The 288,358-nt window shown below is 35.0% G+C and overlaps 3 protein-coding genes, 4 long non-coding RNA genes and 1 pseudogene across 26 annotated transcripts; 5 read left to right on the top strand and 3 right to left on the bottom strand.

The window, feature by feature from the left end:
- Positions 1–11,390: 11,390 nt before the first annotated feature.
- Positions 11,391–13,516, bottom strand: LOC141552695 (small ribosomal subunit protein uS13-like; annotated as a pseudogene).
- A 39,082-nt stretch (positions 13,517–52,598) lies between these two features.
- XKR5 (XK related 5) lies at positions 52,599–71,461 on the bottom strand. Its single transcript, XM_074287939.1, has 7 exons — positions 71,321–71,461; positions 68,038–68,221; positions 63,089–63,273; positions 61,480–61,689; positions 59,318–59,487; positions 58,069–58,180; positions 52,599–54,084 (listed from the first exon to the last, which is right to left on the bottom strand). Exons 1-7 carry the CDS (start codon positions 71,376–71,378, stop codon positions 52,847–52,849), a joined length of 2,157 nt encoding a protein of 718 aa, XP_074144040.1. The 5' UTR covers positions 71,379–71,461; the 3' UTR covers positions 52,599–52,846.
- Positions 70,853–142,396, top strand: LOC141555241 (uncharacterized). The gene is made up of 3 exons (XR_012486127.1): positions 70,853–71,293; positions 72,886–72,964; positions 140,682–142,396. It is a non-coding gene; the product is annotated as an uncharacterized LOC141555241 (long non-coding RNA).
- On the top strand, positions 85,815–88,845 carry LOC141553331 (uncharacterized). The gene is made up of 2 exons (XM_074285054.1): positions 85,815–86,005; positions 86,944–88,845. The coding sequence occupies exon 2, from the start codon at positions 87,498–87,500 to the stop codon at positions 88,671–88,673; it is 1,176 nt and encodes a 391-aa protein (XP_074141155.1). The 5' UTR covers positions 85,815–86,005; positions 86,944–87,497; the 3' UTR covers positions 88,674–88,845.
- Positions 104,963–116,555, bottom strand: LOC141555239 (uncharacterized). The gene is made up of 3 exons (XR_012486125.1): positions 116,514–116,555; positions 116,342–116,419; positions 104,963–106,379 (listed from the first exon to the last, which is right to left on the bottom strand). It is a non-coding gene; the product is annotated as an uncharacterized LOC141555239 (long non-coding RNA).
- Positions 142,397–143,084: 688 nt separating the features above from the next.
- Positions 143,085–194,266, top strand: LOC141555238 (uncharacterized). 20 transcript variants are annotated; one of them, XR_012486113.1, is made up of 8 exons: positions 143,085–143,892; positions 157,277–157,398; positions 164,941–165,018; positions 187,981–188,059; positions 188,727–188,758; positions 189,283–189,340; positions 190,636–190,715; positions 192,567–194,266. XR_012486113.1 is itself a non-coding variant. In XM_074287944.1 (7 exons), exons 2-7 carry the CDS (start codon positions 147,786–147,788, stop codon positions 192,734–192,736), a joined length of 516 nt encoding a protein of 171 aa, XP_074144045.1. In that variant the 5' UTR covers positions 143,356–143,892; positions 147,703–147,785; the 3' UTR covers positions 192,737–194,266. The 20 variants fall into 20 exon arrangements, 4 of the variants coding, with proteins under 4 accessions (XP_074144043.1, XP_074144042.1, XP_074144045.1 ...); XR_012486112.1 differs by having other exon boundaries at positions 189,283–189,440; XR_012486110.1 differs by having other exon boundaries at positions 143,088–143,892; positions 189,313–189,440.
- Positions 179,275–186,666, top strand: LOC141555240 (uncharacterized). The gene is made up of 2 exons (XR_012486126.1): positions 179,275–180,170; positions 183,368–186,666. It is a non-coding gene; the product is annotated as an uncharacterized LOC141555240 (long non-coding RNA).
- A 76,224-nt stretch (positions 194,267–270,490) lies between the features above and the next one.
- On the top strand, positions 270,491–272,715 carry LOC141555234 (uncharacterized). Its single transcript, XR_012486108.1, has 2 exons — positions 270,491–270,732; positions 272,383–272,715. It is a non-coding gene; the product is annotated as an uncharacterized LOC141555234 (long non-coding RNA).
- Positions 272,716–288,358: the final 15,643 nt, after the last annotated feature.

The following is a 288,358-nucleotide window of genomic DNA, read 5'->3' as shown; positions in this document are numbered from 1 at the left end:
ATCTAGAACTCTTGATAGGATATCTACATGTCTTTCAGAGGATTACAAACCACTGAAAGGCTTAAAATTTTGGAAAAATCATAACATTTGACCTACTTGTTACATCCAATTTTAAATATCTTATATTTTACATCATTAGAGCTTATTTTTTTTTTTAGGTTAAATATATGCAGTCATTAGAGATGCCAACTGGTCCAGTCAGTGGCCAAAGACTAAAACAGACACCTACATGAAGGCCTGCCAACACTCTCAACTATTACTATCCAATGGAAAACTGATACACCACTGTGGATAGAATAGTGGCCCTTAGGTAGTGATAAAATTCAGGCCTTACTAGATATAGTACAGGAACAACTTGATCAAGGACACTTACAACCTTCTCTAAGTCCTTGGAATTCCCCAGTATTTGTTGTAAAAAAGAAATCTGGAAAATGGAGGATGTTGACTGATTTAAGAAAGGTAAATGAACAGATGGAAACTATGGGAACTCTTCAACCTGGACTTCCATCTCCTACTCAGTTGCCTAGAGAATGGCCTCTGTGGGTTATAGACATTAAGGATTGTTTCTATTCTATCCCTCTAGATAAGGAGGAAAAGTAATATCAGATTTATTGATTCACACTCCTGGAGTACAATTCGGTATCAGAAACTCAAACTTTGATTTTTAGGCAAAAGAATTCAGGGATATAGCCAGAGTGTTCTAGTAAAGTCATTACTGCACAGACTATCCCCAAGATCTCTTCTAAACAAGAGAAGGGAATTTTGGGATATGTGATTGCTTACAATTTTGTGCAATAGAGAATTGTGATAAGCTAGAATTGTTCTAGAATTGTGAAAAGTGCAATAGAGAATTGTGATAAACTAGAATTGTTCTAGGATTGTGACAAGTGCAATTGAGAATTGTGATAAGCTAGAATTGTTCTAGGAGTGTGAAAAGTGCAACAGAAAATTGTAAGAAACTAGAATTGGTCTAGAACTGTGATAAATGTAACTAGAATTGTGACAACCTACCTACTGATATTTGTTAACTAGAATTGTGATGTTTTACCTTGTTGACTTCCCACCTCAGTGTTGACATCCTACCTCATTGGCATCCAATCTCTTTGGCCTATTATCTCGAGTATGACTTTGATGAATGGGTTGAACATTTGGGCCACTGTTGAGCCTGGTTCTCATTGTCATACTTCTGTTTACTGATTTGCTGCTTTGTACCTCCTTGGGCATAACACTGTCATCTCATGGATCAAGTGGACTATAGCTGGTGCTAAAAGTTTAGCTTGGTGAGATGTGCGGTTCCCGCAAAACAAGAGAAAGGGAATTGTAAGGGCCCTTTAAATGGGCGGACACAGTGCATCGGGAGATTGAGGCCCAGAAGTAATTTCTGTGGATATTAGGACTGCCCTTGGGCGGGATCCTGGCCATATTGAGATAGTTTTGTAATGAGTGACTCTCTTGCTGATTGGCTGTGTGTGTGACCTCACAGGCCCTATGTAAGCCCACTGCAGGCAGCAACCGCCCTCTTTAACCTCGTGCTGTTCACCCTGGCTCCTAGCCTGGGTGGCCAAGCCAAGATGGGTAGCCGAAAGAGGTAAGGATTTTGGTAGTGAACACATGGGTCTTCTGACCAGGTGTTCACTCGGGAACCAACAAGTCAGGGCATCAGTCAGGGCATTATGTGAGTAGGTATAATAAAGGCTTTTAAGATTACACGTGGTTGTTCTTGAGTGCGCTACCGGTTACTAAGCTATAGATTCAAGAGATTGTGGCCAGAGACCTTAGAAGGCCTCAGAGGAGGCGAGCCGGGTAGAGCTCACACTGCAAAGGACAGTGGTCAAAGGTACTCTGGTGGGTCTAGGACAGACTAGTAATTGTAACTGCCAGGAGAGCACGTTACAGTTAAATATATGCAATTCTTTAAACATTTCCATAAAGAAAAAAAAAAAAAAACAAAAAGTGAAAATACTGTTCTTTCATCCATATTCAGTTTCCATAGTTTTCTCTCTGAACGTAGATGGCATTTTCCATCCCAAGTCTATTGGAATTGCTTTGAATTCACCACATGGTTGAAAAAAGCCAAGTTGATCACAGTTGATCATTACATAATCTTGTGTACAGTATTCTCTTGGTTCTACTCACTTCACTCAGCATCAGTTCATGTAAATCTTTCTAGGCTTTTTCTGAAATTAGCCTGCTGATCATTTCTTATAGAATAATATTATTCTTGTAGAATAATATTCCGTTAAATTAAATCCTCCTTTCTCCATAGATCTGACATGTAGGCTATTTCCTAATTTGCTTATGTCATCCTTTATGTCTTAATCATGCACCCATTTTTTTTTTTTAACCTTATCTTGGTATAGGATATTAGATCAATGTCTAGTTTTTGCCATACTGTTTTTAATTTTTCCAACAATTTTTAAAAATAGTTCTTATCCCCAAAGCTAGATTCTTTGGGTTTATCAAATACTAGATTACTATGTATGAACCTAACCTATTCCACTGATCCACTACTCTATTTCTTAGTACCAAATGGTTTTTGATGAGTGCTATTTTATAATAAATTTTTAAAGTATGGTATGGCAAGGCCATCTTCTTGTGCATCTTTCCTCCCCCCCCCCCCCCTCCATTAATGCACTTGAAATTTGTGACCTTTTGTTCTTCCAGATGAATTTTGTTATTTATTTATTTTCTAGCTCTATAAAGTTAGGTTTTGGCAGTTTGCTTGGTATGGTACTGAATAAGTAGATTAAGTAAAACTGGTATCTTTTAATATATTAGCTTGGTCTAAGCACTTGATATTTTTCCAAAATTGTTTAGATCTAACTTTATTTATGTGAAAAGTGTTTTGTAATCATGTTCATATAGTACCTGACTTTGTTTTGGCAAGTAGACTCTCAAATATTTTATGCTGTCTAATTAATTTAAATGGGATTTCTCTTTTTAATCTTTTGCTTCTGGACTTTGTTGGCAACATTTGTGTGTTTATTTTATATCCTGAAATTTTGCTAAAGTTGTTAATTAATTCTAATAGTTTTTTAGTTCATTCTTTAGGATTCTTCAAATTACCATAATATCATCTGCAAAGAGGAATAGTTTTGTTACAAATTATTTCTATGCAGACTTACCAAGTAGGATTTATATCTGCCAGACAGAATACAAAACACTTTACAAATATTAACTTATTTCATCCTCACAACCCCTTATTATACTGTTGAGGGAACTGAGACAAATATAGGTTAGAAAGTGTATGAAGCAGGATTTAAACTTAGGTCCCCCTGACTTCAGATCCTATATTCTGTCCATTGCCCCAACTAGCTTCTTAATGACTTAAAACACACACACACACACACACACACACACACACACACACACACATACACACACACCCACTACTTCAATCAAGTTCTGTATTTAGATTTATTTTGTATTTTTACAGACCCAGTTTAAGTTGAAATGCAAATGAAGGAGTATAATAGAGACATGAATTTTGCAGTGAGGAAAATTATAGGACACAAAAACCAAAAAATGGTGGTGGGATTTTGTGTGTGTGTCTAAAAATTCTTGCTATGTATGAATTCAGAAAATTGAAAGAGCATGTCATATATGTCCATCCTGAAAATGCATCTAAAGATGCAGTTTCTCTTTTATGAAAAGAAAGATCAATTTGAAAAATCAAGGATCCTTTCAAAACTTGGATTTGCTAGTTTACACAAATACCAAGTCAAAAAACCTTCATACCAGTGGAGAGATTTTGAGTAAAGCCATGGGAATGTTCAAATTGGTTTGTCAGCTGGACCAGTGATACAAACTAAATGATTCTATATTGATGAATGATGTGAGATGCTCTAGAGTAATTAATATTTCTTTGAACTTTGTAAAGCAGCTCATCAGTGGATTAGCAACCTTACTGTTTTCTTTCAAGGTGTGACTGGCTAAAACTACAGATGTGTATTGAGTAATAACCTCCTTGTTTTTATTTAATGTATAAATACTGGTATCATCAAAAATGAATTATATTTTGTGAGGCCCTTTTAGAAATCACAAAACATCATCAACATTCTGGAAATGCAAAAGTTTTAAAATTTGTTTTGTTTTTGCCAAATCCAACTATTTATACAGATTGAGCTCCTGTATGCCTTGGGTAAGACATCTGATCTTGTTTTGCATTGTCAAAGATTATTGTTGTTTTTATTTATTCATTTATTTATGTATTTTTATAGTTATTATAGCTTTTTTATTTTCAAAACATATTCATAGATGATTTTCAACATTTATCCCTGCAAAATCTTTTTTCTCAAATTTTTTCTCTCTGTTCCCCCTATTTCCCTAGATGGCAAGTAATTCATTATTTGTTATACACATGCTAATTCTTCTATAATGTTTCCATAATTATCATGTTGCACAAGAAATTAGATCCAAGAAGGAAAAAAAATGAGAAAACAAAATGCAAGCAAACAACAACAAAAAGAGTGAAAATACTATATTGTGATCCACAGTCAGTTCCCACAGTCCTTCTCTGAGTGCAGTTGGCTCTCTTCATTACAAGACCATTGGAATTGGCCTGAATCATCTCATTGTTGAGAAGAGCCATATCCATCAGAATTGATCATTGTATAATCTTGCTCTTGTTGTGTACAGTGATCTCTTGATTCTGTTCACTTCACTTAGCATCTGTAATGTTCTCTAAAATGTAATTTCTCTGAGAGTAGGTTTCTTGGGGAGCTTCTGGGAGCAGCCTTAGTTTCAGTTCAGAATAATCACTTCAAATGCAGCCTGGGATTAAAGTCCAAATCTTTTATTTTCTCCTTCAAAGTCTTGTCTCTTTTCTTGGGCCCGGTTAGCTTTCTTAGAGGCCTATCTTATCTATCTCCTTGGTTCCGAGAGCTCTCTCCAAATGTCTCCATCCAGCACAAAGGTGTAAGTTGGTATAAATCTTGACAAAGTCAAATATTGACTTCAACTCAATAGCTAGAAAAGTAAAATAAAAGCTTCTAAAATATAATTGGAAACAATAGATTTCTAAGATTAGCCTTTTTTTTACATCTAGTAAATTTATTTTTAATACACATTATGAATCATGTTGGGAGAGAAAAATCAGAGCAAAAGAAAAGGACCATGGGAGAAAGAAAAAAACAAAACAAAAAGAAGTGATCATAGTATGTATTAATTTATATTGTCTCATTTCTTTTTCTGGATGCAGATGGCATTTTCTGTCTGAAGTCTATTGGGATTGCTTTGGATTACTGAACCTCTGAGAAGTACCAAATTTTTCATAATTAATCATAGCAAATTCTTTCTGTTATTCTGTATAGTGTATTCCTGATTCTGCTTGTTTCACTCAGCATCAGTTCATATAAATCTTTTCATGCCTTTCTAAAATCAGCTTCTTCATCATTTTTTATAGAATAATAATATTCCATTATCTTCATACATCACAACTTGTTCAACCACTTCTCAATTGATGAGCATCCACTCCTTTTCCAATTCTGCTACAAACATTTTTGTACATGTAAGTCTTTTTCCCTTTAAGATTTCCTTGGGATATTGAATGGCACTACTGGGTCAAAGGGCATGGATAATTTTATAGTCCAGTGGTCCTCAAACTTTTTAAATAGGGGGCCAGTTCACTGTCCCTCAGACTGTTGGAGGGCCGGACTATAGTAAAAACAAAAACTCACACACTGTCTCTGCCCTTCAGCCCATTTGCCATAACCGGCAGGCCACATAAACGTCCACAGCGGGCAGCATAAACATCCTCAGCAGGCTGCATCTGGCCCGCAGGCCATAGTTTGAGAACCCCTGTTATAGTCCTTTGGGCATAGTTACAAATTGCTGAGATTGTACTTTTGTGGTTTAAGTTATATGTGTGTAAACATACATATATACATACACTCCCACACCCATTCCCTATATGTATTTACATACACATGACACAGATTTAATGTGACAGTTCCAAACACTTAGCCTGCTTATGTGTTCCTTTCTGAACTCATTATCTTTCTCCCAAAGTCTTCTGCCTTCTTTCTTTCTGAATACTATGGAAAGTAATCTTCCTGACCATCCAGGCTTCCAAGTGAAGTGTCTAACTCAATTCCTGACTTTCTCTCCTTTTTCATTAACATATGGAATCACTTTCCAAATTCTGTAGTTTTTATCTTTGTAGGGTAGCTTTTCAACCCTTTCATCTACCCTCAAAACCTCCAACTCCCTTTTCCCTTGCTCACCTTAGAACTTTGACTTAAATTGATTGAAAAAAAAAATTAAGGTCGTTCACTAAGAGTTCCCTTTTTTCCTCTCCTCTTCTCATAGCATTCAAATATCTTCCATCCCAATCTCTTTCTTGACCTCTGTTTCACATGAAGGAGGGAGTGGCCTTTTTACTTATGATGTATCTTTTATCCTGTTCCATTCTGTTTTCTCCATCATATTTCCCTATTATCGCCTCTTTTTAAAATTATCATTGTAGTAGCAGAGAAAGTGGACTCCACATATGTAGAGAAAAAAGGGACACCATATGTGGCTAGGGCTATTCTTGTATGTCTTGAAGGGAGAAAGAATGGAAATCTCTACCTTCTTTCCCTCTCTTCCAATTTGAGATTTTCATTTCTGTCAGGACAGAAGTAGGTACATATCTTGTATATGCATTCTTCTCTCTCTTGACACTGGCATGACCTTGGTACAGGTCCTCACTCCTGAACAATTGAAATAGACTATTGGTTGATTGCTAAGCCTCAAGTCTCTCCTAAAGTGCAGGTCTCACCATATATCCTCTTTGCTAAATAAACTCAATGGCTCCATCTTTCTTCCAGGACCAGTATAAAATTTTCTGTTTGGCTTTTAAAGCTCTTTATATACTGGCTCTTTTCTATGTGTCCAGTCTTCTCATATTTTACTCCCTTTTGTATACTCTTTGATCTGTTGTTAACACTGTTTGCCTTGCTATTCTTTACATAGTATACTCCATCTCCCAACTCTGGGCATTTTTATTTGCTGGCCAGTGTTCCTTGAATACTTTGCCCTTCTAGCTCGCCTCAGGTTTCAGCTAACAACTCACATTCTGTAAGAACCCTTTCCTAATATCTTTGAAAGCTAGTATTTTCTCTTTGATCTTGTATATACCTCTGTTTGTACATAGTTGTTTATGTGTCATTTTCCCTGTTACACTGTGATGTCCTTATGTTCAAGGATTGTTTTATTGTCTTTTGTGTTTTTGGTGCTTTTCACAGTGTCTGGAATATAACAGCTATCTTCAAATCTTTGAAAGATACTGTGTCCCAATTCTTTTAGTTCCCTGGTATATAGATAGTGCAGGAGGTGCAGTAGATCTAGTGCCATTCCTGGAGTTAGGAAGTCTTTCTGGGTCCAAATCTTGTCTCTGATACTAGTTGTGTGGACCTGGGCAGATCAATTAATGATGTTTGCCTCAGTTAATTTATTTACAAAAGGACCTGGAGAAGGAAATGGCAAATCACTCCCAGTATATTTGCTAAGAAAACTAAAAATGAGGTCGTGAATAGTCAGGTGTGACTGGAAAATGACTGAACAATAATATAATTCATCTGGCCTGATAGAATTCAACAAAGACAGGTAGGTGTTTTCTCCCTCTCTTCCTAATAATCCTTTTTGTCCTGTCTCTTTCAGTCTAAATTAACTATTTTCCTTGGCAGAAGCATCTTCTGAAAATCAGAAGTAAGCAATTTTTCCCCTCTGTTATCTGCTATGAGCATGCTATTTGCTCCCAATAACAATTCTATTCCTTCTTTAATATTCTTTTCCCCTAATAATCTTAAAAACAAACAAAATCCTTAGCATACCTTTAGTTTTGTTAATTAGCCTCAGTTTATGTTGAAGTTAAAGCTTTTCTTTCATCAATTTAAATTTTATAGTTGAGAAAGTAAAATCCTGAAAATTCCTTCTGTCAAGGAATTAAAAAAAAAAACTAGAAACTTAAAGATCAAATATGATCTTAGTCTTTACATTTGCTACTTTCTGCTAAGCAGAAATGACTCCCAGCTGAAGCCTTCCATTGCTGAGCAGAATATTAGATGCAGCTTAAGATAGCTGGATAATTGAAGGAAGCAATTATAGAGCCTTAGGCAAGAATGTATGGTGATAGTGGTGAGGCAAGCAACTCTATAATATTAAATGGATAAATTGCCCCAATATGAGCCCACCATTCTATATAGGTATAGTGTTCACATGGGTTTCTTTTGCTTTATTACCCTACTTGTGATCTTCTTGTTTTCTTCTATACTAAGGATGTTACCTTGTGAGAGAATAAGTTTATAGTTATAATAGGTTTATAGTGCGTATGGCATTTTGAAATAAACTATTATGCATTTAATTAAATGCTTTTCTTTAAACTTTGTCCCTTCTGGATGACTAGCAAAAGAGAACACATTAGTTAAAACCTGTGAACTGTGGACTAGAGAATATTTTCATCTACAAAGTACCTAGAATCTAGGATAGTTTTCTGAGAACCCAACCTTAAGGTGGGAGGATGAGTACAACATGGGTGTTGATATTAGATACCATGGATGATATTGTTGTTGGTTCTTTTTTGACTTCAATGAATTTCTAGATGTCTCTAATGTTCTTCTATGGCTAGTATTTCCCTTGGAAGATATACTTATGAAATTTTGACATTTGGTATTTGAAAAAGATTTAATTTGATATGAAGGCAAATGAAGATGAGGCTTGATTAGAAAATATGTTCCAATGACTTTTGTCAATGTCCTTTGTGATCTCTGGTTTAGATTGCAGCATGATGAAGATGTCATTCTGGGTCAAATGACAATTGCCTGAGGAAAAAGAATCATTTTATACTCAAGAAAAGAAGAACCAGTCAGAAACACTTAAGGAGGTTTGTAGTTCTTTTTAGTTTGGGTGAATTTTTCATTTTCCTTCCTTCAAACCAGGATAATATTATAGATGACTGAGAAGATAGTGGTTCCTTCAATAGTAATTAGGAAGTTAGAAAAGAAATTGGGATTGAAAAAAAAAAGTATTGTTAACTGGTTTTTAATTCCTAGCAAGATTCTAGAAAATAAAGGGAAAGTTAATAAACATCTAGAAAATGAAGTGATTGCAAAGAACCAGCATGATTTCAGTAAAAATATATTATACCAAGATAGCCTCATGTCCTTTAATTTTTTGAAATTTGTTTCAAAACAAATAATATTTTCCCCAACCACATGTAAAAACAATTTTTAACATTCATTTTTTATAATAGCTTTTTATTTACAAAATATATGCACGGGTAATTTTTCAACATTGACCCTTGCAAAACTCTGTTACATAGATTTTCCCCGTATTCCTCCCACCCTCACCCCTAGATGGCAGGTAGTTCAATACATTTAATATTCATTTTAATTTCAAGGGAATTAATTTAAAAAAATCAAATGAAGGTGGCCTAGCTGTACCAGGTCTAAAATTATATTATAAAGCAGCAGTTACCCAAACCATTTGGTATTGGCTAAGAAATAGACTAGTTGATCAGTGGAATAGGTTAGGTTCAAAGGACAAAACAGTCAATAACTTTAATAATCTAGTGTTTGACAAGCCCAAAGACTCCAGTTTTTGGGATAAGAACTCAATGTTTGACAAAAATTGCAGGGAAAATTGGAAATGAGGGTGGCAGAAACTAGGCATTGACCCACACTTAATAGCGTACACCAAGATAAGGTCAAAATGGGTTCATGATCTAGGTATAAAGAATGATATTATAAATAAATTAGGGGAACATAGGTTAGTTTACCTCTCAGACCTGTGGAAGAGAAAGGAATTTATGACCAAAGAAGAACTAGAAATCATTATTGATCACAAACTAGAAAATTTTGATTATAACAAATTGAAAAGTTTTTGTACAAATAAAACTAAGGCAGATAAAATGATAAGGAAGCAATAAACTGGGAAAACATTTTTCATTCAAAGGTTCTCTGAAAGGCCTCATTTCCAAAGTATATAGAGAACTGACTCTTAATTTATAAGAAATCAAGCCATTCTCCAATTGATAAATGGTCAAAGGATATGAACAGACAATTCTCAGAAGAAGAAATTGAAACTATTTCTAGCCATATGAAAAGATACTCCAAGTCATTATTAATCAGAGAAATGCAAATTAAGACAACTCTGAGATACCACTATACACCTGTCAGATTGGCTAGAATGATAGGGAAAGATAATGCAGAATGTTGGAGGGGATGTGGGAAAAACAGGGACACTGATACACTTTTGGTGGAATCGTGAATACATCCAGCCATTCTGGAGAGCGATTTGGAACTATGCTCAAAAAGTTATCTCAACTGTGCATATATCCCAAAGAGATCTTAAAGAAGGGAAAGGGACCTGTATGTGCAAGAATGTTTATGACAGCCTTCTTTGTAGTGGCCAGAAACTGGAAATTGAGTGAATGCCCATCATTTGGAGAATGGCTGAATAAATTGTGGTATATGAATATTATGGAATATAATTGTTCTATAAGAAATGACCAACAGGATGATTTCAGAAAGGCCTGGAGAGACTTACATGAACTGATGCTGAATGAAATGAGCAGGACCAGGAGATCATTGTATACTTCAACAACAATACTATATGATGATCAATTTTGATGGACGTGGCCATCTTCAACAATGAGATGAACCAAATCAGTTCCAATAGAGCAGTAATGAACTGAACCAGTTACACCCAGCGAAAGAACTCTGGGAGATGACTATGAACACTACATGGAATTCCCAATCCCTCTATTTTTGTCTGTCTGCATTTTTGATTTCCCTCACAGGCTAATTGTACACTATTTCAAAGTCTGATTCTTTTTTGTACAGCAAAATAACTGTTCGGACATGTATACATATGTTGTATTTAATTTATACTTTAACATATGTAACATGTATTGGTCAACCTGCCATCTGGAGGAGGAGAGGTGGGGGGAAGGAGAGGAAAAATTGGAACAAAAGGCGTGGCAAAGGTCAATGCTGTAAAATTAACCATGCATATATTTTGTAAATAAAAAGCTATAGTAAAAAAAAGATTAAAAATAAAATTTAAAAAACATTCATTTTTAAGCCTTTTGAGTTCCAAATTGTCTTCCCTTCCTTCCTGAGAAGGTAAGCATATTGATAAGGGGTAAGTCATGCAAACATTTCCATATTAGTCATGTGAAAGAAAACATAGACAAAAAAAAAATGCTACAAAATTAAAGCAAAAAATAGGATGCTTTGATCTGTATTCACATTCCATTAATTCTTTCTTTGGAGATGATAAATTTTTTTATCATGAGACCTTTGGAATGCTCTTGGATCATTATATTGGGTGAGAATAGCTAAATCATTCATGGTTGATCATCATATAATATTGCTACTATTATATACATTATTCTCATTCTGCTTACTTCACTTTCCATCAGTTTTTGTAAGCTTTTTCAGGTTTCTATAAAAACATCACATTCAACATTTCTTATAGTGCAATAGTATTTCATCACAATCATATACCAAGTATAGCTATTCCATGATTGGTAAATATTCCCTCATTTTCTAGTTTTTTGCTACCAGAAAAAGAGCTACTATATTTTTGTACAAATTGGTCCATTCTCTTCTTACCCTCTTAAAAAAAACTTTGTGTTATAGAACAAATGTAATATTGCTAGGTCAAAGCATTTGCACAGTTTTATAGCCCTTTGGGTATAATTTCAAATTATTCTGCTGAATAGTTAGTTCAGTTCAGTACTTCACCAACAGTGCATTAGTATCCAAATATTCTGTTCCCTTCAACATTTATCATTATCCTTTTCTGTCACATTAGTCAATCTGATAGGTGTTAGGTGTAAGGTGGTACCTCAGAATAATTTTAATTTGCATTTCTTTAATTAATAATGATTTATAGTATTTTTATATGATTCTAGATAGCTTTAATTTCTTAATCTGAAAACTACTTGTTATCTTTTGAGAACTCAATTGGGAAATTACTTGTATTCTTATAAATTTGACTCAGTTTCTCTAAATATTTGAGAAATTATATATGTATAATATACATATATATAAAACACATATATTATATATATACATATATATATAATTTCTCATACATATATACATATATATATATATTTGCTGAGGCAATTGGAGTTAAGTTACTTGCCTAGGGTCACACAGCTAGGAAGTGTTAAGTGTAAGTATCTGAGATTAGATTTGAACTCAGGTCCTCCTGTCTTCAGGGCTGAAGAAATGATATCTTTATAAGAGATACTTGCTGTAATAAATTTCCCCAGATTTATGTTTTCCTTCTAATCTTTTAAACCACATTGGTTTTATTTGGGCAAAACCTTTTAAATTTAATATTAATAAAATCAAAATTATCCATTTTATTCCTCATAATGTTCACTCTTGTTTGGTCAGAAATTCTTTTCTTACCCATAATTTGCCTATGGTGTCATCCTTGGTTTAAATCATGTACCCATTTTGATTCAACTTAATATATTTGGTATGAGATGTTGGTCTTTGTTTCTGCCAAACTATTTTCCAGTTTTTCCAAAAGTTTTTGTCAAATAGTGAATTCTTGCCCCCAAAGCTTTAATCTTTGGCTTTATCAAACACTAGATTTTTATGGTCATTTATTACTATGGATTGCATACTTAATCTATTCCTTTGATCCACCATTGTATTTATTAACTTAATTGCTTTGATGGATTACCACTTTAAAATAGAGTTTGAGATAAGATAATGGTAGGCCAGCTTTCTTCACATTTTAAAAATTAATGATCTAGATATTCTTGACATTTTCTTTTTCTAGATGAATTTTGTTAATATTTATTAATAGATAAATATAAATATAAAACAATCTTTTGATAATTTAATTATGGTATTGAATAAGTAAGTTAATTTAGATGTAATTGTAATATTTATTACACTATTTTACATTACATTACATTACATTACATTACATTACATTATTATATTCGTTCAGCCTAAATATAATTTTTGTAATTGTTTGCTTCTGATTTTGTGTGAAAAGCATTCTTTTAAAAAATATAAACTTTAAATTAATAGACAAGGGCAATGAAGATGTTTGCTTCTTTTTGTACACACCCATATTATAACCCTTGGGAATTGGAGTCTTGGTGTGCTGGCTTCAGGTCAGAGACCCCAAAAGTTTTGAAGATCCTGATGTGCTAGAATCTTCTTCCGTTATTCCAGATCCTCATGCAGCTTAATATCCAGGCTACTGGACAAAACCTAAATTTTTCCATCTTTTACAACTTTCTGACTTTTAAGGAATCAATCTGAAATCTTATATTGCTGAAAATTCTGTGTGATTGTAATCACATGTTCCACCTCATCTTCAGTGGACTCAACAGCCCTCTTAATGAGGTCAATATCTACTTTCCTCAATACTACATGCGTATATCTTTGCCGCTATCTTTGAATGCTATGATGGCAAAAGCTATTTACTTCCATCCATCAGTTTTGATGTTAAGCACTCTCAAGATGTTCTGGAACTCCTTGGGGACTAAAAGAGACATGGCTGTAAAAGTCTGTGAAAGCCTTCTCTGGAAGTGGAAATGGTAGTTATTTGATCTTATGCAGGAAAAAAAGGGAAGAATTAGAGAAAAGAAGGCTTCCTGAATGCAAAAAGTATGAAAAGAGTTTTATTATTGTGTTCATGTAGCTCCTGAGTTTGTATTGGCGTAGACTCCCAATTATCTCATATGTCCATCATTATTTTAAATGGAATTTCTTTTTCTGTCTTTGTTGCTGTTTTATGTGGATTTATTTTAAATCCTGCATCTTTATTGACGTTCTTTCAGCTAGTTTTTCAGTTGATTCTCTAGTATCTTCCAAGAATACTATCATATTGTTTGCAAAGAATGATTGTAGATTATGGTACAGAAGAAAAAGTACAAAATTGAGGATTTGAATCTTGGGTCGTCATCTTTTTATTTGTATGCATTGGAATGTTCACACTAAGTTTTATTTCCTTGACTTTAACATGGGAGTAGGTTTTAGCTGATATTTCAAGTTCTTTCCAATTTGAATCTCTTCCTGCCCACTTCAGGAAGAAAAAGGAAACTTCCCTTCAATTATCTGCAAAAAACTTTTTTTCACAAGTATAATAAGAATAAGCTGCAGCAAAGCTAGGAATGTTGTTGTCCACTGAGACTGCCATCCTTTCCTGTTTGTCATGGGATGATCCGGTATTTGGCAGACAGTGACGGTAGAGGATGTTACAAGTCACAAGTTTGCTTTGGGTCAGAGCTTTGTAATCACATGGTATGTCCCTAATCAAAAGTCACAGGTAATGCAAGCAGAGTTTCCACTAGACATATGTGTTGACAACTGTTTTACCTACTAAATTGGCCTGTGGGTACCAAAAAATTTTTCCCCTTCCTTGTAAACATGGTGATCCAGAAGCCCAGATGTTCCAGCTTACAGGTCCACTGCCAACAAGCCCCTGTTGAAAGCTCACTAGTAGCATCTCTGGTTGGGAAGAGTCTCATGTCTATGTTATCAAAGCAGCAATAAACAGCAATGGACTTCCTGCCTGGAAAGAGGCTGTCTGAAAGTTCTGTTAGTAGCATACACACACACACACACACACACACACACACACACACACACACACACACACACACACACAAATACACTACTTCTGGTTTTATTGCAAGGGGCCTCTTCTTTGGGAAATGTCTATATAGATGAGATGATGATGGGAATGGTAGGCTTGGGGACTGGGCATTATTAGCCACCCAAATAGTATGAGGCTTATCACAAAAGATAAGTCAATATTGGGGCAAGTGCTGGACACTACTGATTTAGAGTTGAGAGACTTGAGTTCTGGAACTTAGTAGGTCCTTAATAAATGCTTGCTGACTTGTTGACTTATTAATCTTCTCTGCAGGAGAATTCAGACAACAAATGCAGCTATTTAGACTGTAGTTATACATCAGATTTTCTCACAGTGAGTATGGTATATTCTATGGTATTTCCCTGCTCTTACTCCTATCCCTGTCCTCAGTTTTGAGACTCCTTTTGGATTTGAGATCCTTTTACTTTAGCTCCAATTAAGTCAAACTTAGGACCTATTTTTTCATCAACTAAATGAACTTTGAGTTCTTGATTCAGCAGTTTAGGGCTAATGAGGGGAAAGTAGAAATAATTTAGATTCGATGAAGTCTCTTGACTATTCTATACTAAGTCCATATAAGAGAGAAAATGCTGCAGTGAATACAAACCAATCAAAGATTAATTTAAATATGAGACCAGAGTTCAAATATTCTTACTTGGCATCAATTTAACTCAACCTGGTGTTAACTATCAACATGACCATACATAATGGTTAAAAGATTCACCTTGACTATAAAAGATATACACTGAGGGTCTTCGGAGTGCCAGTTTTTACAAAGGAAAGAAGGAAGAAGGAGTACCATTTGGTTTGCTTTGGGAATTAGTTTGTGCTATTCCACAAAATTTAATTCATGAGGACAAGGAAAAGTAGTAACTGAATCTTGTAATTTCTTTATTATCCAACTCGGGGGTTCTATATGTGTTTGTTGAATAAATGAATGAATGAACAAGTATGTTATCTGCCAGTTATCTTTAGAGTACTGTGCTAGACATGGTTTCTTACTATGCTTGAGGGATAGCCTTGTGCATAGAGTCAACAACCATCATATTCATGGTATCATTTGAGGGAAAATCTTCCTGTGGCTAAAATACCTCCATCACCTCACCACTATTCCAGTTACTTTTTTTTTTTAAGCTTCAAGTTTTGAAGGCAATAAAATTCAAATCCTTTGAATGAAAATAAAGAGTTGTTATAATTCCAGTGATTATGTCTCTTAAGAAGAATGGAGGGAGGGAGAGCAGATGAGGGTACTAAATCAATGAAGTGAATTGGGAAGAAGACACAAGAATGAGGTGTGGGGAGAGACTATCAATGGGTTAGGAATAACGTTGAATCTGGGAACACTGGATCCATTGAAGGCAAGTTTTGACAACTTTACTAGTTTGGTCAGGACTGAACCATATCACTCCTTGGAATTCTAGAGGGATGGCTGAAGATCTCGTAGCTAGATAACCATAAACAAATAACATAGGGCTCATGACTAAAAATTTCTGGTCAAGACTTTCCAATGAGGATGTAACTCTACCATCTCCCATCCCTCCCTGTTTCCTTGACAAATGATCACTGTAAACTGTGAATATGCAATTCTTAGAGAAAGAAATCTAATTGATCAGTAAGCATATAACTCATAAACTTTAAAGTTTAAAAAAACACTGTCCTATGTCCAGGTCTCTGCTTGGTTTTGATTCCTAGTCATCATTGTACCTCTTCGCTCCCTTTCCTCTTAGATCATCAACTCCCCACCAGGAAAAGTCCTAATGGACATTGCTTCAATTTTGGTACTTACACCTTATTTTAGTACTCTCTATCCCTTTAGCCTCTATGTCTAGTGTCTTAAATCACTATTTTTTTAAACTTTTTTTTAAATTAATTTTTACAATTATAACATTTTCTTTGACAGTACATATGCATAGGTAATTTTTTTTTTTTAAACAACATTATCCCTTGTACTCCCTTCTGTTCCGAAATTTCCCCCTCTTTCCCTCCACGCCCTCCCCTAGATGGCAGGCATTCCCATACATATTAAATATCTTATAGTATATCCTAGGTACAATATATATGTGCAGAACCGAATTTTGTTGTTGTTGTTATTGCATAGGAAGGATGTATTCAGAAGGTAAAAATAATCTGGGAAGAAAAACAAAACAAAACAATGCTCATAGTTTACACTCATTTCCCAGTGTTCCTTTTCTGGATGTAGCTGATTCTGTCCATCATTGATCAATTGGAATTGGATTAGCTCTTCTTTATGTTGAAGATATCCACTTCCATCAGAATACATCCTCATACAGTATCATTGTTGAAGTGTATAATGATCCCCTAGTTCTGCTCGTTTCTCCAAGCCTCTCTGTATTCATCCTGCTGGTCATTTCTTACAGAACAATAATATTCCATAACATTCATATACTATAATTTACCCAACCATTCTCCAATTGATGGACATCCATTCATTTTCCAGTTTCTAGCCACTATGAAAAGGGCTGCCACAAACATTTTGGCACATACAGGTCCCTTTCCCTTCTTTAGTATTTCCTTGGGATATAAGCCCAGTAGTAGCACTGCTGGGTCAAAGGATATGCACAGTTTGATAACTTTTTGGGCATAATTCCAGATTACTCTCCAGAATGGTTGGATTCTTTCACAACTCCACCAACAATGCATCAGTGTCCCAGTTTAAATCACTATTAATTAGAAAAATGAAAATAAAAATAAATCATGTTCTACTTCACATCTATCAGATTAGCAATGTTGATGAAAAAGAAAAAAGATATGCTATAGATGTTGTGGAAAATATATATATATATTATATATGCATATAATATATATATATATTTATAAATAAAAATACCCTATTGATCGAGTAGTGAAGTAGTCTAGTCATTCTGAAAAGCAATTTGGAACTATGCTCCCAAAGCTATAAACAATGTATATCCTTTTACCCTGTTAACGGCACTCAAAAAAAGAGGAAAAGGATCCATATGTATAAAAATATTTATAGCAGCTCTTTTTAGTGATAAAAAAATTGGAAGTGGCTAAACAAGCAGTATATAAATGTGATGGAATACCACTATTTTGTGGGCAATGATAAAGAGAACAGTTTTAGAGAAACCTGGGAAGACTTATGTATGATATAAAATAGTGTGTAGAACTAGGATAATTTATGTAATAAAATATTGTAATAACACACAACTTTGGATGACTTATGATCAACATAATTACCAAAAATGAATCCAGAAGGTTCATGATAAAACATGCTAACCTCTTCCTGATAGGTGATGAACTCAAAATGCAGATAGAACTTTTTTTTTTTTTTTTTTCACATGGCCAAGATAGGAATTTGTTTTGCTTGATTATACATCGGGGGTTCTCATACTACGGCCCGCAGGCCAGATGTGGCCCGCTGAGGACATTTATGCGGCTGCTGGGTTATGGCAAATAGGCTAAGGGGCAGAGACAGTAAGTTTTTTTACTGTAATCTGGCCCTCCAACAGTCTGAGGGACAGTGAACTGGCCCCCTATTTAAAAACTTTGAGGACCACTGTTATACATGTTTGTAACAGGGGTTTTATTTTTCTTCAGCAATGGATTAGGGGTTGGACAGATGGATTTTTGTTGACTTAAAAAAATTAAAAATGGATGCCTAAAAATGGATGAGGACAGGAATGCCTTTCTTGGATGCCTAGTTGCTTCCACATCCTAAAATTCTTATGATGAAAATTCTCTCTGCAGAAGTTTACTAATAACAAGAAGGATGTTTCAACTCTGGACAAAGCATATGAAGGTAGCTATGTCTGTTTTCCTTTCAGGAGGCAAAAAGATAGAAATTCACTGTGTGACCCAAAACAAATAGAAAATGACAGGCCCGTTTCCGCATGCCTCAGAGAAGGGGAATAACAGAACACAAAAATATGCTTTTGTGTCCTAATAAGAAAAGGGGACTTTCAGAAGGCTCTGGACATGATGTATAGGAAATTTGAAGTGTCAGTTCCTCTTTTAATGTCATCTCTCTTTGGTTCCAGAGAAAGGACAAAGAAAAAGACTAACAATGCAAAGGATTACATCCCAGAATTTTCTAAAAGAGAGTTCATGAGATTTTGTTGAAAAAGAAATTTAATTTCTTTGCCTACTGAACATAATTTGTACCAAAAAAGATCTGGCCAAAGTTGATTTCATTGCCAAACTCACCTAAGTCATTTTGAAACTCAAAGAATAACTACTTGGAAATCAAAGGAAACCAAGTAAAGAACCTGCCATCTTAAATCTTAAATAAGTGGCTCCCATTTATATGACATTTTAAAGTTTAAAAAAACACTGTCCTATGTCCAGGTACTCTGCTTGGTTTTGATTCCTAGTCATCATCATACCTCTTCCTCTTTTTCCCCTTAGATCATCAGCTCCTCATCAGGAAATGTCCAAATGGCCATTGCTTCAGCTTTGGTACTTACACCTTATTAATACTCTCTATCCCTTTAGCCTCTATCCTTTTGATTGGAGTACGAGAAGGAAGAACAAAAAACTCCCACAATCTCCTTTATAGAAGACTCAAAATCCTACCCATCTCTTAATTTGTTGTCAGCTTCCCTGCTTAATTTTGATTCCAATATCATCACACTGTGGGATATCTTCTATTGTCACTCCTTCTTTTCACCTTCCTTTTGTCTTCTTCCATTATATTGAAGCTTCTTGAGGGCAGGGGATTGTCTTTTTCTTTTTTCATCCTTAGTACTTAGTATATACCTAATACACAATAAGAGTCTAAGGTTTGCTGTCTTATACTTTTGACCAATGTAGAAATTTGTTTTGCTTGCCTATACATATTTGTAACAAGGGTTTTTTTTTTTTTTTTCAATAAGGAACTGGGTTAGGAAGGCAAAAGGGAGAGGATAAATGTTGATAAGCTGAAGGAAATATAAAATTTTATATTAAACTTTAAAAATAAGGCTAGGGAGTCAGAAGAGAGAAGATGAATACTTACTATAAAATTTCTATCTTCACAGTAATGCTGTGATATAGATACTAGAGGTATTATTGTCTCTGTTATAGAAGTAGAAACAGAACCTCCCAGATCTTAAGTGACTTGCCTATGGTCATGTAATTAGTACTTTACATAGCCAAAATTTAGGATTTGATTCTCTTGATTCTAAATGCAGTGCTTTCCCCACTCTGCTAAGTTGTTACTCTTAAAAAAATAGATAAAATCCACTTTTTAAATTGATACCACTTCACTGTGATATAGTAAATGAGAGGAAGGAAATGTCCAGCTGTGAAAGTATATTGTACCTAATATCTCCGGAGACTGGATGGAAGGAAGCCCTACTGCTCTAGTCAGTGAAATCATTAGGGAAAAGCCCTGTCCTGTCAGGGATTAGATAGATTGACCTAGAAGGTATTTTCCATCTGTAATTCCTGTGATGTCATGAACATTATTTCTTTCTATCAACTAAGTAAAATAATGTTTGTTAAGACTTTCCATTTGGAAAATGACTCATGAGATAAATCATGGTGATATAGAATATCAGAATTAAAAGAGATCTTAAGAAGAGATATCTAGTTCAATCCTTCTTAAATGAATCCCTTTTGTAATATATCCCCAACAAATGGTTATACAGTTTCAGCATGAACACTTCAGCATGATGGGAAACCCATCACCTAAAAAAGGTCGCTTTAAGTTTGTCCATGTGGTCAGGAAGATTTCCCTTTTTATTGCAGAATATTATATTAAATGGTAGACCGATTCTGGATGAATTTCAAGTTAATAATGTACTTCCTATAACATTCTTCTCTCCTTTGTCTCTTCCACCTCAGCACCTCCATTCCCACCTCCAATGAAGAGCTGAACACAATTTTTCAAATGTATGCTGTCCATTCCAGAATAACAGGACTATCACCATTATTGTCTTAAAAATAGTATTTTTTAAAATCACAAAATAGTACATTAGCTTATTTGACTGTAGTGCCCTAACATCTCCAGATATTTTTTGAAGTAAAATGTTGTTTTTCATGTTTCCCATATCCTATTTTAGTTCATGTGATTCTTTTTTTTTTTTTTTTGGATACTGTTTGATTAGAAATTTCAGCCGACTTAGGGTTTTTTTTTTTTATGATTCCAAGGCTACTATATCTTTAGCTTTAAGCAATCTAAATTTTTGATAAATATACCTTCAAAAACGTCATTGACAAAAAATCTTAAGTGGAATTGGACTAAGAACAGAGAGAACCAATTAGAATTTAAGATCTTTGAGGGCAAGGACTAATTTTGTTTTTTCTTTGTATCTCCAGTACTTATAAAAATGCTTTGCATGTTGTTGTAAGCATTTAATAAATGCTTGTTGATTAAATGGCACTTCATTATTCTGCTACCAATTTGTCATTTTTATTTGTCACTTTTTTGTCAGACTATCACAAATGAAATTCTAAGAGACAGCTTTCTGGGCATGATAAATAATTTTATTAGTAAGGCTGGCAACTCACCAATAAATTGATATCAGTGGTCTCTCTCAATGACCAAAGATCTTAAATCCAGGTGTCTTCCTTTTGAGAGCACATAATTTTACATCCCCTAACAAATGAAAGGTAACCCTGAGTGATAAACATTTGATAAGGGAGGTAGGCTAAATATTTTCAGGTCATCCTCATGACTTCCTAGTGATGGGTTTATTGGGGCATCACCTGGAGAAAGTGACCTGGTCTTAAAACTCTGTTGCCTCTAGCAATCTGAACAAAGAACGTAACTTCGATCAGTATCTCCCTGACTTTGTTTCTCCTTTAGACTGGTCACACCCAATTTTGATTAGAGTACGGGACCGAGACTCACTTCTTGATAGCATGGATGAGCTCAGGTTGGCTTTTGTTTACAGGATAAAGAGAGAGGTAGAGATCAGGCCATAGGAGGAACTGGAAAGGGGTCACATTTCTGAGTTAACTTGGGAGTGGCTCTCTAAAAGCTAAACTGAAAGGTAGGGGTTCAAAAAAGGGGAATGTTACATTTTAATATTGATAATCAAATGATATCAGTAAAACAAATTTTCCTTTGGACCCAGTATACTTTCAATGAGATCTGTTTAACTGTATCCATCATCTTGCCTGCTGTGTCTTCATTTTGTTCAAAAGGATATTGTAAAGCTTTGGGATACTTTTCTGAAATCCAGATATATTGTGTCTGTAGCATTCCCTGATTTTACCTTGGGTAATATCAACAAAAAGAAAAAATGACTTGTTTTTAACTCAGCATGATCATAACTTTCCTTATGGATGAAGTGAAACTGTGAGAGACAGTTGTTAATATATGCTAATGCCAATAGTAATTGACAGTTGTATAGCACTTTCAAGGTGTAAAACATACATTATTTCATTTGAATATCACAACAACTCCATAAGGCAAGTATGATCTATATTTTCTAGAAGATATTATTCTCCTTTTACATGAGGATATTGAGACTAAGAAAAGTTTATTTGCCCAAGTTCACACAGCTATCTGGAGTCATAAAGTATCTGTCAAATATCCTTATCAGTGACTAATACTCAAAATACTGTCCCTTGGATGATGATATAATGAACTCACAAAGGGAAAATGACAGACCTCAAATAAGGGTGAATTCTAAATCAGTTAATCAACATTTATTAAATGTCTGTTGTGTGCTAGGCATGGACCTTATACATTAGTGAAAGGCAGAAATTAGCTGAGGTTAGATGAGGAATCAATCAAAAATCCTTGATAGAACTCAATCCAAATCCATCACTACTGACTCCCCCATTTGTTCCTTTTTTAAAGTTCCACACTGAAGTGAGCCAGGGACCATCTCTCTCAGGTTTTAATCACCACATCTGGATTATGATCACAGCCTCCTAAGTCGCTCTATTCTTTTCGCCAGCTCTTCTCTATATAACTGCCAAAATAATTTTCCCTGAACACATGGGCATAACTCATGAACATGTTATTTCCTGGCTCAAAAAACTTAATTCACCAACCAAATGTATTCTAAAGTCATTTGTCTAAAATCCAAGGTCTTTCTTAATTAGGCATGCCTCCTATCTTTATAGACTTAGCTAAAATTAGGCTGCTTCATATGTGCCACATTGCCTGAAAGCTTTGGCTCATGTTCTTCCATATTCAGCTGTTATTTTTTCTTGACCTCTGGAAATTGTACTCATCTCTTAAGGCCTAACTCAAATGCCATGTTTGCCATAAAGTCTTTATTAATCACTTTTCGGAATCAATTCTTCGCTCCTCCTGATATTGTAGCACTTTGCATTTTTCTTATGCTATTATTATGCTCTGTTTTACATTATAGCTATTTTGTATGTCATTAACTCTCCATTCCCACAAATATATAATCACTCAATATCAGGGACTAAGTTGTATTAAGGACACAAGAATTGGAGACCTTGAGATATTTTACATCTATCATATTGGCTCAAATGATTGAAAGGAAAAGTAACAAATGTTGGACAGGATGTGGAAAAATTGAGACACAATATGGAATTATGCCCAATGAGTTAGTAAACTGCCTATACCCTTTGACCCAGCAATAAATATCACCACTAGCTCCTGTAGCACTACTGGTTGTCAGAGATGACTAAAAAAAAAAGGAAAATAACTTGTATGTCCTAAAATATTTATAGTGTCTTTCTTTGTGGTGGCAAAGAACTAGAAATATGTATATATGTATAATATAGGTGTATATGTGTAAATATATATATATGTATATATATATATATATATATATATATTCATACATGAATTCATGTTTAGTGGTAGACATTTCTAGAGTGGGAGAGGGAGGGAAGGAAAAAAAATAGACCAATTTAAGTCTTTGGTCTTCTAATTACTGTTTTTGTGATTTTGGCCAGGTCACTTAACTTCTCTGGATGTCATGTAAAACAAGATAGCTTAGACTAGATGGGTCTCTTAAAATTTTTTCCAGTTCTAGATCCATGATCTTTTCCCCCTCAGCAATCAAGCTCACAATAGGCATTTGATATGTGGTTTTGAATGAATAGCTGGCTATTATTTCTCCTTCAGGTTCTCTGTGTGACCAACATTTTGAATATACTTGACATTTCACTTAGAAATTAAAAAAATTATATGGGAAATTATTTTAACTATCAAAATTGTTTCGTAGTTAAATGTACCTATATACTCCAATTGGGCACTTTTAATTGTTTCCTATTTTTAATAGCTTATTTCACAGTTACAAATTTCTCTTTTCTTGCTTGTCCTCTGCTACTTGTCCTCTAATCAACTGGAGCTGCCACTCACCCAGTTACACATTTATGACCATAAAATAAATGATCCTGATCAATGAACCCAGGGAAACAGAATAGTCTAATGGAAAAAGCTGGGGCTAAGAGTTGCAACACTTAGACTCTTGTTCAGACATTGGAATATTTTTGGCCTTTGCCACTTCTCTTGGGAGAAAACTTTATTTTTTCTTTTCTATAAAAGGAGGAGTTGGACTTGATTGTCTTTAGGTCCTTTTCCAGCTCTGATAGTCCATCCTAATCCATGAACTGACTTGTGTGGTTTACTTAGTGCTTGCAGTGAAGTCAAGAAATCATACCTTGGTGTCTTTTTAAATGATATTTTCTCAAACTGGTGTTTTTATACCAAAAAGAGAAAGAGCATTTCCATGTACACAGTAGAACTGTCCTACAGCCTTTTATTAGCCAAACTAAGAATATGACAAAAGTCCGCATAGCTTTTTCACTAATAGAAAGCATGACTTTGCCCCTTATATCCAGATCTGAGAATTATTTTTAAAAAATATTTTTAAAGCTTTTTATTTTCAAGACATAATGCATGGATAATTTTTCAACCTGACCCTTGCATTAAAGCCTTGTGTTTCAGATTTTCCCCTCCTACCCTCCCCCTCCTCCCCTAGATGGTAAGCAATCCAGTATGTTATACATGTTAAAATATGTGTGAAATTCAATATGTGTAAACATATTTATACAGTTCTCTTGCCACACAAGAAAAATCGGATCAAAAAGGAAAGTAAATGAGTAAAAAAAAAATGCAAGTGAATAACAGCAAGAATGAGAATGTTTTGCTGTGATCCACATTCAATTCCCATAGTCCTCTCTCTAGGTATAGATGGTTCTTTTTGTCACAATATCATTGGAACTGGCATCAGTCATCTCACTGTTGGAAAGAGCCACGGTCATCAGAATTGATAATCCTATAATATTGATGTTACTATGTACAAAAATCTCCTGTTTCTGCTCATTTCACTTAGCATCAGTTCATGTAAGTCTCTCCAGGCCCCTCTGAAATCATCCTCCTGATTGTTTCTTATAGAACAATAGTATTCTATAACATTCATATACCATAACCTATTCAGACACTCTCCAACTGATGGGCATCCATTCAGTTTCCATTTTCTTGCCACTACAAAAAGAGCTGCCACAAACATTTTTGCACAAGTGGGTCCCTTTCCCTCCTTAGATCTCTTTGGGATATAGGCCCAGTAGAAACACTGCTGGATCAACAGTTTGATAACTTTTTGAGCATAGTTCCAAATTGCTCTCCAAAATGGTTGTCTCCATTCACAGTTCAACCAACAATGTATCAGTGTCCTAGTTTTCCCACATCCCCTCCAACATTCAGCATTATCTTTTCCTGTCATCCTAGCCAATCTGACAGATGTGTAGTGGTATCTCAGAGTTGTCTTAATTTGCATTTTTCTGATCAATAGTGATTTAGAACACCTTTTCATATGATTAGAAATGGTTTTAATTTCTTTATCTGAAAATTATCTGTTCATATCCTTTGGCCATTTATCATTCGTAGAATGGCTTGAATTCTTATAAATTTGAGTCAGTTCTCTATATATTTTGGAAATGAGGCCTTTATCAGAACCTTAAATGTAAAAATGTTTTCCCAATTTATTGCTTCCCTTCTGATCTTGTCTGCATTAATTTTATTTGTACAGAAACTTTTTAACTTAATATAATCAAAACTATCTATTTGATGTTCAGTTATCAGTTCCAGTTCTTCTTTGGACACAGATTTATTTCTTCTCCACAGATCTAAGAGGTAAACTATTCTATGTTCTTCTAATTTGCTTATAATCAGATCTGAGAATGTTTAATACTGATTCTCATTAGACACATTTTCAGGGTAATGATAACTTATAATAATTCTTTAAAAAGGCACATGGCCAATGTAGCTATTTGGCCAAATTGCTTAGCAATCTTAACTTTTAATAACTTCTTCTCTTAGCTTTCAATTCTTTTTTAATCCTCCAGGGAATCCACAATGTTCCATAGGAACCATGAGAAAAACCTTTTTTTTTCTTCTGGCCCAAAGTAACTGCTCACTCATGTAGTACTCACAGCTCTAGTAAGAGATGTCAGATTTCCTTCAGTTGATAATAACTCCATCTTCTTTTGGCTCATCTAAGCCTTTAACATATATACAATAAAACCAGTATCAGTGTGTCCCTTGAGAAAACCCGCCTCACTAATACTGTCTCTAATCAGGACTACTGAAAACAGCAACACCCCATCATTAACACTGGGCATCCCTGCTCCAAGGTATAACTTGGTTGTGATTTGTGCAATAATTTTACATATTCATTGAAGTACTTCTCTGTATCCCTATAATTTGTAAAGGCCCAAATAACCCTTTTCTCCTATTGTTTCTTTTCAGTTGTTTGTAGAACTGTCATAGTCTCTTCCTCTTAATTGTCATGGAGTCAAGTTTGCTAGATTTTGTTTTTTAGTCTTTAATAGATTTAACAGATTATTCCATAATAACTATATTAAAGAAGTATTTAATAAATTATTAGTAGTCCATTAATCCTTTGGATTTGATTCAGAATATATGCAAGCATGCCCACCATCCCATACCTCTCTGAGATTCACTTTTGGCTCTTTAAATTTTCTTTTTCTATAGGGTGAGAAAGCTATAACAGCTTTTAAAACAAATGATATGTAACATATACTAAGTGCTATATAAATCTTTGTTACTATTATTTATTGACAGCAAGGCATAGTGGGATAAACACTGGACTGGATCAATAGGCCTTCTAATCCTGATTCTACCACTGTCTAGAGACATAGCTTAGAAGTAGAATTGTATAACCAGAAAATCTAAAGAGTTGGAAGGAAACTTTGAAGTGATCACACATCATCACTATCATTGTTGGATCACTCTCTGTCTCTTTCTGTTCATCTTCCACCACTTTACATTGTTTTATGTAGTCCAATGATTTCATGAGACAATAATCTACTCTGCAGCACTCTTAATAGTCTCCTAGCCTCTCCATGGAGATCCTTTAGTGAAAAGGATCACAGTGACCCTAGAGAGGCAGCCCATACCCTGTAAGACATTTCTAATTGTTAGAAAAATTTTTCATATGTTGTATATGTTATTGATATAGGATTAATCCATTCCTTTTTTTTTTTTTTTTTTGGTCATATGAATGATGATGCCTTTTATACCATTTCTTGAATGCAAATAACAACTGACATTCATGTGCTAGTTTCCTTAAACCTCCAATTTGTTATTGTTTCACTTTTGGTTACCTATAATTAGCCAGTGGACATGCATGGAGTCAGGAGAAGGAATGCTTGATTTAGCAAGGAGGGTGGCGTTTGAGTATGTAAGAAGGCATAATGTGTACAAAGGAGGGAAGGAGACAGGTTTAAAGGACTTTGAACACCAGTGATAGGGGAGAAGTTGAAGATGACATAGATTGTGTTTTTGGATGATTTAAAAGATGATAGTACCCTTGCTATTGGAAGAAGATTGAAGTGAAAGATGAGTTCAATTTTGGATATAGTTAAAGATGTCTATGGGACATTTAAGTTTGAGATGTTCAAAGGAAATTAGAATTGTAAAAGTAGAGGTCAGCAGGGAGGATAGGACTGAATAAGTAGATCTGAGAATATCATTACAGATATGATAATTGAATCAATGGGAATTCATATGACGATCAAATGGAACAGGAAAGAGGAGAAGAGAAACCCCAAGATAGAGTCCTGTGGACCGCCCATGATGAATGAGTAGGATATCAACAGTGTCAGAGGCTGCAGAGTGGTCAAGAAGAATGAGGATTGAGAAAAAGTCACTGGTTTCAGCAATTAAGAGATTGTTAGTAACTTTGGAAATTGTTGAGAGATGAGGTTGAAAACCAGATTGTAGAGAGTTAAGAGAGAGTAGGGTTTCATAAAGTGCCTAGTAAAAATGATTGTGACAAGTGTGTAATGTTTCTTTTTCTTTTAGGTATAGGGAATAGACCTATGGTTTTAGTGACATACAGAATGCCTAGATGAAGAAATTCTTTCTACCTAGACAGATGAGTACTTCTCTTCAGCACATAAATGGAGTTTCTAAAAACACAGAGATTAAGTGACTTGCTCAAAGTCACAAAGCCATCATGTGTTAGAAATGGGACTTGAACCAAATCTTCTTGCCTTTCAAAGCCAGCTCTCAATCATATATTGTGTGTGTGTGTGTGTGTGTGTGTGTGTGTGTGTGTGTGTGTGAAAAAGATACATAATGTATGATTGCTCAATGATTTCCTGAATCTACTCTAGCAACTTACCTCTTCCCAAATGAATTAACAAAGCAAACTATGTTATCTTGGCAACTGAATAAACTTGAAGCATTAATGAAAATATTTATTTAGGAAAAAAAATGACCTTGGACTGAATTTGTCCATCTTTCTGGAATTAATGGCCTTTCAATTTTGCCCAGGATTTAGACGCCAAGGAGGGGACTGGGACCAGGATGAGGGTCAATTGGTTTTGTAAAAGGTTAAATAGTGAGCCATTAGATTATAGCTTGGTCCAATACTGGCTGAAACTTCTTTCCCCTCCCATTAGCACCAGACAATTTAATGCAATATTGGCATCTACCCAAAAGGAGAAACTTGTTTAGAGTGCTTCCTCTTCTCTTCATTTCACCGGCACAAATATCTATTCTGGGGTTTTGGCCCTCTTCCAAATCCCCTTACACAATGATAAACAACAGGTTTTTCATGGGGTGAAATTTCAACTGGACTTATCACATAAGATAACTTTAAAAACATTTAGACATCTCAAGCAGGAATGTTGAAAATTAAAATTTTGATTAAAAGCAAATATACAATTGTCAAAATATACCAAGAACTCCAAATATCTTTAACAGATGATGCTTTATTTCATCTTCCTTTATTTTTTGACATTTGGAATGGCCTGGAATGAAATGCTTTCTTGACTGGCAACATTTGTTTTTCTTATAATTAAAAAAAATAGGCAGAGGGAAGATTATGATTCTTTTTTAAAAGGATTAAATAAATACCATTTATCTCCTTTCAAAGGTAAAATGCAAAGGGAAGAGTTTATGAAACTGAGAAGTTGTCTGGAATTTGTTGAGGGATCAGAGATAAGGACTGTTATTAAAGTTGTTCAGAATATAGGCCTTACTCAGTAACACAATGCAGAGACAGCTTCTTCCCAGGCAAGAGTGTTGGAAGGAAAGAAATGATGGTTCCCACGTAGGCTCATAAATTCCCTGTCCTGGTATATTGCAAGTCTTGGATTTCTAATAAAATTCTCATGAGAACACAATATTTCTCCATTAAAAACTCCTGAACTCCCCCTGGGAATTTACTGGTTTATAAAAACTCTTGGGTTCAAGTTTGTGGTTTATTTATTAAAATTTTCTCAGTAAATATATCATAGTCTACTAGCTAGCACCCTAGAATAATAAGGAAACTTCTCATTGCTGTGGCCCCAAAGAATGAAGATTTTTATGAACCAATAACCTTCTCTTCCCACCTCTCCCCACCAGAAAGATTCAAATGATCAGTTCCTTTGTTTTCTTTTATATAAGACAACCTTATGGGAACTTCAAGTGTGCTCTTTCTGAACTGAAAAATGCTCACTTCCCTCCATAAATTATTTGGCTAAAATAGTTGGAAGTCAGTCCTGGGAGAGGCAAGAAGAGAGTTGGTTTTTGTTCTGCTTTTGCTATGGAAACCGTGGGACAATCTAGGGTCAGTCACTTAATCAGTCTGTGTCCTGTATCCTTGAGACCCAGGACTGAGCTTAGGGATTCCTGCCCTGTTGTTTCCCATCCAAAAATATTCCTCCATCATTGGTAAGGTGGTCAGAATTTTTGGGCAGGAGGTTATAGAGGGCTATCCTCCCCTCTTTACCATCACTGAGACCCATATTTAGAACTTAAAGCAAGATAAAGTTCAGCACAATTTAGCTCATAGCTCAGAAATGTAAACCAGCTTATAGAATGGGACTAAACTGAGAGAAAATGAAGCAACTCCCCCAATAAACATGTTCCATGTAGAGTTTTTAAATAGACTGAAGGACTTTTAACTTAAAAGATCTGGGTAAATAAATAGTAAGGGTTTGGTGTATGTATCTTCACAAAAAGTGTATACTTTGACCTTGGATCCATTCAGAAAAGACTGGCACAATACATAGAACATTGATTAGGCAGTCAGGTTTGAATAATTGAATAATACTTCCTATGTTTACTAGCTGTGTGACACAATGAAACTCATCTAATCTTTCTGAGCCTAGATTTTCATCTTCATAAAATGAAGGTATAATAGCACCCACCACCACTTGTGGGAATCACATGAACTAATTATGTAAAGGGCTTTGAAAATTTGGACAATTTATGTAAAATGACAGCTATTATATTTTTCTTAAAATGAGCCTTTCTATAACATCTAGATGGAGGGAAATGCCTACTCCATTCAGGCAGAAGTTAAAGTATCACAACCTAAATTTTAATTTACTTGTTTTAGATTTCAAAATTAAACAAAGTATTGAATCTATATTGAAGGGGATATCATGGCACAGTGGAAAGAACACACTCTAGAATTACAAGACCTGGTAAAATCTGTGTATCTTTAGGCAACACTTAAACACCACCGGACCAGTTTCCTTATTCAAAAAATGGAGGTTAGACTGAATGGATTTTAAGATCCTTTCCACATCTCTAACCTTTGTGGTGAGAAGGAGGTGTGTTTGGGGAGGGGGTAAGGTGGATGCATTTAAACTCCTTCAGTACCCTATGTGGTCCAGCAAATCTTGGGAAAATAGACTACACAAGGGTATCTTAGCTCTTGTAGTAGTGATGCTTTGGAGCAAACTCCAGTACGTCTTAACACAACCACCAGTCAATAAAAACTGTTAGACGTGTCCAAGTTTAAGTAAAGCAAATTGATACAAGGCTGAATACAATTGGGGAGCATTTGAAGGTTCAATAAATGAAATGTAGTGGAGAAAATGCTGCTCTTTCCATCTTCAGGCTCCCAGGCTTGAAAAGCACGACCGACTAAGGGGAAAGAGTGCCACCTAGTGATACCATAGTTCTTGAGAACTTTTGCAGAGGTTTTTAGAGAAGACATTTGCAGCCTGAAATAATAAAGATATTTTGTTTTCTAAGAATATCTGCTTCAAATCACACTATATACAAGAGGAAAAGCATGGAAATTTCTAATACATTTGAGAAAAAAATTAAGTTTATGTTAAAATAGATACCAGCCAATTGTATTCATTATGACAATAAGATCAATATCTGCTAAATATATTTCAATATCAATAAAATTTCTTTATAAACAATTCTTTTTTTACAATCTACAATGACTACTACATAATATATCTATATGCATGGGCCTGGTCTATGATTTTATCAGTATAGGGAACATTCTCCACTTCTACAAATAACAACTCATGTGTAAATTGTACAAAATTGCCTGGAATCTAGAGAGATTAAGTGACTTTCCCAGAGACACATAACCAGTATGTATGGGAGCCAGGTTTTGAACCCAGGTTTCCTGACTCCAGATCCACTCTGTATCCTGAACTATATAGCATTTCTGTCTGGTTACAACATACAGCTGACCATTTATTTCGAATCCAATTCAAACCTAACCAGATTAAATATTGAATCAATTACCCAAATCTTGAGAAAAGTCTTTGTAAGCTTACCAAGTTCATCTTGGATCTTTTCCCCATTAACTTCATTTCTAAATTTAATCACCCTAAATTCCAATTGCCAGGGGAAAAATTAGTGGACCCTGATGCATTCACCAACTTTGAGAATGACATTTTGAATCTGAATACTTTTGTTAAATTCACTTTTGTCTGTATCATCATACAGAGAAACCCCATATAGACGCTGGGAATTTCCCCCCTTAATATTAGATTTGCTCCATGCCCTTTTATTATTAGAGTCCACAGTGTGATTAATTTTTTAATTATAGAAATTATCTACTAAGATGTAGAGAGAATGAAAATTGGTTCTCAAAATTTTAGAACTAGGCAAGATTATCTAGTCTAACTTTATCATTTTACAAATCACACTGCCTCATGATTGAGGGAGTACCCCTACTAATGAAATCAATGGTTCTTGAAATATGAGTACAATATTTTTAAAAATTGGACCTATGATTTTGAGAGTTTCTTACAAGGATCACAAGAGTTGGTTAAATATCAAAGGTCTTCCTTATACCTAGATTAGCTCCCTATCACTACTTCCCCTACTCACTATCTATAAGTATTATTAGGATTACATAATACTAGAGTTCTAAAGGAATTTACTAGTTATTTAGATCAACTTTGTGTCTGGAGGATGAATCTAGCTATGATATTCTCCCCAAATCCTCTGCTTGTGACAAAGATCATTAGGTCATTTTTCAGTCATGTCTGACTCTGACCTTATTTGGGGTTTTCTTGGTAGAGATACTGAAGTGCCATTTGAATTTGCCATTTCTTTCACCAGCTCCAACTTTCTTACTAATACCAGATTTGAATTCAGGAAAGGCCCAACACTCTATCCATTGCACCACCTAGCTTCCTGACCATCGCTAACATTTATACAGTGCTTTAAGTATTCTAGTCAACAAATATTAAACATTTTTATGTGCCATACACTCTGCTAAGTGATTGATAAGCTCATTTAGTTCTCGGAACATTATTAAGTAGGTGCTAAAGGTCGTCTTATTCCTTTTTGAGATTCAGATGTCAAATTATTTGTCTAGGAATAGATACCTAATATGTCTGAGTTGGGATTTTTAACCAAAGTTAACCAAGACTTCAGGCCTAATTCTTATTTTACCAAATAGCTTTTATCATCTAGTATTAAGAAACTTGTTAACCCCAAGAGGCACTTAATTCTTAAATATATCTAATTAGGAAATTCTTAATTTACATTGAATCAACATTGGTTTTTCTCTTTAACTCCACTTGTGTGGGACATAAAAAGACCCCTATCCAAAAATGACTACTCAGATCACTCAATGTAGAAAGCATTGTTTATTATAGCATCTCATGAGAGGTGGATCAGTACCACAGATACTCACAGCAGGAGGTCCATTCTCTTGAGAGTGTTCACATTTCGGACAAAGAACCCCCAAAATCCCACCCTCTACATGTTGTGATTGGTTACATAAGTCTTATTCCCCTATTTGGTCAGTGGAATGCAGTAGATAAGGTGATGCTATAGTTTCTCCAGCCACATACGCTTTTTAATCCCTTCTTTGGACAATGGAATGTAGTCCAGGCCTTATCTAAAATCTTTCCCTCCTTCCATCCCCTCCCCAGATGGCAGGCAGTCTAATACATGTTAAATATGTTATAGTATATCCTAGATACAGCATATGTGTATAGAACTGAATTTCATGTTGCAAAGGAAGAATTAGATTCAGAAAGTAAAAATAACCTGGGAAGAAAAACAAAAATGCAAACAGTTTACACTCATTTCCCAGTGTTCCTTCTCTGGGTGTAGCTGATTCTGTCCATCCAATTGATTAATTGGAACTGGATTAGATCTTCTCTTTGTCGAAGATAACCACTTCCACCAGAATACATCTTTATACAGTTTCGGTGTTGAAGTGTATAGTGATCTCCTGGTTCTGCTCATTTCACTCAGCATCAGTTCATGTAAGTCTCTCCAAGCCTCTCTGTATTTACCCAACCATTAATGCATTAATTTTCCAGTTTCTAGCCACTACGAAAATGGCTGCCACAAACATTTTGGCACATACAAGTCCCTTTCCCTTCTTTAGTATTTCCTTGGGATATAAGCCCAGTAGTAGCACTGCTGGATCAAAGGGTATGCACAGTTTGATAACATTTTGGGCATAATTCAAGATTGTTCTCCAGAATGGTTGGATCCATTCACAACTCCACCAACAATGTTATCGGTGTCCCAGTTTTCCTGCATCCTCTCCAACATTCATTATTTTTTCCTGCCATCTTAGCCAATCTGACAGGTGTGTAGTGGTATCTCAGAGTTGTCTTAATTTGCATTTCTCTGATCAGTAGTGATTTGGAACACTCATATGAGTGGAAATAGTTTCAATTAAATCATCTGAAAATTGTCTGTTCATATCATTTGACCATTTATCAATTGGAGAATGGTTTGATTTCTTGTAAATTAAAGTCAGTTCTCTATATATTTTGGAAATGAGGCCTTTATCAGAACCTTTAATTGTAAAAATGTTTTCCCAGTTTGTTACTTCCCTTCTAATCTTGTTTGCATTAGTTTTGTTTGTACAAAGGCTTTTTACTTTGATGCAATCAAAATTTTCTATTTTGTGATCAGTAATGATCTCTAGTTCTCCTTTGGTCACAAATTCCTCCCTCCTCCACAAGTCTGAGAGGTAAACTATCCTATGTTCCTCTAATTTGTTTATGACTTCGTTCTTTTTGCCTAAATCATGGACCCATTTTGATCTTATCTTGATATATGGTGTTTTGTTTAGTGTTTATGAATTTTGTTGTTATTTTTTCTAGGTCATTAAAATAGTTTCTTGGGAGTCTGATTGGTATAGCACTAAATAAATAGATTAGAGAGTATTGTCATCTTTATTATATTCACTGGGCCTTTCCAAGAACACTTAATATTTTTCCAATTATTTAAATCTGACTTTATTTGTGTGGAAAGTGTTTTGTAATTTTGCTCATATAATTCCAGACTTTCCTTTGGTAAATAGATTCCCAAATATTTTATACTATTGACAGTTATTTTGAATGAAATTTCTCTTTGTATCTCTTGCTCTTGGATTATGTTGGTAATGTATAAAAATGCTGATGGTTTATGTGGATTTATTTTATATCCTGCAACTTTGCTAAAGTTGTGAATTATTTCTAATAGCTTTTTAGTAGATTCTCTGTGGTTCTCTAATTATACCATCATATCATCTGCAAAGAGTGATAATTTGATTTCCTCATTACCTACTCTAATTCCTTTAATCTCTTTCTCAACTCTTATTGTGAGGCTAGAGTTTCTAGTACTATATTGAATAGTAATGGTGATAATGGGTAATCTTATTTCACTCCTGCTCTTACTAGGAAAGGTTTCAGTTTATCCCCATTACATATGATGCTTACTGATGGTTTTAAATATATGCTCCTAACTATTTTAAGGAAAAACCCATTTATTCCTATACACTCAAGTGCTTTTATTAGGAATGGATGCTGGATTTTGTCAAATGCTTTTTATGCATCTATTGAGATGATCATATGGTTTTTGTTAATTTGGTTATTGATCACATTGCTTGTTAATCTTTTCATCTGGATCACCTCCTGCTACTGTCTTCCAACCCTCTTTCTGTAAAATCCTTTTAATAACATCCTCTGTATGTAAGATCCTTGATAGTGATCTTTGAACTATTCTTGCAACCAAAGTAATTATACAGGGCAAACATAGTGATAACAGATTAATACCACTGATTGCAATGAGTCCATACCATAAGAGCTGTTTCCATTAGCCACCATCAAACCAAGACCATTAGCTATTTATGAAGGGAGATTTCCAAACTTGTACAGGCACATGAACTATCCTGCAAATGCCTTCAGTAATTTCTTTTACTACTTGTCTGTTGTCATCAATTTGCATACAACAGGTGGACAGGTTTTGACCTGTCCCACAGACCCCTCCTTCCGCTGCTAACAGATAATCTAAAACTAATTTATGTTATAAAACAGCTTCCCTTGTCTGGGTTTGATTGGCTAATAGATCAAGGGCCTGAGCAGTTTGGTTCGTTACCTCTAAGACTGCCTGCAGTCGAATTAATCTGTTTAATATATATATTGGTGTTCAATATCCCCAACTACCATCTTGGGCCCATGGCACTAGTCCATATTCCTTGATAATCAGTGCTGGGGGCCAGGCATCTCTCCACCCATTAGCATTACCAGTTTGAGTAGATTACGGGGTGTTTGACAAGTAGACTTCTTTCTAAATTCCTTCAAACATTCCTCATTACCCTCTAATGAATGCTCGTGGACACAAATACTGACCCATCATCACATACAATATTTGACTTGCTCCATCTGTTTCTATACTCACTACAGTCTATAATAATATCATTTCTGGTCGATGAGTAAAAGTCCATTCACACTTACTCTCTCCCATCCATGGCCTTGTACCTGTTTGATTTAGGAAATGATCCAATAAGATACCCCAGATCAATACCACTATCAAGATTTTACATGCACAGTTCATCAATTACTTTTCAATGTTTGTCTCAGCTCGTTCTCTGAATTCAGTTTGGAAGTCCACACCCTTGGAGTGTCACGTGTCCTTTAATTCTGGTGTGCTGAGTCCATCCTCTTTCCTGTGTAGCACCGCTGTATCTGATGTCAAGAGCACCTGGAATGGTCCTTTCCAGCTCAGGGTAAGCTTGTCCTCCTTCCACATCTGAATTAGGACTTGGTCTCCAAGCTTGAACTTATGCACCATGAATCCTGAGGGAGGAGTCTGAGCAATTAGCCCATTTAGTTGTAAGGTTTTCAGATGTTGCAGTAAAGACATGACATATTTCCTTAAAAACAAATCCTTGGTTTCAAATATTGGATCCAAGGAAGAATCTTGAATCCCTTTTGGATAAGGGTGACCATACAATAATTCATAAGGTGATAATCCCACATACCTTCAGGGTTTTGTTCTAATTCTTAATAAGGCAAGGGGAAGGCACTTGGTCTGGGGCAATTGTGTCTGTAACACCAATTTAGTCAGTTGCTGTTTAATTTCCTTATTCATCCTTTCCACTTTACCTGATGAGGGCGGATATACCATGGGGTATATAAGTCCCATGATATTTCTAGAGCTTGAGCCAAAGATAGGAGGAGGATCTTAGCTGTGAAATGGGTGCTTTGGTCTGAATCTTATCTGCTCCACCAACCCATACCCCGGAATGATATGCTCAAGCAGTACTTTTACGACTGCAGAGGCAATTGTCTGGGCAAGGGGGAAGGCCTCTACCCATAAGGTCAGATGGTCCACTATGACCAACCGGAATTTGACATGCCCCATTGATGACAGCTTGGTAAAGTCCACCGGAATACTTTGGAAAGGCCTGCTACCGGGAGGCCTTCCTCCTTTTTGGGCTTGTCATTGTGCCATCCTATTCATCCTTTGACAAACAGGACACCCGCTGACAAGTTGTTTGCTATTGTGTACAAGCCAGTGCCACAAACTTAGTCAGCACTATGTCACACAGGTCTCGGACAACCCAATGACTGCCCTGATGTAAATGTTGAAGCACATGTCTCATACCTGCTGTGGTCAGTACCTCTCTGCTGTCAGGGAGGAGCCAGTGCCCTCTTTATCTTCCTGAGTGCCAAGGCTTTGGATTTCCTGCTTCTCTTCTGGGGTAAGGGAAGGTAGAGACATTTGAGGTGGAAATGCCAGAATTGGCATCTCCTCCGTACTTACAGATTCCTCTTCTCCAGCCTACTTTGCCTCCCCAACAGCAAAGCAGTTTCCTCTTGCCTCAAATGAATCTCCTCTTTAGTGCCCCTGCACATGAATCACTGCAACGTTCTTAGGTAACATAAGATTAGTTAAAATTTCAGTGACCAATGTGCCCTGTGTGCCAATCCCTTACCTTTACTATTTCCATTCCTCAAGTAATTTACAGGATCTAATTTCTTTTCCCCTTCACTTATACAGTGACTTAAATATTTTAACTCATGTTCCACAAATTGCAATTTGTCTTGAGAAATTCTCAGTCTCTGTACTCCTAAATAATTTAACAAACTGATATTGATTTAGACAAGGTCACTCTTTTTCTGCTCTGCCACAAGATCATCATCTATATATTGTAAGACTTTTAACAGTAAGAAATTCATCCCAGAATGTTCACACAATTCTTACCCAAGTAGATATTCCATAAATTGAATATTATACCTATTATTTTGCTTTTAAAATACCCAGTGCATAGAAAAATCCCAAACTACATACTGTCTATAACAAAAACATTTTCAAAAGGATGAAGGCAAAAACTATTATTCTTGGAGTCCCTTTAAACAATTGGCATTCACACGAAAGAATCTGAAAAGCTCTTAAAAACCTCAATTAAACTTTTTGAAATAACCCTTTCAAACTGTAGATCGCATTTATGATCTTATTCCTTAAACAAGAAAAACATTATGTATCTAAAGAAACAAATATTCAGTCAAGTAACATCTTGTAAGAGCAGCCTGTCCCTTTAAATCACAGTTTGCTACACCAGCAGCAGCTTGATTTAAAAAAAAAAATGTAACACAGGAGTGGGTAGGTGGGGAGGATTCCACATGGCTGCCCTTCTCCCACTTCTTTTTTCTTATCCCAAATACCTTACTTTCTCTTTCTAAAATCCAAACCTTTAATTGCTCCTATAAATCAATCCTTCATAAATCTGCATTCTCTGCTTATCTGTCCAGCAGAGCTTTTATGGCCCAGCCCAGGCTAAGTTTGAATTTTATTACTTTTTTTCCTTCTCTAATAATTAGAGCAGGCTGCCCCCCTTTTTTTTCTTTACTTATAAATTAGTACATCAGATTAAAAAAGTTTAAAATCACAAGCAATTCCCAAATTTCTTAATTATTGTTCTTAAAACTTAACAGAGCTTTTAAATGAACAAAACAGACCAATCACACAGAACACAAATCACACAGACTGCACAGTTACAACTTTAAACAAAACATTTAACACCCAGACTAGGGACTTTTCCTTAGGAATAGTCCTGAGAGAAGTTTGTTTCAGCTTGAGATTCTTCCCTCCCAGAATCCAAATGAAGTTTCTCTAAACTTTCACGCCCATTTAATTCATTTCTCTACCTTCATAGAGAATGCCCAGATATTCCATTCAAACTTTTTTTCTTTAGTAAGCCAGGCAAGAGTTAAACACCGATTTTTTTTTTTTCTGGCAAAATTCCACAAGCCCAAGTTCCCTTTCAATCTATGTTTTTATTTTCTCCTTCGTCTTCCCCTTTCCCACAAAGCTGCTGCAGTCAGCCAGAGGTAGAGGGAGAGAAAGAGAAAAAGATTTTTTTTTTCTTGCACTATCCTAATCTTGAGAAGCCTAAACATTAATCCTCAAATTACCTTACCATGACTAAAGACCAATACATTCTGAGCCATTCTGAAAGAATTACTATGCTGAATAAATTCCAATTCCAACTCCAACAATTCAGCCTGATATTTTCCTAAGCCTGCAACACAGAAGCTGAATTCTTACCTCTTATGAGCTTGCTAACTTTTAACACAAAACAAAAAAATGCAAAGCAGACATACAACACAAAACTCTATTTTCATCTTTTACATACAGATTTGTACCCAAATAGTCCTGGGAACATCCTCCCAGTTTTCTTCCCTAGCTAATGTCCTGATACAAATTCTTGGACTGCTTCTATACCATTTTATAATCTCATCCCAAACCAGGTATTGGTGGGGGTCACCTTCACGCCTGTAGTCACCTGAGAATTTCCTCAGAAAGTCCTTTATCATTGGGGCCAAAAATAGTCCACACCAAAAACAAATGTAGGAGGGCTAATCCCTTGGGGTCTCCTTCAACCCAGCCAATAGACCACCAAATTCCCAAGAGCTTTACCGCAAGTTTACATGTGTAAGTCTTCCAGACTGCATTGCCGGTCATCAGGACTCTACTTCCTTCAGTCTTCAATTCTGCTTTCCACTGAGTACCTCTGCCTTGGGTCGTTGTCTAAGCAGGCAGGGAGGCTGCACACCCAGAGTCAGAGACCATGGAGAAAACTGCTCTGTGGGTGCCATCTCCCTCATAGATGCCATCCTGGACGAGCCCCCAACTGTGTGAGATGTAAAAAGACCTTTACCCAAAAATGACTACTCAGAGATCACTCAAAGTAGAAAGCATTTTTTATTATAGCATCTCATGAGACATGGGGCAATCCCACTGAGAGAGAGAGACTTACGTTAGGAGGCCCACTCCCTTGAGAGTGTTCACAGTTTTTATATATTTCAGACAAAGAATCCCAAAAATCCCACCTTCTATATGTTGTGATTGGTTACATAAGTCTCTATTCCCCTATTTGGTCAGTGGAATGTAGTAGATAAGGTGATGTTATAACTTCTTTGGCCACGTATACTTTTTTAATCCCTTTGAACAATGGAATGTAGTCCAGGCCTTATCTAAATCATATGACTCTGGAGAAGCTGAAACTGAAGCCTTAAGGCTTCAATTAATTTAGCTAATAGTCACTGATCAATATGTGCTTGAGCTATAAATTCTTCACCTTTTCCATACACACTTAACTTTTATTTTCTAGAGCTATGCAAAATGTCTATTTCCTCTTCAATGTAATTATCCTGAAAGTAGTTTAAAGATAGTAATTATATCTTTCCTAAGTCTTGTCTTTTCCAGGTTTAATATCCAGTTCTCAGGTTCATGTCCCTCAAACCCTTCACTATCCTGCTGAGACTCCTCTGGTCATTTTCCAACTTTTTTTTTTTTTTTTTTCTTTCCTAAAATGTGGTTTCTAGAAATGAACACAACCCAAGAAAGGTATATTAAATATTCTGAAGTAAATTTTTAAAATCTATTTTTCAATTGTGAAATGAATTTATTCATTTGTGAGGTTAATTTGTTACTGTTGTTTTCAATCATGCCTAACTATGATCTCTTTCTGGTAGAAAGATACTGGAATGGTATGCCATTTTCTTCTCCAGCTCATTTTACAGATGAGGAAACCAAGGCTAGCAAGGTTAAATGATTAGCCCAGAGTCATACTCGTGCCTAAAGCTATATTTGAATTAAAGTCTTCCTGATTCCTGTCTAGTGCTCTATCCATTGTGCCCACCCAGTTGTTAGATTTGGTTTTGAAAGTGCTTCTGCCTCCATTATCTTCTCTGTACCTCCCTTACTATGATTCATTTTTGAATTTGGGGCAGAGGTATAGAGAGGGTTCATTGTGCACCACAGAAGATAGTCACTAGAGGAAAAGATGGTAGAAAAAGAGAGTTACCTATGTTAAAGAAGAGAAAGAAAGAGACAGAAAGTAAGACAGATTATTTTAATGAATCTAGAGAAGGCATAAAAAGAAGAAAAGAATAAGGGAAGCAGACTTTTAATCATCAGATTAAAAGTCACAAAGCCAGTTGCACTTGATTTAAGTTGGCTTCTCAAGCCATAAAATGGGTTAAGGAACATAGCTAGAATAAAGACAAAGGAGAAAGGTAAATAATTTTGGAGGTAAATAATGTAGAAGCAACTCCCTTGTGAAGGAGCAAAGCTGAAACCACAATGACTTTTTCCTTTGCCATCAGATTGGTGAAGACTTGACTGAGGACCTGAAAACTTGAGGATCTGAGTCCTGAATAAATTCACATATAGCATTACCTAGGATGTGGGGCTTTTGTGTGCCTGGAAAAAGATGTAGTTTAATAGGGAAGTAGTTTACAACTATTGTTCTTATTCAGATATTTAAACAGAGACAATTGAACTGAGCCAATTTTTTATAATGATTACATTCTATTTTATGATCTACATATTAAATAATTATAAATTACTAGAAATGGAAGGAGTTGTAGAGAACATTTACTTTGCTTTATTTTACAGATGAGAAAACCCCTTGCCCATCAAGTACCAGCTTTACAATGAATGCACATATCAAAACAGAGATCAGAAAAGGTATACGCAAGAGAACACATACCAGACAAAATTCATGAAGGAGCTTTCCCATAGAAGTAAGATATATTAGCTAAATCAAAAGGAAAGAGAAAGTTCCTGGAAGTGACTGGTGTAGCAAATTGGGGATAGGAACATCCTGCTCTTCTCATATCTTCCTGGAGTCTTTTTTCTTTCAGCAAATGGAAATGAGTTTGGCCTTTTCCATTGCTCTCTTGAAGCAAGAAACTATAAGGGACTTAAAATGACTTAAAATCAGAAAGCTGGAAGAAAGCTTAAAAACTAAAGAGACTAAAAGTGTCTCCCATTCTCTCCAACACTACCCTGCCTCTCACATAGACATAAGGCATTCATTTCCACCAATGATGAGACAGTCTCATTACAGTGGGCCTTGGGACTGAAACTACTCATGTATCAAAAATACAAATATAGATACATAATATGTAAATACAAACTATATAGATCAACTAGATAGTGCAGTGGATAGAGTGACCTCAGACACTTATTAGATATATGACCCTAGGCAATTCACTTCACCCTGTTTGCTTCAGTTTCCTCATCTGTAAAGTGCAGAACTATAAAGCCACTCCAGTATCTCTACCATAAACCCTAATCTGGGTCATACAGACTTGAACGAGACTGAAAATGACTTACCAACTAACATATACAAATTGAGATATTTAAGTACATATTTGTATATTTTCTCCTTCATTAGATGTGATCTAATAAGAGCAGAGACTATTTTAAAAATTTTCTTTTCATTTTATCTTTGTATCTCTAGCAGTAAGCATAGTGTCTGGCACATAATAGTTGTTTAATCATTGTTTATTGAATTTGTTTTAACAATAGCTCACATTTCTCTAGAGCTTCACAATATATAAAGCACTTGGTTTCACTATTACCATGTGCAGTGGAAATATAGTGGGTATTATTTTTCATTTTTTTGCTGATGAAGAAATGGAGAACCAGAGAGGACGTGATTTGCCCAAGTTCATAGAGCTGTTGGATGGCCAAACCAGACCTGGACATCTGACTTCGAGGTTAGGACTCTTTCCAGCACACTACATTAATTTCTCCACTTTAGGGTTGACATTATGTTCTTAACCAACTTTCTTGGCTGGATATATATTATTATTTTGTGTGTGTGCTTCCAATTTAAAGAATTAGTTAAGTATAAAATTACATGTCTTTCATTCTGTTAATAACCCTTTTGCCCTACTTCTACCCTCAATTTTCAAAACAAATCATTAAAATCCCCATGGGGCAGAAAACCTATCAGTGGTATATTCCAGCTAGAAAGAATTGTATCCCCATTTATGATGGAAAACCTGAGGGGCAATACTGTAATTATGACTGCACTATAATGAATGTATCTGTGTGGTCAAAATTATGTGTTTTTTTTTCCCATGTTATTTTTCCATGCAATATGTCTTAAACACTCAATCTAGATTGTGAACTCAGATTTTATTTCACATTTCCCCATCACCCTGGCTATTTGGATAATCCAAAGCTAATGATTAATATTATATTGACTCTGGAAATCAAAATTCCAGAAAGTGTTGGTAATTGATCAGTTTTCAAATACTGGATTCATATAGGGCTATGCTAGTATAACCAGAAATATTAGGAAAATAGTGGATAAATCTGGATGATTTAAGAGCTACCTCTTAAATGTAGCATGGTAGATGCAGTGCTCAATTTGGGAGTTAGGAAGTCTTGTCTTTCATAGTGGCTTTTGATGTTGGCTAAGTAAGTCATTTAAACTCTTTCTGCATCAGTTTCCTGTAAAATGGGAATAATCTTTTCACTGCCCTTTCACAGGATAGTTATGAAGTCCAAATACGATATTGTATAACAAGTGTACTATCTAGAAATAAAGATTATCATTGATGTTACTATTGCAATCCTATGCCTTCACAGGATAGCTTAAACAAAAAACATAACTGGGTTGAGGTAATGAATAAAAAATAATAGGGAGGAAAAGTCACTTGGCCTTTGGATATTTTCATTTTTATTTAACCAGATAAATTGGCAAATAGTGTTGGTGAGGAAATTCCCTTTAGCAGTGCAGATTGAAATGAAAATCCATGGGATTGTTTGGCCTGATCACTGTAGATTGCTATTTGAGGATTTTTTTATTTTTTTGGTTTCATGGATTTTATGAGGTTTTTTTCCTCCTCTGCCTCTACTATTTAATGCCAGTATTTTTACATTCTTTTTATTGTTTTGTTTTGTTCCCTAATCTTTTTTGGTAAAATGAACACTGCCCTTATATATCTTCACAAAACTTGGGGGATAACCAGAGGGGGAGTCCACATTTTAGGAGGTCAAATTTGGAGGGAATTGGATGCAAGCATTTATTTAGTGATTACTATGTGCAGGGCACTGTACTTTACAGAGAAAGAATGGCAGAAAAAAGACAGGACTCATTTAAGCTCTTCTAAATTCCCCTCTAAGTTTTATTTTATTACTCTAGCTTTTTATTTACAAAACTTATGCATGGGTAATTGTTCAACCTTGACTCTTGCAAAACCTTCTGTTACAACTTTTCCCCTCCTTCTCCCCTCCCAGATGTCAGGTAGTCCAATATCTTGCTGCATAAGGAAAATCGGATCCAGAAAGAAAGAAAAAAACCTGAGAAAGAAAGCAAAATTGCAAGCAAACAACAACAGAAAGAGTCCCCATTACATATGATGCTTACTGATGGTTTTGAATAGATGCTACTGTCTATTTTAAGGAAAAATCTATTTATTCCTCTACTCTCTAGTGTTTTTAATAGGAATAGATGTTGGATTTTATCAAATGCTTTTTCTGCATCTATTGAGATGATCATATGGCTTTTGTTAATTTGGTTATTGATATAGTCAATTAGGCTAATAGTTTTCCTAATATTGAACCAGCCCTGCATTCCTGGTATGAATCCTACTTGGTCATGGTGTATTATCCGGGGGATGATTTTTTGTAATCTCTTTGCTAATATTTTATTTATTTTTCCAAATAATATGCGTAGTATTGGGGTTAATTGTATATTGAGACAATGGCTGCTTTCAGAGCTGTCAGCCCACGGATAGGAGATTGAACAGCTGATCATAGATTACAGGGGTTCTTTTACTGCCTCTGAGAGTAGGACTCTCTTGTATTGTTCATACTCAGTTCTGAGTTCAAGTTCTGGTTGGCAAGAAATACCAGGACATTAGGGATTGCGCCACAGGAAAGTGGGACACCCTGGTCACAATTCCAGGGCAGAAAAAGAGTACTTGTGGTCACTAACAAAGCACAACACAGGCCAGGAGAGTAGCAAACCCTCTTCTCATTACATCATAATAGTTTGGAAGGACTGAAAACTTGCAGCCTCCTATAACTAGCTCTGAAAAATAGACGATAAAAATTCTGAAGCTTGGGAAAGTGCACTATCTACCCAGATCCAGAGACCTATTTTATCACAGAGTTTAAAAAGTCAAGAAAAGACTGGAAAAATGAGGAAACAGAAAAAAAAATTTGTCTATAGAAAGTTACTCTGGTGACAAGGAAAATCAAAATACAGAAAACAAAAGTCCATACTATATCAAAAAAATCAAAGAAAAATATGAAATGGAATCAGGCCATAGAAGAGATCAAAAAGGATTTTGAAAATTGAGACAGGTGGGGGAAGAATGTGAGTGATGCAAGAAAATCATAAAGTATCAACAGTTTAGTAAAAGAGGCACAAAAAAAACAACCTGGCAAATCTTAAAAAACAGAATAGGCCAAATAATTTTTTTAAAAAGAGTACAAAAATCCAAGAGTAGAATGCTGTGAAAAGTAGAATTGGCTAAGTGGAAAAAGATATATGAAAATGCACTGAAAGAAAAGCTTAAAAAGCAGACCAAACTACTTAAAATGATTTCTTACAAAATAGCCAATAGAAAAGGAAGTACTTCAACTCCCTAAAGAAGAAAATTCCTTGAAAATTAGAACTGGGCAAATGGACTGTGAGACATCAAGAGACAAAAAATATTTAAAAAATTGAACTGACCTGTATGAGTTGAAAATTATTAGACTACCTGGAAGCAAAAAAATCTTGATATCTTTCAAGAAATTATCAAGAATAATTGGCCTGATATTCTAGAATCAGAGTGTAAAATAGAAATTGTCCATCAATCACCTACTGAAAGAGATCCTCAAAAACTTCCAGGAATATCATGGCCAAATTCCAGAGCACTCAGGTCAAGGAGAAAATATTGCAGGCAGCCAGAAAGAAATAATTATTGTGTAGCAGCCAGTCAGAATAATATAACCTTTAGTACCTTCTACATTAGAGTATCAGTGGGCCTGAAATATGATATTTCGAGGGAAAAGGAGATAGGATTAGAACTAAGAACCACATACCTGGCAAAAGTAAATATAATCTTTCAGAGGGAAAAATGAATATTCAGTGAAATAGAGGAGACTTTCAAGTATTCCTTATGAAAAGATGAGAGCTGAATAGAAAATTTAGACTTTCAAATATAAAAATCAAGAGAAACACAAAAAAAGATAATCAGAAAAGAGAAATCACTAGGGTTTCAATAAGGTTAAATTGTCTACATTCCTACTTAGGCAAATATACTTGTAACTCTTAAAAACTTTCTCATTATTAGGGCAGTTAGGAGAATACATAGAAGGCACAGGTATGAGCTGAGTATGATGGGATGGTTATCTAAAAAAATAAAGTTAAGGGATGAGAAAGGAATGCACTGGGAGAAAGGAACAACAGAATGGAGTAAATTATTTGACATAAATGAGATATGAAAGAGCTTTTATAGTGGAGGGGAACATGGGAAAAGTGGGTAGAAATGAGTGAACCTTATTTTCACCTCATTAGAATTAACTTGGAATTATACACACACGGGTAGAAAAATCTATCTTACAGAAAAGTAGGGGAAGGGCATTAGGAAAGGGATAATATGTGATAGAAGGGAAGATGAATTAGGGTAGATAAAAACCAGAAGCAAAACAGTTTGGGGCAGGGTGAAAGAGAAGAAAACAAAAAGGGGAGAATAGGATGGAGGGAAATAGATACTAATAACTGTGAAAAAATAGGAAGTTTCTCTAATAAAGACTTCATTTCTCAAATATATTGAGAATTGAGTCAAATTTATAAAAAAGCCATTCCTCAAGCAATAAGTGGTCAAAGGATGTGAACAGGCAGTTTGAAACAAAGTACTCAAAAGTTATCCATATTAAAAAATGCTCTAAATCACTATTGATTAAAGAAGTGCAATCAAAGTAACTCAGAGCTACTACCCCATGCCTATCAAACTGACTAACATGACAAAAAAGGAAAAAGACATTTTGGAAGGGATATGGAAAAATTGAGACACTAATATATTGTTGGCAAAGTAGAAGTATATTGATTCAACCATTCTCTATGAGAGCTATTTGGAGCCAAAGGGCTCTTATGGCTACTCGCATTACAACAACATCTCTCTATGACAGGACATTTTTATTTTTATTTTTTGACAAGACATTTTAAGCCCCAGATAGTGCACAATTGGGAGTAAAAGGCAGCAGGACAAAATTCAGTACCATGAAGTAACATGGATTTTTTTTTTTTTAAGATCCTTTTATATAATCCTCTAAAGCAAAGGTCTATTTATTTATTTATTTATTTTTGGTGGACATCTTTTGTTTTTAAATTACAAACATTTCTCCCAGAGTCTCTTTCCCTCCCTTCTCCTAGGGAGCCATCTCATAAAATAATTTCTTTTAAAGAAAAAGAGAAGAGGAAAAGCTCCCAGCAAAATTAATCAATATATTGACAATAACTAAGAAAATATTCAATGTTCCACACTTGTGGACCTCCCACCTCTGTAAAGGTGTGGGATGGGAATGTCTTATATCTCACACTTTGCTTGTTCTTTGTAATTTTGCAACATTCATTTTATTTTTTTACTAGTTCACATCACAGCCTGGTGAAAACTTGATTCCAAGTAACAAATGCCTGATCTAAGAGATTGTGCATTTAGGAGCTAAATGGAGAATTATAAGACACAAAGAGGACAATGAGAAAGGTTGATAGGGACGAATCAGGAGATTGCATGATTTCAGGGAATCTAAAATTTAAGGGAAAACAATGGTTAGGACAAGTGAGATGGTTTTGTAGCAGTATTCTGGATTGTCTTAGTTTTCATATGATGGGTAATGGTTCCTCATTTGTATATTTTATAGTACATTAACAATTTTCTTTCATTGCTTTTCACATTATAACTTGTTAAAGCAGGGAATATTATTATTATGTACTCTCTGCTTCTACCAATTAAGAAAATGAGACTCAGTGAAGAAATTTTCCCAGAATCAGGACTGTTATTGTTTAGTCATTTTAGTTGTGTCTGACCTTTTATGACCCCCAATTGGGATTTTCTTGGCAAAGATACTGGAATGGCTTTCTGTATCCTTCTTTAGTTCATTTTACAGATGAGGAAATTGAAACAGAATTAAACAACGTGCCTGTGGTAACACTAGTAAGTGTCTTGAGGCCAGATTTGAACTCAGAAAAATGTTTTCCTCATTTCAGACCTAGAGCTCTATCCACCAGGCCACCTAGCTGCCCCAGAATAAGAGTTATCATGGGGCAAACAGAACTTTGTTACAGGGCAAAATTTGACAGGAGAGGGTATAGGAGTTACTTTGAATGGATCTTAGATTTAGGACTGGAAGTTATCTTAAAACCATCATTGCCTTCATTTTTCTAAGTCCGTTGACCATCCTCTACCAGGGGTTCTCAAACTACAGCCTGCTGAGGACATTTATGCGGCCACCGGGTTATGGCAAATGGGCTGAGGGGCGGAGACAGAGTGTGAGATTTTATTTTTACTATAATCTAGCCTCCCACAGTCTGAGGGACAGTGAACTGGCCCCCTGTTTAAAAAGTTTGAGGACCACTGCCAGTCTATACCTTCCTTTCTTTCTCTAAAATCCCGAGTTTTGTCCTCTTAATCCTTTCTTCGTCCTCTGCCATCCATACTTTGCACCAACAAATCTTGTTAGAACATTAGCAGAACAAAATTCACATGGAAGAACAAAAGGTCGAGAATTTCAAGGGAATTAATGAAAAATTAATGAAATTAATGAAAAAAATCAAGCAGGATGAATACAGAGAGGCTTGGAGAGACTTGCATGAACTGATGCTGAGTGAAATTAGCAGAACCAGGAGATCATTATACACTTCAACAATGATACTGTATGAGGATGTATTCTGATGGAAGTGGATATCTTCAACATAGAGAAGAGCTAATCCAATTCCAATTGATCAATGATGGACAGAATCATCTACACCCAGAAAAGGCACACTGGGAAATGAGTGTAAACTGTTTGCATTTTTGTTTTTCTTCCCAATTCTTCCTGTGCAACAAGAAATTTGTTTCTGCACACATATATTGTATCTAGGATATACTATAACATATTTAACATGTATGGGACTGCCTGCCATCTAGGGGAAGGGGTGGAGGGAAGGAGGGGAAATTCAGAACAGAAGTGAGTGCAAGGGACAATGATGTAAAAAAATTACCTATGCATATATACTGTCAAAAAATAATTATAAAATTAATTAAAAAATTTTAAAAAAGAACATTAGCAGAGCTTAGGGCTGTACAACTTCTTTAGTGATCTACATAGGCAGTAGATATATGCCTAATTATGTCTTGCTCAAGTGTGCATAATTTATCTCATGCCCTCTTAATGCAGATTCACTTCTGAAGGTTCTGCTGGGATGTTCTTCTTGAACATGGATGTGACTGATCAATGGCACTCAAGATCCCTTTTATTATCAAATTCACGTCCTTATATACCACAATTACTCTAATTATGCCTACTAAAGCTTCTATCATATCATCTTTATCCCCTACATGTTATTCTTCTCTCCTTGAAGGACCATGTCACATTCCAGTACAAGTACAATATGGAAGCCATTCCCTTATCCTCCTCATCCTCCTCTTCCTCTTCCTCCTTCCAACATCAGGTTTCAACTATGACCCATAGGAATAAAGAAAAGAGGAAAAATTTTAAGGCATTCCACAAAAATTATGTAATAGGTCAGTCAAATTAAGCAGACAGGCAACAAACATCTCCTATGTTCCAGACACTGTGCTTTTTAAAAAACAAAGTAGCTTCAGTTTAGATAAATTACCACTGTGGTGTGACTTAAGAAGTCCAATGAGGCTTCATTCTAATTGTTTCTCAATCCTCATGCTTTGTCCATATAAATCATAGATGACAGGGAAAGACATTCATAGGATCTTAGTTTTAAAGAGGGAAGAAACTTCCAGAGGTCACCTATTCTAACCTGCTCATTTTACAGAGGAAGAAACTGATTGGTCATTCCTCTAAAAAGGATTATCTCACACACACATATACACATACATACACACACACTTATACACATATGTATGACATATTATTGACTGTGACTAGAACAAGTAACTTTGCTGTTATTCATCTGCTTCTTTTGTAAAATGGGGAGGTGGAAGTAAAATACTTTTAAAATAACTCTCTGGCTTTAGAGCTAGGACTCTCTCAGCAAATCAAAACAGAATCCCTTCATTTTGTGCTTTGGCTCCATCCTCATCTAACAGTGAATGGACTAAGATTCTTTAGTCATCCCCCTTTAATATTATCTTATATACTTTATATATGTAACATGGGCAAATTGGTGGCACAATGGAGAGTCTTCCTGAGTTCAAATCTGGCTTCAGATACTTCCTAGCTGTGTGACCTTAGGCAAGTCACTTAATCCTTATCTGCCCTAGTTTATTTATAAAATGAACTGGAGCAAGAAATGGCAAGTCAAACCACTCTAGTATTTTTGCCAAGAAACAACTTCCAGATGGGGTCAAAGAGAGTTGGTCATGACTGAATCAACTGAATAACAATTTGCATGTACCCAGATATTTACATATCTGGTATTGAGGCTCAAATGAGATAATAGATATAAAGCATTTTGCAAATATTAAAGAACTATGTAAATACTGGTCGTTATTAGCGTTATCATGAGTTTATTGTCAGCTAGGTGTTCTGTAGATGGAAGGTAGGCCTGAAGTCATGAAGATGAGTGTTCTTGAGTTCAAATCTGGCCTCAAGAGACTGACACACTGGGCAAGTTACTTAAAACTTATTTACCTTATTTCCTCACCTATAAAATGAGCTGGAGGAGGAAATGGCTAATAATTCAAATATTTTGCCAAGAAAATCCCAAAAGGGATTATAGAGATTAAAATTAGCCACCTGGTCTCCAGTTAGGTGATGGCAATATTCACTAAGCTTTCTACTCCATTCTTGCTGCCCTCAAACAAGGTTAATAGAGCAATATAGGGTTGGGTTGGAATGCTGGTAAATGTTTAATGGAGCTCCCAGAAAGAAAAATGTATTCCCACACACTTTTAAATTTAATATACACTGGTTTAAGTCCAGCTAGTCAACAAAATAAGTCAAACTCTGATTTGTAGTGATCTTGGCTCATCTAAGGCAGAGCTATTTTCTCTCCCTTGAATACACATTTTTGGGAAGCAGAGATTGGGTTTGTTTGCTTGTTTTGTTTTTTTCTTTTTATTCCCAGTGCTTAGCATCTAGTAAGCACTAATATGTTATTAATCACTTACCACTTGAAACTCTTGAGGGCCTTTTTAAAAAATATCCCTTGAGTATCCATTGAGCTTAATCCTTGATACATAGTGGGTGCTTAATAAATTATTGACAGATTTACGACTCCCCAAAAGCAGACGAAACCATGTCCGGGTAATTATTCAATAAGAGCTCAAATGTACTGCTATAAAAAGCTTTTCATTCTCAAGGACAAATTCCAAATTATGGTTATACAATATGGCCCAAACTACTTAAGCTATTTTCTACTTCTCATTGATCGGCTCTAATGATTGTAAATGGTGGGGAGTTTAAAAGGGTAGGTAGACAGACTTTAGGAGTACTTGAGGTTATGTGCAATGGATTAAGGCTCCTAAATCTAGAATTGGAAGAATCCTTTAATGGTCATCTGCTCTCCCATTACACAAATATGGAAATTAAGGCTGAGAGATTAAAAGATATAACCAGGGCCACCTACTTCAAGTTTGAATTTAGGTCCTCTGATTCTAAGTTCAGCTTTCCTTCCACTGCTCTACATAGACGGAATGTTTTGGCTTTTTCATCTGTAAAATGGGGATAACTAAAGCACCCACTTCACTGTCCTTGTGAGGATATGATGAAATAATACATGAGAATCACTTTATTTAAATTGCTATCTAAATGTTATTACAATTGCTTTGCCCTTTTCTCATAGTGAATAATGATGGAAAACTCAAGAAGTCCATGGGGGTAATAGTATTATGGGCGGGCAGCATCAAAGGCCCTATGAGACTGTCTTGCTTTCTGCTTAGATGTACTGTTAAACTTCCTCCTTTGAGCAATAAATATGTTCTTTTTTAAAAGAACTACTGGAATTCTCTAAAATGCAAAGCAAGTGATTCTGAAAAAAATAGTGTAAAAATGTCTTATCTTCTATGTTTCTTGTAAGTACTGCCATAAATGGCGCTACGAAGAGTTTTGTCTTGGTTAAAAAGAAAAATGTCACAGCCTTCAGGCCTCTTCCATGATTGTCCCTTACCAGTTCCATTAATTGCTTACAACACTAATGACAGTTATGTTATTTGATAATGCTTGTAATGGTATTTGTATATTTGTTTGCAATCCAGTAATTTGCATGTAAACAGCATACCTGAAATAAATGTAAGTACTAATTAAAAAAAAAAAGAGAGAGAACTAGTCACAAACAACAACCCAGTCAAGGGAACCTTATGCTTCTTAAAAGTTTAGTTTGATTATAGTATCTCAGGTTTAGGAAATATTCTTTTTAGGGAATGAGAAGGAGAGGGAAGTGTAGAAAAGTTGGTTAAAAAGAATCAGGATATGTCATGTGAACTGGTTATTAGTTTGTTCTTAATGGAGGGATGTCTAATACTTTAAGCAACAACAAAGAAGAAAGGGATAAATAAACAAAAACAATTTGCCAGAATATAGAAGCCAGAACAGGGGTTCTGTTGTTAAATGTTTTCAATTAAAAAGTCCAAAGATAAAAATACAATTTCTAATATTGTTACTGATACATGTGCTGTAAATTTATTATCAGTCTATAATTGCTTTTAATCATGATTATCACTTCAATATTTTGAAGTATCTGGAGTCTCACTGATGTGGATTCTTTTTCTGTTAGTATATATCACAACACCTTCTTGCTAAGGAGTTTTCTAGGAGACCCATACAAAATACTGGAAGTCTTTCCTTGTTTCTTTAACTGTTCCAGGAATATTCTGAAACAAGGATTTCCCGCCTTCAATCAGAAAAAAAGCTTGTTTCTTGCTTTAACCTTTCACTCAGTCTGTCAGCATCTTTTTTGGGATCTGATTTTGGGGTGGATGTGAAACAAGGCTCCTCTGAAGGTTTTAGTTTGCGCCTCATCATAGACACCCAAGTCCCAACAGACAAATAGCGGTTTTCTGGAACCCCCCAGAGCTCCTGAGGCCCCTCCCATCTTGAGCCTGCAGAAGATGCCCCTGGTAGACTACACTGACTCCTGTCATACAGCCTTGTGCCCAATATTGGGCTGATGTTTGCCACAGTGACTGGAAAAGGTTTTGATGCCAAAGGATTGGAGTTAGACTTGGATTGCTGTTCCTTTTCTATTTCCCCTTTCTCAAGGGAGACCTGTGGAGATGTCTTGGACGCCTTGTGATAGGGTGCAGGCCCTTCCATGGTAGCACTGAAGTAGAATGTAGAGTTCTCTTTTCCTCTCCCTGCTCCTCCTAGTTGTCCGGTGGGACTTTCTGCATCATTCTCCTGCCTCCAAGGTATTATGTTTTGATTTCTGAAACCATCTTCCTGGTCATCGCTTTTACTCCATGGAAGGTCACCTTGCAGAATGACAGGCCCTCTTTTCTTCAGAGAAAGAACAGATCTTTCTGGTGTAACAAGAGGCATAACCTTCTGGGAGCGCACATAGCTGTGCTGACTACTTGAGAGAGTGACATAACTTGAGGTTTCCAAAGGGTTCTCTTTTGTTTCTGGGAAATCTTTTTGCCAGGAACTTGGAAACGATGTCATCACATGCTGTTTATGAGGTAAAGGGGATTGTTTCTCTGAAAATGAAAGCTGCATTTGTGGGCCAAAGCACTTAGTTGTTCCATAGCTGGGTGGGCAAACACAGCCTAGGCCATCATTGCCAAAGGCTGCATTAATCTTGGACATGTTACCAGTTTTTAAGGCCAGCTTCACTAACAGCCAGTGGTGGTGCCATTTGGTAGTGACCTCTTCCCTTACAGTCTGACTCTCAACAGAAGCTCCCCAGTCTATGCTAAAGGAATTTCCTTGGTATGGTACTTTGGGGTCTTCCACTGGGTACAAGCCTAGGCTCTCTGATTTTTCCTCACCTGGGTTTGTACAGTGAAAGGAAGAAGGCTCTTTTTCGATTTTATCATTGTCTATAGTGCTGCAGGACTTCCTTATAAATGCCTGCCAGATTTCTGTGGATTTAGGGTGTAGCTGGCTATAATAAAGTATAAGTGAGACACAGCCTGAAAAAGACCAAGAGAACAGGAGGTTATTCACATTATTCTACATTATCCTAATGGAATGCATCTCACTGATAAAGTATTTTTATAGTTATTTTTTTTTAACATAACCACCAAAAGAAAATCTTGTGGAAGTCCTCAGACTGGCAGATGCTTCCAAGTATTAATGTTTGTGCCCTCTTCAACTGTTGTTGAATTGACTTATCTTTGTGTGGTGGATATCAGACTTAGAATAGAAAAGATCATCTTTTAAAGGTTACATAGTGCAGTAGAAAAAACAGAGGAACTGGAGTGTGAGCATTTGGGTTTGAATTCTGGCTCTGCCACCTATGTGACCTTTTACAAGTTATTTAATCTCTCTGGCCCTCAGTTTCTTCATTTGTAAAAACCAAGGGGGTTAGACTATACTTCCAGCTCTCAAACAATGATTTATGCTCTAATAAAAGTTCACTCAATTTTACAAATGAAGAAACTGAGATCTAGTTAGATTCTGAATTATCCAAGGTCATGTGAATAGGGAGAGGCAGATAGAGAATCTGATGTCAAATCTAGCACCCTTTCTGTGGACCATATTTTCTTCTCATGTTCTATTCCTTAAGTGGAATATAAACTTCTTGAAGACAGGGGCTACTTTATTTTTGTTTTTGTATCACCAGTGCCTAGATTAATATTTCTGTTAATCTAATGTTGACATACTTTACCTATATACTGTTTGTTACTTATAACAACTCAGGAGCTTTTTACCTCCATTTTACAGATGAGGGAATTGAGAATAGAAAGGTCAAAAGATCTTCTCTAGATCAGTTACATAGCTAGTGAGTACAAGAAGTATAATTTGAACTCATGTTTTTCAGAATCCAAGTCTAGTAGTGTATCTACTATGCTAGCCTTGCATGTGTTAGGTACCTACTAACATTTTGTTAAGCTGAAATGAATTATACCAAATTGGACTTCTAGTTGTCTAATCATCTCCTATTAAAGAAAAGCTTAGTATTAAATTAGAATAGTTTCTAATTTTTTTTTAAACAACAGTGTCTCAGGGATGTTGATTTTGGGATAAATTCTTTAGAGAGAGGGAAAGGGAGGGGAAGAGGGAGAGATAGGAGAAGAGGGAGAGGGAGGGAGAGAGAAAGGGAAAGGGAGGGAGGAGGAAAGGAGAGGGAGGAGGAGGGAGAGAGAGAGAGGGAAAGGGAGGGAGTAGGAGAGAAGGGGAGGGGAGGGGGAAAGAGAGAGAGAGAGGAAAAGGGGAGGAAGGGAGGGAGAGAGAGGGGAGAGGGAGAGAGAATATATGTGTATGTATTTTTATAAGGTTTATAATTTCATACACAGGGTGATGATTTAGAAGTTTAGAAGCCATTTGCAAATATACTGGTTGGTATATTCTAGGAACAATAGAATTCCTAAAATGTGAGTAGTCTAAAGCTGTTCAGGCAGCTCCTCAGGAGTTCTCCAGGGCATGGAATTTCCACAACCAAAATAATACTTCCCTTGAACAAAAACATCTTAATCACTTTTCATCAGCTCAATTTATTTTTGTTAGACGTGTTGACTTGGCAATAATTTCTTTAACAGAATATTTTCCAGTCACCCTCCCACACTGCTTCTTAAAGCTTCCTGTTGTACTGGTTGGAATCTCATTTTGAGTATCATCATATGAGATATGGGGAAAGAAAATGGGGGAGCTGTTGAATGTGAGTTTTAGATAATTCTGAAAGAGCCATTCTTTTCTTTTTACTTATGAAAAAGCTGAGACCCAGGAAAATCAATGAACTTCCATAGCTGTTGGAGCACAAAAAGGTCCCAGTGGACAATTTACTTAAGTTTCCTTATTTTTAAAATGGAAAGGAGGAACCAGATGAATTCTAAAATCTCTTCCAGCTCTATATGTGTATATTATGTATACATATTCATATATGTATATATATGTATATATAGTAATACATACATTTATACATATAGACTTATGGTGGTGCAGTGAATAAAATGTTGGCCCTGGAGAAAGGAAGACAGGTATCTGAAGCTGATCATGAACTTGCCTTCCTTTTGCCTAAATTTCCTCAACTATAAATGGGGATAAAAGAGCATTTAACTTTCAGAGTAAGAATCAAATAAAAGTTTTAAGTAAAACTGTGCAAACTTTAAAATGCTATGTAAAAGTTAGCTATTATGATTAATGTTCTGCAAATTTCCTCCAGAAATTAGATGGGTAATTAGTATCCAACTTAGTCTTTAAAAAATTGCCTAGGGTACTAAAAGATTGAGAAATTTCCCATAATCATCTATTTGTACACAAACATGTGTACTTTACATATATAAATCCATTTCTTTATTACATGAGACACATGCTTTTTAGAAAATGAGAAACTAAGAGAACTAGATATTCCCTCCCCTCCTCAATATCCCCTCCCTCCCCCCTCTCCACTTGGTAAGACAGCTTACCTCCCCATCACAGTAAAAGCCTTGAGATTATGTCATAGGAGAATTGGTCAAAGAAAATAGGTATGTTTAGTCTGAAGAAGAAAAGATTTAGGTGAAGGGAGAACATGAAAATTATTTTCAAGTATTTATATAAAAGAGGGTTTAGCTTTGTTTTGCATGGTCCCAAAAAGCGCGAAAGTTGCTAGGAGGAAGTTGCTGAGATGCAGATTTTGGTTTGATATAAGGGGGGAAAAAACACGTTACTAGAGTTCCTAAGATTTTACATACACACATGGAGAGAGAAAGAGAAGGAGGGGGAGAGAGAAAGAGACTTTGAAAGTTTCTGAGCTGACTTCTCATTAATATTCTAAAAGTCTATAAAAATCCTTAGAATATATAGTCTGGGGTAGTATATTTGAAAAGGAAAGGCAGAAAGAAAGTCAGATCTTACTCTCCTTCCCCATATCTCTCAGCTTTCTCTTTAATGGCCTGAGACCATTTTGGGACAGCCCCCCCCCCCCAAAAATCCCTCTATACTGCACCACCTCCCTCCCCCTTATCAGAGGTTGTCAGACAGGATAACCACTTGTTGGGTACAGTACAGATTGGGATTCTTATTTAGGCATACATTTACAGATTACAAAATAAATATTACATTATTTCAGAGTTGCAAGGAACTTCTCAAACTATCTAGTAAACTCCAGGTTAGAAAAAAGGCCATTTGCTCCTTGAGATGCCTTCTAACTCAGAACATCTGTAGTTGTAAAGGAAGGATTTTATAGATGAGCAATCCCAGTATAACTCTACCATATAGAATCAAGCAAATAAAGAAGCAATGGAACAAGCTCATTCCTTGGACATAAGTTCAAGGTTGCTTTGCTTTCCCATTGGTGTATCTCACCTGATCTAGGTATCAGGGAAGCATTCCTTCAGAGGAGTAGGAAGAGCAGGTCATAAGAGTCACTCTGAACTGCGAAACAATAACTATAGGAGGTGAAGTAGATGCCTGTCTCCATTGTTGATACCTGCCATGCCAAAGTTTAGCCTGCCTCTTACCCTGGCCCTTCTCTTGTTTTTAGGGCTAGTGAATTCTAGATCCCTCTGCTCCCTCCTTTTGGTTCCTCTTTCTGATTTCAGAAAAAAGGTTTAGTTCCCTAATCTAGAGGGATACCTACCAGGTTATTTTCTTGGGCAACCAAAACCTACCCCTTACCTACTAAGAAAAAAACAATATTGATAAAACATCTCTACACGAGTAACTAACCTTAAACATACCACAGTAGGCCCCCTTTCCCACAAAATATCTTTGCAACTACAGGACCATAAGATTGTACATTTAGAGCTGGGAGGAATTTAGAAGTCATCAAGTCTAATCCCCTCACAAAGACAAGAAAACTGACCTATCTTGTGGTGTCAGGAAACTGCTCACATCTCAAGCCTCTTTCAGGATAAAAATTGCTCTCTTCCTATATCCTACACTTATTAATTTCCTCATGATAATTCTTTCTCTTGAAGTTCATTGAAGGAAAACAGAAGCCAGCAGGTTGGGAAAGTGATTGGTGTTCTTACCAATAATAAATCCAGACATAATGCCTGCTGTCATCCACATGATACCCCACGATGCTCCCTGCAGAAAATCTGTGGCCAACAGTAAAAGGACTATATTCTCCATCAACATTATCTATAAGAACAAAAGGAGTTAGCATAATTCTTTTGATTCATGCCCTAGCAGTCATGTATCCTTTTCACCCAGTAAAGGATTCCAGAACTCAAAGCTAGATTGTCTTCTTAGACACAAATTGCATTATTTGGCAGTATAAAAACATTTGGAAGGGCTCACATGGTGATCACTCATTTCAGTTTCCCTCCTCTGGCCCCTTCTGCCTAAGATAGAGATAGGGGAAAATTAAGGTCTAAATTGATAAGGTGAATTGCCTAAGGTCATAGGGGGTAGGATGATAGACATAAACTGGGAGAAGGCCTTTAGAGAACAGCTGGTCCACTCCCCTCATTTTTCTTTTAAAAATTCTGAACATAAACACCAAATAAAATGAACATTTCTACATACACTGTAGAATGAAAGAGGATTTCCAGCGATAGAACAGATGGAGAAAGTGCCTGGCTCTTACAGTCTATTTTTCTTTTTAAGTATATAATAAATTCAACATGTAAATTTCACAAGTGTCTTGCTTGTATGTAATTTCTTCTAGCCTTCTTTCTGTTCTCTTCCTGAAGCCTTTTAGTCCTAGACCTAGTTTTTCTCTCCTACCTAGTTCTTCTCTCCCTTCTCAACTTCCCTCCTACTCTTTGCTGTCTCAATCACAGTTGAAAAGAAAAATCCAAAGAATATGCATAGTTAAGCAAAACGGATTGTCATATTGGTAATGTCCAAAAAAAGTGTGCTCATTCTGATTCCTGTCTCAGTGAAATGTTTGTTTTGCTCCATTATCTCCCTACCCACATCTACACCACCAAAAAAGAGGAGGTGAATAAGGCATATAGATCCAAGTAACTATCATTTGTCTTCCATCAGAAGTTTTTGTTTTTAAATTTTTTTTCCTTAAGCTTTCTCATCTTTTTTAAAAAAGGATAATTAACTTTGTTTTATGTTGTATGTGGTTTATATTGACTTATTTTAAATATTTTTCTTCTCCCTCTCACCCCCAACATAATTCAGTAGAATGTAAGCTTTTTGCAGGCAAGGACTGTTTATTGTCTTCATAGCCTCAATAGCTAACACATTAGCTGCTTAGCACATAGGAGGGACTAAATAAAAGCTTGCTGAAATAAGTTTATTTGAAGATAAAATATCACTTACTATATAAAATGTGGTCATTCTATTTCTGGAAGGGCTGTCCCAGAAATTGATGTAGCAGAAGACATACACAGCTCCTACAAGCAGATTGAACAATCTCCAACAAGAAGTACTGTCTATGATGTCACTCTGTTGAGCAACAAGCCAGAAGGTCATCACTAACCAATGAGCACCTGTAAAAAATTCCATAATAGAGAATTCAGCCCATGAGAGTGGAGGGAAGGAGACAGAACCAAGGAGAGAAAAGAGCAGAAGTCAGAGCTCTGGCAAACATAAAATATTATTGTATCAACTAAGCCAGAGAAGAGATGTGGTACCCAGAATAAATATGAAACATAGAAAACAAGTGAACCAAATACAATATTAAAAACAATAGCATTTATAGAATGCCTTAAGATTTACAAAATATTTTACAAATATTTTGTGATGCTCACAAAAACTTTGGAAGATATGGCATATTATTACCCACATTTTACATGAGAAAACTAGGAACACACAGAATAAGTGACTTGCCAAGGATTGTATAACCAGTAACTGTCTGGGGTATGAGCTTAATATATATATATTATGGTAAGTAGTCAGGGATTTGTTTCAAACCCAGTATCACCAGCAGTCTTGCTTCTACTGTCCTTCCCTATGTCAAGGACCCATAACTTTCTCAATCATTCCTCAGTATCATCAGTTTGGGAATTCCTTCTCTGATTGCACTGAATCAGAGGTTGTGTTTGAATTCAGTCATCTTGACAATAAACCAGCACTCCATTTGTCACAATATCAATGATGCTTCATAGATAGGAGAGTCAAATTTTTTAAAGAGTGCCAATGATAACTTGAATTCAGGGAGACTTCTAATGTGTTCAAAGTCAAGGGAATTTCTTTATCACTGGGGAAAATGTGATCATATAGACAGAGCTCAAGAAATATGCTTGGATTGAAAATCAGCCCCTAAATATCAGATCCAGATGAATTTTTCATATTTTAAACACATTTATAATGTATTTAATATATTAATTATATATATATAAAACATTATATATACATATATATATATAATAAAATATATAATAAACATTTAAATACAAAAACATTTTAAAAAGCAGCATATTTGTATAAGATAATGGCTCCAACCTTATTTTGAAAATCAGATTGGGAAGGGAAAAGTCACAGAATGGTCTTGAAGGATCCTTTGAAAAGGCTCAAAGAGAAAACTGAGCCTATTTCACCTGAGATATGTATCTCTAATTTTTTCCCCATAGAATATACTTGTAAGGTGACTGGGAACAAGACTCTGCTGCTATAGGATCTGTTGAAGGGCTGGGGATATAAACAAGAAGATATGACTTACAGAAGTGGAGCTGAATGGAGAGTTGGTGTGTGATACTTATCTCCAAGAACATGAAAAATTTTTATTTGGAAAAAGGATAAGACTTGAATTACTTGGCTCCAGTTAGCAAGTAGTAATAAGAGGCAAATTTTTGTTTGTTGTAAGGAAAAGCTTCTTAACAATCAGATGTATCTAAAAGTGTAATGGGCTGCTTTGGGAAGTAGTGAGTTCATTATAAGGGGTTTTTGGGTAAAGATTAGATGACTAAATGTTATAGACATTAAGGAGGTGATTTCTATACAAGTACAGATTAAATTAGGTGATTTTGAGTTCACGCCAACTCTGAAATTCTGTAAGAATGGCAAAAACTCTTGGAGCCTCCTCTTGACCCCAATAATTTCCTTCTTTCTATTATTCACTGATATATTTGTTTCTAGGAAATAGAATCAAAGTTTGATGAGGATTAGCTAAGTGTGAAATTGTCTGTGGTACTGTGGAACTACCTACAGAATGATAGTTTCAGTCATTGCCAATCTTTTCAAGTGATTGTGAGGAAATCAGTATTCACTTTTATAGTAAAATCTACTCTCAATACCTAGATAATGACCTGTTGCCCATACTTGGCTAGTCTTAAGAGTAGAGCATAAGGGTACACACAGTTTGGTTAGGGGCAGGATGAAACTTGCTTGAGTTATGTTTGCTAATTATAGAAAAAAATTTCCTCCATTAAGGAATACATCATTTTTCCATGAGTACTATATACAAATTCAATTAAGACTCTATAGTTGAATAAGCCATCATACATATTGAAAGCAGTTGTAGAAAAGAAATCTCAGCTCACCTCCAACAACAAAGACCCAGCAGGAATAGACTTGGGAAAACAGAACTAGTGTTATGATCCTAGTTCCCAACATAGCCAATCTCCAAAGGAACTGGCACAGGAGGGCAGCCCATGGCATAGACAGATGTCCTGGCTTTATCATGCTCATGATACGAGCATAGGAGACCAGAGACAAGGACAGAGATGACCAGGACAGGACTGCACTCACACCTACAAAGGAAATGTTAGAAAAAAAATGAAACAGAATCCTTTGGTATATTTTATATTATATTTCTAATTCATTTTATAAGTTTCTTCTATTTTATGGGAAATTTTAGCTCATTAGTATTCAAGAATATAATTAAATTTGCTTTTCCATCAAATTATATTAGTTCTTTTAAAAGAACAGTGCTAAATATCCATGGCTTATTTTGCTTAAAACAGTTTTTCCCTCTTTCCATAAACATACGAAATTAGTAATTTCCTATACTTGTTTGCTTGTATTAAGCTCTCTCTGTGTGCTTTGAAAGAAACAAGACCAAATAAACCAAAATGAAAATAGTTCTCAAAACCTCTTTTTATGTAGAAACAAAGGTTTCTTAAGTACTGTTCCCATCTTAAATTCTAATAACATGGATAACTCATATTGCACAAAATACTTCTTATCACTATTTTGCTATTTTGTACAGTACCTATGGAATATATTATTCTCATTTTAAAAATAAGCAACAGCGATTCAATTATGGAATCAAATTACAAACATTTATGAAGTTTGAGTCACTCTTGAGATGCAAGGCTCTAGGGATACAATGATGAAAATGAGACAATCCTCATTCTCATGAAACTTAAGTTCTATTGAGGGAAATAATCTGTCCACAGAAAAGTAATATATACAAAGTAAACAAGCTTCTCTGATAAAGTTTTTGTTTCCAAAATACATAAAGAACCAATCCCAAATTTATAAAACAAAGAGCCATTCCCCAGTAGATAAATGTTAAAGAATATGAACAAGAAATGTTTGAAGAAAGAAATTCAAGTTATCAACAATCATATAAAAATGCTATAAGCCATTAATAGAGAAATGAAAATTAAAGCAACTTTGAGGTTCTGCTTCATACCTATTGGACTGTTAAGATAACAAAAGAGGAAAATGAACAATGTTGGAGGAACTGTGGAAAAGTATGTACATTGGTTCACTATTGGCAGAACTGTGAATTAGTCCAGTCATTCTAAAAAGCAATCTGCAACTATGCAGAGAAAGTTACCAAACTCTGCACGTCATTACTAGGCCTATACCGAAAGAAATCAGAAAGTAAGGAAAAGTATCTATCTGGACAAAATAATTTATAGCAGTTCTTTCTACGGTGAGCCCAAACTGGAAACTAGGGGTGTTGTCCTATTAGGCTAAACAAATTATGATCTGTGAATGTAATAGAGTATTATTGTGCCATAAAAATGATGAAATGGATGATTTCAGAAGAAACTGGGAAGACTCCCATGAGTGCAGAATGCGGTGATTTAATTGATTTTGGGATAGTCACTAGCAACATCTGAAAAAAGCAAAAAGACAAATATGTTCTAGGTCTCCATGGATAAATGGTTTATTTTGTGGCTTACAATCTCTTCTTACCTGAGACAGGCTCTTTTAAATCATTTGCTACAAAAGCATATGTCTGCAGCAGGAGGTGGGGCCCCATCTGGATCAGGGCTTCGAGCAGCCGAAGCACAAAGAGATCCCCTTGTTGCAGCAGCACTTTTCCCAATCCAGGAGGTTCCTCTTTCTTTGCTATGACTGCCAAGAGGACATCCCAGTGCCTGAGTAGAACAAAACCATGATGTCATTCCTGAAGAAATTGAAAATACCAGGAGTTGCTGGTTGGTCCTAAGATTAATATGGGGAAACAATGTGACTAGCAGTTTCAAAAGCTAATAGTAGGCATATGCTGAGAGATACATAATATCTAGAATGTCAGAGTCTGATTCCAACTGGAATATTATTTCATTCAGAGCAGATTTTAGAAAGATACTGACAAACTGGAGGTACCTATATAGAGAAGGAGGATGACAAGAATGATGAGAAGACTGGGGAGACCTTAAGTTATCAAAGGAAGGAGCAAAGGAAGTTTAGCTTGGGAAAGAGAAGTTGGAAGAAATAAGAAAGCATCTTCAAATATCTGAAAGTCTATCATAAGAAAAAGGAAGAAGGCTTCTCCTACTTATCCATAGGAGATACAGCTAGATACAGCTAGTGGGTAAAAGTTACTTGATAAAAATTTCCTATCAACCAACTCTTCTCAGAAATTGTAATATAATTTATAAGTTGATAGAAGATTTAAATTTATATAATAAACATTATCATCTGTATATATTATAACCCTCTTACTATCACAGAATAGGACAGAGGTTCTTAATCTGGGATATATGGCTAAATTTTAGGGGACCCATGATCTTGTATGAAAAAAATTACATTCTTATTTTTTGTAATTTTAAAATGAAATCAAGCATTTCCATCAATTATTTAAAACATTATTCTGAGAAAGGTTCCTTAGGTACCAAAGGAGTTCATGACATTAAAAAAGCACTTCTGGGATGGCACAGATACTAGGTTGTAAGTTCTTTAAGCAGAAATACATTATTTTTTTCCATTTTTAACGCTATGTTCCCAGAAGAGCCACAGGCACATAAAATATGTTTTTAAAAAAATTTGTTGAATTAAACTGCAGTTCTCACTCCTAGAGTGACCAATATTATGGCCAATCCTAACTCCATATGGGAATTTTATAAGTTTCTGAGATCCATAGGATGATAATGAAGCTAAGTACATTGAAAAAATAGGCCTGCTTTAATGTGGATATGAATGTGCATATCTAAACCTCAGATATGCTCAGCAGGTGTATTTCTACCTGAGGCTATCTGAACTAGGGATGTGAAATCTTGGGGATATCTAGACCTACTTCACACAGGATCAAAAAATTGGTTTGAGTCTACATATAAGATGATTCCCCTAATGTTCCCTTGGGTTAAGGATGATGTGGGTTTAGGCCAAAGTTTCTTAGGACTAAAATGAATGTCATAAGTCTACATATCCTCAGAGGTAAGCTTCTTAGAATCTTTTCATCAGTTGGTGTCTACCTAGCACCTTGAATTTTTAAAATGGTTTTATAATGTATTATGTTTTTTACTATTACTCCTGCCTACATCTTATCTATCCTTTTCTATACTGAGGTCCATCTGGGAAGAAATTGTGTTTTATCTAAATTTTGTACTTTCCCAAGAACCAAGAAGAGAACTTTGCATACAGTGCTCAATATAGTTGCTGAATGAATGATTGATTGGCTGAATGAATGAACAAATGGGCCGAAGTCAAACTGGGTTTCATGAATAGAGACAGAACACAGGTAATAAAAGTTGCCTTCCCAAATCATTCCAACCCTCTAATCTTCAAGTCTCTCCTTATCTACTAGCTTCTTCCTTGCTCGCTACAAACATTCCCTGGTCTTTCCTATTCTTAAAAATACTGATGAGATCTAGATATGGGTAACTAAATGAAATAAGAGTTAATTTAGGTCTAGTGGCAGGTACGGGATACAGGGAGTCAAATAGAGCTCCCCTGCAATCCCTTTTGGATTTGGCGCAAGGATGCAGAGTTAAATGAGGTGTAGTGGTGCAAGAGTCCCCTGTAAAGAAATTTATAGACCTGAAAACCTAGATTGATAAAAGAGGATTATTTTGGGATTTGGAAGTAAAATTAAAGTCTAGTTAGTAAAAGGTGAAGGTAGAGATAAAAGGCACCGGAAATAGGATTCTAGTGGACATAGAGTCTGTGGTGCCAAGCATGGTACTGGCATGTTTCGACCCTCTGCAAAGAAAGAACTCCACTTTTATAATGAGAGATTTAGCTAAAGGGGCCTGTGGGTGGAGTCCCAACTTGGTTCCTCATTGGGTTTCATCAAGGGCTAGAATTTGCTTGGTGGGGGTTGGGAAACCTGAGTAGATCATTAGAATGGGGGCTGGGACAGCCCAAGTTGGCTCAGATCCGATGAGGGTTGTGAGAGCCCCGATATCTCCTATTGGAATTCAAAGGGGTGCTTTTGACCAGGACTTGTGAATCAAAAGTCCAAGCTTCTTCAGCTATGAGGGGTTGGGAATCAGAAAGGAATAAATCAATCTGAAAGGACTAGTCTTAAAAGGACCACAACAAGCATCAATACCTCCTATTTCCTTGAGCTATAACTTTTTCCTTTTATGAACAAACTTTTAGAAAAAAACCTTCTACTCTCATTGCTACAATTCCCTCACTTGTTAGTCCCTTGCCAAGTGGGAGTCTACCTTCACCACCTAAAAGAAACTGCTCTTTCCAATTCAAAAGAACTCTAGCTGGTAAGACCCGGGGTATCTACTCAATACTTCTTGACCTCTCTGAAGTAGCTGACGCTGCTGACAATTCTCTTTTCCTCTATGGGATTTCATTGCATTGAGGTCTTGGTTCTCCTAGAAGGCTTTCTAGACTCCTGTGCTGTATCATCACCAACATCACGTCCCCTAACTGTGGGAATATTCCAAGGATCTCTCCTAGGTTTTGTCTTTTTAACACACAAATATAGTATTTCATATATATCATATCTCTCTACATATAGATATAGATACCCATGTATACACACACACACACAAATGTATTTTTATCACAAACTCAGCAAAGCATACCAAACAGAAAATAATCTTAGAACTTCTTATTCTTAGACAACCTGTAGACATCAATCAGCCTTTAGCTAAAGGCAGTATGGCCTTCAGAAATCCAGATCATGAATTTCAAAGCTGGAGGGAATCTCTGAGATCTCAATCACTTTTATAAGGTTCTGAAAGATTAACGAGAATTGCTGATAAAGGAAATAAATGAGAGGGGGCAGGTTTCCAACTTGTCTTCAGTTTCCAAATCACTTCATCCTTCTAGCACAACACATGACTTTTTTAGACAGTTCACAGAATTCTTCTCTTGGAGCCCATTTACATGCATACGTGATCTTATGGGCTGCTTGCATATAGGAGTCCTTCCAACTTTGCCTTCAATTCCCAGCTCAAGTCCAACCTCCTCCTCAGAGTCTTGAGGAAATGGAAAACTAGTGAGCTTAAGTGATTTGCCTAAGGTCACCTACTACCTTTTAATAATAAGAGAGTAAAATATAGAGATATAATTTGAATTCAGATCATCTGCCTCCACAACTAGTGGTCTTTCTACTGGACACATTCCTCAGAAATTACCTTATTTGCTTTGTATACATTTTGTAGTGGGGCATAATGGATGGAGATCTAGCTTCAGAGTCAGGAAGACTGAATTTAAGCTCTCCCTCTAATATATAGAGACTGTATGATCCTGGACAGTCACTTAATCCTCTCTATGCTCCCATGTAATTCTCCATTGCTATAAGTTGCAGATGAGGGACTACAATGGAAGTTCCTTATCAAGAGCTCCCTAAACTGATGAAATCAAAGCTCTTTTTAAAAGAAAATGGAAGTATTTAACAGATGTTTAAAAACTGGCTCAAGGGGCAGCTAGGTGGGGAGTCAGGAGGACCTGAGTTCAAATCTGACCTCAGACACTTAACAGTTCCTAGCTGTGTGACCCTGGGTAAGTCACTTAACCCCAATTGCCTCGGCAAAGAAAAGAAAATGACTCGGAAGAACAAGTCTCCCTGACTCTGTTTTTCAGCTGGAAGACAGAATTGAGTTAGGTCTCCAAATTTTTAAATGGATCCACAATCTTTGAGAGACAGAGAAGAAGGAAGGGGAAGAGCAATAAGTACCATATTAGCACCATTTATGTGCAAGGCACTGTTGTGAAGCAGGCACTACAAAAATTATCTATCTCATTTAATGCTTACAAGAAACTTTTTGGGTAACTATACTTATAGCCTGAGGGACCATTATGTTGCTCACTGGCTAAAAAACTGGTTAATTGATATAATAGGGGTTTAGTTGATTAAATCTTCAGGGACAAAGAAAATATGAAGACAAGGATATCCTTACAACTATTTCCTTTACTGTAACACCCAGAACCATCAATGTTACAGATATAATAATAATAGCTACATTTATATAGCAATTTAGTTTTCAAAGAGCTTCACAAATAGCATCTCATTTTATGTTCATAAGAATTCTGGGAAATAAATGCTATATATATATATATATATATATATATATATATGTATATGTGTGTGTGTGTGTGTGTGTGTGTGTGTGTGTGTGTGTATGTGTGTGTATCAGTAAAAATCCTGGGAAGTGGGTATTATACATATTAATGAATATATATAATCCTTCCAATAGATTGTAAGTTCCTTGAGGATGGAAGCTATTTTCCTTTTATTCTTGTATTCCAAATATTTACTATAATGTCTAGTATATAGAGACATTTAATAAATGGTTATTGATTGGTTAATTAATTGAATGACTTTGTATGTCCAGTTCCTAGCATAAAGAGGTATTTAAGAGATGCCTGCTGAGTGAATGAATGGAGGAATGAATAATAGATGAATGAATGATTCATTTTGAATCCCGAGATATAGGAATTCTGCTTATTCTTACCGTTTCCATATGCCGAGATGCAAGAGATGTACAATCACCAAAGAACAGCTGACTGGATGACCATCTGCTAGGAACCATAGATAACTTAGGCCTTGAGTCAGGCATCCAGGAAGAAGAGCTGAGACAGTTAGCCATGCCCACAGATACTGCTCAGTATAAAAGTAATAAACCACTGTGCAGAGGCCTACAAGAAGAAGGGAGGAAAATAATGCCTTATGTAGTAAAGAGCCTTGAACTCCCTACTTCAGTGTTTCAAATATTACTTTACTCCAATGGGAATTAGATTACTCAATAAATTAAAAAGGAAAAAGCAAAAAGCAAAAAACAAAATTATGTCAACCAATCAGGTAATAAGTTCCTTTCTGTTCTACGTAAGGCCTGTTAGGGACTTTCATCCTAGCCTTTCAAAGATTTAAATATTTCAATGAATTATTCAATGAATTGCTACGTGAACTTTACCTCTCTGTGGAACTCAAAGTAACTCCCCTTTCCAAAATTAAGGTATTAGATATATACCATACATACCATATCTGAGATGTCCCAGACACAAATGTCTTAGAAGTGTTGAAAAAGATTAGGTGACATTGTTTCCCACCTCTCAAGGATAAAAAACCAAAAACTAAACCAACAGTTTTATCTTTAAACATCACAGAACAAACATTAACTTGCACTTTTGACTCAGTGTTCCTCTCCAAAGTGCTTCCTCTTTGACAAGAAAGGGGACAATGCTTCTTCATTATGTTGTGGGAAAATAGCCATAACATATAATATTATGATGTTATTTATGATAAAAATACTGCAGTTTTTAAAGTACTTCAGCTACAACAACCCTTTTTAGATTCTCATTGTAATCCTCATTTCCAATATAAGGAAGCTAAAGCTCAACACCATAAGATTTTTTTTCCAAAGCCACACAGCTAATAGATAGCACAACCAGGATTGGATTCCAAGTTTCTTGATTCCAAGTTCACTAAATCATAATGAAAAGTGGTTTAATAATGATAACAACAACAACAATAATGATAGCTAGATTATAGAGTGGAATTATGGAACAATGGAATTATATAATTATCATTTTACAAATATGATCTTGTTTGTGCTTCACAATCTAGGAGATAAGTACCATTATTATCTCCATTTTTTAGTTTTAGAAACTGAAGCAAATAGAGGTTGCAACTTGACCATGATTATACAGATAGTAAGCCTATGAAACAGAAATATACGGACAGGTCTCTATAATTTTGTTTGTGGAGGCCATCTCTGGCCCAAGTATTGTATGGTATTAGTCAAAAGTCTCATTTCTGGGCATTCTTGGTATGTGATTCTCTAAGAACAAGTTGCCATAGGAATCTAGAAGTAGGAGGGGTCCTATAACTCAAAGCTTCTTAAATTGTGGGTTGTAACCCCATTTAGGGTTGCATAAATGAATTATAGAAGTTGTAAAAAACTTGGCAACATTAAAAGGTTTCTGGACACAACCACCGAAAATTAATTCAAAATCAAACGTGTCATGAATCCAAGGAGTTTCTGGTGGGGTTTGCCAGATTAGTGACAGGGTTGCATAAAAATTTCTTTGGCAAAAAACTGGTCACAAATGGAAAAAGTTTAAGAAGTCCTACTATAAATAGCATCATGGGATCCTACAAGAGGTGCTATATACTATCATGTTCAAACCTAGTATACAATAAATATTTAATAAGTGCTCATCGATTTTTCTTGATTAACTGCCTATCACACTTTCATCAAGGACTGTTACTATGAAAGCTTTTCTCCTCAATTATGCCTCACTCTGGATTTCTGTAGGTGGTTAGACTTCCTGCTTCAGGAAGAAAATTAAATTTACTCATAGTGAGCTCCATCTCTCTTCCTACACATCTCAGATTCTCTCTTAATTCTAATCCATCCTTGTGGCCTCAGGCAGATAGACTCCTGATTAAAAGAAGGGGTTGGGCTTGAGGATTTCTGAGGTGATTTCCAGATCCAGAGCTGGTCTTCTGGAAAAGGATCCAGTCAAGTAAACTGTCTACCCAACCAGTGCAAAACGAAAAGTACATAGAAATTGCATCCTGCCTTTCAACTGTGTGTGTACTCCAATTGAGGCCTCATTGTGAAATCCTTGGGCAAATAATTTCACCCTCAATTTCCCTTTCTATAAAATAAGACTCTTTAGATCTATGATCTTATGGACTAAAAGTCCACATCTCATGGTTAGTTTTCTTCAGACCTGCCATCTTGAGCCCTCTCTACTTTTAGGTGTAAACCTCAGTTTCCTCTGGGAAGAGGCTTAATCTGGGATCTAGGAACTAGTTCTTAAGAATATTCTGAGAAGTACACTTCAATATAATTAGGTCTATTTTGGAATCCTGTGTATTTTATCAAATGTATTAAATATTTTTTTTCCCCTCTGAGAATAATGGTGTCCCTAGATTTCACTGGACTGTTAGTGGATTGCAAGTCACAACAAAGATTAAGAAGCCCTTTCTATATCTATCTTATTACAATTCCTGTTTCAAATTTATCTCCCCTCCCCTTCCCCCCTATAACAACCTCCCAACAGCACCTCGTCCACTTCCTCCTTCTTGCTAAGGAGTTTGAGAAGAACTGTGCATTCCAATCCGATTTGTCTCCAGGAGCTAACCTGGGACAGTTAATCCTGGCCTACCAATTCTGCATAAATATAGCGAAGGCAGAAGGGAAGATCGCACTCAAGCATGGAAAGAGTAGCCTGTAGCTTCATGAAGACAAAGAGCGGGAATTTACAAACGTACATTGCTAGAGGTTATACAGGGGGGAAGTTGCTTTGGGGGAAGGGGAGTTTGCCTCCAGGCTCAAGAAACTTGCTTGTTTCCAGAAACTGTGCACTGAGAGACTTCATCGAGAGAATGACGGGTTGAGGAAGGAACAGACTGGGTCCACTGTGGGAAGGGAGGAAGTAATGCCTGAGATTGCGTGGAAACGAGGATAATTAGTTCGTTCGAAAAGGCGGGTCGTGTGTGTATCTTGGAGAGACGGGGAAGGGAAGTCTGCGCTCACAGACACTTAAAAAAAAACCAGTCTGGGAGAGGGTTTGCAACAACAAAAAAGAAAAGGATGATGATTACGTGGGAAGGGGAGAAGGCATTATGCATGCGAAGGTTCATGCGTGGAGGGTGGAAGCTGCCTACAAGCAATGTTAGGCATTACTGGAACAGGAGGGAAGCGGTCGCCGCTGGGGAGGGGAGACAAAGAGCTGGATGCCGAGCCCTGCAGTCAGACAGTAAGTGTCCCTGCTCCCCCGACTCACGCGCGCCCTGCTCCGCCGCCAGCAGCAGAGCGCAGAGTACTAGGTATCCCGCGGGCATCCTCAGCGCCTTTCCTGAGCCGCAGCCATCCTGGGCAGGATCTCGACACAGAGCAGGCGGAATCCTAGCGTTCTAGGCGCGCGCCCCGCCCCACAACCTTAGAGCCCGCCCAGACCCTTACCCGCCTTTACTCAAATTTCCTTTGGCTTATCACCCTAGCGTAGGAGAAGGGGAGGAGAAGCGTGTGGAATCCTCAGCCTTGCTCCCTAGTGGGCAGAAGGACTCACACTCCAATCAGTCTCAGGACCCCTCCCATTTTTGAGCACCCCATTGGCTGCCTAGTAGTCCTTCGCTCCACGGAAAGTAAAAATGGGGGAGGGGAGGGCTCAGGGCTGGGACTTGCGGTTTTTGCTTATGAGACCATGTGCAGTAAGTAATACGCTGGCTATTTCTGAATTCAGTGCAGCTGATCATATTTACTAAGCTCTTGGTCTGTGCAAAGTGGAATTGTAGTCAGGAAGATGGATTCACATCCTATCACTGTAAAATACTATACGTATAAAGTTTTTTATAATCTGGCCCTTTCCCACTTTGCGAATCTAATACTTTACTAACCTTCCTGTAGTCTAGTTTTGTCACCAACTAGCCTAATTACAATTCCTCAAATATAACAATCTTTCCTCTCTGCTTGCCTTTGTACTGGTTAAACCCTACTCTCCTTTCTGTCCACGGTCTCAGTTTCCTTGAAGACAGTTAGATCCCACCAAATAAAAGAGGCTTAAAACCCCTTCCCTACCTAGATGACCTTTTAACTACTGTATACATTTTATATGCTATTTATTTCTTCTTCCACCATTAGATTTAAGTTTTTCTCAAAAGAAAAGGGACTGTCAGCCTTCTTTGTACTGTCAGTGCGTGTCAGCCTTCTTTGTACTGTCAGTGCGTAACAGCCTGAGATTTAGCAAATTTGTGTTATTTGAAAAAAAACAAACTCAATTCTATTTGTGATTCCAACTTTGAGGTGCAAGTGTAAAATTCCTTGTTTGTTTATTTCCAAATCATGACTTCCTTTTGCTACTCATATAGCCAAGGAGGCCATGAGGGCAATCTTCTTGCTCTAAGAAGAATGCTGTCCAAGAAATTTCCTTCTCTGGTTAGAAGTGTACTACCTAAAATACAGAAATCCTCACTCTCCTAATGTACATAGGAGTTGGGGCCCAACAACCTATGAGCCCCCATTAGTGTTGAGTTGTTAAGCTTTTGACATTTGCTCAGGTAAGGAATCTCAGAGGACCCTAGTTGTTGCTATTTGGTATGTCAACTCAAAGGCTATCTTCTCTCTGACTGTATAGGTAAGAAGTTGGACAGTTACTACTTGTTTTTGGCCTGAGGCATCACCAAAATTTCTGGGGAGGAGGAATAGTGTTCAGGCTTCTTTCACTCAGAAAACACCTCTGTTCAACTTCATTTGGGTCTGTGAAAGTTGAAAAAAGCAAAAGGGCTGAGAGGTAGTCTCTTTAATGGCACTAGTATAGAGGAATGTAAAATGAACTTTATCTCTCCTTAGTCCTTGCCACCCAATCATCTTGGAAGCCATCCCAGTTTCTGGAAACCAGTTTGGAGGGATCACTTGCCATCTTAACAAGGTAGTAGTGGACATGTTCATATTCTATAGGGGGAGAGGTATATTCTATTACAGATTAATCTATCTTGTCATGTTTTATTACTTTTTGCTAAAGGTCATTGTAAGAATTAAAGAACAAATATCAGTGATTTTAGGGTAAACCACAGCATTTAAGGTGAGTTTCTGATCATATAAATACAAGATGTTCCAAATTTCTGTTAAAAATTAAAACTACCCTAAGATTTTTTGGGATACACCCTTTGTAACATTTCAGAAGAATTACATAGAAGGTATCATCAGGCAAATAGAGAACCTCATGTCAGTTTTAATTACAATATTAAAATATTACTTGATGATATCTTAGAAAAGGTCATTTAACTTGGATTTCTAAAGGATTCAGTTTCTTTATCCCTAAAATAATGATGGACTATATGGGCTCTGAAACTCTTTTTAACATTAAATCCATTATCCTGTTTAATTTTTTATATATTTTTTGTCAGCCATTGTACATATGCCAAGAAGCCATTGGGGCTTGTCCTGTATTTTGATGAGATTAGTTTGGGTGATCCTGGTAGGGTTCAAGGCACTTTGGCTAACTTCAGAGTTCAAGAATGATACTTATGTAGTCTATATTTTTCATATAGATTTATGTCATTATTTGATTAAAGGTTAAATCCAGTTTTTTAAAATAGATTTTTATTAAATTATGTTTTTACATTTCCTTTATTATTTACTGTATCCATTCTCTTTCTACCCTCACAGAACAGCATTTGTGATCACTGTAAACTTTATATTGTTTGATATTATAGTTATAAAGACAGGACTGCAATATGGAGTTGTTTAATGCAAAGTGGTCTTAATGCCTATGAGACATTTTACTTTTTCACTGTTCTAATTTGTGGTAATCTTGTATCAGTAATTGGAGAAAACTCTTGACCAATAATTCCTGTTTGTGAATTGTTCTCCTTCTGTCTTTCAAAGTTAACTTAGATCCTCTCTTGGTTTCTGGTCCCCATTAAAAAACAAAGAAACAAACAAACAAATTCCCCCAATAGAGACTCAACTAAGTCTTTTAACACTAAATGACCTTGAGAACTTTACCACATCTGGGTCTGAGTAGAAATGTCCCCTCCCATATTTGACACTGATTACTTTTCCTCAACCAAACTGATGTGAAGAGTATGTAGTTTCATTGTATGAACCCCAACTTTGAGCATATTTCCTTTTGGACACATTTCCCTTCCCCTCCAACTGGGTGAATTCCTTGCATCTGTAGGGATGAACGTCAATTTATAGCATCATACAGTGTGTGTGTGTGTGTGTGTGCTTTTTAAATTTTTTGCTTGCTTGCTATGTAACTCTTATTTATATCAACTTCAGCAATTTCTTGTAGCTTCTTAAAACCAGGTAAGTGATGTGGCAAGGCCAAATAAAGTACCATCCCTCATAACAAAGAATTAAAAAAAAAAAGAAAAGGAAAAAAAAGATAGAGAAGACAAAATTCAGGAAAAATCAATCAATACATCATCCCTCCCCCCCAAAAAAAAATACTAACAAAGCAAAAACAAAAAAAATGTCAAAAATCCTTCTATGGAACCCAATATTCAATGAACCCTGGATCATTCTCTTTACCTCATATAGAAGAACAGAGTTAGGCAACTTATCATCTATTCTTTGGGATCAACTTTATTCTTTGTAATTTCAAAACATTGTTTCTTCTTTTTTATTCATTTTAAAAAAACATTGTCTGATTTTCAGTTCCAAATCATCTTTTTTCCACCTTTCCTTCTGCCATTGAAAGAAAAACAAAACTATAAATATGTATAGTCAAGCAAAACAAGTTCCCTCATGGGTTAGCATCCTTCCCCCAAATGCTTCTATCTTCACTATGAGACCATTACCTCTTTATATGAAAGTAAAAAGTATGTTTCATCATCAGTTTTTTGGAATTGTGATAACATTCAGTTTTTTGTAATTTTTTTTGAGGTCCTTGTTTTTTCTCTTCATGTTCTTATCATTATATATATTATTTTCCAGACTTTGCTTATTTCACCCAGCTTCAGTTCATAAAAAAATCTTTCCATATTGCTGTATATTTATTTAGTGAACTTTCTTACAGCAGAAAAATATTTCATCACAATTTAATGCAGTTTTCTAATCTACATCTATCTTGTTTCCATTTCTTTCTGTCACACATACAAAACAAAGTTGTCCTAAATATTTTATTTTACTTTTTGTCAGTTAGCTTGTTATAACTATAATGCCTGAGAAACTGAGTCAAGATAGAAATTAGAGTGTTTTTAATATTTCATTTGAAAGGGAGACTTTTACCAGGGCCAAATGAATCCATGGTTTGGTCCCAGGACTGAATGAGACTATCTTCTCTAAGAATCCAGCATCTAGCAGCCAATATGAGTTCTCAATGACATATTTATACACAGTAACCAAACAAAGGCAGGGGGTGGAGTCCAAACTCTGGTGAGCAGGAATCTCCAGACAGGAACCATCAATCCAGTTCTGACAGGTTGGGGGGTAGGACCATAAATTCTAACAAACTGGGAGGTAAGAAAGTGTCTAGCTAGAGATACAAAATCTAGACTCCCCCTTTTTGAGTTTACACATTGACAATTTATAGCTTCTGAGTTATACCAGTCTTAATGAACTGGAGCGGTGTGGTTTGCAACAAAGGGGATTGAGGCAGAACAATTAAGGAAAGTAAGACAGGACCAATTAGGGAAACTGACCAATTAGGGAAACAGGCAGGGCAATTTAGGGAAACTGATGCAGAACAATTAAAAGAACTGTGGCACAACATGACATAGCTAATAGTGTAATCTCTGGGTCAAAGAGTATACACATTTTAGTCATTTTATTTGCAAAATTTCAAATTTTTTCCCTTTATGGTTTAATTCACAATTCCACCATAATGTGGTATTATAAACATTGGAGGGGTTATATAAAAAAAGATAACCCCTCCAATGTTTACTATTCCAATATTTTATCTTCTTTATCAATTTTTGTTTTGCATTTATTGATAATAATAGTGTTTAAATGTTAGGATTTGCAAAGAATTTTACAAATATCTTATGCTTTTATTCTCCCAACACCTGGAGGTGAGTACTATTATTACCTTCATTTTACAAATGAAGAAATTAAGACAGACAGAGATGAAATGACTTGCCCAGGATTATATAGCCAGTGTCAGAAGTCAGATTTGAACCTGTGACTTTCTGATTCTAGATCTAATGTTCAGGTGAATGAATGAATCTGCTCCTGACTCTGGTTGAGTTTGTTACAATTTATATGCTCTACACTGGGTATAAACCAATCATTAAATCACTAGGACCATTATTTGTTGTAAGATTAAATCAATCATACTGAATTTAGAGAATTTAGATTAATAAATCACCATGCTAAACTAGACAACCATTGTCATAAGAATCCTTGTTTCAAGTACAAGAGTCCAGGCCCATAACAGGGATAATAATAGCAAGTACCCCACTGGGTTAATTGTAAAGATCAAATGGGATAATACACATAAAATACTTTGCAAGTCTTTAAAAAAAAAAAAAAAAGGAATTGTCTAGGGTCATATCTAGTAAGGGTTTGGAGATTGGTTTGGAAGTTTGTCAGGCTTTCCTGACAATAGAGCTAGTTGTCTAGCCACTTGATCTACTAGCTATTTACTCAGATTTTTTGACTATTTATTGGGAAATGGTTTTTGGTCTCACGTATTTCTGTTTTCATTTTATATATATCTGGAATGCAAACTTTTTTCAGAGATATCAGTACCAAGATTTTTTTCCCCTTTAGATCACTTCCTTTCCACTCAATGCTCTAATTTTATTTGTGTAGTCACTTTTCAATTTTATGGAATAAAAATTATTATCTTTTGTAATTGCCCACATCTCATACTTTGTTAAGAAGTCACCTACTTAAAGCTGTAAAAAGTGTATGATTCTGTTCATATTTTTTATAGCATAATGTTTAATTGTTCAGATAAAGTACCTATTTTGAATTTATTGTGAAATATGGTATAAGGTCTTAGTCTGACCCAAATTTCTAACAAACTGTTTTCTGGTTTTCCCAGCAGTTCTTAAATGGTCAATTTAGAAATACAACTAATTCTCTGTTTCGCTACTAAAATCTTCTCTGATTTTGTCTTACATAGAGTAGAATTTCAAATATAATGCTGGTGACATGAGCCTTACATCTGAGTACAGTTGGAACCAGATTAAAATATAATTGGAAAATATTGAACGAAATAAATAAATGCAATAAAACAGAGATAAAATTACATTTTAAAAGTAAGTCAATATATGTCTCTTAAGGATCCATTTCTATTTGAGTTTGATACCATTAGTATAGACTATAGAGGTAGCCCTGGGTTCTTGAAGGCTATTCCAGCAGAGCATAATTTCTTTCAAGTCCTACCAAGCTGGGAACGCTTTGGATCTAGGTCTGATCATCTCTCTCTCTCTCTCTCTCTCTCTCTCTCTCTCTCTCTCTCTTTCTCTCTCTCTCTCTCTCTCTCTCTCTCTGTGTTTGAGGATGTCTGTTAATTTATAAAAGCTCATTACTACATTAAATATAAATTGAATTTTTTTGGCCACAGAGGCCAAATACCATCTCCTAAGTCACTGAGAGATCTTGTGATTTATATATCTGAAATATAAAAATAATTCTCTTACAAAATAAAGTGGCCAGAAAAATCTAAGGATGGAAGTATGGTAAATTGGGAATAATGCTGAGTTTAACATCTGAGGACCCAAGTTTAAATCTTCCAAGATTGAATCCGTAACTGCTATATCAGTATCCAATACATCCTTTAATATAAAAGAAGAAGTAATCTCAAAGTTTCCTATTTGTAGCATATAGCAGGCCTTGACATTTTTCTTTTACTTTCCCTGTCTCTTTTTCCTAGGGGTTTTTCCTTGAAAGTTCCTTTCCATCACTCCCTCACTCAGTGATTGCTTATTGCTTCAAAAAACAAAACAAAACAAAACAAAACAAAACAAAAAAACAAACAGACAAACAAACAAACAAAAAACCCCCAACATCAACAATAACAAAAAAAAAAAACCCCAAAAAACCAAAACCAAAACCAAAACCAAAAAACTTTGCTTGGTATTCAAAGCCCTTTATAACACTCCCCCCACTTTATCATTTTAGTCTTATACTTTACTCCCTACTACACACTCTTTGATTCAGTGACATGAGTCTCCTAGCTGTTATAGGAATAGCACACTCCATTTTTTATCTCAGAGCATTTTCTCTGCCTGTCCCTCCTACATGCTTTCTCTTTTGATTTTCTTGGCTTCCTTTAAATCCCAACTAAAATCTTACTTTCTGAAGGAAGTCTTCTTCAGCTGCTCTTAATTCTAGTGCCTTTAACTTATTTTTTTTATCATGTACATGGCTTGTTTTACATTTCTTTGTTTACCTGTTATTTTCCCCATTTGATTGTACCAGTAATATAGAGTCAAAAATACTTAAAAATATGAGACAAATCAGCTTAGTCTGAAGCTAATCCTTTGCATCTTCCTTTGGTAGAAATTCCAGAAGTGTGGACCATCACAAACATATTAGAGATAAGAAAGACTAGCTGGAAGAGGAATACTTAGGAGTCTATTGCAAGCATGATGAGGACTTGCTGTTGTGAGGGGCTCTGTTGCTCTCAGGCCAAACCCCACAGAAATCGTTAATCACTAACAGATAGGGACAGATACAAGTCTACACAATCTATAATTCTATCATCTGTTAAGTCTAGATATACGATAAAAATCTGCCAATAAAGAAATAGCACCAAGAGGATGTAAGCCAGGACATTAAACCACAAATTTTAATTAATCTTTCCCCTAACATGGTGCCTTTGTATTATCCTTTTCTGTCCTTTGGGAGAATTTATGATGAAGTCAGGCAAATTATAATGTCATTAACATACCTTAATACCCTCCCTCCCTCTCTATAAAGAGATCTCTAAGAGATCTAAGAGATCCCTCTAAATAGATCTCAAGATCTATTTAATCCAACTGAGCATTTATTTATTTATTTATTTTATTTTTAAATTTTTTTCCCTGAGGCCAGAGTCACACAGCTAGGAAATGTTAAGTGTATGAGGTCAGATTTGAACTAAAGTATTCCTGACTTCAGGGCTAGTGCTCTACCCACTGTGCTCCCTAGTTGCTCTTTTAATAACATTCCTCATAAGTAGTCATCTAGGCTCCAAGCTTGAGGGAGTCACCAATTCCCAAGGCATCCCACTCCACTTCTGCATCACTCTAATTGCATTGAACCTAAAATCTGGCTCTCTAAAACTTCCACTCAACGCCCTAGTTATTCGCTCTGGGTCTAAAAAAGAGCAGGTTTGATTAATCTTCCATGAACAATGCTTCCAAGCATTTGAAGACAACTTTTCATCTTCCTGAAGTCTTGATGAAAGAAACTTGATTCCAATGTTTCTAGTCTAGATGACTGAGAGAAGGGGTTATATCAGTGGGTAGAGACAAGGAAGACAAAGAGTCAGTTTGGGGAGAAGATAATTTCTTACTGGATATATAATGCCAGAGAAACTGAGGCAAGATAGATATTAGAGAGTTTTTAAAATATTTTATTTGAAAGGGAGATATTTACTGGGATCAAATGGATTCAAGGTTTGGTCCCAGGGCTGAATGAGACTATCATCTCCAAGAATCCAGCATCCAGCCAGCATCTAGCAGCCAATGCAAGTTCTCCATGACATATTTATACACAATAGCTAAACAAAGGCAGGGGGGCTGGAGTCCAAACTCTAGTAAGCAGGAATCTCCAGGCAGGAAGCATAAGTCCAATTCTGACAGATTGGGGGGTGGGACTATAAATTCGAACACACTGGGAATTAAGAAAGTGTCTGGAGTCCCCCTTTCTGAGTTTACACATTGACAATTTATCAAATAGCCCTGAGTTATATCAGTCTTCATGAACTGGGTGGGAGGGTAGTTTGCAACTAAGGAGATTGAGGCAAATCAATTAAGGAAAGTGAGGCAGGACCAATTAGAGAAATTGAGGCAGCACCAATTAGGGAAATTGAGGCAGAACAATTAAGGAAACTGAGGTAGGACCAATTAGAAGAGAACCGTGGCACAATAGATATACTGAGTTGGGGGTGGGTATCTAGCCAACTGTATATAAAGAACTGAAGGTAGAGATTGAGATCAGTTCTAGAAATGCACATGGTGATATTAGGATTCTCTAAGGGCCTAGTTAATATTGGTAATGTCTCAGAAGGATGCTAATAGTAGTGTTAATAGGCACAGCTGTTTCTTGGAGTTAAGTTTGTTGTCCCCTGATAAAGTAGGAAGGTTTGGAAACTTGGTGAAAATATGAAAAGGTTTTCAGTGTAGACAGCCCTTGGCTGTTCCGGAAAAGCTTTATCTCAGAAAGGCTGATTTAGAATCACACCTCAGGTGCTAAGGCTATAAAGACTTTGGTTAGTAGTTATATAATACCCTTTCCATCCCCTCCATCCCCTCCATGCCCTGACTCCTACCCTGCCAACAGCTTAACTTCTCTGGGGCTCAGTTTCATTAAATGGAAAGCGAAAATGTCATCATTTTTGCCACCAAATTGTGTCCAAGGAGGTAGAAGAACATCACTGAGAAGAGAAGAGATAGTAGAGAGAATCTGGTCTAGTTTTTTTCATTTTATAGATACTGAGACTCAGAAAAATGAAATTGCTTCCTCAAGAATGTGTTTCATAGCAGTGCTAGGATTTAAACCCAGTTCTTCTACCTCAAAATCTAGTGCCCCACTTATTGCAAGAGGCTTTCCTCACTTGGTTACCTGGAAAGTTCATGATTTCTTGAATTAAGAATTTTGGCCCAACCATTAGAGAAGGGCTGTTTCATTATTGCAAATATCCCGCAGGTGGCAGCATTTGCTAACAATCTCATAAATAAATTTCTCTCTTTCTCTTTCTCTTTCTCTCTCTCTCTTCTCTCTCTCTCTTTCTAGTCCCTGGACCTACATTAAGAGAGGCTAGAGTCCCAGATGCAGGAGGTCATAGTCCCTCCTACTCAGAATATTTCTACAATGAGGCATGATATTTTATGATGGAATAGGAAAGATCTTGAGATCCTAATCACTTGCTACCTATAAAGCACTAGGGATACAAATAAGAAAAACAGACAATCTCTCTTCTCATGGGATTCGAATTCTAATGCAGACTATATAAATCATATGGGATGTTTCAGTTCTATGTCAGATGGAAAGATCCATGCCTTTTAGGGCTTTTAGCAGCCTCAAAATGGATGGAAAAAAAGCATCTTTAATGGCTTTTCCACTGACAAAATGACACTGATTAAATGTTGAATCATTTTATAATACCAAGGATATTGCTGGTGTGAACTTTCTTCTGGTTCTTCAGCTGCTGCAGCAGCAGAGGAAGGAGCTAAATAATCTGGTCAGGCATTTGCTAATTTGCATTCTCCCGGAGGCTGCTTCCACGGATAAAGGATGTTGAGGTTGAATAAGAATTAAGGTCACTGTTCTGGGGGAAAGGGAAGATATTGAGATTCTCAGGGCTCTGGATCCTGGGCTCCTGGCCTAGTTCAGTCGGGGTATGAGAAGAGGTTGTGAATAAGGTGCTGATAATTTGGTTGGCAAATTGCCTCCTGTCTTTCCTTGATGTTTTAGCTGTCTGATAAAGGAACTGGTGGTGCTTAGCTAGGAAAGGACAATATATTTTTGGGGGAGAATCGGATATGATGGATATCTTTTAAATATTTAAAGGGAAGTCATGTGAAAGTGTTGTGCCACAGTTCCCTTTAAGTGCCCTGCCTCAGTTTCCTTAATTGTCTTGCCTCAGTTTCCCTTAATTGTTCTGCCTCAATCCTTCTGGTTGTAACACCATTCTTCCCTCCTGATCATTAGAACTGATATAATTTAGGTCTGGCTATGCTATGATAATAAATTGCAAATGTTTAACCAGATAAGGAGAAAGACCTCCTATCTTAGACATCATGACCCCAGACCTTCCCTACTTATCAGAATGTCCAGTGCCTCCCCCCATTCTGTCATTGTTCTTCTTGATCCCAACCTCCCCCAACCCTGTCAGAACCTGGTTGATAGTCTCATTCCTGCTCTGACTCCGCTCCTTCCTCAAACTACCACCTGGTATCTTGGAGCCCTGTGCATATATGTCATTGAGAACTCACTTTGGCTGCTGGATTCTTGGAAACCATAATCTCTTTCAGCCCTGGGACCAAACAATGGATCCATTTGGTCCCAGTAAATCTCTCCCTTTCAAATAAAATATTAAAAACTCTCTAATCTCTATCTTGCCTCATTTTCTCCAGCATTACAAAAGAAGAACTGGATTTGTTTTCTTTGGCTACAAAGGGCAGAATGGATGGAAGATGTAGGGAGAAGGATTTAAGTTGGATATAAGTAGGATCATAGGTTTATCCCAGGAGAAGTAGATTTCTATTCATGGAGTTTGTTCAAGAAAAATCTGAATCATCTTTCATAAGCCCTAGAATTTTAGATAACCATGTTCTAATTTATTGTTTTTGTCTACATTATGTTCAGTTATGGTACTAAATTCAGGTCAGTAATGACTATTTACTATCATCTTTCCTGCAAATATACCCCTTGCTTGCCCCCTCTCCTGCAAAAAAAAAGATGCATAGTATTTTTACAAAAATAGTACTAGAGTCTCATTGACCCATTTAACATTAAAGGGTGTTCCATGGATATGATATCTGAGAAAGAGGCATCTATATCTTATTTATCTTTGTCTCTGTCTCTTTCTTTATCTTCTGGCTCCTTCACTTCAATCTCCATGGCTGGAGGCCACAATCAAAATCCTTATAGCTTAATCTCAGATTCTTAAGGATAACCTGGTATGTAGGATCTGGTGTGAAGAGGAGGATACCCTCCTATGACTCTTTATTCTATCTTCTAATCCTCCACTTTGGTGCTTCTTATTTACAGGAAGACCTCACTGACATTATAATTCTAGATTTCTGAATATTTAAATTATTAATTATTAATTTATTAATTAATTTTTAATTTTTAATATTTAATTAATGAGAAGACAAAGGCAAACACAACCTAAGGCAACCAAAGGCAAACAGAATCAATAAAAGCATCATGCAACCCATAACACAGAGACATATTTCCCCACTAATACTCACAGGGTAGGAAAGTGGGAGTGGGCACACACAATCTAGTGATGAGGCAGAGGAGTAGAAAAATCTGAGTCTCTAGAGCAACTCATGATTGGACTGCAAGGCCACATGTCCAGGGTCTCTTTTAAGGAACATGAACCACCTGCACTTTCTCTGAGGCTTTCCCTTCTCCTGCAGGAACAGGCTGCTGACATCATTTGAAGGTCTTTTAAATAAAGCTGGAGCATTATGCTTTTTGGTGAAATCTGAATTCCAAGGCTACAGTAGACAGCTTTCCAGATATGCACCTTTGATGGGGCCCTAAACCAATGTTAAGATGTTTCAGTGACAGATGGTTCCCTTAAGCTTAAGAATCTGTAAAGGTCTTCAGATCTGCTTTTTGGGGAATGTACCTCCGGCCTGATTGCTTATCACAGGAGAAAGTAGGCTTCTACTAAGTTTCAGAATTTTCCTCCAAATACAATAGTACCTACATCAGTGAATGGCAGGGTTTGTCTGTCCACAGTCCATTTTGATACTGTAGATGACACTAAAAACCAATAAGATGAATCAAACCTTCCCTTTTCATATAGCAGGATTCTGCTTTCCCCAAGAAGCTCACAGTACTCCCTTCAGAACTCTCTTAAGAAAGCAGCTCCCAGAGCCACCCCAGAACTAAGTTTGTTTTAATACAGAGTGGCTGCTCTTCTTTCCCAAAGCACTCTCCTGGACTTCTTTCAGCAGCACAGAATAGTCCTTGATGGGTTTCTGTCTTTGGTATCACCTTCCCTCTTCCCTTTTGTATCACCAAACCTCCCAGATGTTTTCTCATTCTTGGGCCTTTATTTCCAATGCTTCCTCTCAGGACTTCCTTGTGATTAAGTCTATGTCTTAGTATGCAAAAGTATGAGTCTTTTCTACTCCACAAAGCCATATGGCTAGGATCAAATAGAAACCCCTCACATCTTGGTTCTAATGTATGTTTTTAGCTTCATTGTATATTATCTCTTAATGCATTCTACAATCCAGTCAAAGTAGCCTCCTTATTTCTCACAAATTTGGGCTCCATTTATTATTTCTGTATTTTTGCACTGTTTTTCCCCAGTATCTGGAATGGATTCCTTTCTTACTTTAATCTTTTAGAATCACAGATTTGCTTCGAGATCCTTATCTTCTCTATGAAGCTGATCTTATCTCTGAAATTCCAAGTATCCTCTCAACCTCCCATTATCATGGGTCAATTTTACAAATCATTATATAGGTTAACTCTGAGTTAAAGTGAGATATTCTTGAGACTACGTCTACTAGAGTATCAGAAAGCTGGTCTGGAATGGAGAGGAAAGGTGTGTTGTGGGAATGAATTGGTCTAGTATAAAAGTGATGAAACTTTCTTCATAGACATAGCTTCAAATCATGAAACACAATTGATCAAGAGAGAGGAGGAACAGAGTAGGGAAGTAGCCAAGAAAACTGCTAGATGCCTATATTTAGATTTGGGAAGAGACAGAAAACCTAGCAATTGGACTATGAGCAAGTCACTGTATCTTTAGATTTATAAAATGGGATTAGATCTTTTATTAATCACCTCTTTATTTTGGTGAATAAAATTAATATTGTATGCAAATATGAGATAATATTACTACTACTACTACTGATTACCAAGTGATGAAGAGATACTGAGAGAGCCAGGAAAGAATTCTAATTTTGCCCTTTATTTCATCACTGCAGATTTGTGAACTTAAACAGATATAAATTACAAGGGGAAAAGAAAATGTTTGATTAATTTCTTAAGTTCTTCCAAATTTAACCATAATAATAATGACAGAATTTATACTTTAAAGTTTTCAAGGCACTTTACATATTATCTCATGCATATTTTTCTAAACAGGAACCAATAATTATAATCAATTTAAAATTATGAAGATATTTCACAAAGCTAAAAAACTAAAGCCTAAAAGCAAAATATAAATGGTATACCATTTTAAAAAGTCATCTGGAAATTTATTTTTATTTGGATAATGAAATAGAATATCTAGGACAACTCAAGTTGTGCACATTGGGGTAGTTGTTCCTCACTTTGGGTTATATAAAAGGAATAGAGGGATACATTCAAACATTTTATACATAAACTAATCACCAAGGGATGGAGACATTCCTGTATCCTTGAGGGATAGGGCTTACCTGATAGGGAACTGTCCCAAGTTATTCCTTACTTTTATATCCTACTGTAGTACACCATTTTTTTTTGATGCCTTATCCCCTTCAGGGGTGCTTTAGGAACCAATTATCTGGTAGTATGCAAAGTCCTGGAAAGCAGATTAATTATTTCTAATTTCTTTACATTTTTAGCATTGAACATAATACCTTGCACATAATACCTAATTATTAAATATTTATTTAATTTTATTGTGTTTCAAGAGTTTTAGAAGTATAAAAGAAATATCACAGATGCTATTCTAACTATATGTACTGCTTATTCTTAACATGTACACTCTCCTGTTCATCACACCTCATGAAACACTAAACGATTTGGAGACACATAATCTAGAGAATGGCAGGTAAAATGATCTCAGCATGCAGAATTATCACAATGTAGTGGAAAAATGTTGAAGCCAGGATGCACATCTAAGATTCCTAACTCCAGGAATCTTAGATGTGCATCCTGGCTTCAACATTTTTGACCTGTGTGACTTTGAACAAGTCATTCAGATTCTATAAATCTCTTTCCTCATCTATCAAATGGTAAATATAATACTTTTACTTCCTACCTCACAGGCTTGATCATAGAATCAATTGTGACAATGGGTCTTAAAGACTTTGTAAGCATGAAAAATGACATAAAAGTGTGTTATAAGATTGACTTAACAATGGAATCCTCACAATGGATCTTCTTAGCCTGGAAAGAACTAGGTTTGGTGAGTAAATAAGTGAAATTTATAAAATCATTAAGGGCATATAAGTAAGTAAAAAGTTATTACCTCCCCTGGATATTAGAAAAAAAAAGGTCATAAGAAATAGATTTTTATTATCTTATAAAAGTAATTTGACTTATTTTTGACCTTTAAAATCAGTCACTTAAACATTAAATATTAGCTATATGTCAGGCATTGTGCTAAATACTTGAGGGAGAATGACAAATATTTCCCAGAAGCAGATGAGCTCATGAAGTAGATAGCTAAACCCCAAATGACAGAATAAGAAATATCTTGTTTAAATGGATGTTAACTAAATGCTGTGTGTGTGTGTGTGTGTGTGTGTGTGTGTGTGTGTGTGTGTGTTTGACCAAATTTTTATTATTACAAAGCACCTGACTTGCATTAGCAAGTTAGGGAAGGATCGGAAGTACATTTAACATGAAGGAATATCTGGAACATTTGAGGTTGGCAAAAACGGGATAGATCAAGTAAATTATAAAAAAATCCCATGTTATATAAGACTAATAATTGTTATATTGATTTACTTTATTATTATGTTTAATGCTTCTCAATATTTGTATTCTGCCTGTGGAAATAAATGCCAGAAAGCATATTAAGACATCTAGAGAAGAGATAGATGGAATGTACATAAATGTAGATAAGATACCCAAATTATGTGATCTACCACTACATTGGAGAGAGGTTGACATAAGAGAATTTCTGACTTAGCTTTCTGCTATTTACTTAGGATGAGCAGGTCACTTAACTAGCTAGAGTGCAAAATCCATCCAAGACATTAACTATAGCTCCAGTATTAATCAAATAGTATTCTTTTTTCCTGATAAAATTCTTTCTCTTCTGCCATTTTTTCTTTGTAAATAATCATATTCTAATTTTTGTTCTTTGAAATTCTGTTGTTTCTCCTCGCTTTCTCTCAGAACTTACTTCATGACAAGCCTCTGACTTAATGCTTGACCCAGAAAGAAATCCACAAATTATCACCAAGAGAAGACATCCTTGAAAGTCGCCAGAAAAGGTCTGTGTTTGTTCGGGGGAGGGTCAATCAGACTGGGCGCAGACTGAGGGCAGGCAAGCCAGAGTGAGACAGGCAGCTCACACAGCTCAGACCGGAGGGGGAGGGGTGTGATCTCTGCAGTTTCTGCGAAAGGGCTTTTGCCCCAGTGTGGATGCTCCGTCTTGGCAGCAAGCCAGGAGCAGCAGAGAGGGTGTAAACACCGGAGGTGAAGATTAAAACCCCAGAAAGCCAGCGTCTCTCAGAGCCCGGCCACCCCCAACCCCCACCTGGACTGACTCGGTGCGTTCTCGGAGCCTCAGAGCGCAGACTCAGTACAGTCATTGCTGTTCTGTTAGTGGCTCTCTGCTGCCCTATCCCCAGTCTGTAGAGGAAGCCCATTAATAACATCCAGCCCCATCCCCCGCAAAACAGACCAATTGTTTCTCTTGTCAGTTTGTTTTCTTTGATTCTGACAAAATGAATAAAAAATTCAAAAGGGCTCTAACCATTGACAGCTTTTGTGTGGAGAGGGAGCAGACTTCAAATGCTGAGGAGACTAGGAACAGAATGCCCCCAGATGTATCCCCTGGGAGGGATATAAGCTGCTCCTCAATACAAAAGAACCTCATAGAGGAAATAAAAAAGGCTCTCACAAGAGAGCTGGAAGAGAAATGGGAAAAGGAAAGGGAAGCTTGGCAAGAGAGCCTGGAGAAGTCATCCCATGCAATCAAAGACAGAATGGATAAAGAAATCAAATCATTGAGAAACAAGATTAGTGAGCTGGAAAAGGTAAACAACTCCAAGGAAAACAGGATTAGTGAGATGGAAAAGGTAAACAACTCCAAGGAAAACAGGATTAGTGAGCTGGAAAAAGAAATCAGCTCTCTAAAAAATAAAATGGATAAAATGGAAAAAAATTCCATAGAAGATAAAAACTCAATTGGACAATTACAAAGAGATATAAAAAAAGTGAGTGAAGAAAATACATCATTGAAAATTAGACTGGAACAAGTAGAAATGAATGACTCAAGGAGAAACCAAGAGGGAGTCAAGCAAAACCAGAGAAATGAAACAATTGAAAAGACTGTCAAGTACCTTACCAGAAAGACAACAGACCTGGAAAACAGATCCAGGAGAGACAATTTGAGAATAATCGGACTCCCTGAAAAATGGGAGGAAAAAAAGAGCTTGGACACCATTTTCGAGGAAATTATCAAAGAGAACTGCCCAGACGTTTTGGAAACAGAGGGTAAAATAGACATTGAGAAAATTCATCGATCACCTACTGAAAGGGACCCTAAAATCAAAACGCCAAGAAATATAGTGGCCAAGTTCAAGAACCATCAGACAAAGGAAAAGATATTGGAAGCTGCTAGAAAAAAACAATTCAGATATGGAGGATCCACAATAAGGATAACACAGGATCTAGCAGCATCCACATTAAAAGAACGCAGGGCCTGGAACATGATATTCCGAAAGGCTAAGGAACTTGGTATGCAGCCAAGAATAACTTACCCAGCAAGAATGAGCATCGTTTTCCAGGGAAGAAGATGGACATTAAACGAAATAAATGAATTCCATCTATTTTTGATGAAAAAACCAGACCTACATAAGAGGTTTGATCTTCAAATACAGAACTCAAGAGACTTCTAAAAAAGGTAAAAAGAAATCTTGAGAACTATACTTCTGTCAAAAAAATATGTAAAGAACATATGTACAATTTGTCTTAGAAAATAGAGGTGGAAAGGAGATTATATCATAAAAAAGTACAAAGTGGTGGTACTACATCTCATGAAGAGGCAAAGGTAACCTATTATATCTGAGAGAAAGAAAGGAGGGAGATGAACATAGCGTGTATCAATAGACATATTCGATTTATGGTGAAACTTCTTCCACTTCATTGAAAAGTGAAAGGGAAGGAGTAAGCTAAGGGGAAGGGAATACAGTAATTTCGAGGAAAAGGGGTAAAATAAGGGGAGGATCTTTAAGGTGGGGGAGGGATCCTAAAAAGGGAGGGCTGTGAAAAGCAAGTGGTGTTTACCAGTTTAATACTGGATAGGAGGGTAAAAGGGAAGGAAAGGGGAAAAGCATAAGCAGGGGTTAATTGGATGGCAAGCAATATAGAATTAGTCCTTCTAACCATAAATGTGAATGGGGCAAACTGCCTCATAAAGAGGAAGCAGTTAGCAGACTGGATTAAAAGTCAGAATCCTACTATATGTTGTTTACAGGAAACACACCTGAAACAGGATGAGACATTCAAACTAAAAGTAAAAGGGTGGAGCAGAATCTATTATGCTTCAGGCAAAACCAAAAAAGCAGGAGTAGCCATCCTCATCTCAGATCAAGCAAAAACAAAAATTGATCTAATTAAAAGAGATAAGGAAGGGCATTATATCCTGCTAAAGGGAAGCATCAATAGTGAAGCAGTATCAATATTAAACATGTATGCACCAAGTGGTGCAGCATCTAAATTCTTAAAAGAGAAATTAAGAGAGCTGCAAGAGGAAATAGATAGCAAAACTATAATAGCGGGAGATCTCAACCTTGCACTCTCAGAATTAGATAAATCAAACCACAAAATAAATAAGAAAGAAGTCAAAGAGGTAAATAGAATACTAGAAAAGTTTGATATGATAGATCTTTGGCGAAAGCTAAATGGAGACAGAAAGGAATATACTTTCTTCTCAGCAGTTCATGGAACCTATACAAAAATTGATCATATACTAGGGCATAAAAACCTCAAAATCAAATGCAGTAAGGCAGAAATAGTAAATGCATCCTTTTCAGACCATAATGCAATCAAAATAACATTTAATAAAAAGCCAGGGGAAAATAGACCAAAAAATAATTGGAAACTAAATAATCTCTATACTAAAGAATGATTGGGTAAAACAGCAAATCATAGACATAATTAATAACTTCACCCAAGAAAATGACAATAATGAGACATCATACCAAAATGTGTGGGATACAGCCAAAGCAGTAATTAGGGGAAGTTTTATATCTCTACAGGCCTACCTGCATAAAATAGAGAAAGAGAGGGCCAACGAATTGGGTTTACAACTAAAATTGCTAGAAAAGGAACAAATTAAAAACCCCCAGACAAACACAAAACTTGAAATTCAAAAAATAAAAGGTGAGATTAATAAAATTGAAAGTAAAAAAACTATTGAATTAATTAATAAAACTAAGAGTTGGTTTTATGAAAAAACCAACAAAATAGACAAACCCTTAGTAAACCTGATTAAAAAAAGGAAAGAGAAAAAGCAAATTGATAGTCTTGAAAATGAAAAGGGTGAACTCACCACTAATGAAGAGGAAATTAGAACAATAGTTAGGAGCTACTTTGCTCAACTTTATGCCGATAAATTCGATAACTTAAATGAAATGGAAGAATACCTTCAAAAATATAGCTTGCCCAGATTAACAGAGGAAGAAGTAAGTAGTTTAAATAGTCCCATCTCAGAAGTCAATTAGTCTGGATTAACTAAACTATAGTTAATAGACTTGACTTAAAGATGGCTAAAGTAGGTAAGAGACTCTGTGCATGAGTGTGTGTGTGTGTGTGTGTGTGTGTGTGTGTGTGTGTGTATCTATTTTTATCTCTGCCTCTTTCTCTCTTGTTATCCTTGTGTATCTCTATCTCTGTCTCTGTCTGTTTGTCTGTCTCTTCCCTTGGCAGAAGAAAAAGAAAACAAGGAGAGGCCTGGTTTTCTTACCTTCCTTTTATGATTTATAAATTACTTTTAGCAAGCACTTCTCAGTCTAAGGAGAGCTAGAAATTCGAGGACTTTGGTGGGCTTTGTTTTGCAGATGGAATCAGATTTCAAACTCCCCTCTACAAGTTTGGGAAGGGGAAGTTTGAGCAAGGGTCTAGAAGGATCAGTCTAAGGATTTTAATTGTATTTATTTTGCCATTATTTATGCTGTGAGCATACTTTGAAAGATTTCAAATGTAGCCAGGGGAAAAACAACAGCAACAACAACAACTTCTAAGAGGTGAACACAAGAAAAGATTTATTAGCATTCCTAACTTCCGAGTTAAAAAAGGGAAAAAACCTGATTTTTTTTCCCCTGTGAACCCAGCCCTGGCCAAATTGGATGTACAGAAATAAAGTTAGTTAAAGTTGTAGAACAAATAAAAATATTTCTAGCAGATTCTGGAGGTTTTGAGATTAGTCATTAAATTGGCAATTAGTCTATGGTATCACTCTGTTAAATTTATCTTAAGGAAAAAGGATTGAATCTTATAAAAAGTTTTTAAAGAGTTTATAAAAAATTTTAAAAGCAAATGATAAGAAAGCAATTGATAAAATTGAAGATTTTGAAGGAAAGAAAGTTTCTTTCTCTCTCCAAGCCACACTATCCCAATTTCTTGCTGGATGATTGGGATAGAGAAGGAAAGATAACATATTTACTACAATGAAAATGGTAAAAGCAGGTAGAAGAGGGTAGGAAAAGTGTCAGATCAGAGTGAGAAAGAAATAAGACCTGCACTTTTAAAGCAGCTTTCATCAAAGTCCCCTAAAGAGATATGTATACAGAAAGTTAAGAAAGAAAGTTTTAGCATGTAGCATAGATTGAAAGGAATTTGAGAGTTTGAGGAACTGATGGAAACAAAGTCTCTGATGCTTCTTTAAAAAACGACAGCAAACAGCCTATTTTTGCATTATTGGGCACTTAACCCTTTCCTGGTTCACAAAGCAGAAAAGGTTTGTGTGAATTGGGAAAACAATCAAAAAGTAATTGAGTTTCACTGGAATATCTAGTTAGAATTTAGGAAATTTCACAAACTAAAGATTAAATATTGGTCAATTTTAAAATTAACTTTTTAATATGTTTTGTGTTATTTCTAATTGTTTTTTTATCTTCCCTAACTCAAAAGGGAAACTTCTTTGAAGGAAGAGGAGTGTATTAAAAAATTTAACTGCTAAAAAAAAAAAAAAAAAAAGAAATTCTGTTGTTTCTATGCTCAAAGGACTATCTATCAAAATGTGCATACCCTTTCATCTAGCAGTGTTTCTACTGGGTTTGTATCCCAAAGAGATCATAAAGGAGAGAAAGGGACCCACATATACAGAAATATTTGTGGGAGTCCTTTTTGCAGTGTGAAGGAACTGGAAGCTGAGTGGCTGTCCATCAGTTGGAGAATGACTGAATAAGTTATGGTGTATGAATGTTATGGAATATTATTGTTCTGTAAAAAATGATCAGCAAGATGATTTCAAAGAGACATATATAAACTGACACTGAGTTAAATGAGCAGAACCAGGAGATCATTGTACATGGCAATGGCAAGATTATATGATGATCAATTCTGATGGATGTGGTTCTTTTCAACAATGAGATGATTCAGGCCAGTTCCAATGATTTTGTGGTGAACAGAGCCATCTATGTGCAGAAAGAGGACTGTGAGAACTGAGTGTGGATCACAACAACATTTTCACTCTTTTTTTTTTTTTTTTTTCTTTTCTTTTTCTGAGGCTGGGGTTAAGTGACTTGCCCAGGGTCACACAGCTAGGAAGTGTTAAGTGTCTGAGACCAGATTTGAACTCAGGTCCTCCTGAATTCAGGGCTGGTGCTCTATCCACCTCATCACCTAGCTGCCCCTCATTTTTACTCTTTTTGTTGTTCTTTGCTTGCATTTTGTTTTTTCTCATTTTTTTTCCTTTTTAATATGATTTTTCTTGTGCAACAAGATAATTGTATAAATATGTATACATATATTGTGTTTAGCATATTTTTTAACGCGTTTAATATATTACTTGCTATCTAGGGGAGGGAATGTGGGGGGAAGAGAGAGGAAATTTGGAACACAAGATTTACAAGGATCAATTATCCATGCTTATGTTTTGAAAATAAAGTTTTAATAAAAAAATTAAATAAAAAAGGAAACAAACAAACAAAAAAAGAAATTCTGTTGTCCCCATCCTGTTTATGTAACCAAAACCTATGTAATATAACTTAACAAAGATATTCAGGGCTCACTGATTTTTTTTTTTTTTTTTTTTGTTATATGAGACCTATATTCTGAGCATAATAAATTATATTGTTTTCCCATATTTCTGCACTGCTGATTATGGGATTGGTATAAATACTTTATCAATTAATTCTCAGAAAACTTTTGCTACAGTAATCATAAATATCTATAGAGAAGAGTGTATCAAGGAGAAAAAAAGTGATTAGGGTGTCAAATGTTGTAGAAAGATCAAGAAGAATGAAGATTGAGAACAAGTAATGAAGAAATTGAAAGAGCAGTTTCAGATGAATGATGAGATCAGAAGTCAGATTGTAAGGTATTAAGAGAATCAAGAAAGAGGAAGTAGAAGCACCTGTTGTGGACATCCTTAAGGAATTTAGACACAAAAGACAGGAGAGATATGAGATGATAGCTGGCATAGGTGGAAATCAAGTGAGGGTTCTTTAAGGACAGAAGAGACATTGATATGGTTGTAGTAGATAGGAAAGCAGTCAGGAGACAAGAGTAAATAGAAATGAGATAGTCTGGATATTAGAGGGTGCAATTTGCTGGAGGAGACAAGATGCATTGGGATCACTTGTCCAAGTGGCAGAATTTGTCCTAGCAAGAAGGGGCAACTCTTGTGAGATGAGGGTGAAGAAAGAGAAAGTGACAGAACACATCTGACTGACATGAAATCAGGAGGCAGGGATGAGAGAGAGCCCTTGGTAAATGGCCTCAGTATTAAAAATGAGATTATGTTTTTAGCTGAGAGTGGGGTATGAACAGCCATGGAAGATCTGAAGAAGGATGAAAAGGTTTGAAAGAGCCATTGTGAATTAATGACAGAGGTGTAGTAGGATTGCTTAGCAACAATGAAGGCCCATGAGGTTATATAACATAGATTTATAATGGACTTAGAACAATTATGCAATTTTCTTCATTCAGCAGTATACCATGTAGATAACCTTAATCTCTAAAAGGCTTTTGACCACGGAGTGTGAACTCTGGTAGCCCTACAGGTTGGAAAGATTTCAAGATTGGGCCCCAGATATAAATTGTATGATTGCTATCTTAGGACCAGTCTTAACTTGAAGGGCCTCCCTAGCAGAGAAGAGTAATAATTAGATAATAAAGCTTTGGGCTATGACAACTCATTTATCCATCTGACCTGCGCCAAAGAGAGACCAAAGTCAAGGTGACTTAAGAAAGTCCAATATGAATACATCATGGTCAAGTAGGATTTATACCAGGAATGCAGGGCTGGTTCAATATTAGGAAAAATATCAGTATAATTGGCCATATTAATAATCAATTTAACAAAAATCATATGATCATCTCAATAGATGCAGAAAAAGCATTTGATAAAATCCAACATCCATTTCTATTAAAAACACTTGAGAGTATAGGAATAAATGGGCTTATAATAAATAATCAAGAACATATATTTAAAACCATCAATAAGCATCATATGTAATGGGGAAAGATTACAACCATTCCCATTAGGATCAGGGGTGAAACAAGGTTGTCTACTATCACAATTACTATTCAATATTGTATTAGAAATGCTAGATTTGGCAATAAGAGAGGAGAAAGAGATTAAAGGAATTAGAATAGGTAATGAGGAAACCAAATTATCACTCTTTGCTGATGATATGATGGTATATGTAGAGAACCCCAAAGATTCAACTAAAAAGCTATTAAAAATAATCCACACCTTTAGCACAGCTGCAGGATACAAAAAAATCCACATAAATCATCAGCATTCTTAGATTGTCAGTAACAAAATCCAACAGTTAGAGCTACAGAGAGAAATTCCATTTAAGGTAACTATCAATAGTATAAAATATTTAGGAGTCTATCTGCCAAGGGAAAATTAGAAACTATATGAGCAAAACTACAAAACATTTTCCACACAAATTAAGTCTGATCTAAGTAATTGGAAAAACATTAAATGCTCTTGGATAGGTGAAGCAAATATAATAAAGATGACAATACTACTTTAACTAATCTATTTATTTAGCGCTATACCAATCAGACTCCCAGAAAACTATTTTAATGACCTAGAAAAAATAGCAACAAAATTCATATGGAAAAACAAAAGGTCAAGAATTTCAAGGGAATTAATGAAAAAAAAATCAAATGAAGGTGGCCTAGCTGTACCAGATCTAAAATTATATTATAAAGCAGCAGTTACCAAAACCATTTGGTATTGGCTAAGAAATAGACTAGTTGATCAGGGGAATAGGTTAGGTCCAAAGGACAAAATAATCAATAACTCTCATAACCTAGTGTTTGACAAACCCAAGGACCCCAGCCTTTGGGATAAGAACTCAATATTTGACAAAAATTACAGGGAAAACTGGAAATTAAAATGTCAGAAACTAGGCATTGACCCACACTTAACACCATACACCAAGGTCAGGTCAAAATAGGTTCATGACCTAGGAATAAAGAATGAAATTATAAATAAATTAGAGGAACATAGGATAGTTTACCTCTCAGACCTGTGGAAGAGGAATGAATTCATGACCAAAGAAGAACTAGAGATCGTTATTGATCACAAAATAGAAAACTTTGATTATATTAAATTGAAAAGTTTTTGTACAAACAAACTAATGCAGAAAGATTAGAAGGGAAACAATAAACTAGGAAAACATTTTTACAGTCAAAGATTCTGATAAAGGCCTCATTTCCAAAATATATAGAGAATATATATAGAGAATATAGAGAAATCAAGCCAATCTCTAATTGATAAATGTCCAAAGGATATGAACAGACAATTCTCAGATAAAGAAATTGAAACTATTTCTACTCATATGAAAGTGTGTTCCAAATCACTATTGATCAGAGAAATGCAAATTAAGACAACTCTGAGATACCACTACACACCTGTCAGATTGGCTAGAATGACAGGGAAAGGTAATGCAGAATGTTGGAGGGGAAAAACAGGGACAATGATACATTGTTGGTGGAATTGTGAATACATCCAGCCATTCTGGAGAGCAATTTGGAACTATGCTTAAGAAGTTATCAAACTGTGCAGACCCTTTGACCCAGCAGTGTTGCTATAGGGTTTGTATCCCAAAGAGATTTTAAAGAAGGGAAAGGGACCTGTATGTGCAAGAATGTTTGTGGCAGCCCTCTTTGTGGTGGCCAGAAACTGGAAACTACGTGGATGCCCATCAATTGGAGATTGGCTGAATAAATTATGGTATATGAATATTATGGAATGTTATTGTTATGTAAGAAATGACCAACAGGATGATTTCAGAAAGGCCTGGAGAGACTTACATGAATTGATGCTAAGTGAAATGAGCAGGACCAGGAGATCATTATATACTTCAACAACAATAGTATATGATGATCAATTCTGATAGATCTAGCCCTCTTCAACAAGATGAACCAAATCAGCTCCAACAGAGCAATAATGACCTGAACCAGCTACATCCAGTGAAAGAACTCTAGGAGATGACTATGAACCACTACATAGAATTCCCAATCCCTTTAATTTTGTCTGCCTGCATTTTGGATTTCCTTCACAGGCTAATTGTGCACTATTTCAAAGTCTGATTCTTTTTGTACAGCAAAACAACTGTTTGGTCATGTATACATATATTGTATTTAATTTATACTCCAACATATTTAACATGTATTGGTTGACCTGCCATCTGGGGGGGGGGGAGGAGGGGAAAATTTGGAACAAAGGGTTTGGCAATTGTCAATGTTGTAAAATTACCCATGCATATATCTGGTAAATAAAAACTATTAATAAAAAAGAAAGTCCAATATGATATTAAATGGATAATATGAATTTCTAAGTTGGAACCCTTTATCGAAGATATAGAGAAATATTTCCACTTTGAAGTAAGCCCAAGACCTACTAGATAATGACTAGTATGGTCCAGAAGCCATATAATTAGTGTAACAATAATAAGCTATTATGGGAAGTACTGAACTGGGACTTAGGAGAATTGAGTCTGACTTCATAAAACTTCCTTTCTACATGTGTCCATAAGATGAGTTTAAACTTATCTTCAAAGAACTTTATTGTACTTGGGAGCAATGGGTAGAAGCTGCAGAGAGGATAATGTTAGGATAAACTTCCTAATCATTAGGGACTTTGCAGAGTTCCTCAAGCAGAGGTAGGATAACAATTGACCTTTATGTAATCAAATGGACTCCTTTTGGAAAAGGGTGAGTCCATAGGACTTCTGGGGACTCCTTCCAAATGTGAATTTTGTTTCTGGAATTTCAAATCTGTCTTCAATACTTTAAAGTTCATTGATGAGGGATTATATCAGCAAGAGGCACAATCTATGCAAAGGCACAGAGATGGAAGATAGAAAGTTACATGTGAAGAACAACAAGGTCAGTTTGGCTAGACATTAGAGTATGTGAAATATATGATTTATTTGTGTGACTTCTAGTAAATCACTTTACTAATTCAATTATTACTAAATGAATTTCTGAGCCTTCATGTTTTCATCTACAAAATGAGAGGGACTAGGATTATGAATCTAGAAGGATAAATTGGAGCCTTTTTTGATACTGGAGACAAGGCAATGCCAGTGCAGTTTATTGAACTGGGGAGCAAATGACATTTTTAGATCTGGATTTTAGGAATAACACAGCTAACTGAGTGGATAATGCACTAGAAAGGAGAAAGATTTGCTGTTCATCAGTATAAATGTTATTGAACTTCCCCTTACTATCTGCCACTTCATTTGAATTGTGTCTGGGTAGATACACAGGCAAATGCTTCCCTGCTCATTTCTCTAACAAACATAAAATGTAATTGAAAGGGTTGTATGATCTTGAGCCAATCACTAAATATGTATTTGTAGAATGAAAGTTGCTGAACTAGAGGCCCTCTGAGTTTCCTCCCAATTAAGATCCTACTGATCTTGGTATGATGATGAAATCATATTGGAAATTTCTCACTCTTCTTTGCCCTGGCTTCTGATTGTGCTCAAAAGTTCTTTTAGATACATAACTTCTCAATGCAGCACAATCTTCTTTGTTCTCTTCACTTTTCCTTTTCTTGGCCACAAACACAGCATTTGTCTATCTAAATAAAACCTGTTCGCCTGATGAGTTCTGCACCCCAAGAGATGGTGGCTTTTATCTTAAGCTTCCCTAGGGAGAAGGATATCTCTAGGTCTAGGGGCAGCTAGTTTAGACAACTGATAAAGGTTCAGAGTCCATTCTAGATATGACCAGTCCCACTGTTTCTGTTAGTCAGTCTGAAGCTTACCTGTATCAGCATTGGAGATGATCACAAAAAGTACCATAAACACCAGGTAGAGGATTCTCATGGTAACTGCTTGGCTGGAACCTGAGAATTATAGGAGAGGTGAGAGAAAGCAATGCAGGAGAAGATGGAGGGAGACAGGACAAGTGAGCCAGACTAGGTCAGACTCAGCTCACCTTGGCTTAATTCAGTTCAGTTCTATATCCCTGAGACTGACAGAGAAAAGTTTTCTAGGAGATTGAAGTGCTCCTGGGGACTAGGGTTAGGGCATTATCCAACAGGTTATTTATTTATTTATTTATTTTCAAGTTACAAGAACAAATTTTATATCTCAAAGATACAATCAGATTTACATAAAACCTTGGAGTTGCTTTTAAATTTTTTTTATTAATTTTTTATTTTATAATTATAACTCTTTTTTTGGACAGTACATATGCATGGGTAAATTTTTACAACATTATCCCTTGTACTCACTTCTGTTCCGATTTTTCCCTTCCTTCCTCTAGATGGCAGGCAGTCTTACACATGTTAGATATGTTATAGTATATCCTAGATACAAATATATGTGTGCAGAACCGAATTTCTTGTTGCACAGGAAGAATTGGATTCAGAAGGTAAAAATAACCTGATCTACTTTTGCTTTTGCTTTGTCTGAGATCAGGATCACTAACCCTGCTTTTTAAACTTTAGCTGAATTTTAATATGTTATACTTTAGCCTTTTATCTTTACTCTCTTTATCTCTCTGCTTCAAATGTGTTTCTTACAAACAACATAGTGTAGGATTCTGCCTTTTTATCCACTTTGCTATTTACTTCCTTTTTATGAATTTATCCCATTCACATTTATAGTTATGATTATTAACTCTGCATTTTGCTCCACCTTATTTTTACCCATTTATATTTTCTCTCTCCTTTCATTCTTTCCCTCCTCACCAGTATTTTGCTTCTGACCCCCATGTCCCTTAAACTGCTTTCCATTACATCAGTCCCCTCTTTCTCCTCTAACTTCTTTATATGATAAGATAAATTTTATACTCAACTGAGTATGACTTGGTAATTCCCCTGCCATTTGGCTTATTCTGTTTTTTTTTTTTGATGATGTTATTTTCTGTAGTATTTTTTTTTTGTGTGTGTGACTCCTTTATGAAGCTGTTGAATTCTTTTTCAAGATTTTCTTGCATCACTCTCATTTCTCTTCCTCATTTGCCTTCTACTTCTCTTACTTGATTTTCAAAATCTTTTTTGCGCTCTTCCATGGCCTAAGAATAATTCATATTCTTCTTGTAGGTTTTAGATATAGGAGCTTTCACTGCTTTCTATTATCCTTATGTTTTATGAAATAAAAAGTTTTTCCTAAAGACTATGTTTTTCATTTTATCAGACACTGAATTATTGGGTTACATTTCTGCCATTCTTCTTTATCCTGTTCCACTGACTTTTTCTTCCCATATTTTAACTACTACCAAATAATCTTGTTGACTACTACTTTATAAATAGTTTGTCTCCTAAAGTGCCATTTCTTCCATGCATGATCTCCATTTCCTTTTATTATTTACCTTTAATATTCTTGATCTTTTTTCCCAAATGATTAAAATTTTTTTTAAAAAATTGATTTTATAACTTATTTTTGACAGTACATATGCATGGGTAATATTTTTTACAACATTATCCCTTGCACTTACTTCTGTTCCGAATTTTCCCCTCCTTCCCTCCACCCCCTCCCCTAGATGGCAGGCAGTCCCATAAATGTTAAATATGTTATAGTACATCCTAGATACAATATATGTGTGCAGGAACGAGTTTCTTGTTGCACAGGAAAAATTGGATTCAGAAGGTAAAGATAACCTGGGATGAAAAACAAAAATGCAAACAGTTTACTCTCATTTCCCAGTTCTGTCCATCATTGATCTACTGGAACTGAATTAGATCTTCTTTTTGTTGAATATATCCACTTCCATCAGAATACATCCTCATACAGTATTGTTGTTGAAGTGTATAATGATCTCTTGGTTCTGCTCATTTTACTCAGCATCAGTTGATGTAAGCCTCTCCAAGCCTCTCTGTATTCGTCCTGCTGGTCATTTCTTTCTTTCTTTTTTTTAAAAATTATTTATTATTATTATTATTATTTTTTATTCATTTTCCCAAATTATCCCCTCCCTCCCTCCACTCCCTCCCCCCGATGACAGGTAATCCCATACATTTTACATGTCTTACAATATAACCTAGATACAATATATGTGTGTAAATATCATTTTCTTGTTGTACATTAATTATTAGCTTCCAAAGGTATAAGTAACCTGGGTAGATAGACAGTAGTGCTAACAATTTACATTCACTTCCCAGTGTTCCTTCTCTGGGTGTAGTTATTTCTGTCCATCATTGATCAACTGGAAGTGAGTTGGATCTTCTTTATGTTGAAGATTTCCCCTTCCATCAGAATACATCCTCATACAGTATTGTTGTTGAAGTGTATAGTGAACTTCTGGTTCTGCTCATTTCACTCAGCAACAGTTGATTTAAGTCTCTCCAGGCCTCTCTGTATTCCTCCTGCTGGTCATTTCTTACAGAGCAATAATATTCCATAACCTTCATATACCACAATTTACCCAACCATTCTACAATTGATAGGCATCCATTCATTTTCCAGTTTCTAGCCACTATGAAAAGGGCTGCCACAAACATTTTGGCACATACAGGTCCCTTTCCCTTCTTAAGTATTTCTTTGGGATATAAGCCCAGTAGTAGCACTGCTGGATCAAAGGGTATGCACAGTTTGATAACATTTTGGGCATAATTCCAGATTGCTCTTCAGAATGGTTGGATTCTTTCACAACTCCACCACCAATGCATCAGTGTCCCAGTTTTTCCACATTCCCTCCAACATTCATCATTATTTTTTCCTGTCATCTTAGCCAATCTGACAGGTGTATAGTGGTATCTCAGAGTTGTCTTAATTTGCATTTCTCTGATCAATAGTGATTTGGAACACTCTTTCATATGAGTGGAAATAGTTTCAATTTCATCATATGAAAATTGTTCATATCCTTTGACCATTTATCAATTGGAGAATGGCTTGATTTCTTATAAATTAAAGTCAGTTCTCTATATATTTTGGAAATGAGACCTTTATCAGAACCTTTAACTGTAAAAATATTTTCCCAGTTTGTTACTTCCCTTCTAATCTTGTTTGCATGAGTTTTGTTTATATAAAAGCCTTTAAATTTGATGTAATCAAAATTTTTTATTTTATAATCAATAATGATCTCTAGTTCTCCTTTGGTCACAAATTCCTTCCTCTTTCACAAGTCTGAGAGATAAACTATCCTATGTTCCTCTAATTTATTTATGATCTCATTCTTTATGCCTAAATCATGGACTCATTTTGATATTATCTTGGTATGTGGTGTTAAGTGTGGGTCCATGCCTAATTTCTGCCATACTAATTTCCAGTTTTCTCAGCAGTTTTTGTCAAATAATGAATCCTCATCCCAAAAGTTGGGATCTTTGGGTTTGTCAAACACCAGATTGTTATTTTTATTCACTGCTTTGTTCTGTGAACCTAACCTATTCCACTGATCAACTAGTCTATTTCTTAGCCAATACCAAATGGATTTGGTGACTGCTGCTTTTAGGTCAGGTACAGCTAGGCCACCTTCATTTGATTTTTTTTTTCATTAATTCCCTTGAAATTCTTGACCTTTTGTTCTTCCATATGAATTTTGTTGTTATTTTTTCTAGGTCATTAAAATAGTTTCTTGGGATTCTGATTGGTAGAGCACTAAATAAATAGATTAGTTTAGGGAGTGTTGTCATCTTTATTATATTCACTCAACCTATCCAAGAGCACTTAATGTCTTTCCAATTATTTAAATCTGACTTTGTGTGGAAAGTGTTTTGTAATGTTGCTCATATAATTCCTGACTTTCCTTTGGTAGATAGATTCCAAAATATTTTATGCTATCAACAGTTATTTTGAATGGAATTTCTCTTTGTATCTCTTGCTGTTGGATTTTGTTGGTGATGTATAAAAATGCTGAGGATTTATGTGGATTTATTTTGTATCCTGCAACTTTGCTAAAGTTGTGAATTATTTCTAATAGCTTTTTAGTAGAATCTCTGGGGTTCTCTAAGTATACCATCATATCATCTGCAAAGAGTGATAGTTTGGTTTCCTCATTACATACTCTAATTCCTTTAATCTCTTTCTCGACTCTTATTGTCAAGTCTAGCATTTCTAATACAATATTGAATAATAATGGTGATAGTGGGCAACCTTGTTTCACTGCTGATCTTACTGGGAAAGGTTCCAGTTTATCCCCATTACATATTATACTTACTGACGGTTTTAAATATATGCTCTTGATTATTTTAATGAATAGTCTATTTATTTCTATACTCTTAAGTGTTTTTAGTAGGAATGGATGTTGGATTTTGTCAAATACTTTTTCTACATCTATTGAGGTGATCATATGGTTTTTGTTAATTTGGTTATTGATATAGTCAATTATGCTAATAGTTTTCCTAATATTGAACCAGCCGTGCATTCCTGGTATAAATCCCACTTGATCATAGTGTATTATCCTGGGGATGATTTTCTGTGATCTTTTTGCTAATATTTTATTTAAGATTTCAGTATCAATATTCATTAGAGAGATTGGTCTATAATTTTCTTTTTATGTTTTCAACCTACCTGGTTTAGGTATCAGTACCATGTCTGTGTAATAAAAGGAATTTGTTAGGACTCCTTCAATCCCTATTTTTTCAAATAGTTTATTTAACACTGGAGTTAATTGTTCTTTAAGTGTTTGGTAGAATTCACATGAATTTGGCAGAATTCACAGAATCCCCATTTGGTCCTGGGGATTTTTTTCTTAGGAAGTTGGCTCTATTTCTTTACTAAGATGGGACTGTTTAACCAATTTACTTCTTCTGTTAATCTGGGCAAACTATATTTTTGAAGGTATTCTTACATTTCCTTTAAATTATCGAACTTATTTGCATAAAGTTGGGCAAAGTAACTCCTAATTATTGCTCCAATTTCCTCTTCATTAGTGGCAAGTTCTCCTTTTTTATTTTTAAGACTAACAATTTGCTGTTTCACCCAATCATTCTTTAGTATGAGATTATTTTTTGGTCTATTGTCCCCTGGCTTTTTATTGAATGTAATTTTCATTGCATCGTGGTCTGAAAAGAATGCATTTACTATTTCTGCCTTTCTGCATTTGAATTTGATATTTTTATGTGCTAATAGATGGTCAATTTTTGTATAGGTTCCATGAACTGCTGAGAAGAAAGTGTACTCCTTTCTGTATCCATTTAGTTTTCTCCAAAGATCTATCATATCTAACTTTTCTAGTATTCTATTTACCTCTTTGACTTCTTTCTTATTTATTTTGTGTTTTGATTTATTTAATTCTGAGAGTGCAAGGTTGAGATCTCCCACTATTATAGTTTTGCTATTTCTTCTTGCAGCTTGCTTAATTTCTCTTTTAAGAATTTAGATGCTGTACCACTTGGTGCATATATGTTTAATATTGATACTGCTTCATTTTCTATGCTACCCTTTAGCAAGATATAGTGCCCTTCCTTATCTCTTTTAATTAGATCAATTTTTGCTTTTGCTTGATCTGAGATGAGGATGGCTACCCCTGCTTTTTTGGCTTCACCTGAAGCATAGTCGATTCTGCTCCAACCTTTTACCTTTATTCTGTATGTATCACCCTGTTTCAGGTGTGTTTCCTGTAAACAACATATAGTAGGATTCTGGTTTTTAATCCAGTCTGCTAACCGCTTCCTCTTTATGGGGGAGTTTACTCCATTCATATTTATGGTTAAAATGACTAATTCTGTATTATTTGCCATCTTCTTAACCCTTGCTTATGCTTTTCTCCTTTACTTCCTCCCTTCCCCCTTCCCAGTATTAAACATGTGAACACCACTTGCTTCTCACAGCCCTCCCTTTTTAGTATCCCTTCCCTGCCTTACAGTTCCTCCCCCTATTTTACCCCTTTCCCTCACAATTTCTATATTCCCTTTCAGTTAGCTTACTCCTTCCCTTTTCACTTTTCCCCTCCCACTTTTCAATTAAGTGGAAGGAGTTTTACCATAAATTGAATATGTCTATTTTTTTTCTCTTCAAGCCAATTCTGATGAGAATATTATACACACTACGTTCATCTCCCTCCATTCTTTCTCTCAGATAAAATAGGTTACCTTTGCCTCTTCGTGAGAGGTAGTACCCCCACTTTACCCTTTTTCTGGTACAATTTCCTTTCCACCTCTAGTTTCTAGAACAGATTATACATGTGTTCTTTATATATCTTTATGGCAGAAAAACAATTCTCAAGATTTCTTTTTACCTTTTAAAGAATATCCTGAGTTCTATATTTGGAGATCAAACTTTTTGTTTAGATCCAGTTTTTTCATAAAGAATAGATGGAATTCATTTATTTTGTTGAATGTCCATCTTCTTCCCTAGAAAAAGATGCTCATTTTTGCTGGGTAAGTCATTTAGGGTCCCTTTCAGTAGGTGATTGATGAATTCTTTAATGTCTATTTTACTCTTTGTTTTTAAAACATCTGGGCAGTTGTCTTTGATAATTTCCTGGAAAATAGTGTCCAGGCTCTTTTTTTTCATCATGTTTTTCAGGGAGTCCAATAATTCTCAAATTGTCTCTCCTGGATCCATTTTCCATGTCTGTTGTTTTCCCAAGAAGCTATTTGACATTTTTTTCCATTGTTCCATTTTTTTGGTTTTGCTTGACTGATTCTTAGTGTCTCCTGGAGTCATTCAATTCTATTTGTTCGATTCTGATTTTCAGTGAAGTATTTTCTTCACTCACTTTTAAAATATCTTTTTCTAATTGTCCAATTGAGTTATTTATTTATTTTTAAATAGTTTTTATTTACCAATGGGTAATTTTACAACATTGACAATTGCCAAACCCTTTGTTCTAATTTTTACACTCCTTACCACCCCCCCCCCCAGATGACAGGTTTGCTGAAACTCTGTCTTCCCAGAAATCAACTGGAGGCAGGTTAATCAAAAGTCTTTATTCTTTATCTTTTGTGGTAGAGGTCAGGGGATTAGATCTAGCAATCTCCACACCTCCTTCCTCTCTCTCCACCGCCAGGAGAATGCCTCAATTTCCACTTTCTACTCCACCCACACCTGTCACTTCCCCTTCTTTGTCCACACCCACCAATTGAGCCAGCACAGAACAGTTGGGGAGGGTCATCCTTCAAACATGTTAATAGAGAATTGTCCAATTGGCAATTAGTCTGAGTGTTCCATTATCCAAATGCATTTGCTCAGTTCTAGCCCTTTATATCTCCTGCTTTCTTTTGTTTTAGAACACAAGTGGTCACGCTGTCCCCCTGACTTCACAGGAATGGAGATGAAAGCACTCAAAAGGAGATAATCATGCCCTCCCTGACATCTCAGGAAGGATGAAAAGCACCAAAAGGAAGTGGGGATTGCTAGCGGGTTTCTGGGTTGAAGGGTCTTATTAGAGACAAGTATGCACAAACCCATCAGCATGGGAGGTATTACACAAGCACATAGCCATAATGCAGAGGCTATTAGTGATAACTCTCCCCACAGTGAGTGCAGGCTCAATAAGGTGTAACAAACATGAATTGTACATGCAAGTAGTGATATAACAAACAATATGAATCAACATGGTGTTGTAAAAGATTTCTAGAAGTCCTAGAAAGAGGATATGTAAACATCAGTCACACATATGCCTTCTTCAGCAACCAAGAGATAGTCCAAAACCATTCTATTGATCATTGCTTCACATGTTAGGGAATCCAATGATCCCACAAGTTTTTGAAGTTCCGCAACAGTCTTATGATGCCTTAGAGAATCCAATGATTCCTGAAAGCTTTCAAGTCCTACAATAGTCTTATCATGCCTCAGAGAATCCAATGATTCCTGAGGATTTTTCAAGTCCAACAATTTTTGATGTCCATAAGTCAAACGCCATAACTGCCAGGTTCTTTTAGTGGTGGGCACACTCAGCAATGGAACCATACAATGTTTCTTGGGTCTTCTCCTTCGTTTCAAGGGTCTGCTCCGTCTCTCTCCAATGGACAAGGTGAATACGGCTCATTGGCACCCATCTGATTCCTTCTCCATCTGAAGAAATACAAGCAAACCCTCTTACCCAAGCAGTTAACCTATCTGGTCCCTTCCATTCACCACTTTCTGGGTCTCTCCACATCACCTGGTGATTATCTAAGGACAGTGGAGCTGCTTGCACTGGACGCTGTCCTTCCGGTGGGTTATAAAACTTCTCTGCCAGAGCCAGTTCATCTTTGTCAAAAATTAAAAAATTAATGGTATAGAGAACTAAATTTAGAAATTCTCTAGGGTTACCCATGGCTCCCCCTTTCCTTTGTTTTTGGAGGAGTGTCTTAATATCTCTGTTTCTTCTTTATACTATTGCCTGCCCTTGAGGATTAAATGGTATGCCAGTGGTATGTAAAATCTTTACTGTGCACAAAAGTGTGCAAAATGTTTGGAAGTATATGCAGGTCCATTGTCTGTTTTTATTGCTTGTGGGACACCCATAATTGCAAATGCTTAGATAAGGAATTTAGTGACCACTCAGGCTGTCTCTTTTGCTGCTGGCATTGCAAAAGTGAATCCTGAAAAGGTATCTACCACAACGTGGATATAAGATAGATGACCAAAAGATTTATAATGGGTCACATCCATTTCCCAAATTTCATTAGGTCTCAAACCACAAGGATTCTTCCCTGGCGGGAGTGTAGGAGCATGGAAAGGAAGGCAAGCTGTACAGGCTTTTACTATGCTCCTAGCTTCTTCTCTTGTTATTCCAAATTGTAAAGGTAAAGCTCAGGCAGCCTCACAATATTTAGAATGAGATTCTTGGGCTTCTTGAAATAAAGGAATATTGGCCATCATGTTTAGAAAGCTATCTGCCTTTGAATTTCCATCAAAAATAGGACCTGGAAGTCCACTATGGAGTGGACATGCAAAATATAAATCTTACCTGGATGCTTTCTCATTCATTCTTGAAGTTCCTTAAAGAGCTGATATATATTGGAGGCTACAAATTTTATTTGGGCTGTGGCAATTCTTTGTACCACACCTACTGAATAGGCCAAATCAGATATTATATTTATGTCTCCTGGATAATAAGCAAGAGCTAAAATGATTGCATACAATTCATTCTGCTGAGTGGACTGAAAAGGAGTTCTGATTACTCTCTTTATAGTTAACTCACAAGAGTATACAGCACAAATATTATGTTTGGATGCATCTGTAAAGGTAGTTGGTCCTTTAAGAGGAACTTTAGAAACCTTTTCTTCAAGAATCCATCGCCAATTATGTAACAGTCTGGTTATCTTTAATGAAGACCCATGTGTAAAATTTGGAGCCATGGCTAATAAAATTTGCCACTCTGGGATGGTTTCACAGCACACATTAACTTTTGCATTGGTATAAAAGGTGTATATCTTGTCAGGTCTTATCCCAGATAATTGTACTGCTCGCTTAATGGCCTTTAATAAAATTCTAGCCACAAGCACTGGTAAGAAGTAAGGCTTTCTTCTGGTTGTGCTGGGAGTTTCACCCACTCTATCATACTGTCTCTTTGATGAAAGACTGCTGTGGGTGCCTCTTGTGTAGCAAAAACTGATATTTCCAAGGGTTTTTGAGTGACTCTTTCAACCACATTGGATAAAGCCAGTTCAACTTATCTCAAAGCCTCTTGAGCTTTTTTTGTAAGCTGGTGTGGTGAATTTAAAGCACTGTCTCCCCTTAAAATGTCATATAGTGGTTGCAATTGACAGGTAGTCAAGCCTAGCATGGGATGCATCCATTGGATATCTCCTATCAATTTCTGGAAGTCATTTAAGGTGTTTAGCTTCTCTGTTCTTAAGGAGAGTTTTTGTACTGTAAGCACCTTAGGATATACTTCATATCCTAAATATTGAAAAGGAGCATGTCTTTGAATCTTTTCTGAAGCTATGTGCAATTTATAATTCCTTAGTGTTTCTATGATTTTTTGTAGACATCCTTCTAACATTTGTTCCTCAGGTGTGCATCCCAATATATCATCCATGTAATGTAATAACATTACTTTTGGAAATGCTTTTCTTACTGGAGTAAGAGCAGCAGCAACATACATTTGACACATAGTAGGGCTGTTTTTCATTTCCTGTGGCCAAATTGTCCATTCATATCTTTTATAAGGCTCAGCTAAGTTAATGCTGGGCAGTGAAAAGGCAAATCTTTTCATATCCTCCTTATCTAGAGGGATAGAATAGAAACAATCCTTAATGTCTATAACCCAAAGAGGCCATTATCTAGGCAATTGAGTAGGAGATGGAAGTCCAGGTTGAAGAGTTTCCATAGTTTCCATCTGTTCATTTACCTTCTTAAATCAGTCAGCATCCTCCATTTTCCAGATTTCTTTTTTTACAACAAATACTGGGGAATTCCAAGGACTTAGAGAAAGTTGTAAGTGTCCTTGGTCAAGTTACTCCTGTACTATGTCTAATAAGGCCTGAATTTTATCCCTACCTAAGGGCCACTATTCTATCCACAGTGGTGTATCAGTTTTCCATTGGATAGTAATAGGTGAGAGTGTTGGCAGGCCTTCATGTAGGTGTCTGTTTTAGTCTTTGGCCACTGACTGGACCAGTTGGCATCTCTAATGACTGTGCGATCTGCACCTGTGTCCACCAGTCCTTCTAATGGCATGTCTCATATATATATATATATATATATATATATATATATATATATATATATATGGTGAGCATGAACAGCTGTCACAGCTGCTGCCAAGTATATTCCTGGGTTTTGCTGCTTGGAGTCAGAACATGGGTGACTATAACCAGGTTGCTTATTAGGGGTCTGTATCAATAAACCAGATGCTACTACTTTCCCTGGTTGATAAGTCACACATTGTCTACCTGTGTTAGTGACTGGGATATTATCTACACATTCCCCAGTTTCCCACATCAGTGTATGAATGAACACTGTTTTGTAAGTACTCTTAGGAGGTGAAATGGTCAAGCCTACTGTGCCTGGAGGCAAGGGATCGGGTGCCAAATTTTCAAGGCTGGGTTAGCTCCTCTGAAGGGCTCAGAATAAGTCCTTGCCTCATGTTAGGTGCCAAATGCTGGAACTCTGTCTTCCCAGAAATCAGCCAGAGTTAGGATAATCAAAAGTCTTTATTCTTGGTCTTTTGTGGTCGAGATCAGGGGATTAGATCTAGCAATCTCCAAATCTCCTTCCTCTCTCCCCACCGCCAGTAAAATGCCTCAATTTCCTCCTCCTACTTTACCCACACAAGTCACTTCCCCTTCTTTGTCCCACCAATCGAGCCAGCACAGAATAGTTGGGGAGGGTCATCCTTCAAACAAGTTAATAGAGAATTGTCCAATTGGCAATTAGTCTCACGTGCTCCATTATCCAAGTTCATGTTACACCGGTTGACCAATGCATGTTAAATATATTAAAGTATAAATTAAATATAATATATGTATACATGTCCAAACAGTTATTTTGCTGTACAAAAAGAACCAATTGAGTTTTTAAGTGAGTTGTTTTGTTCTATGAAATTTTTTTCCAATTTGCCAATTTTATTTTTTAGAGAGCTGTTTTCTTTTTCCAACTCACTAATTATGTTTTCCTTAGAGTTGTTTGCCTTTTCTAATTCACTAATTTTGTTTCTCAATGATTTTATTTCTTTATCCACTCTGTCTTTAAATGCATGGGATGATTTAACCAGACCCTCTTGCCAAGCTTCCCTTCCCTTTCCCCATTTCTCTTCTAGCTCTCTTGTGAGAGCCTTGTTGATTTCCTCTATGAGAGTCTTGTGTATTGAGGAGCAGATCATATCCCCCTTAGGGGATTCCTCTGGGAACAGTCTGCTTTTAGTCTCCTCAGGATTTAAAGTCTGCTCCTTATCCATATAGAAGCTGTCAATGGTCAGAGCCCTTTTAAACTTTTTTGTTCATTTTATCAGAGAAGAATCAAAGAAAACAAACTGACAAGAAAAACAATTGGTCTGCTTTTTTTTGGGGGGGGGCTGGATGTTCGTACTGTGCTTCCTCTACAGACTGCGGGAGACAGCGGCGAGGCACTAGCAAGACAGCGATGGCTGCACTGCGTCTGTGGTCTGAGACTCTGAGGCTCTAAGAACGCATTGAGTCACTCCAGGTGGGGGTGGGAGTTGCCAGTCTGGAAAGACGCTAGCTTTCCGGGGTTTTATTCATTACCTCTGGTGTTTATACCTTCTCTGCTGCTCCTGGCTTGCTGCCAAGACAGAATATTGACACTGGGGTAAAGGTCGTTCCGAAGAAATGGCAGAGATCGCCCCCTCCCCTTCTGGTCTGAGCAGTGTGAGCTTCCTGCTTCACTCTGGCTGCTTACCCTGCGCCCAGTCTGTTCATCCCCTCCCCCGAGCAAACACAGACCTTTTCTGGCGAATTTCAAGGATGTCTTCTGTTGGTGATTATTTGTGGATTTTTTCCAGTCAAGCACTAATTCTGAGGCTTGTCATGAAGTAAATTCTGAGAGAAAATGCGGAGCTCAAACAGCTGTGCGCCTCCTCACTGCCATCTTGACCAGAAGTCCCCAAGTGAATTTTAAAAATGATTTTGTCATGATTTTACATGCTAAGTACCCCCTTAGCAATTTCGCTGGTCTTCCATTAAAGGTATAAATGAACTTTGGTAGTGTTATCATTTTTACTATATTGGGAATACAAGGGCGCTCAAGATTGGTGTGATTTAATGTTATTCTTGCCTTTGGTTCTGGGTGTTCTTAAAACTTGAAGAAATTGAGTTGTTTTATGTTTGTGAATAATTTCTGTTTAGAGCTATTTGAGAGGTTGTGAGGATCAGAGCAATGATCAGCCCAGTATCTTGTTGGTCATGTGACCCAGAACATAAATTTGCGATAATACTTTTATGATAAAGACTTTTTGTCTCTGTATATGGACAAAAACACAGGAATCATTTCTGTCTTTGAAGTCATGCTTAATTTTTTTAAATTAAAATAAGAATAAGTAATATTCTATGTATTTCCAATCGTGTAGTTTTCTATTCTACTATTATTTCCTATCTTGAATACTCTCCTCAGCAGGATTTCCTGTTAAGATTTTCTTTATCTTCATATCCGCATGATACAACACTTGGCTAACCTTTGCATAGGATATGGCAAGTTAGTATTAACTAACTTGTCATATCCTATGCAAAGGAAAAAAAAAAAGATTTTTTTTCAGGAATTACCTAGAAATTTGACTTGTGATTTTAATGGTGTAGCATGGATCTTACTACATCTCCTATTCAGTAAACTGTTGCCGCTTCCCATATCATATATAGATCCTTCTCTTTTTCCATTTAAATCCACTCACATTCTGGTCCCATTGCATTTTTTCAGCTTAATTACATTGTGTATATTCATTCACTCTGTTCAAACTAGTTTTCTCTTTGTTTCTCTTAAAAAACTATTGTGTTTATCATCTTTGTGCCTTTGCAATATTGGTCACCATTGTCTGGGACAAACCTTTTTTTCTCTCATTTTGACTTCTCAGAACCCTTGATTTCCTTCAAGACTCATGGTATAAAACTTCCTACATGAAGCTAATTGTAATTCCACAATCTCCTATTTCCCTCCACAAACCCCACTATCAAATATTTCATATAGACTTTTATATGTCCATGTGACCATCCCCAATGGAATATAAAGTCCTTGAGAGTAAGGACTGTTTTCCTAGTCCCTAATAAGAATTAAGTGCTTTGTCCTTGGGACACATGAATGAAAATGATACATTTCTTCTTGTAGTCAAGAAAAATACAGTCTGATAAGGGAGATAAGAAATAGTAATAAAGTGATATAATATAAAATATATTATTTTGTGCCTAAAATTAAGTAAATTGATACAGGAATTAATGGAAAAAGTAATTTCTACTTTTGCTTGGGAAGATCAGAGAAGTAAGTCTTTTTGGAGAATGTGGAATTTAAGTCAGGTAAACCTTGAGGATTGAGTAGGATTTCTATTGAGAGAGAACATTCATGGTTTTGATGCCAAAGTGAACAAAAGATTCAGAGAAAACAAAGGGCAGGGTATGCTGAGATATTTTAGCTGACTTATGTGATAAGGTATAGGAGACAGCTACTTAGCAGTACAGCAGAAAAACATTGTTTTAAATTCAGTGGACCTGGGTTTCTTTTAAACTTTTCATAATGTTGACTACCTGTGTGACCTTGGGAAAATAATTTCAGTTTTCTACATGTATTTTCTCATCTGTAGAATGAAGAAATTAGACTAGATAGCTTTTAGTGACCTTTTCATCTCTAAACCAATGTGTTTAAACCTAAAATCCCATGGAACAAGGGTAAACTGCATTCAGATTATGGAGAGCTTTCAATGCTTCCTAAGGAACTGGGACTTTAATTGAGAGGGCATTTTAAGCTGTTGGAGATTTTTACAAATGAATGCATTTAACTTGTTCCTTACCTGGGCAAAGACAAATCAATACATATGCTTAGAGAAATCCATTAGTAACAAAGTGTTTCTCCCTAGGGAAAAAGGAAGGGATGTGTTCTAGGAAAATATTTTCCTTTTACCCACTTCAAAGAGAAGTGGGTTGTGGTCCCTTTAAGAAACTGTATTTCCTATTGATCTGTGATTCCTTTCAGATTCCCAGCCCCTCCTGGCTGAGGCATATCCTCCTCAGACAAGTTATCTTTCCAGGATGCCAGAGCCTTTGATTCAATTACAAATCCTGGTCAAAAAGCCCCACTAAGATACCCAATATAATAAACTTCTATTAACTAAAGTCTTTGCAGATGAACCTTGGCAGCTCTTTGCTGCCAGGACTTTCTGTCCAGTGGGGAACTGGATTCTCAGGGCAAAACTCCATTTTCCATAGATCTGCCACTATAGAAGTCAGTCTCTTGGGAAACTGATTTCTATCTAACAATAAACTTTCATTTTGCAATTAATATTCGGAAATGAGTGAATTCTTTCAATCCTAAAACTTGTGGCCAATTTAAAGGGGATTCTTAATAACTCTCATAGCCACTAACCTCAGATCACCAGGAATCTGGACCACTCTAAACCTTATCAAAAGTATTTAGATATACCATATACCAACAGTGATTTATTGGGGAAAGAGGTATAAAAAGTGATTTATAATCAGGGGACATATAAAGTATATACCATAAAAGAAGTTAGCAGGTAAAGAGTAAGAGAGAACAGCTGGATACCCTGAATGTTTTACTGGTTCCCCTAGTGTATTAAAACATCTTGAAGAAAGATCTCCTCAGTTAAACCTCTGTGAAGGATTTTTGAGACAACATAACAGAGGCATGGTGATGATATAGTCTGGACTAGGGGAAGGTGTTCACATTAATAAGATCATGAATATATTAGAGAAGTCAGCATTTTACAGTGGCAAGAATGCTAAATTTGGAATCAGATGACCTGTGTTTGAATTATGACTCTAACCTACTACTCACTACTTGTGTGAGACTGGATAAGTCCCTATAGTTTCCTCATTTGTAAAGTGAGGAGGTTGAACTAACATAATAATTTAAGATTTTGACTCCTAGTCCAGTAGTATTTACATTACTTATACAAATAGGCTTGTTCTAAGCACCCTTACATAGACAAGTTTCTAGCTCCTACTAACCACAGATGCCTGAAGATTACTTAGATTTAGTTAGCTTAAGCATTTTCCTCAAATAAAGGGGAGGAAAGCAGGTTAAAGCAGGAGGAAAGCAAGATTAAATGGGTTATCACAATGATATATATGCAAAGATTGAAAGGTCATCTAGTCACTTTAAGTATTCCTAAAGCCACTGGGTTGTTTAAAAGTGAACTGATGAATATGCAAGTGAAATCCTCATAAAGAAGACAGATTGTAAAAAAATATCTAATAGAGAAGTGATATTCAAAATTAGTCCATTTGCGGCAAAGGAGCACTCCCCATTATTAGTTTGAGTCACCTTGTCCATATGAACAATAGCCTGGGTTACTAAAAGAAGAGCTACTGTGGATAAGTCATTGTCAGGGATCTTGAGGTAGAGAGTTGAAGAGGGACTGAATGATTGGGAAAAGATGAATATTCTCCTGATGGTTAAAAAATGGAAGAAAAGAGTTATAAAGCTGTAGGTCAATGATTTTTGAAAACATTATACAACCAATTGTTAGAGGTGGCTGATTGACTTATGTAGGAACATATTAGCTAATTTAGACTCAGATTCATGGGATTGGAAGGAGCTTTAAATAGAAATGTAGAATATTTATTAAGCATACCTTATGGGCCAGATACTGGGCTAATTATTGTAGATATAAATAAACCTTACACTTTAGTTAGATAGATAAAAAAAGGACTGGAAATTAGAAAGTTGTGGGTTTAATGATCATCTAGTCCAACCTTTCATTTTCAAGTTCAGAAAGTGAAAGGAAGGGGCTTGTCTAGGCATTGTCTGACAGCCTTCAGAATAAGAAGAAAGACATTATAAAAAGCAGGTATATTAGGGCCCTTAGGGTTCAAACATCTTCTATGAGACAGGGAGCCTTATCTATTTTATTTTTAGGTGAAAAGCACCTCTATTCCCTAGCTCCCCATTTCAGACACTGTTGGTGATGGCAGAATAGCTGATCCTCATCTCATCTCTTCTCAACATCCCTGAAGGAAACAGCATCACTATTAAGGCTAGATCAGAGGGCTCCCATCCCAAAACCTTTCCTCTTCCTCCAAATGATGGAGCAGTAAAGTATAGGAGGCTCTCAGCTCCAGCACTTAGTACTTTCAGATCAAATTACAGAAATTAAACATCTTCTCAGAACTTCCAGACCCCACATAAGGACAGTGTCTGGAGTTGTGCTCAGAGTGGGGATTTTTGTGACCCTAACTTCCTCTGATTGAGACACAATCACATTCTGGTGCCTCAGTTGAACCTTTGTGAGAATGTCTATCAGGGATTAACAGCTCATATTTCTCTAGATCTCTGCTTAAACAAATCCTCATTTGATTTTCACAATAGTAATTAGGCAGAGAAATAAGAAACTAAAGCCTGGAGAAGCTCATTGGTTTACCTAATGTCACTCAGCTAGTTGGTGTTACCTGCTTATTTAGAGAGCTATAAGTAGCAGTCTGAGATTCAAATGGTCTGACTCCAGAGTCCATGAGTTTTCTCTGGATAGGTACACTGGCAAAAATCTTCCTGCTCATTCCTCCAGTTAAGACTGAGTATGAAGGAAAAGGTTTGCAGAATGCTGCTTTCATCAACTGGGTTCATATCCCATACCTGGTATTACTTGAGGGGTCTTGGGTAAGTAACAACTTCTGTGAACCTCATTTTTCCTTCTCTATAAAATGAAGGGGTAAGGCTAGAGGCTCTCTGAGTTCTTTTCCAGTTAGCATCCTATAATCTTGGGGATAGTGCTGAAATCATGATGGTGATGTCCCAAGTCTTCTTGCCTTGCCTTTCCATGCTATTTAACAATTTAAAAATATATATATATATATATATATATATATATATATATATATATATATATATATATATATATATATATATATATATAAAACAACTTCTTTATGCTACATAATCCCTTCTTTTCCTGGCCACAAGACCTATGTTCACATACGTGTGGGGAGTTATTTGGCATAATGGATAGAGTGCCAGTCATTGAGTCAAAAATATCTGAGTTCAAATGTGGTCTCAGACACTTACTAGTTGTGTTACTCTAGGCAAGTCACTTAGCTCTGATTGGCTCAGTTCTTTTCTATGTAAAGTGAGCCAGAGAAGGAAATGGCAAAACCACTCTAGTATCTTTGCTAAGAAAACCCTAAATGTGGGCACAAAAAGTTGGACATGACTGAAACAGTGAAGAACAACAATAACAACATATTATTTATATAAAACCTGTTATTTTAGGCTAAGCAAATGTGATTTCCCCCACAATTATGAAGACAGTTGGGGAGATCCTAGATACCTCAGTCTCAAGGCTAGCTCTTCCAGACAATTGATGAGGTCTGAGCTGAACCCAACCTCCATATCCTCATTCCCCCTTCTTTGATACCCAGCTTGTCTCTTACCTATGCCAGCAAAGGAGAAAATCACAAATAACATTATAAACACCATGAATCCACATGGCGACTGGGATTGGCTGCAACCTGGCAATTATAAGAGAGTTGAGAGAAGACCAGCTCAGAAGAACATGGAGGAAGACAGGACATGTGAGTCTGGGACAGGCCAGGTTCAACTTACCTAGGCTTCAGTTCAGTTCTTACAGATCTGTGGCCAACAGAGGGAAGCTTTTCAAGAGTCTGAAGTGACCCTGTATTTATAGGGCTACTCAGTCAATAAATCATTAATATTCAAAATGTCATTGTTGTATCAGAAGTGAATCTAAGTCATATGGGCTCCTCCTCTTCTCTCTGTCAATGAGTGAATTGGGATAGTGAGAACCAAATTAAGCATTTCATCTAAATCAGTTTTTGTCAAGGGCAATGCTCCTTCCTAGATGAAGGACTTTGGGCCAGATTTCTTAGCCTCTGTTCTTAGAGAGCCAAGTGAGAATCTGACCCAGTTACAAGACTGTAAGTCAAATATTTTACATTTCATACAAAAGAAATAGTTTGTTGATTGTAAGTTAATTTAGGTAGGCATACCCTGGAAAGTGTTTTCCCCAAGAAGGTTTTAATTTTATTTGAATTAGAATTTGTACCCAAATATCCAACCCTCCCCTTCTCCCATCTTAAAATTTTCACAACCAGTACTGTGATCATTCAAAATAAACAAATATCCCCTCCACTGAAGAGGGAGAGGTAGATGAAGAGGGAGAAAAAAGGGAATGGTTTTATTTTGTTTGCTAGTTGTATGATTGATTTTTGGTGACTAGATCACTTGACCTTTTTCTGTAACTCCTCAGCCTTCATTTGCCTATCTCAAAGACTTATCTCTTCTTCCCCAATGTTTGCTTATTTATTGATTGTTTTATTTTTTAGGCAAAAAACTAAGGGATGCAATTTTGCTCTTTTCAAAACATTTAATTGAAGGATTCCTGGAAGTCTTGAGGCCATGTCTAAAAGACATCTAGGAAAAGGAAGAATTGTTTAAGGAGATTTGGAGGAGAATATAACTGATGCCAATTTTTTTCCCTCAATTTACTGATATGCTGTATATGATCACTGAATGAATGGCATGTACAACTGCAATCATCGATTCCTTTGAGATTTTTTTTTTCCCTAATTAGTGAAAAAATTCTTAATTGCTATTAAAGGAGGACTTCAAAAGCCCAAAGACTGCCCTTCCTTATTTTTCTTTCTAACATACAATTTTTTGGGTTTAGTGTAACTGGCAATATCAAAAAGAACATATCTTTACTCATTCTCTTGCATTTGCAGCTAATAATAAAAATTTCCCTTAATGAACATATATTTTATATTTTCTTTGTACAACCAAAACACTAAAATGAAGATATTAACTTTCTTGTTGTTATGTAAAGAATAAATACTTCTAACTGAATTGTGAGTGATACAACTAGCAGTGAAATATAAACTGAACGAACAGGCTACAGTAAAATCTTTCTCAAGCTCTTACTGGCTTATTAGTAAAGGTCTATCAAAAAATTCATGAAACAAAAGAGAGCCTTAAGATTTCTAAAGTTCTATACATATGTTATCTTATTTAATCTTCACAACAATCCTGTGGGGTAGGTGGTGTTATTATTCCCACTGCAATCATTTTCTCCTCTTCCTTTTTTTTCCCCACCTCTTCCTTTTCCTTCTCTTCCTCTTCTCTCTTCCCTCCTCCCTCTTTCACTACCACCTCCTCCCTTTTTCATATCTTTAAGAGTCTTATTTTCTCCCTAATTGGTGAAAACATTCTTAATTGCTATTAAAAGAAGACTTCAAAAGTCCAAAGACTACCCTCCCTTATCCTGCTTTCTAACAGGTTTTTAGCTTTAGTGTAACTGGCAGTACCATAAAGAACAGATTATTCATTCTCTTGCAGTTGCAGCTAATGATAAAACATTTTCCTTAATGAAGATATCTTTTATATATTTTTTGAACAACCAGAACACTACAATGAAGATTAAATTATAAATATTTCTAACTGAATTGTGAGTGACACACTTACTCATCAACTGGCAATGAAATGTGAACTGAGTGAACAAGCTGCAGTAAAATCTTTCTCAAGCTCCTACTGACTTATTAGTAAAGGGCCTATCAAAAATTCATGAAATAACAGAGAGCCTCAAGATTTCTAAAGTGTACATATGTTATCTTAGTTAATCTTCATGACAATTCTATGGGATAGGTGCTATTATTATCCCCAATTTGCAGATGAGAAAACTGAGCCTGAGAGAGACACATATTTAGCCATATGTCTGAGGTAGGATTTGAATTCAAGCCTTCCTTATTCTAATTTCAGAATTCTTATCTACTGTACACTCAAGTTGCCTCTCCAGACTTTTTTTTTTTTTTTTTTAACCAGGCAAGGCTAATTTTTCTCCTCCATCCTTATAATCCCAACCACTTCTCCAACTTTTTTCAGCTACATTTTATGTATTGCATTCTTAATTTAGAGGTCAGAGTTTTTCTTTCATAGTGTTTATATTTGTATTTCCATCAATAAACGAGTGCCTGGAAGCTCATAGTAAATGCTCACTGACTCCTTGAGTTTAAATAAAATGTGTACTAAGGCTCACATGACCAGAAAGATTAGTAGATTTGTAATCATGGACTGGGCTGAAGACATATGACCTCTCGACTCAAGACCATGCACAGATACCTACCTAATGGCATCCTCAGATGAATGGACAAGTCATTTAACCTCTGTCTGCTTCAGTTTCCTCAATTATAAATTGGACATAATAGCATCTATCTCATAGGGTTGTAAGCATCAAATGAGATAATATGTGGAAAACTCTTAGTACAATGCCTGATAAATAGTACGTACTATATCAATATTTATTCCCTTTCTTTCTTTTCATTCATCAGATTAAAAAAATTACAAAATGACAGGTAGAGGTAGGAAAGGGTATAGGAGATCAGAAAAGGATTCATATGGCGACAGATGAAGTGAGTTTTGAAGTAAGCTAGAGATTTTAATAAGCACAGATGGAGGAGAGAGTCCCAGGCATGGAAGACAGTTTGTACAATGATGTACATGTGGATCATGGAATATCCTGTGTGGAACAGTAAATAAATAACTCAGGGTTTTTGGCCTGTAAATTACTGAGGAGAATGAAATAGAATAGGCTTGGAAAGGTAGGTTGAAGACAGGATACCAGAGGATTTTAAATAGCAGAGGATTTTATATTTTATTTTACTTGCAGAAGAGAGTTATAAGGGAGATGGGTGGAGGGAAGTAGGGAATGGGGGATGGGGAGTGGAGGAGTTATGGAGTCAAAAAGCTTCATGGTCATTAAATGGCTATTTGGAATGTTGAAGTCTTATTCAATGACCCCTCTAAAAGCTGCTAGTCTTTGGCTAAGAAGCATAACAAAGATAGATGATTGGAATGTATGTATATATGAAAGAAAAATCATTGCAATGATTAGAAGTTAGACCATAAAAGGCACTAAAATAAAAAAAATAGTTTTTCAAAGAGACTGGAAGCAAGAGAGGAGAAATTCATATTCTCTTTTTTTTGTGGAAGAGCATGATAACCGGTAGGAATATTGCATATACTTTCAGACATGGCTGAAATGTTGGTGATTTTTATCAAATATTTTTCCTTATCAATTTTATAAAGACTGGCTTTCTGGAGAGGAGATTGGGGAAAGATATATTTAGTAGTAAAAATGATATACAAAGAACAGAAATCAAGAAAACATTTTACATATGAAAAGAGAAAAATTGAGAGATTGAGAGATAGATTTAGAATCACAAAAACAAAGAAATATATTAAGAGAATTGTTGTTTAGTTATTTTTCAGTCATGTCTGACTCTTCATGACTCCTTTTGTGTTTTTTTTTTTTTAAAACAAAGATATTGGAGTGGGTTGCCATTTCTTTCTGCAACCTGTTTTCTAGATTAGAAAATTCAGGCAAACAGGGTTAAGTGATTTATCCACTGTCATACTGCTAGTATCTGGGAATACATTTGAACTCAAATCTTTTTGATCTCAAGCCCAATGCTTTATCAATTATACCACCAGTTTAAGAGAAACAAGGGAATACAATATCAAGATAGAATAATGAGATCTATTCATAGAAAGAGCCAGGGATAGAGCTAAAATGATGCACTATATCACAGCTGAAAGTGCATTTGAGAGACAAAATGCTAAAGGAGAAGGGAAATATTATAAGATACATAATTTTAAAACCAATAAATGACATCCCATTCTGTGCCAGTTCCAGAAAATTATGTCAGCCTCAACAGAGGGAACTGCCTTAAATATAATGCCTACCCTTAAACTCTGGATACCATTAACCTCCACAAAGACAGCATTATGTTACTATTTTTAGGGTAGAGTCTTGGTAAAGTAATTTGTGAGTATAAAACTTTTGGATTACCAACAGATAAGAAAGCTCTGAAGATTGTCCTGAGCTGTGAAGGCTCAGTTGGCATGTCCTCCAGTGGAAGGTGGGAATTTCAGGACTTGCATTATAGAAACTGATTAAAAAAAGAGATGGGAGATGGCAAGATAATGCCTGAATTCTATTCACAATGCATTTTGTTCTCTCTTTGATGTGCCTAGATCTGGGTCACAATGTACTTTAGTATTTTGTCTTTTCTGCTTGACTTGGAACAAAGAAAACTCCACCTCTAGCTCCCCAGAAAATTTGTTTAATGTTTTATTTGGGCTGCCAAGAGCTGGCTAAAAAGATAGAGAAACACAACTATTTTTAGAGTTTTCATCAAGAGTCCTCCCAGAGGATTCTGAGCATTTTTCTAAAAGATAAAGACTGGCTCCCTTTGATCATATCTCCACTAGAGTCTTTTATTCCTTCAGTCACTCTCTTGTCAATTCTTTTTCACCTCTTCCATTTCATCTATCAGTTAATTTGGAAAGTACTCCTCTATCTGTTTCTTTAATATCAGAATTTAGAGTTCTGAAATACGTTCAATTAAAAGGGACCTAGAAGGATAAAGTAATTTTCCCACAAGTGCATAGCCATTAGAAGTATTAGGCTGAGACTAGAAAGCCAGTATGAAATATTTTTAAGGAAGAGTTCCTTGCTTTAGTTATAAGATGCTCATTGATATCCTGTCCATTAGTGGAACTCTAGTAAATATTGGCTCATATGGCCAATTTTATGGCATTCTCTCAAATTGGAATGATTTATTATTTGATGCCCCTCCATTATGTGAGGAATTGAGTAGATTTGATGAGAGTTGAAGAAAAGAGAGATTCAGGTACTTCTGGCTTACATCTTTAAGTGAGAAGACTTAGGATTCCAGTTTCTCTTCATTTTGTTAATTGAAATAAAATCTGGGAAGAAGCCAATATATAGAACTTTTGACTGCTATATCTTTTTTTCTTTTTTTTTTTTTGGTGCCTTTTATGGTCTAACTTCTAATCATTGCAATGATTTTATATATTAGGTGATCTAATGGATAATATGTTGGATCCAAAGTCACAAAGAATCATCTTTCAGTTCAAATCTGGCCCTCCAACACTTACTGGCTAAACTCTCATCAAGTGTTAGGATTACAGAACTCAGGTTGTCTGGGCAATTCTGTAGCTCAGAATTCACACCTTTAGTTCCGGCCTTTAGAGGGAGTTTACACCTTTGAACTTCTGAGGAGGAGTTTACATATTTAAAGGACTTTACACAACTTTTAAAAGGAGCAAGTTCATTGGTTGAAGTAATTTTCCCCACAAGCCCCTGAGTTCTCACATGCTCATTCTCTGGGAGGATAAAAGAGGCAGCATTGAGCCTGGAGAGAGTCTGATTAGGAGATTGAGTTTAGATGGTGGTCTGGAAGGAGAGTCTGGCTGGAGGCTCTAGAAGCTTCATAAGAAACCTGCTCACAGAGGAAAAGATTTTACAGAAAAGAGATCTCCCAGAGAAGGATTATAATTGAAGAGATGACAGGACCTTTATATTTTGGTGCCCAACGTGGGGCCAGGACTTATTCTGAGCCCTTCAGAGGAGCTAGCCTGGACCTTGACATTTTGGCACTCCAACAGAGACAGACACCCTACCTCCACTGAAGTCCTCCAGTGACCAGATTAGGTGAATATTCTAATAGACAAATAAGGAACTTACCTTGTTAAGGGCTAAACCAGCAATCTAATAGCTGAAATAGGGCAGATGTCAGCTAAAGACATTCCCTCAGCCTCAGCTGACTCAGCCCCAGACTCAGCTCCAGCCCCACCTAGGAGTGGTGCTATAGAGAGTATAATTAAGATAATTGAGGAGCAGAGTTTACTTGTAACCTGGGTACAGATTGCTAAACTCGTGGGCATATTAAAACGCACGTCCCTTTGGTTCTTAGAGGAAGAAAAACTAAATGTAGATAACTGGAAGCTAGTGGGACTTCAACTGAAAGAATTTCACACAAAAAATGGGCCTCGTTCAATTTCCGCAGAGGTATTTTATATATACAACATAGTACAATTAGCCTTAAACTATCGAGCAAGTTGTAGGAGAAGGAAAAGTTTTAAAAATGAACAGAGGAGGAAGTGTGAGGAAAAAAGGACAGATCAAGATCTTGCCCAAGGACAAGGGGATTTAAATGAGGAATTAAGGTGTGATGACTTTGATTCTCTTGAAAAAGCTTCAACTCCACCTAGAGAGCACGTTATTGACAGGCCCACATCAACTCCACCTTCAGGGGTGGAGGAAGAAGGAGGAGGGGAAGAGGCAGAAACACAAACAGAATTGTCTGTGAAACAGCCTATGACAAGATTAGAAAAGATTAGAAAAAGTATTGATTAAGGCTAAGAGAGAAGGACAGGTATAAGTGATTTTATACATGCATATCCTGTGATTGAAGAGATTGACTCTGTAGGTCAAAAAAGGAGAAGATATGCACTTTTAGATTTGAATAAAATTAAATATTTGAAAAAAGGTTGTACCCTTTATGGGGCTACATCAGCTTATGTTAAAATGTTACTAGATGGTTTGTCTTATGAAGTCTTAACCCCGAATGATTGGAAATCCATAGCAAGGACATGTTTAGAACCTGGACAAAATCTGTTGTGGCTTGCGGAGTTTCATGAATTATGTAAGATCCATGTCAGATGCAATTTGGAAACAGGAGTTAACACACAATTCACTTTTGAGCAATTAGCTGGTGAAGGTCAGTATAGAGAGAATTCAGAACAGATTAAATATACCATGACAATATATGAGCAATTTGCTAAGGCTGCAATAAAAGCTTGGGGTGCCCTTCGCAGACAGAGAGATTGGGGGGAGGCTTTCACTAAAATAGAGCAAGATCCCAATGAACCTTTTGCTGATTTTCTGGGACGTTTGCAAACTGCTGTCAAAAGAACTATTGGAGAAAATGCAACTACAGAAATAATGACCAGACATCTGGCTAAGGAAAATGTCAATGAGATTTGCAAGAAAATATGGGGACTAGACAAAGATGCTCTTTTAGAGAAGATCATAAGACAATGTGCTACAGTGGGAACAAATGCTTTTTATACCCAGACTATGATGAACATGGAAAGACAGGATCCCTCTTGGCAAAGGACTTCTAGAGAAATTCATCGATGTTTCCAATGTGGAAAAATTGGACATCTAAGAGCTCAGTGTAGATATGGAGATACAGTGAGAAGACAGGGTGAGAGAAGACCTAAAACTCCATGTCCAAAATGCCACTGGGCCTCCAAATGTAGATTGACCCAGGGAAATGAGAGGCAAGTTCCCAGCTTCAGCCCCCCAAGTGGGGCATGATGGCAGCCGAGGTTACATCCAGAGAAATTTAAGATATGATCAATCAGCCAAAAGGCAATCAGATGGAAGAAAGGGATTGAAATTAGGAAAAATAGAATTATATGCAGTAGAAATTACTGAGATATTCCCTGGAGAAGTGAAATCTCTTCCTGTTCAGCCTATGGATCCTTTGCTTCCAGGCACAGTAGGCTTGACCATTTCACCTTCTGAGAGTGCTTACAAAACAGTGTCCATCCATACACTGATGTGGGGAAACTGGAGAACGTGTAGCTAATATCCCAGTCACTAACACAGGTAGACAACGTGTGATTTATCAACCAGGAGAAGTAGTAGCATCAGGCTTATTGTTACATACCCCTAATAAGCAACTGGTGATAGTCGCCCAGATTCTGACTCCAATGAACAAAATCCAGGAATATATTGGACAGCAGCTGTGACAGCTGACCGACCTATGCTTACTATTTATATAAATGGAATATCATTAGAAGGATTGGTACATATATATGAAGGTGGTCTAGGTATACCTTATCAAAACTATATATAGCATCAGTCACCAAAACCATTTGGTATTGGCTAAGAAATAGACTGGTCGATCAGTGGAACAGATTAGGTACAAAGGATAAAAAAGGGTACAACTATAGCAATCTAGTGTTTGATAAACCCAAAGATACCAACATTAGAGATAAAAATGCATTATTTGAAAAAACCTGTTGGGAAAACTGGAAATTAGTATGCCAGAAATTAGATATGGACCCACTCTTAACACCATATACCAAGATAAGATCAAAATGGGTCCATGATTTAGGCATAAAGAATGAGATCATAAATAGATAAGAGGAACAGAACTAGAGCTCATTATTGATCACAAAATAGAAGATTTTGATTACATCAAACTAAAAAGTTTCTGTACAAACAATACTAATTCAAACAAGATTAGAAGGGAAGTAACAAATTGGGAAAATATTTTTATAGTTAAAGGTTCTGATAAAGGTCTCATTTCCAAAATATATAGAGAATTGATCCTAATTTATAAGAAATCAAACCATTCTCCAATTGATAAATGGTCAAAGGATATGAACAGACAATTCTCAGATAATGAAATTGAAACTATATCCACTCATATGAAAGAGTGTTCCAAATCACTACTGATCAGAGAAATGCAAATTAAGACAACTCTGAGATATCACTACACACTTGTCAGATTGGTTAAGATGACAGGAACAAATAATGATGAATGTTGGAGGGGATGTGGGAAAACTGGGACACTGATGCATTGTTGGTGGAGTTGTGAAAGAATCCGGCCATTCTGGAGAGCAATCTGGAACTATGCCCAAAAAGTTATCAAACGGTGCATACCCTTTGATCCAGCAGTGCTACTACTGGGCTTATATCCCAAAGAAATACTAAAGAAGGGAAAGGGACCTGTGTGTGCCAAAATGTTTGTATCAGCTCTTTTCGTAGTGGCTAGAAACTGGAAGATGAATGGATGTCTATCAATTGGAGAATGGTTGGGTAAATTATGATATATGAAGGCTATGGAATATTATTGCTCTGTAAGAAATGACCAGCAGGATGAATTCAGAAAGGCTTGGAAAGACTTGCATGAACTGATGCTGAGTGAAATGAGCAGAACCAGAAGATCACTATACACTTCAGCAACAACACTGTATGAAGATGTATTCTGATGGAAGAGGATATCTTCAACATAAAGAAGATCCAACTCACTTCCAACTGATCAATGATGGACAGAAACAACTACACCCAGAGAAGGAACACTGGGAATTGAATGTAAAATATTAGCACTACTGTCTATCTACCCAGGTTACTTATACCTTCAGAATCCAATACTTAACGTGCAACAAGAAAATTGGATTTACACACATATATTATATCTAGGTTATACTGTAACACATGTAAAATGTATGGGATTGCCTGTCATCTAGAGGAGGGAGTAGAGGGAGGGAGGGGAAAATCTGGAAAAATGAATACAAGGGATAATGTTATAAAAAATTACTCATGCATATATATACTGTCAAATAAATGTATAATTATAAAATTAATAAAAGAAAAAAAAAGAAAGAAAAAAAAAAGAAGGATTGGTAGACACGGGTGCAGATCATACAGTTATTAGAGGTGCCAATTGGCCCAGTCACTGGCCAAAGATTAAGGCAGACACCTACATGTCTGGGGTAGGAGGATCAATAGCAGCTGAAGTTAGTGCTACCCCTTTGAGATGGATATTTGAAGGTGAAACAGGAGTTTTTACTCCTTTTGTGGTTGAAAAAAATCCCCATCAATCTATGGGGAAGAGACATTTTACAGCAGATAGGATTGCAAATAAGCACTTTGGCTTTTTAGGCAGGGCTGCTGTTGAAGGCCTACCTGCACTTTCACTGGTTCCTATGCAGTGGAAGACTGATTCACCAGTGTGGGTAGAACAGTGGCCCTTAAGAAGTGATAAAATTCAGGCCTTATCAGACATAGCGCAAAAACAACTTGACCAAGGGCACTTGCGGCCTTCTCTAAGTCCTTGGAATTCCCCAGTATTTGTGGTGAAAAAGAAATCTGGAAAATGGAGGATGTTAATTGATCTAAGAAGAGTAAATGAACAGATGGGAACTCTTCAACCTGGACTTCCATCTACTACTCAGTAAGAGAATGGCCTCTTTGTGTATAGACATTAAGGATTGTTTCTATTCTATCCCTCTAGATAAGGAGGATATGAAAATATTTGCTTTTTCAGTGCCTAGTGTTAATTTGGCTGAGCCTTATAAAAGATATGAATGGACAGTTTTGCCACAGGGAATGAAAAACAGCCCTACTATGTGCCAAATATATGTTGCTGCTGCTCTTGCTCCAGTAAGAAAAAACATTTCCAAAAGTAATATTGTTACATATTATGGATGATATTTTGGGATGTGCACCTGAGGAACAAATGTTAGAAGCATGTCTACAAAAGACCATGGAAACACTAAAGTACTACAAACTGCATATAGCTACAGAAAAAATTCAAAGACATGCTCCTTTTCAAGGACACTCACAGTACAAAAGCTTTCTTTAAGAACAGAGAAGTTGGACACCTTAAATGATTTCCAAAAATTAATAGGAGATATCCAATGGATGCGTCCAGTATTAGGCTTAACTACCAATCAACTGCAACCTCTATATGACATTTTAAGGGGAGACAGTGCTTTAAATTCACCATGCCAGCTTACAAAAGAAGCACAAGAGGCTTTGAGAGTTGAACTGGCTTTATACAATGTGGTTGAAAGAGTCAAAAATCCTTGGAAATATCAGTTTTTGCTATACAAGAGGGACCTACCATAGTCCCTCATCAAAGAGACAGTGTGATTGAGTGGGTGAACCTCCCAGCATAACCAGAACAAAGCCTTACTTCTTACCCAGTGCTTGTGGCTAGAATTTTATTAAAGGGTATTAAAAGAGTAGTACAATTATCTGGGATAAGTCCTGAAAAAATGTACACATTCTATACTAAAGCACAAATTAATGTATGCTGTGAGACCATCCCAGAATGACAAATTTTATTGGCCACAGCTCCACATTTTGCACATGGATCTCCATTAAAGATAGCCCAGCTACTACATAATTGGCGATGGATTTTTGAAGAAAAGGTTTCTAAGGTTCCTCTTAAAGGACCAATGATCTTTACAGATGCCTCCAAAGAAAATATTTGTGCTGTATAATCTCATGATTTAACCATAAAGAGAGTAGTCAGGACTCCTTTTCAGTCCACTCAGTAGAATGAATTATTTGCTATCATGCTAGCTCTTACTTTTTACCCAGGAGACGTAAATATAATTACTGATTCAGCCTTTTCAGTAGGTGTGGTACAAAGAATTGCCACAGCCCAAATAAAATTTACAGCCTCTAATATTTATTAGCTCTTTAAGGAACTTCAAGAGCAAGTGAGAAAACATCCAGGCAAAATTTATATCTTGCATGTCCACTCATATAGTGGACTTCCAGGTCCTGTTTTTGATGGAAATTCAAAGACAAATAGCCTTTTAACTATGTTAGCCAGTACTCCTTTATTTCAGGAAGCACAAGAATCTCATTCTAAATATCATCAAGCTGCTCGAGCTTTATGTTTACAATTTGGAATAATAAGAGAGGAAGCTAGGAGTATAATAAAAAGCTGTACAGCTTGCCTTCCTTTCCACGCTCCTACACTCCCTCCAGGGAAGAATCCTTGTGGTTTGAGACCCAATGAAATCTGGCAAATGGATGTGACCCATTATAAATCTTTTGGTTGTCTGTCTTTTATCCACGTGGTAGTAGATACCTTTTCAGGATTCACTTTTGCAATGCCAATGTCAAAAGAGATGGTCACTGAATTCCTTATCCAAGCCTTTGCAATTATGGGTGTGCCACAAGAAATAAAAACAGATAATAGACCTGCATGTTATTCTAAACATTTTGCACACTTTTGTGCGCAGTATAAGATTTTACACACCACTGGCATACCTTTTAATCTGCAAGGTCAGGCAATGGTAGAGAGAAGAAACAGAGACATTAAGACACTCCTCCAAAAACAAAAGAAAGGGGGAGCCACAGGTAACCCTAGAGAACTTCTAAATTTAGTTCTCTATACCATTCATTTTTAAATTTTTGACAAAGATGAACTGGCTCTGGCAGACAGGTTTTATAACTCACCAAAAGGGCAGTGTCCAGTGAGAGCAGCTCCACTGTCCTTAGATAATCGCTAGGTGATGTGGAGAGACCCAGAAAGTGGTGAATGGAAGGGACCAGATTGGTCAACTGTTTGGGGGAAAGGGTTTGCTTGTATTTCTTCAGATGGAGAAGGAATTAGATAGGTGCCAATGAGTCATATTTTCCTTGTCCATCAGAGAGAGACAGAAAAAGAGAAAGACCTCAAAACAAAGGAGAAAATCTAAGAAACATCTGACACTGAAAGAGCATGGCTAATAAGAAGACTGTTAAACAACTTTAAAACCAGCAGGAATTATTGGATTTTCTAACACAAGATGTCACTAATGAACAATGGACTTATGGACATTTATAAATTCTCAATTTATGATCATGTTATTTGTTACATCACTTCTAGCATGTGTTATGTAACTATGTATGTAATTATGTGTAATACCTCCTATATTGATGGATTTATGTTTCAAGGTCATGACCACCCTATGTTCTAAATCAAAAGAAAGGAGGAGATGTTAGGATTACAAGGTGAGAATTCAGGTTGTCTGGGCAATTCTGTAGCTCAGAATTCACACCTTTAGTTCTGGCCTTTAGGGGGAGTTTACACCTTTGAACTTCTGAGGAGGAGTTTACATATTTAAAGGACTTTACACAACCTTTTAAAGGAGCAAGCTCATTGGTTGAAGTAATTTTCCCACAAGCCCCTGAGTTCTCACATGCCCATTCTCTGGGAGGATAAAAGAGGCAGCATTGAGCCTGGAGTGAGTCTGACTAGGAGATTGAGTTTAGATGGTGGTCTGGAAGGAGAGTCTGGCTAGAGGCTCCAGAAGCTTCATAAGAAACCTGCTCACAGAGGAAAAGATTTTACAGAAAAGAGATCTCCTCCCAGAGAAGGATTATAATTGAAAAGATGACAGAACCTTATTTGCTTCAATATCTCATCTATAGAATGATCTGGAGAAGAAAACAGCAAGCTACTTCAGTATCTTTGATAAGAAAATCCCAAATAGGGCCATGAAGAGTTGAATACAGTGTGAATCAACTGAAAGAGAACTAAAATATTTGAGACTTGGGGGAACTTTCCCTTGGATGAGATCTGTAAATTTCTTTTGGATGAGCTAAGTGATTTCCCTCATGACAGTATGGCTCTTTCACTCTGACTTTTGCATGGTATCCAGAATCTTAGCTATACTCTCTCTGATATCTGTAGTCTTTTTAGAATCCCCTCCCATTTGTTATGTGTTTATTGTGGAAATGACATTTGTTGGAAAGGGAGTGAAGGCATGGGTATATAATTTGGGGTACTCTCCACATTTTTTCTCTCCACATAGAGCTTTTTCATTTAAAAAATTCCTAACATTTGTTGTTTTCTAAAAAAATTATTTTTTTTTTTGAATTTTGAGTTTCAAATTCTCTCCATTCCTTCAATCCCCCTCCCACTCCTGCTGAGAATGTAAATACTATATTACATGTGAAAATATGCAAAACAGGTCCATTTTAGCCCTACTGCAAAAGAAAAGTGAAAAAAGCATATTTCGATTTACACTCAGAGTACATCATTGAACGAGACCTCAGCATTCCAAATAGCCATTTAATGATCATGAAAATGGTGACACTTTTTGTCCTCATCAACCTTTTGCTTTTGACTCTCTATTGCAAGTAAATAAAATATAAAATCCTCTGGTATCCTCTATTTTCATCCTTCTTTTCCAGACCTATTCTATTTTATTTTCCTCAGGTAATGGACAGTCAAGAAACCCTGACTTATCTACTGTTCCTCACACAGGACATTCTATATCCTGCATATGTTCATTGCAGAACCTGTCTTCCATGCCTGGGACTCTTTCCTCCTTATGTTAATATTTCCAGCCTACTTCAAAACTCACTTCAGCTGTTGCCTACATGAATCCTTTCCTTTTCTTTCCCATCCTTCCAATGAATCCTTCTCTCTTATTCCTTCATTTTTTTTGGTGAGATTCTAGACAAAGAAGATTCACACTCATGCCTTCAGTCTTCAGGAAGTGCTTTTCACTGCCCTAATAATAATCATCTTTTTGGAGCTACATATATCACCTTCCCATATGGGACTGTATCATTTTAACTTTATTGAGTTTCTTATGGTGTTGCTTTATGTTTACTCTTTTCATCACAAATCTGAAAATTGATTTTAATTCTATTTTTAAGAATTAGCCAAATTGACTTTGGGTAGGTAGGCGGAAGAACATTGGGCTTGGGATTGTTGTGTCCTGCTTTCTGGAGCCCCCAAGTTGGGGTGACAAAATGTACTGTTGCTTTTTAGAGTCCCACGCTGGCGTGGATTAAAATATACCTTCCTAGTGGAGAAGTGATGAGGCAGGACTCCTAAGGATGGTGGAAAAATGGAGTCCATTTATTTCAAGGACTTTCCCCTTTATATAATGTAACAAAAACAACACTGAGCACATGGGACCCCATAAACAACTTGCTATTGTATGTAGTTTGCCACCTGGTATAACTGCTTCAATCACAACACAGGTGGTCACCACTCCCTGACTTCTCAGGAAGGCTGAGAGCCCTTAGGGGAGTTGGGGAGCCAAACCAGACATTGTTAGTAGGTTCCATGTGGGCTGAAGGGGCTTATACTTTACCCAGAGTTTCCCCACTGACTGTGACCCTCTCCATGGGATAAAGAATTTGACCCTGTTCAAGTTACTTAACCAACATTTGCTTCAGTTCATCATCTGTAAAATGAGCCAGAAAAGGAAATGGCAAGTCACTCCATTATCTTTGCCAAGAAAACATCACAAAGATTCAGTAGTGAAATGATTCAACAACAACACAAGTAACAAACTGGCACAGATTTTAATGCTCTTCTATTCTACTGTCTATATTCCTGAGAAACTGGCCTAAAAGTCAGGCTTTTTGTCTTGTAATTACTTCCACTGTGATTTAATTATTTTGTGAATTGAATCTCTACTCTTGTATTTTTTACCTTTGCAATCTTACCCACCAATCACTTAACTTAAATTTAAGTTGATTCAATCAAAACTATTGAATACTACACCCCTATGAACTAACTAATCCTATCAGTTGAGTGATAGGATTTTTTTCCCCCATCTCCCATCTCTCAGCTACTGAAATATTGGGGAAAGTTGGGGTGACTCAGACTACTTTCTCATTAAAATGCCTATCATTTGGATTATCTTACTTTTTCAGGACAGGTCCAAAGGAAGCACTGTCAGGCCAATTAAATGGGAAACACACCAAGGTCTAAAAGACTTTATCAGTTCAAATTCCTGATCTTTGGGCATTGAGAGAGGCCAGTGACTCAATTTCTTGATTACTGGCACCTAATTAATAAACTGATCATGCTCAGACCATTGTCTCAAGTTTACCTTAATTTTCAAATGTAACAATACTTCAAATCTTGTTTTGAATGTCAGATTTTCTATTCACTTCCTATCTTTTCATAAGAAATGTTTGAAAGCCCTCTATTTCATTAAATTTCCATTTTTCCACCTTGAAGAATTAGACTCAGTTTTCCTAGGTAGAGTATTCTAATCCTAATTCCTTTACCTTCCAGCATATCACATTCAAGCCCTCTCCTTGATGAAAGCCATTAAATATAGTGTAATTCTGTGGCCCCATGATATTTGAATTATTTCTTTTTGGTTACTTGTAATATTTTCTCCTTGGCTTAGGATCTCTGGAATTTGATTATATTATTCCTGGGAGTTTTCATTTTGAGACCTCTTTCAAGAGGTGATTTGGTGAATTCTTTCAATTTCTTTTTTGTCCCTTGAATCCAAGACATCAAGGCAGTCTTCTTGATATATTTTTTATATTTTTAAAAATTAATTTTATAATTATATATTTTTTGACAGTATATATGCATGAGTAATTTTTTTATAACATTATCCCTTGTATTCATTTTTCTAGATTTTCCCCTCCCTTCCTCTACTCCCTCCCCTAGATGACAGACAATCCCATACATTTTACATGTGTTACAGTATAACCTAGATATAATATATGTGTGTAAATCCAATTTTCTTGTTGCACGTTAAGTATTGGATTCTGAAGGTATAAGTAACCTGGGTAGATAGACAGTAGTGCTAATATTTTACATTCAATTCCCAGTGTTCCTTCTCTGGGTGTAGTTGTTTCTGTCCATCATTGATCAGCTGGAAGTGAGTTGGATCTTCTTTATGTTGAAGATATCCACTTCCATTCTTGATATTTTCTTGAAGTATAAGAACTAAGCCTTTTTTAAAAATTATAACTTTCTGGTAATCTAATAATTCTTAAATTATCTCTTTTCAATCTGTTTTCCAGGTCAGTTTTTCCAATGAAATATTTCACATTTTTAAAAAATTTTCATTCTTTTAACTTTGTTTTATTGTTTTTTTTTTGACGTATCATGGAGGCATTAATTTCAGCTTACTAAATTCTAATTATTAAGGAATTATTTTCCTCATTGAGGTTTTATACTTCCTTTTCTATTTGGCCAATTCTGCTTTTTAAGGAATTTCTTTATTCAGTGAATTTTTACCTTTTTTTTTTTTTTTTTTTTTTTACTAGTAGGTCAATTTCTTTTTTTTAAAAAATGTGTTATTTTCTTCAGCATTTTTTGGTGTCTTTTTATCAAGCTGTTATTGCTTTCATATTTTTCTTCCTTTGTTCTTATTTCTTTTCCAAATTTTATAATTCCACCTTTTGTTCCAACCTTCTAAGTTGTCTTGGGCTGGAAGAATGCCTCATCTTGCCTCTTATTAGCTCTGCCATTCCATAATTTTATTTGAGGCATTATTTTAAAGTTATTTTGAAGGGAATATTAATAGAGTTTGGTGGGTTACTTTCTCTACTTCGCCATTTTGGCTTTCCTTTCTAGACTTTCAAATACCATTTTCTCTTCTACCTATGGTTCTCCTTCTATCTCCTTCTATCAAATCTCTCCTTAGTCTCTTCTGCTGGATTCTCATCCATTTATCCATAGATATTCCACAGGACTTTGTCCTGGGCTCTTTTTTCTTCTCCCTCTATACTACTTCATCAGCTCTGAAGGATTTAATTATTATTTCTGTACTGATGATTCTCAAATCTATCAATTCTTCCCTATCCTCTCCTTGACCTCTAGTTTTTACTTTGTAAATACTTTTCAGACATCTTGAGCTTGGTATCCAGGGAGACATCTTAAATTTAAATCCCAGACTGAACTCTATCTTCTCCCTAACACCTTCCTCATCTAAACTTCCCTGTTCACTTGTACAAGGTACCATCATCCTCCTAGTCCCTTAGGCTTCAAACTTAGATGGCATCCTTTAGTTCTCATTATCTTTTATTCCCCATATGTAGTCAGTTTTCATGACATGTTAATTTTGATTTTAAATTAACTCTCAAATACTTTCTTTCCTTTTTTAATACCAGTGCCCTGGTACAGGCCCTTTTCACCTCCTGCCTGCAATTTTGTAGTAGCTCTTTTTGTAACTTAGTTTTCATCAAATGTCTCTCCATTCCACTCCATCCTTCATTCAGCCATCAAAATTTTGTAATTTACCAAATTTCAATAATGCCCTATTAACAGACTCCAGTGTCTCCTTTAATTTCTTGGATAAAATATAAAAGTCTCTGTTGGGTTTCAAAGTTTATCACAGCTCATGTAGTCCTCTCTCCATATACAAACTACTCCATCTGTCTGCTCTGTTAAATTTCTCTGTCATCCTTCAAACCTAGAATTCTCCCTTTTCATCTCTGCCTCCTGGATTCCTTGAAATCCCAACTAAAATCTCATCTTCCATAAGAAGTCTTTCCCCAGTTCCTCTTAATTCTAATGCCTTCATTCCAGTGTTTCCTTTTTGTCCCCTATGTAACTTATTTGTATATATTTGTTTATCTCCCATTAGATTGTAAACTTCTTGAAGGCAGCTAAACAGCACCTGGCACCAAGTAGATGATTAATTAATATTTAATTGACTGACTGACCCTATCGTAATTTTTTAAACTCTCACTTTTATAGGCAGCTCTTTAAGTATAGAGTTGCAATTGCTGAATTCCACTGAAATTTAAGTGACAGCACAAACTAATGGTGACCTTGGCTGCCATATTTCTTTTTTCAGTAGAAAGACCTTAGCATGAAGAAAATTTATGAAGCTTTTTAAGGGTTCCAAATAATTTTACAGTTATCTCATTTGAGTACTCACAAAGATATTGTTTTATAGATGTATTATTAATGTTTATTTTTAAAAGTGTGGCAACAATCTGAGAAAGAATGAGTGATTTGTCTGTTGAAACACAGTTTTAGAAAAGACATTTAGGTGGCACAGTTGATAGAGAGCTGGACTAGGAGTCAAGAAGATCTGAGTTAAAATCTGAATTAAAATAAAATCATGTTCTTCTTACTTGTGTGACCCTGGATGGGTAACTTAGACTCTTTCCTCTTCAGTTTCTTAAATTATAAAATGGAGAAAATGAGTATACCCATTTCCCAAGATTATTATTGTGGGGTTCAAATTAGTTAATACTTATAAAGCATTTTTCAAACTTTCAGGCATTCTATAAAAACTACTTATTATTGTGAATACTGGAGGCAGGGTTTGTACTTAAGCCTTTCTCATTTGAAGACCCTATGAGCTACTTTGATTCTTAGCATCCTTTCTCAGCATCTTGGTAGTATTCAGTCCTTTCAGTTGTGTCTGACTCTTCATGACCCCATTTGAAATTTTCTTGACAGAGGTATTGGAGTGCTTTGCTATCTCCTTCCTCAGCTGAACTTAGAATCAAATCTGAGATCTCTCAGGATAGGGCCCTGGGCAATATTGTAAAGCAATTGATTTTTCCTTCAAATCTCTACTTTTCTGACTGTTGTCCTGATCTTAGAACTAAAACCTATATCTATGATAGTAAAACTTTAACAACAATCTAGTCTAACATTCATTCAATTTCTTTCTTCATCCTTGCCTTTCTTTTGAGGACAAATGCTTATAGGCTCTATTCCAAGAACATAAGCACTGTGAGCACATGTGCCAAGTAATTTTTATCAAAAATGATTATTGGATTGATGAAACATGAATCGTATTTAAGATTACAACCAGAATACTTTGTTCCTACTCTTATCCAAGAACATCAGCCTTTCTAGATTAGAGGAACAATTGATAATACTATTTTGTGAAGGAGCCTCAGTGAAGTTAATATCAGAGAGATGGATGGTTACTTTTTTTGATTCTTGATTCAATTAGCATAGAATAATCCATAAACAAGCATAGTTGGAGGACTTCACCATCTAGAAGGAGAACTCTATTGCTCTTAGACTCTATACTGGATTTCTTCATGAAGCCTTAAAGACTTTTAGCAAGTATATGTCTCCTTGCTTTTTGTCATAAATGATCAGAAGGTCATATAATGAATCATCAAAAAGCATTTACAAGTTCTTCCCATCCAGGCATTGTGCAGTTTTGGATGTACAAAAATACAGCCAAAACTACCCTGTCTTAAGAAGCTTATATTTTATCCAAAAAAGTTTACATTGAAAACATTTATTGTTGTATATTTCAAGGAATATTGTCTATTCCCAAGGTATATTTGATAAAAATCTTATTGGAAAGTCATTAAAGCGGAATTTTCTTCTAGAGACTCAAATTCTTTTAAAAATAAACAGGTATTTAAATGCATTAGGATATGTCTTTCAGTCAAATGTGTGATGGTAAAGATGTGGTATACTAAGGAATATTGCTTGTGAAAGTCTAGTTGTTTCCTTCTAATACTTTGTTTAGGATCTCTTCACACATGTAAAAATGCATGTGCATAGGAAATTAGGGATAAAAACTAAGAGTTGTTGATATTCTTTCAGTCACTTTTTATTGCTATTGATTGGATCTGAGGATTTGTTTTTTATCCCTTCACCTTTGGTGTCTGTCTCTCCTTTAGACATCTTAATACTCATTGGTTCAATGCATTCATAATTATATGACCAGTCGCATGTACTTTGGGTAATTTGATTTACCTCTGATGGAGTGGATAAATCATTGGCCATGGAGTCAGAGGACCAGGTTTTGAATCAGAGCCCCACCACTTAGAAGCTTTATAAGTGACTGAGTGGCACCAACTGTCTGGGTGACCTTAGATGAGCCAATGAACTTCTCTGGGTTCCAATATTTTATTGTACTGATTAATTACCAAGACTATTGTAAAGCTCAAAACAACAAAGAGCTAGAGAAATGTGAGCTATGTTTAAGAGGAGTTAGAAACCTGTCCTAAGTAGGATCAGAGTTAATGGAGAGCATCTATGAGGGATATATTATAAGAGGTTACTGGTATAAATCAAAGTATTGGCTTGCAGTTGGGACATCTGAGGACATATTTCTTCTGTGGCATTTATTGGCTATTCCACTTAGCAACTCATTTAAACACCATGAGCCTTAGTTTTTTAATGATAATATGGGAAAAGTGCTAGTACATCAAAAACTATCATGTGGCATATAAATGCATCTTATAGTTAGGATCAGTAGATTTGACTCCAGGCAAAATTGTAAGACAAGTTAGAATTTACAAGTTTATAGGATTTAGAGTCCACTAGGGAGCTATTGTGATGATTGATATATATCACATTTCTTACCACCGTATCACTGCTGTTTCCTTTCCTGAGAAAGCAAATAGCAGAACTCAGGTTCAAATTTGGGTCTTCTCCAAATTACAGTGGTTCTTTCAATATTATAATTCTGTTTGCTTTATCTAAACTGGCTTGACCAATGGACAGATAAATTCATTTTCACTAAGACATCAGAGCTCTCTTGCATACTCTTTTCTACAAAAAGAAGGATAGCTCTTGTTGGGAGAAGAAAGGGGGAAGGGTAGTGGGACAATAGGATATCCAGCAGTCATTGAGCTGATAGAAGCCTTCATTGAGAAAGTTACTAGTTAATACACATTCTGTATTAAAAGAAGAATAATGAATGAGGATAATGTTTAACAGAAAAAAAATGTGCCTTCAGGAATAAATTCCATCTCCCCAACCCCTTTTCCTGAGGGAATGAGTATGAGAGAGGCAGGAAAACACTTCCTGATGGTCCTTAAATCCTACCACATATGAATCAATGACAATATCAAAGATAAAATTTTCATTCATTCAACAAGTATTTTTTAAGTGATAGTCTCAATATGGGCTTTTTAACTGCTTTTTATGTACCAGGCCCCATGTTAGGAGCCATGGGGAAACAGTCTCTGAATTCAAGAAACATATTTATATTTGACTATATGAATCCCACACTCCCTCAAATATTGTCTCAACAGATAATATTAATTTATTTGTACTGTCAAATCATCAATACTTTTTTATTCATATTTCTGAAAAGTTCCAAAAACTGTCACCACATGGAATTATTGGCTTTTATTTTTTGAAGTTTATTCTAGTAGAGTACAAGCACTCCATTCTACCTGTTGTGAGTCCAGTCAGACTCTTTGTGTCTCCCTTTAGAACAATGTAGCTTAGAATCAAATCTGAGAGCTCTCAGGATAGGGCCCTGGGCAATATTGTAAAGCAATTGATTTTTCCTTCAAATCTCTACTTTTCTGACTGTTGCCCTGATCTTGGAACTAAAACCTACATTTAGGTTTTGGATAACCTAAATATAGAGAGTTTCATGGACCAAACTGGCTAACAGATGAAGAAGCTTTTAGCCCCGGAAATTCTTGATAACTATCCACAGATCATATGGGATTATTCTCTCCATCATCTTCGAAGGGGATGAACAAAATCAATGATCCTCAGAGAACTGAAGTTGTATCTGAAATCCTAAAAACAAAATGTCAAGGCTGGAACAGCCCTGGAAGCTCTTTGAGCATTCTCCAACCCCAAAAGAAGCTCATTGAAAATATAAAGTTCAAATGATTATCTTGCTTCTCTTTGAAGATCTCTGACATCAGATATTTATTAACTGTGTGACTTTGGGGAAATGGTTTGTCTTCGCTTCCTTATGTGTAAACAGGGAATAATAATAGAACCTAATAATAATAGTACCAACAACCCTGGGGTTTTTGTGAGAATCAACTGAGATAACATTTATAAGACATTTTACAAATCTTAGATCACTGTGTAAATGAAAGCTTATATTATTATTAGTCTAATCTCCTCACTTTATAGATAAGAAAATTGTAGGATGCTTAAGTGGCTTGCCCAGTCTCATGGGCAAGAAAAACAAGAAATAAGTAGCAAACTCATGACTAGAATCCCTCTAATTTCAGCATTCTTGTCACTGCACTGTGCTGACTCCTAGAAGATATCCATGATATCAGTGATGAGGATACCCAATACTAGGTCCTATTGCAATTCCATCAATTGCTTACTCATGTGCTTTTATTAAACATTCCTCAAAGGAGCAATCCTATCTGCTGGGAAACCTTTACGTTTAGATTTTTTACCATCTGTGACCACCAATGGAACATTCAGGCTGTCAAACTGTTATCATTCCTCACTGTAAATTCATGATCTGCTCAGGCTGTTCTTTTTAAGTCCTTTATATCACATAGTTTTAAGTATCAGAAGTAGGATTGGAACCCCAAGTTCACTGGCTCTGAACTAACATTATTTCTATTATGCCAGACTATAAATTTCTGACTTCTATAACTCTTCATATCTGTTTCCTTTGGTGCCTCTGTGTCTTTTGCTCACTTTGACCCCCTAAGCCTGAAATGTTCTTTCCCAATGTCCACACATAAAAATCCTACTTATCCTTAAAGATTCAGATTAAAAATCATCTTTTCCAAGAAAACATCCTTCCCTGACCATCTTCAGCTGATAAATAAGTGATTTCTTCCTTTACTCTGAATTATCATAGTGCTTTACTTATTTTAAGCACAATACCATATAAAATTTTGTATTTCATCTTTTGTGTTCATCTTATCTACATGAACAGGTTGTAATTTCCTTGACTATGAGGACTGAGTCTTTTAATCCATATGTTTCTAGCACCAGATATAATGTTTTAAACATCAGTCACCAAATATTTTAAAAATATTTCTTTCCAGGAACTGGGAATACAAAGTCAATTGTGAAATAGTATCGACTTTGATGATCTTATATTCTTTTGGGAATGGCATCATGTCTATATACAAATATATAGAAAATTTTAAAACTTGATCCATAATAATGGGAGTTGTGGATGAAACTAAAAGTTTAAAGGATTAGGATAGGCTTCATGAAGAAGACATCATATAAGCTAACTCCTGGTGGAAGTTAGGGTTTCTAAGAATTCCAACTCTAAGAGAAAAGAATTCTAAGAAGGAGGAGTCCATTTCAGCCATGGAGATAATTAGTTCAAAGATACAGAGATGATAAATAGTCCTATGAAATAAAGAAAATCTAGTTTTACTGGCTTGCAGAGTGAATGGAGGAAAAAACTGTGTAATTAGATTGAAAAGACACTTTGGGGGAGGTTGTGAGTGGATTTAAATGTCAAAGAAAAGAATGTATTTGATGTGAGAAGTAATAGGGAACCAAAAAATTACTGAGTAGCAGAGAGACATAATAATTCTTGGGCCATACTAATGAAATCACAAGTTCAGTTCATATTCTGATGTGATTCCCAAAGCAAGATGGTATGGTATGTTAAAGTACAATAATTTCCATTGTATAGATAATTAAATTAAGGATCAAAGAAACATGATGATTTAAAATAAGGTCACATGGCTAAACAACAGGCATGCTGGGATTGGAACCTAGTTTCCAATTTCTAGGTTCTATCTAGGATAACATGTCATCTCATTTATTGAAAGATTATTTATAAGAAAATTGAATTAATGAAAATTATGTGTAGAGCTAAAACCTCTTAAATGCAATTTTGAATACAACCTAACATTCCTTCGTCTATGTAACTATGAAGTAAATTTCTAAACTGTTCTTTTTTTCTTATTTCCATAAGGTTTGGCCAGGGATCTGACACTTCTAAAAGTTACAATGAGGATAGTGCCTGTTCCTATGTATCCTGTAGAACTTCCAGAAGCAGTAAAAGAACCCGAAATGATAAGAAATTCAAGTGTTGCATTATGAAGACAGATTTCAAATCCTACTTTCTGTAAGATATCTTTCCCAATTTGCCCTTCTTCCCCTCACCTCCAAAGTCTTTGTTCAGGCCTTTCTCTGAGATGATATGCCATAATATGGATATGTTTTCTACTATATAGATGTAGATAGTTATCTCTTTCTATAGAATATGAGTTCCTAGAAGATAGGCATTTATTTTCTACTTATTTTTATATTCCCAGCCATGGTATAATAACACTAACAACAAAAACAATAATATGTATACCCATAATAATAAAAACTTAAAATTCTAAACTAAAATAGAAAGGAAGAATGGCAGTGACAATAAAGGAAGGAAACTGGACATAAAGGGGAAAAAAGTAAAAAAAAAAAGAAAAAGAAGAAGAGAATGACTATGATCTTACATCTGAATGAATTTAGAGTCTTTAAAAGTCATTATTTCTTCAAAGGTTTTATGAGTTTGTATGTACAAAGTTGTTAAGTATACAGATATGGGATCAACTTTGGCTCACATTATTTTGTTAGTTAAATCCTCATCATGCATTTTTTATAGACAACTATATTAACTCAATAATAAATTATTATAAATAAAAATTTGGTTTTGAGTCCTATTGCCTTTTGATGAGTAAATAGTCTCATACATTTTAGAAAGATAAAAGTTGAGGGTCCATTCTCCCATTGATAAATGGTCAAAGGATATGAACAGACAATTTTCATATAATGAAATTGAAACTATTTTTATTTATATGAAAAGGTGTTCCAAATCATTATTGATCAGAGAAATGCAAATTAAAAGAACTCTGAGATAACCACTACACACTTGTCAGATTGGCTAGGATGACAGGAAAAAGTTATATATACTGAATGTTGGAGGGGATGTGGGAAAACTGGAACATTGATACATTGTTGGTGGAAAAGTGAACAGATCCAACCATTCTGGAGAGCAATTTGGAATTATGCTCAAAAAGTTATCAAACTGTGCATACTTCGATACAGCAGTGTTTCTACTGGGCTTATATCCTAAAGAGATATTAAAGAAGGGAAAGGGACTCTTATGTGCAAAAATATTTGTGGCAGTTCTTTTCGTAGTAGCTACAAACTGGAAATTGAATGGATGCCCATCAATTGGAGAATGGCTGAATAAATTATGGTATAGGAATGTTATGGAATATTATTGTTCTGTAAGAAATGACCAGCAGATGAATAGAGAGAGGCTTGAAGAGACTTACATTAACTGATGCTAAGTGAAATGAGCAGAGCCAGGAGCTCATTATATACTCCATCAACAATGCTATATGAGAATCAATTCTGATGGAAATGGATATCTTCGGCAATGAGGGAATCCAAATCAGTTCCAATTGATCACTGATGAACAGAACCAGCTGAAGAGAACATTGGGAAATGAGTGTGGACCACAACATAGCATTTGCACTCTTTTTGTTGTTCTTTGCTTGCATTTTTGTTTTTCTTCCCAGGTTATTTTTGCCTTCTTTCTAAATCTGTTTTTTCTTGTGCAACAAGATAACTGTATAAATATGTATACATATATTGTATTTAACATATACTTTAACATGTTTAACATGTATGGAACTACCTGCCATCTAGGGGAGGGACTGGAGGGATGGAGTGGAAAAGTTGGAACAGAAGTGTTTGCAAGGGTCGATGTTGAAAAATTACTCATGCATATGTTTTGTCAATAAAAAGCTATGATAATAATAATAAAAGTGAAAACATGAGAAGGTGAGATATGAGGGGAAATATGATAACTAATTTCTAGTTTAAATAAAAATCTTCAAAGAAAAAAAAAGTTGAGGGCCTGACAGGCAAGATGAGCTCACCTGTTTAAGGCTACACAGAAATAGCTCTCCAGGAAGGCCTTTGAGCCTAATTTCCCTGACTCCATATCTACTACTTCCCCTCCTGCCTCTGGCACCACTTTGTCTCCGCTCTGTTGAGCTGCAAGTAAAATATTCATTTCTAAAGATTTGGCTTCTTTTGTTCTGTCTTGTTCAGTAATTTAAGAACATTGACAGCCCAATGCTGGCTTTATCACTGATGGAAGCAAATTCTCTTCTACTTTGTTCCAAAGCACTTTTTTTTTTCTATTGTAAGTGAAACAGTGTATTCCTTTGAGCTGTAGCATTCTAACACTGAGGGAAAGAGTGTGTCTTTCTTTCTCTGAATTCTTTCTGAATCACCTATAAAAAGTATCCTTTATCAAGTGTGAACATTCAATTCTGCCAATATTTGAAGATCACCTTTTATATGCCCTGCCTGGTATTCAGCTATGCTGGAACTCAGGTAATTTGTTCACTTATTTATCACACAATGTGATAAGTGGGGTCAGGAAGTCCAACTTTCCAAATCTGCAAAACAAAAGGAGTATATAACTCCTATATAACCTGAACTTTAATCCCAAATAGACAAATGAAAATAATGAATTTTTACTAAAGAGATGATTACTGAAGTAAAAGAGGTGGGTCAAGTGAGGCTATAGAGCTCTCCAGGAAGATATGGCCAAAGGCAACCATCTGCTGTCCTTGAGACAAGGTTGCAGGGTACCTCAAGGAGATCCCCAATAGAATTCCTGGAAAGGATTGTATTTCTATGTCTCTTTGCCCAACTCTTGATGGCCTCAGTAAAATATTATACAAACAACCAAAACATCTGGGAAGTAAGTGAGACTTTACTTGTCCTAGCCACACAGAGCAGGGATAAAGTACATGGTAACCAGATCTAGACACATCAAAGAGAGAACAAAATACATTATGAACAGAAAGCATGCATTGTTCTCCCATCTTCTATTTCCTTGTTTGGTCAGCCTCTGTAACATGAATATTGGAACTCCAGTCTTAGTTTACTGAACCTTCCTGGCTCAGAAGGACAATCTTTAGAGATATCATATCTGTTAGATATCTTGATGTGTTATACCCGCAGTTTTCTTTGCCAAGACTCCACCTTCTGGAAATATTAACACCCCAGCTGTTTGTATGTCAGTTAATGGTGCCCAGAGATAGAGGCCTAAGAATTCTGCTTGTGACAGCTCCTCTGATCAGGCTGACATATCTTTCTGGAATTGGCACAGAACGGTAGGTCACTGATTGGTTTTAAAAATGATGTGTCTCATAATATTTTCTTTATTCTGGCCTTCATCTTAAATTTCTGAAATGTAGTTCCAGTTGTGGTGTAGTGGATAGGAAGTTGGTCTCAGAGTTGAAAGCTCTGGATTCAAGTTCTACCTCTCACACAAACTGATTGGGTGACCCCAATCAAGTTACTTGATTTTTCAGAGCCACAGGCAACTCTAAGCCCCTCAGATGCAGAGGTGGGGGTTAACCTACCTGTGTAGAGGAAGTTTACTCACTGAATTCCCTAGATCATTGAAAGCATAAGTATCTTTTAAAAAGAACTCTCTCTCTCTCTCTCTCTCTCTCTCTCTCTCTCTCTCTCTCTCTCTCTCTCTCTCTCTTTCTCTCTCTTTCTCTCTCTTTCTCTCTCTCTCTCTCTCTCTCTCTCTCTCTCTCTCTCTTTCTTCCCCTTTGTTTCTTTATCTATCATCTATTTAACTTTCCTTCTCACATACTTCATTTATCTAACAGCTATAAGCCCTAATAGAAATTTTTTTTCACATTCATGTTCATAGTTACTTTCATTCACAATTCCTCTTTCTTTCTATTTATGTCTTTGTCCTTTATTACTCCATTTTTGATTCTTCTCTCTGTGTCTTTCTCTCTCTTGTCTATATACACCACTTAGTCTTAATATTTCTGTGTTTCTCTGTCTCTATTCCAGTTTTTTCTTGTCTGTATCTATAGGTCATTGTACTGTCTCACCATCTTATTTTTTTCCCCTTGTTTCTCCTATTTCTTCTGGTTCTGTTTTTATTTTTGTCTCAATCTCTTTGTATTAGTAAATTTCTTCATTTTATACTTTTAATGCTTTGTTTATATATCTCCTTTACTAACAAAATATTTTCATTAGTCCTCTTTTTTTTAGAAAGCCAGTCCTTATGACAATTGTTAAAAAAGAAAAAGAGAGGAGAAAAAAAACCTGTTTAGAAAAAGTTATTAGCACTTCAGCTGAGACTGACAGTGCATGACTATCCCTTTACAATTTCCTCTTCTCCTGAAAAAAAGGGAAGAAATGTATTTTTTCCTTCTCTTCCCTCCCCTCCAAGTCTATTTTCAAATGTCTATTTGTAAATTTTGATAACTTTTATGATCTGATTTCCAAACGCTCCAATAATTTCTTATTTATCTATTCTATTCATTTATATCTGGAATGTCTCCTGATCTAACATCTGAAACCCTTCATAGGGGTCACTGAACTCATTTGTAAAATAGTGATAATAATACACCTCACAGGATTATGAAGAGGATCTCATGTGAAAATATGTGAATAAAACTATAAAACTTAAAAACCTTATATAAAAATTATTATTGTAAAAAAGCAAAGTTGTGGAGTCACATCTGATTCTCTGTGACTGTACTTGTTTTGTTTTGTTTTGGCAAATATATTGGAGTAGTTTGCCATTACTTTCTCTACTTCATTTTAGAGATGAGGAAACCAAGGCAAACAGGGTTAAGTGATTTGCCCAGGATCACATAGCTTGTAAGTGCCTGACACTACATTTGAATTCTGTTCCTCCTAATTCTAGGCTGGGAAATGTTAAGGTGGTTATGAATAAGGAATCAATTGGTAGGGGATGTAGAGTGGGGTTTGGGTGATGTTCCACAGGAGTTCAGAGTCAGATTAGGTGAGAGGATATTCATTATTGAGTGGAAGGTGCCATTCCTCTGCCTCAAAGGTGTAGCATAAGACAAGAAGCAGGGTGGTGAAAAGAGGGTAACTCTTCTTTGCACTGGGGGTTCTTCACATCCCACTTGAGAAGCTGGACTGGCATCAGCTTTGTGCTTATGGAGGTGATTGCTTTGGGGCAGATGGAAGATGTCTGGCTTGGTCCCATGCAGCCTTGCCATAGAGGATAACACTAAGCCTAACAAAAGCTGGAAGGTATAAGGCACTGCCATATGTTCTGAGGTCTTCTCCCTGGAGGAGGCTGGTTATGAGACAGTATCAGGAAGTAGTAGATTCCTTGCATATAAAGAATATAGTTCCTAGTAGCTCTTCCTCAGGGGATATGCTGAACCTAGCAGTAGATGGATATATTAGAAAAGTCAGCATGATGCAGCATGAATCCTAGATTTAGAATTGTAGGTCATAGGTATGAGGAATGACTCTACTACTTGCTGCTTGTGAGAGCTTGGAAAAGCACTGTCCTGTGTTTATTTCCTCATCTATAAAGTGAGTAGTTTGGACTCAAAATAATAACAGCCAGTATTTATATTGCTATTTAAGTTTTATAAAGTTTTTTTTTTTAACAAATATTATCTTGTTTGATCCACACAATAACCCTGAGTGTTAAGTACTATTATGATTTTCATTTTATAGACATGGAAATGAAAATTGATGGTATGCTTAGGTTCACATAGCTAGAAAGTATTTGAGGACAGATTTGAACTCAGGTTTTCTTGACTCCCTAGATAGTGCTCTATTCACTGTGCTAATATCCCATCCAATTCTAAATATATAATCCTAAGAATCATGTAGAGATAACCCTTGGGCAAAAGTGCTAGACGAATCTTTGGGGATGTATGCTCAGTTGATGGTTGGGTATGGGGAGAGACAAGAAAAAGCTTTAGCATAAGCAAAGAATAAAATAAAAAAAATTTTGAATCATTTTCAGATTTGTTCTGACTTGGATAGAGAACTAGTTTTCAATGACATATTAAGGTATATTACATTGGGATAGTTATCCCTCACCAGGTTTTTAGGTCACAAAAAAGGAATAGAGGCACTCATCCAAACTTATTTTAAATCATCCAGACAACAAGGAATTATTGAAGGATGTAAACTGACTACTGGTAAGGGGGAAAAATAAATAACAATGTTTCTCACTTTTATAGAGTTCCTTAGCCTACCCCTTTGTGACTCTTTATCTCCTTCAAAATATTATCTTGTTTCACGTGAATATAACTAGTATTGGGTAATAGGCAAAACCTGCACATTGTGGTTTGCCTCAAAGCTCATAAATCTCTTGGGAATAGCTTGTGGCTTAGAAACATGAAATAATGAAGAACACATCTGGATGAAGTCTCCCAGTTGTCTTTTGTGAAAGCTTTTATTTAGCTTTTTAATCAATTATCTAAATAGAGTATACAATAGAATTTTTGTCTTTGATATCATGTTAAATTTTTCCTGGTTGTGAAATCCCAAGTTTAAGCAGGAAAGCTTTGACAAACTATGGAAATGGGTGAAACAAAGGAAGCTATGGATTATCTTTTTAGGGAAAAAGTAGTTGAGGGTGACTAATTATAAATTATCTTCATTAAATGACACATTGAACAGATAGTATGAGGAGATATTAATTATGAACCTGGGAAGGGATGGGCTCTGGGGCTGTCCCTAAAAATCCTTTCCCTCTTCTGCCCATTCAATTAGTTAACATGGATTTCTGAAACACCTACCATATGCTCAACATTGTACAGGGGATACAAAGCATTGGGAGACATTAGTTCTGCCCATCAGGAGCCAATGGATCCAGGAGGATGCAAGGTCCCTGAAGGCAGGAGCTTATTTCTTTACATCCACAGCATTGAACTCAATGCATTGTAGCTAATAATAATACCCAACAATTATATAGCACTTAGCATGAGGCATCACTGTAAACACTTTATACTTATTTGTTTCTCAAAACCCTTTTGAGATGTAGAGACTACTGTTAGCTCTACTTTATACAGGAGGAAACTGGGGCAGACAGTTTAAATGAATTACATATATTTTCTGCTTCTTAAATCCTTCTTGAATTGAATGGTTCTTAGGTTCCTATTATGTATTAGTTATTGTTCCAGGTTGCAAATACATCCAGGGATGCAAACACAAAACTGATAGAGGACTCAATTTTCTCATTTCACCTGGATTTATGGGATATGACTTTGAATCTCAGGTATGTCACTCACATTACATATGAAAGATGAGCAAATCACTTTACTACTCTGGGTCTCAGTTTTCTCATTTGTAAAGTGTAGAGATTGATCTAGATATCCTCTAAGGTACTTTTCAACTCTCTATCTATAATCCTTATGGGGCTTACTTTGTATAATGAGAGACAATATACATATATTTAATTATATATGAAAGAAATAATTCCTGTTGTCAACATGTAAAAATAAACTTTATATAGGACTAATTAGAAATAATCAAATAGAATTAAGGGATTGGGGAAGCCTTTATGTAAGGGGAGATTTTATCTGGGATTTGAAGGAACCAAAGGAATAAAGATGAACTGAAACAGCATTCCAAGCAGGAGGGACAATCAGAGAAAATCCCCAGAGAAATGGAATACTTAGGGTGTGAGGGTAGAAGAGGAATGAAAAGATGATAGAGGAAAACAGTTATGAAACACTTTGAATGCTAGAGGATTTTATATTTGATCTTAAGGGTGTTACAGAATTACTGAAGCTTATTGAATATGGAGATAGGTATGCCATTGGGCTCTTAGCTTTAGGAAAATCACTTTGGTAGATGAGTGGAAATTGTGGAATGAGGAAAGACTTATGGCACCTGGGAGATAAATCAGCAGGCTATTGCAGTAGTCCAAGTGTTAGGAAATGAGAATAGTAGTATTATAATGGCAATGGTATTAAGAGGAGAGAAGGCATTTCAAGAGATATTATAATATCAACACATAGAATCAACATATCTTGGCAACTGATGGAGTGGACTGAGAGAGGTTTTGAAGATAACACCTAAATTGTGAGCCTGGGAAGTTGGTGATGCCTTGAATATTAATAGAGAAATTTGCAAGAGTGCAGAGTTTGGAGGGAAACAATGAGTTCAGTTTGTTGCTTGTTGAGTTCATGTCTATAAGTCATTCAGTTTGCGATGTCTAGTAGGCAGTTGAAAATATACAATTTGAAGCCAGAAGTTAAAACTGAACAAGTAGATTTGAGAATCTTCTGCTTCACGATAATAATTGAATATATGGAAGTTGATATATTAGCAAGAGAAATAGTATAGAATGAGAAGAGAAGATCGAGGATAGAATCCATGAGGCACTCAAGAGTTATAGGGTACAACCTATATGATACATATAGCAAAGGAGACCCAGAAGTAATAGTAAGCAGGGAGGAGGAGAAAAAGGAGAAAGGAATGTCAGGAAAACCTAGAAAAAAGTATGTCAAGAAGAGGATGACTGACAAAATCAAAGGCCAGAAAGAGGACAAGAAGGATAAAGATTGAGAAAAAGCTGTTAAATTTTGCAATTAAGAAGTCATTGGTAACTTTTGAGAGAACAGTTTTAGTTGAACTGATGAAGTCAGAAGTCATCCTGTAGGGAGTTAAGAGAGTGAGGAGAGAAAGTAGAGACACCTATTAAAGACTGCTTCCTCAAGTGCAAAAAGCAGAAGACAGATGGATTGAGAAGAGGCATGAAAAGATCAGGTGAGAATTTTTAAGGATGGAGAAGACATGGGTATTTTTATAAGCAGAAGGTCAGCTACCAGTAAGAAAGGAAAGATTGAAGATAAGTAAAACAATGGGGATAATAAAAGGGGCATTCTGCTTTAAGAGGTAGAATGAAAGGATTGTTTGTATAATTAAAAGAGTTTGTCTTGCCAAGTAGATAGACCTTGTCATCTGAGATAGATATGAAGGAGAATAAAAGCACAGAAGAATAGAAGTTATCCGAGTAATATGAGATGAAGAGGTGGGAGAAGAGGGAACTCTTGGTATATAGTCTCAATTTTTTTTTTCAGTAGAAAATGAGATTAAATTCTCCTATGTCAGCATAGAAGGGTAAGAATCATAAGAAGTTTGAGGAGGGATGAAAAAATTTGGAAGAGCCACTATGGTAAGTTGGATAGTGAATTAATGAGGGAGGTATAATGAGATTGTCTAACAATGATGAGGACTCAGTTGAGATCATGTAACAAATTTGCAGTGAATCCCCTTAGAATGGTTATGTGCGATTTTTCCACCATAATTTAGCATCATATTATGGTGGTGATTTTGATCTCAGTCAAGCTAAATATTTTTTTAATTAAAGTTTTTTTTTATTTTCAGAACATATGCATGGATAATTTTCAATATTCACCCTTGTAAAACCTTATATTCTAAAATTTTCCCCTTCCTTACCAATACCCCCTTTCCTAGATGGTTCTCTAGTTCAGTACATATACTTAGTACTTAATATAGTTCCGTAAGATTCATACCTATGATAATGTAATTATAAGAGAGCATATATGCTCTGACAAACTCAGCTAGAGTCAAAGCCAGAGAAGACAGCAGACTGGAGGTGGTAGCTCAAGCTCTTGGAGACTAGGAGAGAGAGATTCATTCCATCTTCATCAGCCTCATGGTAGCTGGCCTGGCCTCCTGCATTTCCTCCACTGAGACCAAGGCCAGTCTGAAAGGCCCCCCAGAAAGCTACCTAGCCCCAGGCAAGGAGACAATAAAAACTTTTGAAGTTTAACACCTGGCTATTCTCATGGTGATTACTGAACTGAAAAAAAGGCTGTTCCAAGACCTCCAGAAAACCAACCAAGAACATTACAATAACGAAAATTATATTTGTGCAGGTTAAATGGTCTTCCAGTCAGTAGAGATATTCTTGAGGCCTCCAAGCCTTTAAAAATTGAGTTGATGATTATTTAAATGAAATTCTTATAAATAGGACAAATTTTTCAAGATAGCTAATAGGGAATTGATAGTCAAGATTAGTCCATTTAGACCAAGAAAGAAATTAAGTCCCCCTTTTTAGTTGAAATCACTTGACCCATATGAACAATATTCCAGTGTACTGAAAGGATTACTAGGATTGATTTGGAAGAAGGATTAGATGAGTAGAGAAAGGAATATATATATGTGATTCTGCTGGTCAAAAAAAAAAAAAAGGAAGAAAAGAGAGTTTGAAAACTATAGTCTACAGAAATTGACACTGTTTCCTTGACAATATTATTGAACCTATTGTTAAAGAGGTTGATTAATTTATGTAGGATTATAATAGCTAATTTCTTAGAATTGGAAAAAAATTGGAAGTAAATAATTACAGCCCTTATTAAGCATATTTTATAATCCAGGGAGTCCATCTGACCTTTGGGTCATCTCAGACAATGTTGGTTGTGGCAGAGTAGCTAATCCTTCTGTCATTCCCTCTTCAGAATCCTGAAGGGATCAGCAAGACTGATCAAAAGCTAGGTCAAAGAGGACCCCATTTTCTTTTTTTTGTGTGACCCTAACTGCCCCTGACTGAGTCACAACCACTTTTTGGAGCCCCAAGTGAATCTTTGTGAGAATGTTTAGTAGGTAATTACAACTATACTTTTCTATTTTCTGTTCTCTATTTGAACTTCACAATAACTTTAGTAATTAGGCAGAGCATTAAGAAACTGAAACCTGGAAGGCTCATTGGCTTGCCTGTTGTACTCAGCTAGTTAGTGTGACCTATTTGTGTAGAAGGTTAATAAGTAGCAGTCTGGGATTCAAACCCTAGCCCTCTGACTCCAAAGACAATAAATTTAACATCAGAGTTTTCTCTGGATAGATACGCTGGCAAATATTCCCCTGCCTACCTCTCCAGCCAAAACAAAGTATAAAATAAAGATTTTCAGAATATCTTCTTCTTCAGCTAGGTTCAAATCTCATACCTGACACTATTTTGGGGTTTTGGGTGGGGTACTACACTGAACCTTCTGGGACCTCAATTTCCTTATTAAATGTTGATGTGATTCTAAAACCATGTTGGAGATGTCTATTCTGTTTCCCTGTATAGCTTCTCATGCTGTTTAAGGATTCTTTTAAATATGTAATAATCTCTCAAAGTCACAATATCTCTTTATTTCATGACCAAATATGGGGCATTTGTTCACTTAAAAATTACTCCCCTAATGAGATCCTTAGCCTAAAGGGGAGGCAGCTTTTTTTCTTAATCTTTCTTTTACTGAGGGAGGTCCAAGTACTAGTATGAGAGTCAGGTATTCTGGACTCAGGGTTCAGCCTAATGTCCACATCCTACTTCTTTATTAGTCTCTACCTTACCTCGGCTTGCAAAGAAAATCACAAAGAGCACCAAAAACACCAGGTAAGGAATCTTCATGCTTACTGATTAACTGGAATCTGAGAATTATAGGAGACATGAGGGAAGACCAGCTCAGGAGAGACCATTAGTAGAAAGGATAAGTGAGACCAGATTAGGCCAGATCAGATTCAGTTTGTTTTGTCTATTTCCAGTTCTCCTATGTACTTTAATCTGACAGAGGGAAGCTTCACAAGGGAAGTGTATCTCTACATTTGTAGGGCTAAGGGATTACTCAACAGGATATTCATCTTCCAAATGTAAGTGTTGAAATTCACAGTTAAATTCTAAATAATCCCACATTACTAGAAAAAAGTCCAAGTTATATAGTGTCCTTTTCCTCCTTTCCTGCTGTAAATAGATTGGATTGAGGATGACCAAGTCAAATGTTTTTGCTAAGGTGACATTTGTCACAGGCAGTGCTTGAATGAAAGGCTCTAGGCCACATTTTTTAGCTTCGGTTCCTAGAGAACTCAGAGACAATCTTGTCCATACACAAAACTAGATCAAATATTTTGAAAATCTGTTTAAAAGAAATTGTCTGTTGATTCTAAATTAGTATTAGAGAGACACATGCTGAAAAGTGACTCCCCCAAGAAAGTTTTTGTTAGGATTCTTAGACGGTACTAATGTACTTAGTTCATATCTTTAAAGGAGTTCAAAGCTTTAAAGGAGTTTACACCTTTAAAGGGGTTTGCTCATTGGTCCACACATTAGACTCACACCTTTAGAGAGCATATAAAAGCCCACTCTTTGGGAGGAGATTCAGAGTCAGGATTCAGTCAAGGGGAGAACTTTAGGGAAGCTTGAGGAGATTCAGAGAGCCAGGATTTCAGTGGGGATATTCGCAAGTCCAGGAGATTCACAAGTCTAAAGAAAAAGCCTGCTCATGGAATTCCAGGAGATTCAGAACAAAGATTGACTTCCGGGAAATTCACAAGGCAGAAACCCACAATCCCACACTCTTGGAGGCAGAGTCAGATTCATTCCCACTTTCGACTTTTGTGCTGGCTGGAGATATTTGGACAAGGACTCTCAGGAGCCAAGAAGAGAGAGATAGGCCTCTAAGAAAGCTAACTGGGCCCAGGAAAAGATTCAGGATTTTGAAGGACATAATAAAGGTTCTGGATTTTAACTCCTGGCTGCATTTTGGGATTATTGAACTGAACTGAAACTAAGGCTGCCTCCAAAAGCTCCCCAAGAAACCTGCCCCTAAGAGAACAATTACATTTTAGAGAAACAGAACATTACAGGTTTTAGTCTTGCTTTAAATAGAACTTGTGTCTTGATTTTCCATTCATCCCTCTACCCTTCCAAAAAAAAATTCACAATTAGCAAATCAGAATAGATAAGTAACACTGAAGTGGGAGGGAAATTGTTCCCTTTACTGAAGCTGTATTCCCTTTACTGTTTCCCCTTTTTTGATCTGAGAGGTCAGGATCTCCCAGGCTCCAAGGAGTCTAGAGAAGGCCCATCTTCCCAGGAGAGAAGCAATACTATTCAAGGACAAATCAACTCCCATAGATCTTTTTGAAATTCTAAATTCTTATTCAATTATCCAGATTATTTGTCTTCAAATCCAGTGTGTGTGTGTGTGTGTGTGTGTGTGTGTGTGTGTGTGTGTGTTGGGTGGTGGTGGTGGGTTGCAAAAAAAGGGCAAACATATAGAATTAGGATAATACATATGTTAGTATTATCAAGAATGCATGAATCAAATCAAATAAGAGGAAAAATAATTGAGACAACTATGAATATTTTATACTTAGATTAAAAAATTGTTGTTTTGGCTAAGCAATATCTTATTTAGAGAAATATTTTAGGGTTTTAATAAACTACACATGGAGAATGAGTCAAAAGTATTTTGGACTGTATTAACAGAAATATTTTTGCAGAACTAGTGAAATGATCATTTTGCTTTCTCCTACCCTAATTGAGCTGGAATATCATATTTTATTATGGAAACCACATTTTTAGGAAGGATATCGATAATCTGTAGAAAATTCAGATTTAGACAACCAGAAGAGTAACAGAGAGATTAAATTTATCCTTCTAAACCAAAAGAACAGGCAGCTAGGTGGTGCAGTGGATAAAGTACCAGATCTGGAGTCAGCAAGACCTGAGTTCAAATTCTGCCTCAGATACTTATGGGCAAATCACCTAACCCTAATTGCTTCCCCAAAAAGGTATAACTAAAAAATAAAATGTTTAAATTACAAATCAGCAAATTATTTCATCTTACATAAAGAAAACTTTATTTTAATTAGAGGCTCCCAATGTGGAATAAATTATCTTAGGTGAGGCAATGCATTTATTCAATTTCAAGGAAATTCCAGAAAACCATTTATTGATGACATTGTGGAGGTGCTTATTGTTTGGATCTGAGCTGAACCAGAAGTCATCTGAAGACCCTTCCAACACTGAGGTTGTGAGCCTTTGAGTAATCCCTTCCTTTTGACATGATGCTTTCACTAGCAGAACATGACCCACAACTGAAAGTTTAGTGACAAACAGTACTGGCCACTATAATCAGGAGCCATGTAGAAGCCAATGAAATTTCTAGATTGGAAGCTCTCATAATTATGCAATTTCAAATTGGAAGGGACTCTTCTTTTTCTCAGTGTTGGAAAGCATCAGTTTCAAAGGTGTTTTATTTCAATTCTAAAACAAAGGGAGAAAACATGTTGGAAAAAAGTGGGAAAAATTGATTTTCATCAATGATAAAGCCATTATTGGATTGTTTATAGTCATAAACACATTGATCTATACATCAAAAAGGAAATCAAATATTTATTTATTATTTTTATTAATTTTATAATTATAATTTTTTTTGACAGTACATATGCATGGGTAATTTTTTTTTTTTACAACATTATCCCTTGTATTCATTTTTCCAAATTTTCCCCTCCCTCCCTCTACTCCCTCCCCTGGGTGACAGGCAATCCCATACCTATTAAATGTGTTACAGTATAACCTAGATACAATATATGTGTGTAAAATCAAATTTCTTGTTGCATGGTAAGAATTGGATTCTGAAGGTATAAGTAACCTGGGTAGAAAGACAATAGTGCAAACATTTTACACTGAATTCCCAGTGTTCCTTCTCTGGGTATCGCTGTTTCTGTCCATCATTGATCAACTGGAACTGAATTAGATCTTCTCTATGTTGAAGATATCCACTTCAATCAGAATATATCTTCATACAGTATCAGTGTTGAAGTGTATAGTGATCTCCTGGTTCTGCTCATTTCACTCAACATCAGTTCATGTAAGTCTCTCCAAGCCTCTTTGTATTCATCCTGCTGGTCATTTCTTACAGAGCAATAATATTCCATAACATTGATATACCATAATTTACCCAACCATTCTCCAATTGATGGGCATCCATTCATTTTCCAGTTTCTAGCCACTAAAAAAAGGGCTGCCACAAACATTTTGGCACATACAGGTCCCTTTCACTTCTTAAGTATTTCTTTGGGATATAAGCCCAGTAGTAGCACTGCTGGATCAAAGGGTATGCACAGTTTGATAACTTTTTGGGCATAGTTCCAAATTGCTCTCCAGAATGGCCGGATTCTTTCACAACTCCACCAACAATGCATCAGTGTCCCAGTTTTCCCACATCTCCTCCAACATTCATCATTATTTTTTTCCTGTCATCTTAGCCAATCTGACAGGTGTGTAGTGGTATCTCAGAGTTGTCTCAATTTGCATTTCTCTGATCAGTAGTGATTTGGAACACTCTTTCATATGAGTGGAAATAGTTTCAATTTCATCATCTGAAAATTGTCTGTTTATATCCTTTGACCATTTATCAATTGGAGAATGGTTTGGAAATCAAATATTTAAAAATGCTTGTTTTACTCTTTAAAGGAAGCTTGAAGTTGTAAATCACAGTGTGAGGGATGCAGAAGACCCTTACCCAAAATGACTACTCAGAGATCACTCAGCAGAAAGCAGAAAGGTTGTTTATTAATCCTCCAGAGGATGATCATCACAAAATAAGAAAGAGAAAGCTTTTATAGAAGAGATTACATCACAAGTAAGAGAGCATTAAGAAGGAGAGGGAGAGGCATCTAATTGGTTGTTGCTATCCCGAGAGATTGGAATGGAAGGTTTTTGTTTCCCCCCGAATCACCTGACTTCTAGGAAACAGAAAATCAGGCCTTCAGGCTTCAGATATAGTTGGCCAAGGCTCAAGTAAATATGGGCCTGCACATAATCAAGCAGACAGTGGTGAAGTAGACTAAATATTGATAAATGTCAAATACTGATAAATGTCATCAACTCAGGTTAAGTAAATATGTTTATAGGTGGCCAAGGCTCAAGTAAATATGAGCCTGTACATATTATATAAATCATAGGGGAAACACAGAAATAATGAAAATAAAATACAGAAAAAGAATTCATACATTCCTGTAATTTCTTTACTTTATCTCTCTATTCCACACAACAGTATGTTGTCTTGACAGTATGTAGAAAAATGGTATTGTGGAAAAAATACTTAATATGAACTCAGTGAATTTAGTCTTTTTTATTTTATTTTTTGAAATGGATGCAAAGATACTTTTCAATATTCACCTTTGCAAATCCTTGTGTTCCAAAGTTTTCTCCCTCTTTCCCTGTCTCTCCTCCCCCATATAGCAAGCAAGAAATATAGGTCAAACATGTGCAATTCTAAACATATTTCCAGATTTCTCATGCTGAGAAAGAAAAATCAGATAAAAAAATGAGAAAGAAAAAAAAAGCAAGCAAAGAAACAAACACTAATACTAACACCAGCAAAGTGTTGATCCACATTCCATCTCCATAGTTTTCTCTCTAGGTGTGTATAGCACTTTTCATCAAAATTCTATTGGAATTGCCTTGAATCATCTCATTGTTGAAAAGAGTCAAGTCCATCACAGTTGATCGCCTCATAATTTTGTTACTGTGTACAACGTTCTTTTGATTCTGCTCACTTTATTCATCATTAGTTTTGAAATTAGCATGCTCATCATTTTTTGTAGAATAATAATATTCTATTATATTCACATACCATAACTTATTCATTCACTCCTCAACTGATGGGCATCCACTCAGTTTCCAAGAACATAGTCTTAAAAGCTTCTCCTGCTAATTATTCTCTGTATAACTGAGCAGGTGGAATCACCTTGTCTTTCTGGACCTTACTGTCAATCTCTGCAAAATGAGGGAGTTGGAGTAGCTGTTTTCAAAGGATCCTTCTAGCTTGGCTTCTCTGATCTTATGAGATAGAGAGCTGGCCTTAGAATCTGGAAGGCCTGAATGCAAATCCTGTTTCTTGACAAATAGTGACTGTGATTTGATTTCCCTCTATATAGGAGACTTTCACTTCCTGCTGAGGCTATCTCATCTTCAGTGCTTGAAACTTCTTTCTGTACAAGTTCAAGACAATTTCTACCTCCAGCTGCATTGGTCAACCTTATTTTTGTCCTCCTGAGAGGTAGAGTACCACGGATATGAAAAGGATCAATCTTCTTTTTGACCTTATGCCTGCTATTTATTGCTGTGCCCTGAGGAAAGAGGAAGAGTAAGATCAGTGGCATTTTAAATCTTTTGCTGTGCTCTTTCTAGTTTAATCTTCAGTCTTTCAAAGAAAGAGGAGAAGTAAAACATAGCCTCCCATCTGAATTCTGTGTCTTCCATCTAAAGCTGGTCTTGTCTTCTGGCAGATATCCAACTTCCTCTGATTAAAGGAATGGTATCTTCCACCCAATGATGAACATAATCACATCTGGCCATACCCTACATATGAATTCTTATAGATCATTCTTCAAAGCCCATTACCCACCTCCCATATCATAGAATCAATTCTAATTAGAATTGATTCTATGACATGGGAGACACTGGCACAGAATTGCCCAGTGTGGTGTGCCCTCATCAGAGAAGGTGTTATGCTCTATGAGCAAAGAAGAATTGAGTTAGTTTAGAATAATTGCACAAAGTTAGAGTGTCCATTCCAAATGTTCATGGGAACTACTTGTGTTGATCTGTGGCAGAGTGTTCTGAGCTCATATTGATCTGATTAGTCACAATCAGACACTCTGTAACTTGACTTTAACATAGTAATGCCTTTTTGGTCTTCTTCAACAATGAAGGACAAAAATTTATCAAACCACTTTTCTACTATCTGATTCTCTATTCCCATTCCACTCAACCATTTCAGCTCCGAGTCTCAAATAAACATTATCCAGCTCTTCTACTGTGCCCTTCCATAGGCAGCAAAATGCTATCTAAATCTTAAATCTTCTCTTCAACTTCCATCTTCTAGGTATACAGAAACATATTTCTCTTCCTATTCCCTTTCTTTCCTCCATAACATACTCTTCCTGGCCACTCTTTCTTGTTCTAGCTGCATTTTCTTTTATTCCCCTAGATTCACTGGCTGTGGTGGGAAGAATTGTAACACTCTTCTCTCCATTGCTGCTTCCAGGCTCTCCACCTATTTTCTTTACTTAGTAATCTCTTCTTTTCCCTTAAGGTTTCCAATTTAAATGCTTTTAACTATAATCTATAGACCTACCCTTCTTCCACAAAGAGTTCAATCCTTGCTTCAGTTTTTCTCCCCCTCCAATGCTTGACCTTTTACAAATACACACACACACACACACACACACACACACACACACACACAAATAAATAAATAAAATCTCCCTCAAAAACTCTGGCCACTAATATCCCCAATTTACTCTCTTTCTGTGATTTACTTATCCATATAATCTCAGCTGTATGCAATGATGATCACACTCTTCATCTTGCTATCATCCATAAAGATACTGTCTCCTTGTTCAAGAATTTGGTAATCCCTGGATCTGACCATAATTGACTAGTTTCCTATTTTCCTCTGTTTTTCCATATAAAATCCTAGTCATCATCCATGCTATGACCTTTAATCCATCAATTCTTCAGCTTTTTGCCAAATCATCTTCCCTGCTCTAATCACTCTCCTCTTCATCCTGTCTTTGCCCCTTGGTGAACCAATACAAGTTGATACTGTTTTCTCTTGAATATCTAACCTCAGGTGTTTTATGCATTTGTAATTATTTGGAATGGGATTTCCCTATTAGTGCTTTTTGGGGTGTTTTTTAATTATTACACTGAAATACTTTTGATTTCTGAGCAAAGAAGAATTGCAGTTTGCAAATCTGCAGAAGCTATAATTTAATGTAATATATTTACAGATTCTTTAGGATTTCCCTGTAAATCATCATGTCATCAAATATGGTTATTTGTATGTTTTTTTTTTCTTTGTCTTATTGTTGTTGCTAGGTTTTCTAGAATTATATCAAATAATGGAGGGAGTGGGAATATTTCTTTTCTTTTATATTTATTAGAAGAGATTCTAGCATATCTCCATTGAATATGATGTTTTCTTTTGGCTTAGAATAGATGCTTTTTTATGATGTTAAATAATCCCTTTATGCCTATACTTTTTAGGGTTTTTTTTTAAGCACAAAGTGCTGTATTTTGTATTTTGTCAAGAATTATTTCTAAATCTTATTGAGATGATTATGTAGTTTTGGATGATTTATTTTGTAATATGATTAATTACATTGATTACTTTCTCAATATTGAAACATAATTGCATCCCTAGAATCAATCTCATTTGGTTATGAATAATTTCTTAGTTAAATCACTATAGCCCATTTGATAGGATTTTAAAAAAATGTGTCGTCAATGGTTATTAATGGTATTGACTTACAGTTTTCTTTCTGTTTTATATGTCTATGGTTTATATATTAGGACTATATTTGTTTTATAAAAGGTTTCTACTAGTATACTTTCTTTTTCAGTTTTTTTGAAAAAAAATATAAGTAGTAAATAGTCTTAAGTTGTATAGAATTCTTTTTTTTAATCCATTAGGACCAAGTTTTTCTTTGTTTATTCTTTTCAGCTAGATCTGTTCCCTTTTCTGAGATTATTTAATATCTCTATCTGATCTTCTGATAATTTGAATGTATTATATTTTTGAAGATATTCCTCATTTTATTCCTTCAGGTTTTGTTGTGATTTTACCTTATTTGCTATTTTATTGATTTTGTTACCTACTTTTTTCTTTTTAAATTGAATTAGCTAAGGGTTTATCATATTAATTTTTTTCAAGGAACCAGCTTCTAGTTTTACTGATCATTTATATGTTGATTTCCAAAGTTATCTATTATTTCTCTAACTTTTGATATCTCTTTTTTGAGGGGGGTTGTTTTAGGTTTTTATATTTGATGAGATTCTGTTTTTTAAAAATATATATTTAATTCATTAAAAATTTTTTTCCTATTTTGTTAATGTATAAGGATGATTTCCCCTATGAAAACTGCTTTAAGTGCATTCTAGAAAATTGAGTATGCTGTTTCACCATTAGAATTTTATTTTACATGTTTAAAATTGTTTCTATGATTTTTTTTATTCATACATTATTTAGAATTTCATTTTTAAGTCTCCATTTGGGTCCATAACTTTTATTTGTGGTCATTCGCCATTTTTCAATATTTATTCACAGTTCCCTGAACTTCTTTATTAAATCTATAGGTCATATTTCCTTGTGTTGTTATTATTTTTTCATGTTGACTTATCTATTTGTGTTCAAGGTATTTTGAGTTCTTTATTCCTGAAATCTTTTTGTAATTTTAGTCTTTTCTCCTTTATTTTGTCCTGTCACTCATTCTTTTTTTCTGAGTCCTTCTTTTATGCGATTTCCTTGGGTGCTGGATCTCATAATATCTCTGCTTCCTCCCATATTGGGCTCACTAGTCTAGGTCTCTGCCACAATTGACTTTTGGGTGGTGAGAACTGCCTCCAGTTGATGATGCGTTCTTTCCCTAAAATTTAGTGGAGTGCTTCACAATTTCCTGTGCTCATGGTTTCCTGTCCCTCTCCCTCTGTTCCTTAATTCTTTGATTCTATGGTGGTACTTCAGGGCTTTGCAGCAATGGTGCTACATGGTGGCCTGCTTCAGCAAAGTTCAGTTGGTACTACAGTGTTGAGTGCTTTGGAGCCACATTTTCAGAGCTTTATAGCACTGGTGCTATGCAATTATGACCCCAGGCAGGGTTTTACTACTGAAGAACTATGATCATACTGACTATCTATCATAGCCTGAACAAATATCTTTACCCTGGAGCCAGGATCTCTATGATAGTATTTTTTTTTCTTTATTTTGTTTTGGAAATAGGGAATGAGTTATACAGTTTTAGGGGCATACTTTCCATATATATATATATATATATATATATATATATATTTATGAGACAACTAGAAGAAAAAGAATCAATGGTCTGCAAAGGAAGAACATCAATGATCGATACTTACTTAGGGTATCAGAATCTTCTGCTGGGCTTTCTGTGATCTGTGAAGGACAAATACTATACTGTGACCAATACCTCTTTTTTATAAATTTATTTTTTCAACAGCATATATAGAAGAGGGATTGCAGTGTTTAGGTGAATTTTATTGTAAGTTTGTCTTGATTCTTAGGTTTGATAGCATATCCTCACTGCTGTTAGTTTGTTCAGTGGAAAGGTTACTCAGCTTTTAATCAGGAAGTTTTGAGTTAAAATCCATTCTCTGACATCTATTAATTGTATGTCCCTGAACAAGTTACTTAACCTCTGGTTAACTGTTTCCCCACCTGAAAAAGGGGGATGATATTAATAACATTTGCCTCCCAAGCTTGTTACAAAGATAAAATGAGATAATAATGAAAAAGTACTGTATTTGGCTTCTAGTAGGTACAATATAAATTTTAGCTATTAAGGTTATTGTACTAGGGTGGGAAGTAAGCAAAAGATACTGAGTTAGCTCATGGATTTTTTTTGTTTGTTTGTTTGTTTGTTTTCCTCTTTCCATTTTCATTCTTAATTCCCTTGGGATATTTTTGCCTAATTATTTATCTTGCCAAACTTTTTTGAAAAATAAAAACTGACTTTACACTTTGCAGATTTTTTTAAAAAATAAAGTAAAATTGCTCATAATCTTCTACCATTCTTCATAAAACTTGGGAAACTAGATTATAGTGTACATTATTTTTGCCTTGGTTATCATATTTCTCTCCTTGGGAAGTAAGTCAAGTTTTTATTGAATTAGGAGATTTTCAATGATTAATTTATATCAATTAAGCAATGAGAAACATCTTTGTTATTGACTTTTCTTCCATTTAAAACTCCTTTTTCTTGTTATAATAACTTATTAAAATAATCAGATTGTAGGTAATTATTTTTATTTGAAGACTATATATTTTCATTTTTTATTCTTTCCAGAGTGGTCACAATGAATACAAACTTACAAATTAATAGCAATTACAAAAAAAAGAATAACAATTACACCTATAATAAACAATTTCCTGCATCTTAAAACGCAATTACTTTCATTTTTGTGATGCCTTTGATGTTTACTATGCTGAATTTGTTATTTTTTCCATGAAAAAAATATTCATGATAGAAACCCATGAATAGCTCTTTTTTTCCTACAAGTATCTAACTTTATACTTTGTCTTTCAATCAAATGTGTCATATTAAAAAATGAATAATAGTGTAGGTGAAAGCTGTCAGTTGCAGTTTATATTTTCCACAAGAATGATCTCAATGTATATGGAAAGAAGACAACAATGTATTTTATAGATTATTTACATTAAAAATGCATGTGGATTGAAAAGGTGGGATAAAATTTTGTGAATATTCTGGCCTCCCCTTACCTCTCATTCTTTCAGCTTTTATGACTCTCTCTCTCTCTCTCTCTCTCTCTCTCTCTCTCTCTCTCTCTCTCTCTCTCTCTCTTTCTCTCTCTCTCGCTCTCTCTTTCACTTTCTCATCCATATTTTTTGGTATATTCTTTGTTGTCATCACCAGTTTTTACCTTTGCATTGAGACCACCGAATATATAAATATAATCCAATCTGGTAAGTTTTATAATTTTTCATATAATTTCTCTTCCTTTTCATCCTCTGATGAAAATGTGAGGATATGCTAAAATTCTTTTTGTGGTGATTATTTGGCGAATGCATGTAATGAATATTGCAATATAAGATGATTAAATGACCCATGAAATTATGTTTCTTATTGTTTTTGGACTTATGATAAAAATTAAATTCAATAACTTCTTTGTTTTCCTCTCCAAAGACAACCATTTTGCAATGTGGCTGCAATATGTTAGCATCTTCTAGTTTAATTTATATGGCAAATATAAACATTGACACGACAAATTTCTTCTTGGAATATGGTTCCAGCCATTCATATTTAGCATGCTCATACCTAAGTATAACTTTTTAAAGAGATCAAAAAAGTTTTTGATTCTTAACATAAACTTATTTCATGCCAGTTTGAAACATCATCATAGAAGAAGGAAATTATAGAGGCCTAAAGGACATTTCATGTTTTAATTTAATTCCTGGGTTGTCATGTCCAAAGAAATCATCATCAGATGGTCAACGAATCTACTAGTTATGGCCTTCTGTGTATATAGCTACCATGATCCTCAAAAAGTAGACTTGTCTGTTGCCAAGAACATATGAAAAGCCTTTTTAACAGGAAAATTTGCTAACACTCTACTCTGTTGTTATTGCCTTTTAGTATTTGAGATAATCTCCATATACAAAAGTGCTGGAGTTGGCACTGGGTGCATTCAAAAACTAACTGTTAAATTTTCAGTGTTAGCAGTTATGCATTAGAAATTGGCAAATGCTACTTAACAGGGAGTGATTTGTTGCTTTGTTGATTATCTGGACTTAAGAAAATGGTAGAAAAATATTCAAGAATGATGATTAAAATTTATAAAGTTTCATGTCTACATTTTATGGAGTATCAGTTATTAAACATACATGCTTATTGACTGAATCACAGATATAACTAGCATTTCTCAATAAAGAGAGTCCAGGTCTGGAGATCCAAGAAGACTATCAAAGATTCAACCCTTCAGCTGAGGCAGACATCAAATTTCGTCATTTCTACAGGTCAATAATTTCTTATATATACTTTATGAGAAATAAAATATAGCAAACTATATACAGACATGATAAAATTGTTGATTTCAGCCACTGTTGTGAAGACTTGGTTGTAAAGGTTAATATTAGATAAAATACACCTGGAACTCTCCTTAATGATTATCCAACACTAATATCTTAGACAAACTAGATTTCTTTATTAATTCTAAAAGTATGTTTCCTTCTCATTTGCTGCATTTATAAACTTAGTGTTTCTCACTGTGATAACATATTGCTATTTGCATTTCAAATATTTCCCTAGATGTCACAACATTGTCTCTGTGTGACATTTTCTTCCTTTTTTTGGTTGCCATTCACTTTATATATATATATTTCAAGTGAAAGAGGTTATTTATCCATCCTAGGATGTTACCTAATATTAATTTAGAGTGGGTTGATTGGATGTCAGAGACAAATTCTCTGTAATGCAAGACTAATCCAGTGCTGGAGGATTAATTTCTCTGCATAATTCCCTATAATAGTTTAGAATCACTTTACTATTTTCTTTTCAATTAGACTTTAAAATTATTTTATTTCTAGTTTGTTGGCTGAATTTCCCCCCGGGCTTTTTAACAAAGGAGGCTGATAAATTCCTAGCAATCTAGCTGCAGAAATTGTGGCCCAAAGCCATACACAGTAAGGATCTGTCTATTATAGCAGCTATTTAGATAAACATTTAACCCATCCTAATGCCAGTAGCAGCCAGAGGAAAGGAAAGGAACCCAAAAGACTTGAAATCTCTTCTGGTTACATACCATGTGGGGTCATTTAGTATTTCATTGTGTATTTGTATCACTTAAATACTGAATGTCAAAGTCTTATTGGGTAATTTTCTAACAATATAAGTACTGGCATCCTTCAGGTTCCTGGGATGCTTCACTCAGTCAGCCTCAGGTGTGTAGAGAATGAACATAATTGAGCCAAAGCAATTTCAATCTGGTCTACTTCGCTTTGGTCTCATTTGCCTTTACCTCTCCTGAGCTGGCCTCCCCTTATCTCTCCTATAATTCTCAGGTTCCAGCCATCCAGTCACCATGAAGATCCTGTATCTGGTGTTTTTGATGCTCTTTGTGATCTCCTATGCTGGCACAGGTAAGCTGCAGTATGAGAATTAGGGAGGTGGGACTGTAGATAGGAATAGGATTCAATCTTGGGGACCATCAATTTTCTGATCTACCTGGACTGAGATGAAGGTTGAAATCTCTTTACTAACTCTGTGGAAGACTTAAGGAAAGCAAATTACACTTAGTCTAAAGAGCTTGTTCATATATACATTTATATATGTATGTATATACATACATATATGTAAAATATAAAATAATATAATGCAATATAAAATGTATGATATAAATTATATATACATATATACACATACATATATGTATATATAAAATATTAGGTGAACAACGGCTGCATTTGAAGGTGGATTCTACCACTTCTTAAGGGAGTCATTCCACTTTGGGACAGCTGTAATGGTTGGGAACTTTTTGTTATCATTGTACCTGCCTATTGAACCAACTATCATTGTACTCTTTGTAGCTTCCATTCATTGCTTCCAGGTGCAACAAAGTTCTTTGAAAATGAGCCCAATCTCTCCTATAGACATATAGCATGTTTGTTTTATGAAATTAGACCAAAAATTAAAAAAAATCAAACTTATTTCTTCTGACTCCTATTGTTGTTGTTAATCTGGACATATTATCCATTTATTGTTTTTTGTACTATGTTTTTCTGTGGCCTATGACTCATACAAGTTCTAGTCTGTAAATTCTGGGATTTCCTGAAAAATGGATTATTTTCAAATTTTCCTGTATAAAACTTGTTTCTATAAAGTTGTTTGCTTGCTTTTCCTTCTTATAATGTGAGTTACTAGAGAGCAAAAAGTCTGTCTTTTGCCTTTCCTTATATCCCAAGCTGAAAAATTAAATTAAATCTTGTAACAAAGTTCTCTTCCAGATTGAAATATTCTTGTTGATTTCCCACTGTGTAAAATCAGCCCAGAAAAGTACAATGTCTACTTCCAGTATTTACCAGATATCTAGCTCAGTCCATTTTGATATATAACAGTTATAGCTAGCATTTGCATAGCATTCAAGGTTTTGTTGAGTGGTGTTTCTGATCCCTTCCCTTTCCTCTTATTCAACTATTTGTCTGAGCTGACTTCCCTAAAGACCTTATCTTATTGAAAAACTCACGTTTTCCAGATGTTATAAGTTATTCTTGATTCATGACCTGCTCATTTCCTTTTTAGGTAGTGAAGGAATGTTTTGATGTCCTCTGGTCATGTTGTGTTTCTTTATACCATTTCTTGCCACAAGGCATTGTTGCTAATGTGCTGAAACCTTGACATTTTGAAGAATAGCAAAAGAAGATATGTCCCTTATTTCCTTATGGGGAAAAGACAATTCATTGCTTAAAAAAGATTACTCTAAGCACTTTTGGTGTTTTGAACTCACCAAGGTCCTTTGTTTGAAATTTTTGTCTGTCTCTTTTAGCAAAGTCTTACTCTTACCCAGTGCCTGTGGCGAGTATCTTATTAAAGGCCATTAAGCGAGCAGTACAATTATCTGGGATAAGACCTGATAAGATATACACTTTTTATAGCAATGCACAATTAATGTATGCTGTGAAACCACCCCAGAGTGGCAAATTTTATTGGGCACAGCTCCAAATTTTACACACAGGAGTAAGACATTGGTCTGATTGTGCTGAGAGGCTCACCTACTCTATCACACTGTCTCCTTGATGAAGGACTGCTGTGGGTGCCTCTTGTGTAGCAAAAACTGATATTTCAAGGGTTTTTGTGTGACTCTTTCAACCACATTGGATAAAGCCAGTTCAACCTCTTTCAAAGCCTCCTGAGCTTCTTTTGTAAGCTGACGTGGTGAGTTTAAAGCTTAAATCTCCTATCAATTTCTGAAAGTCATTTAAGGTGTTCAACTCTGTTTTTAAAGAGAATTTTTGTACCGTAAGCACCTTAAAATATACTTCATATTCTAAATATTGAAAAGGAGCATGCCTTTGAATTTTTTTTGGAGATATATTCAATTTGTAGTTCTTTAGTGTTTCTATGGTTTTTTTGTAGACATGCTTCTAACATTTGTTCCTTGGGTGCACATCCTAATATATCATCCATGTAATGTAATAATATTACAATATAACTTTTGGAAATAATTTTCTTAGAGCAATAGCAACATAAATTTGACACATAGTAGGGCTATTTTTCATTCTCTGTGGCAAAACTGTCAATTCATATCTTTTATGGATTTTTTTTTTCCTGAGACTGGGGTTAAGTGACTTGCTCAGAGTCACATAGCTAGGAAGTGTTAAGTGTCTGAGACCAGATTTGAACTCGGATCCTTCTGAATTCTATCCATGTGCCACCTAGCTGCCCCTATTCATATCTTTTATAAGGCTCAGTTAAATTAACACTGGGCACTGAAAAAGCAAATCTTTTCATATCCTCCTTATCCAGAGGGACAGAATAAAAACAATCCTTAATGTTTATGACGCAAAGACGCCATTCTTTAGGCAACTGAGTAGGAGATGGAAGTCCAGGCTGAAGAGTTCCCATAATTTCTATCTGTTCATTTACTTTTCTTAAATCAGTTAACATCCTCTATTTTCCAGATTTATTTATTTATTTATTTATTTTTAACAACAAATACAGGGGAATTCCAAGGACTTAGAGAAGGTTGTGAATGTCCTTGGTCAAGTTGCTCCTGTACTATATCTAATAAGGCCTGAATTTTATCACTAGCTAAGGGCCACTGTTCTATCCACACTGGTGTATCAGTTTTCCATTGAATGGGAACAGGTGAGAGTGTTGGCAGGCCTTCAACAGCAACTTTGCCTAAAAAGCCAAAGTATCAGTTGTAATCCCTACTGTTGTAAAATGTATCTTCCCCATAGATTGATGGGGATTTTTCAACTACAAACTCCATTTCATCTTTAAATTTCCATCTCGAAGGGGTAGACTAATTTCAGCTGCTATTAATCCTCCTATGCCAGACATATAGGTGTCTGTCTTAATCTTTTGCCAATGACTGGGTCAATTGACACCTCTAATGATGTACGATCAGTACCTGTGTCTACCAACTCTTTCAATGGTATGCCAGCTACAGTACAGAATATTCCTGGATTCTGTTGCTGGAAGTCAAACTCTGGATAAATATCACCAAATTGCCTATTAGGAGTATATCAGTAAATCTGACGCTACTGCTTCTCCTGGTTGATAAGTCTACCTGTATTAGTGACTGGATTATTAGCTATACATTCCCCAGTTTCCTAAATCAGTGAATCGATGGACACTGTTTTGTAAGCACTCTCGGGGGTGAAATGGTCAAGCCTACTGTGCTTGGAGGGAAGGGATCCATAGGCCAGACAAGGACAGATTTAATCTCTCCAGGGGATATCTCAGTAGCCCCAGCTGCATACAACTCTATTCTCTTCAATTGTAATTCCTTTCTCCAATCATGTTGCTTCTCATGATTGATCATGTTGGAGTACTGAACTTCTAAAGACTCTCTGGGTGTAACATCGATTGCCATCATGTCCCAAGTGTTTTTTTACCTGGAGGCCTGGAGCCGAGTCCTGCTTCCTATTTCCTTGAGTCAATCTACATTGCGATGCCCAGTGGAAGCCTTTGTTGCATTTTGGATATAGGGTTTTGGGTCTTGTTCTCCCACCCTGTTTTTTCACTCTATCTTTATGCCAATATTGAGTTTTCAAATGTCCTATTTTACTATATTGAAAGCATTGATAAGTCTCTCTGGAAGTCCCTTGCCAAAAGGGACCTTGTCTTCCCATGTTCATCATAGCCTAGATATAAAAGGTATTTGTGCCTACTGTCGCACAGAGATTAAACTTCTAGTATAATTCTTCTACAAACCTCATTAGCATTTTCTCTAGCAAGTTGTCTTACCATAATTTCTGTTGCATTTTCACTAATAGTTCATGTGACAGTTGTCTGTAGACATCCCATAAAATCAACAAAGGGTTCATTTGGTCCTTGCACTATTTTCGTGAAGGCTTCCCCTCTATCTTGTCTTCTTGGGAGAGTGCCCCATGGTTTGATAGCAGCAGAAGTAGTTTGCTCATATGCTGTTCAGGGTAATTAATCTGTGCTAAAGTATTTGCACAAGGACTTAAAACTACTAGTTGATCAAAGGTGACTGGTATATTAACTCTAGGTTGCCTCTTTCATTGGTCTTGTATTTTGCATAGTTCACTATGCTCAGAAAGCCACAACAAGTTTTGTCTGGTTCTAAACATAGCTTTGCTTTAGAATTCCAATCACTAGGGGTTAAAATTTCATAAGCTAAATTCTCTAATACCATCTTAACATAAGATGATGTAGACCCATAAAGAATGCAAGCCTTTTTCAAATATTTGATCATTTCCAGATTAAAAGGAGTGTATTTTCTTCTTTCTTAACCTGAAGAGTCAAACTCTTCAATCATAGGGTATGCTTTCATTCTCAAATCAAATAAAATCAAATTTTATTCTCAAAATTTACTCTCAAATATATCCTGTCCTTCTTCTTTAGCTTTAACTAGTACCTTTTGTAATTGTGTCATAGGGGGTGGAAAAAGCTATTGCATGGGTGGTGTTGATAGTGTCACTGCCCCTTCTCTTCTTCTTTCTACCCATAAAGGTGAAATTGAGGGGAGCGGGTGTCATGAGATAGGGAATGACCTAAGGGCTCCTGCTGAGCCTTAATTTCATCAGCACTCTACTTAATTCCTTTCTTGTCCAATTCTTCATGCTTTTCAACTGCTTTGTCAGTACCATCCCCCTCCTGCTCTTTCTCCTTTTTTCTTATTTAAAACTTGTGGGATTCCTTAAAGCCAATAGTATTATGTTGTATATATAGAATGTTTTCTCAGGAATTGAATCAAGACCATTATCTTCATAATATTTAAATAGATGCTCTCCCACTAGTTTCCACTTATCTGGCTCTATTTTTTCTTTTTTAGAGAACCAAGGAGACTTGCACTCTAGTATTTCTAAGAGTCTAACGATCTGCTCCCAAGTTACCAACAAACCTTGCTTCTTTATTAACTTAACTATGCTTACTACACACTTCCCTTGGGGTGGGAAAGCTCTTTTCTTAGTATTTCAGCTGAAAAACAAAAGTGACTAGTTTAACCCTTACCAAAGTTTCCTGTTTGTCTATTTTTGTACTCGCCTTATTTCCAGGTCACAGGGACTTCTCCACTGAGTTTATGATCCTGTCAACCAAACTGCTGAGTGTAGGTCCTTATGTCCAGAGCCTCAAAATGTAGTGTGCTTCTCTCAGTGCCCCATATTTGAGTGCCAAAATGTAATGTCCAGGCTACCTTTCTGGAGGTCCTCTGGATGGGCCTTGAACTCAGCAGGATAGTCACCATGAGGATGGTTAGGAACAGAGTCTAAAGTCTTTATTGTCTCCTTCACAGTCTGTTCACTCTGACTCACTCTGTTCTCAGTTCTCTCCAATTACATCATTACAGCATATTGAGTATGTGTGAACTAGAGTGATTATATCATTATATCATACTAGATATATGTGAACTAGAGAACCATTATCTCATCAATTCCACTGAGTTGACACCTTGTAAGTATCCTTGTTTCAAGTATACTTCTCCAGAATTCAGGTCCTCTACATCAAGGAGATGATATTACATTACATTACATTACATTATATTATATTATATTATTATTGTGTTATATTGTGTTATATTAGTGATGGCACCATGGACATACAGTATATAAGTATATATGAAAAATACAAAAGAGATCCATTTCAATTACTAGTGGGATCTTCAAGTGTTGGATTAGGATGCATATAAACTTAGTTCTGAGACACATAGAGCTTAGCATGATGACAGATCCATTCTAGACAAGAGGATTATTCAGGCAAGTGTGAGAAAGAAGTGAAATGGTATGCTATATGATGAGAACCAAAGAGAAACGAGTCTGATTGGACTCTACAATGAATGAAAGGATTGAACTCTGTAGTTAGACTGGAAAGTTACCTTGAGGTTAGGTGACTTATGCTAAACAAAGAAGTTTGTATTTGGTACCAGGAGGAATGGGGAGCTCCTAGCATGAACTGAATAGGAGAAAAAAAAAAAACTAAGATCTGTAATATAGTAATGAAATCACAGGAAAACTTACTGTCCCATTTTGATTCTTACAAAAACCGTGTGAGGTAGGTTGTTTCAAGTATAATTATTCTCCTTAGAAAAACAAACTAAGAATCAAAAAGGTTTAATAATTTTACTAGTGACCATGACAAGTAAGTAGACATGCTGAAATTGGAATCCAACTATTCTTTTGCCACCTTGGCTTCTTTTCATTACAACACAATATCACATTTTTGAAATAAAATTTCATAATAAGTTAATTTGTATTATATTTAGGGCTATTATGACATAAAATCTTTTGTGTGTGTGTGTATAAACAAATATTCTGAAACATTCTTTTACTTCTTTCCATAGGGTATGGCGGATTATTTTCAAATTTCCGATGTGATCTGATTGGGGGTGTTTGTGTAAAAGAATTTTGTAGATATCCTATTTTGAAACTTGGTACCTGTAAGACAAAGGAAAAGAAGATTTGTTGTGTAAAAGAATATACAAGTGGCTGATGTAAGAAAAATTTTGCAATTATGAAAGACTAAGAGGGTAGAAATTGTGAGAGTTTGAAATTAAACTTTTCTTATTCATATTTTAATAAAGGAAATCACTTTTGGAAAGCATGCTTTCTAATGCAGAAATTATTCCTAGGTCATTCCTCAGCTGAAAATGGGAAATGTCAATATTACAAAGTATAATCAAGAAGTTAGACTTTTCTTTTTTGTATGAAGGAGAGAAATTTTGTACTAATGGATAATGAGTACAGGTTGAAGTTAAGCAGATTTGACTATAATTCCAACTTCTGACACATATTGCCTATGGAACCTTATATTAGTTATTTTCCCTTTATATCACTAAATACTTCTTCCAGATTCAGAATTTCATTGTTGTTCCTCTCCTGGCAGATTATAGTTCTTTCCTACCAAGTTACATGGCCTTTAAGAGCTCTTTTAGGGAGAGGATTCTAGAAATATGGCAGTGGAGGTCAGAAAATTCCAAGCTCTCCAGATTTCCTTCACAAATATGACAAAATAGTGCCTCAAGGTAAATATAGGTTGACAAAAATAGACAAGAATTGAGGCAGAACACTGATCCTTCTGGTATAACTAGAGAAGATCCAAAGGAAGATTCCTGGACAGAGGTTTGGTCTGAGTGAAGTGTAAACACCTTTACACTAGCTCTCTTGAAACAATAAGTGATGAACCTTGAGGCACCTGGGTTGGGAGGTTGTATCAGCATCAGTAAAAGGAATTTTCACTTCCCAAATTGGGGGGTGAAACAATGTCTGAAAGAGGGAAATTTGAAGGGACCTCTGCTGATAAAGACTCCAGTTCCAACTAGGCTATGGAGATGTGGCCCTGAGCTAGAAGGAACTAGCACATACCTGGTGAGTGCAAAAGTCCTTGATACAGGGACACTGCTGACTGTGGTCATTTACAGGAGTGCAGAGTTCTTGTTTTTGTTTTTGTTTTCAGGCCACAGGGGAAAACTGAAGATTATAGCCACTGAAGAGTTCTCAGGGAGCAAGAGCATTTCCAGCACATTGTGCAAAGGATATTTATCTGTGGCTTAGAGGGGAAAAGAAATCAGAGATTAGACTCAGGACAAAGCTCAAAAAATAACAGTAAATCAGACCTGTGACCAGAAACACAACCCTCTACACCCCATAACTAGAGGTGATTATAATAATAAGTTGAGATAAAAAAGACAAAACAAAAATGACTAAAGGAAAAAGAACCCAACCATAGTTACTATAGGCATAGAGATCTGAGGTTTGTCTTCAGAAAATACTAAAGCAAAAACATAAAAAAAGTCTCTTCTATGCCAAAGAATAACATCAAATGATCATCTGCCCAAAAAGAATTCATAGAAGAATTAAAAAAAAAGACTAAAAATCAAGTATGAAAGATTGAGGGAAAAAAAAAAAAACAAGAACAACCTCCCCAAAACAAGATAATGAAAAGAAAAATCAATCTAATGGAAAAGGAGATCCAGAATCTCCTTGAAAATTAGGAATGGGCATGGGGAAACAAATGAAGTAGAGTAAAAAATAAAATAAAATATAAAGAATGAAGAAATAGAAGAGAATGTGAAATACCTCATAAGAAACACAATTGATCTGGAGAACATATCAAGAAGAGAAAACATATGAATAATCAAATTACTTGAAGTTGTTATTAAAAAAATCATGATTAAAAAATACAAGAAATATTTAAACAAAATTGTCCAGAAGTCTAAAAACACACTGATCACCACCTGAAAGAAATACTTAGAGGAAAGCCTACAGGAATATCATTGCTAAATTGTAATCCTCTCCCCACTCCCCACCTGAAAATATTATGAGCAGCAAGAAAAAAGAAAAACAATTCAAATACTACAAAGCCACAAAACCCTCAAGTTTTGAAATACTATATATATTGAAAAGCAAAAGAATATAACTTATGGCCAAAAATTAAAGCAAAGTTATGCATGAACCTGAACAATCAAACAAAAAGGATATTCAAGGAGTTGCCAGGCTTTTAGGATTTTATTACCAGAAAACCTGTACTTAATAGAAAATTTGACATACAAGATCCAAGAGGTAAGGTAAATGGTAAAGACTAGATATAAGGGATTCAATAAAGACAAATGACTTATTTTTTGTACATGGGAAGGTAAACCTTCTTTCTATTGGTAATTGGGTAATGCAAAGGAAAGATTGGGAATAGAGTTGAGTAGAGCTGAATATAAAATGATTTGAAAAAAGGTAAAAAAAAGTGATTATCTCATACAAATGAAGTGTGAGAGGAAGAACTGATTATATATATCTATGTACAGTATGTATATATGTATATATATATATGTATGTGTGTGTGTTTAGTTATATTTATGTATTTATAAAATATATCCACACTTAATTGAAGTCTTCTTGAGGGAAAGAGTTGTGGGGAAGGGGGGAAAAGTAAAGTTAAAAAAAAAAAAGCACAGCAGAGAGCAAGAGAAAATCTAGAAGGAAGCAAAGAAAAGATGGACAGCTCTGAGTGAAGGGAGCCTTGAAACTCTCTAAAACTCCAAGGACAGATTCTCTTTGAATCCTGGCCTCTGTAAAAGATCCTGAGAGACAGGTACCACCCCCATTGATAACACTCACTATTAAGCTTCCTATTGAATTAAAGAGACTCATTCAATTCGATTCAAATTCAGCTCAAGCTGTACCCAGCCTATCAAGAACCTCCCTCAGCTTGTAGCCAAAAGCTTCTATTATAAAAGACCCAATCTTAAACCCTCTCCTTGCAGAGGACCTAATACGCCAAGGAATCTCTCTTCCTGGCATAGCAAGCTTCTGCCCGCTGGGATGATATTCTCTTTCAGCATTACCCTCTCTTTATCCTCAGTTATTTTCCTAATGAGACTTTATATCTCTCTGTTGGGATTTTTTTACTAGAAACTTTAGTTCCCTGCTGGGACCTTGCTACTAAGGAATTCAGTCTTTCTATTCATGCATAGCAAAGGCTGACTTCCCAATGCCAATAATAAACTTCTTTTTATCAGTCTAGCTTTTCAGGTTCGTAAATTCCTTTACAAAAGACCTCTATGCCGCTAGAAGAGGGTTCCCAAAATTTCCTACCCATGTGCCAAATCCCAAGATGATGTAGGGGAGCCAAACCTCTTCATTTGGTTCCCTGAACCCTGAACGTGCCACTGACCTCATCATCTAACTCCCTGACTACCAGGAATTCTAATTTCATCATTTGATTCCCTGAATCTAATCTCATCAGGAATACAATGTATATTATATGAGAGAGAGAGAGAGAGAGGGAGAGAGAGAGAGAGAGAGAGAGAGAGAGAGAGAGAGAGAGAGAGAGAGAGAGAGAGAGGAAGAGAGAACTACCAATCTCAATCTTGAATATCCAATGCTACAGTTTTCAGTAAAATCTTGCCAAAGAGTCTACGTAATATATTATTAAAATTTCTATCATAACTCAAGATAAAAAATACTATAAATATATAATATATATATATTTTCACTTTCTTTTTCTTGCTTTCCCCCTCCAAACATGTTTAATATGAAAATATGTTTTGCATGATTTCATTTGTAAAATGTGGATGCTTGTGGTACAAGAAAGGAGAGGATTTGGACCTGAAAATACAAAACAACCCATAACCAATTTAGATTTAAATCTGGGAGAAAGTAAAAGTTATTATGAAAAAATAATATACTTTCAGTATTTAATATTTGAGTAATGATAAAAACAATTAGGACTATAAGATTTTATCATTAGACACAAAAATACTTCAAATATTCTCTATTCATTTATACTTTTAAAAGCTAAGCATAGAAAGATTCTTGTTTAATATCACAAAAATATGGATCTACAAAACAAAAACAGGTTCCATCTGTAAGAATAAAATACTTGAAACTTTTCCTTTAAGTACACATGTAAAATGAGAAATTTCAAGACAGATTAACCAGGCCCAGTGAAGATATAGAGTTTTATCAAGTATGATGATATCAACAGGAGTTTTAATACTCCCTCCCCAAAAGGAAATAATATACAATTTTAAAGAATTATTGATAATAAATCATGGAGTCATGCATAATTTTATTTTAAATTTTTTCTTTGTTATCTTAGTAATCCTATTCTTTGGAACTATTTAAGAAGAATCACTTTAACTGGCAATACAAATGAATGAAATTGAATAGCCCCCCCTTAAAATATGTTGATTGTAACCATTTTGACACTCTATAGTCAGAAGAACCCTGAATTTGTATACAGCAGATATCATGGTGCTTAGCGCTACATTTATACTCAAGTAAATAATTTCACTTTCATTAGCCATAAAATGAGGGAGGTGGATAGCCTCTAAACTTCTTTCACTCTCTAATGCAAGGTCCTTAGGGATCATCTAGTCTAATCAATTCATTCTCAGATGAAGATATCCAGACCAAGAGAAATTAACAACTAAGAAGCAATAAATTAGGAATTCAAAACAATCCAAATCTACTGCTTTTTTTTTTTTTTTTTTTTTTTTTTTTTTTTTTTTTTTTAGCTATTGATCCTATAATGCTATTCCACCCTTAGAAACTCCTTAGTTCAGACATTTTGCATCACTACTTTTCCTTTAATTGGGCAAGAATTGCTAATAATTCTTGGTCCAGCTGTCTACAGAAAGTTTTTTTGAAGATCTGCTTTGATGAAGCCAGTCAGGTTGGGAATACATTCTGGTCTCCAGGAACAGCATTTTGAGGGGGTTTCCCAGATGCACTCAGGTGATTTCATAGTGGAACCTCATCTAGAAAAACTGTCTTTGAAAGTTGGACTTTTGCTTTCAATTTATATTTCCTCTTAGGTAAAGAAACATTTAGATTTAAGTTTTGTATTAATTTCCCCCTCTAGGAGTGGGAAAGTTTTAAAATTAGGGTTTAAATTTTGGGTTGAGGGAACTCTAGAGTGAAGAAGTATGTGTTCCAGTAGTAGCAAAGTACTGGGAGGTTCCTTCTCAGATAGACTTTTGGTAGCTTGGAACCAGGGGATGCTTCCTGAAAGATACAGGAATGACTAAACACAATTAAATCATGTGACATCTGGCATAAATCTGCAAGCTATTCAATTGGTAATTTTTTGCCTCCAATTCAGTTCTTTTTATCATTGCAAATTGAAAAAAAAAACCCCCAGCAGCAAAGGCTAGCAAGTATTTGTTAATACTTGTTAATAATGTTTTGTCTGTGTTTTTGTTTCTTTGTAAAACTTAGGAAATGCTTTATCTTGTGTGGTGTTTAATGTTTGTAGATTCTACTACTTTGAAAGATTTTTTAAGGGGAACATGCAGCTAACCAAAAAGACTGCTAAAAACTACACCCCAAAATTTAGAATATTGGGGAAATGTAATGAAGTTTTATACTTGAAGTAATTCTCTCAGATATTAATCTTTCTGTCCCAGTAAGCAGGACTGATTTCCACTTCAGGCTTTGAGAGGGAACTGATGCAAAGCGAGATAATCAGAATCAAGGGAACATTGTATATAGTAAAAATAATATTGTGCAATGATCAATTGTGCATGATTTAGCTATTCTCAGCAATTCAGTGTCTTTATTTACCATGAATCAAAGGAGAAGTTGAGGGAATTAAATTAGCAATTAGTAATAGGAATTGGATGAACCACACTGACTCTACTTTGTGACTTATTCAATTCTACTAGCTCCATTTCCTTTCTATTCAATTATGAGTCTACTTTATTTTCTGACTTATAAGAAAACTTTATTCAATTGTGGGGATTGTGAGAAAAAAATATTGCATTGTGTGAACCTAGACTGCCTGGGAAGATGGACCACTTCTGTCTACTGGTTAGAGAACTTTAACTAAGGACCTACATTAATGCTGACCAGAAATACAGATCTGAAGATTGATGTAAAGAACTTTCTTCACAATTTTACATTTTAAGCAACTCAAACATCAGATCTGAAAACTATCCCAGTACTGGTCAGTTAGTTATTGTCTCTTTGATTGAATACAATTACTTTGAGGGGGTTGGGACATTTTTTATTTATTTCAAAGAATTACAGCTATTCATTCTCCTCAATTTGGAAAGTCCCTATTTTTTCCTCTAATTAGAAATCAGATTACCCAATTTTGTATTTTAATTTTAGCTAACTGATCTTATTTAATTGTTTTTAATGCATAAAAGTCTGTCTCTTCTGTATTTTGGGTCCAGTGCTAAAGCTGAGAAGGCTGGTCTGGATTTTTTCTCTAATTAGCAAGCAAGTTCAAATCTTTGTTTCTTCACTCACATCAACTTTCATATGCAACATTATGTCACCTAAAATTCCTGCCTGTCTAGCAGGAATTTACATCCCAAAATGTTTATGTTTTGTAAAATACTGTACCATTTTTGTAATGCATTTTATAAAATGCATTTGATTATCCTAAAACTCTGTGAGGTATGTCTTATTATTATCTCATATTGGTGATAATACATACAGGTGAAAAGACTGAAACAAAAAAGTTAAGTAACTTTCCCAGGTTCATGCTTTTAGTAAGTGTTTAAAGCTGAATTTATACCCACTTATTGCCAGATCTTGGAATTTCAAAAAGGAAATAAATACATGTTAGAATCAATGCAAAGTAAAAGACTGATGAACAGAATGAGATGTAAGATCAAGAGGACCAAGTAATTAAGAAAGACCTCCTGTAGGAAGAAGCACTTGAACTAAGTTTTGAAGTAAGCTAAGGATTCTATGAAGTACTGATGGAAGAGGGTGTCCAAAGCAAGGGAGACACCTCGTGCATTGGCATGAAAATGAAAGATGAACTGTCATATGTGAGGCAGTAAATAAACCTGATTGGCCATACAATAAACTACATGAGGAAAACAAAAACCTGCAAAGGTAGCCTGAAGCCAGATTGATTATTTATGCCTTTAAATTCTATAGGACTTTATATTATATCCTGAATTCAATAGAATTTTATAAGTAGGGAAATGATGAAATTAGAAAATGTCATCTTCCTCTTGACTATTAAATAGTTATTTAGAGCCAGTTCAGTGTGGAATTCTACAAAGTTGTAGAAATATCATGCCACATTTTCCTGTAACAATAAAATAGAAAACAATTAGAAGCTATCCTTTTATTGCTTGTAAGCTTATTTATTTTTTAATACATATTGCTTTATGAATCATGTTGGGAGAAAAATATCAGAGCAAAAAGGGAAAAAAGGGAGAGATTAAAAAACAGAAAAAAATAAGTTTACATAGAATGTGTTGAGTCATATTCTGTCTCCTTAGATCTTTTTCTGGATGCAGATGACATTTTCTGTCCAAATTCTATTGGCATTGCTTTGGATCATTGAACTAATTAGAAAATCAAGCCTTTCATAGTTGATCAGATAGATGACTATATAAAGGTCAGTCAGTTTGCAAATCAAATTTCCTAGCAATAGGAAGGATGATGATGATGATGATGATGATGATGATGATGATGATGATTGAGTCTAGAAGGAAAAAATTCCTGACAAGGAATTGCTTCTAGAATGAGAAAAATGTAGAAAGGGGATCCTTCCTCCTCTTCACTCTCCATCAATTTTGTCTGTTTGATGTTATTGTGTACAATGTATTCCTGGTTCTATTTGTTTCATTCAGCATCAGTAATGTAAATGTAAATGTAAATCTTTCCAGGCCTTTCAATAATTATCCTGTTCATCATTTTTTATAGAACCATAATATTCCATTACCTTCATGTACTACAGCTTGTTCATCCATTCCCTAATTGATAGGCATCCACTCCTTTTCCAATCCTTTGTTATCACAAAAAGAATTGCTACAGATATATTTGCACATGTGGGTCCTTTTCTCTCTCCTTTATGATTTCCTTGAGGTACAGACCCAGTAATGGCATGGCTGGGTCAAAGGGTATGCACAGTTTTATAGCCCTTTGGGCATAGTTTTAGATTGCTCTCCAGAATGATTGGCTCATTTTACAACCCCACCAACAATACATCAGTGTCCCAGTTTTCCCACATCCCCTCCAACATTTATCATTATCTTTTCCTGTCATCTTAGCCAATTTGAGAGGTGTGAGGTGGTTCCTTAGAGTTGTTTTAATTTGAATTTCTCTAATCACTAGTGATTTAGAGCATTTTTTTCATATAATTATAAATGGATTTAATTTCATTATCTGAAAATTGTTCATATCCTTTGAGGAGCTATCCTTTTTTAAAGATTTCTAAAGGATGGGAGTCCATAAGAAACACTACCTCATCCTTCCACTCTCATTTTTAATCTGAGTTCCAGCCATGCAGAAAGCTCAGGACATACTAAAGAAAGACTTGTCCTTTGCCTAAGCCTCTTTGGGATGTCTCTTTTCCATGTTTATCTTATGTTTATGATCATGGTTCAATAGGATTGAAGACCTAAGAAATATGAAGGGAGGAGAAAAGAAAAAGGACTATAAAAAAGCAAAAAAAAAGTTTATAAATTGTGAATTATCTAGGAGAGAACTTGTTTAATGGGAAGATAATATGGTTCATTACAGTTGAATGTGAGGGACTGTTATTATCTCCATATAAGGGTACTATTTCTATCTCCATCAATTAACATAATCACAGATGTCCCAGACTTCTCCTTTGGATTTTTCAAAAACTTTAAGTTGTACCCCCAACCAAAAATTAAACTCGAAATACAAAAATTAAAAGGAGAAAACAATAAAATTGAAAGTAAAAAAACTATTGAATTAATAAATAAAACCAAGAGTTGGTTTTATGAAAAAGCCAATAAAATAGATAAACCTTTGGTAAATTTGATCAAAAAAAAGAAAGAGGAAAATCAAATTGATAGTCTTACAAATGAAAAGGGGGATCTTTCCACCAATGAAGAGGAAATTAGAGAAATAATAAGGAGTTACTTTGCCCAACTTTATGCCAATAAATTTGATAACTTAAGTGAAATGGATGACTTTCTCCAAAAATATAGGCTCCCTAGATTAACAGAGGAGGAGATAAATTGCTTAAATAGTCCCATTTCAGAAAAAGAAATAGAACAAGCTATTAATCAACTCCCCAGGAAAAAATCCCCAGGGCCAGATGGATTCACATGTGAATTCTACCAAACATTTAAAGAACAATTAGCCCCAATGTTATATAAATTATTTGAAAAAATAGGGGATGAAGGAGTCCTACCAAACTCCTTTTATGACACAGACATGGTACTGATACCTAAACCTGGTAGATCGAAAACTGAGAAAGAAAATTATAGACCAATCTCCTTAATGAATATTGATGCTAAAATCTTAAATAAGATATTAGCAAAAAGACTTCAGAAAATCATCTCCAAGATAATACACTATGATCAAGTAGGATTTATTCCAGGAATGCAGGGCTGGTTTAATATTAGGAAAACTATTAATATAATTGACCATATTAATAATCAAATTAATAAGAACCATATGATCATCTCAATAGATGCAGAAAAAGCATTTGACAAAATCCAACATCCATTCCTACTAAAAACTCTTGAGAGTATAGGAATAAATGGATTATTCCTTAGAATAATCAGGAGTATATCTTTAAGACCGTCAGTAAGCATAATATGCAATAGAAATAAACTGCAACCTTTCCCAGTAAGATCAGGAGTGAAACAAGGTTGCCCACTATCACCATTACTATTCAATATAGTACTAGAAACGCTAGCCTCGGCAATAAGAGCCGAGAAAGAGATTCAAGGAATTAGAGTAGGAAATGAGGAAATTAAACTATCACTTTTTGCAGATGACATGATGGTATACTTAGAGAACCCCAAAGACTCTGCTAAAAAGCTACTAGAAATAATTCAAAATTTCAGCAAAGTGGCAGGATACAAAATAAATCCACATAAATCCTCGGCATTTTTATATATCACTAACAAAATGCAACAGCAAGAGATACAAAGAGAAATTCCATTCCAAACAAATGTTGAGAGTATAAAATATTTGGGAATCCATCTACCAAAGAAAAGTCAGGAATTATATGAGAAAAATTACAAAACACTTGCCACAAAAATAAAATCAGATTTAAATAATTGGAAAGACATTCAGTGCTCTTGGATAGGCCGAGCGAATATAATAAAGATGACAATACTCCCCAAACTAATCTATATATTTAGTGCTATACCAATCAGACTCCCAAGAAACTATTTTAATGACCTAGAAAAAATAACAACAAAATTCATATGGAAGAATAAAAGGTCAAGAATTGCAAGGGAACTAATGAAAAAAAACTCAGAGGAAGGTGGTCTAAGTGTACCTGATCTAAAGCTATATTATATAGCAGCAGTCACCAAAACCATTTGGTATTGGCTACGAAATAGACCGGTAGATCAGTGGAACAGATTAGATACAAAGGACAAAAAAGGGTACATCTATAGCAATCTAATCTTTGACAAACCCAAAGATTCCAACATTAGGGATAAAAATTCATTATTCGGAAAAAACTGTTGGGAAAACTGGAAATTAGTATGGCAGAAATTAGATATGGATCCACACTTAACACCATATACCAAGATAAGATCAAAATGGGTCCATGATTTAGGCATAAAGAGGGAGATAATAAATAGATTAGAGGAACAGAGGATAATCTACCTCTCAGATTTGTGGAGGAGGAAGGAATTTATGACCAGAGGAGAACTAGAGATCATTATTGATCACAAAATAGAAGATTTTGATTACATCAAACTAAAAAGTTTCTGTACAAACAATACTAATGCAAACAAGATTAGAAGGGAAGTAACAAATTGGGAAAATATTTTTAAAAACAAAGGTTCTGACAAAGGTCTCATTTCCAAAATATATAGAGAACTGACCATAATTTATAAGAAACCGAACCATTCTCCAATTGATAAATGGTCAAAGGATATGAACAGACAATTCTCAGAGGAAGAAATTGAAACTATATCCACTCACATGAAAGAGTGTTCCAAATCACTACTGATCAGAGAAATGCAAATTAAGACCACTCTGAGATACCACTACACACCTGTCAGATTGGCTAAGATGACAGGAACAAATAATGACAAATGTTGGAGGGGATGTGGGGAAATTGGGACACTAATACATTGCTGGTGGAGTTGTGAAAGAATCCAGCCATTCTGGAGAGCAATCTGGAATTATGCCCAAAAAGTTATCAAACTGTGCATACCTTTTGACCCAGCAGCGCTACTACTGGGATTATATCCCAAAGAAATACTAAAGAGCGGAAAGAGACATATATGTGCCAAAATGTTTGTGGCAGCTCTTTTTGTTGTAGCTAGAAACTGGAAGATGAATGGATGTCCATCAGTTGGAGAATGGTTGGGTAAATTGTGGTATATGAAGGTTATGGAATATTATTGCTCGGTAAGAAATGACCAGCAGGAGGAATATAGAGAGGCCTGGAGAGACTTAAATCAACTGATGCTGAGTGAAATGAGCAGAACCAGAAGATCACTGTACACTTCAACAACAATACTGTATGAGGATGTATTCTGATGGAAGTGGAAATCTTCAACATAAAGAAGATCCAACTGACTTCCAGTTGATCAATGATGGACAGAGGTAGCTACACCCAGAGAAGAAACACTGGGAGGGGAATGAAAATTGTTAGCACTAATATCTGTCTGCCCAGGTTGCATGTACCTTCGGATTCTAATGTTTATTGTGCAACAAGAAAATGATATTCGCACACATGTATTGTACCTAGACTATATTGTAACACATGTAAAATGTATGGGATTGCCTGTCATCGGGGGGAGGGAATAGAGGGAGGAGGGGTAATTTGGAAAAATGAATACAAGGGATAATATTATAAAATATATATATATATATAAAAAACTTTAAGTTTTACAAGATAGAGTATGTATATTATCCCATTTGAAATGATCATAAGTATTTTTAATGATTGGATGAAAGTAGATGATGTCATACATACACATGATATCTTGATTGACTTAAAGAATCAGATAGATGACTATATAAAGGTCAGTCAGTTTGCAAATCAAATTTCCTAGCAATAGGAAGGATGATGATGATGATGATGATGATGATGATGATGATGATGATGATGATGATTGAGTCTAGAAGGAAAAAATTCCTGACAAGGAATTGCTTCTAGAATGAGAAAATGTAGAAAGGGGATCCTTCCTCCTCTTCACTCTCCACCAATTTTGTCTGCTTACTCTTACCATTTATGAGGAGAGAATCTATGAACTTTGGAAGGTTAGTTCTAGAATAACCATCAGGGTTTGTAGCAGGATACATGATAAGACAAAAACAATAGACAAAAATACATCCAATAACCATGACTTATGAATTCACTCCTTGGACACATTTAGTTTGTCATTTGTATCCATTTATTTAGAAATGTGTGCCTAAAAGGTAAATGGGCTTTAGTTTAAGAGCCTTTTTTTGAAACCACTGTACTTGATAGACCCAGTAAGTAAATACCTTTTCTAAAATCTCTCCTGATACTCTTTCTTAAATATCCTTTCTAAAAAATTCAACTGACAATCTATGAAGAACACAGTGGTAGGAGTTTATCAGAGTACTAGGACACTTAACAACCTCAAAGTTAACTCCTACATCCCTGAAGGAAAAAGTAGTTATTTACCTTTTGGAACCAAGCCTGACTACAAATGGGAGTTTTAGAAATGCTTTGGGCAAGGGTTGCTATATTTGGAAGTAGGTAGAAAAAGCAGTATAGAAGAAGCAATTGGATCTCTTCACAAACCTCTGTTAAAGTTAGTGTGGCTCTGAATGATAGGAACTCCAACTTCTACTAACACATCCCAACTTGTAAAGGGCTGAAACTCTTAAAAGGTGTGCTTGAATCAGACAACCAAGCACTTAAGGCTAATTACCTATTGGGCAATACTCTATTAGCATATGTTTAGGAAAATGGCCCTTCTCACTATTGCTTGCTGGCTCGATCTTTCGGTGTATAAAGATAATCATAGGAGGGATTAGAAGGTGGAGTGAGGTGAGAGAACTTCACTTGGCTGTAGGAAGGAGACAAGAAAAGTGTGGAGATTCTGGACTCTAGATCCTTGGCAAAACTCCTGGCAGTTTTTGTCTATCTCCTTCACTCCTCCCCCTAAAGTCCAAGGACTTTTGCTTATCCTAACTCTGACTGACCCTGAGGCCTCCAGGGAGCTAGTCTGGACTTCATACCAACTCTATACTGTTACTATTTAGGTCTTAAATCAGAAAAAAAAACATAAACATGCAACAAGAACAAGAAAAAGAACAACAACAACAACAACAACAAGAACAACAATAACAACAACAACTCCTGAGCACAAACTTTGATCTACTTCTTACTACTGTGTGTTTCTATTTATTAAGTTTGGGCTTGAATGTATGCCTTCCATATCATCTTTAAGAATTCAAGTTCTTTCCCTCTTCTATTCATTTAACTCTTTCCTAGGACAGACTGATCTTTACTGAGATACAAGGAATGTTTCCCACCTACTTCCCTCCAATCTTCAACATTTTAATTCCACCATTACCTATCCATGGCTATTTCCTTGTTCTCATTATTGGTTATTAATGATAGTGGTAGATAATGTGGGCTGTTATCACTGTTAGAGCTAGAAAATAGCATTTACATACTTTTAACACATGTAATCTGTTTGGATGACTATCCATTGAAGGTTTTGAACTTCTATTATAATATATGTACTTAATGTAACAACAAACATTTATTAATTACTTGCTACATTTCAGGCATTCTTTTGGATGTTCTAGATATAAAGACAAAAATGAAACAAGTCCTTTAGCCAAGGTATTTAAAGAATTCATAGTATTTAAAGATAGAAAAGGACTGTATCCAACTTCTTTATTTCACAGATAAATAAAGGAAGTGAAAGCCATAGCCATTAAGAGGCTTGCCAGATGCCACATAGTAAATAGTGGAGCCAGAATTCCAACTTGAATTCTCTGACCAAAATCTAGTTTTATTGGCCTAATATAACAGGATAAACATTTATATACTATAAATTTATTTATATACTATTTATATACTATAAATACCAATGTTTTATGGCATAAAAATACATACTGTTATGGCATAAAATAGATCCTCCCTCTGCCTAATGTACCTGAGTTATTTACATACATGGGTTTCCCAGTCCCATTTGTCAATGGTAATGCCAGTATGTCAAGCCTGAGAAGGTATTCAGATGGTAGACCTTGTAGAAAATGAGAGCAGGACAATTGGAATATATGTATTTGTAAAAGAGGAACCACAGACTGGATTGTGAGTCAGACCATAAAAGGCACCAAAAGTAAGAAAAAGACATTAAAAAAAGAGAGACCTGACAGAAGAGAAAGAAATTTCTGTTTTTCTTCAGAAGAGCTGGATATTGAGAGAGGATATCTGGGCACATCAACTCAGCTATAATTTTGTTGACTTTTGCTGAACAGGTCTTTTCTCCCCTCCCTCTTACTTTGTTTTTTTATTTCTGGTTATAAGTGCTGATTTTCTAGGGAGGAGACTGTGTGAGGATAGGTAGCGAAAGTGATGCAAAAATAAAAGACATAAATAAAATATTTTAATTGCAAAGAAAGAAAATGAACAAGAGAAAGAAATAGAGAAAAGTAGCAACAGAAAAAGAAGAGAAAATTTGATTAATAGTGAGAAAAAGAATAATATGATAACATAGAATAATGAATTAAAGACTCATACAGAAATCTCAAGGGAGAGAGACAAAAAGACAGAAACTAGGATTAATAGAGAAACACAAAGAAAAACAGAAACAACAGAAAAGACAAGGAGATAGAATAAAAATGGAATAAAAAAGGACAAAAACATAGAGACACTAAAGAAAGAAAGGGGAAATGTATTTATGAAGGTAATAGAGGATGAATGCCCTCCAGGCAACCACTTCTTGAATCCTTTTTTGCATTGTATTAGAATTGGGCTTGGCACTCCATGGGAAAGACTTGTTTCATAATAGAATACAAAATGTTGTCCTACCCCAGTAATAGTCATTTTTTGGGCCATATTATGATCACTTTAAGAAAACATAACTTCATTTTGATGAAAAGTAGGAATATTTTTAAAAACCACAAGGCCATATCATTACAATTCCTTAATGTGATTTCAAATTTAAAAAACAAAAAACAAAAAACAAAAACAAAAATCCCACAAACTAAGGAAGGTTTTGAATAAAATCAGGATACTTTCTTCTTTCTTCCTTTCTTTCCTGCCCCCCCCCCCCAGCCAAAGTGGTGACTATTCCTGTTTGTTAAGTACAGTAATATTTTAAGCAGAGCTGTGGTGCCTGCTTAAGAGGTTTTTTTTTACTTTTAAAATTTGTTGTTCCTTAGCTCTCTAAGTCTGTCTGTCTAGTGTTAATGTGTACAATGTGATTCTGTAAAAAGTAGATTTTATGGTATTCCACCTTTTGTACACATCCTTCTCAAGAACTTCATCCTTTGATTAATAAGAAACCAAACTTTGCAGAAGTTAGGCACAATACAATAGCCATAGTTTTTGCCTCTGGAGATTCTTCCCCTGTCCCCTAGTAGGGCCAATGTATATAGGCTGCTGCTAGACCCCCTTTCCCAAATTAACTAATCAGAGACATCTTCAGGTACAAAGAGAAATCATTTATTCAGTCCCTGCAGGGAGAGTCCCAGAGCCATCCCAACTCCTACCATGTGCCCCTGGAATCTGGTCAGCTTCTGCCTTGTCCAAATCAAAAGACCCAAGCCTTCTTAATGAAGTTAGTGGCAGTCAGAGAGTTATGGAAATCCCTTTTTGGTCGACGCAGGTCCTTTGTGAAAGAATTCATAAACCTGAAATATTAATGGCAAAAATGGAAGTTCATTGTTGGTTAGGAAGCTAGCTTTGCTAAGAGTCTGACTTCTTCAGTGGCAAAGTCCTATTAGGGAAATGGAGGCTGGCACTGAGAAGAGAATGCCTTCTCAGTAGGCAGGGTCCTACTTTGGACTTTCTGCAAAGAAATGAGTAAAAGGAAACCTATTTTATAAGAAGCAATGGGAGGGGGGAGGCTGGGACAGCCTGAGCTAATCAGACCAGAATTTCTCAATTGAATGAGAATTTAGAATTTCCTGAATAAGGATGTGACTGTCCAAAAGATCAATAGGAATTGATTTACCCTTGAATAATGTTGCTTGTCTCATCCTGGGAGCCTGGGAGACACTAATCTCTCAGATCCAAAGGGGACACAATTTCAGTGATAAATTTAAAGATTAAAGGGAACACAGTTTCAGAGTGATAATTTTAAAGGCAACACAGTTTCACACCCCCTTCATTCTCATTGATTAGATTAAAAGGACATAACCATCCTTGACCAATGGTCACCAGTATTGGCTGCCACAGGTCACATCACTTCCTGCAACTTCACTAATTTTCTGTATCCCAGGGTTCAAAGTTCATCCCTCCAGAGATCATGTGACACCTCCCCTTCTTCTTCCTTTTCCCCCCAGGATCCCAGCTCTGGGAACAGGGATCATGTGACTCAATACTGAGAAATACTTCATCCAATCAGTCCCATTCATCAGGAAGGTGGGTAAAGGAGAGGACCTGTCAATCTGGCAAGCCTAAGTGTAATTTGTAACCATATTTTTTTGGAGATATGTGAACTTTCAGTAATACAAGAAATTTCTCTACCAATGAAGGTCAGCACCTATTCTACCCATGAGGGTCTTAGAGAGTTGTTGTCTATGGCACTGAGAGAATGTTTGAGAGAATGAGAGGAATGTTTGCTGTGCTCTTTCCATTTTTATTCTTAATTGCTTTCAGGATATTTTGCTTAGTTCTCTTGCTTAGCTTTTTGCTTTGTTTTTTGTTTTTTTTTGAAAAATTGACTTTACCCTTCACTGATTTTATTTTATGAAATGAAACAGGTCATAATCTTCCATCATTCTTCATAAAAATTGGATTACAACCATATAATCTGCACAATTGTTTCCTTTGCTTTCATATCTTCCTACCTGGTAAATAAGTCAATTGCTTATTGACTCAGATGTTTTTTAGGCTGTGTTGATCTCCTTCTTATAACAATTGATTCACAATGGCTTTATTGGCGATGGGAAATTACTGCACTTTGTATTGTTGACCTTTCTTCCATCCAAATCCATTTTGTCCTATATCAGTAGCTTGTTTAAATGATCCGATTATATGTAATTGTTTTTATTTGACAGCATATCTTTTCATCTTTTATTCTTTCCAGAGTGGTGTGACTGCCTACAGAAGATAATAGTGGTATCTATCATGAATTATATTTCCTGCACCTTAAAATATAATCAATTTCATTTTGTGATGCTATTTGGTGTTTACTATGTTCTTTATATTTTCATGAGGAAAGTATTTATGATACAAATACATAAAACATAATGTCTTTTCTTAAGTATCTGGCTTTTTCATTTTTTTTTCCTGATCTATATTTGCTGTCTAGGAGAGGGGGAAGGTGGGGAGTAAAGGAGAAAAATATGGAGTGCAAGGCTTTGCAAGGGTGAATGTTGAAAATTATCTTTGAAAAATAAAAAGCTATTATAAAAACAGTATGAATGGAAACAGAGAAAGACTATCAAGAAAGAATAGAAGTAACTCTTAAATTGATGATATTAAACAAGAGATTTGGGTTTAGAGGAGGAACTTTGGAGAGTGAGAACTGCATAGTCTCCCAGAAAACAGAATAAACAAAAATTGTTTATTGACAGATGATACTCATTGTGTCCAACTCTTTGTGATTTCTTTTTGGGGTTTTCTTGACAAACACACTGAAGTGATGTGACATTTTCTCCTCCAATTAATAGATAAGAAGACTAAGGCATAGAGGACAAGGTGAGTTTCACAGCCAGTGTGTGTCTGAGGCTGCATTTGAACTCAGATCTTCCTAACTCCAGGCCTAGTGCTCTATCCAAGGCATTGCTTAGCTCCCCAGGTAATTAAAATGTCTTAATGAAGAGGATCCAGATCTGGTTCATTCAGGATAGAAGATCCAAAGACTAACCCTCCAGTTAAGGAAAAGTCAATAATTATATATATATATATATATATATATATATATATATATATATATATATATATATATATATACTGAAAATATAGAAAGATAAAAGTTACTTCTCCAGGAGAAATAAATATACCAAACTATAAAAAAAAATGATCAAACTGATGATTTCATCCACTGTTGTAAAGACTCATTTTTCCTTAGATGAGAACCTGCAGCTTTCTCTTAATGATTATCCAAATCAGATATCTTAGACAAAAGCAACTTCTCTGGCTTTGGTTTTGGGTCCTTCTTTGCTTCTCTTGAAAAAATAATGCTTTCTCATTCTGATAAGAGATACTGTGACTTGCATCCCAAATATTTACCAAGATGTCATACATGCTGTCTATGACCATTTTGCCCCCTTTTGTTTACTCCTTATTCTACACATCTGTATACAATGAAAGTTATTACTTATCTAGCCTAAAATGCCATGAAATGTTGCTTATTGGATATGTAGCCTTTCCAGAGGGATGATTGAATGTAAAGACATTAATTCTATTTTTAAAGTAAGGCTAATCCAGTGCTGAGGGAATCACTTCCCTGTATCTGGCTCCTTTTATATAAAAAAGTTAATATTATTTTCTCTTCAATCAAATTTTCCACATATTTCATCTTCAGTGTTGTGGATGGGTGAGATCCTTCTTAAGCTTTCTGGGTTGAGAAATTCCCTGACATATTTAGCAGGGAAAATTATAGCCCAGAGCCATATATACAGGAAGGAGCTGTCTTCAAAAGCTGTTTAGCCAAAATAATTTACTTGGTTCCCTCCTCCCAATCCACTTGGACCAGAGAGAAGGAAAAAAGTCTATATTACTTCGAATCTATTTTGCTTAAATATCATGTGGAATTATTTAGGATTTCACTTTGTATTATATCACTTAAACACTAAATATCAAAGTCTTGTTTGGTAATTCTTTGATCCCATAAATAAGGCCCTTCTGGTTTCTGGGATACTTCATTCAATCAGTATAGGAACTGAACAGAATTGAGCCAAAGCAAGCTAAATCTGGCCTAGCCTACTTTGGTTTTAATTGCCCTGGCTTCTCCTGAGCTGGACTTTCCTCACATCTACTATAATTCACAGGTATAGCGGGCCAATCATCATGAGGACTCACATCATGGTATTTATGATGCTCTTTGTGATCTTCTCCAATGCTGGCACAAGTAAGTTGCAGGATGACTATCTGGGATGTGGGACTATGAATATGGAGGTTGAGTTTAATCTGTGGGATCATTAGTTTTCTGGCCTAGCTGTCTGGAGATGAATTCTGAAATCTCATTAACTCTATGGAAGATTAAGGAAAAACTTCCTTTACTTAAAAGAGCTCATTAGAAGAGCAAGAAGTTTTTATTTAGGTGAACAACTGCCATTTGAAGTTGGATTCTACCACTTCTCAAGGAAGTCATTCCACTTTGGCATATCTCTAATGGTTGGAAAATTTTTATCATTGAATCTTTCTTAGACTCTTTGTAGCATCTATCCATTCCTCCCAGGTTCAACAAAGTATTTTGACCATGAACTTAAACTCTCTTTATTCTATGGATCTGTAGAATATAGATTTTATGAAATCAGACATTTCTTCTGAGTCCTAGTCTGTTACTGTTGTTAATCTGGGCATATTATCCATTTATTGCTTTTCTGTACTGTGTTCTTCTGTGGCTTCTGAACTATGCTAGTCCTGGTCCAAAAGCAAAATGGGTTATTTTTCAAGTTGTCTTATATAAAACTAGTTTTTATATAGTTGTTTATGACACTATATTTACACCATTATAAAGTGAGTTACTCAAAGGCAGAAAGTGCCTTTTGCCTTTCCTTGTATCCCCAGTTGAAAAGTTAATTAAATGATAGCAAGGTCTTTTCTAGATGGAATCCTCTAGTTGATTTTCCTCTGTGTAAAATTAGCCTGGAGAGGAGCAGGGTCTAGTTCCCTTAAGCAGCATTAATCAAGAATCTAGCTCAGTCCATTTTGATGCCTACCAGTTATAGCTAGTATTTGTATAGCACTCAAAGGTTTTGTAAAATATTTTACACCAATATCATCTTTGATCCCTCCCCTGTTTCATCCCTTTCCCCTTATCCTGCCTGAGCATGCTTCCTTAAAGACCTCATTTTGTCCTCTTGCCTCTGGTATTGCCTTGACATGATTTTTACAAATTCTACTTAGGACTTTACAGAACCTTAAAGGTCATCTAATCTAACTAACTTTAGGTGCTTTGTCAAGTGAATAATTCAAAATGAGCCTCTGCAGTGTGACCCTGAATAAGTCACTTGACCTCTGTTTATCTTACTCCCCTCCTCCCCCAATTTATGGGGATATTAACAGTAACCAGGACGGCTGTCAGGATGAAATAATAATCATAAAATGCTTAGAACAGTGCCTTGTATACAGAAAGCACTACTTAAATATTTATTTCAACCAAGGGATTATCTAGGGCTATGATACAGAGATGATAAATAGGGTTCCTTGTGAGAAACAAAAAGAAGCTAGAATTTAACACTACAATAAATGAAGGGATTGAACTCTGTAATTAGGCTGCAAAGTTTCTTTGGAGTCAGGTTGAGAGATGGTTTGTGATAAAAAAAAAAGAAAATTTTATTTGATTCCAGAAGAAAGAGAGAGACACTGGCATGTTCTAATTAGGAGAGAGACATAATATAAAACCTGTGTTATAACAATGAAATCACTGATCAGTTTACCATAACATTTTAATGCTCATAAGAACCTTGTGAGGCAGCTTATTGCAAGTATGAGTGAAGATTCCTGTTCTGTAGATAATTATATTGTCAAATAGATGAAATAATTTTACTAGTTCCCATAACCAGCAAATAGAATTGAAATTATAATCATGGTTCTTTTCATTATAACACAATACCACATTTGTTGAAAGAAATTTTCATAAAACTTTAATTTATGTTAGGTTTAAGCTTTCTGAGTTAAGATTCAGAATTACAATATATCTCTTTTTTGTTTTGTTAACAAATAATCTGAAACATTCTTTTACTTCTTTTCACAGGCTATGGTGGATTTGACAATTTCATATGTGCAATGAGAGGTGGCAGTTGTGAGAAGGAGACTTGTGTCTTTCCTCTTATTAAACTGGGCAACTGCCTTAAAAAGAAAGGTTACTGCTGCCTTTATATCCCAATGTTATTTAAATATAAAAATAGTGAGTTAAAAGTGTAGAAGAGAAGTTGAAATCAAATTTTTTTCATTCTTATTTTAATAAACAAATTCACTTTTGAAAATTATGCTTTCTAAGGTAAAATGATTCTTGTGTCATTGTTCATTTGAAGAGGTGAAATCTCAATTTTATAAAATATTATCAAGAATTGATATTGTCTTGTATGAAGGGAAGAAGTGTTTTAATGGATTAATGAATCCATATTGAAGTCAAGAACACTGCTTCAAGTCACACCTCTGACACATATTGCTGATAGGACTCTGGATAAGAGATCTCCTTATCTTATCCCTTTAAGAGTTCTTTTACTCAAACTGATTTACTAGTTATCCTGTAGCAGTGAGCTTTTTAGCCTTAAACTAGACTAATCCATAGGAGCAGAAAAACAATTCATCAGTGGGCCCATGCTTAAAGATTCTCTGACTTTGTAAGTATTCTGTACATTGCAGCCTAATAGTAAAGCCTTTAAAAAACCCAGAACCTTAAAATGGGGTAAATTAGATTTCATGTAGAAGCACAAATGATTTATTGTAGTAGAGGGGAAGAAGGAAGGGGGATGAGCATTGTTTGAATCTTAATCTCATTGAATTAGGTTCACAGAGGAAATAACAGAAAACAATTTTGGCACAGAAATTTATCTCATGGAATGTAGGAGGGGAAAGGGGAAAAGAAAAGAGGCAATTAATATAAGGGGAATGAAAGATAAAAGGGGGGTTGGTAGTAAAAAGGAAGGCATATTGAGGGAGGTGAGGATCAGAAGCAAAAAATCCAAAGCCACCTCTATACCCTGTTGAGGTATCAGAGTAGAGACGATATAGAAATTGAGATCCAAACTATGTGGGAAAAGCAGAGAAAGAGAACTACAAATCAATCTCATTCCTAAATATCAGTCCTAAAATTTTCAATAAAATCTTGTGTAAGAGTCTACTATAATATATTATTAAAATTTCTTACCATAACTCAAATAAGAATGCTATCTACTCCCAAGAGAGAACTAATAAACTCTGAGGGCTGACTGAAGCATTTTTTTTCACTTTTATTTTTTTCTTGCTTTTCTCCTTATGACATGCCTAATGTGGAATGTAACTTCATATGTATGATGGATATCATAATTTTTGCCCTTGTAAGAGATGATTGTGATGAATTGATACTGTGATGTGAGAACCAGGAGATCATTGTACATGGCAACAACAAGATTATACAATGATCAATTCTGACGGATGTGGCTCTTTTCAGTAATGGGATGATTCAGGCCAGTTCCAATGGTCTAGTGATGAAGAGAGACATCTACACTCAAAGAGAGGACTGTGGGAACTCAAAGTGAATCACAATATCATATTTTCATTCTTTTTGTTCTTTTTTGTTTTGCATTTTTTTTCCTTTCTCATTTTTTTCTTTTTGATCTGATTTTTCTGATTTTTGGTGCAGGAAAGGGGGGAAATTTGGAAAAAAGGTTTTGCAACGGTCAGTGTTGAAAAATTATTCATGCATATGTTTTGAAAATAAAAAGCTTTAATAAAAAAAAGAAAAAGAAAGTTGTGTTTTTTTTTTAAATAGGTGATTGTGATACAAGAAGGAAGAAAATTTGGAACTAAAAATTTAAAAATAAACAATTTTAAAACATTCATCATGAACAACTTGGATTTAAATCTTGTCTACAAGAATGAAAAATGTGAAAAAATAACATAATTTTAGTATTTTAGTATTTGAATAATGGTAAAAACAACTAAAACCACATGATTACATGATTAAATGCAAAAAGCCTTTAAGTATTCAATATTTATATATGTTTAAAAGAACAAGTATATAAAAATATAGTTTATAAACAAAAGTTGGTATCTGATAGCAGCAAAATACTTGAAATTTTTCCATTAAGTACACTCTCAAAGTGAGGAAATCCTTTCATCCAACTAATTTATATGTTATGTTATTTCATTATTCTAACAATCCTGTGATGTAGATATTATTATCCAAAATTTTTAGATGAAGAAACTGAAATTGAGTGAAGAGAAGTGTCTTGGCCAAGGTCACTCATATAACAATTATTTAAAGCAGAATTTGAATTTACATTTTCTTGACTTTTATTGCTAAATCCTGGAATTTCAACAAAGGAAATGAATACATAGTCAAAATCAATTCAAAGTAAAATAACCAATAAAGAGAATAGGGTGTGATGTTGATTGAGAGTACTAGGTTATTAGAAAAGGACTTATATAGAACATGGCATTTGAACTTAATTTTGAAGTAAGCTAAGGGTTCTAAGAGTTAAAGATGGAGAAGGATGTTCAGGCTTGGGGGACAGCTAATGCTGTCCATCTCAGATGGGAGATGGAATGCCCTGTGAGAAGAATAATAAATAAGTCTCATTGGCTGGACTATGCATTAAATGACGAGAGTAAAAACCTTAAAAGATAGGCATGTCCAAATAAAGGGATGATGGGTTCTAGTTTGGGGCCCCATTTCTGAAATTATTGTACCTGATAATTATAAGAAACAATTATATAAGAAAATTTAAGCCTCAGCTACACGTGCCTATCTTGCCCAAATTACCTTGAATACACTTGGTATACATTCTCTCTATACACTCCAGAATTCCACTGATTTATTGATGAATCCATTTATTTTATATTTTATAACCTTGCAAGAACAAGCACCTAAGCTTGTAGATGCACTTGGAAATAATTGACATATTTTTCTATATCCTGTCACCTGAAATGCAAATCACTTTCCTGATTCCCCATTGACTGGGAACTACAAAGGTTATAACATATCTGGAGCACCTAATTCCCTTACATGAGTGCGGATTATCACCCCTGATTACATCTCTCCTTGTCATTCACCTTATTTGAATATAGTTCAGTCTCTTCATTAATTTCCCATTGGTTGGATATTATTTTGAGAGTCTAATTCTCCCTTGTGACTCTCCATCCTTAATTATCTCTCCTCTTGAAATTCACCTTATTTAGTCATAATTCAGTTCCTCCTCTGTTTTCACATTGACTGGGTCCCACAGAAGTTGAAGTTTATCTGGACAGCCTAATTCCCCCATGTGAATCTGATTTCCCTTTAGGTTTCATTTCTTAGGTTTTAGTTTCATTTTTTTTCCTGATTTAACTTTCATTTCTCTAAGTTTCATAACATGGTGGAAACTAAATCCTCATCCACTTCTTATATTCCTCCCTCTTATTCATAATTTGGGCTCCAAATCCTTTTCTAACTCATCAAATTTGGCTAATGCTTTTTTACTTTCCTCTTTAGTCTTTTTACTTGTTCTTTCCTTCCTTAGGCAAGTCTATTAACCTCTGCACAGGTCTTGTTACACAGAATAGTACATAATATCCAACTGCCATTAATATCCTGGCAACTGCTATTAAGGGGGTCAAGATGAAGATTCCTTTCCATTTTCCAAACCATGACTATAACCACTCAATCAACATATAATTAATCCCTTAATTCTTTTCTAAGTCTTCTGGCATGATTATCAGACTTTGTAGGGCTTTGGTAATGGTCTCAATTGAAGCAGTATTACTAGGAATGAAAATACAACTGTCTTCAATCATGACCCACACGCCTCCTTTTTTGCTAATAATCTGTCCAAAATCATTCTGTTTTCCAATGCCATTCTGCTAGTAGCATCTAACTTCTCTGCTATTCCCTTCCTTTCCTCTCTTGTATAATTTATCCCAATACACATTTTTGTTAATAGTTACCATCAGAATAGGAATGATTCAAATCCACAGGCAATTTGATTTCTAGCCTTAAATTCATCAGGTACTTTCCTGAGCATACTTCTTCCTAAATTGGTCCTACTTATTTCTTTGAATGCCAGGTAAAAGAAATAACCAACTGGACCAGTGCAAAGATACTCAACTAGTTTCTGGAAAAAGTAGGTCTGAAAATATTGTCTCCATAATACCACTGATGGTTGTCTTGGGGTAAGCCCATCTCCAAACATTTTCCAGAGCTATCCTCAATTACATTTCTCACCCATAATACTGATATAGTCCTGAGGTTTTGGAATTTTTAACCCTACCATGAGTAGCAAGCTGAGTAATTTCTGGAGCCAGGACAAGAAGCTGGTATAGCCTTGGTCTTCCCTTTCTTCACAAAAGTGATAGGACAAAACATGAGATTTTGGTATTTTGAGTATTATTTTGGTACAGGAGTGTAATGTTCTTTTCTCAAATATAATGTTCTCTGGGAGCAGGTTTCTTGGGGAGCTTCTGGAAGCAGCCTTAGTTTCAGTTCAGTTCAATAATCACCTCAAATTCAGCCAGGAGTTAAAATCCAAATCCTTTATTTTCTCTTTCCAAGTATTCTCTCCTTTCTTGGGCCTAGTTAGCTTTCTTGGAGGCCTATCTCTCTTCTTGGTTCTGAGAGCTTTTGCCTCTAGTCCTTTGTCTTTTCCAGCTTCTGCCTCTAGCTCCCTCTGAATCCAAAGCCTCCAGCCAGCACAAAGGTGGAAAATGGAGTGAATCTGACTCCGCCTCCAAGAGTGGGCTTGTGGGTCTGGCCCTGAGAGCTTCTTGCTTATATGCTGTACATTGAGCATCATTACATCACTAGGAAACCATTATTTGTTATAGGATTAAATCAATGATAAATTAGATTTAACCATTGTCTCCTCAATTCCATTTAGTACCTTGTCTCAAGTTCTGGCTCATAACATCTCCTTGCAGGATCAGATCAATCATACTGAATCATGCTAAATTAGATAATTATTGTCTCTATCAATTCCACTGTTCTTAGTACCTTGTAAGAATCATAACACAGGAGAATTCACTCTCATGTTTTTTGCTGCCCAAGGGGGAACAGTACTTCTTAGGCTGTGGAGGGATCAGTAACATAGGCATAGCAATTGCTTTTGTTCAAACTCTTTATAGTATACTTTACACATTCTACCCAGACATCTGTGTCTCTATATCCTATTTCTATCTTCATTGTTTGCCTTAAATCCTGGATTTTCACCTACAGTTTAAGATCCATGATCCCAAATCTTCCTAAGGAGATCTAATCTATTCCAGTTATATCTATTTCTAACTATATGTTAGACTTACTATTTGAGTTGCATTCTGGATAGTCAGGATTATACTTTAAAGTTTGAAAATTGGACTTGACTTTGCCTTTAATCATATTAAATTTTGGGGCAGCTAGGTGGTGCAGTAGATAGAACACCAGCCCTAAAGTCAGGAGGACTTAAGTTTAAATATAGCTTTAGACAATGACTGCTTCCTAGCTGTGTGACCCTGGGTAAGTTACTTAACCCCAATTGCCTCAGAAAATAAATAAATAAAAATCATATTAAGTTTTGATATTAATTATGGTTTCTAATAACTAATATCTGCCCCTTATAATTTGTAGTAAATCAATCACTATTCCAAACTGGACAGGCAGACCTGTAAAATCTTTTTTCTTCATCAGAGCACAAATAATTACCTTAATTACTTAATTATCTATGACTAGTCAGTTTCTACATTCTATAATCTGACAGGCATCAAACTGATTTGTTTGTGTAGTAGCTTCTTTAACGATATTAACCTAGATATCTCCTATCCTTAGTCCCAAATATAGCAGGGGGAGAGCACTAGTGCTATACTAGATTCATCAGTAGTGGAAATCTTCCTTCCTCAGGATCAATAAGCTCATTATTGGGGGCCCACTCAGACACTGGGTAGTCTGGGGTACATCCACCAATCAGTCCAGTTGACCCCCAAAAAATAAGGCCCAAAGTCCTTTGGGGTATAGGGTGATGATCTCACCTTTTAAAGCTACCTCTTTCTGGGAATGAGCATAAATTTGAGTTGTCTTACAGGGTCCCAATTTTGAGAGGTGGTGAGTTTGAGGGTCAGGAACTGGTCAACGCAGCATTCAGTCTGAGTCATATCTCTGAAGCTAGTCTATATAGCATCTAGTGTTGTATGTATGTATATATATATGACTTGATCAAAATCTAAAAGAAAACAAATCTTAATTAATGGAATTTAGGGAAAGTATATTTGAAAGGTAGAAACATATTTGTACCATAGGACACACAGTGCATAGATGTTATTTCCACATTAGAAATAAACAAATAAAATTGTATTTTCCATTAATGCAACATAAAATAATCCATAAATTACACCCCTCTAAGAAAACTGATTGTACCAAATTTTTTTTCTCCAAATTATGCTGAAGATGTTTCAGACTTAGTTTCAATAATTAATAAAATAACAGCGGCTTCCCAAATGAATTGTATCACATGTTCTTACATCATTTTGAGATATTTAATTAAGAACCTTATTTCATACAAATAAATCTTTCTGGTAACATATGTATATGTATACACATATATACATAATAACAGTCAGATAAATGAATCAAATATTCATTTACTGAATGATTACACATTTTCAGATAAAAAAAAACCAAGATCTTACATATTTGCTACTTGTTTTGAATATAGAAATTTGCTATAAAAGAGAAAAGGCAGGGACATGATTCAGACAAGTTTCAAAAAGCACAATTTCACAAAAAGCAAGTAATTATAGTTCTCAGTAGATTCATCTCTCAAGGATCACATATCCTAAATAATAAGTATTGAATTGGTAATAGTAAGAGATTCATCACAGAACATTCACAGCTTATCTTGATATGTAAGGAAATGATTTTAAGTGCAACATTCTTGCTTTAACATTATCGATCAGTAACCAACAACTAAAGACTTGAGATGTAGAAATGTAACAAACATTATGAAACATTTTCTATAATAAAACATATTCTTTAAGGTGACTTTAATACAACCAATTAAGTTAGCCTTATCACAATAACAAAGTTAAGGAGACCTCACACACATAAGAGATTTCATTTAATATCTTTTAATGGTTTCCCTTTCTTCTTGAATTTAAGACTATCTTTATATAAAAAAAAACAATCATTAGAAACTATTTCTATGTAACAAGTTTATACCAATAAGCCCATTCCTTACTTGGGAATTATATAACCCAAACAAATTCTTTTCCCAGGGCTAATGGACTTGGTCCAAAATTATTTTAAGAAACCTGGCAAATTTACAAATCCTAGAGAAAGGGCTGAATTTTCTGCTCCTGCAGAAAAGCTGTCCTTGTGGGCTTTGTTCTTTGACATCCCTCTCCCTCTCCTTCCCCCTACACTTCCTCATTTTGTGAAGTGGGCAATGGAGCTGTATAATTGTTGTGAGATGGGAGCCACCTGCTAGTGGCTGCTGGAGGTCTAACTTAGATCTGTAGAATGGATCTCTTCATGTGAGAGGATGATTGATGATCATGATACAAGAGCCTGAGAAGCAGTTGTTGTTTCTTTGATCTCTCCACAGAGAGGCAGTTGCATTGTCTGACCTCTCTCCTCTTCCTTCTTGCCTCTAATTTATTTCATTCCCCATCCACAAGAAACATCTTCCAAGACTGTCTTGGACTCTTTCAGATGTTATAATTCACAGCTGTGGAGGGTTTCGGAGAATTGACCTGGCCCTTCACTTAGGCATGGTCTTTAACAAATATTCTCAGATCTCTAGATGAACAGCTCTAAAATGTAAAACCAATCCAGATAAAAATTTCACCTCATCTCCACCTTATATATACAATAATTAACACTCTTCCAACTTTTATTATCAATAGCCAAATTGTTTTTATCTGTAATTTTTTCTCAATTTATCAGCAAAAAAGTAGAAATATTTAATTCCTTAAATGACAGTTACAAAATATTACATATAATAACATAACTGGTTTTAAGCATATTTTCCACAAAATTCTAACTAGATGTTCCATTCAAATTCAATTACCTTTTGGTTATTTCCCCATTCATATAAATCTCTTCTCTTTTTGTGACCCAAAAAAGAGTGGTGACAATTTTTATTTCAAGATGCAGGCCTTTTTACCTTGAAATTTTTACTGACGTAGCCCCATAAGCCTGAATTCTTATAACATAAATGCAGGATGTTTGAAGCCAGAGTTTTTAAACCAACCTTTCATGTCATTTTTTTAAAACTGAAAAAAAAGCCTTTTAATAAAATGTAACAAATTCTCCAGCTACAATTTTAATTGCCTATCTTCATTTTATGTAGGCTCAACTTAGCCAGTGCTGGATCTATAGGAAAAGAATTATAAACTTTTTCCTTGTGTCCCTTCAAGTGAATTTCTTCGTTTAAGGGAAAAAGCAAGAAAAAGTTTAAAATTCAAAATATAGATAATAGCTAAATAATATTGGCTGAGACTTCACATAACTTCCTTACAGCACATATTCATTGGGGCTGACAATTTTAAAGCATAGTTTACATAGTTTTAAAAATTTCACAATATGTAATTTTTATGGTAACATGATACTTTAAATAAAGGCTATATAAAGATGTGACCTTATTAAGTTGAGTAAATTATTGTAGAGAACATTTGTTTTAAAGCTTAATTTTTGATTTAAAAATTTCTAGTAACAATAGTTGAATACTAAAGATTAATGTAACAGATTTCTAGAATTTTATGCCCAGATAAACAATATAAACACATCAACTAAAAGTGATTTTTTAATCTTACATAATTTTGAAATAGATTTCTGATTTAAATGCACGCAAATTTATATTACCTTTTTTTTTGAGAGAAAATTCTTTTTTTCCTTTTGTGAATCAAGAGAAAGGTTAACTATATCAGTTTTTACTTCAAGTGGCTTAGGTCTTTACCCCCTCAAAGCTCCATTTTCTTTATCTAATGCCTGGAAACTGAGAGACATAAGCTCACAGTTTTTCTAGATGGCGTATGTGGCAAAATAGCAGCAACTTGGGTTTCTAAAAGTTCTGTTGATACCATTTCCTAAATACTCTTTAAAATTTTTTTTAGTTAATCAGTGAAGAGCACAATGGTAGGAAAAGATGATATAGAGTACTGGGAATCCTAAGAACCTCAGTATTACTCCCTAGACCTTTCAGGGAAAGCTAGTCATCTACTTTTTATAGTCAGGTAACAAAAATAGAACAATAAAAATGGGAATTGTAGAAGTGATGTGAGTAAGGTGTGCAAAAGTTGGAAGTGTGTGAAGGAAGAGAGATTGGAGTAAGCGACTGGGACTCTTCACAAACCTCTGTTAAATAGCCAATGTATGGGTTTGAAAGACAGGAATTAAAATTCCTACTAGCACATCCCAATTCTCTATCTTTATTATTGGGATCTCAACTTAGGAAAAAAAAACAAAAACATCCCACTCAACTCTCTTTCCAGAGCAAAAGCTCTGATCCACTCCCTTTTACTTCTGTTTCTTGGGTTTGAACTGGAGGCTAACTCATAGTATTCAACTTTTCCTCTTCTTCTGTTTATTCAGTTTTCTTTAGGACTGATTGTCTTTTACTGAGATGCGTGGAAACTGTCTGACCCAATACTATCCAGTCTTCAACACTGATTTCACCATTAAATTACAGCCATTTCCTTATTTTATTTTATGATTATTATTGATAGTGGTAGATATTGTCAAGAACAAAACAAAAACCAAAATGGAGTCACAGGAAGTCTAATCTATCTGAAAAAAATAACCAAACAATAACTGTGGATACTTCTAGAAGAATGTATATACTTTTTGCACATTATCTTTTTGTGTTGTCACCCAATGTAGCTTTTAAACTTCCACTGTAACACAAGCATTCAATCAAACAACAAGCATTTATTAATGGCCTTCTATGTTCCAGGTACTCTGCTAGATATTGTAGATACAAAGACAAAAGTGAAAAAAGATCAAGGTGTTTAGAGAATCACAGGATTTAGAGAAAGAAGAAAGGTTTACCTAGTGTCTTCAGTTAGCAGATAATGTAACTGAGAACCTTAGCCATAAAGTGGTTTGTTAGATGCCATACAGTAAATAGAAGAGCTAGTACCCAAACCCAGGTTCTTTGACTCAAATTCATTTCTCTTGCACAGAATAAATACTTATATATCATGAAAAGCCAATTCTCTCCCATAAAAATATAATCACTTTATACTTATAAAAACTGTTTTATGAAGAAATCCTACTCTCTATGCCTTTTGTAGTTCAGGCATATAGATACCTGGGCTATTCAGTGCTGTTTCTCATTGGGTAAAGCTAGTATGTCAAGACTGTAAAAGTATTGAGATGGTAGATCTGGAAGAACTTGACAGGAAGATGATTGAAATGTATGTTCATATAAAAATAAATCATGGGCATGAATGGGAGTCAGACCATAAAAGAAACCCAAACTATGTATTGAAATAGGCACTGCAAAAAAAAAAAAGGAAAAAGTGCGTTTCTTCCTTTTGTTTTCAGAAAAGCAGGACAGTGAGAAGGAGCACTGATGCATTGTCAGATTTAGACAAAGTTTTGATGATTTTTTTCCCTCTCTTTTTATTCTTTATCATAAGTGCTGGATTTTGGGTAAGAGACTAAAGAAGGATTTATTTGTTAGTAAAAGTGATGTAAAAAGATAAAAAAATATCAATAAAACATTTTATTTGTAAAAGTGAGAGAAAGGGCATGACTAAAAGGAAGGAATTGAGAGTCTAAAACAACAACCACAACAGAAAAAGAAGAAAGAAATTGATCAAGAGGGGAAAACAATAAGATCACAAGATAGAACATGAACTAAAATTCATGCAGATTCATACAGAAAACTCCAGAGATAGAGGGAAAAATAACATTCATTCTAAGATTAAGAGGGAAACACAAACAAAAACAGAGAAACACAGAAAGCAGAGGACAGAGACAATGTCAAAAGTAGAATAATAAATGACAGAATCATAGAGACACTAAAGAAAGAAAGAAGAAATATGTTTTTAAAGAATATGATGGCTAATGAGCACATGGTTTCTATGAGACCTCTTGCTGTTGGATAAATTAAGAGTGAAAAGGTAATTAATGGGAACCAAGATGGCAGAGTAGAGAAGTACTCAACTGAGCTCTCCTAAGTCTCTCTTCAAAAAACTTTAATATAATGCCTCGAATGGAATTCTGGAGTGACAGAACCAACAGAGGTCCAGGTGAAAAGATTTTCTGGTCAAAACCACTTAGGAAGTCACTAGGAAAGTTATATCTCATTGGAGTTATTGTAAGTCGTGGCATCATAGTAATTATAGCTCAGCCTGTGCCTTGAGGGTACATTGGTTGTAGCAGTAGCTTTAGTAGATTTCAACCCTAGTGAAGCGGGTTGTGGTCACTTTAAGATGAGGGGACCCTGAAACTCTGAAAATCCTTGAAGGAGAAAATCTCCTTCAATTCTGCCTCAATAAGAGACCCTGACCCAAGTCCTTTTTCCCTTAAATGAATTTAAGTTTTAGCTGCTTGAGGGGGGAATGAAGTGGGTTGTGGTCCCTTTAAGAAACTATATTTCCTATTGATTTGTAATTCCTTTCAGATTACTCCCAGCCCCTCCTGGATGATGCATTCATTATCAGTTCAAGAAGCCAGGACTTTTGATTCACAAATCCTGGTCAAAAGCACCCCTTTGAATTTCAATAAGAGATCCAGGCTTGTCCCAGGCAGCTTGGGACTCCACCCATGGCCCCCTTTAGCTAAATCTCTCATTATAAAAAAAGCCAAACTAAAATCCTCTCTTTGCAGAGCTTCCAAACATGCCAGCTATACCATGCTTGGCATCCCAAGGAGCCTCTGCCCACTGGAATATTCTTTTCCAGTGCCATATTCTCTTTGCCCTCACCTATTTCCTTAACCAGACTTTAATCTTCACTTCCAATCCCCATAATAAACCCTTTTAACAATCTAGATTTTTGGGTCTGTAAATTCATTTACAGAATATCTCTGCACAACCAGAATGGGATTCCCCAAAACTCCCTCCCCTTGCAGCAAATTCCAAAGGAGTGCAGGGGAACCAAATCTACCCTGAACCCCGAACCTGCCACTAGACCTCATTTCACTCCCAGGCCACCAGAAACTCTAATTTCATTTGAGTTCCCCAAATCTAAACTTCATCACCAGGACTATAATTGCACATACACATTTTCCTGCAGACCAGGTAGAAAAGGAGTTAAGGTCACTTGCTAGACACAGGAACAAGGGTTGTGCTCATAGTTTTAAGGTGAAAAAGGTTTGTTGTGGTCACTTACATAGCTAGAGGGGGACTAGTCTCAATGAGGAGACAGAGTTGAGCATTATCAATTGCAACTATAGGAAAGTGATGAAACTGGTCAAAGTCCCAGGCTACAGGGAGTATCTGTGGGAGTGGCTACAATAGAACAAGTTTCCTTCATGGATGAGGAACAGGAGAGTGATTACTATACCTCTCCTTAAATCACATCACCTTGGAAACATTGAAAACCTTCAGAATCTCAAAGCTAGCTCTGAAAGCAGTAGCAAGAAAGACCTAAAGTTTGGGACTCGAAGAGCAGATTCCAACTTGAACATAAAGTTAAAAGTCAAAAAATAGATTGGAAAAAAGAACAATCACAAAAATAAAGAATATGATTACAACAAGTTAGTATTGTGATAGGGAATCTCAAGACACAGACCTCAGAAGATAAAGAAGTCAAAGCAGCTACAAGCAAAGCCTCAAAGAAAATATGGTCTAGATAGAAACCCAAAACCTCAAAAAAGAACTTCAAAAATTAAATGAGAAGTCAAGAAAACATTGAGAAAGGAAATATGATATAAAATTATTAGAATGGAAACAATATATTGGTAAAAGAAGCAAAAAATATCTACTGAAAAGAATGTCTTAAAAAGCAGAATTAACCAAATGGAAAAAGAGATACAAAAACTCACTGAAGGAAATGACGCCCTAAAAACTAGAATTGGGCAATGGAAGAGTAGGAAAAGGGAAAGCCTAAGCTACTGTGAATGGTGAGACAGTTTTAAGAATACATTTGTAAGTAGACCTGCAGATGGTAATAACGATTGTTCACTTATTGACTAAAACACTGAATATAAAGAAGTATGCAATGGAGAAGATTTTAATTTACTTCTTTTCACTTCCCTGGTCACTTGAATTGTTTTCATTTTTCTGTATTGCTTTCCACCAATTCATTCATTTAAAATTAAGACATGGAGCATGAAGGGCAATAAAAATTTTAGCTGTAGGCTACTTAAAAACCCTTTGCTTAAACTTTTAATAATACAAAAAATATGTGTTCATAGAAATTCTCTTCAGTAATAACAACAAAACATTTAAAATCAATGTTCAGAAATTAACCCTTGGGGTATTATGAGGAAGATTATCATCTGATGAATGAGGTTCTGAACAGCATTTAATGCTACTCTTTCATTTCATAGCAAATTATTGCACAAATCATTTACCTTTCAACTTAAGATACTTGTACAATTTAATTTGCAAACAGAATTTTTATAACAAATTGTTTTAAACTAAATAATGTCTTGTAAACTATTTATAGAAAACCTAGAGATACAATGAAGTATTGTCTGGAAGGCCTTCAATAACAATATTATACTAGAAAATATAGAAAGAAGATTATGAAAGACTAATCAATATTAGATCTAAATCTTTAGCTCCGGTAACTACCTAAAACATGGTTTTAAAAAACTAAACCCAACATTTTTCAGTAACAATAGAAAAAGTTAAAATAAATTTGCCATGAAAGTCCTTATGTCATGCTTGTTATGGGGGTAGGAAAACTAAGAATCAGAAGGACACATGAGACATGATATTTTAATCTACAACTCCTATTTGCTTTACTGAGCTTGCAGTTTTTTATAATTTAGTTGCCTTCATTCACTTCAGACTCAGATGCTTTATCTGCATTCTTATAAATTGTTTTGCTCAATGCTTAATGATCTTAGTGATGTGATTGTTATTTCCACATTGTTTCATCTCAAGCATACTGTTTGAGGGGGGAAAGATGTGATTGTAATCTTATGTTCTCTGGCTCCAAGTTGTCTTGATCATTTAGATTGCTTTAAGTATATGCTTTTTAACTCCAAGATGTCTGGCCTTAATAGTACTGCATCTTACCTTTAGAATATTTTAGGTTATAATTTTGTGACTAGGATACTGACTTCAAAAAGGAATGCTGGATTTATTGATTTAGTTTATGACTGGATGCTGTCTCTCAAAGAAAAATTCCTAATCCTTAACTCCAACTGACCTCTGAGTTATTACCATCTTGGAAGCTACCATAAAATTATCATATCAGAAATTTATAATAGTGAAATGCCTAACCTAAACATCTCAACTGTACCTCTAAATTTAATGCTCCATAAAGGCACTATTTATTCTCCACTTCTTTACTAACTTCTCTTGGAATTTAATGTGCCAATCAATGGTGTAATGATAAAATCTTTGCCTCTTCATTTGGAAATGGTCTAAGCTTACAAATTTCTTTTGAGACACCTTGCAACACTGCCCTAGAACCCCATTAAATTTTGGGGGAGTTCAGCACTTCTAAATAGCAATACTGTCTCCCTGTGGTAATATAATAAGGGAGGAACTGACTTAGCTCCTACACTATCTCCTCATAATGTAACAATTAAAATATTTTCTTCCTTATATGAAGTTGTTTACTCCTGTCTATAAAATATTTGAATATAAAATATATTTGAATGATGTCTTTGAACTATAACTGCAAGCTGCCTTGGTATGCTAAATAAAATCATTTAAACTTTCTTTTCTTGAATTTATCTCATTTAATCAGGGCAAATCCTGTATTAAGAGTTATTTCTACAATTAGGTGATCCAGGCAAGAGGGCTATTCACTAGTGTAATTTCACACAGAGAAAGACTATTCTGCCTCCCCATTGACACTCAGACTTTTGTTTGATCATGGGTCAAAGTGGACTTCTCTGGTGATTAATCAGTATGAAGTGGTCAAAAAATTAAAATCAGGAAGGATAAAGAAAAATAGGGCCTAAGCAAACATTTTTATTCTTTCTCACTTGTGCATGAAGAAAAGAAGTGGCAGAGAAAAGATGTAGGGGATGATGGTTTTGTCTGACATGAAAGTGAGGGGATATTGGTAACCATAAAGCATCTAGAAAAAGAAAGTTTCCTGTCTAGTACTACTTAGGTAAGCTGCTAAAACTTGAAGTAGAGAAAAATTACTGGTTCATCAGGAAAGGTCCAAAACTCTAATGGTAGATAGAGCTCAATTCAGGTTAGACTCAAAACTTAGATAATTGTGGGAAGCTAATTTGTCCAGGTAAATCCTTTGATTATTTTCAACTGTGAATGCTAAAACAAAACAAAAAACAAATCTGGGATTTAAAAGACAAAAACCTAGAGAAACGAACAATTGTTCATTGTGTTGTTGTGTGGAAATTTGAAATGGAAACTGCTTCTCATTACCATGTCCATGAAATCTGGATTTGAAGAGAAAAGAAGAAGGAAAAGAAGGAGGAGGAGGAGGAGGAAGAAGGAGAAAAGACATTACCCTTTAAAATTACTTGTCAAACTAACCAGAGTAGGAAGATAAAAAAGAGACAAAAAGCTGAGCAGAGAGATTAAAAACACACACACACACAAACACACACACACACACACACACACACACACACACACACACACCCCAAACAAAAAAATAAAACAAAATAAAAGGGCTTCCCATAGTTAAAACTTCAGAGAATAATAGACCCCGGGGGGAAAATTGAGACATAGACTTTAACACTCCTTCTACTCTTATTGGAATATTTGTTAATGCCTATCTCCCCCACCTAATTGTATAGAAGGAATCTGTTATATAAACTTGGGGGATTAGAACAGAGAGGAATTGATTTAGCTCATTGGACTTTGATGGGGACTTGTAATTAAAAATTTTTCTAGAGAGTGCCAAGTCTAGTTTACCTTGGAGCACTTTAAAGAAAACCTAGTTACCCAAAAAAACTTTTTTGAGTTAGCACAGAAAAGTTAATCACAAGAGTGGGGAAAACTACTGAAATCTCAGAAAAATAGGTCTTCCAGAAGCCCAGAATATTAATCAGGGATATATTTTTACTGACTTTTACTTACTTATTTTCAGTAAGATATAAGGAGAAAAATTGTGAGATTCTTTCTTTCTCTTTGCCTTTGATAGGGTCTTTGGTCCCTGGTAACTAGGAGGACCATAGGAAGAAGTTTTGACAGAAGAAAGCCTGAATTACTATATACAATCTGGAGACCATGCTATTTACCTCAGGCAAGCAGGGAAGAATATTGACAGGATTATCTCTTATCTATCTATCTATCTATCACCAACTAAATACTAAATAAGAAAAAATATATAAAAAGAAAGATAATAAGAGGAGAAAAACATTGTCATATGCCCAGAAGCAGGCTGCAGTTAAAAATGAATATATATATATATATACATGCATCTAAAACAATATTTCTATGGAGATAGGTAATGTAGATTTCCCTCTTGATTGAATTTTTAAGTTGGACCTTGTCTTGTGGGAGGTGGGATAAGAGATGAAAGGTAAAAAAAGAATAAAATAAAAAATGTATAGCAGAGAACAAAATAACATTCTACAAGGAAACAAAGAAAAGATGGGACAGTCATGAATATAATATCTTCTATTATTATATATGCTTTCTTGAAGTGGAAATTTGTTGTTACATATTTTGAATTCTCCCTGTTGATACATAATATTCCAGGACCTGTGGTATTTTTTTGTAGCTTTTGATAAATCCTGTACAATTCTAATTATGGCTCCAGCATATGTGAATTATTTTTGTTTGTTTCTTGAAAAATTTTCTCTTTGATCTGAAGATTTTGAAATTTAGCAATAATTTTCCTATAAGTTTTCTTTGTAAAATCTCTTTGAGGTGGTGATTGGTGTTTTTTTGTTTGTTTGCTTTTTTTTTTTTTTTTTTTTTTGTATTTCTACTTTCTCCTATTATTCTATCACTTTAAAACAATTTCTTTAATCATTTCTTGCATTATTTTGTGAAGGTTTGTTTTTTGGTCACAACTTTCAGGTAGTTCCATTAATCTCAAGTTTTCTTGATTGGTTCTTCAGATCTGTTGTTTTTCTCATAAGGAATTTCACATTTTCTTCTCTTTTTTCATTCTTTATAGTTTGTGTTGCTATTTCTCTATCTTGTAACTTCAGTAACTTCCCCTTGCCCAATTCAAATTTTCAAAGAATTAATTTCTTCTTTAAGACTCTGGATCTTTCTTTCTTTTTTTTCATGATCTTGTTTTTCTTGAATGCTTCTTCCTTCTTCTTCCTTCTTCTTTCTTGTTCTTATTCTTGTTCTTCTTCTTTCTTGTTGTTGTTGTTGTTGTTGTTGTTGTTGTTGTTGTTGTTGTTGTTGTTGTTGTTGTTGTTGTTCTTCTTCTTCTTCTTCTTCTTCTTCTTCTTCTTCTTCTTCTTCTTCTTCTTCTTCTTCTTCGTTTTTCCTCAGTCTCTTTCATTTAATTTTTAAAGCCTTTTTTTGAATTCTTCTATAAATTGTTTTTGGGCAGGTGAACATTAAACATTACTTTTTTTGGGTCAAAGAGTCTTTTTTTTAACTTCAATGTCCTCCTCTGAAGATGAACCCCAATATTCCCTATTCCCATGATAAGTTGGGTTCTTTTTCCTTTGCTTCCTGACTTTTTAAAAATGAAAACTTTTTAGCGTAATCACCTCTAATCCTGTGATTGGAGGGAATGTACCTCTAGCTTCACTTCAGCTTTCTCCTCTGACCTGGAACCCCCAACCAAAAGTTTCACCTTTTGCAAATACCTACAGCCAATAGCATTCCTATCTCAGTGGTTCTGCACTCACTTGGTGTTCTCGTTCCTACTCACCTAGGATCATGTCTCTGCAGAATCACTGGGCCTAGCATTCCTTATCAGCAGAAATTCTCTCAGTTTTCCTGCATTCAGACAGGTGATTCCCCAGGCTGACTGGAGTGAAAGTTCCTATGGTTGTGTCTAAGATCCCAGATAGTTTCAGGGCTCCCTTCTTGCTGTTTCTGGAGAGCTTACCTGGAGATGTTTATATATCACATTGGTTATGTCTGTCTTTGGATCTTCTCCAGTTGTACCAAGAGGATCCCTGTTCTGCCCCAAGCCTTGTCTTTTTTTCATCAATTTATGTCCTTCCTGAGGCACATGCTGTTTTGTTTTAGGGGGAAATCAGGAGACTTGGCAGACCAACTCTGCCATCTTCCCAGAATCCTCTAGACCTTAAGTCAGTCTTTTTTCTCTTGTGGAATTTCTTGTATTGACAAAATCATTTTGACTCCACAGTAACAATATCCAATCAGAAGGCCAAGTTATGATATCATTTCCACAGCTTATTTTTCCCCTATAAAATAACCTATTTGTACCTCAATCCATTCTTCCCACCCCTGCTTTTAGGATACTAACTCCTTTTAGATTTAATCCACACTAATGTAATTAATGTAATTTGCCAATTCTTTGTGGGTTCATTAGGAACTACCTGCCCCTTAACAAGTTCATTAGGATTTAGTCTATCTAATTGCATTCCCCCCTTATTAATAGTGGGTTCTGTTAGAGAACTTAGCTCATGTCTTTCCCCTTGTTAGTGACTAACTCCCTTTTGGAACTTAGCATGCCAATCAATGGCATAGTAAGATATTTGCCTCTTGATTTGGATATTGTCTAAACCTACAAATTCTTTTGAGACGCCTAGCGACATTGGCCTGTAACATCAATATATTTTTGGATTTTAAACCCTGCTCCATTTGATTTGGATCATATAGGGGAATTCTGAAACCCCATTATATATTTTTTCGGATCAGAACTTCTACATTCTTTCTATCCTGGCAACTTCACAACTCTAGAAAGGTTGGAGATTAAAGAGCTAAAGACAAATACAAACTGGAAGGATTTATTTTTCTTTTTTCACTTCCTGATTTGTAGAAATTTATGTCATTATATACTATTAAAATATTGGATATTAAAACTTGTAACCAAAATTTAATCTGTCATAGCCACTTCAGTTGGAGAGCATGAAACCAGCTCAGGTTCCCTTTTCTCAGGAATGGATTGATGGGACAGAAGCCAGTGATGGTAGGAAAAGACTTTAGTTTATTGAGCAGCACAAGTTCTTTCTTATTTGTTTTAGCAAGCATGATCAGTGAGCAAAAAACCTGCATAAACTCCTTATGGACTCCTTGTGGACAGTGAGAGAGTAGCAATCAGAGCAGAGCCTATCCAGCACATCAGCTGCTGACCGCCAAGCCACTGGTTTGTGAAACATCCTTGCACAGTAAGCAACTTGCTGTAACCCTCGGCTTATCTCTCTGTAACAGGGATACATGGCAATTTATTGTCATGTTCTGAGAACAAAGAGACACCTTTCACTCTCTTGGATTCTTCTCAAATGCCTTGACTATACAGTTCCAAATTATGATTTGCAGATTTTTCTAATTTTTAGAATATCTTTTTTGAAGTTTGCAGCTAAGATTAAGATTTATGTAAAGCATGATGACACTTTGTCTTCAAAGGATCATTTAAAGGGTGTATCTCAGTTCTTAGATTCTTCAAGATTACAAAATAAGGGGATAGATTTGAGATAGCTACTATGAATCTTAAAAGTGAATTAACTGGGGCAGCTAAGTGGTACAGGGCATAAAGCATCAGCCCTGAAGTCAGGAGGATCTGAGTTCAAATATGACCTCAGATACTTAACACTTCCTAGCTGTGTGACCCTAAGTCACTTAATTCCAATCGCCTCAGCACAAACAAAGCAAAAACCAAAAGTGAATTAACTGAAATCAATGGGCTCTAAAATATGAGGTGCTGGTGCCTTTGAGAAATTTTGGAATTTGAATGCTATTATTAGTGCTTGTAAATTCAGATTTGATTTGATTGAATTTTATTCTCAAACTAAATTATCATATGGTTTTGTTTAAAATGAGCTGTTCTCCCATTACAACAATCATGGTAATTCAGAATTTAATTTAAAATGCATTTGATATATGTCATTAAGACAGTTTTTTCATCTGCAAAATGGATAATAATGGCATCTTACATTTTAGGGTTGTTGTGATGATTAAATGAGGTAATAATTATAAAGTGTTTAACACAGAGCCTCACATTATAAGCACTATATAAACATTAGTTGTTATAATTTTTGTTTAAATGTAAGTACTTTATGTTGGGTTTTGAATATGATGATATAGAAGACCATATTGGCATCTGGTGATTTTCTATATAAAATGACTCATAAATACATTAAGATGAATTGACATGATTTGGCTTGTAAACGTTTATATTATGTTTTAAAGATCCATAATATTGATTTTGTTATTAGGCTTCTAATTTTCTTGTATTGTGAATTTTGGGAAAAAATTGAATAAGAGTTGCTGTTAACTTGAAAATGATACCCAGCGAGTGTTGTATATATATATATATATATTTAAAATGGATAAAATTTTGGGAATTCTTTTGGAGTAGGGTTATAAGATTGTATAAATGATGACATATTGTAAAATTCTAATGTATTGAAATCTGAGAAACTAGAGCCATTCTTAATCAAAGTGGGAAAAGTTATATTTGCTTATAGTAAAGAATGAATTTAATCTGATCAAATATTACATATTTGATAGAATGTTCTGATAGAATATTTCAATAGCACATATGAAATTGTACTTGTGTGTATTGTACCTAGTACATATTGTATCTGGTATGTATTTGAGCCAACTTTGTGATAATAGGGTGGATTCAAAGATTTCAACCTTTAACATGGTAGGGTTATGAGTGTAGAGGATGTGGACTATTGGTAAGCATTCCAAGATTACTAGGGGAATGTTTTATGCCCAAAGGCTATTTCAAAATAGTCATTTCTGAGCTGGATTGATAATGATCTCTCCCTGTTCATCAAAGAACATTTGATTTTCCATCAAAGGGAAATATAGATAAAAAGGAGAAAAACAGAATTAAGTTCTAGTTATTTTTACTACTTTCTCTATTGACAAATATAAAAAAAGAGTACAAAATAGCTTTTATAAGTAGAAAATGAAATCTACTTTGTATAATAATTGGAAAATCTCAAATGAATTCATAAAGATGAGATCAAAATCAATTAATTAGCATTTAAATATTTGTCTATTGCCTTCAAGGAGTAAATGTTGGTGGTATAGGGATACAAAGAATTTTTGTGGAGGTATGAGAAGTGAATGCTAGAATTATTACTCAAAATTCAAAGTTACATTGATTGTGGAAAATATAGACAAAACCAGCAAGACTAAAATATGAAAACATACTTTGTCAATCCAACCAATCACTATATCAGGATAAAGCTATACATTGTCTCACTGATGTAAAATTTTAAATTAACTACCAAATTTTTCTCTTATCTCCTCTAATCTCAATGCTTCTAGGAGAGTTTTCTTCTGTCTTCCCAGTTTGGACCTACTTTGCCTGTTTGGAATGTTAAAATCATAGAGGTCAGTAATTCTGGCAAATGATGGAGATGTCATATGAATGATGTGGAAAGATATTAAGTGCAAATTAACTAGGAATTAATACCCTATGAAAAAAGGAGTATGTGAATATTCACTACTGAGCAGATCTGAAGAGCTCTACAATTCTTAATTTAACTGTTTGTCACTTAAACACCTTTATATTTTATGAGCTCAATTAAAGGAGTCAACCTTAAAAGTTGTCTAACAAAGACTTAAAGTTTGTATTTCATTGAAAGCATATAATGCTACCACAACTGTTTGATTATTAGGAAAAGGTCTTTATTCCAGTAGGAGACTGGAATCACTCAAGAAGAAACAGGTGATACATGGGACAGCCTATTCCCCAAAGAGATTCCTAGCATACAGTTTTGCGGTCCAGTCATGAGTTTTAAAAGAAATTGCCAATAACTAAAGAAGTTCCATCTATTTATTGTCTATTTATTTTCAGTACAATCAAAGTCAGTACATGAATGTGTGGAGGTCCTTTTTTTTACTGAGACCAAAGATGGTACTAAACACATGCTTTTTCATGTCTGTACAGAAATCCATCCTACCCATTAGTTGAGCTTTTCAAATTCCACCTGAACATTGTATTCTGGAGTATAAACTATGGCACCTTACCATATGACCACATGATTACTGATTAGGGTGACTGGATTTCTGTCAGCATCTTATATATGGGGCTCCCTCAGTGGCTTGAAGTCCTTTGGGATGCACAAGATTTATTAGAAGTTTCCAAGATGAGATCAATCCAGCAACTACAGACGCTCACACATTGTTGTCCTGGAGGAATCATTATCCATGCCTTGCACTAAAACAATGGAGGCTTCTATTCTTCTCATCAATGCCATTAAAGCCACCTGTCTCTCTAATGGAGAGCATCAGTATCTGACTAACTAGGAAAAGCTCTTCCCAATTGTCATCAAGTTAATATTTTTGGAAACTAAAATATCTTGTAACATCTACACAATTACCCTCTGGCCATCTAAAACTTCTCAGTTACAGTTTGTCCCAGGAAGGGTCCAGAACAGAACAATTAAGTGATTTTTTAGAATGTTGAGCTGTAATACAATGATCTCTTTGGAAAACTACAATGTTTCAGAAGTACTAACCCCTATTTTGAGGAACAGCAGAATAGAAAACAATTAGAAGATATTAGTTTCTTTTTTTTTTTTTGCTTGAATTGAATAAGTCCATCCTTAAATTGTTCCAAAATGTATTTTTCATGACCTATCCTGATTTATTAAAACATTAGTTTCTTAAATGTGTTTAGACGAATGAGTCCACAAGAAATATTGAATACTGTTCCCATCACTCCTATTCTTAACTTGACTTTCTGTCAGTTAGAATGCTCAGAATATACCCATGAAGGTTTTGTCTTCTTTCTAAATCTCCAAGAGATTTCTCTTTTCCAAATTTATCTTACATCTATAATCAGAACTCAAAAGGAGTGGAGAAGATCCAGGTAATAGAAAGGAGGAAAGAAATAAGAGCAAAAAATATAAAAAGATTGCAAATTGTGGATTATCTAGAGAATTATATTCTTCATTAAAACTAAAAATGAAGAATTATCTATGTAAAGGGGGGGGAATTCTACCTCAACTCAATTAATATAAGAAAATATCTCTATTGAATCAATCAATCAAAAGTAGTAAACAAAATTCAAATAAGTACTTAGCCAATTGGAAAAAAATCATATATGCTTTGTAGTGATTGGATGAAAGTAGGCAATGCCATCTTGTCACAGCAAACATTCTTTCAACAACTCCAAAGGTGGCTCTACACATGGACATCACTAGATGATTGCTGTAACATGCCCTTCTGGCAGTTACAATTACTAGTCTGTCCTAGGCCCAACAGAGTACCTTTGACTACTGACCTTTGCAATGTCAACTCTATCTGGCTGGCCTCCTCTGAGGCCTTCAAAAGTCTCTGGCCACGATCTCTGGAATCTATAGTTTAATAACCAATAGCACACTCAAGGACAGTCACATGTAATCTTAAAAGCCTTTATTATACCTACTCACATAATGCCCTGACTTGATGCCCTGGCTTGTTGGTTCCCTAGTGAACACCTGGTCAAAAGACCCACATGTTCACTACCAAACTCCTTACCTCTCTGGGCTATCCATCCACTTGGCTTGGTTTGGCTACCCCAGGTTAGGGAGCCAGGTTAAAGAGCGCCAGGTTAAAGAGAGCGACTGCTGTCCGCAGTGGGCTTATAAAGGGCCTGTGAGGTCACATACACAGCCAATCAGTGAGAGAGTCGTCACCCATTACAAAGCTATCTCAATATGGCCAAGATCCCACTCACAGGGCAGTCCTGATATCCACAGAGAATACTTCCTGGGGTATTCAATCTCCTGTTGCACTGTGGTGCCACCCATTTAAAGGGCCCTTACAGATTGCTATAGAAACAGACTGATTATACACTTTGCTTTCAAAGGAGGAGAAGCTCTGTACAATCAGCTAAAACATGTATGTACATACATATATATATATATATTTATCAATTATTTATATATGTATATATATATATATATTTATCAATTATTTTTTGGATAGCAATTTAAATATAATACTAAAAATTACAGTCATTCAAGTTTTTTTTTTTTTTTTGCCAATATTGCTATTATTAAGCCTTACTTTCTCTTGGTTTTGTTCATTTCTATCCTTCAGTATTTCATAGAAATCTTTCCATGTTTGTCTAATACCAAGCATCATTTTTTATAGTATACTAGAATTCCATCACAATCATATACTACAAATTGTTTAGCCATCTCCCAGTTGATGGCCTTCTTCCCAAATTGCAATTCGTTTGCTACCACAAAGATAGTGACTATGTATATTTTTGAATATATAAATTATTTTTCTTTTTCCTAATCACCTTGGGAAACAGACCTATAGTAGTATTATATATGTTAAAGAGGATAACTTTTTTAAATAAATTTTTGGACATAATTCCAGATTACTCTTCAAAATGGTAGATCACTTCATAGTTCCATCAACACTGAAGAAGTGTTTCAATTTATTGTAAACATGCCATATGCTGCTGAAAAAAAGATGTTTTCCTTTCTATTCCCATTCAGTCATCTTCAGATATCATCATAATTATCTTATCTAAGATTATATTAATCTCCTTAATGTTTTTCTTATTTATTTTTTGGTTAAATTTATATTATTTGAAGAGGGGAAGGTTAAATTTCCCCACTATTATATTATTCATCTGTAATTCACTTAATATTTTCCTTTAAAATTTAGATACTATAGCATTTGGTGCATATAGATTTGGTATTGATATTGCTTCATTTTCAGTGGTACTTTTTTGATATAATGAAGTTTCCATGTTTATCTTTTTTAATTAAATACATTTTAGCTTTAACTTTGGGATCATGATTGCTACTCTTGCTCTTTTTGCCTTAGCTGAAACATAATAAATTCTGCTCTAGCCTTTTATTTTATCTCCAGCCTTTTAAAACAAGTTTCTGGTAAATAACATTGTTGAATTTTGCTATCTATTTCCATTTTATGGTTCAGTTCATCCCATTTACAAAGTTAAAATTATAGTGTATTTCCTTCTCTATTACAATTATCCTTCTCTATTATCCTCAACCTCTTTTTTACCCTTTCTCTACTCACAGTTGTCTGATTTACTTTTTACCACCACCTCCCTAATCCCTTTAAAAAGAATCCCTTCCATATCATCTTCTCTTCTTATTAGGCTGGCACATTGCTCAAATGCCAAATGTATTCTTGCCAAAAAAATATTTTATGGAGAATTCACACAGGACAAATGCTCACAAGATGGTCAGAAAAAAGTGATACAAGGACACTCTCAAGGTATCTCTCAAAAATGTATGACATGAGAAATACTAGCAGAGGACTACTCAATATGGCATGGTCTCATCAGAGATGGAGCTGTGTTCTATGAGCAAAGCAGAATTGAACATGAGATATATAAAATTAGAGAATCCACACAAATGTTCATGTGGACTATTTGTGTTTGACCTGTGGCAAAGCACTCTGAGCTCATATTGGTTTGATCAACCACAGCTGGATACATTGCAACTTGATTCTAAGATACATTTTAGTTCTCTTCAAGAAGGAAGGACAACCAATCAGTAGTTTCTTAATCTACCCACTCCTTTAAGAAGTATTTTGCTTCATACGCCCTTCTAAAAGTATCTTCTTTACCCAATTTTTCTCACCCTCTTATTGCACTATAGGTTAAGAAGACTTTTATACCCTTCTAAATGCATGCTATCGACTTTTAAACTCAGTTTCAAAGAAAACAATGTTCTAGAATTTCCAGTCCTCCACCTCCAACTGCTTCCACTGTAACAATTCATCCATTCATACCTCATCCTGACTCACCTGTTGCCATATCATTTGTTGTTTTTTGATTCAGTAAAGTTTACCTGGAGGTAAACCCTGGAGGTTGAATACTTAATGTTCTTTCACATTTTCTTAGCAGGACAATTGCTTTACTCCATTTTTTAGTTATTTCTGCTTCTCAAAGTTCACTTTGAGGAGATAGTTTTTCTTGTTTGTGAGGAGTCTTGTGTTGTCTATCTTATTCTGCCATCTTCCCAGAGTCCTCTGATCATGAACTTCCTAATATAAAATTCAGAATTAAATTAAAAAAAAAAAACTAGGGGAAGTCATCAGAACATATATATGACCTACATGGAGAGAATGAATAGATTTAAGGGATTAGAAATGGTAAATAGAGTGCCTGAAGAACTTTGAACAAATATTCACAATATTGTAATGGGGGCAGTAGTAAAAACATTCCAAAAAAAAAGAGCAAGAAAGCAAAATGGTTGTTTGACAAAACTATAAAAAATAGTTGAGGAAAGGAGGAAAGTGAAAGTAAGGTGAAAGAACAAAGATATACCCAACTGAATACAGAATTTCAAGAATAGCAAGGAGAGATAAGATGTTTTTGTTAAATGAGCAATGCAAAGAAACAGAGGAAAACAATACAATGGGAAAGACAAGAGATCTCTTCAAGAAAATTAGAGATATCAAAGGAAAGTTTCATGAAAAAATGGACATAATAAAAGATAAATTTGGTAAGGACTTAACAGAAGCAGAAGAGATATAGACGAGGTGACAAAATATACAGAACTATGCTAGAAAGATTTCAACATCATCCTCAACTGTAAATCTGTGATTATTCATCTATGGCCAGATGTTCTAGAGAGTAAAATTAAGAGGACCTTAGGAAGCATTCCTAGCAATAAGGTGACTGGAGGTGATGAAATTATAATTGAGATATTTAAAATCCTCAAGATAATGCTTTAAAAAGCACTGCACTCAATATATCAGAAATTTGGAAAACTCAACGGTGTCCATGATTTAAAAAGACCAATTTATGAATAATTGAGCTATTTCACATGCCAGTAAGATGATGCTTAAGATTCTGCAAACTACTATTAAGTAATATGTGAACTGAGAATTTACCAGAAGAACAGAATTATTTTCAGAGAGGCAGCAAAATTAAAAACCAAACAGGCAATATTTATTGGATTACGGGAGAAAGCAACAGAGTTCATTGTTTTATACTTTCTTTCTCCCAGACCCCTTTTCAATTTTCCCAATAGTGCTCGTGTAATAGTGAATTCTTGCCCCAATAGCTGGGATCTTTGGATTTATCCAACACTAGATTACTATATACATTTATTTCTGTATATTATATAACTAATCTGTTCCAATGATCAATCCTTCTAGTATCTATCTAGTTATAAAATGTTATGATGATTAAACATTTTTAATGTAGTTTGAAACCTTGTACTTGTAGGCCCTTTTCCTTACCATATTTTTCCATTGATTCCTTTGTTATTCTTGACTTTTTATTCCTCCAGATAAATGTCATTATATGCTTTTTTTTTCTAGCTATGTAAAATAGTTTTTTGGTTTGTTAATTGTTCTTGATAGTGGAAGATGTTTTATAATGAAAACATCTCTTCTTACCTTTTCCATCTTCCATCTGTTTGCTATCCTTCCATTTTTTCATTCTTAAATGCCTTCAAGTTACTTTTGCCTAGTTAAGTTCTCTTGCTTTTTGAAAAAGTGACTTTATACTCCATCACTTTTATGAAATGAAACTTCTCAAAATTTCCATTATTCTCATTAAAATTTGGAAACAAGAATGTAGTTTAAATTATTGTTGCCTTTGGCTTCCATTTCTCTCTATCTGGCAAGTAGTCATGTGCTTGTTAACTTAGGTGCTTTTGCAGGTTTTGGTATCCTTGTTATGGCAATTGATTTACATTGATTAAACTACGTGAAGTTATTGTGATCTGTGTAGTTGACTTTTATTTCATCCAAATCTCTTTTCTTGTTTCAATGATCACATTATAGATTTCTTTTTGTTGAACACTATGCTTTTCTTGCTTTTTATTCTTTCTTCAAGTTTTGTACTGATCTTGATCTTTTGATAGCACAACACTGGCTCATAGTAGGTATTTAAGAAATATTTAATTATTAAATGATTAAATGATACTACCTGCTTCCATTACTCCACGAATAGCAAAAGACCTTTTCAATTAATTCCTTATTATCTTTATTTATATAAAAAATATTTCTTCCACATTCTATGCCTCTATCTAATTGAGAATCTTACCACTACACCCAATTCTGTCATCTCTATAGACAATTTCTGGTCCTGACAGCCTTACCACTTAGTGGCTTATGAAAGGGCACAAAATATGTCATACTGTAGTTGAGAGAATACTCCCTATGTTTGGAATTAGAAGATCTGACTGAGTTCAGATCCTGGCTAAAGTATTTAGTACCTATATAAACTAAGACAACTCCATTTCTCTGTGTGCTGGTTTCCTTATCTATAAAATGAAAAGGGTTAATCTAGGTAATATCTAAGATGCCTCCTTGATCCAAATAATCTGTTTTTCTGTGTTCTGCATAAAATCTACTTCTACAGGGAAGGGTTGAATTCCCTGGAATACTATTGACCAGGAATCTAGCTGAAGCTATTTTTATGTGGAGTAGTAATCACTAGTTTTATGTTGTATTTTACATTTTTTCAAATATATTGCTACTTTACTAGAGCCATTTTGCAAATGAGGAAACTGAGGTAAGCCAAGGTTAAGTGACTTATCTAGGATAACACAATTAATAAATGTCTGAGGCTAGATTTGAATTCTGGCATTCCTGATTGTGGGTCCAGCTCTCTCTCTAAAGGTAACAGAAGACAGGGGAATATACTGAGCAGGAGTGAGACATAGTAAAATATATGCTATACCAATGAAAGCCCAGACACAGCATCTATACCTATTTAATTTTTATTACAATCCTGTAAAGTAGGTTAATATGAGTATGGTAAATTCCCATTTTAGAGATAAAGATTCAAAGAAGTGAGAAAAATTTCACAAGGCAACAATAATTCTTCATGCTGGAATGGAATCCAGTGATCTTTATTTCTGGGTTCTTTTCATTATACCATATCACCTCATTTATTAATTTAAAATTATTTATTATTTTAAATTTTAAATAATGTATTATTTAAAATGAAATTAATAAATATTATGTGTGGAACTAAAACCCTCTATGTTTCAGATTACAACAGAACATTTCTTCTTCTAAATAGGTATAAACAACGATTTTGAAACATCTTTTTGTTTTTTTTGCAGGATATGGTCACTTAGCTGCTATTGACATATTTAATGAGTGGAGACTGATCTCATCAACTATTTGTAAAAATCCCTGAATACACAGAAGCAAAATTCCCTTCATTCTAGATACATCCCTCTTTGCAGTTAGTGTAAGGTGGCTTTCCCTAATGACATGGACTGTCTGACCAGGCATTTCAGTATGGTTTGTACCTTTACTCCTTCCTTAATTCACTAGTCAAAGAGAGGTAAGTGGAATACTTCTGATTCCCCATTGCCATTTCCAATTTCTCTCTGCACTTCCAACACTCAATAATTTCTGCCCTTTTGAGGTTCATGCTATATATCTCTACTATACAATCAAAATTCTGGAATATTTCCTGGTCAATTTCTTTCCTTCCTCAAGGAATTCAAAACCTAATCCTCAATTTTGCTATCTACTCCAACTCCTATATTCATTTTAGGGGACTTCAACATATATATTTACTTTGCTTCAAACACTTTAATCACTCAAAGTTCTCAACTAACTCCTATTCCATGATCAAGTCTTCAATCCCATCTCACACAAAAGATTGTCATATCCTTTATCTGATTATAATCTATTGATTTTTTACTTCTTCTGCCTTCTCTTCCTAAACTCACTCTTCATTCACACCAAGATCTCCAAACTCTAAGACCCCTAAATTCTCACTCAAGCCATGTCTTTAGTACTAGCCACTCTCTTCTTTTTTTGCCCATTTTGATCTCTTAGTAAATTAGTTTAAATCTATGTCTTCTTCTCTTAGAGTTTCTTTATCAAATTGCCAATTGATTGACCCAGCATTGCTGTTATTGGGATTATATCCCAAAGAAATACTAAGGAGTGGAAAGGGACCTGTATGTGCCAAGTGTTTGTGGCAGCTCTTTTTGTTGTAGCTAGAAACTGGAAGTTGAATGGATGTCCATCAATTGGAGAATGGTTCGGTAAATTGTGGTATATGAAGGTTATGGAATATTATTGCTCTGTAAGAAATGACCAGCAGGAGGAATACAGAGAGGCTTGGAGAGACTTAAATCAACTGTTGCTGAGTGAAATGAGCAGAACCAGAAGATCACTATACACTTCAACAACAATACTGTATGAGGATGTATTCTGATGGAAGTGGAAATCTTCAACATAAAGAAGATCTAACTCACTTCCAGTTGATCAATGATAGACAGAAATAACTATACCCAGAGAAGGAACACTGGGAAGCGAATGTAAATTGTTAGCACTACTGTCTATCTACCCAGGTTACTTATACCTTCGGAAGCTAATAATTAATGTGCAACAAGAAAATGGTATTTACACACATATATTGTATCTAGGTTATATTGTAACACATGTAAAATGTATGGGATTACCTGCCATCAGGGGGAGGGAGTGGAGGGAGGGAGGGGATAATTTGGAAAAATGAATTAAAAAAAAATTGCCAATTGAACCATGAAAAATTTTAGCTCTGAATCACTTCCTTCCATTGTTCCATCTCCAACAATTATGCTATTGACCAAAATTGAAAAAAAAAAGCCACATAGTCATTCTTACTGGATCCACTAAAAACTTCTTTTATACAATCTAAACTGGGTCTCCATTGTTATTGTGCAATACTATTTTACCTTATTAATCAACCTGTTATCCTATTTTCTACAGTGGCTCTTCAAAATCTTTCCATCTTTCTTCAAATCTTTAAGACTCTTTCTGTATCCTCTCAGCTGTAAAAAATGAAATGACAGGAAACAAACATTTGATTTTCTGAGCATATCAATTTTTTAAGCAATGAATGACAACTTCTTAATACACTGGGATCATTCTTCCTCAGCTTAGGCTTGGATCTTGGACACATAGAGTCACACTTTTATACATTAAAAGCAATTATTCAAATAAGCTTAAATAATTAAAAGAAAACACTTAACAGGATATAAAACTAGATAAATTGATTTCTCAGTTGAGGAAAGATTGGGGACTTTCCAATTTGGCAAATTGAACAGATGCAATTTTTTGAATTCAGAAAAAGAGGTGTCTACTTATAAACAATCAAAGGAGTATGCAAACAATAGATCAGTATGGGGCCAGTTTCCAGATAAAAAAAATGGATTGCTTGAGATATACTACTGTGAGAAAAATCTTTGCATTAATCTTTGATTCTGACTGGGTTTTTGGTCATCATATTCTAGGTCCTAAGTGTTTCTAAACAGCAGGTAGAGGTAATCCACTCTCTTCAGGATTAATTTTAAATAAGTAAACAAGACCTTTGCACAATTGAATAAAGTTTTTCCACAATATGGAAGTTGTATTAAACTCACAATTGAATAGAAAGGCAACTAAACTATCTTCAGAATTGTCATAAGATAGATATAGTTTGCTTTATTAATCACAGGCTATCCTAATCCCCTCAAATTCCTCAATCATTTGCTTCATATTTTACAGAAAAATTGAGACAATTTAGTGTAAACTTTCTTTTCTTTCCTCTTTCCCATCTTATATCACTCATATGCTTTTTCCCACTATCTCCTCCTTTTCCTCTGTTTCACATGATGACATCTAATTCCTTACCAAGGAAAATCCTTCTATATGTTCAAAAAATCCTATTTTATCCCATCTTTTTTAACAGATTATATATTTATCTCCTATCACTTACTTTCCATCTCTCCGTCTATTGGTTTCTTTCCTATTGCCTGCAATAAACTGATCTCTCCATTCCCACTATTATTCTCTCTTCTTTTATTGAAAAAAAAAATGACCTATTTGCTGACTTCCAGTCTCACATTTCCAACTATAACTCATTACAATTTTCAAATTGTAATCAAGGCCTGTAATTTTACCACTGGAACATTTCTCAAATATGTACCTGTCTCTTCTCTGACACTTTTATAATTCTGGCATACACAACTTGTGCCTGGATTACTGCAAAAGCCTGTTGATGGAGTCATGTGTCTCCTCCTTTTAATTTATTCTCCTTTCAGTCACTAAAGAAATTTTCTGACAGATATGGTTTGACTAGCCCTCCCAATAAACTCTCACAATGATCAGCTTGCTTTGGAATGAACTACATATTCTCTTTGACATTCAAAACCCTTTGTAATGCAGTTCCTCCTCTATTGAGTCTTTGACTTTTTGCTTGCCTGGAATCCTCTCACTCCTCACATCCATGTCCTCAAATCTTTCCCTTTCAAGATAGAGCTTAAGGCCTATCTTTTCTATGAGGTTTTTCCACAATCTTTTTTTTTTTTTCTTTTTCCTAACCTGTAATCTTCCAGTTGAGGTCTGGAGAACAGGATCATTTTTTGCCTCTTTATATCCACAACAATAGTGTTTGGCATATAGTAAGGGACCACTAAAAATACACAAGAAAAGAGGAATAATAACAATGACAAAAAAGATAATTGGAAGGAAAGCAAAGGGAAAAAGGAGTGGGCACACTTTATAGCTGAATATATTTTGATTGTACAAAGGAGATGAAAAAAAAGTATTATGAGTGTATGTGCAAAAAGGTGTTAGGTATAATAACCTGGAAAGATCATAGCCTTCATTAGCCTGTTAGCCAAATGAAGAAAAACTAGGTTTTAATCACTATTGCTGTTGGCTGGGTAAACAAACACAGTCTCACTAGAAAAGAAGGAAAGTAGGCAATGGGATGGAAATTCCTGTATCCAGAAGCAAGGGTACAAATAACAACCACTAGTTACTAGTGACAATATAGAGATACAATGAGAATATAATAGTATAAATAGTTGCATTTTAGCTTTTCCTTTCTGTCGGGCCACAGATTAGTCATTGACTATTATATGTCTATCTATATCTATATCTATCTATCAAATGGATTTTCAAATTAATGAAATTGTGAATAGGTAATTAGAAGATAGATATTATTATTATTCCCATTTTAAAGACAGGAAAACAAGACAAGAAGTAGTTAGCTGACTTTTTTAGGGTCACATAGTTAGTAAATGCCTGATACTGGATTTGATTTCAAATTCCATGCTAAGTACAAAGATATAAAGACAAAAACCAGCTGTTGTTTTCACAGACTTCATTTTTGAAGATGGAAGAGAATATAAGATTATTAATGATGCACATGCAAGATATATATAGTGTAAATGAAAGGCAATCTCAGAGGGAAAGGCTCTACCAATAGCAGAGTTTTGAGGGTGAAGAAAAAAAATACTACTGTATAAGGTGAGAATTAAGCTATTTTTTTGTTTTCTTTTGTTTTGGTCTGGTTTTGGTTTTTAATTTTTTTTTTTTTGAGGCTGGGGTTAAGTAACTTGACCAGGGTCACACAGCTAGGAAGTGTTAAGTGTTTGAGATCAGATTTGAACTCGGGTCCTCCTGAATTCAAGGCTGGTACTCTATCCACCGTGCCACCTCTCTGGCCCGGTTTTTAATTTTTTAACAGAAATGGGTGCTGCATTTAAAAAAATATTTGTCCAGTTACATATAAAAATCTTTTAAAATTATTTCTTTTTTTAAAAACTGTATGATAGAAAAATGTATTATTGGACATTAATGTCCAGTGGTCACAATACATTATTTCTATGTGATAGCCTCTTTTTTTTCTTTTTAATTATATAGCTTATTTACAAGATATATGCATGGGTAAGTTTTTTCAGCATTGACAATTGCCAAACCTTTTGTTCCAATTTTTTTCCTCCTTCCCCCCACCCTCCCCCAGATGGCAGGTTGACCAATACATGTTAAATATGTTAAAATATATGTTAAATACAATATATGTATACATATCCATACAGTTATTTTGTTGCACAAGAACAATTGGACTTTGAAATAATATACAATTAACCTGTGAAGGAAATAAAAAATGCAAGAGGAAAAAACAGAGGGATTGGAAATGCTATGTAGTGGTTCACACTCATTTCTCAGAGTTTTTTTTTTTTTTTTTGCTGGGAATAGCTGGTTCTATTCATTATTGAACAAATGGAACTGATTTGGTTCATCTTATTGTTGAAGTGAGCCACGTCCATAAGAATTGATCAACATATAGTATTGTTGTTGAAATATACAGCGATCTCCTGGTCCTGCTCATTTCATTCATCATCAGTTCATGTAAGTCTCTCCAGGCCTTTCTGAAACCATCCTGCTGCTCATTTCTTATAGAATAATAATATACTATAACATTCATACACCACCATTTATTCAGCATATTCTCCAATTGATGGGCATCCATTCAGTTTCCAGTTTTTGGCCACAAACATTTTTGCAATACAGGTCCCTTTCCCTTCTTTAAGATTTCTTTGGGATATAAGCCTAGTAGTAACACTGGTGGATCAAAGGGTATGAACAGTTTGATAGCTTTAAAATGGTATCTTAAAAAAATTGAGTTCCTCTCCCTTAAAGCAGAAGCAGACAGCAGACTGGATTAAAAGCCAGAATCTTACAATATGTTGTTTACAAGAAACACATTTAAAGCAGAGTGATACATACAGAGTAAAAGTAAAAGGCTGGAGCAGAATCTATTATGCTTCAGGTGAAGTAAAAAAAACAAACAAACAAAAAAACAGGGGTAACCATCCTAATCTCAGATCAAGCAAAAGCAAAAATTGAGTTAGTTAAAAGAGATAAGGAAGGAAACTATATCTTGTTAAAGGGTAGCATAGATAATGAGGCAATGTTAATACTAAATATATATGCACCAAGTGGTATGGCATCAAATTCCTAAAGGAGAAATTAAGAGAGCTGCAAGAAGAAATAGATAGCAAAACTTTAGTGGGGCATCTCGACCTTGCTCTCTCAGAACTGGATAAATGAAACCACAAAATAAATAAGAAAGAAATTAAAGAGGTATATAGAATACTAGGAAAATTAGGTATGATAGATCTTTGGAAAAAATTCAATGGAAATAAAAAGGAGTACACTTTCTCCTCAGCAGTTCAAGGAACTTATATAAAAATTGACCATATATTAGGACATAAAGACCTCAAAATCAAAAGCAGAAAGGCAGAAATAGTAAATTCATTTTTTCATATCATGATGCAATGAAAATTACATTCAATAAAAGGCCAGGGGAAAATAGACCAAAAAGTAATTGGAAAGTAAATAATCTCATGCTAAAGAATGAATGGGTAAAACAGCAAATTATAGACACAATCAAAATTTCATCCAAGAGAATGACAATAATGAGACAATATACCAAAATTTGAGGGATGCAGCCAAAGTGGTAATAAGGGAAATTTTATATCTCTAGATGCTTACTTGCATAAAATAGAGAAAGAGAAGATGAATGAATTGTGCTTGCAACTAAAAAAGCTAGAAAAAGAGCATTTAAAAAAACCCTAAATACAAAACTTCAAATTCTATTTTTTATTAATTTTTTTATAATTAAAACATTTTCTTTGACAGTACATATGCATAGGTAATTTTTTTTACAACATTATCCCTTGTACTCCCTTCTGTTCCGAATTTTTCCCCTCCTTCCCTCCACCCCCTCCCCTAGATGGCAGGCATTCCCATACATATTAAGTATCTTATAGTATATCCCAGGTACAATATATATGTGCAGAACCGAATTTTGTTGTTGTTGCAAAGGAAGAATTGGATTCAGAAGGTAAAAATAATCTGGGAAGAAAAACAAAACAAAACAAAACAAAACAATGCTCACAATTTATACTCATTTCCCAGTGTTCCTTTTCTGGATATAGCTGATTCTGTCCATCATTGATCAATTGGAATTGGATTAGCTCTTCTCTATGTTGAAGATATCCACTTCCATCAGAATACATCTTCATACAGTATCATTGTTGAAGTGTATAATGATCCCCTAGTTCTGCTCGTTTCACTCAGCATCAGTTGATGTAAGTCCAACCCTCTCTGTATTCCTCCTGTTGGTCATTTCTTACAGAACAATAATATTCCATAATATTCATAAACCATAATTTACCCAACCATTCTCCAATCGATGGACATCCATTAATTTTCCAGTTTCTAGCCACTATGAAAAGGGCTGCCACAAACATTTTGGCACATACAGGTCCCTTTCCCTTCTTTAGTATTTCCTTGGTATATAAAAGCCCAGTAGTAGCACTGCTGGGTAAAAGGGTATGCACATTTTGATAACTTTTTGTGTATAATTCCAGATTTCTCTCCAGAATGGTTGGATTCTTTCACAACTCCACCAACAATGCATCAGTGACCCAGTTTTCCCACAGCCCCTCCAACATTCATCGTTATTTGTTCCTGTCATCTTAGCCAATCTGACAGGTGTGTAATGATATCTCAGAGTTGTCTTAATTTGCATTTCTCTGATCAATAGTGATTTGGAACACTCTTTCATATGAGTGGAAATAGTTTCAATTTCATCATCTGAAAATTGTCTGTTCATATCCTTTGACCATTTATCAATTGGAGAATGGCTTGATTTCTTATAAATTAAAATCAATTCTCTGTATATTTTGGAGATGAGGCCTTTATCAGAACCTTTAACTGTAAAAATGTTTTCCCAATTTGTTACTTCCTTTCTAATCTTGTTTGCATTAGTTTTGTTTGTGCAGAAACTTTTTAATTTGGTGTAATCAAAATTTTCTATTTTGTGATCAATAATGATCTCTAGTTCTCCCTTGGACACAAACTCCTTCCTCCTCCACAAATCCGAGAGATAAACCATCTCATGTTCCTTCAATTTATTTATGATTTCGTTCTTTATGCCTAAATCTTGGACCCATTTTGATCTTATCTTAGTATGTGGTGTTAAATGTGGGTCCATGCCTAGTTTCTGCCATACTAATTTCCAGTTTTCCCAGCAGTTTTTGTCAAATAATGAATTCTTATCCCAAAAGTTGGGATCTTAGGCAAACTTCAAATTCTAAAAATAAAAGGAGAGATTAATAAAATGGAAAGTAAAAAAAATTGAATTAATAAATAAAACTAAGAGCTGGTTTTATGAAAAAAAAACAACAAAATAGATAAAGCATTAGTAAATTTGCTTAGAAAAAGGAAAGAGGAAACTCAAATTGTTCATCTCAAAAATGAAAAGGGAGAACTTTCTACCAATGAAGAGGAAATTAGAACAATAATTAGGAGTTACTTTGCCCAACTTTATGCCAATAAATTTGACAGCTTAAGTTAAATGGAGGAATATCTACAAAAATATAGACTGCCCAGATTAACAGAAGAGGAAATAAATTACTTAAATAGTCCCATTTTGGAAAAAGAAATAGAACAAGCTATTGATTAATAAATATCAAATGCTCTTGGGATTATAATAAAGGTTGAGGAAATATAATAAAGATGACAATACTACCTAAATTAATCTATTTATTTAGTGCTATACCAATCAATCTCCTAAGAAACTATTTTACTGACCTAGAAAAAATAACAACAAAATTGATCTGAAAGAACAAAATTGTTATGGGCTGGAACTTGAAACAAGGTGCTAAGTCAGTGGAATTGATAGAGACAATAGTTATTTAATTTAGCATGGTGCTTAACAATTCTCTAGTTCAGTACATGTACTTAGTATTTACTATATTTCTACAAGATTCACAAGAGAGCATATATAAGCTAGGAGCCTCAGCTAGGATTCAGTTGGGGAGATTCAGAAGCCAGAGAAGGCAGGCGGGACAAGCTCAAGCTCTCGGAACACAGACAGACTGAAAAGCTCTCCAGAAAATTGCTCAGCCCCAGGGAGGAGATAATAAAGGATCTGGACTATAAGAAAGCTGACTGGCCTCCAGGAAAGGAGAAAAGACTTGGAAAGAGACAATAAAGGATTTGGACTTTTATTCCTGGCTGTACTTATGGTGATTACTGAACTGAAACAAAGGTTGCTCCCAGAGAACCCCAAGAAAACACTAACAAGAGAATATTACATTTTAGAGAGAATATTACACAAAAGGTGAAGAATTTCAAGGGAACTAATGAAAATAAATCAAATGAAGGTGGCCTAGCTATACCAGATCTAAAACTATATTATAAAGCAGCAGTCATCAAAACCATTTGGTACTGGCTAAGAATCAGACTAGCTGATCAGTGGACTAGGTTAGGTTCACAGGACAAAATAATCAATAACTATAACAATCTAGTATTTGACAAACCCAAAGACCCCAGATTTGGGGATAAGAATTTGACAAAAACTTCTGGAAAATTGGAAACTAGTATGGCAGAAAGCAGGCATAGACCCATACCTAATACCATATACCAAGATAAGGTCAAAATGTATTCATAATCTAGGTGCAAAGAATGAGATTATAAATAAATCAGAAGAACATAGAATAGTTTATCTCTCAGACCTGTGGAGGAGGAAGAAATTTGTGACCAAAGAAGAACTAGAGATCATTATTTATCACAAAATAGAAAATTTCAATCATATTAAGTTAAAAAGTTTTTGTATGAACAAAACTAATACTGACAAAATTAGAAGGGAAGCAATAAACTGGGAAAACATTTTTGCATTCAAAGGTTCTGATAAAGACTTCATTTCCAAAATATATAGAGCATTGACTCAAAGAAATCAATCCATTCTCCAATTGATAGTCAAAGGATATGAACAATTTTCAGATGAAGAAATTGAAACTATTTCTAGTCATATGAAAAGGTGCTCCAAATCACTCACTATTGATCAGAGAAATGCAAATTAAGACAACTCTGAGATACCACTACATACCTGTCAGACGGATTAAGATGACAGGAAAAGATGAATGTTGGAGGGGATGTGGGAAAACTGGGTCGCTGATACATTGTTGGTGGAACTGTGAACAGATCCAACTATTCTGGAGAGCAATTTGGAATTATGCTCAAAAAGTTAGCAAACTGTGCATACTTTTTGGTCCTGCAGTGTTTCTACTGTGCTTATATCCTAAAGAGGTCTTAAAGGAGAGAAGGGGACCCACATGTGTGAAAATGTTTGTAGCAGCCTTTTTTGTAGTGACAGTGAACTGGAAATTGAGTGGATGCTTCTCACTTGGAGAATGGCTGAATAAGTCATGTCATATAAATGTTATGGAATATTATTGTTCTATAAGAAATGACTAGCAGGATGAATACAGAGAGGCTTAGAGAGACCTACATGAGTTGATGCTAAGTGAAATTAGCAGAACCAGGAGATCATTATACATGGCAACAACAAGACTAAAAGACCATCAATTCTGATGGACCTGGCTCTCTTCAACAATGACATGATTCAAACCAGTTTCTCTTGTGCAGTGATGAAGAGAACCATCTACACCCAGATGGACCACAAAATAGCATTCTCACTCTCTCTGTCATTGTTTGCTTGCATTTTATTTTCTTTCACAGCTTTTTTCTTCCTTCTTGATCCGATTTTTCTTGTGCAGCAAGATGACTGTATAAATATGTATACATATTTTAGATTTAATATATATTTTTGCATATTTAATATGTTGGACTACCTGCCATCTAGGGGAAGGAGTGGGGAGAACGAGAGGAAAATTTGGAACAGAAGGTTTTGCAAGGGTCAATGTTGAAAAATTTGTATGTTTTGTAAAGCATGTTTTGTAAGTAAAATGCTTTAATAAAAAAATAATAAGAAAATAAAATTAAAAAAAATTTGAGTTCCAAACTCCCTCACTTTGTCCTTCCCTTGAATCTGCATTGAAAGGGCAAATAATTTGGTATAGGTTACACATGTTCAATTGTGCAAAACATATTTCCATATTAGTCATATTGCAAAAGAACACACAGATTAACAAAAAAAAAAAAAGAAAGAAAGATAAAGTTTTTTTTTAAAAGTATGCTTCAATTTGCATTTAGAATCCTTCAGTTTTTTTTTTCCTGGTGATCAATACTTTTTTAAAAATCATAAATCACTGAAAACACTGTTGGATAATTGTATTATTGAGAATAACTAGATCATTCATAGTTGATCATCTTCCAATGTTGCCTTCATTGTGTACCATGTTTTCCTGCTTCTGCTCATTTCATTTTGCCTCAGTTTATGTAAGTCTTTACAGGTTTTCCTTAGAGCATCTTGATCATCATTTTTAATAGCACAATATATTCCATTTCAATAATATACCATAACTTTTTTAAGCTATTTCCCAATTGTTACTAATCCTCTCAATTTCCAATCCTTTTCTACCACCAAAACAGCTGTTATCAACATCATTTTACATATAGATTATTTTACTTTTTGTTTATATCTCTGGGATAGAGACCTAGTAAAAATATTGCTAGGAATAAGTATGTCTAGTTTAATAGCCCTTTGGTTATAGTTTCAAATTGCTTTACAGAATAATTGAATCCACTCAAAATTGCAGTGTCTCAATTTTCCCATATTCCCTCCAATATTTGTCATTTTTTTCTTCTGTCAGATGAGCCAATTTAATAGGTGCATGGGGATACCTAATGTGTGGGAAAAAGTGAAGAACTTACAGCATATATTGATCAGAGACTGTTAGCTAAAGTAGATCAAGCCTATAGGCCTCAGTTTTGGCTTCTCTGAGTCATGTGATTTTAGATAAGGTCTGGACTACATTTCATTGTCCAAAGTGGCCGAAGAAGCTGTATATCACATTGTCTACTACATTCCACTGACCAACTAGGGGAACAGTAGACTTATGTAACCAATCACAAAATATAAACTGTATAAAAGTGGTAAGCATTTTCAAGGCTCTGGCCCTATCCTGCTGTGAAATTTAGCTTGCAGACCAGGATGGGGTCCGTTTCTCGAGATTCTAATAAATAATTCTGCTTTCTATGAGTGATCTCTGTAGTAGTCAAATTAGGTAGGCATTTTTGTCCCAAACACTAAGAATTGTTTTAATTTTCATTTTTTTCTAATCAATAGTGTTTTAGAGCATCTTTTCCTATATGGCTATATATAGCTTTGATTATTTTGTCTAAAAACTCTCTGTTCATATTCTTTGGTCATTTCTTAATTGGAGAATGGTTTCTATTTTTTATAGATTTGATTCTGTTTTCTATATATTTATGAAAAGAAGACTATCAAAGAAACTTACCCTAAGGTTTTTTCAAAGTTATGTTTGCTAAGTGTATTTTAGCTCCACAGTATTTTCATCCTGTTTATCCCTGTTTATCTCACTTCTTTTCATCTAAATTTTCTTTTGACTACTGTCTTCCTCAATCCTTCCTCCCTTTTATTAGCTCCTGCTTTTCCTCCTACTTTCCTCTATGCTAAGATATTTTTCTAAACCCAATAAATGTATTAATTAATGTTACCCACTTTTGGAGCCAATTCCAATGAGATGAGGGTTCAAATATCCACTTTCCCCCCATTTTACATATTTCTCCTTACTGTAAAATCTCTTTTATATAAGATGATCTAGCTTATTTTTATGTCTTCCCTCCTCCTTCTCCTAGTATATTCTTCTTTCTCACATCTTAATTTAATTTTCTAAAGATAATAATCTCATTATATTCAATTCATATCCATTTTCTTTGTATATATTCCTCCTAACTGCCCCGAAATAAGATAGTTTACAGAATTTACAAGTATCATTTTCTCATGGAATTGGATTCCTTATGATTTCTTCTTTGTATTTATTTTTTTAGGTTTCTCATGACTTGTATATGTAAGTCAAATTTTTTATTCACCTCTGTTATACTTGGATTATTTCAGTTTTGCTGAATGAATTATTTTTGCTTGTAATCCTGTTACCTTTGTAACCTTTGCCCTCCAAAGTATCTTATTACAAACTCCAGTTCTTTAATGTAGAATCTGCTAAATCCTTTGTGATTCTGTGGCTCTACGACATTTAAATTATTTCTTTCTGTATACTTGCAATATTTTCTCCATAACCTTGAAGCTCTGAAATTTGGCCATAATATTCCTGGGAAATTTCATATTGGGATCTCTTTCAGGAAATGATTGGTGGATTCTTTTCATTTCTATTTTAGCCTCTGTTTCTTGATAATTTCTTATCTAGGCTCTTGTTCTGATAATGACATTCAGAAAGTCCAATAATTCTTATATTATTTCTCCTAAATTTGTAAGTTTTGAGTTCTTTCAAAGTGATATGATCCAAGAGGAGTTGTGTATTCTACTCTTTGGGCCTGTGCTCTGCTTTGTGAGTGAATACAAGCCTTCTTTTCTGCACTGGAATTGTGACCAGAGTCTCCAATCCCTTGTGGATTTTGACCCAGGACAGTGATGTGAATCTGAGGATGAGCAATAGCACAGTTTTGCCTCCAGGGCCAGCAAAGGGATTTCTATAGTTCCCTTCTTAGCAGTTGTGCAATCCCCGTTATAAGCTGAGAGCTCTAGAAGTTACTTCAGCTGCTGCTGATTCAGTTGTCCCTAAAACCTACTGCTTGTTTACTGGGGTGTGTCCTAGGCTGATAAAGTCTGTGCTGGATTGCTTTCTCTTCTCATCCTAGTGTGACAGGCCTTTCTTAATGTTTTCCTGTACCCTTTTTTGATTCTGCTGCTCCAGGATTTGTTTTGAGGTAAGTGTTACTTAAAATTGATTGGAGGGGAATTTTGGAGTCAGAGAAGAGAAGGGAAAATATTCTAAAGATCTGGAAGGAGAGTAGAAAAGAGATGGCATCCAAGGGTAAAATGAACTGCATGAAAAACAGCAAAATTGTCAATTGGATTGTAAATTGTAAAAAAGACTAGGAGTCTTGAGACAATATTCCTGAGACAATGTCTGAAAGAGAGGGGCTCCTAATACATCTAGATAATTATCAGACCACCTTTCAAACCTCACTGAAGGTTCCTCATATTAGATTCTCCCCCTGGGGGAAAAGACTCTATTGGTATGGTCTATAAATTTCCTTCCGAACAAAGCAGACTGGGAAAAATTAAACTGAATATATGAAGGCATAAAAAGAGACAATAAGGTAAATAAAACAATCAAAACAATGACTCTAATAATAACAATAATAGCAAAATCAATATCCAGCAACAGAAAATGAGATCAGAAGTGGACAAAGGAGCAAACACGACATCTATGTTTTGTGTACAGGCTCTATTTCATACATAGATTTTTATTGGTAGGTAGAACAAAAAGAGGATCTTCATGAAAGAAAAGCAGCATGGGTCTGATGAGAAGGGGCCCCTGATATAAATCTGCTCATCTCTTTGAAAGGACTTCAAAGACAAAAGAACTGAATTAACAAAAAAATCCAAAACAATTATTGAGTAGCTACATGGCAGAGTGGATAGAGCTCCTGCCCTACCGTTGAGAGAGCCTGAATTTTCAAATCTGGCCTCAAAAATTTACCAGCTGGGCAAGGTCCTTAACCCTGACTTCCTCCCAAACCAAAAACAAAGCATTGAATTAAAATGGGAATGACTACAGGGGTTATTCATTTTTTTCAGAGAGAATTAGAGCAGCTATTGTTCCCATAAAGCAAGTGATTGGAGTATGTTCTACAGAATGGGGATCCTCTGTGAGTCTAATGTCAAAGTAAGAAAGTCATTTATAACTCTAAGTGGGAGAGGGGCAAACATGAGTTTTCCAGTAATCAAAGGACAACTTCCTGCCTGACTTCTTTGGAATAAAAATAGAAAATTAAACCTTAGTGTTTGAAAAAAAGGACATAGTTTCCTAAAACTTAGTAAGAATGGCTTTTTCCTTTGTAGAAATATCCCTTCATTGGTGGTCAGAACCAAAGAATCCATTCATCTTAAATCACAGGGAAGAGAAGCAGACAGTATAACTGTACTGATTTGTGTTATTCTGACTTTTTCCTGGGTCTAAGGGTTTGCCTCTCAATGGGCTGCTTATAATGAACAGAGGACAAACTTGTGAACACTCCAAGAGATTCCAAATTTACTGAAAGCAGTAGGACTAAATTGATGACAGTTAGGAGAGCTTTTCTTGGTTAATTAGGAGTTGGTGTTCACCAATAGTGATGCTGGAGGATTTGACACTATGAAGAAAAATAGAAATCCTCTACTGTTTTAAAATGGAAGGCAAGGATGACAACCTTTCCATATCACCTACTTGGGGACAAATTAATGATAGAAAACAAATATGGGTATTAGTCTAGGCCTTTTGAGAAAGGTTACACCTGCCATCTCAAATAATGATCCTGCTTTGGAGTCAGGGATTCCTGGATTCAAGTAAAACTTCTGACATGATAAGGCATCACCTAAGCCCTCTTTATCCTAGACAATCAATCATGCTATCAAGCAATGAACATTTATTATAAGCCTATTATATGCCAGGCACTATGCTAGCTCTGCAGTTACAAGAAGAGGCAAAAGAAGACTTTCCCCTCAAGGTACTTAGAGTCTATTAGTGAAGACAATATGCTAATAAGTATATACAAAACAAATTATTTAGAGAATAAATAGGAAATAGCTGAGGAAAGGCATTGGAATAGAAAGCTCTTTGAGACTATTAATTAAGGAGTAATTGCTTATTTATTTTTAAATTTTATGTATTTTATTCTGAACTTAAGAAATTAAACTTTTTCATCATACAATGAAATAAAATACAACTCTAAAATTATCTGCAAATCAATTATATACAACTTGTTAGTCCTTTAAAAGATAGAATAAAATTGCCATGTAATACTTTTTATTTTTTCCCCTCCCCTTCACTGCCCTATGGCTACTTTTAGACACAAATATATATGTGATATATGTATCTATGTATGGATATAAGTATGTATGCAAAACTCTTCTATAGATACTTGTACTATTTCTTCTCTGGAGACAGATAGCATTTTCTTTTATATGTCCTTTGTAGTTAATATGGTCATGTATTGTAATCGCATGATTTATTTTAAGGTTGTTCTTAAAACAAACATGAGTTACTGTATTCAAAGTTCCCTTGGTTCTGCTCATTTTTCTTTCCCTTATTTATTACATTTTATCAATTTGTTTTTCTAAGATCATTCTTAGAAAATTCTGTATCTTCTCCATCTATTTCCAAATTTACAGACATCCTTACAATTTCCAGTTCTTTTTCTCCACAAAGGGAGATGCTTTAAATATTTTGTAATATACAGATTCTTGCCCTTTCCCACTAATCATCTTGGGAAACAGCCCTAGAAGTGGTGTATCTGGGTCAAAGGATATAGGAAATTAGAAAAGGAAGGACAAAAATCTTCAACATCTTTAAAAATAGAGTTATCCAAATGAAAAAGGAGGTACAAAAACTAATTGAAGAAAACTATACATTAAAAACTAGAATTAGACACATGGAAATTAATGACTCTATGAGACATTAAGAATCAGTCAAACAAAATAAAATAAAATTTAAAAAATTAGAAAAAATGTAAAATATATCATGGGAAAAACAACTGACATGGAAAATATATGTAAGGGAGATAATTTAAGATTTATTAAACTAACTGAAAGCCATGAACAAAAAAAAAAAAAAAAAAAAAAGCCTGGACAACATCTTTGAAGAAATTATCAGATGAAACTGCTCTGACATCATAGAACCCAGAGGGCAAAATAGTCATTGAAAGAATCCATAGATTACCTCCTGAAAACTGTCCCATGAGGAATACTCCAAGAAACATTGTAGCTAAATTTCAGAATTATCAGGTCAAGGAAAAAAGGTTTGGGGCAGCCAGAAAGAAACAATGCAAATATTGAGGTGCCATAGTCAGGATTAGCCAAGGTATAGCAGTTTCTGCAGTAAGGAAATATAGGGCCTGAAATATAACATTCTAGAGGGCAAAAGAGATTGAATTACAATCAAGAATCAATCACTCAGCAAGACAGAGTAGTATCTTTCTTTGTAAGGAATGTTTCATTTTTTCAATTACACATAAACAATTTTATGCTTGTTTTTAAAACTTTGTGTTTTAGATTCTCTCCATTCTCACCTCACCCCCAAATTGAGAAGGCACATGTGAAAGTATGCAAAACATTTCTATAAAAGTTATATTGAGGAAGAAAACATAAATCTCCTCTACCCAAAAACCCCCTCAAAAATAAAGTTTAAAAATAAAAAGAAAGTATGCTTCAATTTGTAATCAGACACAATCAGTTTTTTCTCTAGCTATGGATAACATTTTTCATCATAAATCTTTTAGAGTAGTATTAAATAATATTATTACTGAATGTAGCAAAGTTCTTCACAATTAATCATCCCACAACATTGTTATTAGTTTGCACATGGTGCGTTTCACTTTACAGGAGCTCATGGAAGATTTTCTAGGTTTTTCTGAGAGCATCTTTTGAGAAGAAGAGATGAGTTGTTTTTTTTTTTTTTTGCCTTTGCACAGCTTTATTATTAAGCTATGAATATCCTGTTTGAGGCTAGTTTTACTAGCAAGAGATGAGTTTTAAATAAAATAGGATACTTTCATTCATTTCTAATGAAAATACCAGAACTAAACAGAAAACTTTATCTTCAAATATAAGACTCAAGAGAAGCATAATAAAGTAAATAGAAAAGGAAAAAAATAATGTTTTTTAAAGATTAAACTATTTAAATCTCTACATGGGAAAATTATACTTGTAACTCTTAAGAATTGCATCTTTATTAGAGCAGTTAAAAGGGATATATGCATAGATAGAGTGTGTGAATATGTCAACTTTGATGCGACAAAATAAAAAAAGAAATTAAGAAGAGGAAAAAAGATTATTCTAGGAGAAGCAAAAAGAGGAGGTAAAAATGGAACACATGAAGAGACACAAAACACCTATTAGAATAGAAGGAAAGAAGAGAGGAGAGTGAAAACTCTCTGAACCTTAATCTCATCATATTGGCTCAAAGAGGGAATAGCACAAGCATTCTGGATGTATAAATTTATCTTACTCTATAGAGAAGTAGGAGAAAGGGGTAAGAAAGGGGAGAGGCTGTCTAGAAGTGAAAACAGAAAGTAGGAGAAAGTGATGAGAGAAGGAAGAGGGTAGTCAGAAACCAAACAATTGTGAAGAGGGACAGAGTGGAAAGAGAGAAAAAATACAAACAAAAGAGAAAACAGGATTGAATGAAATATACAGTTGGTAATCCTAATTGAGAATGTAGATTCTATGAGCTTTCCCATAAAATAGAAGCACATAGAAGAATGGATTAAAAACCAGAATCATGCAATAAGATGTGTACAAGAAACACATTTGAAATAGAGAGAAACACATAGAATAAAGATAAAAGGCTGGAGCACAATATATTATACTTCAGTTGAAGTAAAAAGAAGCAGTAAAAAGAAGTAAAAAGAAAAGTAGTAACCCTGATCTTAGAGCAAAAGAAAAAATAGATCTAATTGAAACAGATAAGGAAGGAGACTACATCTTGCTAAAAGGTACCACAGATAATAAAGTAATATCAATACTAAACATATATATGCATATATATTTATATAATGGTATAAATATCCAAATTCTTAGAGGAGAAGTTAAGTTAGTTACAGGAAGACATAAACAACAAAACTATATTAGTGAGGATCCTCAACTTTCCACTCTCAGAATTAGATAAATCTAACCACAAAATAAACAAGACAAAAATTAAGAAGGTGAATAGAAACTTAGAAAATTTAGACCTCTGGAGAAAATTGAATAGGGATAAAAGAGAAGATGATTTTTTTTCTCAGTGGTACATGTGAAATATACAAAAAATTGCCATGTATTAAAGCATAAAATCTCACAGTCAAATACTGTAAAACAGAAATATTAAATGCATCCTTTTCAGACAATGATGCAATAAAACTTACATGCAATAATGGGATATGTAAAGATAGACTAAAAACTAATTGGACATTAATCATATAATGATAATGAATAGATCAAATAGCAAATCATAGAAATAACCAATAATTTCATTTAAGAGAACAACAATATTAATAAGACAACATACCAAATCTCATGGAATGTAGCCAAAACAGTTCTTAGGAGAAATTTCATAACTCTAGATGCTTACATGAATAAAATAGGTGGAGAAAAGGTCAATGAACTTAACATGCAACTAAAAATCCTAGAAAATAGCAAATTAAAATGCCCCAATTAAACACTGAATTAGAAATTCTGAAAATCAAAGGAAACATTAATAAAACTGAAAATAAGAAAACTATTGATCTAATAAAGAAAACTAAGAATTAGTTTTATGAAAAAACCTATAAAATAGATAATCCTTTGATTAAATTGATTAGAAAAAGAATAGAAGAAAATAAAATTACCAGTATTGAAAATTGAAAAGGTGTACTTACTACCAATGAAAAAGAAAATAAAGCAATAATTAAATTCTATTTTGCACAATTGTATGATAATATATCTGACAGTATAATTGAAATCAATAAATATTTACACAAATATAAATTCTTCAGATTAACAGAGGAGGAAATAAAATACTTAATACCATTTTAGAAAAAGAAGCTATCAGTGAACTCCCTAAGAAGAAATTTCCAGGGCAAGTGTATTTACAAGTGAATTCTACCAAACAATTCCAGTACTATATAAACTATTCAGAAAAATAGCTGAAGAAAGAGTCCTGCCAAATTCCTTTTATGACACAAATATGGAGCTCTTATTGAGACCAGGAAGAGCCAAAACTGAGAAATAAAACCATAGCTCAATTTTCCTAATGAATATCGATACACATATTTAAATAAAACAATAGCAAAAAGATTACTTATCAACCAAGTAAGATGTATATAAAAATTAAGAGCTGGTTCAATTATCAGAATAATTGATCATATCGATAACAAAACTAACAGAAACCATATGATTATCTTAATAGATGCAGAAAAAGCATTTGACAAAATATAGCATCCATTCCTAATAAAAAGAGCATAGGAATTAATGGAGTTTTCCTTAAAATATTAAGTAGCATCTACCTAAAACCACCAGTAAGCATCATATGTAATGGGAATAAGCTATAAGAATTTTCAAGAAGAAAAGGGGTGAAAGAAGGTTGTCCAGTTAGCAATAAGAGAAGAAAAAGAAATTGAAAAAATTAGAACAGGTAATGAAGAAACAAAACTATCACCCTTTGCAGATGACATGATTATATATTTAGAGAATCCTAGAGAACCAACTAAAACACTACTCAAAACATTTAGTAACTTTAGCAAAGTTGCAGAATATAAAATAAACTCAACATAAATCATTTGTCTTCTTATATGTTACTCACAAAGCCCAAGAACAAGAGATAGAAAGATAAGTTCTTTATAAAATAACTATAGGTAATATAAAATATTTGGGAGTTTACCTGCTCAGACAAGCATAGAAACTTTATGAAAACAATTACAAAACACTTTTCACATAAATAAAATCGTATCTAAGCAATTGAAAAAATGACAAAACTGCTTAAATTAATGTGCTTATTCGGTGCCTTACCAATTAAGCTACCAAGAATATTTTATAGGGCTAGAAAAAATAAAAATAAAATTCATCTGGAAGAACAAAAATTCAATGATGTCAAGAAAATTAATGAAAACCCCCCCACAAAAGAAGGTAGCTTAGTCATACCAGACCTAAAACTGTATCATTAAAGTGATAGCTATCAAAACTATTTGGTACTGGCCAGAAATAAAATGATGGATCAGTGGAATAGTTTAAGTATACACAACACAATATTCAAGGACTATAGTAATTACTGTTTGATAAACCCAAAGATCCAGCTTTTGGGATAGGAACTCAGTATTTGACAAAAGTTGTTCAGAAAACTAGAAAATAATATGGTAGAAACGAGGCATACACCAATATCTCAGACTCTATTCTAAGATAAGATTGAAATGGGCTCATGATTTACACATAAAGGATGATGCTATAAGCAAATTAAGATAACAAGGGATAGTTTACTTTTCAGATCTTTGGAGAAGGGAAGAATTTATGGACAAAGACTAGAGAATATTATAAAATACACAATGGATAATTTTGATTAAATTAAATTTAAAAAAGTTTTGCAAAAATAAAACCAATGCAGTCAGTATTGAAATGGAAGCAGAAAGATGAGAAACAAATTTTTTATAGCTAGCATTTCTGATAAAATCCTCATTTCTAGGATAGAGAGAACTGACTCAAATTTATGCTTACATGAATAAATTCAAGTCATTTCCCAAATAATATGGTCAAAGGATATAAACAGACAATTTTCAGATGAAGAAATTAGTCATCTGCAGTCATATAAAAAAGTGCCCTGAATCATTATTTATTAGAGAAACACATATTAAAACAACTCTGAGGTATCACTTCACACCTATCAAATTGGGAAGAAAAGATAATTTATGAATATTGGAGGATATTGTGGCAAAGCTGGGTCATAACACATTGTTGGAATTGTGAACTGATCCAACTATTTGGGAGAGCGATTTGGTACTATGTCCAAAGGGCTATAAAACTGGACATACCCTTTGATTCATCAGTGTTACTGCTGGTTCTATATCCCACATGTGTAAAAATGTTTGTAGCAGCTATTTTTTTTGTAGTAGTAAGACACTGGAAATTGAATGGATGCTCATTAATTAAGGAGTAGTTGAATAAATTATAGTACATGAATGTAATGGAATATTATTGTTCTATAAGAAATGATGAACAGGCTGATTTCAAAAAATCCTTATAATATTTCCATGACCCTATGAGAAGTGAAGTGAGCAGAACCAAGAGGAAATTGTACACAGTAACAACAAAATTATGTGATGTTTACCTATGAAAGACTTGGCTTAATAATACATTGATCTATTATGCTTGGGATAGAAAATGCCATCTCCATCTAAAGAAAGAACTATGGAGACTGAAATTTTTTTTCATTTTTTTTTCATAGTTTTTCCATCTTGTTCTGATTTTTGTTTTAAAACATAAGTAATATGGAAACATGTTTTAAAGGATTATACATTTTCAACCTTTATCAGATTGTTTGCTTTCTTGGGGAGGAAGGAGGTAAGAGAAGAATTAGAGAAAAAAAATCTTACAAATATGAATGTTGAAACCTATCTTTACATGTGATTGTAAGAATAAAGTATTATTACAAAAAAAAAGCACTACAAAAAATACTGCCACTTGCATATGCTAAATATTCTCTCAGAACTTCTTCCTCTTTATATGGTTTCTTCCTTCTTTATGCATTCCTCCTCAGTGACATGTAAAACTGACACATTGTTTATTATTAAGTAAATTAGAGAGTAGTGATTTGTTGTGCAAGTTCTTTTTAAACCAAATAGAGGAGTCACCTTTTAGCATGAGACTCCCTAAATTACCTTCAAATCAATGTACAATTTTCTTTTTCAACTAGAATTTCAAAATATTTGACCTTCTGTCTTGTGGTTGTGTGAATTTTTTCCTGTCATCTCTCAGGAAATTTCCCTATACCTTTGGGAGAAAGCATGATCCAGAGTCTTCCCATGAGGAAGAAGTTGCCTGTGATATAACCTGCCTGAACAAAAATATTTAACTTGGTCCTCCCCATCCAAATCCACTTGAGGCCAGAAAGAAGGAATTGGATCACATGTCTTAGACTCTTTTCTGGTTACAAATATGTGGAATTGTTTATAATTTCAGTATATACAGCCTATTTCCTTTTAACATCTCAGTATCCCTTGTTGGGTAATCACCTAGAGAGACACTCCAGAATCTTGAGAAATTTTCTTCATTCATCTTCAAGTGTGTTTGAGCTGAAGTGAACTCAGTCAAGATAAGCTGAAACTGGCCCAGTCTAGTTTGGCTTTTCTCTCCTTAAGTGGTCTTCCCTCACCTCTATTACATTTCCATTTTTCAGTCAACCCTTCACCATGATGATCCTCTATCTGATGTATATGGTGTTCTTTATCTTCTCCTCTGTTTGCACAGGTAAGTTGAGGGCTGAATATCAAAGAAGGGGGAATGTGGATGTGGAGAATGGGCTTAGTCTTGGTTTTCATCAGTTGTCTTATGATAGTCCCTGTTGGCCATGGGATTAGTGTTGGGACATCTTTACCTTTAAGGAAGTTTAATGTGAAAGTGGCATCTTTTTAATTTAACGAGCCCCACAAAAAAGCAGGTATTATTTAGATGGATAAATACTGCATTTATTCTAAGAGGAGAAAAGTCTAGGAAGAGGGGAGATTGTGTGACCCAGAGAAATTTTTGTGTATTAAAATATATATATAAACAGCAACAACAACTTATTCAAAAGCAAAAGAAGTTAAAAGTTGTGGTTCAATATATATATTTCAAGGGGTTTAGATCAGCTTTTCCTCTATTGCTTAAGGTCTTATGATCTATATCCATTCTTATCTTATTCTTCTTTCACACCAGGCATAAAGGCTGATGAAGACTACGATGATGATGTTGGTAAGCAATTATTTTAATGGATATCTGATATCTCCTATCCTAAATAAGAAAAATTTCCTAGATTATCTCTGGAACTTCCAGAGATTACTGAGGTTAATCATGCAAATAGCTCCTTCCATAGACCTTAATTTAGAAAGGCCAAAACCCCTTTAACCTGGGCAATCCCTTGCCATCTTGATTTATGTCTTGCTATGAATTTTGATGACTCAGGAGGAAAGTATGAGGATGATAACTTTGCAGAACTCTATCTCCAGTTCACATGTGGGTTAGGACATCGCCCTCAAGATGTCATTCTTTCTCTTAGAAAAGAAAGGACAAATTACAACAACTATTTTAATAGCATTAGTTAGCAGATGAGGAAACTTAGATAAGCCAAGGTTACGTGACTTATTCTGGATTCCACTAGTAATTGTTTGACATCAGATTTGAGTTTTCTTAATTGTAGGACCAGCTCTCTCTCTAGAGGTAGTAAGAGCTGAGGGAGTGAGGAGGTGATTTACCAATGAAAGCCTAGGTACAATTTCTAAACCTATTTCATTTTCATTACATTCCTATAAGATACAGTAATGTGAGTATAATAACTCCATATTAGAGAAAATTAAACAAATATTCAAAGAGGTGAGATAACTTTTACAAGTTAACATTGCCAATAAGTCAGCATGCTGAAATAAAATCCAGTTCTAACTTCCAAGATCTAGGTTCTTTTCATTATACTTTTCATCTCATTTAAAATAAAAAAAATCAAATATTAAGTGTAGGATTAAACCTTCTAATCTATGATTCAGATGACAATAGAACATCTCTCTTTCTATGTGGTTACAAAGATTCTGAAAAATATTTTTATTCTTTCCACAGGTCATAAAGCCTTAACTAAGGCTCAAATATGTAGGCTGAAGAATGGTTTATGTTTAGTTAATGGATGTGAGCCTGCAAGAGTTTATATAGGAACTTGCAATCGTACAGCAGTCTCTTGCTGTCTGCTAAAAGCACATGCTAATCGGAAAAAATAAAAACAAGAAAACCTGTCATAGAGAAGCTTTTGAGAATGGAAGGGTAAGATGATAGAAGATTAGAGAAGTTGAAATGCATGGAATATTTGTTTTAATTTCAAATGAAGGAATCTTTCTTTTTTTCTTTTTAAAAATATTTGTATAAAATTAAATGCAAAAATAAGAAAAAGACAAAATAGAAAAAGAAAGACAGAAAAAGGGAAAAAAATCACAAAAATTTTTCATGTACCCAGCAGAAAATCAGGGAGGACTCAAAATATTTAACAATAAATTTCCATTTCAAGAAAACATATAATAATAAGTTATTCTTTTGTTCTCTGCTGTGCATTTTTTACTTTATTTTCTCCCAAATTTATTTTACTTAAAGAAACAGAATAAGCAAAAAGAAAAACAGAAAAGCAATACAAAACAAAAGAGAACATTATCATGTGCCCAATAGAACATCAGGGAGGATTCAAAATATATAACAAATGCCAATTTAAGAAAATATATATATACATATATACATATATATATTAGTAGAAGAAATTATATTCACGAGTGTCCTTTTTTCTTTATTTCTTTGTAAATTATTCTTTTGTTTTCTGTTTTGTACCTTATTTACTTTATTATTTTTTTGTCCTCTTTTATCCACTCCACCATCCACAATTGGGCTATAGTTAAGAAAGGATATATGTAGGTATATACAGTCATACAGACATTCACAATACACATATCTCACATACCAACATATCTTTCCCATCCCTGCCGACTCTTTATTCTTTTTTCTTCCTTTCATCCCCTTCCCCCCACAAACCAAGCTATAGTTAAACATACATATATTTTATATGTACATACATATATGCACACACATATACGTACATATATACCTACATGCATACACAAAATATACATATGAATTTACACATATATAGACATGCATCTAAATCAATATTATTTCTAACATATAGTACACATATAATATAGATTTCTCTTGCTTGAATTTTTAAGTTTGACTTTGACTGAGATCAATGATTACTAGTCCTACACTTTTTCCAATAAAATCTACTGATTGTTATTACTGTGTTTGTGTATATCTCTTATTTCCTATCCCTACTAATTCTTCTACTTTAGTTCTTTTTAACTTTTTAACTTGCCTTAACTTTACAACCTCCACCTATGGATCCCTCCCTTATCTTTTCCCCTTACACTTTTTCTTTTTCTTTATCCCTTCCCATTAATCTACACATTTTGTCCCATTGTCATAAATCTACATGCTTTTCTATGCCTTTATACCTTATCCTATATCCATCCCCCTTATTTCCTCATAGGTTTTGAAAGGTGTAATCAATAGAAATTTAGCATATTTTTATAACATTATAGATAACTGCCTGTTCAGAACCTTTGACTATCAATTAGGGAATTACTTTTATTATAAATTTGGCCCAGTTCTCTATATATTTGAAAAATTAGGCCTTTGTTTCCTAGCTTTTCTATTTCCTTCTAATCTTGGAAGCATAGCCTTTGTTTGTGTAAAACCTTTTTAATTTAATATAATCAAAATTATCAATTTTTCATTTCATAATGTTTTCTATGTCCTGTTTGGTTACAAATTCTTCTTCTCCACAGATAGAAAGCTAAATTATTTCTTGCTCTCATAAATTTTTTTAAGGTATCACACTTTATTTCTAAATCATTTCTAAATCAAAATTATTTTGACCTTATTTTGGTATAAGATGTGAGATGTTGATCTTTGTGTAGTTTTTGCCACACTATTTTCTAATTTTCCAAGCAATTCTTGTCAAATAGTGAGTTCTTATTCCAGAAGCTGGAGCTTTTGAGTTTATCAAATAATATATTCCTATAGTCATTAACTATTGTGTCTTATGTAGCTTATCTCACTGATTTACCACTTTATTTCATATCCAGTACCAAATAGTTTTGAGTATTGATTTTGTAATACTTGTAATTGTAAATAAAATTTACAATTTTAGATCTGGCACAGCTAGACTAGCTGACTTTATGGGGTTTTTTTTTTTTTTTTCATTACTTCCCTTGATATTCTTGACTTTTTATTCTTCCAGGTGAATTTGTACTGTTTCTAACTATATAAAATAATTTTTATTAGTTTAGTATGATATGGAATAAGTAGATTAATTTAGGAAGATTTGTAATTTTTAGGTCTACCTATGAAAAATTGATATTTCTTCAGTTTATATCTGATTTCATTTATGTAAAAAAGTGTTTTGTAATTGTGTTCATGTAATTCTTGGGTATATTTTGGCAGGTAGATTCCCAGATTTTTTTTTTGCCTCTCTTTCCATTTGATTAATTCTATATTTTAAGGCAATATTCTCCTTGTTGGCTTTTGTATCTTATTTCCTATTTGCCCTTGTCAGGTTTTTAAGTTGTTATTTTCTGCAGTGCTTTTTGTATATCCTTCACCAATCTATTGGCTTCTTTTTCATTACTCTTATTTCTCTCCCCATTTTTTTTCTCTCTTACATGATTTTCAAAATCTTTTTTGAGCTCTTTCAAGGCCTGAGGCCAATTCCAAGAAACAATTGGAGGTCTCTAATTGGTATAATTTTTCTTTCTATTTCTTTCTGTAATTCACTTCATTTATTCTTTAAGAATTTGGATGTACAACTTAGTGCATTTAGGTTTAGTACTGATATTACTAAATTGTCTACAGTACATTTTAAGCAAAATGCAGTTTCTGTATCTCTTTTAACTATATCTATTTTTGCTTTTGTTTTGCCTGACACTTGATACCTCTGCTTTTCTCTTTTTTGCTTCATCTGAAGCATAATATATTTGCTCCAGCCTTTTTCCTTCATTCTGTGTGTTTTCTCTGTAAATGTGATTCTTGTAAATAGTATATTGTAGGATTTTAATCCACTCTTACCTACTTCTGTTTCATGGCAAAGTTCATTCATCCCATTCGCATTCACAATTATGACTACTACCTGTGTATTTTCCTCTATCCTTCCTCTCCATTTATACTTTTCTGTTTCCTTTCACCCTGAATCTTCTCAACAGTGTTTTGTTTTGCTTTTAACCACTATTTCCCTAAATCTGACTTCCCTTTTATGCCCCCTTTTCTTTCCTCTTCTGGCTCTCAATTTAATGTTTTTTCTCTCTTCCCTTCAATCCATACCTATCTCCTTTTCCCTTCCTGATGCGGGCATAGCCTCCTTTAAGATTCCTTGTCTGATCTACCTTTGGGACAAGATCTGGAGAAAACCATCCTTTTGTATTCCTAGGGGAAAAGATCCGTATCTGAGCCAGTTTGGGCCTGTATCCAACTCCCAACTATCTGCTCAGGTTTCCCCAAAACAGTTTCTCCCTTATCTGAAAAGCCCGCCAAAAATCTGGCCTTCCAGGAATCAGCCCATAGGCTTCTTGAAGCAGATAAAAGAGCCAAGGTGGAATCATCTTTTGTCAGAGAGTTGAAAGATGCCAGCCAAGTTGCTTTGCATCAGAGACTCTCTGTCCCATTGCTTTCAGCATATATCTTCCTCTATCTAATGTCTTTTACTAACAAGACTTTAACCTTGCTTCCAAACCTTGCAATAAACATCTTTTTACCCATCTAGGTTTTCGGGCCTGTAAATTAATTTACAGGGGACTCTCACCGCCACTAGACCTGATTTAAACTTTGTACCCTTGTGCTGATTCACTTTTGGTGTTGGGTGGGCGTGGCCAGGTCCCATGAGACTCCAGTGTTTCAGGATTCATTCACTACTTACCTTTGTATTTGTGTTAGATATTTTAGAACTTCTTTACTGATCTACTGGTTATAACCAGGACAAAGTAGCCAATGCTGCTGAAGATTCCTGTAGATTCCTCCCCAGATTCTCTGCCATGTGGAGACTGTACTGCCTTGGGACTCTGTGCTGTCTACATTGGCATTTTTGCTCAGCTGCTTGCCCTGGATGCCTCCCTCCCATTTCCAATTGAAACAGACATTTTCTGGTGATCTTCAAAATTATCTTCTACTGGTAATTTGTTGCACTCCCAATATTTGTAGGTTCTGCCAATCCAGAGCTAATTCAGAGGCTGGATTTGCTAATTAGGAAAAAGGAGATAAGTATGGATTGAAGGGAAGATAGAAAAAAATATTAAATTGGGAGCCAGAAGAGGAAATAAAAAGAGGCATAAAAGGGAAGGCAGATTTAGGGAAATAGTGGTTAAAAGCAAAACAAAACACTGTTGAGAAGATTCAGGGTGAAAGGAAACAGAAAAGTATAAATGGGGAGGAAGGATGGAGGAAAATACACAGGTAGTAGTCAGAACTGTGAATGTGAATGGGATAAATGGTTGATGATTTTAGAAGAAGGTCGGAAAGAGAAATGTGTGTTGTCTCTGCCATCTTGGCTCCCCCTCCCACCCTGGGTTTCAGTCACTTCAAGGCCTGCTCCTGGTTTCCTGGGCTACTCTTACCCTAATGCAACATATGTTTCCTGGACACCTTCCAAGTTATCCTGGGCTGAAAAAATGTTTCATTCTATATTTTTGTGACTTTTCATGCTCTAGAAGCAATTTCAATATTAAACATATGCACTAAGTGGCATAGCATCTAAATTCCTAAAGGAGAAGTTAAGAGAGTTGCAAAAAGAAATAGATAACAAAACTACAATAGCTTCAGAACTAGATAAATCAAATCATAAAATAAGTAAATAGAATACTAGAAAAGCTAGATATATCATATCTTTGGAGAAAATTGAATGGAGACAGAAATGAGTACACATTCTTCTCAGAAGTTCATGGATCCCACACTTAACACCATATACCAAGATAAGATCAAAATGGTTCATAATTTAGGCATAAAGAATGAGATCATAAATAGATTAGAGGAATAGAGGATAGTCTACCTCTCAGACCTGTGGAGGAGGAAGGAATTTATGACCAGAGGAGAACTAGAGATCATTATTGATCACAAAATAGAAGATTTTGATTACATCAAACTAAAAAGTTTCTGTACAAACAATACTAATTCAAACAAGATTAGAAGGGAAGTAACAAATTGGGAAAATATTTTTAAAAGCAAAGGTTCTGATAAAGATCTCATTTCTAAAATCTATAGAGAACTGACCCTAATTTATAAGAAATCAAACCATTCTCCAATTGATAAATGGTCAAAGGATATGAACAGACAATTCTCAGATGATGAAATTGAAATTATATCCACTCATATAAAAGAGTGTTCCAAATCACTACTGATTAGAGAAATGTAAATTAAGACAACTCTGAGTTATCACTACATACCTGTCAGATTGGCTAAGGTGATAGGAACAAATAATGATGAATGTTGGAGGGGATGTGGGAAAACTGGGACACTAATATATTGTTGGTAGAGTTGTGAAAGAATCTGGCCATTTTGGAGAGCAATCTGGAATTGTGCCCAAAAAGTTATCAAACTGTGCATACCCTTTGATCCAGCAGTGCTATTACTGGGCTTATATCCCAAGGAAATACTAAAGAGGAGAAAGGGACTTGTGTGTGCCAAAATGTTTGTAGCAGCTCTTTTCATAGTGTCTAGAAACTGGAAGATGAATGGATGTCCATCAATTGGAGAATGGTTGGGTAAATTATGGTATATGAAGGCTATGGAATATTATTGCTCTGTAAGAAATGACCAGCAGGATGAATTCAGAAAGGCCTGGAGAGACTTGCATGAACTGATGCTGAGTGAAATGAGCAGAACCAGAAGATCACTATACACTTCAACAACAATACTGTATGAAGATATATTCTGATGGAAGTGGATGTCTTCAACATAGAGAAGATCTAATTCAGTTCCAGTTGATCAATGATGGACAGAAACAACTACACCCAGAGAAGAAACACTGGGAATTGAATGTAAAATATTAGCACTACTGTCTATCTACCCAGGTTACTTATACCTTTAGAATCCAATACTTAATGTGCAACAAGAAAATTGGATTTATACACATATATTATATCTAGGTTATACTGTAACACATGTAAAATGTATGAGATTGTCTGTCATTCAGGGGAGGGAGTAGAGGAGGGAGGGGAAAATCTGGAAAAATGAATACAAGGGATAATGTTATAAAAAATTACTCATGCATATATACTGTCAAAAATGTATAATTATAATATATATATATGCATATATATATATATATATAAAGAAGTTTATGTATCCTAGATAAAAATTGACCGTATATTAGGATATAAAAATCTCAAAATTAAATTCAGAAAGGCAGAAGTAAATGCTTTCTTTTCAGATCATGATGTAATAAAAACTATATTCATAAAAAAACTAGGGGTAAATAGACCAAAAAGTAATTGGAAAGTAAATAATCTCATCCTAAAGAATGAATGAATGAAACAGCAAATCATAGACACAATAACCCAAGAGAATGACAATAATGAGACAACATACCAAAATTTGTGGAATATAGCCAAAGAGATAAGGAGAAATTTTATATCTCTAGATACCTATTTGCATAAAATAGAGAAAGAAAAGATCAATTAATTGAGCTTGCAACTAAAAAACCTAGAAAAAGAACAAATGAAAACCCCCCAACCAAATACTAAACTTGAAATTCTAAAAATAAGAGGTCAATAAAATTGAAAGTAAAAAGAAAACAACCATTGAATTAATAAATAAAACTAAGAGTTGGTTTTATGAAAAAAACCAACAAAATAGATAAACCGTTAGTTAATTTGATTAGAAAAAAGAAAGAGGAAAATCAAATTGTTCATCTCAAAAATGAAAAGGGGGAATTTAGTGCAATTATTAGGCATTACTTTGCCTAACTTTATGCCAATAAATTTGACAACCTAAGTGAAATGTAGTAATACCTACAAAAATATTGATCAACCAGATTAGCAGAAGAAGAAACAAATTACTTTAAATAGTCCCATTTTAGAAAAGGAAATAGAACAAGCTATTAATCAACTCCATAAAAATAATCCCTAGGACCAGCTGGATTCACATGTGAATTCTACCAAACATTTAAAGAACAATTAATTCCAATATTATATGAATTATTTGAGAAATGGGGAATGAAGGACTCCTACTAAATTCCTTTTATGACACTGACATGGTACTGATACGTAAACCAGGTAATCCGAAAACAAAGGAATAAAATTATAAACCAATCTCCCTGATGAATATTGACGCAAAAATCTTAAATAAAATATTAGCAAAGAGATTATAGAAAATCATGCCCAGGATAATACACCACGACCAAGTAAGATTTATACCAGGAATACTGGACTGGTTCAGAATTAGGAAAACTATTAGCATAATTGACTATATCAATAGCCAAATTAACAAAAACCATATGATTATCTCAAAAGATGCAGAACAAGCATTTGATAAAATTCAACACCCATTCCTAATAAACACAGGAGCATATATTTAAGACCGTCAGTAAGCATAATATGTAATGGGGATAAACTGGAACCTTTCCTAGTAAGATCAGGAGTGAAACAAGGTTGCCCACTATCACCATTACTATTCAATATTGTATTAGAAATGATAGTTTTGGCAATAAGAGAAGAAAAAGAGATTAAAGGAATTAGAGTAGGTAAAGAGGAAACCAAATTATCACTCTTTGCACATGATATGATGGTATACTTAGAGAATCAAATAAAAAACTATTAGAAATAATCCACAACTTTAGCAAAATTGAAGGATATAAAATAAATCCTCCTGAATTATCAGTATTTTTATATACCACTAACAAAATCCAACAGCAAGAGAAACAGCAAAGAGAAATTCCATTTAAAATTACTGTTGATAGGATATTTGGTATTCTCTCTGCCAAGGGAAAGTCAGGAAGTGTATCAGCAACACTATAATACACTTTCCACACAAAATAAAGTCATATCTAAACAACTGGAAAAATATCAAGTGCTCTTGGATAAGTTGAGTGAATATAATAAAGATGACAATACTCCCTAAATTAATCTATTTATTTAGTGCTATACCAATCAATCTCCCAAGAAACTATTTTACTGACCTAGGGAAAAAAATTCATCTGGAAGAGCAAAAGATCAAGAATTTCAAAGGAATCAATGAAGAAAAAAGCAAATGAAGATGGCCTAGCTTTACAAGATCTAAAACTATATTATAAAGCAGTGGTTATCAAAACCACTTGGTACTGGCTAAGAAAAAGAGAAGTTGGTAGTGAAATAGGTTAGGTTCACAGAACAAAATTGTCAATAATTATAGCAATGTAGTATTGGAAAAATCTAAAGACCGCCGCTTTTGGGATAAGAATTCACTATTTGACAAAAACTGCTGGGAAAATTGGAAACTAGTATGTCAGAAAGTAGGCATAAACCCACACCTATCACCATATACCAAGATAGGTCGAAATGGGTTCACAATCTAGACATAAAGAATGATATTATAAACAAATGAATAACATAGGATACTTTGCCTCTCAGATTTGTGGAGGAGGAAGGAATTTGTGTCCAAAGAAGAACTAGAGATCATTATTGATCACAAAATAGATTATTTTGATTATATTAAGTTAAAAAAGTTTTTATATAAACCAAACTAATGCAGACAAGATTAGAGGAGAAGCAATAAACTAGTTAACATTTTTACATCCAAAGTATCTGATAATGGCCTCATTTCTAAAATATATAGAGAATTGACTCAAATTTATAATAGTTCAGGCCATTCTCCAATGGATAAATGGTCAAAGGATATGAAGAGACAATTTTCAGATGAAGAAATTGAAACTATTTGTAGTCACATGAAAAGGTATTCCAAATCACTATTGATTGGAGAAATGCAAAATAAGACAACTTTTAGATACTACTACACACCTGTCAGATTGGCTGAGATGATAGGAAAAGATGAAGAATGTTGGAGGGGATGTGGGATTTCCCACATTTGGGATACTGATACAGTGTTGGTGAAATTGTGAATGCATCCAATCATTCAGGAGAGCAGTTTGGAACTATGCTTAAAAAGTTTTTAAACTGTGTACCCTTTGACCCAGCAGTGTTTCTACTGGGCTTATATTCCCAAAGAGATCTTAAAGGAGGGAAAGGGACCCATATGTGCAAAAATGTTTGTGGCAGCCTTCTTTTGTTGTGGCAAGAAACTGGTAACTGAGTCTATGCCCATCAATTGGAGAATGGCTTAATAAATTATGGTTTATGTATGTTATGGAATATTTTTGTTCTGTAAGAAATAACTTAAGAGGATGATTTCAGAAAGGCTTGGAGAGACTTACATGAACTGATACTGATTGAAATGAGCAAAACTAGGAGATCATTATACATGGCAACAACAAGTCTATATGAGGATCCATTCTGATCAATATAGCTTTCTTCAACAATGAAAGATTCAAACCCATTCCACTTGTTCAGTGATTATTAGAGCCATCTACGGGTACCCAGAGAGAGAATCATGGAAACAGAGTGTGGACCACAGTATAGCATTCTCACTTCTCTCTGTTGTTGTTTGCTTGCATTCTCAGTTTTTCTTTTCCTTCCTTCTTTGATCTTATTTTTCTTGTGCAGCAAGACAATTGTATAGATATGTATACATATATTGAATTTAACATATATTTCAACATATTTAACATGTATTGGAGTGCCTGCTATCTAGGTGAGGAGTGGGGGGAAAGAGGAGAAAATTTGGAACACAAGGTTTTGCAAGGGTCAATATTTGAAAAATTACCCATACATATGCTTTGTAAATTGAAAATAAACAAATTAATTAATTAAAAAAAGAAGTGACTGAATCAGTGGAAGCAATGATGACTTCCAAATCTCTTAGCAAACAGATGCTGAAGGAAACTTTGAAGTTGGCGGGAAAGGTTTGTCACACCTGGCTGAGAATAGAACACAATCCAGCACAAGCTGTGCCAGCATAAGCTCCAACAATAAAAATAAGACTTCAGGAGTCACTAAACAGCCGTGGCAGTGGTGGCTCCCCAAACTCTCAACCCACCCCACACATGGTAAAGGGGTTGAACAATTGGTTAGGACGAAATTACAGTTAGTATCTTTGATAACACTAAGGCAGGACTAAGGAGCACTAATACACCAGAGCTTACAGCAATAGTACAGTGATGACCCTCCTCACATTTCCAGAGCAGAAAATTGTGTTTTTATTCATTCATAGACCAAGGCACAGTCTAGGAGATTAGAAAACATACCTTTCTTTAGATCAAACCACTTGAAAGAACTAAAAACTTAAAGGTGCACAGAAGTATTTCTGAAAACAGCTGCAGAAAACCTGAAGCTTGGGACAGTACACCTTTCAATGTGGAAGCAGAAACCTACTTTAACAAAGAGTAAAAAGCCAAGAAGAAATAGATGGAAAAATGAGTAAACAGAAAAAAAAATTGACTGTTAAAAGTTTATATGGTGACAAGGAAGATGAAAACATACACCCAGAAGAAGAAAACAAAGTCAAAGTTCCTACATTAAAAGCCTCCAAGTAAAATGTGAAGGCCATGGAAAAACTAAAAAAGGATTTTGGAAAATGAATTAAGAGCAATAAAAGAAAAATTAATAAATTAGATTGATAAGAGAAAATCATGGAGGGGGGGAAGTCATCCGCATAGTAAAGGAATCACACACATAGCAAAAAAATACTGAAGAAACTAACACCTTAGAAACACAATAGGCTAAATTATAAAAGAAGTACAAAAAGGGCAATGAGGAGAAAAATTCTTTGAAAACCAGAACTGGTCAATTGGAAAGGGGGGACACAAAATCTCACTAGAGAAAAAATGTCCTTAAATAGAAGAATAATTGGCCAAGTGGAAAAGAAAGTATAAAAATTCCCTGAAGAAAACAATTCCATAAAAATGAAAATTAAGAAAATTAAAACTAATGACTTCATGAGAAATCAAGAAAACAAAAGAATAGAAAATGATGTGGAATGTGCCATTGAAAAAACAACTGACCTGAAAAATAGATCCAGTAGAGATAATTTAAAAAGGTTATTGGACCAGCTGAAAGCCACAATCAGAAAAAGATCCTAGATAGCATATTGCAAGAAATTATCAAGGAAAATGGCCCTGATATTTTAGGACCAGTTGGTGGAATTGAAATTAAAAGAAACCACTGTTCACTTCCTGAAAAGTCCCAAAATAAAAACTCCCAGGAATATAATAGCCAAATTTTAGAATTTCCAGGTAAAGCAGAGAATATTGCAAGAAGAAAGAAACAATTGAAAGATGAAGTCATAGTCAGGATAATGCTAACAAAAGTTAGCAGCTGCTACATTAAAGGATCAGAGGAAATGGAATGTGATATTCTGGAGGACAATCGAGTTAGGATTACAACCAAGAATGTTTCCCATATTCTCTGTAACTTTTATTACTTTTTTTTTTCTTTTTAGTCATATTGGCCAATTTGATAGATGTGAGGTAGTATCTCAGAGCTGTTTTAATTTGCATTTCTCTAATGAAAAGTGATTTAGAACATTTTCTTCATGTAAGTAGAAATAATTTAAATTCTTCATCTGAAAATTGCCTGTTCATATCTTTTGACTATTTATCAGTTAGGGAATGGCCTGTGTTCTCATAAATTTGACTCAGTTCTCTATATATTTGAGAAATAAAATCTTTATCAGAGATAGTCGGTATAAAGATTCTTTCTGAACTTTGTTGTTTCTTCCTGATCTTGATTGTATTGGCTTTGTTTCTACAAAAAAGCTTTTAATATAATCATAATTATTAATTTTGCATTTTGTAATGCTCTTTATTTCTTGTTTAATCATGAATATTCCTCTTTTTCATAGGTCTGACAATTTTGACCTTATTTTGGTATATGGAGTGAGATGTTTGTCAATGCCTAACTTGTGTCCTATTGTTTTCCAGTTTACTGAGTAGTTTTTGTCAAATAGAGAGCTCTTATTCCAAAACTTTGTCACTGAATTTCTAAATTTTGTAGAATGTCTATTTCACTGATTCACCATTCTATTTCTTAACCAGTACCAGATAGTTTTGATGATTATTTCTTTATAATATAGTTTGAAATCCAGGTCATGTTTCTTGGCAATTTTTAATTATCTTTAATTAATTAAAAATTAATTCCCTCAAAATACTTGAACTTTTGTTCTTTCAGATAGTTTTGAGGAGTTTGTTTGATATGGCACTGAATAAGTAAATTAGTTTAGGCAGAATTGTCATTTTTATTACATTGGTCTGTGCTACCTATCCATGAGAGAACTTGATATTTTTCCAATTGTTCAGTTCTGAATTTATTTGTATGAAAAGTATTTTATAATTGTGTTCATATGGTCCCTATGTTTGTCTTGACTTTAAAGCATTTTATGTTGTTTACAGTTATTTTAAATGGAATTTCGCTTTCTATCTCTCATTGCCAAACTTTGTTGGACATATGAAGAAATGTTGAATTATTTGTATGGATTTTTGTTATATCCTGGAACTTTTAAAAAGTTGTTAATTATTTCAAGTAATATTTAAGTAGGTTCTCTATGTATGCCATCATATCATCTACAAATAGTGATAATTTGATTTCCTTACTGTCTATTCTAAGTCTTCTGATATCCTTTTCTTCTCTTATTGCTGTGGCTAACATTTCTGATATTTTAGTGAATAATAGTGATAGCAATAAGGATCCTTTCTTCACCCCTGATTCTATTGGGAAGTCTTCTAACTTTTCTGCATTATAGATGATGCTGGCTAATGGTTTTAGATTGATACCTATCATTTTTAAAGAATACTCCCTTTATTCCTATTTTTGTAGTGTTTTCAATAATTGAACAAAATATTTCCTAAGCTCTTCTTTATTAATGGTGATTGTATCCTTTTTATTTGTTTATTAAATACAATAAACGAGATTGTATGAGGGAATATAGGACTGTAGTGAAGATAGGATGAAAAAGAGAGGTAGATCCTAAGGCCCTGTTATACCAGAAAGATACAGAGATTCTGAAATGGACTATATTTCTTACTTTACCTAGCTCATGGCAACCCCAGTGAAATATGAAATAAAAAAATTTTGGGAAGCTAGAGATGAGTTTGTCTCAATGAAGCCTTTTTCAGGAATAAGTTTGTGAGACATACAGTTATGAACACATTAAAGGAAGAACAGAAAGAAAGAACACATTATAAACAGATTGCAATCATTATCTTTCCATCTCCTATCTCCTTGTTTGATGAGTTTTATAACACAAATATTGAACTTCAATCTTATACCTTAGACCAAGCTAACAGACTTCATGGCTCATAAGGATGATATGAATTTTCTTATTAGTGAGATGTCCACAAGTTTTATACTCACAAGTTTCTTTGCCAAGATTCCACTTCCTGAAAATATTGACAGTGTGTTGACTATGTGAAAGTTAATGGTACTTAGAAATAGAGAACAGGACCTTCTGCTTATGGCAGCTCTTCTGCTCAGGCTGAAATAGAATGGGAGGTCATTTATTCATTAACAAGGAAATGTCACAGCCTTGGTTATGCTTTCTGTGGTATTCTGGGCATTTGTGTATTACAAAGAATAATTTGCTTATGGTGGGGTATAAAAAGGAAGATGTAAGAAATAAAGGCAATTCAAGATGTAAGCTTAAACTTGCCTATCCCATTAATATTTACTTCACTCTTGACTTCACTCAACACTCACACTAATTGCTGGCAGAGGGCACCAGAAGAAGGACAGAGATCAAAGTAGCACATGAACAGAAGGAGATGGGAGTATTGAAATAACATCTTACTAAAAAAGACTTTGGTGGGGGGGAGGTACCTAGGTGCAGTGGATATAGCACCAGCCCTGAAGTCAGGAGGGCCTGAGTTCAAATCTGACCTGAGACACTTAACAGTTCCTAGCTGTGTGACTCCTGGGCAAGTCTCTTAACCCCAGTTGCCTCAGCAAAAAAGAAAAAAAGAAAAAAAAAAGAAAACTCTGAGGCATAAAAGATAAGGAGAAGAGGATTATCACCAAGGGTAAAGAATTTTTTAATAGGAAATTTCTGTATTGCTTGTAAATTTTTAAATTTAATTTAAACACAGAAATCAATTTATACAAGTACTGGAAAGGATAGTTAGAGAAAGACAACTAAAAGACAGCATAAGGATTCTTTAAAACATATGGAACATTGTTGTCCTCGGTTCCCAGGAGAAGGAATCCTAGATTTAGAAAACACAGGAAATAATAAGAAAACATATGAGGCTTCTCTGGGATGTTAAAATCCTTTCTTGGAGGTCCCTAGACCTGAACCTGAAAGCAGGCACCACTCCAGAACTTCTGGCGGCTTCCATGTTTGGCTTGGGATTTGGGACTCTTTTTTAAAAGAGAGAAGACATCTTAGGGTAGTAAAACAGAAGCCCCTTGCCTCCCCCTTTCTCCTTTCCTCTTTCTGGAATTGGTAATGAAGTACTAAAATATAAGAGGAAGAAAACTGGGAGAATGCTCCCAGGACTAATTCAGTATGCCAGGCTTAAATCTGCTTGTAAAAGGTGAAAATAGGAGATTTTTTTGTATGTCTGTGTATTTCTGCTTTACACTCTGTGTTCTGTGTTAAAAGTTAGCAAGCCTGTTAGAAATAAGAATTCTTCCTGTGTGGTGCTGGCTTGGAAAAATATCAGGCTGATTTGCTGGAATTCATTCGGAGTAGTGATTCTTTCAGAATGGCTCAAGGAAAGATCTTTAGAAGTTTCAAACCATCCTGGTGCTCTGTTAGGGCTCCAATCTATGACTCAGAATCCTAAATTCCTTTGCGTCATACTTGGTGTGTGCTGAAAGAAGTGTTTTTCTTCCCTACATTGGGAAATGTAGGAGAATAGATTGGAATACCAGATAATTTTGGGAAAAGGAGCATGCATTTCTAGAAATATGAATCAGCAGGTTTAGCATCTCTGTTTCATGAAAGGAGAGGGAATCTCTCCAATGAAGACAGTTCTGAGGTTGTGATTCATTTGAAATGGAAAATCTGATTATAGAATGTATGAAACTGAACTTACTTTGGATAGGTGAGTGTATTGGTCTTTGATCTTGGTAAGGTAATTTGGGAACTAATTTTGGGCTTTTCGAGATTACAATAGTGCAAAGAAAGAAAAAAAAAAGATTTTCTTTTCTCTTTCTTTTTCTTTCTCTCCCTCTGCTTTTGGCTGACTGCAGCAGCTTCTCAGGAGAGGGGAAGAGAAAGGGAAAATATATTTAATAAATTGAAGATGATTAAAGCAAGTGGAAGAGGATTGGAGAAGCATCAGATCAAAGAGAGAAAGAAATGAGACATATACATAAAAATAAGGGAGAAAGTTTAAGCATGAAGAGATGAGAAGAACAGACTGAAACAGGATTAGAGAGTTTGGGAACTTTTAGGAAAATGGAAAAGCAGTATTATAATACTTTTAAAACTCCTGCAAACAAGGAGCCTGTAACTTTGTTATTAGAAGGTAGGCTTGTGGAACCATGCCAGGAAGAATCATAGTAAAAACCCGTATGAGGCAAAAATGGGTACTTAACTCTTTCTTGGCTTACAAAAGAGAAGAGGTTTGTGTGAACTGGGAAAACAACTAAAAGGTAATTTTGCTTGAATGGAACATCTAGATAGATTTTAGGGAATCTAATAAATTAAAGTACTGGTTAGTTTTAAAATAACTTTTAAATTGGTATGTGTATTAAATTTGAAAACTTAATTGTGTTAGATTTTGTTCTGATTTGATAAGTAATGGGTTCTTTCTGAGATTGTAGAACCCCGATTTGCCTTGTTATCTAGTATCCTAAAAGTTATTAGAATCTAAATTGTAAAACTAATAGGGGATGAAAACTGTTAAAAAATCTGTTGTTATTATCAGCTTTGCTAATTCAGTAAATGTAATTCAGGACAATTGGTTATTATTGTGCATGTGAAATAAGAAAAATAGGCACACTAGTGTTACCGAAACAAAGTGCTAAAATATTGAAATGGGAAGATCCTAAAGGGAATAGTGGCTATTTTCAAGCTTATATATTAGAAAAAATTCAAATAAATCTATGGAGCAGAGACATTCTTGAATAGATGAATTTATGCATATTTAGTCCTTCCAGTTATGTATTGAATCCTTTTTAAAGGTCACTATGAACAATCTTTGTCATTTTGAGGTTTCAATTAGAAGGCACTGTAGCTTCTCCCTGCCACATAGTAGATACTATCCAATGGCTGTCAGACACTCCAGTGTGAGTAGAGCAGTGAACTCTCTCAAAGCAGAAGCTAAATTCTCAATATAAACTATTCTCTGAACAGCTCAAATGAGGACATATTGAATTTTTTTACTAGCCTTTGGAAGTCCCCAGTATTTGTAATAAGGAAAAAATCAGGAAAATGACAAATATTACATGACCTTTGTGTAATAAATAATATCATGGTTACTATGAGTCCCTTTAAGCATGTCTTTCCTTCCCCTATCATGGTGCTTACTTGATGGTCCCTGATAGTTATTGATTTAAAAGACTGTTTCTTTACTATTTCTCTTCAAAAGAAGGGTAAGGATAACCCTAGATTTGCCCGTTATAAAACGTATGAAAAGTCATCCTACAATGTTTTAAAAATTTCATTAGCTGCATTATTTCATCAGTGAGATTAAAATATCCAAATTCCAAAATAATTCATTGTATGGATAGTATTTTATGTAGTAGCAAGGATGTAAACAATGTCAATTTCTTAATATATTATTTAGAGCAAGCCCTACATTCAGGGGTTTTTTAATTACTCTTGAAAAAATTCAGAGGCAAGCCCCTTTTTCATATCTTGGTTGTCTGGTGGACTCTCAAATAATCTGACCACAGAAACTTGAAATAAAAAAAGATTCATCACACATTCTTAATGATTTTCAAAGATTGCTAGATGACATTTATTGGTTTCAATCTATGCTACAGATACCCACACATCAACTTTCCCAGTTATTCTTCATTTTACAAGGCGACCCTTTATTAAATTCTCTTAGAACTACATTTTCAGTGAAAACATGAACTACATCTTGAAGAGAAAAAAATTTATCTGAGGCCCAATAAACAATACTATTTAATGAAAATGTACAGTGTCCCCTACTGAAGCCCTATATCAACCACAGGGAATGCTTGAATAGATTCATCTCTTTTACCAATTTCCTGTCACTCTTACGCCATATACTACAATGATAGCCTATTTACTGAATAAATTAAACAAAGGACATCTCCAGCTCACCAGTTCTTCCTTGTTAATCATACACCAACCATATATAAAATATCAAGTAACTTCTTTAATATCTCAGTTTTAATTCTAGTTACAGTGGTAAAATAGACAATCACAGACTCTATAATAAAGTTACTCACTTTTTGTGAAAAATATCACTGGATATTCCCAAAGATAACAAAGAACATTCTATTGATTCTACACTTACTACATTTACCAATGTCTCTAGTTCAGAAAGCAGAATATCATATAGATAAGAAGTATAAAAAAGTCACACAAACTCATTGCATTTCAGCATAAAAGGCTCAAATTTTAGCAATAATCCTCCTCCTTAAAGATGTTACAGAACCCCTCAACATTCCTCAGGACAGTAAGTACATGATGTATGTCTGTTGTCACTATTTAAAAGGATTCTGAGAATAGTAGTCTATGCCTTTGTCCTTTTGAACATGATTAATAACTAAATGTGCTCTTGCTATAGACAATATAGAATTTGGATTTTTTCATATTCCTAAAACTTGAGGCTTTGGCTATTATTTGTGTAATGTTGAAATTAAAATCGTCTACTCAGATATCAAGATAAGCTGTGGACTTTCTAAAATGAATCTCTTATTGTTATCATTATAATATTATAATCAATACTTATTTAGAATATGAAATCTTCGAGAACTAAACTCACTTGAACCTTTGATTAATGAAACTTTTTTGATACTGTAACTGATATTATTTGGAGTTTTCAATTCAGATATGATTGATGCATCATCAATGCAGTAATCCATCATCTGAGAGAAATATGCCACAAGTTACTCAGGAATAAGATTCTGAACTGTTACAGGTAGAGATTTGTATATAGAGTTGGGAGAACAATCTTGACCTCTGCTTAAGCTGGGATCCTTCGAATTCAGTTTCTCCACTATATTCCTTTGAATAGGAACTCACCTAATTACTCCTGAGTCTGGCTATGAGATGGAATTGTTACTGCATGATTGGTTGTTTTTATGCTATTATAATCATGCCCTTGCTTTTTTGTCTTATAACAAATTTCTATATTCAGAGTAAGTGGTCAATAGAAGGTGTGGGTACAGTTCAAGTATGTCAGACCTTGTAGTTTTCAATCTGAAAATGTGTTCATTATATTGTAAAAATAAATATGAGAATATTTGACTCAGCAACCTATTTATTGCTAGATGCAATTGTCTATATGAAATAAGGTCCCTAAAATTTTCAAAATAATGCAAAAATAATTTATAAAACTCTTTTATTCATGTAACAGCAGACACGTATTCTTCCTTGACTTTTGCTACAAAGTTACAAACAGGTGAGGCTGTCAAAATATTATCTCTTCTTGGTATTTGACTTTATAAGTATTCTTAAACAGATAAAAATAGACAATGCCCCTGCCTGTGCTAGTAAAGATTTAATGAATTTTGTTCTATTTATCATATGTAATTGATTACCAGAATTACATATAATCCCATTGGTCAAGCTTTTGTAGCGTTGTAATAAGGACAGAAAAATCATGCTTGATAAACAAAAAGAGGGAATATACATTACTAGCCCATAAATAAAAATATCAAAAATATTATATATTTTAAACTTTTTGACAATGGATAAAGACGGTCGTACCTCAGCAGAAAAACACTATTTAGAAGAAAAAGGCTGGCATCCGAGATAAAGTGGAAAGATCTATTAACAGGAAAAAGGGAAGGTGCCAATCCATTATTAAAATGGGGAAGAGGTTTGCTTGTGTCTTTCCAAAATCGTATGCACAGTTGGTTGGATATCTGACAAAAATGTCAAAGCATGTACCACGAATGACTGCCTAACTTCAGAATATGAAACTTCAAGGAAAATGAAGAACACTGAATCATGTAGCATGGAAGGTGGAGATCCCTACATGGGGATAAATAAAGGCTCTGTTGCAGTGAACAAGTAAACTTGTCATGGCTCAAAGATATTTCCAAAAATCTGAACTCATGTTCCTTGCAAGGGTGGTTGTTTTATCTCACCCCAATATGCAGGAGGAATGGAGAAATGTATTGAATTTATTTTCTTTTTCCTTCTGAGTTATGACCTATGACATATATAGAAAACATAAATGCTGTATAGCACTCCAAAAGCTTTCCTTGTGGTTAATTATGATGATGATTGTGAAAATGTGAAAAAATTACCTCAACCTAATCTTAGGAAACACTGAATATCAATGGAATGTTATGTGTGAAAATTGTGTACTTAATATATTGATGTAACTGCTAGATATCTTGATTGTAGAGCAGCAACCTTCCTTTGTAATATTTAAATTTGTTAGAATAATCATTACTATTCTTATATATTGAATATAATATGTAATTGAATATATATGTATATATTGGAAAATGTGTTATAATTATCAATATTCATTTATCTATTACTGTTAATATATAATTCTAATGTATAATTTAATGTAAAGTTCCTCAATATATCATGGGAAAAGACACATGCATGACTCTTCGGAGCTTGACATGATTCTAATGTTACTTTAGATATGAACACTTTACATGTAATCACTTCCTAGTATTGAAAATGTGCCCATGTCTAGAATTGATCCAGAAGGGGTGGCACATTCTATAACAGATTTTTCACAGATTTAATTTCTTTAAAATAGATTTCTTACACTCTTTCGTGCTATACCATACATATTATTTTTATTTTTATTTTTTTTTTTTAGGATAAAATAATGACTATCCTGTTGAAACCAATAAATTAAGAAGGGCCAGATGTGGAGAGCCAGCTGTACATCCTATGTAAGACTGAAGCAAGACTGCTTGGATGACTTTAGGAGACTTGGCAAGGCCAGTTTCCCAGCAGAGCACCCTCTATTTTTGTCTATTAGAATCCCCATATTACTTTAAAACACCACTTAAGTATAACCATTCACATGAGGCCTTTCCTGGTCATCTGGTACTTGATAATCAATTATCTTGCCTGTCTTCTACTTCCCCACCCCACCACTGCCCAACCTAAACTCTATCCTTTCCCCATCTTTATTATGCCCTTGCTTTGGACTGATTTTCTATTTTTAATCCTAGGCTCTGACATTCCATTAGTATAGGAAATCCCTGGTAAGGAAATTGTCTCAGCTTTTTGAAATAAGTAATTGCTGCACTCATATTCTTAAAGTGTTCTTTCCTTCTAGTATCTTCTCTAAGTTAATTGCTTATATCTTGTTTTATTTATTCACATATTGTCTATAGAGGAGGCCCTGGTATATTTGTTTAGTTTTTATCCTCCCGTGGAATAAAGAAATCTGTGTGCTTATGACCAGTATTCTCTTATTTTATCATTTTATTTTATTTTTCAGAGTTAACTATTTTTGCAACAATTTGCATGAGTTCTTTGGTATTCTTAGGGTTAACTGATTGTAACCCCTCTGTCATTCTTTTGTTTATTTATATTTAATACATATTGCTTCATGAATCATATTGGGAGAGAAAAATCAGAGCAAAAGAAAAAAAAACAATGGGAGAAATTAAAAAACAAAAAAAACGAATAAACATAGTATGTGTTGATCTACATTCAGTCTTCTTAGATCTTTTTCTGGATGTAGATGGCATTTTCTATCCAAAGTCTATTGGGATTGCTTCAGATTAGTGAACTGTTTAGAAGAACCAAGCCTTTTATAATTGATCATGGCACATTCTTGATATTATTATACAATGTATTTATTTCTGGTTCTGCTCATTTAGTTCAGCATCAATTTATGTAAATCCTTTTAGGCCTTTCTGCAATCAGCTTGTTCATCATTTTTTATAGAACTAGAATATTCCATTACCTTCATGTAGCACAGCTTGTTCAACCATTCCCTAACTGAAGGGAATCCACTTCTTTTTCAATTCTTTGTTATCACAAAAAGAGCTGCTACAAACATTTTTGTACCTGTGGGTCCTTTTCCCTCTTTTATGATTTCATTTTTGTGATTATATGATTTCATATATTTTATGATATAGACTCAGTAATGGCACTGCTAGGTCAAAGAATGCCAAGATACCTTGACTGCATAGTTTTTAAGAAACTCCAGGTACCATGAGTGCTCCTGCACCCTTCCAACCTTCATTACCTGATGCCAAGTGTCAATGCTATATGTCTTCCCCAAGGAACATGATTAGAAATTGAATTATTTTCTGGCACTATATGACTTAGGGGAGGTCTCATCCAAAGTCAGGAAGTCAACAAGCAATTATTAGATAACTACCATGCACCAGACACTGTTCTAATCCATTGGAATATCAATACAAACAGCCAAAAAAGAAAGTCCTTGATCTCAAGAAACTGACATTTTGAAAGAGGGAAATTCCTGAAAGCTCAAAATGGGGCAGCAGATGGTAGTGGGAGTTTATACCCTGGCTGTGGCATAGTACAGAATATCTGCAGAATTAGAAGAGAAATCTGCAATGATAGCTGATTGGCTCCAAGAATGAATACTAGACTTGATATCATAAATACCTGAGTTTGAATTCTGCTGTAGACACTTATTGGGCAAGTAATTTGATATCTCTAAGCTTCAGAGTTCTTAGCTGTAAAATGGGGATAGATAATGTTAACACCTTCATCACAAGCTGTTTATAAAACTTCTGTATTAATTAATTAAAAGTTCTGTATTAATGCTTATTGTTATAATCATAATGTCATTATCATTGATGCTATTACTACATTATAAAAACATTTGAGGTTGATTTAATAAAGGGGCTACCCAATAAAGGTAGGAAAGCTCCACACATTTCACTGCAATGCATTTTTTTGTCCCTTATATAAAGATATTAAATACTTTGAAATGCAATTTAAATGGCTTATGTGGCAAGAGGCTGTGGTAATAAAATACAAAACATGATGTTATAGGATTTATAGATGTGTATCTATAGATGAACCAAAATTTTTCATAGACTTTCTGACACAATTTTAAATTGTCAGCCATTGTACTAAAGAAAAAATAATTAAAAAATCTTCACAAAAGAAACCAACAAAGAGGAAATAGAGTAGAAAGAAGACTGGATTTTAGAATATTTGTTTCTCCACTAATCTGCTCTCTCTAATATATCTGAATTTTAGTGCCTTCAATTATGAATGATTAGCTCAGATTTTACATAGAGAGTCTTGGATCTAAATGAGACAGACACTATTAAATTTAACTCTCATTTTACAGATAAGGAAAATGACATTCAGACTGGAGAAATAGTTAGCAAGAGTTTGCTGAGGTTGAGGTTGCCAATACATGAGACTGTCTGCTGACTGTAAGTCCAGGACTGTTCTCATGTTTATCATCAAGAAATATTTGATGGAGAACAGTTTAATGAATTTGCTATTCACAACTATAGAGCCATGCCCACTCACTCAAATGTAAGTTTCTTGGAAACAGAGTTGATGAAATTAACAAAGAAAAACATTTCAAATGAGATTATATGTGAATCCAAAACTTTCAGCCATTTATAATTTCTTTATTTTTTAAATAAAATTATAGTATTTTTAAAAACTACATGAAAAACATTTTAACATTTCTAAATTTTGAGTTTTAAATTCTTTGTTTCTGTTGTTCACTCACCACCCCTCTCTCTGATGGTAATATGTAAACAAATATATAAAATATTTTCATAATTGTCAAGTTGTATACAACAACACAAACTACAAAAAGAAGGAACAGCATGAAAAAAAAGTTTTAAAAGTGAAAGATTTATGCTTCAATTTGAATTCAGGTTTTTTTGTTTCATTCTCAGTAAGTGGACATCAATTTTTAAAAATCATGAGTCTTAGGAAATTCTTTGCTGAGAATAGTTGTTCACAATTGATCATCATATAATATTCTTGTTACAGTATACAATGTTCTCTTGGTTATGTTTATTTTGCTTTGCATCATTTAATGTAAGTCTTTACAGATTTTAAAAATCTTCTTGCTTATCATTTCTTATAACATGACATTTTATTATAGTCATATACAATATTGTTCAGCCATTCCCTAACTGATGATTGTCTAGTTCTTTGCCATGTGAAAAACAGCTGCTATAAATATTTTTGTATGAATAGATTCTTTCCCATTTTTTGATGTCTTTGGGATACAGACCTAATAGTAATATTGCTAGGTCAAAGAATATTCACAGTTTTATAGGCCTATGGGCATAGTTCCAAATTGCTCTGCAGAAGGTTGAATTAAATCACAATTCTACCAAGAGTAAATGACTGTCTGAATTTTCCTCACATCTTCTTCATTTATTAATTTCTCTTTCTATATTATTAGTAAATATGATAAATAGGAAGTTTTTCCTTATTGCTATTTTAATTTCTATCTCCAATCAATTAGGAATTTAGAATATTATCATATGAGTATATGCAGCTTTGATTTCTTTCTTTAAAAAATTCCTGTTATATTTCTGACCATTTTTTTTAAAATGGGGAATGAATTCTTCTTATATATTTGATATACTCCTCTATTCTATTTGAGAAATGAAGCTTTTAAGGCACTTAGATGGCACAGTAGTTGGAGCACCAGCCTTGAAGTCAGAAGGACCTGAATTCAAATTTAGCCTCAGACATTTAATATTTCTCAGCTGTGTGATCCTGGGCAAATCACTTAACCTCACTTGCCTTTCCAAAAAAAAAAAATCAAACAGAAAGCCCTCCCCCCCAAAAAAAAATAGAAATGAGGATTTTATCTGAGAAACTTGCTGTAAATATTTCTCATAACATTCTACCTTCCTTTTTATCTTGGCTATATTGATTTTGTTTGTGCAAAAACTTCTAATACGATATGATCAAAATTATTTGCTTTGCATCTTATGATGATCTCTATTTCTTGTTCAGTCAATAATTCTTATGCATGTGGAAGGTAAATGGTTTTCTTTTGCTTTCTTAATTTGGTTTGGGTATCATTCTTTATATCTAAATCATTTACTAATTGTAATTTCTTCTTAGTAGATAGTATAATATTCTGTTCTATAAATAGTTTCTTTCACACTAGACCAATTTTCATAGTATTTTTTGCCAAATACTAGGTTATTGTCCCAAGAGCTTAAATCTTTAGTTTCCTAAGATTACTTTTGTTTATGTGTGCCTAATCTTTTTCAATGATCCACCACTTTATTTCTTAATATGTTTTGATAATTGCCACTTGATAATACAGATTAAGATATGAGGTGGCTAGGCATCTTCCTTTGAATATAATTTTTTTTTCATTTATTTTCTTTATATTTTTTACTTTTTTCTTATAGATCTATATCATTATTATTTTTCTAGTCCTATAATGTGATTTTTGTTAGTTTGAGTCATATTTCATTTAATAAGTAAATTAATTTAGGAAGAGTTTTCATTTTTATTATATTGGCTTGGTCTAAACAGAGACTCTCCTTGAAGCCAAAACATTCAATGTGGTCCTTTTCATGCCAATTCATTTGTGTCCAGAGGGTGGGAAAAGAGCCCACATGACTTGGACTCTTTTCTGGTTACATAATATGTTTATAATTTCAGTGTGAACAGTAACACTTCCTTTTAAAAATATCAATGTTCATTCCCTATTGGGTAAGACACTAGGCATAAATATTTACAAGGGCATCCCAGTGTTTTCAGAAGTTTCCTTCTGTCACATTCGAGTGTATAGGAGCTGAATTGGATTAATTCAAGGACAGCAAAGTATTCTGACCTCACTTGTCTTATATCCTCCTAGTCTCTCCTGAGCTGGTTTTCCCTTAGTGTTCCTATCATTCTCAGGGTCCAGTCAACAGTCATCATGAGGAACTTCCACCTGATTTTTATGTTGCTCTTTGTGATCATCTACTGTACTGGCATCGGTAAGGAGTTGAATGAACTATATAAAGAGATAGTATTATGGATATGGAGGATAAGTTAATAAGGGTCCTCATCGATTGTCTGCATTAAGTGACCTTTGGACTAATGTTGGGACCTCTCAACATTATGGAAGATTAAGGGAAAAGCTTTACTCTCTTAGTTTAAGGAGCTCATTATTAGTACAAATTTAGATAGACAATGCTGCATTTATGGTCATTAGGAGGGAGGGCTAGGAAGGGAGGGGAGTGGGAGATCTTGAACTGAGAGATTTTATGCATTTAAAGAATTCTTCAAAAGCACAATGTAGGACACCTTGGAGTACATATAATATGTTTTCAGAATCACACCAGATTTGTAGAATCCTATTTTGAAGGGGTCTGAGAAGTGAACTAGTAAAGTCCCTACCCCTTTTTATAGATAGGAAAACTGAAGTCACAGACTTGTCCAAAGCTACAGAAGTGTGAGTGGCAGAGCTTGGAACAAAACTCAGAGGTTATGCATCCAAATGGAGGAACAAGGTTCACACTTTTTTTTTTCTGTTATATCATGACGTACTCCATCAGTTTTAGATATAGATCCCTATTACTGTGTACAATTCTTGATATATTATAGATATTTAAGAAATACTTTGTCATTGAACAATTTGTAATACCCCTTGTTCCCTTTATCTCATGGTCTAAATAGGTTTTTATCTATTCCTTTATTCCCTCATTCCTGGCTAGAGCTACTAGGAACATATTTATACCAAATATTATTCTGTCTCCCAAATTGAAAATTGTCCCACTGCTTCACTTTCATGTCTCTACAAACCAATTTTTTGTACTGATAACATTATCATTAGGTTGTTTATAAAAGGACTTTGAGATGTACCAGGTTGTACTTAAAGAGTACATTCTATGTTAGGAGTCAGAATATCTGGGTTCAGATCCTGGTTATAGTTTTTAATGCTTATGTGAATCTAAGAAAATATTTTTTCTCATGAGACTCAATTTCCTTATGTGTAAAATTAAAGGGAATAGATTTGCTAATTGCTAAGGTCCCTGATTCAAATTCTCTGGTTTTCTTTCCTCTGAATAAAATAGGTAAAAAGGAAAAACATTAGTGACAAAGGAACTTTTGGATTTTATCAACCAGGAATCTGAGCCTGTTTTGACACTTGTATTTGGCAGTGATAGATAGCTAGCATTTAAGTAGCACTTTAAGTTTTTCTTCCTTTTCTTCCCTTCTCCCCCTTGTTTTGTGAGGCAATTATGGTTAAGTAAATTGTCCGGGATTGAAGTCTAAATAAGAGTCAAATGACTGAAGCCAAATTTGAACGTGGGTCTTCCTGACTCCAGGGCCAGGACTTTATTTATCCTTGGTGCCACCTAGCAATCTCTGCTTTAATTTTTTTAAAAGTGTTTTTCTACTTGTTAGTGTCATTTTACAAATGAGGAAACTAAGGTAATATAAGATTAAGTGACTTATCCAAGGTAACACATCTCAAACATTTCTCTGAGGTCAGGTAGGAACTCTGGCATTCTTGATTAAATTTCTAAGAATCAAATTAAAATATAAATTCTCTTATCTATGATTCAGATTATAATAGAATATCTCTTTTTCTATGGGTTTTTAAAGAAAGAATTTAAAACATCTTTTTCTTTTTTCAACAGGGGATGGTGACTTTCATGACAGTAAGAAATGTCGAAAGAGAATGGGCATATGCACAATAAAAAAGTGCCTGGTGCCGAAGATGGATATGGGTAGCTGTAGTCTTGGGCTTAGACATTGTTGTTCACAATTTGAATATATTAATTAAGCAAAGAGAGCTTAAAAATAAAGATAAGATATATTTAAAGAAAATATGAACAGAAAATCTCATGAATGAGGCTTTGGGATATGGAAGGGTTAAAGTATAGAAGATGGAAGAAGTTAAAATGTATGATTTATTTATTTTCCTTTTAATAAAAACATCTCAATCGACAAGTATATGTTATAAAGCAAAATGATTCCTGCATTTTTATTTATTTGAAAGTCTAAGAAGTCTGCATCATAAAATAATAATAAGGAATATGTATATATATTTACATTTATATATACACATACATGCACACACACATATTATATTTCTTTGTATAAAGGAGAGAAAAGGCTACATAAGAGTAGCCATATTGAAGAACTAGGTTCAGATTGCACCTCTTACATGCAGCTGTGTGAACCTGCAATAAGTTACCATGTTTTCTGTCTTTGGAAAAATTATTTAAGATTTTAAGGTGAAAATAAAGTTCTGATCTGCATTGGTATAAGCAGTTTCCCCACCTAGAAGTTCCCTATACTGACAAAAACATAAATTCACTTCCTTTCACTATTTTATTCAGCAATCATTGAGAGTTAGTTTTACTGTCTAATGACAGATTACAGTTCCTCTACAAATAGCTATATGGTCTTTAAGGGTTACTTTAGACCCATTAATTAACCTTTTCTTATCTAATCCTTTAGCAGGATTCTCCTAATTCTAAACTAGATTGATACATAGTAGCACACAAACAATCTATAACAAAGCATCTATTCAAAATCTCCCTAGTTTGGTGTTCCCTATAATTCATGCAGACCCACCTCAATTTCTTACAACAAACTTCCAATATAATTCTATCCTCTCCTTCCACTGTATCCTTTGGAATGTCTGCTCCATAGGCAATAATTTTTCTAATTTCTTAAATCTATTTGTCTCATAGTTATTCAGTCTTTCACCAATTAAAGTAACCTGGCAGTCTGTAAATGATGTGACATCCCAGACCATGGGTTTCAGTATTACCTGAATCTTATTTCTCTTGCCTCATTGTTCCTCAGTACTTAGAATGATCCTTGCTACTTATTCCAAGTTCTTTCTCTACTTCTTTCAGGAATCTCTGTATTTCAGAGGTTCAAGATATTCATCTCTAACATGTAATCAAAATCCTGGAATCTGTTATATCATGATTTCCCGGTCACTTCCATTACATTTTTTAACAAATTCAGAACCTGGCTTACAAATTGGTCATTCCTTTTCAATGCCTTTACTCATTGTAGTGGAAATCAAACATATATACTTATTCTCCCTTAAACAATCTCACCACTCAGTTTCTCAAATCTGCTCGATTTCTATAACCCAATACCATCATTCCATTTCACCCACACATAAAAAAATTATTCTCTCTATTATCTAAGTGTATTTTATTGATTTTCCAACTCTCCTGCCTTCATGTCCCAAATTTATTCTTTTTTCATATGTAGACACTCAAAAATTGATCCTTTAATTTTTTCCCAGATAATCTTTCCCACATTTGCCATTTCTATTCTTTTGCTTATCCTCATCTTGGTGAAGCAGTTGAAATCTACAATGACCTCTTTTCTTGAGTACCTATCCTCCTTATCATATTGCCATTTTCAGCCTCTGAAGCCATAGTCTTGAATCACTCTCCTATCCACTTTCTTATCTCCTACTTCTGTCGTGTTAAACAAAAATGGAGAAAACCATGCAACCATTTTTACTGGGTCCACCAAAAATTTTTATTACAGACTCTCAAATTAGGTCTTGTATTTTGATATGTAATCTTGTTGTACCCTTTGGGAAGGCCAATTCTCTAATAAAATGGAAAACTGAGAAAGGGAAGAGCTAGAGTAGAAAATCACAAGATTCTTTCCTTGTCTTGGGTGCTCTGAGATAAGCTTTGAAGGAATAAAAAATTGTAAAAGTTTATGGGTTGTTCTAAACATGGGAATGTACAAAAGTAATAGATGGGTGACCAATTATGTTAAAATTCAGGGTACTTAGACATAGAAATTCTGAAGAGCAATATTGTGAAGTAAGCCTAGAAGCATAAGTGGGAGACTAGTGATAGAGAGCCTTCAATGCCAAATGATCTTGTTTCTGATTCAATATATAGGAAAGAACTCTGAAAGGATTTTGAGGAGTGAAGAAATTTGACCAAATTTGTGTTTTAGAAAAAATTCTATAAGTCAGCTTATGGAGGATGAATGTAAACTTATGAGATCACCAAGTGAATCAAAGGGCACCCAAATGAGGTTGTATAATAAACCCAGTCAGAATGGTTGCATGATTTTCTTGATCTTTGTTTAACCACACAAGTTTAGGAGATAGCACAATGATTGATTCAGGGGAACTTTCTCAAAGGCCTAACCCAATAGGAAATGTCAAGATTTCTATAGGAATTGTAGTTGTATAAATTGAAATCTCAAATGACTCCATATATAATGTAACCAGAAAAGAGTCCAAGTCACATGGGTTCTTTTCTGTCCATGTAGCCACAAGTGAATTGGGATGAGGACCACCAAGATGAATGTAGGTAGCTTTAGACATTCTTTCAGAAGGATGGGCTCTCTGTTACACTAAGCCTTATTAGAGGCATTGCTGACTCCCAAATATTTTATATTTTCCTCAGTTATTTTAAACAGTTTCATTATCTCTTGCTTCTGGTTGTGTGAATATATATCTATATATATATGCAAGCCTAAAGTTGTTAATTTTTAAAAATAGTCTTTTAATTGATTTTTCTAGGATTCTATATGTATACCATCATATCATTTGCAGAAGTGATCATTTAATTGTGTTATTACATATTCTAATTCCTTTGATTTCTTTTTCTTCTGTTGTTGTTATAGCTAGCATTTCTAGTACCATATTGAATAATTATGTAATGGTTATCTTTGCTTCATCCTTGATCTTATTGGGAAATTTTCTGTTTTATCTTCATTTCAGATACTTCTTGCTAATGATTTTTGATATTTATCATTTTAAGGAAAACTCAATTTGTTCCTTGTTTTTTCCTATTACTGTATTTTGGGGGTTATTTTTAAGTAATTTTATTTTGTTAAAAGCACTTTCTTCATCTTTTAAAATGATCATATGATTTCTGTTGATTTTGTTATTGATAAGGTCAATTGTACTAGCTAATAGTTTTGGTAAACTTGTAGCAGCCTCTTATTTCAGGTATAAATCTCATCTGGTTATTGTGTCCTTGTGATGTAGTACTGTTATCTATTTAAAATTTCTGCATCAAAATTCATTGGGAAATTGGCCTATGGTTTCCTTTTCTGCCTTTTTTTTTTCACCATCTAGCTTAGATATTAACATTATATATGAGTCATTAAAAGAATTTGGTAAAACCATTCATCTATTCTTCTAAATAGTTTTATAGTATTGAAATGAATTGTTTTTAAATATTTGGGAAAATCCCTTGTAAATTCAGCTTGTACTGGGAAGTTTTCTTGGAGAATGTAATGGATTGTTCAGTTCCTTTTTAAAGAAAGGATTATGGATATGTTTATTTCATCTTCCATTAATCTAGGCAATTTAATTTTTGTAAATATTCATCGATTATACTTATAATTATTGACAATAATTGGGCAAAATAGCTCTCAAATTGCTTTAATTGCCTTTTATTGGTAATGACGTTACCCTTTTTATTTTTAAACTGTTAACTTAGCTTTTTTCTTATTGTTTTCTTTATAAAACTATCTTTTAGTTCTATTGGTTCAATGGTTTTCTTTTCATTTTATTAATTTTTCCTTTGACTTTAATTTTATTAATCCTTTTTTGATTTTCTTTTGTTTTTAAGGATTTCTAATTTGTATTTTGAGGTTTTAAATTTTTTTATTTGTAAATTGAGTTGCTTTTATTTTTGCAAGCATCTAGAGATAAACATTTCCTCCAAATTACTTGCCTTTGCTGCATTCTTTAAATTTTGTTATGTATTCTTGTCATTTTCTGTCATTGATATTTTATTTTATTTGCTCTTTGACCAACTCATTCTTTAGGATTAGGTTATTTTGTTTCTAATTAGTTTTTAGTCTGTTTCCATAGCCTTTTATTGAATGTAATTTTTATTGCATTGTGATCTAAAAAATGCATTTTTATACCCTAATATGTGGTTAATTTTTGTATAGTTTATGTACTGCTGGGGAAAAGTTAATTTTTTCACCATCAATTTTTCTTCAGGGATGTTTCATATCTAACTTTCTTAAAATTCTCTTCATCTTCTTAACTCTGAAAAATTATTGGGGAGAACCCAACCTTTTTTCCCCTTGCTTAACTATTTTCTTTTTCAGTCTCCCAAGGATAGGATTGATGGAAAAAAGGAATAACATTTTTCTCTACCAGGCTATTGTAATTTTATCAGACTAGCTCAGGCTTCATTGAAAATCAATTTTTGTCTAGACGTTCCAAGGGTGGAGATATTTTTGGTAGAGGGATAAGCTGTTCAAGAGTGATATTCTTAGTTGGACCCAATCAGGAACCCTCTGTGCGATGCTATCTATCCATAGGCCCCTTCGGTTTCCCCACGCTGATCTCCCTTAGAAACAGGGTCAAGAACCCGAGTCCTATCTAAGGAGTAAGTGTGTCTGCTCGAGGAGAAGTGGTCAGCCAGTCATGAGACCGCTCAAGTCCAGACGATGACGTTTCATCTCCCCGCCCTTCAGAGGCCAGTTTGGTGAAAACCTGTAAGTGACGTTGGTGAAATCTAGTTGTTAGGTTATCTCTTGCCTCTCCTTTACTCCCACATCCCCCCACACCTCAAATCCACCATTGTCAGTCTCTCAATCAAGTGAGTTCACTTCTTTTTGTAAAATTCTCCTCTTATTGATTTATTTAGGATTCAGATTTCTATACACTCAGGAAGGTCCCTTTTTCATGAGTGGGCTTCCGTGATTGTTTTTGGCATTTGAGAGTGCCCTTGGTCCTTTAATTAAAATTATGCAAAAATAATGTCAAAAAAAAAGGTTACAACTTCTATCTTATTCATTTTATAGTTATTTTTTTTTCTGATAATGACAGGGGAAAATTGAAGTTCCTTACTAGTACAGTTTTAATGTCTATTTTTATCCATAAGTCTTTAAAACTTTTAAAAAAGAATTTGAAAACAAGCCATTTTATTCATATGAGTCTAGGATTGAAATTACTTCATTGTCAATGGCACCTTTTTAACAAGATGTATTTTCCTCGTTTCTTTTTAATAGATATATGTCTGAGTTTATTTTGTCTGGACAATTTATAGTTTTGCAAATATAATCCACTTTTGTAGATTATCAGTTTTATAATAATTAGGCATACGTCATATGTGTTCTTTTAATTTCTTCTTCATTGTTGGTGAATTTATGGTTTTTATTTTTGATACTGATAATTTGGTTTTCCTTTTTTTCAGCCAAATTACCCAAAATTTATCTATTTAAAAAAAAATCTGTTTTAAATTTTATTCTTGGGTTTTCTTATTTTCACTTTTATTAATATTTCTTTGTATTTTCAGGATTTTCAATTTGATTTTTAATTGGGGATTTTAACTTTCTTTTTCTAATTTTTTTTTCATTTGTATGCCCAATTTGTTGATTTGTTTTTTATTTTATTGCTCATTTAGAGATGTAAGTACTACTTTGAGTGTATCCGCTAAATTTTGATATGCTGTTTCAGTTGTCATTCTTTTTAATAAAAATATTGTTTCTATGATTTGTTCTTATGCTTATTCATTTCTTATCATTAAATTAGTTTCTATTTAATTTTAAATCCCTCTTTCTATGGCTTTTTAGTGAATATGTTTTTGTTACATCATGATCTTAAAAGGATGCATTTAACAATTTTTGCTATTCTTCATTTGATTATGAGGTTTTCATGCCGAGGCACAGTCAATTTTTGTTTAAGTGCTACATATTACTGTGGGGAAAAACATATTCCTTTTTCCAAAAACTGTCTTATCTAACTTTTCTAAAGTTCTATTCACCTCTAACTTATTTCTTGTTTATTTTTGTTCTATTTATTTAGTTTTGAGAAGGGAAATTTGAGGTCCCTTGTAAGTATGTTTACTTTCTATTTATTACTCTAAGTCTTTTAATTTTTTAAAAAAAACTTTGAATGCTATACCATTTGGTGAAAATGAGCCTTACTATTTTGAAATTCATTGTCTATGGTACCTTTTAAAAGATGTAGTTTCATTCCTTATCTCTTTTAATTCTATGTATTTTTATTTTCACTCTAAGGTTAAAATTGCTTCTTTCGCTTAAAAAAAAAAAGCTCAAGCACAATAGATTCTGTTCCAGTTCCTTTCTTTTACATTGTGTATGTCTATCCTTCAGTTGTGTTTACTGTGAACAGCATATTTTCAAGATTCAAGAATCTGCTCTGCTGTTCCCTTCTGCTTAATGGGGGAGTTCATCCAATTCACATTCACAGTTATTATTATTAATTCTGTATTTCCATTCATTATAATTTCCCATTTTTATCCTTCTTTCACTCCTCACAAATGCATTGTTTCTGATCATTACCTTTCCCAATAGCCTCTCCCTTTAAACCAAAGTTAGTGCTTCTGGAACATTTTGGGGCAGTAGCAGGGAACTTGATTCAGTTCACTTGGCAGTTATTTGTCCAAGGGATTCTTGGCAGTTATAAGTATTGATTACTGTTGTCATGCCAAGCCCAGGGCACACCTTTTTGCTGGAACTTAGCTCTATAAAACAGATGTCTCCTTATAGTGTATTGAGAAATGCTAAACTCTAGTTGAGTGACCCCTAAGGAACTCCTACAAAATTACAGAAGTCCTAACTCTCATTTTGAGGAATAACAAAATAGAAAAAAAATTAAACTATCCTTTTCTTACGATTCTTTATAATATGATAGTCCATAAGAAAATCTAAATACTATCCTACCATTCCCATTCTGAGTCTTAACTCCCAATTGAGAAAATACTCAAAACATTTCTATGAAGGACTTGTCCTTTGCCTAAACGTCTATGGAAGTCTCTACTTCATGAATATCTTATTTCTGTGATTAGGACACAATAGTTGTGGAGAAGAGGGGTGATCTAGAGAATGGGTGGAAAGAGAGAAATAAAGTAGCAACAGAAAACAAAAAAAAAATCTGCAAGTAATGGGTTTCGTAGGCCAGAACCTCTCCAACTCATAAAAATTGAAAGTGAGGGAATGTTATCCTAAGGATAAAAATATCATGATTTCTATTTCTATCCCATTATCATAAATACAAAAAGCCTCCATGGAGTTCATCAAAGCTAGTAAACAAAAACTAGTAATTAATTTAAAAACAACATCAGTCCTTTGAGTGATTGAACTAAAATGAAGTCACACATGAAATATTTTCTGATAGGTTGAATGAAACAGATCCACCAGATGATAGCTGAATCCAGCAGGGAGAGACTTGTGAAAGGGAATTTTCTTTGAGATGAGAGTGTGGCTCTGAAAAGAGACATTTAAATTCATCCAAACCCCATTCTAGTCTATAACCTCTTGCCAGGGACCAAGTGAGAACCTTATAAATTTGGACACTCAGAAGATCTGGAGTTTCCATCAGTGTTGGTTTCAGTGTCCACAAAGGAACAAAAGTCCATTTGGTAACCAGGAATTAATTTACTCCTTAGCTACATTTAGTTTAATTACACTCTACTTAGAGATTCGTGTGTGTGCGCCCGCGAGTGCGCGCACAAGAGAGAGAATGTGCTCCCAGTTTTTTGGGGGTGTAGGGCAGAAACAGAGAAACAAGGCTGTTTCTTTTACCATTATTCTTGTTTTAATTGCTAAGTACATATCCTTCCCCAAAATTCTGCTTATACCCTTTCTCAAAGTTCTTGATAGCAGTTGATAAACACACTGCTGTTAGGCTAAATCCCTAGCAATAGAATTCCTTAATCTTTCAGGGGTATCCCAAACATCTCTCATGGAGGGAATTTGAATTCACCTTCTTTCTGAGACCCCATCTGAAAAAACAAATGGGAGTTATGGAAGTGTTGGTAAGGGCAATGGAGAGGAGGTGATGTATTTGTAAGGAATTGGAGATAGAGGAATTGGAGGGATCTACAAACTTTTGTTAGAAAGACAAATTGTTCTCAATGTCAGCATCTGCTGCCTATACAAACTCATCCCAGCATTCTACCTTTAGTATTTGAGCTCAACTCAGAAAACAAACAGAATAAACCATTTCATTCAATTTAACATAGATTATGATGTATTTTCTTCTACTTTTCTCTTCTTGGGTTTGGGCTTGATCCTATCTCTTTTACAGCTTGATCCTATCTCTTTTACAGAATTCCAACTGTACTCCTCCTCCCTAGTTCATTGACCTCCTCCTGCTCACTGCTGATTGTCCTCTCCTGAGATGGTATAGAATCTATCTCACCTACTTCCATTCATCCTTCAACACTTAAATTCTACCTTTTCTTCCCAGGGACTATGATCTTTGCTCTGATTCTGTTTGTCAATAATCGTGGTAGTTAGTGAGGTTGATTGCTATTGCCAGATTTTGAACAAAGTTTTTTAGACTTTTGTCACAGGCAATATCTTTTGGGTTATCATCCACTAGAGATTCTGAGCTTCCGCTGTCACACATAAAATCAATTAAATAGCAAGCCATATTCCAGGTTGCTTCTATATCTTATGAATACAAAGATAAATATTATACTTAAGATTCTTTTAATAATTTAAAGTTTATTCATAACCTTAATGAATCAAAGGAATTAGAGTTAAAAGAAGCCTTCATTTTACAGGTGAGGAAACTGAAGTCCAAAGCTAATAAGTGATTTGTTCTGAAGCCACATAGCAAACAAAAGAAACAGAATTCAAACACATGTTTTCTGATTCAAATCCAAATCTTTTGTTCTAAGTTAATAAATAATAAATACTATGAACTATGAAGAACAATGTTGTCTGCCATAAAAATGCTTAGGTCCTTAATGGTTGGCTGTAAGTTGACAGAAAGACTGATGGATTGTTCTGAGGCAAATAGGGAAGGGTACTGGTAGGTATCAGTTTAACCTTATAGCCCACACTAATGTGTCCAGCCAAGAAATTAAAGTTTTGTCAGATCTCTGAGGCTTACCCTTTGTGGAAGTCTTAGCTAGCCCAGCCTGTCAGAAATCCTAGTCATTTTCCAGAGATTAAATTTCCCCTATAAAATCTGAGAGAGAGAGAGAGAAAGAGAGAGAGAGAGAGAGAGAGAGAGAGAGAGAGAGAGAGAGAGAGAGAGAGAGAGAGAGAGAAAGAGAGAGAGAGAGAGAGAGAGAGAGAGAGAGAGAGAGAGAGAAGAGAGAGAGAGAGAGAGAGAGAGAGAGAGAGAGAGAGAGAGAGAGAGAGAGAGAGAGAGAGAGAGAGAGAGAGAGAAGACACACACACACAAATAGTGACAGAAAGACCGACAGCAGGTGTGAGAAAGAGACAGACAGGCAGAGAGATAGAAAGAGAAGATACAGACACAGAGACAGAGAGAAATACACATGCAGAGACATAGAGATACAGAGAAAAAGACAGAGACAGAGACAGACTGTCTAGACTCACAGAGACAGAGACCCACAGAGACAGAAGAAACAGAGAGAGATGGACACAGTGAAAGAGACAGAGAAAGAATCTTTTGGAGAGACTGGTATTTTCAATCCTCATGAAAAAAAAAAACTCCTAGTGAAGAATTTTCTTCAAATGCAAGCTGGCACATTCTCTGCACCTAAAGATCTTAGACGCTTACCTGGGACACTGAGAAATCTATTGATTTGAATGAAATCACTCAGTTATTCTGTGTGAGAGGCAGGACTTGAACTTGAAATTTCCCCACCAAGGCCAGTTCACGATCCCTTGCACCACAATTACAATTATATTTCAGACAAAATATAAAAGGAAGAATAGTTAAGAAAAAGGAAATAGTATGAGACACAGAATATTTAAAACCAAAAAATGACTTCTCATTTTTTTGCTAGTTCCAGAAAAATGTGCCAGATGGATCAGAGGAATTGCCATAAGCAGAAGGGTTGTTTCTTGGCTCCATTAATCTATACATACACAACACAATGTTAATATTTCCATAAGTGAAATCTTAGCATAGAAATCTGTGTATATAAAAGCTGAGGATTTTCATTCTGAACCAAGCAGGATAAGTAGTTTGACATCAGGGGTATGGTTAGAATTTCAAGTTTTGAATTATAGAGATCAATAAAATACAAAATGTATTTTGTAAGTAAGTATGTATGTATGTATTTTGTAAGTAAGACGTATGTTTTAAGCGTAATGAAACTGATCAGTCAGTCCATTGATGGAGGCACTATGAGAAGTCACAGGTTTATCAGAGTCCAATTTAGGCTCAATTTTCTTAGCTAGTTGTTTTTCCCAGTTCTTTCTGTTCCCAACAGATCATATCATAACTATTGTCACCACATATAACACTCTAAACAAAGAGTGCATACCTTCTTGCATACCTCCATTGTACTCAGTCTAAGCAAGGAAACTGATTAAAAGTATTGTGTGGTGAAGGCTGTTCTGGATTATATGCTGGATTTGGGGAGAAATAAGCACATCACCAGAAGTCGTCTGGGTACCATGGTAAATTAGCTGGTGGAAATGATGCTCTTCATTGGTCCATGGATTTCCCAACGTATTGATACCTGCATTGTATTCAACTTGGAAATTGAAAGTGATGATGCCCTTCCCATTAGACTCCATGATACTTGAGGTAAGCAGAAGACAAAATGATGCATACCCAATCATAGGACAGCAGTCTCACATTCAAAACAGTTAATGTGCCAATTGCCTATCATTGAAGAAGCACAGGAGAAAGTAATAGTTCATATAATGAGGCCTTGACAATAGCTGCTTAAAGGTTTTTTCCCCTAGTAAATTTATTTATTTTTAATATATATTGCTTTATGAATCATGTTGGGAGAGAAAAATCAGAGCAAAAGGGAAAACAATGGGAGAGAGGAAAAAAAAAACCCAGAAAAAAGAAATGAAGATGGCATGTGTTGATTTACATTCAACCTCCTTAGTTCTTTTTCTGGATGCAGGTGGAATTTTCTGTCCAAAGTCAATTGGGATTGCTTTGGGTCACTGAACTCATGAGATAAACCAAATCTTTCATATTTGATCATCCCAATTCTTGTTTTTATTGTGTATAACGTATTCCTGGTTCTGTTTACTTTACTCAGCACCAGTTCATATAGATCTTTCCAGGCCTTTCTAAAATTAGCTTGTTCATCATTTTTTTTTTTTTGCAGAACAATAATATCCCTGGGATATTACTATCATATTATATTATATACCACAATTTGTTTAGCCATTCCAAACTGATGGGAATCTACTAATTTTTCAATACTTTGCTACCACAAAAAGAGCTACTACAAACATTTTTGTACATATGGGTCCTTCTCTTTCTTTTATGATTTCCTTGGATACAGACTCAGTAGTGACACTGCTGGGTCAAATTCACAGTTTTATAGCTCTTTGGCTATAGTTCCAAATTGTTCTCCAGAACTGTTGGATCATTTTATAGAGGTTGGGAAAGGGGGATCCCAAAATTTTGGGTCTCAGACTAATGTCCTGATGTAACTCAAAATAATTTTCAGGCTTGAATCCATCTCTTAGTCAAGGGCGAAGTTTATTGAAATTAATAATAATGCCATTATAAAGTGGGCTGAATTGTAAGGGAATTCAGTAGAGAAACAAAAGCAAAGGAGATATTTTTATCCAGCTTCTACCATAGATATGCTAATTCTATGGCTCAAGTGTAGGGCTAGGCAGTCTATCATTGGCATGGTAATTCTATAGCTCAATGATAGGGCTAAGTGCTGAACAGATTATTGATCAGCAATGAATTGAGGGGTAGTCTCTGCAACCAGGCAGATTGGGTGTGGGACTTTTCTGAGGCCAGAAGCTGTATGACTAAGGAGTGGTCAGAATCAGAAAGATTGGGAGTGGGAGTTTCCAAAGCCAGAAGATTTTAAGACTACTGATTTATTTGTTATAACAGAAGCCCCCCCGCCAAGGTCAGGAGACCTCCAAACCACTGCTATATTTCCCTAGAAGCTATACCATATCGTTTCCTCCCCCACAAGCAGTCATCTCCAAACATATTTGGGACAAAAGGGATGGAGGTCTCATCTTCAGGAGCTGCTTCATGCTGATAAGAGGCTTAGAGTTGTCCCAGCCTATTGTGGGTCCAGCTGAAAAGGGGAAGGCAAGATGGAGGCAGCAGCATTCAGAAGTGAAGAGCTGAGTGTCAGAATCAATTAGCCAATGGTAATTGGGGTGAACAAATAGTTGGGAGTTCCTAGCTTGGAGCCTGGAGGAAACAAATCTCACAAGTAGATTAAAAACACAGGTCCCAAATATGAGCAAAAAGGATAATTGAAAGTGGAGTTAGGAGGGACAATAGCTAGGAATCGCCCCAGAGGAAGACTGGGGGTGGAGATGAGGCTATCATGAATGCTTCTCAACCAGACGGCTTTTCCTAGGATAAGTATCAACAAGCAAATCCCTGCTTTTGTCTTCTTGAAGGGGTTGGGAACTGTTGGAAGCAGTGGCATTATAAAGGAGCACTCAGATGACTTGGGGTGCAAGAACCATAATGTTTAAAAAGGTGTTAAGCTTTGGGTAGAGATGTTGACATGCAGAGTGGAGATAATGATTTTAAATGGGTTTGATCTCCTTTAGCAAAAGCCTGAGACTTCAAGGAGAGCTTTTAGCCAATTTAGTAAAGGTAACAACAAAAACCAAAAAGCAGTTTGAAGCCCCTGAGAGGGACATGTGTGTAGAGTCCCTTCTGTAAGTATGTAACCCTCCTCCAGATAGGCTTCAGGATGAGGGTTTAGCAGCCCTTTCACAAACTGGGCACATTTGACAGATCTGTTTGTTTTCTAGCTTGTGACCAGTGAAAATAGGTTTCATAAAGATTGGAGAGCGTGCTTTTTTTTTTTTTAAATGAGTATTAAGAAGCTTTAAGGAAGGTGATGGAGAAGTATTATGAGTGAGTTTGCCAGAATAATTTTGCAATGGATACAATTATCTTTCTGGCAAGAAAATAAAGTATAGTGAGGTTAAAGTTATTCAGTGGGGTAGTTAGTACAAAATGGGTAGCATCCAGGGTGGGGATGGTGACATTTGGGAATGGGGCCTTTGCAAATAATGCATCAGGTCCCATTGTGGGATGCTGAGGGTGTACCCAACAATCCTAAATGCCTCCACTGCACATGGGGTTCTCTAGACTAAAACTAAGGAGTTATCTCCCCACTGGTAGGGGAGTGACACTGAGAGAGCTGGAGAGAGAATAGTAAGAGCAAAAGTTCTCATAAATAACAAGATAGAAAGCAAGCTAATCTTAAGTGCCTCAAGTCACCTTTTGAGTTATTTGAGTTATTGAGGCTGGCAAAGAACTGGGCTGGGATTAGAAGCTGGCCTGAGGATGTTTGAAGCCATCCAAAAGGAGAAAGGGGGAGTCCCCTTTCTTCCAATCTGGGGAATTAAAGGTGACATGGTCTGGGCAAATGGGCAGCAGCACAAACAGCTGAATCTGCAAGCTTGTTTCCCTTGCATATTTATAAGGAGAACGTTTTTTTGCTGTCAAAAGTCCTCTTTGTTTTCATATAACCCTATGAATGTGCAAAATATGAAAAGCATATTTGGAGTCAGTATAGATGTTCACTCTCATTCCTTTCCCCAATTCTAAAATTCTGTGAGGGCAAAAATGTTCTGAACCTGGTGGGGGTGGGGTTAGAACCTCCAAAGGTTGGCTTAGGGTAAGCTTAAAAGCTTCCTCGATTAGGAGGACTGTGGCAGCCACTGTTCTAAGACAAGAGGGTTACCCCAAAGACACCAAGTTTCTTTGAGAAGTAAGCAGATATGAGCTTGCCTCCAACTTTCATTAGATAGAACTAAGGCTGGAGCAACAAACAAAAAAAATCATAGTCCTTTGTGGGGGAAAGGGAGCTATGGAAGTTAAGGGTTTGTATGGCTTGTAGAGAAGCCTCCTGGGCTACAGGTCAAGATACCATCTAAACTGTCCTGGCCATGTGCATTGGTGGGTGTTGAGTTCTCCTGGATTTTCCCCTTCATGAGCAAAAATGATTAAATGTCCCATGAAATTATATTACTTCTTGCCTTTAGATTCAAGAAAAAAACTAGTTCCTCAAACTCTATTGTTTGTCTCTCCAAGGAAAACCTATTAGCCATTCTTCTTTTCAGATGATACTTTCTTCTGTCACTTGGTTCATTTGTAGTGAGAAACTCAAGACATGATTAAGTTTTACTAGTAATTTGAATCCATTTCTGAAAATTGTTTGATTCTTTGAATGTTCAAATTGCTTTTATGCCACTCTGTTCCCATTCCTGCCAGGAGATAAAAACAACTATAGAGGCCTGAAAGATATCTCATGTGAATCTATAAGCTCTCAGGCTCTCACTACTAATCTTTGAATTCAGCCTCAGAAATAGCGCTTGACTGTTGAAATTCACAAAGATTAAAGGTACAATGACTTACTAGCCGAAGATAATCTGGAGGACCACCAGAGCAGGTTTGTCCTGAGGGGCAGGAGCAGACCAGCAGCAGGCGGGGAGATAGGAAAGACTGGCATAGCCTCTGTGGCTAGAAGAGTAGTGGAAATGACTCTGCCATAGGCTGACTGCTTTGCCTTGATTGTAAAACAGTGGACAAGCAGAGAGATTAAAGCTAGAGGTAGAAGGTACTCTAAAAATGTCAGAACCTAACAGGATCTGATAGTACCTTCCCCCCCCCAACTGGATGTGACTCAGCATAGACCAGCGCAACTGTGCAGCTGTACACTGAAGCACGGCCAGGGCAGCTGTAAATCTACACAGCAGAGGAGTGCAGCCCAGAGCAGCCTCTAATCTGCACAGTGTGGGGCTCAGCCTGGGGTAACAGAATTTCCTCAGTGCAACTGTGCTTCCCTCCATGCAGGGCTATTCACTGGTCAGCTGCTAATACCCACAGCCCTACAGCAGGCTTTGGATTGGGGGAGACACTTTCACTGCTCAGCCTCTTGCCTCAGGGCAGTTGTTAATCCCCACAGAGGGTTTCTTGGCAGGGCACTCCTGCAGCTCAGCCTTGCAGGCAAGAGTCATTTCCATTGGGGAACTATTTCCTGGAGCACTCATACACCTGATCACTCTTTGTAGCTGCTTGGCAGGCTGTCCATACACCTATCCTTGTTCTGTGGAGGAAGCTGGTAACTTCCTGGCCCTGAAGGCAGACCCTACAGGCTTTAAAAATGAGTAAAAAATTAAAAGGATTATTGATAGCTTCCATAGAGAAAGAGAGCAGGTTCAACCCCTAAGAGATTAATAGCAGACAGTCTCTAGACAATTGTTTGTCCCCAACACAAAAGGTTCTCCTAGAAGAGACTAATAAAAATATTAAAAGAGAGCTAGAAGAAAAATGGGGAAAGGAAAGAGAAGCTATGCAAGAGAGTAACAACTTCCTGAAATGTGAACTGGAAAAGGTAAACAACTTCCTCAAAGGTGAATTGGAAAAGGTAAGAAAAACTCCCAGAAAGTGCAGGGAAACAGAATTTGTAAATTGGAAAAGATAAAGAATTCCCAGGAAAGTAGGATTTGTGAATTAGAAAAAGAAAATAACTCACTAAAAAAAATTAGTGAAATGGAAAAAAATCCATAGAGCAAAACAACTCATTTAAAAACTCAATTGGACATATACAAAAAGAATAAAAGCTAATGAAGAAAATAAGTCATTAAAAATCAGAACTGAACAAATAGAAAGGAATGATTCCTTGAGGCATCAAGAATCAGTCAAGAAAAACCAAAATAAATGAAAAAAAATAGTAAATTTTTCATATCTACTTGGAAAAACAACAGACCTGGAAA

The sequence above is a fragment of the Sminthopsis crassicaudata genome, chromosome 2 (genome assembly GCF_048593235.1).
Source record: "Sminthopsis crassicaudata isolate SCR6 chromosome 2, ASM4859323v1, whole genome shotgun sequence".
Classification (NCBI taxonomy): Eukaryota; Metazoa; Chordata; class Mammalia; order Dasyuromorphia; family Dasyuridae; genus Sminthopsis; species Sminthopsis crassicaudata.
The sequence above is the reverse complement of the archived record's forward strand: the minus strand, read 5'-3'. Positions and strand labels throughout refer to the sequence as shown.

Excerpts from the sequence above, each read along its gene's own strand:
- XKR5 (XM_074287939.1), bottom strand. The coding sequence starts at position 71,378 with ATGCCCGCGGGATACCTAGTACTCTGCGCTCTGCTGCTGGCGGCGGAG. Across the intron at positions 59,488-61,479 it reads CTGGGTCTTTGTTGTTGGAG|GTGCTCATTGGTTAGTGATG; the intron begins GTGAGCTGAGAT and ends AATTTTTTACAG. Across the intron at positions 54,085-58,068 it reads TATGTCTGGATTTATTATTG|GCTGTGTCTCACTTATACTT; the intron begins GTAAGAACACCA and ends GGTCTTTTTCAG.
- LOC141553331 (XM_074285054.1), top strand. The coding sequence starts at position 87,498 with ATGAATAAAAAATTCAAAAGGGCTCTAACCATTGACAGCTTTTGTGTG.
- LOC141555238 (XM_074287941.1), top strand. The coding sequence starts at position 143,804 with ATGGTGCCCAGAGATAGAGGCCTAAGAATTCTGCTTGTGACAGCTCCT. Across the intron at positions 157,399-163,811 it reads TATTTTTGTCCTCCTGAGAG|AGAGTCCAGGTCTGGAGATC; the intron begins GTAGAGTACCAC and ends TTCTCAATAAAG. Across the intron at positions 190,716-192,566 it reads CTTCTCCAATGCTGGCACAA|GCTATGGTGGATTTGACAAT; the intron begins GTAAGTTGCAGG and ends TTCTTTTCACAG.